This window comes from Zeugodacus cucurbitae, chromosome 2 (genome assembly GCF_028554725.1).
Source record: "Zeugodacus cucurbitae isolate PBARC_wt_2022May chromosome 2, idZeuCucr1.2, whole genome shotgun sequence".
NCBI classification, from domain to species: domain Eukaryota; kingdom Metazoa; phylum Arthropoda; class Insecta; order Diptera; family Tephritidae; genus Zeugodacus; species Zeugodacus cucurbitae.
This window is the reverse complement of record NC_071667.1, coordinates 31,189,318-31,477,675: the sequence shown is the minus strand read 5'-3', so window position 1 is coordinate 31,477,675 and position 288,358 is coordinate 31,189,318. Positions and strand designations below refer to the sequence as shown.

Here is a 288,358-nt window from a genome sequence, read left to right as displayed (position 1 = left end):
GAAGCTGGCAGACAGAGGGAATGCTCGAAAATTTTATGAAAAAATGAAGCGACTTAACGAAGGTTTCAAGACCGGAGCATCCTCATGTAGAGACCAAGGTGGTAATCTGGTAACCGATGCCCAGGGCATACTGGGATTATGGAGGGAACACTTCTCCGACCTGCTGAATGGCAGTGAGAGTACAACACCAGGAGATGGCGAACCCGATCCCCCAATCGATGACGATGGAACAGATGTTCCATTACCCGACCATGAAGAAATTCGAATAGCAATTACCCGCTTGAAGAACAACAAAGCAGCGGGGGCCGATAGATTACCGGCAGAACTATTCAAATACGGCGGCGAAGAACTGATAAGGTGCATGCATCAGCTTCTTTGCAGAATATGGTCGGAAGAAAGCATGCCTGACGATTGAAATCTCAGTGTGCTCTGCCCAATCCATAAAAAGGGAGATCCCACAATCTGCGCCAAATACCGTGGGATCAGCCTCCTAAATATCGCATACAAGGTTCTATCGAGCGTATTGTGTGAAAGACTAAAGCCCACCGTCAACAAACTGATTGGACCTTATCAGTGTGGCTTTAGACCTGGAAAATCGACAACTGACCAGATATTCACCATGCGCCAAATCTTGGAAAAGACCCGAGAAAAGAGGATCGACACACACCACCTTTTTGTCGATTTTAAAGCTGCTTTCGACAGCACGAAAAGGAGCTGCCTTTACGCCGCGATGTCTGAATTTGGTATCCCCGCAAAACTAATACGGCTGTGTAAATTGACGTTGAGCAACACCAAAAGCTCCGTCATGATTGGGAAGGACCTCTCCGAGCCGTTCGATACCAAACGAGGTTTCAGACAAGGTGACTCACTATCGTGCGACTTCTTTAACCTGATGCTGGAAAAAATTATAAGAGCTGCAGAGCTAAACCGAGAAGGTACAATCTTCTACAAGAGTGTACAGCTCCTGGCGTACGCCGATGATATTGATATCATCGGAAGCAACAACCGCGCCGTTTGTTCTGCTTTTTCCCGCATGGATAAGGAGGCGAAGCGAATGGGTCTGGAGGTGAATGAGGACAAGACCAAATATCTCCTGTCATCAAACAAACAGTCGGCGCATTCGCGTCTTGGCTCCCACGTCACTGTTGACAGTCATAACTTCGAGGTCGTAGATAATTTCGTATACCTGGGAACCAGCATCAACAACACGAACAATGTCAGCCTCGAAATCCAGCGCAGAATAACTCTTGCCAACAGGTGCTACTTTGGACTGAGTAGGCAATTGAACAGTAAAGTCCTCTCTCGACGAACCAAAATCAAGCTCTACAAGTCGCTTATCATTCCCGTCCTGCTTTACGGTGCAGAAGCTTGGACGATGTCAACATCAGATGAGACGACACTAGGAGTTTTCGAGAGGAAAATTTTGCGCAAGATTTATGGTCCTCAGAACATTGGCAACGGCGAATACCGCAGACGATGGAACGATGAGCTGTACGAGTTATACGACGACATTGACATAGTTCAGCGAATAAAAAGACAGCGGCTACGCTGGCTAGGTCATGTTGTCCGAATGGACGAAAACACTCCAGCCCTGAAAGTGTTCGATGCAGTACCCGCCGGAGGAAGCCGAGGAAGGGGAAGGCCTCCACTCCGTTGGAGGGACCAGGTGGAGAGCGACCTGGTTACACTTGGGATCTCCAACTGGCGCCGAACTGCGAAGGAGAGAGACAGGTGGCGCACTATCGTCGATTCGGCTATAACCGGCTAAACGGTTGCAACGCCAATCACATACATACATACATAAGCAAAAATTTTCTTTTTGTTTATTTTTTGTACTACATTATATGCAGATTATTTTGAAAAACTTACAATAAACAAGTTAAACACATTCAAATCTTTATTAAAACAAGTAAGGAAGGGCTAAGTTCGCGTGTAACCGAACATTTTATACTCTCGCAATTTATTTATTTAACTTTATTTATATTAATAATACACAATTTGGCCCACATATTCGTCATATATAGTGCATAAAGTCCATTGAAAGTTGGAAACCCTAATATTAGGTTAGAAGCAACGAGGCCGTCGTGTTCGATATATGGGGCATTAAAAACCTATTGTCCGATTTCGGCGATTTTTAGAATGGGGCTGCCACACTACAAACATAGTATTTGTGCAAAGCTCTGCACCGATATCTTCACTAGTGCTTACTTTAAATATTGTAAAATAAACGATTCAGATCGTCTTCAAAGTTCTGTTATATAGGAAGTAGGCGTGGTTGTGAAGCAATTTGGCCTATTTTCACAACATATCATTGGGATGTAAGGAAACTATTACAAACCAAGTTTCATTGAAATCGGTCGAGTAGTTCTTGAGATATGATTTTTGACCCATAAGTGGGCGACGCCACGCCAATTTTCCATTTTGTAAAAAAATATGAGTGTAGCTTCCATCTGTCATTTCTTATGTGAAATTTAGTGTTTCTGACGTTTTTCGTTAGTGAGATAACCCACTTTTAGTAATTTTCAACCTAACCTTTGTATGGGAGGGGGGCGTGGTTATTATCCGATTTCTGTCATTTTTGGACTGTATAAGGAAATGGCTAAAAAAACGACTACAGAAAGTTTGGTTTATATAGCTCCATTTGTTTTGCGAGATATATACAAAAAACCTATTTGGGGGTGGGGCCACGCCCACTTCCCCAAAAAAATTACATCCATATATGCCCCTTCATAGTGCGATCCTTCATACCAAATTTTATTTCCATAGCTTTATTTATGGCTTAGTTATGGCACTTAATGTGTTTTCAGTTTTCGCCATTGGGCGTGGCAATGGTCCGATTTTGCTCATTTTCGAAAACAACCTTCCTATGGTGCCAAGAAATAAGTGTGCCAAGTTTCATCAATATATCTTAATTTTTACTCAAGTTACAGCTTGCACAGACGGACGGACGGACGGACAGACAGACATTCGGATTTGAACTCCACTCTTCACCCTGATCAACAACCGTTATGTGAACAAAACTATAATACTCTCTTTAGCAACTTTTGTTGCGAGAGTATAAAAATTACTTTAATAATAAAAATATGGTCGAGTTCAGTTCTTCCCTAGCCCCAATACTCACTGGTTGACTTTTCCCTCATATATACACCCATTGTATTCGTCGTTACATTTGTTAAGTTTGTATCGCATATATCTGAATAGATGTCTCAATAGAATTCAGCAAAAATATTTCGATCAAGATTATTTCATTCGGTAGGTATTCAAATGTATCTTCTCACAACACTGATTTAATGAAAATATAGATTTATGTTAGTTTCACAAAAATATGATACAAAATATGATTAGTCACTCCACAATTTCATTGAATGACGAATATTTAATTCATTCGCAACATTTTTTAATACAAAGTTTCACGAATAGCTGGAAATATTTCACTGTCCTTGAGCCTGGTTAACCGAGAGGGTATATAACGTTACGTTATATCTGAAGTTGTTGACTTTGAATTTAATGTATTTAAGTAATAAATATAACATTTTAATATGTTAAATTTATTATATACATTTAAATATGTTATATTATATCTTTTTTATTTATTATATTAGAGAAAAGTCAGCTGAACTAAAATAAAAAAATACTAAATTTTCAAATATTCGGTGGAAACGAGAAGATGAATTACTTTTCGAGATTTAGCTCTACATTTATTGTTCTACTAGCTTTTTACCCGCGGCTTCGCCTGCAGTGGAGTCATTAAATAAGTATGAGAGATAAAGGGTAAGGGTATAATAATAGAAATGAGTCAATATGATAACTAAATTTGATTGTTTGGCTGAGATCAACAATTTTTAAAAATTACTACAGATAGAAGTTTCAACACTTTAATATATGCCTATTGAAATGCAACAACAAATGTTAAAATATATTTCACCGTCACACAAATAAATAATTCTGAATTCTAACAATTTAAAAAAATAAAATACAAAGTATTAATTTAAGATATTTTTGTAGACAATGTTATAAGTTTTCCTGTCGCGTGCAAATATGTGTAAATTCCTGGCATTAGATACACGTGAACAGGCTACATAAAGCTGACCATGAGAGAAGCATGGGTTTTCTAAATGCACTCCTGATACCTGTAATGTTTGTCCTTGTGCCTTGTTTATAGTAACAGCAAAGCTAAGCTTGACGGGAAACTGAATCGTTTTAAATTGGAATGGAAAGTCAGTGGGAATAATTGGTATCCGAGGTATTATAACACTATTTCCTTTACCGACACCTGTTAAAATAGTAGCACCAAGTATGTTTTGTCCCAATTTTGTTATCCGAAGCTTTGTTCCATTACATAGCCTAGGAGCATCTAGATTTCGCATAAGCATTACTGGTACATTTAGTTTCAATTGAAGTTTATGTGACGGTACACCCGATAGTTCAAGTGAATTTAAAAACTCCACAGGATGTGAAGTACTTAGTTCCGTATCCATAATTGTATCCATTGACAAATATTCCTTCATTTCTCCCTGAACCTCGTTTAAAATGTCAGTGTTGATCCTATTAACGATTTCATTTCTTGGTGCTAATATTGCTCTTGCACACAACCACTGATCACTACACAAATTTTGTTTTAATTCCTTAAAAACATTAGCAATGAGATCCACATCACTTTTTACTAAATTACAAAATTCTCTTGACAGTGATATGTAGCCTTCAGCGTCAACGTCAAAACAACCATCACCAATTTTCAACAACATTTCTGCGTAAAGTCCTGAATCCACGTCATTATGAAAATGCACCCTCATATTCGTTTACAGGCGGAGTTTTTCAACTGTCGACCATAAGCTTGACGATTTAATGCACGCTTGAATTTCATCTGCTGGTGTCCCCCTCTGAATCACTGGGAGGGTTTGACAGAAATCACCAGCCAATAAAACCACCATGCCTCCCATTATATCTGTACTATCTCGCAAGTCCTGGAGGGTCCGGTTTAAAGCTTCTATAGCCTTTTTGTGAGACATTGTACTTTCATCCCACACTAAAAGCTTGCATTCTCGCAGCATTCTACCTCGTGAACTATTTTTACTAAAATTACAGATTGGCGAATCTTCCTGTGCCAAATTCAATGGTAATTTTAAAACGGAATGTGCGTACGACCGCCGTTTAATAGCGTCGCGGCAATACCTGACGAAGCTACGGCAACTGCTATTTTTTGGTCTTTTCTGACGGACATTAATAATAAGTTTAGTAAAAACGTTTTTCCAGTTTCTCCTGGTGCATCGAGAAAGAAGAGTCCACCACTACCGGAGTCTATTTTACGTAAAACTTGATGGAAAACATGATTTTGCTCTGGAAGTAATTGAGGAACTAATTCTGTCACTTGATGTCGCAGTGCTATGAAATCATAATCTAGCTCTCGTGCAATTTCATTCTCAAAATCATCCATATTGTCTCGTCGAGGAAAAAATAAATTTTTTGACAAACAATTGTTTTATCTTTCGTAAAAAAATTTTTATTAATATAAAGTACCGTATGTTGCTTCTAGTACCTTCAAGAGTATATGTACAAAGTTTCATGATGATCGGTTCAGTAGTTTTTGCGTGAAAGCGTAACAAACAAACTTACATTCGCATTTATAATATTAGTAGGGATTTATATTATTATGCTGTGGCAGAACCAATTCATATTATATTTAACTGTTTTTATATACTTTGAATTGAACTTCATAATTGAATCTGCCTTTTTTTCATTAAAAAATATTTGTTTGTGAATAAAATCGTGTTTTAGTTTATCATGTGTTCCATAATAATTAGAATACATTGTTAAATGAAGGTTTCATTGAAAACGGTTTATTATCCAGAAAATAAAACTTTCGTCCAAGTTAGTTCCTGTACCATTAGTTATTATAACACTAAACATACATATGTTACATTCAGTCATACATAGACATTTGATACCTTCCAAATAATTTATTTGCAACATGAATAGTTTCTTGAGTCAGTAGGCCACAATTTGTTTCTTTTACGATACTTTCATTTAATGACGCTTTTAATGGTATTACAAAATTGTAGTATGGATTTGAAGCGATTTTATAGCTTTCAACTGTTTCATACACCGCCTTAAACAAGGGTTGCTTATTGTTGTGGAAGTAACCCCTATTGCCGTGCATCAGTTTTATTCCTTCGCTGGATGCATTACAAACACTTATATACATGCAATGATCTGGCCGGTAGTTGTACTGACAAGGCAGAAGCAAAAGAGCATCTAAAATATTTATATTAAGTTATGTATGTTTGTTTTAATAAAAATATATTGAGCTTTACCTGGAGTGTAATAAAAAAATACATTTATTATATCTTGATCACCCCATGTGATACGTAGCTTGTACTCATTATATATGGGAACAATATGTGAAACCCAATTGTGAATGCGCATACGGGTAAGGTTCATGAGCATTACACCCGAATTTACTCCCATACGACCATAATAAGGATGTCGTGCAAATCGATTATACCAACCGATGTTTTCATCTTCATGTTCGGAGGTTAAAGCTGCGAATTGTGATGCATTAAATCGATCAAAATATTTCCAAATATCTGATATAGGAGACAAGAAAACCACATCCGTATCGACATACAAAACGGAATCAACTTCAGGAAGTAACAGCTAAAATTAAATTAAAGACATAATTAGAATAATTATATTTAAAATTTAAACATGAAATACGAATCAAATCAGGCATTGATATCAAAAACGATATATTTAAGTATAACAAACAATTGCTGTATAATTGAAAACTTAACAATAACACTGTACAACACTCGGCTGGGTATTGGATCAAACTTAGTTTTTCGGGGGATTGAGTCATAATTAAAAAACTTGTGTACATACTTCGATTTTCGAAGTTGGTCCCCAAAATCGACATATCTCCCGTCGAAGTTCGAAAAAAAGATTTTTTAAACAAATAGTTATTAATTACAGCATATAGTTAATAAAAAATCAAAAATATGGATACAATCCAATTTTTCCTCGTAATTCAATGGCGTATAAAATGTTTCGGTCAAGCTTATATGAAAGATGTTATTAATGGTTAAAGTTGGATATTCAAAAAAAAAAACTTTTACATTTCGAAAAATACTCAACCAATTTTTTTCAATTTGGTACGGTTGTAAATGAGTTTAAGCGACCTTTCTCCTGGTATGTTTAAGTGTTGATTTTTCAACAATACATTACTCCACCTCCTTAAAAAATTTAAAGAATTACATTATGTTGACATAAGATGGATTTTATGTGAAAAATAAACCAATTTATGAGGAAAATCGTTTTCATTCAAATGCTTTCCAGTCTATAGTAAAAATACCTATGAGCATAGATTCATAAATAGTTTTTTAACTAAACCCAAAAATTAAATCGGTTATAAATGATACTAAACCACTTTAGGTTTTCTGAATATCATATACCGCTTACGCGATTATAGCCGAAATTACTTTGAACTAAAGATAAGTAAATGCTAACTTCGCGGCTAGATTCTACATAATATATCCAATAGGACGCATCTTAATCAATCATTAATTTGATGAGTTACTACAATATCATAACATTTTTACCGGCAAAAAAAGCCTCTGCGATGAACACGGTTTAAATAGAGATTGCCACTCCTTCTGATTCTGTTTTGGAAAAGTCAGAGGATTAACATCAAAACTGAAATGCATCAAATTTCGCCAAACATTTAACCGTTCAACAAATTCACTTATCAGTTTATCTTCAGAAAATATCCAGAAGTGAACATTCTCTCCATCATTTTTGTTAAAAAGGAGAACCGATTTTATCATCACAAGCGATTCCTGCAATCGATGGCCACATACAACAAACGCTATGTTGTATGATTGAGCAGATCTGAAAATAAAACTACATTGATACTAATACTCAAATATTATTAGAAATTCTTACTTACGCATACCAATTTATTTTAGAATGTGTTTTATTTATTAACGAGGATTTTATACGTAGAACCCTTCGATGAAAAATTACATAAAAACACGTTATTACTAATAATACCATCATTATACTTATATATCGAATTCGCATTTTAATTTTTTTAATTTTTGTTAAGTTGTTTAAAATTAATATCATAGTATAGAGATACAATGATTGATATTCAAAATATACACAATGTGTAACAGCTGATAAGTTTAATGTGCATATTCACAGTCAACAGTTGTTATCTCGATATTCTTATTGCACACTGAAGAAGTCGTAACTACGCTCAATGTTCCATATATTCATAGAAACTCAGGCTACTAGATGAGCGTTAGTTATATTACTAATACTATAATGAATGTGGATTACGCCGCGTCCAGCGGAGAGACGGACACGATTTTGTGGTGCGTGCTCGCAAAACCGTGCGTGGAATACAAGAAGCGTCCAATTTCAACACGCTATAAAAAATGATTATTCAGTGGGTAATTGTCTTCTTTCCTATGCAGAATACGGATTTTTTTATTAGAAAACAAACGAACTTACGAAATTATAATTTCAATTTTCACATTGAGTGCGATGCGGCGACATCGAAATACACGCACTATCGCTAAATCGTTCTTACAATGGACATTTACATTTGCCAACATATGTTTGAATTTGTGTTCTGCCCGCATTTAGCGCACCGATTGGTCACTTCTCTGCTCTCTATCTTTGGACACTGTTTGCTTGTCAAAACTTTTACATGTGAAAGCAACAACAAAGTTATCCGGTTAAATTCGTACAAAGGTTGTGGATACCATATTAAAAATTCTATCGCCGCTTGCTGAGTGCTGGTAATGGTAAACACGTCTCGAAATATGGTCGTCTGTTGTACCAGATTCCAGCACATGAAATTCATCAAGCAACATGGCTGTCTCCTGATCGAAACACGTACGTCAACAAACACAAGGAAGGTTCGACGTCGAAAAGCTGCAATCGTAACAGACAGCCAAGAAAAACTATACTCGACTTGCGCTCCTGCTCTCTGAGAGCACTCATCAGCATCTCGGTATTTATGAATTGTGGAACGGCATCTTAAACTCACTGCGTACCGTACGGACTTCGCAAATGACAAAAAAACGAGCTGGTACGTTGCAAACGACCACAACACGTGCGAGATGGGATAGATACCGAGAGCTGTAGACTTAAGCGAGATGCATTTGCAGACTAAAAAGAAAGAGGCCGAAATGCGGGAGTATCGAGAGCTTGAGAAGTTGGCCGGAAGAGGTAGTGCTCGAAAATTTTATAAAAAAATTAAGCGACTTAACGAAGGTTTCAAGACCGGAGCATCGTCATGTAGAGACCATGGTGGTAATCTGGTAACCGATGTCCAGGGTATACTGGGATTATGGAGGGATCACTTCTTCGACCTGCTGAATGGCAGTGAAAGTACAACACTAGGAGATGGCGAATCCCAATCGATGTCGATGGAACAAATGTTGCATTACCCGACCATGCAGAAATTCGAATAGCAATTACCTGAAAAACAACAAAGCGGCGGTGGCCGATAGATTACCGGCCGAGATATTCAAATACGCCGGCGACGAACTGATGAGATGCATGCATCAGCATGAAATTTACAGAATATGGTCGGAAAAAATCATGCCTGACTATTGGAATCCCAGTGTGATCTGCCCAATCCATAAAAAGGGAGATCCCACAATCTGTGCCAATTACCGTGGGATAATCCTCCTAAATATCGCCTATAAGGTTCTATCGGGCGTGCTGTGTGAAAGACTAAAGCTCACCGTCAACAAACTAATTGGACCTTATCAGTGTGGCTTTAGACCTGGAAAATCCCCAATTGACCAGATATTCACCATTTTCACTCGTAAAAAGAAGCTCGACTTGTCGATTTTAAAGCTGCTTTCGACAGCACGAAAAGGAGTTGCCTCTATGCCGCGATGTCTGAATTTGGTATCCCCACAAAACTAATACGGCTGTGTAGGTTGACGTTGAGCAATACTAAAAGCTCCGTTATGATTGGTAAGGACCTCTCCGAGCCGTTCGATACCAAACGAGGTTTCAGACAAGGTGACTCACTATCGCGTAACTCCTTTAACTTGATGATGATATAGGAGTGTACAGTCGTGGGCATACGACGATGATATTGATATCATCGCGAGAAACAACCGCGCAGTTAGTTCTGTTGTTTCCCGCCTGAATAAGGAGGCGAAGCGAATGGGTCTGGAGGTGAATGAGGACAAGACGAATTATCTTCTGTCATCAAACAAACAGTCAGCGCATTCGCGTCTTGGCTCCCACTTCCCTGTTGACAGTCACAATTTCGATGTCGTAGATAATTTCGTATACCTGGGAACCAGCATCAACAACACCAATAATGTCAGCCTCGAAATCCAGCGCAGAATCACTCTTGCCAATAGGTGCTACTTTGGACTGAGTCCTCTCTCGACGAACCAAATGCAATCTCTACAAATCGCTTATCTTTCCCGTCCTGATTTATTGTGCAGAAGCGTGGACGATGTCAACATCAGATGAGACGACTCCAGGGGTTTTCGAGAGGAAAATTTTACGCAAGATTTATGGTCCTCAGAACATTGGCAATGGCGAATACCGCAGACGATGGAACGATGAGCTGTACGAGTTATACGACGACATTGACATAGTTCAGCGAATAAAAGGACAGCGGCTACGAAGGCTTGGTCATGTTGCCCGAATGAAAGAAAACACTCCAGCTCTGAAAGCGTTCGATGCAGTACCCGCCGGAGGAAGCCGAGGAAGGGGAAGGCCTCCACTCCGTTGGAGGGACCAGGTGGAGAGCGACCTGGTTACACTTGGGATCTCCAACTGGCGCCGAACTGCGAGGGAAAGACAGGAGTGGTGCGCTATCATGGATTTCAATCAATTTCTCCACCTAAGAAAATGGTGCAACACTATTGCGCATGATTAGGAGGACATCTTAGCGCAGGTTACACCATAAGTGCTGCCTGTTTGAATTACAGGATAGTGCGTTCTATAACGCTTAGCCAATATATGACAGCTATTAATATTTTAAAATTTCCGGTGTGCTTTATACCGTGCATATCGGTTATTTGAAATATCTTAGCAAATAGTGTAGCTTGGTGGCGGAAATGAGTAAAATGGGTGTAGGATATATTTACCTCAACTTACGTTATTGTAACGGAGTTTATGCTGAATATACAAACGTCACAATTTATTAGTTATCATAATAAAATTAAATAAATAAATTGCGAGAGAATTGTTCTGCTCCAATCTTCTTTTCATACTTCGTTTGAATCATTATGTTTTGCTTTGTAAATCTTGAAAATTTTCATCAACATGCAAAAAAATCTTCAAATTGTGTGAACATCTTAAGTATAGAAATCATGAAATACGGCGCTAGTTAAATAATTTGACACGAATCCGAGGCTTGACGAATCTAAGACTGTTATTTAGGTACATCTTATGAAATCGTTCTTCCTTCTAGGTATGTTAATAAACTATAAATGTTTTTGATTCGCCACTTTACTGCCTACTTGTCAAATATTACACAAATCGTCCACGTGAGTGACTAAAATTATATATTTCTGTCAAAGTGCCATATAAAATATGTTCAAGTTTGGATAAAAATATGTTATTCTTTCAAAGCGAAATTGCTTAGAAATTAGGTAAGCAAAGTCACAGTAGGCAGGAGTCACATAGATATTTCTTTATCAATTAATCGAACAAAAATGTAAGTCGAATAGCAAATCATCTCACACAGTTGGCTGTTTGAAAAAATTTCATGGTTCCATCATATAATAAATGGTTAAAAAATTAAATGCCGAAACAGGTTTTATATATTTTTTAGAGGCCATCATTATTGTATAATAACACTGTGATAGTTTTTTTCAAAAAAAAAAAAAGACAAGACCAAATTCGACGGTTTCCCCCTATTTCGGGTCTTACGAATCGAACTGCATCATTACTTTTTTGAGTTACAATCATGGTTTCATACAAAAATTTTTGTTGAAGTTTTTCATCAAAGTGGCTCATTGTGAGAGAAATGCACATTTTTCTTCGGTCTCTAAATTTTTAATGTTGACTTTTTTGGTAAACTTTCTTTGGCAAAGCTTCTCAGAATAAGTCCGTCATTAAGTTCTTAGATGACTGTAAACCCCAAAATCAATGTTTTTTGTGTCCTTATAGCCAATATGTTAAAAAACGGAAATTTAATCCATTTTTTTAATGTTTTTTCCCTCACGTTTCGCCAATATTTTAATTTACCCTTTGATACTTATACATTAAGTGACATCTTGTAATAGTAAGAAACTTAAGCAAAGACAACGTTCTGAGCAAACTAACCATTAGAAAAAAACTTAACAAAATTTGTATTTTTTAAAAAAGCTACACTAACTATGTTTGTGTGCTATTTTATTTTTTTGTATCTTATAAGTGTTATCAATAAGTATCATAAATTTGTACACAATATTTAAATTAAATTTAATAAGAAAAAAATGGATTAAATTTCAGTTTTTTCGACATATTGGCTATAAGGACACAAAAAACATTGATTTTGGGGTTTACAGTCATCTAAGAACTTAAAGACGGACTTATTCTGAGAAGCTTTGCTAAAGAAAGTTTACCAAAAAAATCAACATTAAAAAAGTTAGAGACCGAAGAAAAATGTGCCTTTCTCTTACAATTTGCCACTTTGATGAAAAACTTCAACAAAAATTTTTGTATGAAACCATGATTGTAACTCAAAAAAGTAATGATGCAGTTCGATTCGTAGGACCCGAAATAGGGGGAAACCGTCGAATTTGGTCTTGTCTTTTTTTTGGACTATCACAGTGTAATAATTTATTGTAAAAAAATCACAACAAGCTACTTTTGCGCATTTACATTGTTAATCTGCTTATGTTTGGATCAATACAGATATTCAAAATGTGTTCAATATAAATGTTTATATGTGCATATACATTAATTAGTGTATATGGTTTCCACTTTCTGGTTCTGTAAGTGATAGTAGCTTTCCATTATCATGTACGTCACTGAATTTAGAAAAATAAAATAAATATCAGTATAAAAAGGGAATAACAGTCTTTGCATATAAACATATAAGAGTAAATCATTCAAAGAAAAAAGTAGTGAACTAAAGAAGTACTTACTGTTGTGTGTATGATCCAGGAGCAGAATTAGATCGCCCAGCGCGAACAAATTGTTCAAAACGAGTAATATCACGAGAATGTGATTGATGCAAAATTTCGCTACCGTATGGGTTTCCAAATGAGTGATTTTTGAGCATTGTTTTTATTAAAATCAGTGTGTCTAGTTTTGGAATGCTTTGCACAACTGTATTCATGTCTTCTTCACTAACCTTGACCAAGTCACAGTTCTCACTCTCATTAAGCGAGATGCATTTGCAGACTAAAAAGAAAGAGGCCGAAATGCGGGAGTATCGAGAGCTTGAGAAGCTGGCCGGAAGAGGTAGTGCTCGAAAATTTTATAAAAAAATTAAGCGACTTAACGAAGGTTTCAAGACCGGAGCATCGTCATGTAGAGACCATGGTGGTAATCTGGTAACCGATGTCCAGGGTATACTGGGATTATGGAGGGATCACTTCTTCGACCTGCTGAATGGCAGTGAAAGTACAACACTAGGAGATGGCGAATCCCAATCGATGACGATGGAACAAATGTTGCATTATCCGACCATGCAGAAATTCGAATAGCAATTACCTGAAAAACAACAAAGCGGCGGTGGCCGATAGATTACCGGCCGAGATATTCAAATACGCCGGCGACGAACTGATGAGATGCATGCATCAGCATGAAATTTACAGAATATGGTCGGAAAAAATCATGCCTGACGATTGGAATCCCAGTGTGATCTGCCCAATCCATAAAAAGGGAGATCCCACAATCTGTGCCAATTACCGTGGGATAATCCTCCTAAATATCGCCTATAAGGTTCTATCGGGCGTGCTGTGTGAAAGACTAAAGCTCACCGTCAACAAACTGATTGGACCTTATCAGTGTGGCTTTAGACCTGGAAAATCCCCAATTGACCAGATATTCACCATTTTCACTTGTAAAAAGAAGCTCGACTTGTCGATTTTAAAGCTGCTTTCGACAGAACGAAAAGGAATTGCCTCTATGCCGCGATGTCTGAATTTGGTATCCCTGCAAAACTAATACGGCTGTGTAAGTTGACGTTGAGCAACACTAAAAGCTCCGTTATGATTGGTAAGGACCTCTCCGAGACGTTCGATACAAAACGAGGTTTCAGACAAGGTGACTCACTATCGCGTAACTCCTTTAACTTGATGATGATATAAGAGTGTACAGCCGTGGGCGTACGCCGATGATATTGATATCATCGGGAGAAACAACCGCGCCGTTAGTTCTGCTTTTTCCCGCCTGGATAAGGAGGCGAAGCGAATGGGTCTGGAGGTGAATGAGGACAAGACGAATTATCTCCTGTCATCAAACAAACAGTCAGCGCATTCGCGTCTTGGCTCCCACTTCCCTGTTGACAGTCACAATTTCGATGTCGTAGATAATTTCGTATACCTGGGAACCAGCATCAACAACACCAATAATGTCAGCCTCGAAATCCAGCGCAGAATCACTCTTGCCAATAGGTGCTACTTTGGACTGAGTCCTCTCTCGACGAACCAAATGCAATCTCTACAAATCACTTATCTTTCCCGTCCTGATTTATGGTGCAGAAGCGTGGACGATGTCAACATCAGATGAGACGACACCAGGGGTTTTCGAGAGAAAAATTTTACGCAAGATTTATGGTCCTCAGAACATTGGCAATGGCGAATACCGCAGACGATGGAACGATGAGCTGTACGAGTTATACGACGACATTGACATAGTTCAGCGAATAAAAGGACAGCGGATACGAAGGCTTGGTCATGTTGCCCGAATGAACGAAAACACTACAGCTCTGAAAGCGTTCGATGCAGTACCCGCCGGAGGAAGCCGAGGAAGGGGAAGGCCTCCACTCCGTTGGAGGGACCAGGTGGAGAGCGTCCTGGTTACACTTCCACCTAAGAAAATGGTGCAACACTATTGCGCATGATTAGGAGGACATCTTAGCGCAGGCTTACACCATAAGTGCTGCCTGTTTGAATTACAGGATAGTGCGTTCTATAACGCTTAGCCAATATATGACAGCTATTAATATTTTAAAATTTCCGGTGTGCTTTATACCGTGCATATCGGGTATTTGAAATATCTTAGCAAATAGTGTAGCTTGGTGGCGGAAATGAGTAAAATGGGTGTCGGATATATTTACCTCAACTTACGTTATTGTAACGGAGTTTATGCTGAATATACATACGCCACAATTTATTAGTTATCATAATAAAATTAAATAAATAAATTGCGATAAATTGTTCTGCTCCAATCTTCTTTTCATACTTCGTTTAAATCATTATGTTTTGCTTTGTAAATCTTGAAAATTTTCATCAACATGCAAAAAAATCTTCAAAATGTGTGAACATCTTAAGTATAGAAATCATCAAATACGGCGCTAGTTAAATAATTTGACACGAATCCGAGGCTTGACGAATCTAAGACTGTTATTTAGGTACATCTTATGAAATCGTTCTTCCTTCTAGGTATGTTAATAAACTATAAATGTTTTTGATTCGCCACTTTACTGCCTACTTGTCAAATATTACACAAATCGTCCACGTGAGTGACTAAAATTATATATTTCTGTCAAAGTGCCATATAAAATATGTTCAAGTTTGGATAAAAATATGTTATTCTTTCAAAGCGAAATTGCTTAGAAATTAGGTAAGCAAAGTCACAGTAGGCAGGAGTCACATAGATATTTCTTTATCAATTAATCGAACAGAAATGTAAGTCGAATAGCAAATCATCTCACACAGTTGGCTGTTTGAAAAAATTTCATGGTTCCATCCTATAATAAATGGTTAAAAAATTAAATGCCGAAACAGGTTTTATATATTTTTTAGAGGCCATCATTATTGTATAATAATAATTTATTGTAAAAAAATCACAACAAGCTACCTTTGCGCATTTACATTGTTAATCTGGTTATGTTTGGATCAATACAGATATTCAAAATGTGTTCAATATAAATGTTTATAGGTGCATATATATTAATTAGTGTATATGATTTCCACTTTCTGGTTCTGTAAGTGATGGTAGCTTTCCATTATCATGTACGTCACTGAAATTAGAAAAATAAAATAAATATCAGTATAAAAAGGGAATAACAGTCTTTGCATATAAACATATAAGAGTAAATCATTCAAAGAAAAAAGTAGTGAACTAAAGAAGTACTTACTGTTGTGTGTATGATCCAGGAGCAGAATTAGATCGCCCAGCGCGAACAAATTGTTCAAAACGAGTAATATCACGTGAATGTGATTGATGCAAAATTTCGCTACCGTATGGGTTTCCAAATGAGTGATTTTTGAGCATTGTTTTTATTAAAATCAGTGTGTCTAGTTTTGGAATGCTTTGCACAACTGTATTCATGTCTTCTTCACTAACCTTGACCAAGTCACAGTTCTCACTCTCATTTGCTAACGGATGCAAACCATTTTTGGTTACCCAAGTATGTTCCTGAAACACATACGTATATGTACATGATGATTTGATATATTAATTAATAAAAAATTGTAATACAAACTTTTAGTTGCTGCAAAGAAATTCTGGAATCCGGACTTTTCGTTAACATTCTACGAATGCAGTCCTGAAGTTGTCCACTCATTATTGGCTCGTCTAAAAGTACTAGCGGGTCTAATTTAATTTTTTCATATAAAATTGGAATAGAATTCGCAATAAATGGTACATTTCCGTAAACAAGAGCGTAAAGGGTTATACCCAATGACCAAATGTCAGCCGCTTTTCCGCAAAAAAAATGCTGAAATGAAATAAGAAAATCGATAACAGGGCTAATAGTATAGAATAATTTGTACAATCTAGCCGTGATGTTAATGTTATTGCGTGAAATTATATGAAAAAATTTTCTTAGGAAAACCTTTTCAAATTAATATATAGATTCAGAATTTAACCTTAAAACTACACTAAAAATGATCTGTTTTAGCATATTATTTTCAGGTATAAAACAAGTAAGTAAGTCATATTTTATGCTCTCGCAATTTGCAAGGGTCAAAATTGGGATAATATTTTCCTGGGACAACACTGTGATCGTCTTTATGTAATTTGAGTCCAGAAGCTTTATTACAGTACTTTATATCATTTCGTTTAACCGCATTTTGTGGATGTAGCACAGAAAGACCCAGTTTCTTCAAAATGTGTTCATTTTTACTCAAGCTATTACTCGAATTCAACTTCTCTCGCCATCCTGATTTTGATGGTTGAAACCTCAGTATATACAGTAGAAAACCTTTGGTTTGTTTACATTAATTTTCATCTTTTAACACACCACCGAGGCGTACTTGGGTTGTGTGCTACGTTTTTTTTGCTACAATTGTGGTAATTAGGGTGTTATGCTAGCATTTAATCTTCACAAAAATTTTAAAGTCCGATGAACAGTACTTAAATAATTATTAAATAAAATAAACTTTTTCATTATTATTGTAATTCTTCTTGACTGGCGTAGACACCGCTTACGCGGTTATAGCCGAGTCCAAAACAGCGCGCCACGTATCCCGCCTTCTGGCAGTTTGGCGCCAATTCGTTATTCCAAGCGAAGCCAGGTCCCTCTCCACCTGGTCCTTCCATCGGAGTGGAGGTCTCCCTCTTCCTCTGCTTCCACCAGCGGGTACTGCATCGAATACTTTCAGAGCTGGAGCACTTTCATCCATTCGAACAACATGACCTAGCCAGCGTAGCCGCTGTTTTTTTATTCGCTGTTTTATTATTATTGTAATTATTTTAAATTATTTCGCATATTTATTAAATTTTATGGTAGCATTAAATGTTATTTATTAATAAGTTAGTTATATTTTATGTACAAGTGTATTACGCGATTCAACTAATTTTTAAATATTGTATTAAAATAAATACATCCCTGGGTTGGTGACACTACATTTGGCGCTTTCAAATTTTAAAAGATTTAATATTACTATGAAACAATTTGAATATTTTTCACTAAATAACCTTAAAAGAGTATGTATGTCTAGTTCAAGATAGTCCTTGGCAAACTTTTCAAGCTTTGGCAATGTCTTCCATAGATAGTCAGCAATCTATTAGACCTTGTATGGAAATTGATATAATTGAAAACGATTTCCTTCAGAGAAATTCATTTTCATATTTACATATATGGTTATATGTATAATGAATATTTTAAAATGCACAATTGTTTGTTGTCTATAACACTATTCGAGAAAGGGTAGATCTCTGATCTCGCCTATGTTTTTACAAAATAAAAAGTGTAGGATTGGTCAAACTTAGTAAAAGCTCTTGAGCTTTTTATAAATTTAATTAAAAAACTTGTATTAGTATTAAATGACGATTTTGATTTTTGTTACCTTGGGCCCGATTTTTTGTAATACCTATTCAATAGGATCATGACATATATCGTTTTAAAAATGTTTAATAAGGAGGCGACCACCCATCATTTCAAGCTCATAAAGCTTTTGTGTATTTTCAAGCTTTGCAATTTAAAGCTTTTTAAATATAATTATTTGTAAATAATTTAAGTAAAAACTAGCAAAAATGTTTTTTTTTTTAATTTTGTGTCAGTAAAGTTTAAATAAATGTGGCCAAAAATAATTTACCACAGAGAAGTACTTGTATAATATAGCACACATTGAAGTTAAAATCATCTATAAGTGAAATATAGCATAAATAAATAGTTTCGCTTTATATAAGACAGCAATATATATAATATTTGCTATTTTATGACTGAAGTTTTACTAAAATGAAGTACTCCATATATACAGCACTGTGTTTTTCCAAGATGGCGGCCATCTTACCACCGAGAATTCCCCACGAATAAGGTTTTCTACTGTATGTACTGTGTTTGAAACTTAAGGGTAGGCGTTACATACTTTTAAGGCACTTCCTTGCAGTGCCGCCCAAATATTTAGTTTCAGTACCATTAAAAAAATTACAACCATTTAAACAAATAAGTGGAAAAGCGTATTAAAAAGCGTTTACTATTGCAGTTACTTTTCCGAAGTCTTTATGTAGGCCATGTTTTGATGATAAGCATCCGAATTTTAACTTCAAAACACCAAAAGTTCTTCCCATTATAAGCCTAACTTTGCAGTTGCAAAACTAAATTTGATTACCCGAAAGCCATGTATTTGGATTTCATATTATTTCTCATGGTGAGCTGTTATTTTTATATTTATGTTATCACACATTTTTGTTGTGTACGTCTTTGCAACTTTAATTCCTCGCTATATATGTATACATAGCTTTTCTTTAAAAGTATACTTTGTTTAAGGATATGTATTTGAGTATATACATATGTTGCATACTTTTAAGCGCATCTTTTTGCTGAGTTGCTCACATTTTTGATCGCTTTCTTGCAGTGTCAGTACCACTGGAAAAAGTTACAAACAAACAAACATACATACATACAAGTGAAGCTAATAAAACCGTATTAAAAACTACTTATTTTAAATACTTTTTAAAAATTACGTGTGCTAAAAGATTTTATCATTGCTGTGTAAAATTTTTATTTTCTACAAAATGTAATATACATATATATCTGATTTACTAAATATAATTTACATTAATGATAAATACAAATTGAAAATTGTCTTACCCGACCAAGTCTCAGTGATTCTGGTGCTCTAAAGGCTGGAGTGCCAGCCGTACTCCCACCACTTATCATTGCATCTTCACCGAAAAATTCGTTACAAACCCCTAAATCGGCAATTTTAATGTGACCGCATTCAGTGAGTAAAAGATTTTCAGGTTTCAAATCACCATGGATAATATGCTGATAATGTACTGAAAAATAGATAAATAATAACATTATATTCATTGTATCTAGGCTATTTGATAAGCATAATAATTCTTTTAAAATGAAACTGTAAAATAAATAAGTATTTTGACAATTTGTACTGTTAAAGGGACGAACGATATCTATGTAATCGGAAATGACTTCGCAGTTTCGTACTTGCGCACTTGAAACTTTTTGTATCACAAAAAAACCTATGAAACAAAGTGTTAGGATTTCCTACAAATGTTAATTCATACCGATCCGTTATTACTTTGATTATTTCATTTTTTACCGCTGTAGAATTTAGAAAGTGTATATAACTTTATATCTGACTCGTTTAGTTATTAAAATTAAATTAAATATATTTTATTGTAAATAACTCACAATATTCCAAACCAAGGAGTGTTTCACGAAAAATACTCCAAGCTTTATCCTCAGCTAATGGTGAATCTGTTGGGATGGTCAAAACACATCCCTGCTTTACCAGTTCGAAAACCATATATAACGAGTCTTCCGTTGGATCATCTAACACTTCAAACAATTTCACAACGTTTGGATGATCTAATTTCTTCAGCACTGCAATTTCTCGATAGACTCTCTCTAGTGGTGAGATTGGTTTAATTAAACCACGTTTAGTCAATCCAGCTTGTCGTATTAATCTACGTTTCGACAGAATTTTCATTGCATAATGGGTTGAGTCCTCTTCAGAGTATGCTAGTTTAACTAGTCCATATGAGCCCTAAAAATAAATTATATTGAAATAAAGTAATTCAGAATTTTTAATAGACTTTCTAACATTAAAATTAACTTTAAGGGTTTGGGACCTGTCATGTAAAAACAAGATACATTGAAACGACCTCTGCCTCTGCCCAGCTGAAATATGTCCTGGAAAAGTATAATTAAGGAAAACAAATTTGGCGTTGGTGTCATAGTACGGCGGAGACCCGCAAATCGTCTACGGACTCACACCTGCTAAATTCCATAACATAACTCATTATACCCGTTCTGTTGTAAGCTTCCATGAGCTTTTCGGCGAGATGGATATAATGCGGCGCAAAAATATAGAACGACTGCGCTGACTTAGTCATATTGCCAGAATGGAAGAAAATATTTCAGCTCGAATAATTCAGATAAATATGAATGGATTGAAATGTAGAAATATATTCACCACCAAAGTTTGTTAAAAATAAGTTAAATATATTTACTTACTTGGCCAATTTGATCCATAAGTTTGTATTGATTTAATTGTAAAAAACTACCAGATTGCTCCGTTGATACGCGACGAGATTCTCTTAACGGAGGTCTTCGACGGTTACTTCGAGGACTACAATAAGGGTTCACATACGGCACATTTGGATACATGGAACGCATTTCAAGACACTGAAGTTTCGATGTTACATGGTTTAAAGGCTGTGTTGGACATGCATTCGTAGCAGATGTGGCTTGCTCCGTAACTGGATTAATATTACCTATTTCGTTCATACTGTTCTCTTTTGTTGTATTCTCATCTCATTTGGTTTGGTTTGGTTTGGTTAGATATTTACCTAGCGTATCTAAATTGAAGAAAAAAACATATTTATGTAATTTTTTTCGTATATTATACAATATAATATATGTGGAAAAAACATCATTAACCACAGCGTTTTAACTGTCACCAAAATAACATAATGTACATATAGACAAATAATGTATTTATTTACAATTTTTAACATATTCTTTGCTAGCTTAAAATCGTTGTGATATAACTGACAATATTGGGACAACTTTCTAGTTTTCTGGTAGTCTCTGGTGACATTTTGGACCATTCTTAGAGTATTTTTATTTTTTTTTTAAATTTCGTTATCACAAACATTTTAATTTCTCATATTTTTTGGAGTGGCCACAAACTCTCTATGACAAAGGGGTGGATGAGTTTCAATGCTGAAAAATAGGGTATTTTTACATTTTTTTTAAATAAGTACAATCATATATTTCATTTAAACAATTCAGCATACCAAAGATACATATTTAAATAGTATTTTGCGAAATTTTAATTTAAAAAAAATTCCGAAAACTCAGCCGTTGGTAATAATTTACTCTGACGTCTAAAAAATGAATACAGTATGTCAAGAAACAGTTTACACATTGAAAATAAATACACTTTTTCACTTTCCGCAGCAAAATTTTTTACTTTTTATTTCAGTTCAACAAACATGCTATAGGTATAGGGCAATAGTTGGACCTCTTCAAACTAAACCCTTTGCATGGAATATTAAAAAGACAATAATGGGTACTTCAGATATGAAAAAAAGCAAAATTTAATCACCAACTAATTGACAAATTCATTGTAAATGCCTTTGCGAAGAATAGGTAACGGTGAAGTACGGTTAACTGTATAACACGTGCTTAACAAGTAAAATAATCGAAGTGTGTAAAGTTTTTCTTGACACTAACAAAATTGAATGATTTTAGTTTTTTGTTGTTCTTGGTTGGTTTTTGCATTGCTTTCGCAGCTTTTTTTGCATCACATCTCTTGAAATACTGTAAGTAACCATCCCTGATTCAAAAAATATGTTGAACTGAAGTAAAAAGTAAAAAATTTTGCTGCGGAAAGTGAAAAAGTGTATTTATTTTCAATGTGTAAACTGTTTCTTGACATACTGTACATATTTCCTGCGCACAATCCTGAGCACAAATCTTGTGGGATGATCACATATATTAAATCTAAGAGCCTAGAAAATTACAAGGCTTTAGCCATATTAAATGGCTTAGAGAAAAGGTTTGGATCACTCCTGAATGACGAACAGTGTCAACTTGCCGCGGCATTTCACCCAAAGTTCCGGTTGATATAGCTTTGAAAAAAGTACATGAAAAAAAATTTGAAGATTTTTACGACAATAAACAGTGGAAAATTCGAAGGACATAAATAGTTTGAATGTCGGAGGGAGCAATGCGAGCAACAACGATGATGACGAGAAATACTTTTTAAATTCTGTCTCTCAGTAAATAGAAAAACCAAAGAGCTCCAACTATTTAAAGAGTCAATCGCAAAGTCTCGTTCAAAATCGGCTGGACATGAAATCAAAAGACTCCTTGCACTACTCGATGTTGCACAAGGACATTTTAACATCAAAATTCACACATTTTAATTATAAAAAAATGCAATTTTACACATATTAACGGATTAGGGGTTAGATGGGTTTCGTGGATTCGAAAAATCTTTTTTCTTATTAATTTCTACAACATCCTAAATTTTCGATCCAAATAATAGTTTCGGAGATACAGCATTTGGAAGGTGTGCGCTTCAAATCAGGTAAAACTTTAAACGCGTTTTACTCGGAACCGTAGTTTCAAAGTCGGTTGTCAAATTTTCTCAAAAACTACTCAACCGATATGGATGAAATTTTGCACAGGTGTTCGAAATACAATTTAACGAAGATTTTTTTCTTTTTTCATTACAACTATTATTATCAAATGTCAAAATTCCAATTTTTAGTGTTTTTCTCTTCTTTTTTGGATGATCCTGTCAGGAGTTTTTGCTGACAACGCGGACGCACATTCTTTCCAAGGGTTCACCGGAAATGACGTCACAATAGAGGAGTTTTAATTTTTCTTTCAGAAATTATTCTTGAAATATGTATCTATAAGACAGAAAAAAGTTTGAATTAAATTAATAATTTTTTTACATAGAAAAAAATATTGAAAATAGACCTTTTTTTACCCAACATAACCCTTTAACGATTAGTTAACTTGCGTAAATTCTTCCGAAACTTAAAGCTTTAACGAAGCCATCTTTTTTTTGTAGCGGATGAACGATTAACGACCTGTCAAAAAGTTACATGTGAATGCAACAACAAAGTGATCTAGTGGAATTCGAACAGGAGAGTATGCGGATACCTCATTAAAAATTCTATCGTCGCTTGCTAAGTCCTGCCAAATTTTGTTTTACATATGTAGACTATTCACAATGGTAAAAACGACTCAAAGGACGAAACAAAATGACAATAGCTGCCATCGATTGGTCACTTCTCTGCTCGCTATATTTGGGCGCTGCTCGCCTGTCAAAACTTTTACATGTGAAAGCAACAACAAAGTTATCTAGTTGAATTCGTGCAGGAGAGTATGCGAATACCTCATTAAAAATTCTTTCGCCGCTTGCTGAGTGCTACTAAGTTTTGTTTTACACATTTTTATTTTGAACGGCTCAAAGGACAAATAACTGTCAAAATAATACAAATTGTTATACACAAATTTGAAATTTAAAATGGCAGGCGAAGATAAATCGTATGTATTTTTGTATTGAATTTATTGACTACAAAACTTTAATAAAAATTAAATTTGTTGCAGAAAACGTAAGACATTAACGGTGGTAGAAGAATTCAGTGCGACCAAGTATAGTCAATTCGATTTCAGTGCTGCCAGTTCGTATGAAAATTTGGAAAGTTTGTTCGATTGGCTTGTCTATAGCAGTTAGCCAATCGATGACAGCTAATACAAATATATATTTTCGTTGTTTTTTCTTTGAATTTTAATTTATTAAATAAAACGTATGGCTTAGACGCAGCTCGAAACAAAGGGATAAAAAAATATTTTTGTGCAGATGTAAGAATTTCTCCACCTAAGTAAATGGTACAGCATTATTGCGCATGATTAAGAGGACATTTTAGCGCAGACTTCCACCATAAGTGCTGCCTATCTGTTTGAATTGCAGGATAGTGCGTTCTATTGGCTTCTCTATAGCGCTTAGCCAATCGATGACAGCTATTATAAACAATTTGTAAATTATTGTAACGAAAATGGCACCAGAACAAACTAGAATTGACAATCGAAATCGATAACTTGCCAGATCTATCTAGACATCGATATTCGTAGTTGCCAGAATGTTCGAGTGACGATAACATGCTAGCAATCGACTATATAAGGGCTGCCGGGCTGGCAGCAACACACAGTTCTGATAAGAGAGTTGTCGAGTGAGGACAATTCTAAGGAGAGAGAGTTGTCGAGCAAAATGTAAACAAGTTATAAGTTAGAGTTGTAAAGTAGAGTATTGAGTACTAAAGTGTCAAGTTATAAGGAATTAGAAATAAAGTATAGCCATTAAAGTGTGACTTTTATTTGACAATCCAGTGATCGAACTCAGGGTAGAGTTTTAGAGTAAACGACAGATTTTGGAAATCCGTTACAATTGGTGTCAGAAGTGGGATTGACAAATAAAATTCCATAGGAGATAATGGTTAAGTTCAACGATTTAAAGATACCACAACTCAAAAAGGAGTTGGAACAACGAGGCTTAGCAACAAATGGGTTGAAAGCTGAGTTACAAGCCCGTTTGCGAGAGGCCATGGAAGAAGAAAACATCAACGTGGACGAATTTGTTTTTGAATCGCTGTTAGAGGAATCGACAACAAAAATTGAAGAAAAGGAAGAGACTCAATGTTCGTCAGGAGTAATGGACATGAACATGATTTTGTCTACAATGTCTCAGATAGTTTCCCAGCAGCAAGCACAGTTTGAAGCGCAGGACGCGCGTTGGGCAACGCGAATGGAAGAACAGGAGATACGCTTAACAACAAGATCAGAAATAACAGAGCGAATATCAGCTCAATTTTCTTCCCAGTTAAAAGAGCGGAAGTCGGAAGCGAATGGGATATCTTCACAGTTGGGAAAGCAGAAGGAAGAATCAATGGATGAGACTTCAAATAAAGCGGATGTGTCAATACAGCTGGAACAGCATGAAGAAATTTTATTAACACAGACCGAAGCGAATGATGCGTGTATGTCAAAGCCTTTGGAAGCGCATGGGCAAGTTTTGTCAACACAGTCGGAAGCGAATGGGGTGTCTTTACAGTTGGAAGAGCAGGAGGAGGAGTCAATGGATGTAACCACAAATATAGTAGACTTGTTAAAACAGCTGGAAGAGAATGGGGAAAATATGTCTACACCGTTAGAAGCGAATAAGGCGTATATTTCAAGACCTTTAGAATCGCATGGAGAGATTCTGTTAACACAATTGGAAGTGAATGGGATATCCTCACAGTTGAAAGAGGAGGAGTCGATGGAGGTGACCTTAAAAAGAAAAGAGGTGTCAACACAGCTGGAAGTGCATGGAGAGGGTATACCATCGCAGGTTTCAGCACAGGTGTCGACACAGTTGAAGGAACAGGAGGTGCATAAATCGACGCTGGTGATCCCAGATTAGACAGACGTGTCATGGACAAAAGATTGTGATATGAAGGTACAACAGCCTCAAGATGAAGCTCTAGTTGTGAAACGTCCAAAGAAAGAAGAAATATCTGCAGAACCTCTAGTCGCGAAGGCACAGTGGAACAGTTTTAAGTTGGTGGCTGGTTGCTTATATCGAGTGTGGAAAGGCAAAAGAGGATATTGCTCCCGATCTCTCGTGGTTGTTCGAAACGAAAGATCACCTAAAGTTTGCTACGAGATGCACAAAGGTCCAAGTGAAGGGCACATCAGAATCACGGAAACCTTGCGAAAGTTGAGGAATCAGTTTTGTTGGGTTGGTTGTCGTCAATCAATGAGAGATTGCATTGCAAATGAGATGTCGAGTTCCAAGAGACATGGTCAGATGAAGCAGTACAGTACGGGAACGCCATTGGAGCAATTTGCTATGGTTGTAGCTGGTCCATTATCTACCAGCAGATCGGGAAACAGGAGTGGTTTGATGGCTAGGATGAAGAAATACCCAATTCTAAGCCAAGAGATTGACGAGATGGTGGACGTGGACATCAAAAGTTGGGAGATGTGCCAGAAGCTATGTGTCCGGAAAATATGTGAAGCTGCATCACATCCACGATCCGATATCATGGTGGACAGATTCATCCGAAATTTGGAAGAGCATTTTAGAAAGCTGGTGGACAGGTATCGTCACAGATACAGAGGATGTCCATATATCCATGTTCCTGGAATCAACGGCGTAGACTACTGCGAGGATAATTTTTGGTTACTGATTGATTTAAAGTTTAGGATTAATGCCAATGGAGAAAGAAACGCTAAGGAGGACAACAGTGTCCTAGAAGACGAGATGAAAGGAAGAAATGCTAAGGGTTTAGTTCTGGAAGTATGTCTAATCGGGACGATCAGACTTAAGTGGAGGGCAGTGTAACGAAAATGGCACCAGAACAAACTAGTACTAAAGTACTAGTACTAGTACAGAGTACTAAAGTGTTAAGTTATAAGGAATTAGAAATAAAGATTAGTGTATAGCCATTAAAGTGTGACTTTTATTTGACAATCCAGTGATCGAACTCAGGGTAGAGTTTTAGAATAAACGACAGATTTTGGAAATCCGTTACATTATATAATGCAGCTCTGGTTATCCGCAAAACACCTGTTTTTCATCTTATTTATTGTCGGTATGGATTTTCAGTCAAGGATGTGTTCAGCGATTATATTACTTTGGAATCAACTGACGACGTCAAAAGGATCTGCTTCATCCACATCATTGTCGACGAAAATCTGTAAAATACCACAAAAAGCTGTATCGAAGAAAGGCATGACGGTATTTACAACTTTTTTGACAGAATAACCACTAAAGAGGATGATGAACTAATTTCTCTGGTAGCAAAATTTCTTTATGGCTGCAGAATAGCTTTGTATGTAATAGATGCACAAGCCTTCAGGGAGTTAACTTAAAAATTAAGTCAATTGAACCTAAAATGCTCGGAAGAAAAGCGCGCTATCAACAACACTGCTAGACAAGGAATGCGAAAAACACATAAGGTCTGCGAAATTGATGCCAATTCTGTAATATTAATAGATAGGTAGAAGAATACTGCTAGTAATACTAAAACGGCGGTTACTTTGCTCTATAATAATCTATACTCTATAATAGACATATAGTACATATTGGGGTATGATAAAGAAATCATACATTGGTGTTCTGAAATATATTTACTACAATGGATCGCATTGAACACACCGAACCTTTAAGTTGTTTTATCACAATCATATATTTTTTTGACATCTAAAAAAAAATAAACTGAAATCAAAGAGCAAAGTTTTAAAAATTTAAGAGAAATATGTATATGTTAAAAAACAAATTACTATAATGGAAAATAATATTTTAAACTACTTGCAGTTACATATGTATAACTAAGTCGGGATCTATTTGAGTGTCTTTTATTTATGTAGTTATAACTTTATTTCGTTTCAATATATTTGCATCGCTTGATGGATGATAACGCCTTTGTTGCAATATTCAAACTTGGCCAAACAGCTGCAAATCTGCTAAGTTTACCGGCTTCTTCAGCGCAAATTGAAATACTCTTTTCTTATTGGTCTTACATACATACACATATTCGCAATATACTATCTATAGTAGATATATACAGTTGAACTTCCCTAACTCGAATCACCATAATCCACTAAAACTTCGAGTTAGAGAGACTTCCGAGTTACGGAAGGTAATTTGTATGAAATTTTACTGGTATTGTCAATTCAAGTGTTCGAGTTATGGAATTTCAACTGTACTATAATACAAAGTGAAAATAAACAACACCGAGGTAACATCATACATTTATAAAATATATAATTAAATTATAGTAATATTTATTCGATTAAATGATATTTAAAATTTCCTCATTTAATTATTAAATTGAGAGAAGAAAAAATACTTTCCACGGATATATTATTAGTTTTAAAATTTAAAGCCTTTCTTTCTACTAAAAACATATTTTTAAGTACGTTTTCACAAAAAGCGAACAATATTTTCTCATTTCTTTCCTTCGCTCCTATCAACTTTGTCAAAAATTTCCCTAACCTTTAATAATTGAATCATGTTCTAAAAATATGCCTAATTTTTTTTCGTTCTGTTCATGAATATTAATGATGAACATGAAAAATATCAAAATATTCATGTGATAGATAGATTTTACATAAAACTCCAATAAACAAGGATTGAAAATCCCATGTTAACAGTAAAAATTAATGAAACAAAATTGTAAATCTAAATTTTGATTTAGTTGTTAAGTATTTGACAGTGTAAAACACCTTACAAATGAAAAACAATTGATACTTACCACATTATTAACAATTATTGAAAAAAAAAACATATTCTATTTTTTTTATATAATAATATGTGATGATTTCAATTAAAAGAATAAATGAATACATAAAATGCCATATTTTTAAATTTTTAAATGATATATAGTAGTTATTTTTTATAAAAGTGCGAATAAATTTTAAAATCCAGATATGTAACATATGATATTAAAAGCACGAAGGTGTTATGGTCCAAACTGATGTGCTGCAAAATACAGAAGAGTTTCACGATCATTCCATTCCACTGTAACTTCTTATAGCGAACTGATTGAAGAAAAGCAAAGCGCCTCACAATTAACATTATACTTTTAATTTTTTTTTAAGTACATTTACGGGAGTATTAGTCGTCATTACTTCCACAAACCCTCAGTTTGATTTTTGCTACTAAGCTAAATAAATAAATGTATGTGCATTTTTGGATTCAACACATTTAATTGCTACAACACACAATATTGGCGATAAGCAACCAAGTTTCGTTATATAAATTTACTAATTTATTAATTTAAATGTAAAATATGGTTTATTAGCATCCATATACAAATGAATGTACGAATATTATACCTAACGGTCGTAATACATAGTACTGAAATTTTATTTGTAAGAAGAAGTTCAGTTCAAATCGCTAGAATTGGTTTGAGGAGTGATGAAGTTCACTCGATTTTATTCTAGCTCTGGTTTAGGATAAATAAAGAAACGTTTGAAATTATTGTTAACAATACATATAAAGCTGTTGAGCTGAAAGTAGCCGCCACCAAAAAATATTAGCGTATTATTTGTAAAATATTTCCATATCGCGCTTGACAAAACGTGTGCTGGATTTACTACACATGTCACCGTCATAATTTTTATTTTTCCAAGAAAGAACTTAATGAAAATAATATTCAAGATGAGTCTGATGAAATTTTAGTATATTTGTTTTATTAAACATGTCAACTAAACTACAGAAGAACTAACTATGCTTTAATAACAAAATCATAAATTTTTTAAAAATATTGAGCTATAAAATATATTAATCGCATGCATTTAGCCGACCGATCTAAAAACGGAAAGAAATATTGCGATTTCACATGACATAACGTTTTCGATGGCAATTTCGTGCGAAGCCAATTGCAGCACATGCCTGAGAATAATATTATTAAGTATGCATGAACAAGTGTTATATATGTGTTATATGTTTTTATTGCAATAAAATTAATAACTAAAAATAACTAGGTTATACATTATCTTGCAATCGGTGAAACGGAGTTCTTTAACATTTTCGAATCATTACCTTAAATTATATTTTATACTGTATTATTATATATATTATATATTATATATATTACTGTAACAAAGTTAAAATTACTAAAAAAAGTTAAAGATAATGTTGCATTATTTTCCCCAATTAATTAATTTCAACAAATTGAATTGGTAATGTTGTAATTATTGTAATAAATTGTTACTCGAAATTGTATTGATGTATATAAAAATATTTGAATTGGATTGTAAAATCACCGATTTACGCTTGTCTAATTTCAATTAAAAGAAAATACAATGCTTCATGTACATACATATGTACACACAGAAAGTATATAGTATTTCAATAAAGCATCTACAACGATCTCATAAGATCATCACAAATATTTTCTAATTATAGAAAACTAAATATAAGCATATAAATTATAGATTATACTTAGGGTATATCGTAAACCAGCTGCGTTGATAATTGCATATTTATTTGTTTATATTTTCAACATGAAGACCGCTTTTTATTCAATGTTCATCTTTTTTATTGTAATATTACAAATAATCAGTTGCAAAACATCGAATCATTATACAACGCAGCAAGACGTATATTTATCAGAAAATAAGAATAAAGTTCCTGATGAAAAGATTTCGAATTTATTTTACAAATCTGGACAGCATGCCGAAAATGCCAAAATTATGTTGCAGAATACATTACGCAACTTTTTAGAAAATTTACAAAAAAATTTAACAACTTCAGTAATATTAAAAACGCTTGATGATAAATTAAGCTTGGAGCGATCACAGCAGAAATGGCAGAAATTAAATGATCATATGGATTTCTACAGAACAGCCTCTCATCACATAAAAGAATTTGCAGATGAATCGGAAAATTTCTTGCAAATCAGTAAAAATGAAAGTGCCACTTTTTTAATGAAACTGCGCCGAGTGCCCACCGGTCAGCGAATGTTGCCGCCGTACGTTAAGTTACAGTTAACGAATTATTTTGATGAAATGGAGTTTTTTAATGTTGTATTTTTCGAAATAATTGATGAGGGAATGGAATATATTGACAACGCACTACATATCATTCGAACAACATTTGAAAGCTATGCAGATATACAACAAGACATTTTAAATTATCAAAATTCCTTTTTTGATAACTGGTGTTTTAATAGATATTTTGAATTTTTACAAAAATGGTCAACGCAGATATATAATTGTGCCACCGAAACAAGATTACAAACGGTATACAATGTGTTTGCAATGACAAAAGTTGTTGTCAAACATCTCATGCAACAATTAGAATTTAAAATGCAGCGTTTGTTTAATTGTTTTATTTTTAAGGAATACAATATAAAGTGTAATTTTTTACGATTCCCGGAAAGTGAATATGAAGAATTATTTACTACTTTAAGAGAGTTACAAATGTATTATGATATAGAAATAAATCGCGGACGAGTGGAATCAATTAGAATACAACGTAGTGACGATATGATACAATTAAGTGATAAGAAAATGGTAGACTCATCTCATAGCAATTGCATACCATTTGGTTTTCCAACAAACCAGATGCTAAATAGTCTTAAGATATGTTTCAATATTCACTGAAACGTTGAATCAATTAAAACATATACTCCAGTACGTTTAATTATGTTTGTAACACCTCACCACTGCAGAAAATAATTTACTACGAACAATAAATATTAATAAACCCAGTGACATAAACATAATTAATATGAAATATGATTTTTAATTTTGGGTAAACATTTCATATTTATATTTAACGATTATTGGTTTTGCAACTACAGTTACAAATTTGTTAAAACATACATATGTATGTAGTTTATTCTGCATTTTTGGCTTTTATTTGTTGATTGCATGGTGTGGTGTTTACGGATGTCGTACTCTCAAAAAAAAACCTCGAATTACGTTCATAAGGGATGACGAAGGGCACCTTCTGATGTTGAATTTCTACGGTTAATTTAGGAACCGATATTCTCGGGATTATTTTAAATTGCGCATTTTTAAATGCTCGTAAAATTGTTCATTGTGCCACATGTTCTTAACAATCTATTCAATTTTTAATATTATCTAGTTGAAATCGGGTTTGTGAAATACAGTAGGTAGAAAAAGTAAGTTATTGAAGAGTTATATAAAACAACGAGGAGAATAACATTTTAAAGTTTATATTTTTTCAAACAAAATATTTTTTATCAAGACCTATTGCAAAGTATCAAATAAAGTACATATAGTTAAAACATAAAGAAAATTCATTGATTCTACATAGGAAAACATAAACACAAACAGTAAATTTCATGTAGAAAAAAATAAGTTATTAAATTGTTTAATATCCACAATGTCCATAATTTTTGCGGCAAGTTATGGCTTTGTGGTGGCCACGTCACCACCATGACTTTTGCATTATGAACGTGTCCTTTATTTATCTTTATTTGGCTTTATTTAAGTAGGTCTTGCCTTTTTTAAGCTGTATGCGACTTTTTGAATTAAAATTGCAAATATCCAAAATTCTTTTATCCACTCTCTCCGTAGTAATTTTTGGGCGCTTCTACCAAATACTCGATTTTCTTTGTTGTAGCTAACAATAAACTTCCGTGTTGTAAGTTTTTCGGCAATATATCGCTGCATTATGCTAGTTGATTATGGCTTAACACTCCTCATTTGTTAGTTGCTTAAACTTTACCATTTTTAGTATTTTTTTTATTCACTGTAAACAAATATTATCAATATTCCAAAAAATTAAATACAAAATTAAAACCAATTCAATTTCGAAATTTAGAAAATAGAGAACTCCTGCACCTTAAATGCATTTGTTTTTTAATTTATTTTCAAGTTTTGATACATAAGCCTGATTATAGCATTTGATAACTTACTTTTTCCACGCTTTACCGCTGCAGTTTTATGGAATGCCACGCAAATTTCTCATCAGATAAACGAGCACCAATAAAATCATCAATTCTACCTACTGTAGGTTCACTGAAATTTAAAACCATTATGCTAGGAGCATTTAAATATTTTGTACTTTTGTAAGCGAAATTACTAAATTTCTGTGATTTAAATAAATTAATTATTCCATAGGTAACTGTCGAATGTAACTGTCGGAAATAAAAAATTAACTATACATATTTCCCTTAAAATCTATGTATCCATACTTTGAAATCGTAAAATACATTTGTAAGTATACTAGTTTTGATCAGTTACCTGAATTTACCATTGCTTTATACTATTGTGGCATTCATTTATAGAAAATATCAATAGTTTCATTTTTAAGGTAAAAAAAGACCCGATTTCTTCATGATAAAGGTTTCCTTTTGAATGTCAAACAGTGTATATACATACATACATATTTTATGATCCCCAGTCTAAAATGAACTGTATGTTGAAAAATTTATTTTTAGTCCAGCCGTAAGTTCTGATACCAGTCCAGGCTATCAGACAGATATGAGTGAATTTGATTTTGGTGTTCTGAAAAACGAGAAATTTTTCATGGCAGATTTTAAATATACTTTATATAAGTACGCTTGCTGCTATGCTCAAAACCCGCATATTAGACAGTAATAGCGGCGACTTTAAATGGTAATAGATGCCATTGGTGCCTCAACTAGATACTAAAAGCAATTAATATCTAGAATTAAGTACAATTTTCGCACAAAAATTTTGGTACTGAATGTCGATTTTTGTCCACTGAATTTTTAAGTTTTTCTTTCATAACTTTGTTGATTAATTTTAAATAATATATTTTTTAAGTTAATTGTGAAAAAAAATAAGATTGAAATTAAACTGTATGAACATATTTATCTAAAAAGAGAACGAAAACTGTGGGTATACATAAGTAGACTTTGACGGCGAAGACTTAAATATTTTATGATAATTGTAATTTTAATAAAGCTAACTTCCTATGAACGTACTCATTGGCGAAAGGCAATTACGCAAGATGATCGACACTGCTACTGCTCGCTTCATACTTGCCGGAAGAATTGTGAATATTCGCCCATATTTCTCGGTCGAAACGGCCTCTTTAGGAAACGACGACGATTTATCACAGGTCAAGCCCTGTGATTCCCGCATAAGGGTGACCGCATAGTGGACGCTCAAAGTCGAGCCGGGCGCAAGCTTCAAAACTGTATGAATACATTTTCATAAGAAATCGCACTGACAGCGCAGAGTGGAAGCTGACCATAGCTTATAGCCATAACAACAACAACAACCATAGCCGACACTTTCTTCTGTTAAATAAACGATTAGCCTATTTACCAAATGGACGAAGGAGTACAGACTAAAACTTAATATTCAACGTCGATGACATTTCAATTCCGACAGTAAATAATACCATAATCTTGGGGGTTACATTTAAGATTGCACTCCTTCACTCCACATACGACCGCAATTATGACCAAAGTACAGAACCGCAACAAAATCATCAAGTTGCTAGCCGGTGGCACTTGGAGAAGACAAAGAAACCTTGATAGCCACTTACAAGGCAATCGGCCAGCCGGTCGTTCTCACCACCGAGCAGCAGAAGCGCATATAGACTCGTTAGAATACTGCAATAATAAAAATTAAATGAGGCATCCGCGTACATCCTTGCATGAATTCAAATGAATAACCTTGTTGTTGCTTTTACATGTCAAATTGTTTACAAGAGAGTCGTTCCTAAATAAAGCAAGTCAATAAGTGACCAATCGAATACAGCTATTGAAACCTATCCATGTTTTACTATTATAATATTTTATGCATTATATTTTATTAGTAGCAGAAAAGATTTGTGTTTATCATTATGAGAAAGAACGTAGTTACTTCTTAGACACCATGTTTAATTGACAAGCGTTTTCATTTAAATCTGGTTGAGCCAACACTGGGGTGTCTTAAGATTCGCTCTTTTTTGCATTGGTGGCTTTGGGTAGCTATTTAAAATATAACAAAACCGGTGGGTCCAAATTTCTATCGAGTAGAACACTTTACACCACGATATATGGTTAAAATGGATATGGTTGGATAGAGGAGATCCTCAATATTAAGAATATATATATAATATATAATTATAGCCACAGGAGACTCATAGTTTTCGAGATATTCGCGTCAAATTGGCTGTAATTGTATATATTCTTAATCGGGAAAACTTTAGTATACCGTCCCACGATTTCGGGGTTAAAATGAATATGGGCGGATAGAGGAGGATCTGCAGATTACGAATATATTTAATTATTGCCGCCGCAAACTTATAGTTTCTGAGATATTTGCAATTAAAGATTTAAAATTAACAATTTTCAACACGTTATTTCTCACTGTATACTGAATTTTTCTCATATATTTTGTACTTTAAATATATTTATGTTTCACTAATTTGTTTTTGCATATTTATTTTTAACAAATTATATCAAAATTTGCTGTAAATAAACATTTAATTTTTTGCACAATTCTCTTTATTTGTATAATAAAAAAAGAGTTGCATTCTGACACAAAATGAGTGTTACCATATCACATATTTTGTAAACGAATTATAAGAATCACAATAATGAAAAAGAAAGATTAGGAGATCCTCCTCTATCCGCCCATATTGATTTTTGGCACGATTCCGATTACTTTGGCGGTCGGGGTTTGACAACTCGTATCGGGTGAAAGAGGAGGCTTTCCAGAGCAGGAATATATATAAATATTCTTGATTGGACTTATAGTTTTTAAAATATTCATGTTTAAAAGTCCAATTTTTTCTATAAGTAACACATGGAATTTCACATACTGTAACACTATTTTTTCACATTTTTCACTTCACATATTGAAAATTACACTATTAACATTCAATTTAATTCAAAATATAGATTTATTTAAGATTTTTTAAAATTACTTATTTTAAAAATCACTTAGCACACTAATAGCTGAAAAGTGTTTACAATTATGTGGAAAACGAGCGCTGCCACATGTTAGAAACCATAGCGCTTTAAAAAAATAACCCTGGTCGAGCCAAAACCGGGGTGTCCAAAGTTTTTTTCGCGTAGAACTCCTTTCTGCACTGGCGGCCTTCGGCCGCGCTTTAAAAAAATAACCCTGGTCGAGCCAAAACCGGGGTGTCCAAAGTTTCTTTCGCGTAGAACTCCTTTCTGCACTGGCGGCCTTCGGCCGCGCTTTAAAAAAATAACCCTGGTCGAGCCAAAACCAGGTGTGTTCGAAGTTTTTTCGCGTAGAACTCCTTTCTGGTCAAGCCAATACAAGTGTTCGCAAAATAAAAGGCTGTCCTCGATATGATTTTTAAAAATTTATTTTATTTAATAAAAGAAGAGGAATTTTGGCAAAAAAGAGGAATTTTTGCAAAAAGAGGAATTTATGGATGAATTTATATATGGTATCTACATATTTTGTAAACGAATTATAAGAATCACAATAATGAAAAAGAAAGATTAGGAGATCCTCCTCTATCCGCCCATATTGATTTTTGGCACGATTCCGATTACTTTGGCGGTCGGGGTTTGACAACTCGTATCGGGTGAAAGAGGAGGCTTTCCAGAGCAGGAATATATATAAATATTCTTGATTGGACTTATAGTTTTTAAAATATTCATGTTTAAAAGTCCAATTTTTTCTATAAGTAACACATGGAATTTCACATACTGTAACACTATTTTTTCACATTTTTCACTTCACATATTGAAAATTACACTATTAACATTCAATTTAATTCAAAATATAGATTTATTTAAGATTTTTTAAGCCAAAATTACTTATTTTAAAAATCACTTAGCACACTAATAGCTGAAAAGTGTTTACAATTATGTGGAAAACGAGCGCTGCCACATGTTAGAAACCATAGCGCTTTAAAAAAATAACCCTGGTCGAGCCAAAACCGGGGTGTCCAAAGTTTCTTTCGCGTAGAACTCCTTTCTGGTCAAGCCAATACAAGTGTTCGCAAAATAAAAGGCTGTCCTCGATATGATTTTTAAAAATTTATTTTATTTAATAAAAGAAGAGGAATTTTGGCAAAAAAGAGGAATTTTTGCAAAAAGAGGAATTTATGGATGAATTTATATATGGTATCTACAATGTGGCAACGCTCGTTTTCCGCATAATTGTAAACACATAAATTTGAGAGTGAAAAGTTATTTTTGAAACATATAATTCTCATAACTGAGGCTGGTATTGTTACTGGCGAAGCGAATGAAATTTCAGTCGAATTTCGCCAGCTCGAATTGTGAGTGGCGAACACTTGACGAATTCGCCAAAAATTAAAGGAATTGGAATTTAAAAAAATTAAACACTCGAAATAAAATAAGTATTTCAAATAATTAAAAATTAATTTCATTAGTTTAGTATTATATATTTATTTTTATTTTGATTCGCATTATCGCTATCTTCTATCAGTTTCTTTATATGCTGAATTACTTGTGATGCCTTGGTTGATATCAGTTGACTTTTATGCAAACGAACAATTAGTGTCTTTATTGTGTTTAGAATTGCGTCTGCCTCTTCGATATTTTTCCATAATGCTTTAAATTTTTTTCGCAACAGTTTAGTACTTAAAACACGTAATTGTTCTAAGAATATTTCATTGTTCACAAAGTATTGTAAAAGCTCCCTTTGAAATCCAGGAAGCTCCAGTTCACACACATTAAACCAAATACGCAAGTATAAAATAACCCGTTCCAATCCGTCACTAGATGAAATTTGATCAACGAAGAAATTAGTTCCGTTTGTTTTAATGAAGAGAAAAGTGTCCAAATGTTCCATATTAATTGTTTATGCTTCTCTGTTGTATTAATTTTTTATTTTATTTTTTATCTTTGCACCTTTCACAAGATCCGAAGCAGCTTATAGACGTTTTTGCTGAAGGTATTCATCTGTAATTTCATTTTATAAAGCCGATAATAATATAAGTGTATATGGTCTTCACTGCATTCTCATACCTGTTTATATATTTATGAATATATTATATATTAGCTTCCGTAGCTTTCACAGAATCATTGCACTGTAAGCTCTGCAATATGTCTTCTTTATCTTTATTGAACCAATCTTGGTCATCGAACTCTATATCAGACATTTCTTCAAGTACACAATTTTTGTTTACGTTTAAATAGAAACAACGATTTATGGACTTTTTGATTTGGTTGTATGAATTTCAAAATAAATTTTGTAAACAAAAACAATATTCAAATTAAAGACGTCAAAAATGTCAATTTTGGATGAATTCGTGTGACATTTTTCAATTATTTTGGTATGGCAACAAAAAAGTTAGGCGAATGTGTTCATTCGCCAGTCACAATACGAACGAGTCGAATTTTCGTCAAAGCGTTCGACTCGCCAAGTACGTTCGCTTCGCCGGTGACAATACCATGGATAATATGATACGAAACTCTTCTCTTTTGCTTGTTGAGAGAGCCCATGAACTCATTTTTGATGTTGGCAACAAAGCCAGATCATGGGCTGCTGAACAGCTGACAGTCAAAATGACGAGCTACCACTAAGAATCCCGCAGAAATAAATGATTAAATGGTTCGTTTTTGTACGATAAGTTTTTTGTGATTTTTGAATTACTATTAACTTTTATTTAAATGGAGTTAATATGTGTATATTATTTAAGAAACGGTGGCTATTTGTACAAAAGTAATATACGTTCTTTAACTGTGTTAAATACCATTTACGTAAATACGTATCTGGGTACAAATTTTCTCTTAAACTTTTAGAGAATATATTAAGGTGTTTATTTGTTTATAAAATATAAATAAATATATATGTTACTAAATTAAACTAAGCCAAATTTTTGTTTATGTTGACTTATAATATGTACGATTTTTAATTATTATAATATTTTATTATTTTTATATGTAGATGTTTATTGTTTATCTTAAAATATATATTTATAAGTGTATGTGTTGATGTAATATTGGTTAAGAAGTCTCTATTAAGCGTAAACTGCAAACCAATAAATACCCAAGAAATCGAATAAAAATCTCCTAACTTATGTTTTCCCGCAGTGGCACCATTGTCAAATGTTATAAAAAATGCGGACTTTGACAGCTCTCTCACGAATGAAAGAGTTTCGTATCATGTTATCCATGGACAATACCAGCCTGAGTTGTGAGGAAAAATTTGTGAGGTTTCTTGTGACGTATATTTTGTGAGTCTATTCTGGCTCGAACCTCATAAGAAAAAAGCTTTAAAAAGTCACCAATTGAGGTGAAAAGCATTTTGCTGTCAAACAGTGGTTTCAAAAGAAATAAATTCAAAATAAATACAAATTGATGTAAAATTTGTAAACAAATGAAACAAATGAAATTGCGTATTTACAGTCGAAAGTTAAAAAACAAAAGAATTATAAAACAATTAAGGAAGATATGGTTTTTGACCCATAAGTGGGCGGAACCACGCTCATTTAAAATTTTGTATACCATTTTGAGAGCAGCTCTTCTGTACCATCTTTACAATGAAATTTAAGGTTTCTGGTAGTTTTCCTTACTGAACTTACTGCATTTTTAATAATTTTCAATATAACCATTGTATGGGAGGTGGGCGTGGTTATGACCCGATTTCTTTCATTTTTGGACTCTATAAGGTAGTACCTAAAAGAAACGACTCTAGAAAGTTTCCTTGATATAGCTTAATTAGTTTGCGAGATATGTACAAAAAACATAGTAGTTTGCGGGGCCACGCCCAATTCCCCAAAAAAATTACATCCAAATATGCCTCTTCCTAGAACAATCCTTTTACCAAATTTTCGGTTATCGCCATTTTGTGGGCGTGGCAGTGGTCGATTACGCACATTTTCGAACTTAACCTTCTTATGGTGCCAAGAAATACGTCTTCCAAGTTTCATCAAGATATCTCAATTTTTATTCAAGTTACAGCTTGCACGGACGGACGGAAAGACGTCCGGATTTGAACTTTTTTCGCCACCCTGATCATTTTCATATATATAACCCAGTATCTAACTCGTTTTGTTTTGGACTTGCAACCAACCGTTATGTAGACAAAACTATAATACTCTCGTAGCAACTTTGTTGTGAGAGTATAAAAATAACCTGGGTGTAAATCATCGTCTATAGAGGCTGTGCGTCAGTGTCCTTTGCTTTACAAAAATAATGCATCATTATCGGATCGTAGATGTGGTTGGCAGCAAATCGCTCAACAAATGAAAATGCAAGGTACGTCCATATTGCTCCAGATTCGGTTAAACACAATTATTCGATAACTGAACTTTTATAGAGGCCATTTTTTTTTTAAAGAAGAATTCCTCTATGGTCGTTATAGCACGCAAATATTTACACATTTGTTTACAAATATTGCTAAAAACCAAAACAAACACAAATATTTTTGTATTGTGATGGCTGCTTTCACACGTCACAGATATTTGAGAAAATTGTGAGCATTTGAGCTTTTGAATTTTCTCCAGCATAAGGTAATCATCACAAAATCCAAAAACCTCACAATAGTGAGTGTGGTGATTTTTGTGAGGGCATGAGAATAGGGCTGTTAATGCAAAGCCTACAGTTTTATTTAATATATTTGAGGTGAAAAAAGTGCGTAAAATGTGTTAAAGTGTATTAAATTGTGTGAAATAGCTAGTTGAAAATTTTGATTTTTTTATCTTTAAAGCGGAATATCTCGAAAACTAGGCGTCTGCGGTACCTATTACCATATATATTTTTGAATCCTCTTTCCAACGGTGTAATCAGATCGCGGCGCCATAGTAATCGGAATTGTGCCTGATTTTTACTCCCAAATCGTGGGACGGTATACTAATGCCGACCCAAAAATATTCTTGATCGGAGTTAAAGTTTTTAAAATATTCGTCTTTAAAAGTTCAACTTTTTCTATAAGTAACACATGGTATTTCACACACTTTAAGGCAATTTTCTCACATTTTTCACTTCACATATTGAAAATTACGCTATTCACATTCAAATTCTAATTTTATTTAAGGTTTTTTAAGCAAATATTACTTCTTTTAAAAATCACTTAGCACCATTGTATAGAGAAGTAGAGAAACTCCAAAAACCCACCTCGAGAAACTACTTTTGACATTTAAGCCAACATGGCCGCCTATGTTGAGCTAATTCATATTCCCCAAAAAGGGTTTCACATAATCAAAAATTTGTGTATTATTGTTTATTACCATTCGAATTTTTGGTAGTATTATGTTGTTATTTAGTATTATGAAATTAAATTATATTAATTCTGATAGGGATGAATACCCAACATAACTATTTGTAATGCGGTATGGTACGAAAAGTTGGCAGTAATTTAAATAGTATTTTAATTTAATTATTTTAAAGTATTTATAGACAAAATTGGGAATGGAAAATACAATTTATACATAAGTAAATATGCATGTGTATATTTTTATTGTAAATACAAATCGATTTTATGCGCTTTCATCAATGAATAAACATGGGAGAGATCAAGCAGTTATTAAAATAACACTTCTTATTATAATGATATAAATTTGTTACATTATCAATTTCTTGTATTTGTCTATATTTATACCTAAGACAGACATATGGTTTTCATACTATTACATGTACCAGCATAGTGACACACATGTAGTATATTGTACTAAGTTTACATTCATCAGCTGATACAAATAAATTCAAGCAAATTGTAATTATGAATAACAATCTTAAAATATTATTGTTCAATATAATTATTACATATTACATATTATTACATACATATTACATATTTTTCACATTTTTTTTTCAAATTTTGTTTTTTGATGTGAATTAATTTTGAATTTAATTTATTTTCTACATGTCAAAATGTCAAAAAACATATGATTGTGGCAGAAGAGCTTAAAGCTTTCGGTGTGTTCAATGCAATCCATTGTAGTACATTTGTCTGTCTCAGGTATTAGACAATACATTAGACCTATATACGAAGTTAAGGTTTTTTTTTTCAAATTGTGCAAAAATTATTTTCCTAGTTACTGCATTCAAATATAGAAATATTTGTCCCTTTTAAACAGCTAACGCTAAATCATATAAATCAAAAAAATTTACACTATATTTACAAATGAGTACAATACATTATATATTACCTATATTAAATTAAATTCTGTTCATTGTGCCCTTTTCCATAATTAATACGGATGTACTGCCTTTTTATAACTTGTTCGTTTTATTCTTTTGCTACCCTATTCCAATAAAGCTTTAATTATGAAAAGCAAAAACAACAACTAGAGAAACTGTCAAATAACTTACATGGTTGCTCAATTCTTGCTACCATATTTCTGTGGTGAATAATTATGCCACCACATTCGATAAAATGAAGCCCAAATAAATGCTTTCATTATTCTTAAATTTGGAAGTAAAAAAGACTACTGTAATATTCAGTGTAAAGAGAAACCCTTTTTATATCGATAAAATATTGAATGCTTTCAAGTAATCTGTATTTTTTTTCAACTTTTCATTAAATTTCGCAAAAATTCTACAATGCAACCATTTTCCGGTAAAAAGTCAGCCATCTTGGACTCCCAAAGAAACCTACCCCCGAGGACTACTTGACAGTTCTCCATGAACGTCTCTCAGCTGTGGATTGTTTACGTTTTATAAGCTGATAGTTTCTCTACTTCTCTATACAATGCTTAGCACACTAATAGCTGAAAAGGTTTCTGTGTTTACAATTATGTGGAATCCGAACGTTGCCACATGGTAGAAACCACATATAATGGATTTTTCAATGACTGCGTTTTAGGGGAAACTTTAGTATAGTATCCCCCGATTTCAGGGTTAAAATAGGTATGGTTGGAAAGAGGACGATCTCCAGATTACGAATATATATAATAGTTTATATAATACGCTTATTATACACTAACACTTCACTAAATTGTTTCCACATACTTATTTTATATCAATTGGTTTAATATTTGCTTTAAATAAGCATTTTAATTTTTAAACAATTTTGTTTATATGCACAATAACCAGGTTGACAGATATCAAGTATTGCCATAACCAAACAAATGAAAATAAAAATAATAATCTTTCGCGTATTGCTTTTTTCTGCAATTGCGGCCTTTGGCGCCGCTTTTGGAAAATAACTCTGGTCCGCCCAATATCATGGTTTTTCAAGAAACAGGAATAAATGTATTATAAATCATGTAATTTTTTTATTAACTTTTATTCGTTTGTAAAATATGTAGATTTGGCAACACTTGATATCTGTCAACATGGTTATTGTGCATATAAACACAATTGTTTAAAAATTAAAATGCTTATTTAAAGCAAATATTAAACCAATTGATATAAAATAAGTATGTGGAAACAATTTAGTGAAGTGTTAGTGTATAATAAGGGTATTATATAAATTAAAAGTTAAGTAATAATCGAAATATTGCCACATAAAATTTGTGAAATTTTCAACTTTAAATGCGAATATCTCGAAAACTATAAGTCTCCTGCGGCAACTATTATATATATTCGTAATCTGGAGATCGTCCTCTTTCCAACCATACCCATTTTAACTCTGAAATCGGGGGATACTATACTAAAGCCGACCCGCGTTTTATTTATTTGCATATCATAATTTTTTGTCGTAGAACTTTCTTCTGCATCAAGTATGTATATAAAAAAGCTTTGCAGGGATGTCTGAATTTTTTTCGCGTAGAACTCCTTACATCATTGGGGACCTTCGTCCGCGCTTAAAAAAATGACCCTGGTCGGGCCAAAACCGGGGGTGTCCGAAGATTTTTCGCGTAGAATTCCTTTTTGCACTGGCGGCCTTCGGCCGCACTTTAAAAAAAATTACCCTGGTCGAGCCAAAACCAGGGGTGTCCGAAGATTTTTCGCGTAGAATTCAGGTGTGTTCGAAGTTTTTTCGCGTAGAACACCTTTCTGCACAGACGGCCTTCGGCAGCGCTTTAAAAAAAATAACCCTGGTCGAGCCAACAAGTGTTAACAACATAAGGGACTGTCATCGATATGATTTTTATACTCTCGCAACAAAAGTTGCTAAGAGAGTATTATAGTTTTGTCCACATAACGGTTGTTTGTAAGTCCTAAAACTAAACGAGTTAGATATAAGTTTAGATATAAGGTTATATATACCAAAGTGATCAGTGTGACGAGTAAAGTTCAAATCCGGATGTCTGTCTGTCCGTCCGTCCGTCCATGCAAGCTGTAACTTGAGTAAAAATTGAGACCACTACCACGCCCACAAAATGGCGATAACCAAAAACACAGAATGAGCTATAACTAAGCCATAAATAAAGTTATGAAAATAAAATTTGGAACACAGGTTCGCATTAGGGTGGGGCACATTTGAATGCAATTTTTTTGGAAAAGTGGGCGTGACCCCGTCACCAAATAGGTTTTTTGTATATATCTTGCAAACCAATAAAGCTATATAAACCAAACTTTCTGCAGTCATTTATTTTGGCCGTTTCCTTATAGAGTCCAAAAATGAAAGAAATCGGATAATAACCACGCTCACCTCCCATACAAAGGTTAGGTTGAAAATTTCTAAAAGTGCGTTAATTCACTAACGAGAAACGTCAGAAACACCAAATTTTACATAAGAAATGGCAGAAGAAAGCTGCACTGAGATTTTTTTTACAAAATGGAAAATGGCCGTGGTGTCACCCACTTATGGGTCAAAAACCATATCTCAAGAACTACTCGACAGATTTCAATGAAATTTGGTATATAATACTTTAATGCACCCTGATGACACAACAACAACAACAACACTGGTGGAATATGGGCGAAATCAGATCACAACTACGCCTACTTCCCATATAACTAAATTTTGAATCTTTCTGATTCGTTCACTTTATAATGTATACATAGGAACCGATAAAGATAGCGAAATAAAACTTTACACAAATACTGTAATTGAGCTGTGACATCACTTGTGTAAAAATTGTCAAAAACGAACCATGACTTTTCAAGGCCCCTGATATCAAACATGAAGAACTCAGTTCTCAGTCAGATTTTATTGTACATATAAAGAGCATTGTGCAAAAACTTAAATGTTTATTTACAGCAAGATTTGATATAATTTGTTAAAAATAAACATGTAAAAACAAATTAGTGAAGCGTAAATATATTTAAAGTGCAAAATATATGAGAAAAGTTAAATATACAGTGAGAAATGACGTGTTGAAAATTGTTAAATTTAAATCTTTAATTGCAAATATCTCAGAAACTATAAGTTTGCGGCGGTAATAATTATATATATATTCGTAATCTGGAGATCCTCCTCTATCCGCCCATATTCATTTTAACCCCGAAATCGTGGGACGGTATACTAAAGTTTTCCCGTTTTTTCTCTTTTTCCAGGCTTATAAAATTATATTAGTGAATATGATGTGTTCAAATAAGTTAAAATAATGAGTTAAGTGAGGTCGCTTAGTAAAGAGAATTAGCAGGCTTACATTTTTCAATTTCTGTACTTTACATTCAATTATCTAAAAAAACTATAACTATATGTATGTATATTCTTAATAAAGACAAGCTCCTTTATCCTATATCCTAATATTTATATCTATGATTTATATATTATAATAAGGCGTATTATATGGACATAATTTTTAAAGTTACTTACAAGCATCATGTCAGTTATACATGCAAAATATTTACATACATCATTTATTAGCAAAAATTGGGCTTATAGATGTAATTCAACATGCTTTCACTCCACAACTTTTAAAGAACTTCAGTGGTTAGTCTCATGCACTTTTAATTATTAAAACATATTTTTCAGGATTGAAGAAACTTGTTAAGAAAATATACTTTCAATACCGATGTCAACAATGAATCCAATAGTTTTCGTTGTTGGTTTGTTTTGATTTATTGGGATAGTGCACACCAAATTACTAAACTACATATTATTAACCCTTGGGAACATTATTTGCAGTCTACACGTACAATAATAGTTTGGCTTCTCTCGTTGCAGTTACAATAATAAGAAATTACTTTCAATTCTATCAGGCGAACTAATTGTCAAAATTGATTCAAATTGAAAGCTATGTCGCTATTATAATATTTAATTTTTAAGATATGACGTAATTGGAAAACATCACTTAGAGAGCCAACAGCTACTAGCAGTTAAGAAGCAATTATCTTGATATCATTTTGTCGTTATGTTAAAATAATAATATCCAAAATTGTATGGCTTTTGTTCGCACAACTAGGTGATCAGCTGTTTTAATTTCATTATCAAGTTACATACTTGCCTAAAAAAATTCAGCAAATATAACAGGAAATCTCTAGTGCAGCCAGATTCTTCTCCGCCTGATCTTTCCAACTTAGTGGAGGTGTTCCTCTTACTCAGCTTCCATCAACGGTACTGGAGAGCTTTCTTCCACGATATTCGCCGTTGCCAATATTTAAGGTATCATAAATCTTCCGCAAAACCTTTCTTTCAAAAATTTATATTGCCGTCTCATCAGATGATGACATCGTCCACGGGAATGATGAGGGACTTGTAGAGTTTGATTTTTGTTCGCCGAGAGAGGACTTCACTTTTCAATCATACTCAGTCCAAAGTGTAACCTGTTGGCAAGAGTGATTCTGCGTTGGAGCGTGCATGTCTATCCTCCACGAGGTCTGGTTGAAATTTGGCGTCTATTTTGTAGCTTAACGGCTTAAACGTGATCAAAAAAAAACTTTACTTCACAGTTAGGGTTGTGAGCTGGGTATGGGTCCCAACTAAAACAAGATCTAATAAAACGAACGATAATGCCTGGGATAAAGATCCCCTTTTATTGATGACGGATATGCAATTGCACATTAATGCAATTGGAATAACCGGACTCTCTATAGTTAAGGTGCCTCTACCCAACTGAAGGGTGCGCTGGAAAAGTAGAAGTAAGGAGCACAAATTTGGTGGTGATTGGGTGAAGACCATCAACTCGTCTTCGGGTTCACACCTATGAACGAATGAATCATCACGATCCGCATCAATGCCAAGTTCTATAACATCAACCAAATTTGTGGTGTCATGTCCGACGAATGAACTCTTCGAACAGGCATACAAGCAATGCAGATTTCTTTCTATTAAATTTCCGCAACTCACTCACCAATGGATAGATTTCGACCATAATTTTCGATTTTGCGTGTTCAATGATATCGAAATCAGCGACATCTATTAGCCCAAAATGTTAAGAAATACCGAATTACATATCAGCGAACTGTAAAGCGCCAAATACACGACACGAACATTTCCGCGAACATTCCCGTTATGTCATGTTTCTGCGAACTTTTCTGTCGTGTATGTTGGTGCTTTAGTAGGGATGCAAACATCGTAAAATGAAACATCGATGGTTCGATGTATCGATGTTTCTTCAAAACCTATCGAAATCAAAAACATCGGCCATTAAAACAGCGATACATCGAAACATCGATGCATTTTTGAACTTTTTTAAATTATTTTAAATTTAGTGTGAAAAGCTAAGGGATACAGAAGCAGAAGCATAAATAAATGAAATGTAGTACCCCTTAAGTTGATACATTTTAACTTCACTTAGCATTATATTTCTGTTAAAGTTTTTTCTCAATAAATAACAGAATTTCAAAACAACGATATGGAAAATTTTTTCACTGTCATTTCTTTTCGTTCTTGCGTGATAGTTGCCCTGGGTTTAGGAAACAGTCGTTTAGTCGGCACTGAAGAGGCTACAATGTGTAAATATTAAAAAGTCTATTTATACAACTCCGGAAACACAGTATTCATGTCAACTCACACTAAATTGACTTCTGATTGGTAGGGGTAACAGCCGAGATACACTTTCTCTTCAACCTACCGTCCCTGTAATTGTAGATAAATTTGACAGCTTACATTTCACCTTTTGGTGGACCAAATGTTTATTCTGGTTCCAAACATCAAACGAGTATTCTGTTCCACACTCATCCGAAGATTCCGTTGTATCAACGCGATTAATTTTCTATGAAACAAAAAAAATGTATTTCCTTTAGCCCTAGCATCTTTACGCCAGAATTATGTAAATTGTATAAATAAATCATAAAAGTAACCGCAGGTTCAAGCGCACATTCCCTTAACGAATTCTACGTATTTTACAAAAATCTAATTCCAATTTAATAAAGCGTATCCAAATAGAGGGTTTCGGGTTAATACCCGAAAAGTGTGAAGGTGTGAAGTAAAATTTGTATATAAAACATCGACATAAAACATCGTTAAAAGTGACATCGATGCATCGATGTTTTTAGATTCGAGACATCGATGCTTTTTGACGAAAACATCGATGTTTCAAAAACATCGATACATCGTTTGCATCCCTAACTGTTAGGCACCACAACACAAAGCGTCTTGCTCGAACACGGGCATTAGAGCCAACATTTGTGCTTTAAATGGGTAACATGTGAAATAAGGAGATATTTATTTGTAAGATCCATCAAGACAACGCCCAAACTTAATATATCGAAAAATAAGTTTAACGTATTCCAAATAGATACAAATTCCTATCATATCGCTGTGCACCAGTAATTTTATTAATGTCCCGATCACACGCCATCGGAAAACATCAGAAAAAATTTAAATTTTTTTATTTGTGTTCGTACTTTTGAATCTATTGAACACCTTTTCTGCAACTTGAAAACCAAAAAATAATTATATGCTAACAATTTATACATAAGTTAAATATATAATTTTCAGTTGATTGAAATTTATTATTAAATGCTTTATATAAATTGTTTACGATTCTTTGCACATTAAAATAAATATTTTTTTAATTTTTAATACATAGCCTTTAAGTGCCAAGTTTCCAAGAATTACTAAAATAAACCACATATCAAATGAAACGATTTAAAAATGAAGACAGCTTTTTAATTTTGCAAATAGCGTCACCAAAGAGATTTTATCCATGTAAGTGACAAAAATTAAATAATTGATTTTAATGTACCAAATTGTTTATAAATATATAAAAAACAAACTGCAAATCTCTATGAACATTCTTCTTGGCTCTTCCTTACGCATCTAGCGACTTTTCGTTTAAACTCCGGATATGACTCTCTCCATTCTTTAGCAGCATCAACATTAGCTGGAGATTCATCATTTGGATCAGCCAGCATTGATATCACAGATATCAAAATCGTTTCAACGGTGTGCACTGGTAACCAACGTTCAGATGCTTTTTCGTATCCCCATTTATCATCGCCCGGCTCATGTAAAATAGAAATGCATACATCTCCGTTCTTTTCAATGTTAGGATGCCAAATTTCTGTTACAAACTTCATTCGTGGAGGACGTAGAGGATATTCTTTCGGAAAATACAAATGCGCTTTAAAAAACCCTCCTTCACTGTAAATAAAATAATATACATAAGTATAGTAGTTCCTCTATTGAGGTCGTGTATAGTAAAACCGAAAATAGAATAAAAACATAAATGATAAAAGGAACTAAATTCGTACCAGTTATATACGGACTTATTAACAACAAAGGAAGGGCTAAGTTCGGGTGTAAACGAACTTGTTATTATCTAATATTAACCGATATATACGGTATAAAGTCTACCGGAAATTGAAAATCCGCATATGATGCATATGGGGGATAGAGAAAGCATTGCTATAATTTCCCCCATTTTTGGCACAGAGGCACACTATTACTATATTATAATCTGACTTCAACAAATAAGAAATAAGAAACATTCAAAACAGTATTTGTGCAAAGTTTTATTTCGATGTCTTCATTGTTTATTGATTTATATACATATTTGAACGTGAACGAATCACATGGAATTCAAAATTGTATTATATAAGAAGTAGGTGTGGTTGTAAACCGACTGACCCATTTTCAAACGATACCATTGGGACGCTCAATTAATGTTATTAACCGAATTTCGTTGAAAGTGGTGGAGTAGTTCCAGAGATATGATTTTTGACCCATAAGTGGGCGGAGCCTAAGTGGGCGGGTGCCACAGTTATTTTTATATACAAACATGTAAGGAAAGGCTAAGTTCGGGTGCAACCGAACATTTTATACTCTCGCAATTTATTGATATAATTTTATAAAGATAACACAATTCGACCCATATATTCGGCATAAAGTTTTATAGATATGGGGACTGAGGTAATTCCTAAACCGATATCACTCGTTTTCACCACCAAGATACAATATAACGAAGACTATACGCTCACTTAATTTTATATTATTTATAATTAGGTATACGGGATCTGGGGGAAGTTATGACCCGATTTTAACCATTTTTGGTACAGAGAAAAACTGATATAAGAAAAAAATTCAGAGGGAATGAATTACATTAAAATATCTGAGAGATTTACCTATTTTTTCGGTGGAAAATTACCCATAGCATGCAGCTTCCTTCTACCATTTCATATGTACAATTTTGTGCTTCTGACGTTTCTCGTTAGTGAGTTAACCCACTTTTATCCGATTTCTTTAATTTTTGGACTGTATAAGGAAACGGCTAAAAGAAACGACTTCAGTTTGGTTTATATAGCTTTATTGCTTTGCAAGATATATAAAAAAAACCTATTCCGGAGCGGGGTCGCGCCCACTTAAAAAAAAAATACAGTCGACTCTCGTTAATTCAAACCTGCGATAATTCGAACCTCTCTATAATTCAAAGTTAGCACGAGTTCCCTACTAAATCTCTTTATATTTCGAACTAAATCAATACATTTTCATACACTTGGTAATTCGAACGAAAAAACGATTGCTATTTAACAAAACGACGCGTTAATTCGAACTCATCAGCATCCAACACTCGACAATTCAAAGTTGCAGAGAGAAGAGGCGGAAAGATTGTAAGTACATTTTGAGACAAGTTCAAACTTGTATCAAGATACACGAGCCTTTGTTTTTGTTATGATTTTTAGCAATAGAACCATTAATTGACATCAGCGGGGTGAGTTTTTCTGATTTTGTTCAAGTGGGTGAAAATGTTGCTGTCTCAGGTTCACTAACCGATGGCGAAATTTGATACCTTACAAAGCTTCTGTCTACAAAACGAAAGTGAAATGCACTTTTTCTTTTAAAAAAAGTTATTGAGCAGTGTGCAGCAGAATTGTGCTTTAAAGCTAACCAGTATAACAAAGTTCTTTCGTAAGATTAATTAATTCACATTACGAATACATGTATGTACACGAATGTACCTCTTAATTCTTGTCATTTTTATATTAATAAATAAAAATTAACCAACACTTAGTAATTCGAAGTTTTATTTATTTTCTCTCACAAATTTCGAACCATTTGATATTTCAAACACTCGATAATTCGTAATATTTCAAGAGTCCCTCGAGTTTCGAATTAACGAGAGTCGACTGTACATCCAAATGTGCCCCTCCCTAATGCGATCCTATGTTCCAAATTTTATTTTCATAATTTTAGTTATGGCTTAGTTATGACACTGTATAGGTTTTCGATTTTCGCCATTATGTGGGCGTGGCGGTGGATCGATTTAGCACATTTTCGAAAGCAACCTCCTCAGGGTCCCAAGGAATATGTGTTCCAAGTTTCATTAAGATATCTTAATTTTTACTCAAGTTATCGCTTGCACGGACAGACATCCGGATTTCAACTCCACTCGTCATCCTGATTATTTATATACATATATTTAACCCCATTAACCTCTGTACCATCTTTATCATACAATTAAGGAGTCTTGCGCAGGGTTGCACTAAAAGTGCTGCCTGTTTGTTGGAATATCTGAATTGCATGTAGCATCAAATTTTAAATTAGTGACCGATGTTCAAATGTCAAAACATCTTTAGGGTTACTTTGTATATTTGTACGAAAAGAAAATTGAAGAGACAAAGGGTCTTTTTTCGGACAATTCCTGCAATGAGCAAAGAATTAAGGTGCTAAAGAGCTAGTAAAAAAATGCAATAGAACAAGAATATTAAATAAATGCATTGTGTTACAAATATTCTGCCAATTTACGTGATAGCTTATCCTACGATAATGGATTATTAGAACCAAACTTTTATACTCTGTGCAGTATGATGTGAGAGTATAAAAAAGCTTCATTAACAGTTTTCTAGGATTTATTTACAAAAAAAAATTACAATATAGTAATTTTTATGTTATAAGTGAATTTTACAATATCTATTCTATGTGAGAGGCAATAAACCATACTTCTACAAAATCAGTTTTTCTTAAAAAAAAAATAATGTCACTATAAGGCATAATAATAAAGAATGTAAAAGAACTTACTAAAGCGTATCCGGAGGTCCTATTATGAGAACTTCCCATCGAAATATGTCGTTCTCATCAATCAATCCTGCCGAGAATCCTTCTACGGGATTTTTATTCAACTCTAAAATGAAACAAATTAAAGTAGTTTTATATTAATTTTAAATAGTTTCGCAAAAACATTGTATTGAAGTCACTTATTGAAATAACTTTTTTAATTAGTATAATTTAATTGACAATATGTAAGATATATTAATAAAAATATGTGTATTGTCTTGACATTCTGTAGTTTGGCGCCTAAAATGGGTGAAATCGGCCCCTGATTCCATACATTACATATACTACATATAAATGTATTGATTATACTATTATATGCGTGCGATATGGTACGAGACGAGGAAATTAAAAAAAATCAGTTGAGATCTTCTCCTAAATTGAATATTCACAATATGGTATGTATACCTATTCTTTTATATTGCCGAATATATCGGTTAATATGCGTGATGCGACGCCACCCTTGGGGAGTGGCCAACTAAGGGCCTCTACAGCCCCCAGGAGCGCAACTAGACAGCATGACACCCAGTCTGAACAACTTCGACATATATGCTACTCCCTCACACACGGAGACGCGACAACTTTACCGACATACAACTGACTCCTATAATTTAACTACAAAGGATTTCAGAACAAGATTAAGAGAGATTGCCGATTTTATGAGCTGGGAAGGCGTATCAATAACTGAAATCACTAAGAACACCTGAAGTGCGCAGGTTTCAACGTTATTAGTAAATTTCGCGAACGAGATAGTGGTATATCATCTTATCGATGGCGACATCGCAAGGATGCTACTCTAGAATGTAGTATTACTATCCGATATCGATGTCTAAATATTTCATATATTAATTCCTGCAGTTCATTTTTGCCCTACAGGGTTTGGAACGAATTGTACCACGACTTTAAAACGTAATATGATCTTTGGCATTCTATCTGTCAAATGATCGTACAGTGATGGAGCTGACAGAACATATAGACCTTTTGACAATCTGCACAATAAATGACGAAGCCCCCACCAGAATTATCGGTACCTGTATTACTTCACCATCGCTACAGTGGTTTTATAAACAGCATAACTGGCTGACATATGCTAACATTGGCACTTACACATAATTATCTCCAAGGAGAAACGTACTTTATTTCTGTGGACAAACGCATCTAAATAAACTTTCATAAGGCTAACTTCGACGACTTTAACAAAATTCACTACTAATGCTTTCACCGCTCTACCCAATTCTACGACAGTTTTAGCAAACGAGCGCGGCGATTTACGAAAGGCCGATAGCTGTGATCTCCGCTTAAGGGATCTCAATTTTTAGATTCGGCAACTGATAAACAACCATAAACAGACGAAATTAATAGAATACCTAATTTTCCACTGGTGTGAGTGAATAATGCTAAAGTATAGTGTCGACACATCGAAACGAATTCAATGATTAATACCGGAATTACATGAGCAGGATTCTGAATGCAGAAAAAAATTTGTATTGATTTCACAGTTCAAATTCTGCTCCTCATTGCAGATCTGCATGGCATGTCAAATTTGAATTTCCATGACTTTCGGGTTGTTGTTGTTAGCGGCATGAATCATTTCTCTAAAATTCTAAAGAAAGTTGAGTTTTGGCAGCCCTTGGCGTAAAAAAAAATTAAGCTTCATAGTTTAACCCGACCAAGGTCTGTCAATACGGTGGCATTACTATAAACTATGTAGAATTGTGTTTTCTACCGCTACAACAAGAAAACACTACATGTTTCGAATTCAATATTTCTTATTTTTGTTTGATTTGTTAGTCTCGAATTAATTTTAACTAGAAGTATTACACCTTTTGTGATAAAAATTTGTATTATTATATTTAGCAAAAAAATGGTAACAACATATTTTAATGCCATTTAAAATTGTGTACTACCACATGCCAATTCATATTCTCAACCATAAATATGCATTCTGCAATAGACTACCTAACCTAATTGTGCCCAGACTAACCATACATTTCCGTGTTCATAAATACATATTGTAATATGTATGTTCTGAAAAAAAAACAATACACCTATTATAATTAATATTAAAGGATAAATAGCAACACACTTAAAATTTATTAAAATCTCAAAATGATTTCCATTTATTCATGAGTGTATGTATGTACATTACATACCGTTTTTCGTTCTCTGCAAAATCTTCACATTTGAGAAGAGTAACAAAGGGACATAAATTAAAACTAGCTTATTAAAATATTCTTTAATTTCATAGTGAAATTAGATTATAATTAATATACATTATATTATATGACCAACTTACCTGCTAATTGTTTTTTTAACAGCAAAGAGGATTGCAATTCAGACATTTTAATACCAAGCTATATACCACTTTATAAGGACGATTAATTTTTGTGTAGTAAACCTATCTCTACTCCTTTCCTTGCTTCCTCCCGAAAAACGGTGTATACTTCCAACAATACAACAATTTACCCAAAATAAAGCTTCCGTTCACGACAGCAGCAAAAATTTAGCATCGGTATAATTTAGTAATGTTCAAAACTAAACTATCGATTTCCAAGCCATCAAACCCCGTCAGAGCTGCCAATAGTAGTTTTTGAATATAAGTAAGTAAAAAATATAATGGTGTAATCTATTATTTTAACTACTCTGTGTCTGAATTAAAGAAATGAATGAATGAATGAAAATTTGTGCAATTACTGAATTTTTCATTCTTGTTTTTCTGAATTACGAACTGAAGAAATATTTTGATCCGATTTATACTCTTCTAGAGCGAGTAATTTTGATGTTGGTTATCGATAGCGTCAGTAGAGAGCGGTGCGGATATATAAAACTAAGAATGAAAGGAGAACAGATTACGACACAGGTTTATTGTTAGCTTTTTTGTGTTTTCACTTCCTGTGCCTCGAAGAAAAACTGTTGTTTCTGTTGTTGTTGTTTTAACGATTATTCACCCCTGCTGAAACAAAAAGCACGTCTGTATCTTCCTCTGCTCCGACCATACCGGTGCTTGTAAGTGATTGGATTGTAAGTGGCCAGCAACGTTTCTTTGACCGATTTCACACGGGCAATTTTTGTCGCGGCAATTCTTAGTTTAATAGGAGAGGGGGCGACCAAGGGACGCTAGAGAGAGAGAAATTCTCCTCTCTTCGTCGCCCCCTCTCCTATAAAACTAAGAATTGCCGCGACAAAAATTGCCCGTGTGAAAACGGTCTTTGTGTTTTCTTGCTTATTGCGGCTCTGTACTTGGATCGTTATCGCGGTCGTATGTGGAATGAAGGAGTGCAGACTGTCGAAAGAAACGCACAGAATTTTGGAGTTATTCACGTCGGTATTGGAGTCTCATCGACGTGAATGTTAAATATGTATATACCGAAGTTAGAAAAAGGAGAAACGTTCTGTTATCATATGAAATTGCTATCAGCGCCAACATATTGTAACGAAAATGGCACCAGAACAACCTAGAATAGACAATCGAAATCGATAACTTGCCAGATGTATCTAGACATCGATATTCGTAGTTGCCAAAATGTTCGAGTGCTGATGTATCGTTTATAATCGACTATATAAGGGCTGCCGGACTGGCAGCAAGACACAGTTCTAATAAGAGAGTTGTCGAGTACGGACAATTCTAAGGAGAGAGTTGTCGAGCAAAGTGTAAACAAGTTATAAGTTAGAGTTGTAAAGTAGAGTATTGAGTACTAAAGTGTTAAGTTATAAGGAAATAGAAATAAAGATTAGTGTATAGCCATTAATGTGTGACTTTTATTTGACAATCCAGTGATCGAACTCAGGGTAGAGTTTTAGAGTAAACGACAGATTTTGGAAATCCGTTACAATATATAAATAGAATGCATCCACCTAGTGTATTCGCTTCGTTCGCCAGTGATCTCCAAAGTGTATCAGTTCCTATAGCATATGGAATGTCTATACACCTAAGTCTAGTTGGTAAATAGGCTCACCATGGACTTACATAGCAGGAGAGAGTACCAGGTTCCTCGCAAAGAAGAAGCGAGAATCTTAAGAAGTAAATCGTTCACTTTTGAACACATGTCATCAATTGCAGTGCCCGACGTCATTATCGTGTAATCATCATAAAAAAAGAGGTAACTGAAATTCCTTCTGGTGGTTGAGAGAGTTTAGTAATATGTTAATTAAACAGTAACGGGGAGAGGACACCGCCCTGTGGAATCACCTGTTTAATATTCCTTAACTTAGATGTTTCACCTCGAAATGATACGGATGATTGCCGACCGCTAAGGTAGTTAATGTTTCATCTGTTCAGAACCGGAGAAAGTGTTGTTTGTTCGATGGCTTCTAGCAGCTTTGTAATGTTGGCCGTATCAAAGGCTTTTGGACTTTGCTCGGGTTTGACAGTGATTGGAAGGTTGACCAGAGCTTACTTACACCAGTGGAGTGATTATAAGACTTCGAGTGCTCTATCCATTCCATCCACTTATGGTTGTTTACTAGTTGTCGAATCTCCAAATTGAGATCCTTTCTACAGGGATCTACCTGGCGTAAGGTGTCAGGATAACTCAAACTGTCCCTTAGATCGGGAAATTGGGGCGAATGTTCGCAATTCTTCCGGCTAATATGAAGCGACTTGTTGCAGCAGCGACCGTCTTGCGAAATTGCCGTTCGCCAACGATTACGTCGATAGGAACGGGTAGAGCGGTGTATGTATTCTCAGTGAATTCTGTGAAGCCGACCCAGTTAGCATTGCTAAGGTTAAAGTAGGTGCGGTTGTCCCCAGGAAAGAAGTAAGTTTCTCAATCGAGGTAATTATGGGCAGACTGTCTGATGCGCAATAGTTAGCATAGGTCGCCTATTATGCAGTTTTCAGGCTACTGCTAGCAATGGGGATACCTTCTCATGTGCTCATATTTCTGGTGGGGGCTTCGTCATCCTTTGTGCAGAATGTCTAATCGCTATCTGTTCTGTCAGCTCCATCTCTATACGATCATTTAACCGTCATTTTGATGGATACTTGGATTGTCATATAGAGTACCAATGGGCCTGGCTGGACCCAAAACCAAACCTAACATCATTTTGGAGAAACTTTAATTTTTTTATTTCAAATAACATTTTAAAAACACAAATAAAGTTTTCACGAAAAGCAAGTAAAAGATTGAAAATAGAATTAATTTTCCTTTATGCACTTAAAGCAACAAAAGGCTACGTTGTCTTGATGAAATCCAAACTCAGATGAAAGGACTGCCCTATTCTTGTTTTTCTTCATTTCAGGTGGGATACATGCTTTATTGCATCGAAGGGTTCCAACAAAGGACAGCCCAAAGCTTATTAGCCGCTTACATAAATTTAAAGTGGAAAAAAAGTTGTCAGCTACTATTGTGCGCCCAGAATTTGTGCCAGACCCATTAGTACTCAATATGACTTTTCGGTTGAAAACTATAATTTAAAAACTATTTATCAATTTTTATAAGTATATATATGAACAAAATCATACTAAAATATATCATCTAGGATATCATGAAGTATTGAAACATAAGCGTGTGTACTAGTATATGAAATAGTGATTTAAAGTTCCAAAAAGTTCTGACTGGACCCATCAGTACAAATGAGGGTTAACAGGCTAGAATGCCAAAGATCGAAAGTGCGCGTTAAAGTCACCAAGTACCAAACGGTTTTCGCCACGAAGTAGCGCGCTAATATTCGGGCGGTACCCTGTTGAGCAATAGGGTATGACACTGAAAGTAAGAAGTCAATTGTGTGGGCATTCCAAGATGAGCTCACACACATCGACTGAAACAACTGAATTTTTGAGCACTCAATACATCGATTTGATGCGTCATCCACCATATAGTCTGACTTGGCTGTCAAAACCCTTACGTTTTTCGACACAACTGCTGAAGAAGCGGTTGATGCGTTCAGAACTTAAGTTCGACAATTGGTTCAAATGCATCTTAGTTATTATTAATATTTTGAAAAGCAATAAAGCGATGTTCAATGAATAATATTTATTTTGGTTCCTAAATCCCGAAATGTAAAAGACAGCCTGGCGGAAAAAATGCAGAAATTAGCTAGCAAGCACCAGCAGAAACTATCAGACCTCATGTGACGCTCTCTTAGGTTTGTTTTACTCGGCATGTGACGCTCTCTTAGGTTTGTTTTACTCGGTATGGGCTTCTGTGCAAACCAATCCATGTTCGCAAAAATTTTCGATTTTATACGATCGCTGTGCACACATGTTTGTCATGTATGGCTCTGTATGCATACATTTGATGATTTGGAGAAGAAAAGCGACAAAATGGGGTTATATTTAAGAGAAAAAATGGTTTTGTTCATATAATGTATTGTTTAAATATAGACTAATTTTTAAAATTGCGAATATAACAAATGCATCTCATAATTACAAGAAGTGTTATTACATATCCGTTTCTCTCCGTTGTTCTCTTCCATTTTTATTCATTGAAGAACGAGCGTAAAATGGATTTGTATGTCGTTTATGGCAAAACGATTTCATACAGATCGAACGCCCATGTGTTACAGTGTACGGCCACTTTTAAAAATATATTTCCAGCCGAACTTATCATTAGCTAGAAATATCGGAGAATCGCGACTCTCTTCGTCGCCCCCTCTCCTATAAATCCTAAGAATTGTCACAACAGGAGTTTACACGTCTGAAACAGCACAAACAGAACTTTCTCAAAAAAATCTTTAACGCTTTTAAATGCATTTCTCATGGTTATGTGGATAATACAATGTACCCATTAATATGCATATGTAATTATATAATGTACAAAGAATTATTAAACACATCATTTTTATTTGTATATTCATATGTTTTATGTTAATGTTTTCTTAAATTTGTGATGATAGATTCAAATAAATTTACAAATATTTGTGGCGTTTTAAAAATGTTAATTTATGTAATATATTTTCTTAAAATTAGCTGACGCAATACTATTACGATGTGATGAATTAGATTCTACCCAGCAAGTCATGGGTACTGAAACTCCAACACATTCAAAGAAATTTTAATAACACCACTACATACACACATATCCAACAAAGGGCAAAATGTGCATAAACATTTACCTCAACTCTTCTCTCGTACAGCACTCTGAATGATAAAAAGAAACAACCAAAGTTCTCGTGTTTGATTAAGTTTTGTTTTGAGCTATATCATGGCTGCTTGTGAATTATTATTTTGCGTGTTTTATTTAAATCAGTGATCTGCAGCCTAATTAAAGTTTAAATTATTGAAGCACGCATTTTTAAATATGTAAAACGTAAAATAAAAGTTTTCTAAAGCTAAAATATGGAATTGAAGAGGGTGATACAGTAATACTTCATTGCACTGTCAATTCGAAGCACCCAATAGAAGCTACGGCAACAATGGTCAACATCAATGGCGAAACCATTGAATACGTAAAGAATATAATAATATTGTCTTACCATAAATTCTAATTAATTTTCCATACAGATATTTAGAACCTCATACGGCGCGTTAAAGGTACGCAACCTAATTGGTGTCATTTAAAGTAGCAGGGTAGAATTTTCGAATCGATGGAATATGTGCTGCAAGCAAATCCAGAACTATGGATGCAAACGCTGCTACATCGAACACAAATCATTTACACACCAGATATTAGGTTTAATGTCACTTTTTTACGTGCAATTAAACCTTTTGCTCAACACAAGCACGAGAATTTGAAGGAAGCAAGGCACGAGGAATTTAGGTGATTTTGTAACCGTTTATCACCGCGACGTGTGTCAACTGGGTTTTGCCAATGAGCTAGAGGGCAAAGCAAATGCAGTATTTTTGGACTTACCGGCACTTCAGTTGGCTGTGCCATTAGCAGCTAAAACACAGAAATTTAAGGGTAAATTTAAGTGATTGTTTGTGATCATAAAAATTTAAAAACTTCTTGTATGTTTAATTAGGAGGACTTTTTTGATTCATTTTCACCATGTATTGAGGAATCATAACGTTGTTGTATCGCTTTACAAGGACATGGATTCAACGAAATTAGTTCAGTGGAAACACAACAGCAAGAGTATGGATGTTAAGACTAGAACGTTGCCCGTGCTAGATTTAGAATTCCTGAAACATAAGATAATTATTACCAACTTTTTGTTGTTAAAATTCAAATTTTGCTTTATAATTTATAGAAACCCTCCTCCCAGAAATTGAATCTAGTACTAGTGAAATTAATGAAAGAACAGATCTTACAAAAACTCCTAAAGAAACCAAAAGAGTCCTCACATAATGTGCGCAGCTTACACTTCCAGGCCGCTCGGGGTATTTGACATTTGCCACTCTTCCTCCAGCCTTTGTCAGATACCAAAAATTGTTCAACTATTCAATACGTTTTACATATGTATATAGTGTAGTACGATAATACATGTATAAAGTAAATATAATAATAAACACCTAAATGACATGATTTTTTCAATAAATATGAAATATAATTAATGATTTTGTTATTAAATTCTCATTTGGAATTTTAGTAGAACTAACCGAAAATAGCGGGTATAGTTTCTGGGCTTTTGTGGGTCGCAGTACTGAAAGTGCACGTGGAGTTTTGTTTCGCAGTTTTGGGTCTTTCACCCGTACTAGTACCAAGAACACTACTGAAAGTGCAGATGTAGTTTTGGTTCGCAGTTTCGGGTCTTTCATCAGTGATTGTACCAAGATCATTGCCCGAATTGTGCAAGAGGTATATATAAATTGTTAAATGATGAATGTAATGTGCAAGAAAGGGATGAACGATCACACGTACACAATAGTTTCGGGTACTTTTGTCAATTCGCCCTTAAGAATGGCATAGAAACTTTCATTGAAACTGCTAGTACCGCTCCGTGGCATTTAACCGAAGAATTCGCCGGTACCTGTCTTGCAGGGTATAAACTAAAAATGAGCTCTATTTTGTATGTTAGTATTTTTCATTATTTATTTAACTGAATTTTTTCATGAACAAGTATTTAATGTACATTCAGTATATTTTGTACACCATATAAATCAACTTTTGAAAATTACAATTTGCCGGTAAAATCGCACGATTTCGCCACAACAGGCTTAAAGTTTTCGCTGTCACCACACATACATATATGTGAAATGCAAAATTATTCAAAGTTCTGACGTTATTTTGCCAGCAGAAACGTAAAATAGCTTTTATATAAAATTTGTATTAACAATCGATTATTTAAAAGAAATAAATCAACCTATTTATACATTTTTTGCACAAAAATTTCGCTTTGAACAAAATATGCAAATATTATTGAAGTGAAAATTTTCAGTACTACAACAATTAAATTGTTGTTTGATATGTCGCTGCCATCTTCAAAATGTTCAAACGCTGGCTTCAAAGCGACATTTGTGGCCAAGAAAATTTCGCCGTCGCTAAAGCAGAAACTACATAGCTCGCAAATGCGAATGCGAACGTTTGACAGTTGAGTTGAATACACATGTTCTTATGAGATGAGCTACATAGCTTTCGCATGTTTTCGCAACCAACGCTCCGAATTTCGAACTCGGATTTGAAGACGCACAGAAGTTGAAAATTTTCAACTTTCATGCGCTAACACAGCAACCTTTACATGCTTAAGAATAGTAACCAACATTCTGGTACTTCCCTGCAAGACAGGTACCGGCGAATTCTTCGGTGAAATGCCAGGGAGCGGTACCCGCAGTTACAATGAAAGTTTCTATGCCATTCTTAAGGGTGAATTGACAAAAGTACACGAAACTCTTGTGTACGTGTGATCATTCATCCCTTTCTTGCACATTACATTCATCATTTAGCAATGTATTATACCTCTTGCATAATTTGGGGAATGGTATTGGAACAATGACTGATGAAAGACTCAAAACTGCGAACCAAAACAACATGTGCACTTCCAGTACTGTTCTTGGTACTATCACGGATGAAAGACCCAAAACTGCGAACGAAAACTGCACGTGCACTTTCAGTACTGCGACACACAAAAGCCCAGAAACTATACCCGCTATTTTCGCATAGTTCTACTAAAATCCCAAATGAGAATTTAATAACAAAATCATTAATTATATTTCATATTTATTTAAAATATCATGTCATTTAGGTGTTTATTATTATATTTACTTTATACATGTATTATCGTACCACACTATATACATATGTAAAACGTATTGAATAGTTGAACAATTTTTGCTATCTGACAAAGGCTGGAGGAAAAGTGGCAAATGTCAAATACCCCGAGCGGCCTGGAAGTGTAAGCTGCGCACATTATGTGAGGACTATTTTGGTTTCTTTAGGAGATTTGGACGATCTGTTCTTTCATTAATTTCATTAGTTCATTAGTACTAGATTCGTCCATTTTCTGGGAGGAGGGTTTCTATAAAATATAAAGTAAAATTAGAATTTTTACAACATAAAAGTTGGTAATAATTACCTTATGTTTCAGGAATTCTGAATTTAGCACGGCACCATTCAAGTCTGAACATCCATGCTCTTGCTGTAGTATTTCCATTGAACTAATTTCGGTGAATTTATGTCCTTGTAAAGCGATACAACAACGGTATGATTCCTCAATACAAGGTGAAAATGAATAAAAAAAGTCCTCCTAATTAAACATACAAAAAGTTTTTATATTTCTATGAGCACAAATATTCAATTAAATTTACCCTTTAATTTCTGTGTTTTAGCTGCTAATGGCGCGGCTAAGTGCCGGTAAGCCCAAAAATACTGCAACTCTAGCTCATTGGTAAAACCCAGTTTACACACGTCGCGGGAATTGAACGGAGTAAACGGTTACAAAAGCACCTAAACCATGTCGTTTCAGTTCTTTCCGGGCTTGTGTTGAGCAAAAGGTTTAATTGCACAAAAAAGTGAGATTAAACCTAATATCTAGTGTGTAAATGATTTTTGTTCGATGTAGCAGCGTTTGCATCCATAGTGATTTGCTTGCAGCACATATTCCATCGATTCGAAAGTTCTACGCTGCTACCATAAGTGACACCAATTAGGTTGCGTACCTTTAACGCGGCGTATGAGGTTTGAAATATCTGTATGGAAAATTTTAGAATTTAAGACAAGATAATATTATTATATTCAACAATTATTTACGTATTCAATGGTTTCGCCCTTGATGTTGACCATTGTTGGCGTAGCTTCTATTGGGTGCTTCGAATTGACAATGCAAAGTATTACTGTATCACCCTCTTCCATTTCATATTTTGGCTTTAGCAAACTTTTATTTTACGTTTTACATATTTAAAAATGCGTGCTTCAATAATTTAAACTTTAATTAGGCTACAGATCACTGATTTAAATAAAACACGCAAAATAATACTTCACAAGCAGCCATGATATAGCTCAAAACAAATCTTGTTCAAACGCAAGAACTTTGGTTGTTTCAGAGGTGAGTTGAGGTAAATGTTTATGCACATTTCGCCCTTTGTTGCATATGTGTGTATGTAGTGGTGTTTTAAAAATTTCTTTGAATGTATTAGAGTTTCAGTACCCATGACTTGTTGAGTTACAATCTTGAGTGTTTAAATTATTTAATTCCCTTTTCTTCGCTTCAATGTGAGTATTTTTGTGAAATATAATATTTATTAATTTATTAATAATATTTTTATCAAATATTTAAAATATTTTTTAAAGATTAGGGGTGATGAAGTTTTAATAAACCAAGTAGGTAGTTTAAATTTTCCTTCCGTTTCTTAATTCGAGGTTTTCTATGTACATTGCTAATTAAAATCAATACAAATTTAAAATCGACGTCCATATTATTTAAGTCGTTTTCAAAATCGCAAAGAAAAAGTGTGTATGTGTATCACCTTGTACACAGCTGTCAACGCATTCAAAAGCGCATTTGACCCCTTTCACACAGGCAATTTTTGTCGCGGCAATTCTTAGTTTTATAGGAGAGGGGGCGACGAGGAGAGGAGAATCGCGAAGAGTCTGCTGTGTTCAGGCAACACGCTTTGTGTTCTTATTCGTAACAGTTCGCTGCTACGTAACAGTGTTGCATTTGCACACATTTTAAAATTAATGTTTACAATATATTTGAAAATTTGAATTTAATCATTTAATTTTGTATGTAATTTGCAAATACATATAGAAATATGCATAATATAATTAAAATGTGCTAGAAAATTGAGAATAACGATAAAAATTAGTTAATGAAATATATATTTTTTGCTTGGAAACGATGCGTACAAGAAGTTGAGAAAATTATATGAAAGAGAATGACAGAAAAACACGAACAGAGTTGTCGAACAAGAATTGCTCGTGTGAACGCAAGGGGCGACAGCAAAAGAGAATCACCCGAGAATTAGCAACAGTTGCCTGTGTGAAAGTGGACTTTATGGAGTTGCTCGATATATATGCAGTCAAGCGCATTTTTTTGCTTTCGCATTTGCATTCGCATACGCGAGCTATGTAGTTTGAGCTTAAGTCGTGTCGTGCAGTGGTCATTGAGTTCAGAGCACAATTATGTGTTGAACCACAAATGTCGCTTTGAAGCCAGCGTCTTGAATATTTTGAAGACGGCAGCGACATATCAAACAGCAATTTCATTGTTGCCGTACTAACAACTTTCATTTCAATAAAATTTACATGTTTAGTTTAAAGTGAAATTATTTACGCAAAAAATGTAAAAATTGGCGATTTATTTGTTTTAAATAATCGATTGTTATTATAAATGATATATCAAAGCTATTTTACGTTTCTGCTGGCAAAATAACGTCATACTTGTGAAAACTTTGAATAATTTTACATTTCACATGTTAGTGGCAGCTCTACAGCGGCCATTGTCGTCGGCAAAATTAGAAACATTTCTAATTTGGCGACAACGACAACTACAAGCCTGTTGTCGCGTAGTCGTGCTATTGTCAAAAAATTTGTGCCCTTAAGAACGCGTGTATTTTAATATTTGACAGATGTCGCTCGCCGCTTTTCGTCTTCTATGTGTTCAGCACAACATGCGTTCTTATGGGCATAGATTTTTTGACAACAGCACGATTACGCGAACACAGCCTTGTAGCTGTCGTTGTCGATAAATTGAAATGTTTCTAATATTGCCGACGACAATGGGCAGCTCTAGAGTTGCCACTGTTATGTGAAATGTAAAATTATTAAAAGTTATAACATATAAAACGTTATTTTGCCAGTAGAAATGTAAAATAGCTTTTAATATATCATTTATAATAACAATAGATTATTTAAAACAAATAAATCGGGCATTTTTACATTTTTTGCACAAATAATTTCACTTTAAACAAAATATGTAAATTTTATTAAAGTGAAAGATTTTAGTACGGCAACAATGAAATTGCTGTTTGATATATCGCTGCCGTCTTCAAAATGTTCAAGACGCAGACTTCAAAGCGACATTTTTGATCAGCTGTCGCTACGTCGTGTCTTATCGTGGTCTTTGCGTTCAGCACTTTACTCGTTTTTATTGATTTTGAGTGCTGCCATTACAAACATAAAGGAATCAGAGTTTCCCCAATTCACCAAGCGACCGTGCGTGAAGTCAATAGTTTATATTCGTTACAAAAATTATCGAAATATTGCGCGTAGTGTCATCTCTGTGTTTTGTTAAATTTGTTCTGTAGAAAGTAGTTCTCACGAAATTATTTGGAGAAATTGGCAGAGTTTTATTAATAGTATGATTAAGATTGACTTTTAATTATTTTATATTACCAGCAGAAATTTTAAATAGTTCCACATTTACTCTAGGTATAAGTGCATTGGCACGCATGGGTAAATTGGATATACATCAACGGAACAATATTCGGCTCTGTATACAATTTAAAACGTCTTTCGTATAATCTGTGCAAAATATTGCATAGCCAAATGGATGGTTTAACTCGGTTATCAAACAGTGCTCATAGTAATGGAAACTGTCTTGACCAAACAAATATAGGGGGTAATATGCAGTTGCAATCAAAAGCTCAACGCAATTTCAAGTTACTTTCCGATCCAGTATTGGTAAAAGGCGCAAGTAAGAAATATCGCTACGATGGCATAATACCGGATCAATCATATTCAGCTATTGTACCCAGAGATCCTCGGAATCCTATTGTTCGTATGCGCGCTAAACCTGTGGATCCGTTGGTTCTTATTATACCAAGGTAAATTTACTTTTGTAGTTGCACATTATATTTATTAATACACTTATATTTTTCAGATTTCAAATTGATCAAAATTACGTCGGTCAACCTCCTCCGATCGAAATTACGTTAACAAACTTAAATGATAACATAGACAGTCAATTTTTGTCTGGAATGATAAGTAAATGTGGTCTTTATGATGAACTATTAATATATCACCATCCAACAACTAATAAACACCTTGGAGTAGCTCGCATTGTTTTCGAAAACACTAAGGCTGCCCGCTTATGTATTGAAAAATATAACCAGAAATCGGTCATGGGAAAAGTGAGAATATTGTACATTATTCAATTCAGTAATATAATTACACATTTTATCTTCTTTTAGGTCTTAAGTGTTTTTCATGATCCATTTGGTAAAATTTGCAAAGATACTGTGGACCAATTAACAACAGGAAAAACAAAACAAAATTCCAATATATATGCTTCAATTAATTCATTTACATCTCAGCCATCAAGTGCAACACTACAAAACAGCACTACACATGTTATTTCGGAAACATTGCATGAGTATAAAAGTCAAGAAATTTACAATTCAACAGTTTTACCAAATTATCAAAAGTTTCGTAATGAACGAGAATATTCCCAAAACTATCAACAAACGTATCGGAATCATATTGCTGACGAATACCAAAATCGAGATTGTAGAGAAAAAGAACGTACCAGGGAAAAATATTCATACCAATCGTCGTATGATCGTACAAAGAATAATTACAATAGGTCTGAGAATGATAGAGAACTTTCTAAGGAAAGGAATAGAGAGCGGGGGAATCGTCGGGATCGTGACCGAGAAAGGGAATACCACATGTCGCGAGAGAGGGAGCGGGATCGTGACAGACGGCGAGACATTGCAATGGGACGCGATTATCGAAAAAGAAATGTGGATCGATGTGAAAAAGACAACAGTCGTAACAGGCTTACAACACAAGGAGAGAGAGAATATGACGTACAGAGTAAATATAATAACACATCTAAAAATCCTCAAATTGATACGTTTTATATGCATCCCGGATTTCCTAATCATTCTGGTCAAAACCTAGGAGCTTCAATAAATACTTCGTCGGAACAAAATTATACATATTCTTCGTATGGTTTTAATACCGAATCTTCTCAAAATTCTTGGATTGGGCAGAGGACGTGGACTGCTCCACAACCTCAATCACAGCCAAGGGTAGAGATTCCACCGCCACCTCCCCCCGATAAAACACCTAATTGGGATGATCCGGAGCCTCCCCCACCAGGACAATCGAGCCCTACAATTGCCGGGGAATCACAAAGTGTTATAAAATCAATTCAACCTTCAGAAACTACAGACAACTCAACTTTTGTAGATAAAAATGATGTTACAGATTTAGGAAAAGTTGATTTAGATACAAGAATCGAAATGATGTTTAAAAGAAAATCATTCGGAAATGCTCCACCATTTCTACAAATTGATAGTAGTGATTCTGAAGTTGAAAACGTGAAAGCGAAGCAAGATAATGTTGGATTGTGTTCTGAAGCTAATCTGAAAATAAAAAAGGCGTGTACAATTAGTAAAAAATGCAAGAATGACTCGCAAATATATGAGCAACATGGTGCAAGTGACATTTCTTCAAGTGATGACGAAATTCTTCATAAAAAAGAATCATTAAGTCCTATTCAATCAAACAAAGAAGATGACAAACAAAATCGCATACCCTTGGTGAATATACCGTCACAAGATGGAGTTAATAAAAAAGAAAATCGTGGAAGTATTAAAATAGATCTTTCGGCGAATTTTACTGAATCAAATATAAAGTGCGGTTATAAATATCATAATAATGAAAATGAATATTTTAAACAAAATCATGCATATTCCTTGCAAATTCACGCGGATACAACAATATCTCAGAACTTTCCTAACCCTGCATACATGCACTCATCATATATGCCTGGATTTGGTAGCATGGCTTACGGATCATATAATGATGATTATGGACATTACAACATTCACCAACTGAGTGGTGACAATTATAAAGTATTTGCCGGTTATGGGTACAATCAAAATGATCCATTTAAAAAGCAAATAGACGCTGTAGTCGAAAGGGTAAGCAATGAATTGAAACAAATACTCAAACGTGATTTCAATAAAAAAATGATTGAAAATACTGCTTATAAAAATTTCGAAACATGGTGGGATGATCAACTTCAAAAAAGTCGTTATAAGGAAAGAACTTCTGTTATAAATGACAAAATTTCACAGTTATCTACTGCATCAGTGGCTAAAAGTATTGACAAAGCTCCAGACATAAACCAGTTGATTAACAGTCAGTGCGATATGTCGGATTTAAGTTCATTTACAAGCCTTGGGCTTCGTGCGTCGATACCAAAATTACCTTCATTCCGTCGAATACGAAAAGAATCACTTCCTGAGGCTAAGGACTACGAAAAGCATTTAAGTGATCAAGATGAAATGGTTCATGGTTCTGATTCTGAAAAAGAAGATGTCAATGGAGATGGTAATAACGTCCGTAACAAATCTGATAAAATTGTGACGAGCTCTGAACTTTTACCAAAAGCAAAACGAAAGCCTAGCTCATCTAGTTTTTCATCGTCCGAATTGGAAGATAGTAGTGATGAGGGACATACAAGCGAAGATAGTATATTATCTGAAGACGAATTTAGTTCAGATTCAGAAAATGAATATAATCGTGAGAATGGAAAATGTGATATAAACATAAGGCAACGAATATCGGAAAAATCTAACAAAACAAACATCGAACAATCTATACCTTCGAAAAATTTCATATATTCAGATAGCGATGATGAACACAGCACATACCAAAAAATAAAAGAAAGCAATCTGAAATCACCAAAAACGCAAAGAAATTTTTCTATTACATCTGACTTAGAAGACATTAGTAAAGATAGTACTATAACGGTTAATGAGGATAGTGAGGAGAAGGTTAATACAATTTCAAGTGACAAATCAAAATCTGTAAATGAAAACGGGGCCGCTAACACTGATAATTACAAAGTAGAAAAGGTTAATAACTCCGAAAAGGAAACAAAGAATGTTTCAAATTTTGGATATGACCGAATATATAGTGACTCAGAGGAGGAGCGAGAATATCAAGAACGACGTCGTCGAAACACAGAGTATATGGCACAAATAGAACGCGAGTTTCTCGAAGAACAAGCACTAAAATTGAACGAAGCTCAAGATAAAAGTCAAAGCATTGTAAAAGATAACAATGAACTTCTTGTCGTGAATCCTATTCCCGATTTACCCACTCAAACGGAAACAACAACTGAAATTTTGATGAATTCCGTTAAAACAGAAGAAGATGAAGCTATGGCGACTAAAAAGAGAGATAAAAATAAAGGAAAGAAAGAGAAAATTGTATCAGTTCCCTCTTCTAAATCGAAGAATGGTGTGAAATATAAAAAGAAACAGGAAATAAAAAGAAAAACTCAATCATTTACAGCACCTTTACCTTTGCAACAAAATGTTGTAAGTATAAACGAAATCGATGGAGAAAATATATTAAAAAATCAGCAACCAAGTGATGTTGAGAATCAAAAACTTCATTCAAATGAAGTGTACAAAGAATTTAGTGATGATGTGAAAATGTCACCGTCTTCTGATGGTGGTTCAAGTCAAGCAAGTCAGGCTAGTCAAGTTGCGTTAGAGCATTGTTATTCTTTACCTCCCCATGCCGATACTTCAACATCCTGCAACCAAAGGAAGAGAAATACTTCTAATAGAGAAAATGATAACGAAAATCAGCAAAACTTAGAACATGACCATGGTGGTTATGCTAATATTAATGCTTCACGAAAAAGCACAGAAGAAATTTTTTCCGAAGAGCAATTAGCTCAGCGTCAAAATTCTAAACCTAGACCCGGACGTCCAAGGAAGGACTCTACTAAAGTTCGTAAAAAAAATTGTATAACTCAAAATTCTTACGCTCTTGATGTGGAAAAAAAGGCTCTACCCAGAGATATTCTCCTGCAAAATTTAGTATCTCAGTCGAATTTTATTCCCGTAGAGCTGTTTAAACCTCGTGATGCAACTGACGAATTGATGGTCCTATATGCATTTCTTACGAAAGGAATTGACTTTGAAGATATAGAATATATTCGAAAAAGTTATGAAATGCATTTACAGGAAGATACGTATGGGTAATTAACTAGATTTGTTTAAATTAGTATGAACCATTTATAATAATAATTATTAATTTTTGTAGATTTTGGTTGAATAACACTCATTGGGTTGATCATTGTATAACAGACCGTTCTTTTGTACCACCTCCACAAAAAAAACGGAAAAGAGAAGATGAACTTAAACGACACAAAACCGGTTGTGCTCGTACCGAAGGTTATTACAAATTAGATGTGAGAGAGAAGGCTAAGCATAAATATCATCATGCGAAAGCTAATGTAGAAAATGCCCTAAGCATAGATCGCAATGATGATCAGCTGCAACAATCCCATAATAAGTTGATTTCAAAAATGCAAGGAATTTCACGTGAAGCGCGATCAAATCAAAGACGTTTACTTACTGCATTTGGTTCAATTGGGGAATCTGAATTGTTGAAGTTTAATCAGTTGAAATTTAGGAAAAAACAATTGAAATTTGCCAAATCAGCCATACACGATTGGGGTCTTTTTGCAATGGAACCGATTGCAGCAGATGAAATGGTTATAGAATATGTTGGGCAGATGATACGTCCAATTGTTGCCGACTTGAGAGAATCTAAATATGAGGCAATAGGAATCGGCAGCTCATATTTGTTTAGGATTGATATGGAAACAATTATTGATGCCACAAAATGCGGTAATTTAGCTCGCTTTATTAACCACAGTTGCAACGTAAGTATATTATATAATTATAATATTTTTTGTTGAATTTCAAGTACATATTTATTATTTATAGCCTAACTGTTACGCGAAGGTCATTACAATAGAGTCTGAAAAGAAAATAGTAATTTATTCCAAACAACCAATTGGAATAAACGAAGAAATAACTTATGATTATAAATTTCCTTTAGAAGACGAAAAAATTCCTTGTTTATGCGGAGCCCAGGGTTGCAGAGGGACTCTCAATTAATTATGATTTTAGTGCTAAGATTACCTCATTAAGTATCGATACATCTATATAAGTTTAAATTTGTGTAATATTGTTTAGTCATAATGCACTACATAAATATACTTATTTTTAGTATTTGTTAATTTAATTTACTGTTATTTACAGTAACTTCTTTGTTAAATATCTAGTTCCTTAAAACTGTATAAAATTCGTTCATTGAAATCCTGTCAAATAATGAAAATTTAAAAAAAATTTAACCACCATTGTGTAGTAAATAGTGGATTTAATACAACCAAGGTTTGAAAAATTAACAAATGTTGAAAATTTCAGAAATTTTGCTCATTTCTTATAACCCGCGACAAATTGAAGGCTTTTGTATCGAACTTTGAAGAGCTAAGTTTGTGTATATATGAATAGCAAATACAAATTGTAAATCCATAGACCAAAAAATACATGATAATAGAATATCTGTGAATATGACAGTCTACTAAGTCAATAGTCGTAATTTTTTTAAACAATGCTACATCGAAATACACACATTATCGCAAAATCGTGCTTACATTGGATATATGTGATCTGTCCACATTTAACGCACCGCATAACATTTGTCGATGACATAAGGGTGACATCCTGATGCACCTGGGAGGCAGTTCTGTTTTCAGGAGATGATTTCAGCAACTGCTGGATGAGCAGTTCATCCGGGTTCAGGTGGGTTTCCCCAAGTGCTACCGGTTAGAGATTTGAGGATTTGAAATGTCATCGTCATGCTTTTCACAGGTTCGGCGGCATTAGAAAGGTCCTCCTATAGGATCCGGAGTAGCAACGTCTCAAGCGTCTTCACTACTGAGGAAAGGATAATTATCAGGCGATAAGACTCCCTTTTGTTGACGGATTTCCCTGGTTTCAATAGCGGGACCATTATTCCGATTCTCCACATGTCGAGTATTTTGAGGGGGCTCAGCGATAGATTGAGTATCTTGCTCCAGACTGAGTAATTTACTTCTGTTGAGCCTAGGTGTTTTAAAATTAAATTATTTGGCCTTCCTGATGACAACTTGGACCTCCACTCTGGTGAAAGTAAGTGACGCGCTGTTGTTTGGCAATTTGCGCAGCCGACTGTTGACACGACTTTTAGCCTTGTCTACCGAAGGGTGTATAAATTGCCGGGTAAAATAGCTCGCGCATCACTTCGGGCTGGATGTAGCATAGTCGTCGAATTGAATTTAAATGCGGCTGAAATTCCAATTCATATAGTAATTATAGGCAAAAAAATTAGGACACCCCGGTTATTCGAACTTTTTAACTATTCAATTTTTGCTGCGGTTTGCTCAAAAATTCGAAATATTCTAAGAATTTCACAAATCAGATAATTTATATGTACAATTTTACATAAATATAAAAACACTTATGATTTTCCTTGAGCATAAAGCGAATTACTGTGATTCCATAAAATTTTCCTTCCCTACTATATAGTATCTTTACATATACCCTACTTTACTTCCATTTACGAGCTTCAGCTTAAGCTGTTATTTCTTTTTTATCGACAATTTTGCGAAGAAGGGGAGAAATGTCAAATGAAAATTAAAAAAAAAATGGCCGACAGTGAGAGAAAGATGTGTAATACAACACATTTGACGGTTTATTATCTCATTTGGCTATATGTAAACGATTACATTATTGAACGAGCTTAGAACGAGATTATTTTCATAAATATAAAAATTGACTACTTTTAATAAAACATTGTGTAGTGCATTAAGTGCTGAACACAAAGACGACGACACGACACGACGTAGCGACGGCTGATCACAAATGTCGCTTTGAAGCCAGCGTCTTGAACATTTTGAAGACGGCAGCGACATATCAAAAAGCAATTTCATTGTTGCCGTACTAACATCTATCACTTCAATAAAATTTACATATGTAGTTTAAAGTGAAGTTATTTACGTAAAAAATGTAAAAATGATCGATTTATTTGTTTTAAATAATCGATTGTTATTATAAATTATATATCAAAGCTGTTTTACGTTTCTCCTGGCAAAATAACGACATACTTGTGAGAACTTTGAATAATTTTACATTTCACATGTTAGTGGCAGCTCTACAGCGGCCATTGTCGTCGGCAAAATTAGAAACATTTCTAATTTGGCGACAGCCAAGACTTCAACCCTTTTGTGGTGAAGTCGGGCAGTTGCCAAAAAATCTGTGCCCATAAGAACGCGTGTAATTTAATATTTGACAGATGTCGCTCGTCGCTTGTCGTCTTCTATGTGTTCAGCACATTACAATACTCGCGTTTGAACACGGACTTGCTGAATGCAGGATACTAGTATAGCTATTAGTCAAAGTTAAAATATCGATAAATTTCTCACATTTTTATTATTTACTTCGAATAACGTAAACATGTCTGACCGCTTAACTCAACTCCAGGACACTGTCAATCAAGTAATTTTGCAATATATAATGTGTGAAATGCTATATTTATAAATTTCTGTTACATTACAGCAAGCTGAGCATTTTTGCAACGCTATTGGCATAATTCAACAGACATCGTATCCAAGCAAGTTTTTAAATTTTGATCGTATGGGATCACAAACTCCCATTAGATCAAACACGCAAGAAGATTACGCTCAACTTTTTGCCCAACTCATTTCTCGTTGTGCAAAAGACATAGATACCCTAATTGAGTCATTACCAAATGAAGACAGTTCCACGGAGCTTCAACATCAAAGCCTCAGAAGACTAGAGATTGAAAATCAGGAATCTGCCAAAAGGCTTGAAGAAATTGTTCAAAATGGCGAACTTTTACTTGAAAATATACAAATAGCACTTGAAGATATTGCTCAGGCTCAATTAGAAATGCATGTTACGTCTACACATCGTTTCTAAGTTATAAATTGTTAGTTGGCAAATTTTTCAACGTGAATATCTCCAAAGAAAATATTGTAAATGAGTTCTTGATATTTAATAATTAAATGTTTACAAACAATGCAATTTAATATAAAAAGGTTGGTTTTAGTATAAGATTCCACGATTTCTGGATTATAATAGTTGTGGTCGAATAGAGGAGATTCTCCAGAATAAGAATATATGAATATGGCCAATATCCATTAACGTTTAAAAATTAACAACATTTAAATTGTTATTTCTCGATTTATATTGATTTTTTATTTCTATTATACAATTTTTTAACATTAATACTTTCCACATGTATATTAGTTATTACGATATTTGCTGTAAATAAATATTTAATATTTTAAACAATTCTGTTCATTTGCACAATAACAAAAGATTCAAAAGTTGGCAAATAAAAGTGTTGCCGTATCTAGATATTCCGCAAACAAATCAAAGGGATAAAACTATTTTAAAGTAAGATATAAAGAAAATTTATGAAATTGATTTTATGGCTAATATGTATGTTTTCAATTATTTTAACAAATGGATTTTCATGATTATAAGGCATATTTTTCCTCCATATGTATTTCATGATTATATTTATTATAATTATTCGTTTAATGACCCGCCACTGGGACTCTTATCTTCTGTGTATGTGTTGCGTCTTCAACCAAAAATGGATTGTACGGATTCCCGTGGTTTACGCGACAGAGGTCAAAGCTCGTCACTTCCATCATTCACCATTCCCATCCCATAAGTCAGTGGCCTCCAATCACCATCCAAAACTAAAATAAGTATGTACATATGGAACATAACCAATAATATATTTATAACCTTTTTTTTAATTTCCGTTTACCAAATTTGATTTCAACGATTTTTGTAGTTTACTAGGGTCGCCAACTTTACCCACCGCTATCTGTTTATCGACTTGGTATAGTCTCACTGCTTCGCGATATATATAAATAAATGAGTTGTTTTTGAAACATTATCTAATGTAACAACCAGCAAACAGTTCGAGAAGTTGGTGTTTTTAATGCAAACCATTCGGAAATTGCACGAGGAACCTGGACATTCGGACAATGTAAACAACTGGTGAGAAACAATGGAACGGCTTTGCAGCCGAAATAAATGGTTTCAGAAGTTAAAAGCATTAAAGAAATATATTTGTCTTAATAATAATTGTAAAAATTTCTCAAAATACACATTCCCCAAACAAAACAACCACCAACTAAATTTGTTTATAAACGTCTAAATTAAAAAAAAAACGAAGTCACCTTACTTTATGCCTAAATCATTTGCTTTTACGTTATCTGGTAACATTGGTTCAAGCACAACCGGAATGTAAGAGTAGCTTAGTATATCGTATAATAAGCTAAGTGTTTCTGTTAGACTTCCGTGTACATCATTACCTTAAAGTAAAAAGGAAAAACTGTATGAAGCTATAGTTATGATATATACGGTAGCTTCTTTATTGTGACAACCAAACTGTTCAAAAGTGCTCAATGTGGCGGGTGTATTACTAAAATAATTATTTTACTTTCCATTTGGTGAAAGTGGATTCAAAGTTGATTCGCTTAAGTATACAATGGAAACTCAAAATTGACATAATATTACAAATAACATTGGTAAATAAATAATAAACAATAGTTATTCTATTCATACAGTTCCTACTTAACATTTTAAAATCAACTTAATTTAAATTAATTTATTATATTAATACAATAAAATATCAATTTATGATTAAACAAAAAAGGTAGATTTTTTATCTAAGTCCGTAAAAACAAGTATGTTAACTTGCTGACAGATATATTCTTAACACATTTCATAAACCGATGGAAGAAAACACGTTCATTATTGAAGAAGTTTTGTTAACCCCAATTTAATTTTATACTTATAAGGAGGAATCATAACGAAAGTTAGTATGGGTAATACCCATTAGGTATGCATTAAAAACAAGTTTAAGTCATTTAACTTGGTTCGTACATGCACACATTCATGCATATAGGTATATATGTGTGAGTGTTCATAACGATATACCAAAATTCTGCTCCAATTTATTTTTGTTGCTTGTTTAACAGACTCGTGTGAAAAAATAATTCGTGGTAATAATAACAGAACCACCGCATAATGGTTAAAAGACGATTGGTATTAATATTATACACACACTATTGCTATAAAAAATTGAAATCTATAACAATTAATTTAATTACTTTCGTTGCATTTGCGTGACAATACACATAAATGCCAAATAGGTAGCACCAGTTAATTTCCATTAATCAGTTTTGTTGAAATGTGGTTTAAGATATGAATGAATAAAATTTCCAATGTTATAATTTTGACTACTCTAAACAATAAATATAGTGATGAGCAAAAGATATCACATTGCCATAGTTGCCAAATTATACTTTAAATACTTGTCCAAACAAATATCTATGCAACTATTGCATTTTTTAATAAATTGATTTCATACCCTACTAGCCAACCGTGGTAAAAACTCTGGTAAACAGATTTTGACTTTAAATAGGTGGTGAGCCTATCATATGCACGGTGCAGATTATAACCACTCGTATATATAGCCACTGTGATCACGCATTCATTCATCAGTGTCGTAAAAAAAATAATGCTGAACTTCTATAATTCTTCTAATCGCCAGCTGACGCAGGGTTGCATTTTCTGATTCCTATTGTAACGAAAATGGCACCAGAACAAACTAGAATTGACTATCGAAATCGATAACTTGCCAGATCTATCTAGACATCGATATTAGTAGTTGCCAGAATGTTCGAGCTTACAATCGACTATATAAGGGCAGTCGGACTGGCAGCAAGACACAGTTCTAATAAGAGAGTTGTCGAGTACGGACAATTCTAAGACCGTTTTCACACGGGCAATTTTTGTTGCGGCAATTCTTAGTTTTATAGGAGAGGGGGCGACGAAGAGAGGATAATTTCTCTCTCTCTCGCTTCCCTTGGTCGCCCCCTCTCCTATAAAACTAAGAATTGCCGCGACAAAAATTGCCCGTGTGAAAACGGTCTAAGGAGAGAGTTGTCGAGTAAAGTGTAAACAATCTATAAGTTAGAGTTGTAAAGTAGAGTATTGAGTAATAAAGTGTTAAGTTATAAGGAATTATAAATAAAGATTAGTGTGTAGCCATTAATGTGTGACTTTTATTTGACAATCCAGTGATCGAACTCAGGATAGAGTTTAAGAGTAAACGACAGATTTAGGAAATCCGTTACACTATTTTAAAATTTTAAACAAAACTCTTAATTTAAAATTCATATATTTATTTATTTTTTATATATAGTTTTAATTATTATTGCAATAACATAATAATGTAATAGTATCTGAAAATCGAATTTATTAAGGCTAATATCTATTAATTGGTATTAATATTAATAATGATAATTATAATAAGAATAGTACAGCCTGAACTCATCCAATAATCATTAAAAAAATTAACGCGGCCCTGTTTACAAAAAATAATTTCTTTTTTTAGGCGCAGCAATTGCGCAGGCAATTTTATCCACGCTTATGCATATAATATATGTTAGTATTTTGTACAACTTACCCAACAATTTCTTTTTGCTGTTCCTAATGGTGAAATAATGAACTAAAACTGATGATAAAGTTGTCCTTTGGATGGGTCCATCTTGGAAACCTTGCGAAAGCGGTCCCGTGGCAGGGGCAAAATCTATGATAGAAGGGGGAATTGTTTTACTGGCCACACCACTCACGTAGGATGACGATATCTTTATGGTGTGGAGGCATTTTCACCCTTTTTAAACTCGGCGCTATTCGTCCCTCTCCTAAAAAATAAGTGCTGCCGAAACAATAATATACGCGCTTGAAGGCGGACTTATTCGTAACAGTTTGCTTCGACTTAATTCAGCATTCGTTTTTATTTTGAAATTCTTTACATGGTTGCATTTGCAGATATTTTCAAATGAATTTTTACAATACATTTGGAAATTTTAATAATTTTTATAAGGTACTAACTTGATGCAAATTTTCAAAGGTGCACCAGTCCCCAAAAAGGTTCTGATAAAATCCATTAATGGGTAAAAGGCCATTAAAAATTGGATAAGTGTCTTTATTATAATATATATAGTTATATATATTTTATATATTTTTTTTCCATTGGCTAATCGTTGAAACATCGCATTGACTTCTACTATCATTTTTTTTTAGGTTTTATTCGGATAATTGTACCGCAAAACTAAAAATAATGTCTTCCATTATCATCATTGCCCTCACATATTGGTTATTTTTCTTTACTGCTAATTTGCCCGCTTGTAATGGACACGGTCGATTGATTGAACCACCTAGTAGAGCGTCAGCATGGAGATATGGATTTCAGACGCCACCTAATTACAATGACCACGAATTATATTGCGGTGGATTTACACGTCAATGGAAGCAAAACAACGGCAAATGCGGTGAGTGCGGCGACGCATGGGATTTGCCTAAGCCAAGACCTCATGAGTTCGGTGGAGCTTGGGGAAAAGGTGTAATCGTAAGGAAATATTCACCAGAGTCTGTTATGCTTATTCGTGTTGAACTCACAGCTAGCCACATGGGGTATGTAATTATTTATTTATTCGTTAATCATATCTTAGTTTGATATTGCTTTGAGGCAGAAACGTCTAAATATATAAATCAAAAAAATATGGTATAATGACTTCAAATACATATATTACTCTGGAACCGTTTAACAGTTGCGTTTTAACTAAGGTATACGTCATAAATATTATTTCCATGTCAGGCCGTGAATTTCAAATATTTTTCACATTGCTATTTTGTAAAATATTCTACACTGAGTCTTACATTTCGTTTCGTTGTTTAATATTCATTTACAGAAACAGAATTATATGAAATTAATCGGTTCTTCATTCCTTTGTGTATAAAAATCCTTTCTAGTTTTCATAAATATAATACATAATTTTGATTTTCATAAATACAAAAAGAATTTATAATTAATGAAATTGTGATAAAAAAGTAATAAAATAAACGAACCTATTAGAAAAATACAAGGACTTAAGATTACATAAAAATTAAAAAAACAATAATAAAGCAAAGTCCAAATCAATTATCATTTCTGGGTTCTGACGGATTGATATCTATGTATAATATTTACAATTGGATTATGATAACTAAAATACGATATAAATGTCTTACATCTATTTTATCTATATTTCTCGCGAATACCTCATCAATAGTCGTACCTCCTTTTGTCGTAGAAGCTAATGCAAAGTATTTCAACCAAAAGTCACACAAAATAATTGAGAATTCGCAGAAATGAAACAGAAACGAAAGAAAAATAATGCGCAAGCATACAAACATACATATGCGTACTGTACTTATTATATATATATATACTACGGCAATTCACAATCTGGTGCAAATGGTCTTCCATATTTGCAATTGCAAATGAGCGAGGCATATTGTTGCTTTTACACTAACAAAATATACAGCGAATTTGCAATTGCAAATATGCAAGACCATTTGCACCAGATTGTGAATTGCCCTACTGGACTTATTGACTGCATTATTATATATAATTATTTGTATAAAACCTTGGAATTTATTCATTAAAATCACCTCTCAGAAGTCGTTTTATCCGTTGTAACCTAGCGATCATTGAAGAAACATCATTTCTAATATGCCACAAGACAAAATTAGAAATGAAGTTCATAAACCTCACGCTACTTTCGATTTGCTAAGAAAGTAAATGAAGACTGACTACAGAAATGATCCTGTGAATTATAGTCTTTACTTTTCAACGGCCAACGCAGAGTATTTCAACCAAAAGTCACACAAAATACTTGAGAATTCGCGGAAATGAAACAGAAACGAAAGAAAAATAATGCGCTAGCATCCAATCATACATATGCGTACTTATGTGAATATGTCACCAACCAAAAATTTAAACATTGTTCTACACAAGCAAGAATTGCTCAAATAGGATAGGCATGGCAAGTGCTTTAAGTTCTCTGCTTTACTCTCATTCACTCTCTCTCTCTCTCTCTCTCGCGTTAATTGTTCAACGCTATTCCCTCTCCACTGAAACGTTAAACAATTATCGCAACCTTTTCCGAAGTCATAGAAAAATATGGTTCAAAAAAACTAAAATAATTGGTATTGTGCTATTTGGTAATTTTTTATTAACGTTTTATAATTGAAATTGAAATAATTTGTGTGGCCACCATTTTCAGCATTTCAACAACTATACATTGGAAAAAAATAATTTATTGAAAATTTTCATAATTGTTCACTTTCAAACAATAATAAATTGCTGTTTTGAGTTTTTATTTCCAAAGTTTTTGCTGTCGCCCGTAATTTTTTATCGGCGCGCTCAATTGGCAGTTGCACATTAACTAAAAGTTTTCCAAACTTTTTTTCAAAGCTGTTTATTCTTTTATATTTTCTCAGACCTTGCGATACTTGATTCTCTTGCCTTAATGACGAGAAAACTTTAGTCTCTTTTTAAAGTTATCAAAAACTTAAAAAAATATTTAAACAGATATCATTTTATAAAATGATTTCTTTTTCATCCTATTCGCGATACTTGTTTTATGTTTTTTTTGTCCACCGGAAGGTTTTGAAAGAAAATACATATTTTGGATAAAACGTCCGTAAACGTGTGAGTCAGCAAAACGACTGAAATGTTTTATACTTTTTTTTATTTTCTTTGAACACATTTATTTATCTTTTCTGATTCTTTGTTCAAAATTTGATGGAAGCATGACTCAAAATCCAACGTTGTCAAATTTGATTGGTATAGATTTTCCATAATCATTCCAACACCTAGAATAGAATATCCTTTAGTGATAGTCGGCATTTTACTTCTGAAAACCATCTTCCCTTTTTTGTGACGTTTTAGATTGAAGAGTTAAACGGGCTCCTATGTTGTATACATTTATTTCATAAAAATCTTTGTTTTATTAATATATAAAGTTAGTATCTACCCCTATATAATGGGGTATTTATTTTATTATTTTTTCAGTATTTAACTTAATCTATATTTCACTGTTATAGGTATTTCGAGTTTCGTATTTGCCCACAGCAAGCTGCCAAGCAGGACTGCCTTGATCAGCATTTGTTGAAAATAAACTCAGGATTGCCTAGTCAATCAATGCCAACTGATCTTGAAACTAGATTTTATCCGAGAAATGGAAGTTTAATATATGATATTAAAGTGCAACTTCCTACAGGTAAAAATACAACACATTTCATACAACTTTAATATAAGTTTTATTTTCCGAAAGGTTTGAAGTGTAATCATTGTGTGTTGCAATGGCGTTATATAGCTGGCAATAATTGGGGTATTTGTTCGGATGGAAATGGCGCAGTGGGTTGTGGGCCACAAGAAGAGTTTCGGGCTTGCTCTGACATTGCAATAAGTGATACGGCATACCAACCGGATTCTCCTTCAGAACCAAAGCCAACAGAAATTCCAAAACAAGGACAAACACCTTCAGAACCTATCGAAGACTCAAATTATATCACACTGATAATTACTTTGCTTTTGCTTATAATTTGCTTTACTGTTGTTGTGATTGGGTATTTGTTTAAAGAGAATATCACTACTTATATAAAATTAAATATTTATCCCAGACTTCGGAAAGCACGCCCTTTCTCATTTATTAATACTGCATTTAAAGCTTCAAATACTGCTGAAATAAAGACTACATTGACGCCACCAATACCACCACCAAGATCTAAAAGAAACCCTCAAGTATAGAACAACCATTCGTTCGTTTTAGAGTTTAGAAATACATATAATATTTACATAAATTATATAACTATTATGTTAACATAAAAATCTTAATTTTTTATTCAGAACTATTTTTTAATTATTTCTATAACAGTGAATATATACAAGTTTTTGAATCAATAAATTTTTAAACATATTAAATATATATAATTGTGACTCACCAAAGAAATTTGAAAAAAAAAAATTAACTTAAAACATAAAAAACATTTCCAGTGACATACTATCTGCATAGTTCCTTAATTACTACTACACATTTTGAGCTTTTTTTATATATTAAATTTTTTTATATTATTTTATATATTCTAATCTAAATACAAACTCCTCTTATGTAAACGCAGTTATTGTATTCTATAACAAAATTGATTATTTACTTCCAAGCGACGTACTATACTGAATATTAAATTATTATGTGAATTAACAACAAAGTTCGTTATATAAATTAATACGTTAAATTATATTATAGTAAGTTATTCAATACAGTAGAATATTATTTCTAAATAAAGTTATATCACATATAAATTAAAGACTTAAAATATAATAATGATTGAAAACAATTTGATAGAGTTGGTATTAAGCACATATCAACAAAAATGAGGTAAGTAGAGTACACAATTATTTACATTTTTAACCATCACATTTATTATTTTCAATTATAAAAATTCTCCAATTTAATTTACAATAGTTCAGCACTGATCGATGAGCAATATATTTAGCTAATCTGTTACTAGTTAATATTATACAAAAAGTTTGGACGGTTATACATGGGAAAAATATAGATTTTCCAAAGCTAAGCAGCAAATGGTCAATGTTTGGCCTTGAGACGCAAGCTAAAGGTAACTTTAGACAGCTTATTGAAACTTATATACTATACATAGTGGATCCGCCCTATTGAATTTTTAAAAACCGACACCAGTTTTTTTGTGTGGCTGTGTTACCAATCAAATTTTGAACATAAAAAATCTCTATAATTGCATTACATAATATCAGTTTGAAAACGTTCAAATTTAGTTTCGAAATGCCCGTCATTATACTTGGCGATTTCAATACTGTTCTCAATTTGGAAGAAGCTGTTCCTTTTTCTACAGAATTTCTTATTTTTTTGAACCCGTCTGGACTCCCGCCTCATCAAATTGTGTTGTCCTGTTATTTTATTAAAAAATCTGAATCCTGTATAAACTTTGCAAATGGCACGCATTTGTTGGTAAAATCACTAAAAACTTCCATAAAAAAGTGCACAATACTCATCGGATGCGGTATCGAAGTAGATTTATTGATTTTCCGAATTCTTCTGTTACCATCGGCCTACAAACGCCTAAACGCCAACAACTTCCGGTGAAAATAACTTTTACAATAACCATTAATAAATAACAAAGTCAACGGATCAATATGAATTTAATTTTAAAATGTGTCCGCCATGTACGACCCCAAAAACATGAGGCGCTGACCCAATTTATTTTTTTGCGTGGCTGTGTTATTTATCGAGCAGAGCACGTGTTAATTTTCAAATAAACGTCTGATATCAAAGGTTTTTAGTAAGGTTTAATGAAACATTAAAATATACATGAATATATGTATAACACGTATGTATATATGTAAATAATTTTCTGAAAAGAATTAAAAGTTTCCGTATGCGAGTACGTATATTACTACAATTTGACTTACCTTTTCGGAGTTTCAAGACTTTTGCAGAATCAGCTTGAAAAAAAAATAAATTTTTTCGATTGAATATCGTATAAACCGTATAATCGTGTTTTTTTTGATAAACATTGAAATTAATGATAAGTTTAATATTTTATCGAGATATTTACATACGTATGCTAGTCAAGAACAATACTTGCATATGCACTGAACTCATGCTTTTCTATTATATAATTTTATTTGTATGTCTTATTTAGATATGTATATACATATGTACATATTAATTACTTATTTGTCTACTTAATTCTTTTTGTGAACTCTACCTAAAGTATTTATTGCCTTTACCACCTCGCGTTCCCAATTTATACCCAGAATATACACACATATGTATATTGATAAGTAGCGAAATATATGCAAATATTGCGATGTCCTTTAACAAACTATTAAAGTTGTAAATATGTTCAAAATCGATTAGAATTTATTTAATGCAGTTAAATTCGTATTTATTTTTAGCTAGAAAGAGTTCTGGAGCCAGAATGACCGAGGGGTATGGATGGTATTAGCTTTGGCTTTTGATTAATACTGTTCATAGATAAATAGAAAATTGAGTCTAATTCTAACAATTTCTGTCTTTTGTTTAACATCTGTCTACAAGAATTCCCATTCGTTTACACTACCACCAAAGCAAAAAAGTAATTTTCACTCTGTTCTTGATTTTATTTATATATATAATTATTTATATTTTTGCAATTTAAGTTTTAGTAATTTATAATCTGGAAACTAAAAAGGGAGATTTCATTTTCACACATATTTTTGCAAAATGTTTCGAAATTTTTCAAATACGTACCAAAAAATTTTAACTTTGATCAATGTTTCGTTTATCTATGTATCTTTCTTCTTCTAAATGTCGTTACTTTAGATATTTTCTAAAAAAAATTACTTATAGGCTTATGTGATACATTTCGCGTAGTGACATGCATAGCTACATATCATATATAGTTTATTTAATTTTGCAATGATTTGATATAACCTATTCGATTCAAAAAAGGCATTCCACTGATTTTCCGCTTGGTCTAATACCGTATGTATTAAAAAATATATAAAATATGAAGGAGTTTCAAATACATGTGACTCATAGTCAGAGTTGATGTGGTATTTGATAATAGAATTTAACTTTATTCGTTCTTCATTTTACTATCAGAAGCGAAATTAAGCGTAGACAGAGATAAAGTAAATTTATATTAAAAGGGTAAAGTAGATTTATATTACATCTGTTTTTAGTCAGATTTGTTTTGTGAATATGTAAATTTCCCGATAAACACTAAATTACATTATATGTAATTACTAATTTACTACTTTTTGCTTTCGTCACGTTCTTACTATGATAAAATACAAACTGCATAAATGCACGACTTTATCCAATTTTACCTTTTTAATGAGTATTTAAAACGAATTATTCCAAAAACTAACTAAATCTGATTTGGTTTCCACAACAACCCTGATTAAGTATGTCTAACAACACTCAAATTAACTTATCAATCCGGCTAGCAACTGCTTTGCGAACGTTCGAAGTTGTAGAGGATCTCCTTCGTTAAAATCATTAAATATCAATTCCATTTCCTGTTTTAAACCATCCGATATTGAAGTAGTTATTCGTTGCTTGAATAAGTTTGTAATTGGTGACAAAATTAATCCACTTAATTCTCGTATTATTTGTATTTGGTCCAATTGAACGTTTATATTTCTGTAAAAACGACACGAGAAATTATTACAACACATTTACATAAAACTAGAGATAAATATAAGTCTTTGAACTAGAGCTCTTGGTATTCGACTAATCGACTAACCGAATTAACCGAATAGGGCATTATTCGAATAATAATATTCGGTCTGCACTATTCGGATAGTCGCCAGTCATCGACTATTCGATTAACCGCTCATTTTCGACTATTCGGTTAATCATTCGTTTTCGGCTATTCGAATAGTGCAAGTTCATTAATTTTCTTATTTTTATTGGAAAAAGTTAAACATTAAAACTAACAAAAACTTGCTTTAAAATACAAAAAATAACAATGACCATGAAGTAATGACAAAATAGTTTTTAACCGTTTCAACTGGGAGAATATATTAAATTACTATTTCTCATAAAACGTCTCTTTGATATAAAAAAGTTAAAACGTTAACTTTTGTTGGTTGCAAGCAGCTTCTACGTGGTGTCACAATGTTTCCAGCAATGGAGAACGTCCTCTTTGATTCTGATAAAGTGTCTGGAATGCGGAAACTTTAAAAAATTAAAGGCTGTTTGGATTCCAAACTATTTTCATTTATTCGAATAGTGACAGTATAACTATTCGAATAACCGCAGTAGAATGACTATTCGAATAGTCGGAACATTGCGACTAATCAAATAGTACTAACCGGTTAATATTCGTACGAACGGTTACAAACCGGATATTCGAATAATCGGTTTTAAGGTTATACGAATAATTTTAAGAGCCCTACTTTGAACCCTACTGAATATCTGTTTTATATTTATGAATGTGGCACCTGTGTATTTGAATACGAATTTTATACAATAGTTGCCGCAATTATGTATTACATTTATGTTATTAATGTCAAATAATTTTTCAGATTTATATGTCAACAGTTTCTACCATTTATTTATATTTAAACATCTAAGGTATTCTTTTTTTTACCTGAAGTCGAGAATGCGAAAATCTTGGAGGTCTAAGCTTATATTGGTCACGTCTACTGCTATTTCCGCATGCATAATTGTATCTTCTAAATTACCTATTACCTTTCCATAACCGTCAATGGGCATTACTTGAAGAAGAAAATTGTATTCAAACTGAAAAGCAGACAAAAGTTAGTTTTAAAGTTAAAATGTACTTGGATTATGCAGAAATTTGTACCGAATATGTATTTATATAGCTGAATTAGTGTGTGTGTGTTCTACTCAAATTAAATAAAATGTTGCTTTAATTAAATACGGCTGTCATGAAGTATGTAACTGCGTTTCCTAAATAAAAGCGTTGGGCGGAACGTTTTTTTACCGCTCAGCGCTAACGCCGATGTGCCATCCCTAAATAAAAGCGGAGATTTTACGTCAAATATCAAAATGTTTACTTGGTATGCGTCATATAAATTGTATGGCCATGACAATTTTTTGAGAGTCATTTGCCGATACTGCTTTTGTTTAGGGAAGGAAGTAATACATTTTCTTAAAATTCTATTCTTCAATTTCATATACATATACTGTACAACACTCGGCTGGGTATTGGACCACACTAATTTTTTCCGCACGATTGAGTCATAAGAAAACAAGTGTTTTCTCGATTTTCGAAGTTGGCCTCCAAAATCGAAATATTTGAATTTGAAATTCGAAAAAGCTTTAAATAATCAGTATTAATTACAGGAAATCAGTATTAATTATGGAAATAATATAAATTTTGTTCTTAATTCAATGCTTGAGTATACACTTTCTCAGCCAAGCTTATATGTCAGATGCTATAAGGTGTACAGTATTTTTATACTCTCGCCAACCTGTTGCACAGAGTATAATAGTTTTGTTCACATAACGGTTGTTTGTGTCACCAAGAAATATAAGAGTTAGATATGGGGTTATATATACATAAATGATCAGGATGACGAGTAGATTTGAAATCCGGATGTCTGTCCGTCCGTCCGTTGTCCGTCTGTCCGTCTGTCCGTGCAAGCGATAACTTGAGTAAAAATTAAGATATCTTAATGAAACTTGGAACACATGTTCCTTGGCACCCTGAGGAGGTTGCTTTGCCATAAAAAAAGTTATGAAAACGAAATTTGGAACATAGGATCCCATTAGGCAGGGGCACATTTGGATGTATTTTTTTTGGAAAAGTGGGCGTGACCCCGCCCCCAAATAGGTTTTTTGTATATAACTCGCAAACCAATTAATCTCTATATAATAACAAACTTTCTGCAGTCGTTTCTTTTAGCCATTTCTTTATACAGTCCAAAAATGAAAGAAATCGGATAATAACCACGCCCACCTCCCATACAAAGGTTAGGTTGAAAATTACTAAAAGTGGGTTAACTCCCTAATGAAAAACGTCAGAAACACCAAATTTTCCATAAGAAATGGCAGAAGGAAGCTGCACTGAGATTTTTTTAAAAAATGGAAAATGGGCGTGGCTTCGCCCACTTATGGGTCAAAAACCATATCTCAAGAACTATTCGCCCGATTTCAATGAAATTCGGTATATGACACTTTCTTGACACCCTGATGACACGGGTGGAATATGAAATCGGCGAAATCGGTTCACAACTACGTCTACTTCCAATATAACTCAATTTTGAATTCCATCTGATTCGTTCACTTTACAATGTATTCATAAGGAACCAATGAAGCTAGCGGAATAAAACTTTAGACAAATACTGTATTTGAGCTGTGACATCCCTTGTGGAAAAATTGTCAAAATCGGACCATGACTTTTCAAGGCCCCTGATATCGAACATGAAGAACTCAGTGCCTAAGGTTAATTTTTCACCGAAAATATAGATATTTTAATTTAATTCATTCCCTCTGAATTTTTTTCTTATAACAGTTTCTCTCCGTACCTGAAATGGTAAAAATTGGGTCATAACTTCCCCCAGATCCCATATACCTAATTATAAGTAATATTAAATTAAGTGAGCGTATAGTCTTCGATATATTGTATCTTGGTGGTGAAAACGAGTGAAATCGGTTTAGGAATTACCTCAGTCCCCACATACTATTTATGACGATTTTCGTTATTCAATTGAACTTTATACCAAATATATGGGTCGACTTGTGTTATCTTTATAAAATTACATCAATAAATTGCGAGAGTATAAAATGTTCGGTTACACCCGAACTTAGCCCTTCCTTACTTGTTCGATATAAATTTTTATACTCTCGCAACAAAAGTTGCTAAAGAGAGTATTATAGTTTTGTTCACATAACGGTTGTTTGTAACACCTAAAACTAAAAGAGTTAGATATAGAGTCATATATACCAAAGTGATCAGGGTGACGAGTAGATTTGAAATCCGGATGTCTGTCCGTCCGTCTGTCTGTCCGTCTGTCTGTCTGTGCAAGCTGTAACTTGAGTAAAAATTAAAATATCTTGACGAAACTTGGCACAAATATTCCTTGGCACCATAAGAAGATCAAGTTCGAAAATGGGCAGAATCGGAACATTGCCACGCCCACAAAATGGTGAAAACCAAAAACACATAAAGTGTCATAACTAAGCCATAATGAAGATATAAAAGTAAAATTTGGAATAAAGGATCGCACTAGGAGGGGGCATATTTGGATGTAATTTTTTAGGGGAAGTGGGCGTGGCCCCGCCCACAAATCGGTTATTTGTATTTAACTCGCAAACTAATAAAGCTATATAAGCCAAACTTTCTGCAGTCGGTTCTCTTACTTACCCCACCACACACCATGAAAATAGTTGAAATCGAATAATAACCACGCCCACCTCCCATACAAAGGTTAGGTTGAAAATTACTAAAAGTGGGTTAACTCACTAACGAAAAACGTCAGAAACACTAAATTTCACATAAGAAATGGCAGATGGAGTTGCACTCAGATTTTTTTACAAAATGGAAAATGGGCGTGGCGTCACCCACTTATGGGTCAAAAACCATATCTCAGGAACTACTCGACCGATTTCAATGAAACTTGGTTTGTAATAGTTTCCTTACATCCCAATGGTATGTTGTGAAAATAGGCCAAATCGCTTCACAATCACGCCAACTTCCTATATACCAGAACTTTGAAGACGATCTGAATCGTTTACTTTACTTTATAAAGTAAGCACTAGTGAAGATATCGATGCAGAATTTTGCACAGGGTTTCCAACTTTCAATGGACTTTATACAATATATATGACGAATACGTGGGTCAAATTGTATATTATATAATATAAATAAAGTTAAATAAATAAATTGCGAGAGTATAAAATGTTCGGTTACAGTCGAACTTAGCCCTTCCTTACTTGTTTTGTGTTATTGTTATATAGACTTGAGCCAAAAATTTTATACATCAATACATTAAGAGGAAAATGAAGATCATATCCATAATTTGGATTTTTTAGAAACTATATCCTGTAATAAATACTCATTATTTTAAAAAAGCATTTTTTCGAACTTCGAAAACAAATAGTTGTACAGCGTACGAACAAAATAATACACCGCTCAATATCACAGTGTTAAAATAATTACATATGTACCAGTAATTGTAAAATCGAAATTATTTTTATAAAATTAAATAAAATTAACCACATAATTTAATTGATTTAATTCAAGTAGTTCAAGATGTGCTTTATTTCTTAATTTGTATAAACGCGTACTATTAAGTAAATATTTTAGAATTTACCTGTAATTTATTTATTTTTAAATCGAATCGAATATGAAACCTCTTTTCCTTGTAAGTCATCAAAGCATCACCGTATCGCTCTATTCCTTCCACGTTATATACGATTCCGTTGCTTAAAATCAAGCGTGTTCGGGATACGACCAAAATAAATGTCTGTAAAAATAATAATATTAAGCGTAATCAATTTGGTTATAATTACATTACATAAAAATGCGGACCAACTGTTTATACGGATTTTACATTTCTGAACACAGCCACCCGTATTTTTTTGAGCTTCGCGTGTAATCGAACAGTTTATACTCTCGCAATTTATTTATGCAATTCTTCAATATAATACACAATTTTACCCATATACTCGGCATTCAGGCAAATAGAATAACGAAAATCATTATATACTCGTATAGTATCATGTTCGATATCTGGGCACTTGAAAAGTTATGGTCTGATTTAGAACAATGCTTTTTACAGTATATATAAGATATCTTCACAAAATTATTTGAACGTTTAATATTGGAGATAGTGTATTTTGGTAGTGAAGCCAGTTCCCAAATACCACAGCGCTTTATACTATTCCAATTTCATTATTCTAGACCAATATATCGGTCAAATTGTGAGTTGTCGTAATAAATTTGCATGGAATCGTAATCGTACAGCCCCGAATATAAAATTTTTCCCGCCCATCTAGTTGACTTTTACCCAATATATTATATTATATTTAAAGCATACGTACCAAAGAAATTGTCTCTGTAATATCCGGAAGATTTAAATGTTCAATCTTTATCTTTTGCAAATGATCTAAAATCATTGGGATTACCACATCCACCTCTGCGTTAATGTTGGTCCATCGAGGACTCACATTTACCTCGTCCTCTTCATTCGAATGGGACAATTCGTGAGACAGTTCAGTGGAATTAATATTACTTTGTCTGCATTGGAAAAGAAAAGTATAATATAAATATATTATGCCTTTTTTCGAAGATATGATACGATTCATATCACTTTTATTCTTTGCTCATTATGATCCGCAGAATATAGTAATTTTGTTCATATAACAGTTGTTTGTAATATTTTATTTGAAATATGGAGGCTTTCAATAAATAAACTAAAAATACCCTATAGTGATTTCACTTCAATGAAAGTTTAATATTTACTGTAAATTTTTGGTTACCGAGTTACCTTGCTCCATTTAAAAATAATATTTTGTTCAGATTTCTATGATTTGGTTATTTATGTTACTACAACTTGTGTTTTTCTGCAAGCTATCTTACAATAAAAAAACAACTTTATCTATATCATTGCAATACTAATAAAGACTTATTGTAGAAACTTTTGAATATATCATCCACGATTTGATGGGTCATCAACCGTGTAGTCCTGTCTTGGTATGAATGACGAATGACTTCTTAAATTGAAAAGAAATGAAAATTTAAAGAAATTGCGGAAACCATCGGATATGTTCAGACAGTGACAGAGATTAGCCTGTAAATGTGGTTGTTGGTGATGTATGATAGGAAATTCTTTGTTTATAGTCGTCTCTGTTGTAGCAAAGTTCGCCGGCGAACGTCTAGTTTTTTATTAACTATGTATGTACGTGATACAACAATTACAGTATGTACATACGATATACTGGTATCACAATCTTTGTAGATACTGTTATACTTATTTAATACGGGTGTGGTAATCACTTGCAGCTTTCTGCAGTAAGGATTACATCATTTAACTTGATTTACGTGGCTACAGAGGGTATAAAAACTATTTCTTGTATACAAATAATAATTTTCTTTCATTATGTAACTCTAATAAAATCATATTGTAGCGTTATATTTGGGTTTAGTAGAGTTGTTGAGGTTCTTTGTTTTCAAATTTAACATATATTTGATATTCGCTTATTTGTTGCATACTAGTTTAGTGACTTTTTTAATGACCCTTACCTTATTTTTCGTTCAACTGCAGCCGTCGGGTAGAGAAGAAATAGAATTTCATGCAAAACCACCCACAATAAATAATTATTCACGTACATTTTTATAAAAATCCCTCAGAGTGCGCAACCGAAGCAAAGAAAAAGTTAAAGTGACAAAGTCAGATAATTGGTATTCAATGAACTATGTACATACATGATGAGAGTTATTATTAGCTCGATGAGTTTGTCTTACATTAAGAACGACTTTAAACTTTGATTGCTTATTCATAAATAATTAAATTATTTGTTGTTATACTGGGTTTACACTTTGTAATACCGAAATATAGACATTTTACAAAATGTTTGGTTGAGAAATCTTATAATCTTATAACACTAAATTTGTAGTAAAATTATATTTACGGACCCCTTGTAAAGTTTGGAGTTTTATTCCAATAATTTTGTTCAGGACAGGATAGCCGCTAATACAACGTTATATTTATTGTATGAAATGCTAAAAAATTATATTGCAAAATTAATAAAATATTCGTTATGGGTTGAATCATATTTGGTAATTTATTTACTTATATCTAATTCGAATAACATGAAGATCGATTATTCGAATATCCGGTCTGTAACCGTTCGTATGAATATTAACCGATTAATACTATTCGAATAGTCGTTCCACTACGATAGAAAAATATTTTGAAACTCCATGTCGTTATTGCTGCAAAAATATTATTTCAGTAAATTCTGTCATGCATTGACTTAAATTTAGAAAATCAGTGCTCCTATCACGGCCAATTATATGCAGTTTCTACGGTTGGAAAAAGAGGATTTGGTACCCTCAAGGGATTAACCAAAAAAAACCAATGGCATTACGATTAAATGAAGACATCAAATAATTTTAGTATGAACTTTTTGCCATAAAAAAGTTTTTATTTAAAACTTCATCTTTATTTCACTTGAGTCATAGTATACATTGTACATATACATACGCATCAAATGTTCGAGTTATAATAAATGTTCATATAATTACGTTAAATATTGAAAATCCTTCGGAAAAAAATCAAAACGGTCCAAATTTTTACAGTTTATTAAACAATATTGATATATACGAAGTAGTTATGTGTGTACAGAGCAACGTCTGTCGGATCCCCTTGTTTATATAATTATTTACAAGTCAATATATTAAATATTTTTGTTAATTTATTTGCTGGCAATTGTTAATTGTAATACACCAATTCGGTTCTCATCCAGAGGAAGACAAACGTTAGGTTAAAAACAAGAGCTTTATTAAAATAAATTCAACAAAATATATATTTTTATACTCTCGCAATAATTAGCAACTTTTGAGAGTATTATAGTTTTGTTCACATAACGGTTGTTTGTCACCAATAAATAAAAGAGTTAGATATGGGGTTATATATATATAAATTATCAGGATGACGAGTGGAGTTGAAATCCGGATGTCTGTCCGTCCGTCTGTCCGTGCAAGCGATAACTTGAGTAAAAATTGAGATATCTTAATGAAGCTTGGAACACATGTTCCTTGGGACTGTGAGAGGGTTGGGCAAAATCGCAATATTGTCACGCGCACAAAATGGTGAAAACCAAAAACACATAAAGTGTCATAACTAAGCCATAACTAAAGCTATAATAGTAAAATTTGGAATAAAGGATCGCACAAAGGATCGAAAGGCGCATATTTGGATGTAATGTTTTTTGGAAAAGTGGGCGTGTCCCCACCCCAAATCGGTTATTTGTATATATCTCGCAAACCAAACTTTCTTCAGTCGATTCTCTTACGTACCCCACCACACACCATGAAAATAGTTGAAATCGGATAATAACCACGCCCACCTCCCATACAAAGGTCAAGTTGAAAATTACTAAAAGTGTGTTAACTCACTAACAAAAAACGTCAAAAACAATAAATTTTACAGAAGAAATTCCAAAAGAAAGCTGCACTCAGATTTAAAAATTCCATCTGTTGCCTTCACTTTATAATATATACATAAGGAACCAATGAAGTTAGCGAAATAAAACTTTACATAATTACTGTATATGATCTGTGGCATCACTTGTGAAAAAGTTGTCGAAATCTTTTAAATCTATAACTTTTCAAAGCCCCGGATATCGAATATGTTGAACTCAGCGCTTAAGGCTAAATTTTAACCGAAAATATGGGTAAATCTCTTAGATAATTTAATGTAATTCAGAGGAAATTGTTTTCTTCTAATAGTGTTCTGTTCCTATCTCCTAGCTCCCATATACCTAATTATAGGTTTTTCAAAAATACGGTGGGCTTTATTCTTATATGTATTGGTTATTATGTGAGATATCTTAGGAAAATTAAGTGAGCGTATAGTCTTGGATATAGTGCACCTTGCTGGTGAAAATGAATGAAATCGGTTCAGGAATTACCTCAGCCCTCATATACTATATATGATGATTTTCGTTATTCTATTAAACTTTATGCTGAATTTATGGGTAAATTTGTGTGTTATGTAAATACAATTTCTTCAATAAATTGCGAGAGTATAAAATGTTCGGTTATATCCGAATTTAGCCCTTCCTTACTTGTTTATATACTGTCCATTCGTATCAAATATACATAATTTTATTTTGAACAACAATTCCGTTCAATTAAATCAGTAAGAATATGTTTTTCATGATTTTACCACAACTAATTTGATTGCCAATATATTAAATATTTACTTATTTATTTTATCTGAATTTTTTTTAACCAAAGTTGGCGACATTTTTCAAATTGAACATTTGAATGATAATTTTCAAATTGTTGTGAATTCTTTAAAGTCGTAAGTATTGGTTTATTCCATTTAAAAAATATAGCATTTTCCAAGCTAATCTAAGTAATAGTTTCAGAAAAACACCTACAAATTGCGTAGATTGTATTACAATTTTACCCACATCAAATATGAAATAGGTATTTATATGAAAATACATATGAAACATTTGTATAGTTTGACAACACAAATGCAATCAGAGTAGTTAGAGTAGATAGCCTTGCTAATTATACGATACTATCGTTATTCGCAAATAAACATTCGATAGTTGAAAAAATTGCATCATTCGATACTATCGATAGTTTTGCAGCTCCAATATTCAGGTTTATCTTCAAGATGTTTTATGGGCACCAGAGTAAGCCGATATCACAAACGTCCACATCCACAAACTTCAAGCGATTTTTAATAAAATACTAAAAATGATGTTTAACCTTGCCTTGGTAGAACAGGGGATGCACGTTATTGAACAATGATCGAATCTCTAACCTTATATAGTGGTGATCTAAGAGCGATGCATTACTTTTTTGATTTTTTTCTCACATACAAAATTTTGAACACGTTAAATTTTGTTTTAACAGTATAGTAAGTATACGTAGTTTTATTGTAAAGGGCATTTAACTATGTATTATGAGCATACAATGTAAAACTAATTATATATGCAATAAAATAAAGAATACGAGATTTTATTAAACCACAGGAACGATTGGTTTCACATCACGTATGTATTCTTCAAAGTTTTTATCTTCTTGGAGGGATGGATCCATTTCATTAATTATTTGCGGAAGAATGGGGTTATCCAACATAGACGTATGGTTTCCTTCAATAACTTTCAAAACCACTTTTCCTGTAGTAATTTTTGACAAACAATAGTCATCTTCTATGTCTTGTAAAGATACCTCTGCTGGTCTTACTAAAACTATGGGTGTTGAAAGTATATCAGTAGTTTCTAAATCATAGTTTGCGGCCATTCGTATACGTCGGAACATTGCATGCACCATTTGCTTTGCGTATTCTTCGCTATATAAATCTTGTTTGCTTACGTATTCCATAAACTTAATCATCTTCTCCGTTAGTTCTTTACGTGCACCAAACTCTAAAGCCACTGATTCTTGGATTTCTTCCGGAAATATTTGTTTTACAATACTGGAAAGGAGTAAGTTATATAGATCATTGTCGCTGTAATCTTCACCAAGATGTGCTAGTGTTAATTTTTTTAGGAAATGTGGCGATCCGTCGATGAGCAAGAGTTGTCCTCGATAACCAGCCTTTTCCAGCATTGCAGCTAATTTCAGTGCAATAAATGAGCCATATGAATATCCAATGATATAAAACGGTTCTGTAGATTTTAATTCTGCCTTGACATTCTGCAAATAGTAAAATATACCAATTTATTAACAATATTAATCTGAGACTAATGAATATTTGCATACTTCAAAACATTTTTCAGCTACTTCCTTAACTGTTGTACATTCACTAAACTGGTGGAGTTGTAAAACATTTGTGTTATTCTTTATATATGATCCCATATTATACCAGGCTTGTCCTGCTGTACCCTCTAACCCCGGTATTATAATGTTTGGCGGCATAGACTGTTTTGTGGCATCTGCCGCTGTCTTCAGGGGTACCATAATCTCATTACAACGTGTTTCGTCACCCAAATTTCTTAATAAGATTTCCATTCCTAAAAGATTACTATCTGAAGCAAATATCATTTTAACAACCTCCGTACTTTCTTTCTCGCGAGCATCTGCATATTCTTGTAGTTTTTGGAAAGTAAGGGCACGTAAATCTTGTGGTGTCAATATAAGATCGAAATCTCTTTCTAAAGTTTGCTTAATTTCGACAGCCATGAGGGAATCCATCCCCATTTCCGAAAGTGTTGTTCCCAGTGAAATAGATTTTAAATCACGTATGCTCATAATATTCATGACTGTATCCAGAATGCTTTCATTACCTAAGCGTCCGGTACGTTTTTCAGCAACTACCATACTAGAAACTATTGCCTCTGGAGTAGATAACAATGTGTCCAACTCATATAGGCAAGATGAAATGCGTTGCTGCAGAGTTCCGCCAATTTCCATGTCGATTTTATCTTCAGCCATATCTGCTACTAAACCAACTTCACCGACCGCTCCCCATTGGATTGCTTTTCCTGGATAACCATCTTTAACCCGATTCTCAATTATACGTTCCATTATAGAATTACCCATGCCATAATTAGATTGTCCAGCATTGCCTCGGCCGCATGATACACTCGAAAATACGACGAAATGTTCAAGATGCGGACAATGTAATCGTGATAGTTGATCTAAATGTTTTGTTGCCATTGCTTTAGGTGCAAAGCTTTCTAAAAACTTTTCCTTCGTTTGGTTTGTAAATATTCCGTCTCTCAAAACAACAGCTAAATTGAAAATTCCACCAACGGGTCCTACATTTTCAGCAACTTTAAGAAGTGCCATACAACCCTCAACCGTGCTAATATCCAAAGTACTAACAGTAACTTCACAACCATAGGTTTTCCATAATCTGCAAAACAAATATTGTAAACATTCGATTTTTAAATGACAAAGAAATTAAATTCAAATTGTAACATACGCTATTCTGTAGGCTTGATAGTCTTTCGATATACCACGGCTGGAGCTCATAATCAATTTACGTGCTCCTCGTATTACCATCCAATCTGCTAATTCTAAGCCAAACCCGCCTAAACCACCCGGAATTATATAGCTAACGTCCGGTTTAAAGTAAATTTGATTCAATACTTTGACTGGTAACGTTGCTTTCGAATCGGGACTTTCTCGAACTTGAATTATAGCTTTTCCAATATGCTTTCCTCCTATGAGATGCCTGAATGCATGTTCAATTTCATGTGCATGGAAAATTGTACTTGGAAGCGGTTGAATGATTCCTTTTTCAATGTCGACATCAACCATATGTTTCAAATACTGCAAATAAAATATGTATATATATGTAAATATAAAACGATTACAAAATTGTGATGAATTTAAACTTACGAGAATATCCTCATCGGAGGCAAATTCCAATCTATCGGCCAGTACAGCATGGAAAGTTATCTCTTTAAGAAAACAGCTCATTCCGAGTTTGGTGTCATTCGACATATCGAACTTTCCGATTTCTAAGAAATGTCCACCGTGCCCCAAGCAGCGAACTGATGCCAATAACTTATCTTCAGCCAGAGAGTTTAGTACAAAATCGACGCCCTTGCCATTCGTTTCATGCTGTATCATGGTTTCAAAGGATGTATCTCGAGAATTGCCAATATGACTTTCTGAAAATTTATTGAGACTTTTGAGTGTTTTCGTAATTGGAAGCGTTTAACAATTACCTTTTAATTCGGGAAATGTTTTTAGTAAGAATTGTTTTTTTACATCAGTGCTGCAAGTCGTAAATACTTCAAGATTGTATGCCAAAGCGACTCGTATGGCGGCAAGACCTACTCCACCAGTTCCAGCATGAATAAGAATACTCTTTCCCTTTCGAATATCGGTTGTCATGAAGAAAGCGTAGTATACTGTAATGTAGACAACTGGCACGGTAGCAGCTTCTTGGAGAGTCCATTTATCTGGAACATCCCATATGAATTTGGACGGCCTTTCGTTATACGATGCAACACCAGCTTTTGCTACCATACTCATAACACGTTTACCAGTATGCGTATTTATTCCGGAGAATTCCAAGCCTAATACGCATAGCTGATCAAGACGACTACTACCGTATAATTCAACAGCCAATCGACCAGTTGCTAGCATAACATCTCTGAAGTTAAGTGATGAGTACACAATTCGAACAGAGCAATTATTTATGTCCAAAGGTCCCTCCAACCAACGTAAAGTGGATAAATCACCCCGTTGCATAACGTTTCCGTAAATATGATCACTTCTTGGCTTTGGCGATTCATCGCTAAGTAACTGCAAATGTCTATAAGATCCCCATTGACCCTGGTTTAAAAATACAGTTATAACATAATCATACATAGTTTTTAAATGAAGATAATAAATACCTGACGATATACATTAATAGCAAGTCCTAAAGCGTATTGGCTGTTATAAAAAGTATTTGCCAAATCAAAGGCAGGTGCATTATTATCATCAATATAAAAGCACGAAATGAGATTGCCATCTGGCTCCTTACGTAAGCAGTTCACAAGTCCAATAATACCATTTGAATTTTCGTTGAAGGAATAAAGAATTATTGGTGTTTTATTGGCAAGGCTTGTTTGAATTTGAGTAATCCATTCAAATTCATTATCTTCTTCAGAAACTTTCACAACTAATGGCTCCAATATGGGTTTTTTCCCAACCTTTTGCAATAATATTACTTGCTCATCACCCATCAAACGGATATTTGCTATTACATTGAAGTTTTCAAAATATGTTGAACTATGTGGGTATATGAACTTCTTTTCTCTTGTGACTAAATAACCATTTTCAGCTAAACATTTGTATACTGCTGTTACTACTGTAGCGTTTTCCTGATGACTCAAATCATTGGCAATTATAAAATGACAATTGGTTTGATTGACGAATTTCGCGTTTTCTATATGAACTCCGGCTATATCATCAACTTGTTGATCTGTGAAAAGCAGAAAATCACCTGTTACCAGTGGTAAATCTTCAATTGCTTCTACAAATTTCGATACGACCGGCTCTTTATTAGGCGCGCCAACTTCCACAACTTTTATTTTCAATAAAGGAGTATTTTCCAGGGCTAACTGGACGCACATTCGAATTGCTTCTGAAATATCCAGAGTTGGTGTTGGAAAATGTGATACAAATTGATATGTCTCGAGCACAGGTAATCCGGGCGCTTTCCGTCTCTGTACTGGACTTGCGTGTAGCCCAATTAGTTCAATACCACCAGCAACAATTCGATCATATTTTGGCTCAACGTAAACATCAAAAACTCTGTTTTCTGGATCCATTTTCGTCATGAGGTCAAAATGATGAGGGCCATTAATCCTTAATTTTCGTATTTTAGTTGGTATAAGTAAAGTACGAGAATCCGTTCCCAAAATTTCAATTTGTAGCATAGCATCCATAAATGTTACCCAATTATACTTCCATTCTACTTTTCCATATAAGCCATCTCCACGCGCTAGTTGCACTGCGCGAAAAGCACCATTATAATGATATCCTCGCAGCCTTAGTTCTTTGTAAAAGTCTTTCTTTGATAACATTGGGAATTCTGAATCCTTATGTGGTTCATAAATATTTGGTATAGTCGGATTTTCAACTTCACTTATTCGTCCTGTAACAACCAAGTTTCCGGATTCGGTAATCTATTAAATATATAATCGCGACATTATAATATCGATATCGAAAAGATTTGTAAATGTATGTATTTATAAATATACATGTACATATATCAAAATGTCATTCAAATAACTGGTATTATTAAAATGCATACCTCGAATTGTCCAGTTCCGTAGTGAATCATGACATTCAGTTCGACACTTCCATTCAAAGTCATATTTGTCGCACGTAAGAAGCGTACATCCTCGAACTCAACTGGAACATCCATATAGCTTGGACCATGATACATCAAAGAAAATGTTTCCCAAACATATTGTAGATAGCAAGTAGCCGGTATTAGTATTTTTCCATCAATAACATGCCCACTCATAAATTCCTCATTATCGCTACTTAAGTTTATTTTGTATAAACGCTCTCCACTCGATTTAGTTTTCATGTTCTCATATTTCGTTACAAACCAGTCTTCACTATGATCCCAACGAATTAATGAGCTTATGCCAGGGGTACCCTTTGACACTGGGAATTCAATTTTAGAATATAAATTTTCTACGGAGAACGTAACTCCATTGCTAAACAATCTGAAACATAATATTTTATGATTAATATCTAAGAGCGATAAACATATCAACTTATTTAACTATTTTGTGAAATAGATGTTCAGTAAGGAGGTTAATTAAAAAAACTTGCTATACAAATATTCATAATTGAAATGTATATGAAAATAATTCTATATACAGCTTGATACTATTATGAAAATATTAATTGAAGATAAGGCATTTTGCCAAATTTCCATGCATAATATTGTTCAACTTTTCTGTTAATATGTGTACTTACTTTCCTAACGCCGTGAGGAAAAACAAAGAGTTATTTTTATTGTTCCTTTGTGTAAGTGGAATATGAATGCCATTGGGCATTGATCGTTTCACAATCGCTTGTAGTAAACCGTGGGGTGCGATTTCAATAGTTATAGCATTTTTTGGTAGCATTTCAAATGTTTCTTCAAATAATACGCTATTCAAAAGGTTGTTGGCGTGATACTCTGCAGAGCATAAATTACGTCCAAGCTGTTCCCATTCTTGTTTAGGTACACTTGTGCTCAACCATTTTGTACTTCTAGGTTTTGGATCTGGTATTATTTGTTGCAAATATTTTAGAAAGTCAGGGCCCATGTGAGCTATGTAACGGGAGTGGTAAGCAATATTTGAGCAAGGCACCTCTTTGGCAAAAATGTCTTTAGCCTTTAGCTCCGCCACAAATTTTGCTATATCTTCAGCTGGTCCGGAAATGGTACAAGATTCAGAACTATTCCGACAAGCTACCTCAATGCCATCAGGAAGCATATTGACAATCTTTTTATAGCCCATTCCCACAGCTGCCATTGAACCTTTTATTTTCTCAATTTCCAAACTGACTTTTCCACGATAATATGCAGCGAGAATCATTTGCTCTGCAGTAAAGCATCCATCGGCATAGCCGCAACCCAATTCGCCAACCGAATGACCAATAATATAATCGGGCTCGATGTTCAATGAGCGCAAGAGATCAACCAAACCAATTTGGATTGCGGCTATGCCTACGAAAGAGTGCATTATATTGTCGAATGTATTAGTATCTGTGGATGTGAGTATGTTGATTAAATCAAGTCCCTTGGATTGTAGCGTTTTATGACTCTGCTGAATGGATTGCCAAAAAGTAGGAATCTGGAGTAATGACGCTCCCATTTCAGTCCACTGTGAACCCATTCCACTAAATACCCAAACGATAGGACGTTTTATACCAGTAAAATGGAGCACGTCTCTAACGAGTGTTTTTACTTGATCCGTTCCATTTTTCGCAAATACCCCATATCCACGAAACACCATCCCGGAAACTTCCTCCTTTTGAATATTATGTAGTAAAGCAACAAATTCGGCATCCAATGGCTGTTTTTCTATAGCGTTGAATATATGATTGACGGATTCCTCAGTCCTTCCAGCCCATGTTATTAATCTTGGTATGTCATCGTTTGGTACACCGCAATTTACTTTTTGTTTGTCAAAACCTTTTAAAAGGGCATGGGCGTTGGCACCACCAAAACCAAAAGAATTCACTCCTATATATGGTTTCTTCAGGTCAACGACATCGTTTACCACAACTAGACGTCCTTCTGACAAAGCAGTAATTTCTGGTTTTACTTCAGTGAAGTTAATATTTGGCGCAATTTTCCCATTTTCAAATGCAAAACATGCCTTCACTAGAGAGCAAATACCGGAAGCCGCTTCTGAATGGCCGATATTTGATTTTACAGAACCAACTAATAGTGGTTCCTCACGTTGACTACATAGTACACTATCAATTGCTCGACATTCTTCGGGATCTCCGACCACAGTTCCAGTACTGTGGGCTTCTAAGTAACCCAAATCGTTAGGTTTAATATCTATTTCATTATAAAATTCAGCAATCAGTTGTTCTTGCAGTTTTCCAGAGGGGTAAGTAATGCCTTCCGGTTTATACCCATCACAATTGGTCTTTGAGTAAATAACACTCGCATATATGCGTTTAGCATCTCGTTTACGCTGTAGGAATAGACAATTTATAGCTTCAGATCGAGTATACCCAGAGGCATTTTTATCAAAAGGTCTGCAGTAACCATTAGGAGCAAGTACACCAAGTCTGCAAAAATTAAAAAAAAATCAAAATCAAGTACCTATTCTCACTATATTACTTATATGTATGTATATCGTCCAAACCAAAAAATAGGACTGCTGGAGCATTAATAAAAATATAAGTGCACGTACCTGGCAAACTGAAGTGTTACAAACGGATGCAATATTAAATTCGATCCACCAATAATAGCTGCATCTATTTCACCATTACGCAAAGCGGAGAACGCATTGTCTAAGGCATACATTGAGCTAGAACATGCGGTATCCAATAAAAAGGATGGGCCTTGTAAACCCAAACAATAGGATATTCTATTTGCCATCATCGCACGACTGCATCCTGTTATACCAAAACCACCCGAAGACACCTTTTCATAAAACCACGTTTTCTCCGACTCAGATATACAGGAACCAATGTAAACCCCAGTTTTTGTACCACGTAGACTCTTCGGATTTATGCCTGCGTCTATTACAGCCTCATAGGCAGTCTCGATTAAAATACGCGTTTGAGGATCCATTGTGTGGGCTTGTTTGAAATGTACACCAAAAAATGTTGCGTCGAATTTTTCCAAATCGTAAATTTTTCCAGATCGCTTTGGAATCTCGGGATTGAAATGTCGCCAACGCCGCTCATCATCATCCACCATATCAACCTGAAAAATAATCATATAACAATTTATTATATTCACAAACGCTTAAATAAAAAATTAAAGTTATTTAGATATTTCTTTTAAGCAAAACTTTCAAATCACACTTTGGAACAGATCACTGTTTTTTTTTGTTTTTTCAAGCATTGTGTTTTAATGATTGTAAAGTATAAACTGAAGCACAAAAATTGTTTTTGAAGTCGATACTCCATAGAAAACCAACACATTTGTGTTAGAAAAGTAAACAGTTTTTTTAATCATTTGGTATTTCCAACTTCACATTTAATATATGTATATCACACTTTCGTTTACATGAACCAATATTGTCCTTTTATTTTAATGTTCACCTTATTGTAGAGATTGAACTCATACTCCTCAATATTATGAGAGTTTGGAAATTTCCCAGCCATTCCGGAGATAACAATTTCATCGCCTTCGGATTCAGGAAATGATCTTGAATATTTTTTATTTTTTTTTAAGTTTGATTCCTTATTTAAGGAAATATCCAACTGTTGTGTTTCATTATTAGACGACATGATTCTATTTCAAAATTAAACACTGGAATTTAGTACAGGATTTAAAAATTGTCCTGATTGATCACACTGAACTTAACGTTTACACAAAAGCACCGGGCGTATGCGCACGAATTGCCAAACGAATAGCAATTGCTTAAGACTTCAAATGATCCAGCTACTTTTATAATATGTATTTACGTTCAAAACCCTGCGATATATACATAATTGGGCAGGGCAGACGAGTGCAGGGCATAATTGCTTAGTGCGGTTTCGGTTTGTTCTATTGACACAATGGGTTCAACATAGCAACATTTTAATTAAAATCTATTTATTAGCACATACATTACTATAAGCATGTGCATAAGAGCGAACCTATACATTGTACATTGATATGTATATGAAAATAATGTTCGTTGACCCAAAGTAAATCGAAAGTGTTATTCGATTTTGTTTTGTACTTTTCGCGTTATAAAAAAGGTAAATGTGAACTCTTAAAATGACTATGAATAAAACAAGTACGTTAATGTGAATTTTAAGAAGTAGTACGAGAAACTTTCTTTTAAATTATCCAACGGCGTATTTTATTTCAATTACATACATACATGCACACGAGTATGTGTTGTAGTCAACAGAACGTATTCCTATTAGGGATATGACTAAAATTTTTAGGTGAAAAAATAGAAATAGAGATCTAAAAATGTATACCGTCGCCTACTTCATTGTCCGTATTAATTTTGAGAAATGCTCTCGAGTACATCTTTAGTACATCTCAAACTTAAGTTAAATGACTTTTTCAACAAAAAAAGGAAAAATGAAGGATGATTAATTTTCATAATATATCAACTACCGATATATCTTATATCGCTATTTTGAAATTCTCATAATTGAGAACCACAAAATTATAACAAAATGTATTTATTTCGATAAATTTATTACACTAGTTAAAAACATTGGAAGAAAATATTCGAAACCACACATACCCCTTATTTAAAAATCTATGAATATTTGAAAAGAGAAAGTATAATAATTCCAGGTAAATAAACACTTAATATATTCGGTATTAAGGGAAATTATGTGGACATTAACCTCAAATTGACGTCGCTTAGTTTTTAAATATATGTACATACTTTCAGTCTTAAGTACAGACATGAGTTTTAAGGCAATTATTTTAGATAATGGATTACAGAATTTCAACAATTTTGGGAATTTCGGAATATACAGAAAACTCATCCGAAGCAAGTTTTATCTGCATAAAATTTTGGTTAAGTGATTGCCCAAAGAATGAGCACAAGACCGAACCGCAATTATAACGCCGTCGGCTTTCTTGACTATTAAATAAATAATGTTATACAAACATATATACACATAAGTATATATATTATGTAAACACAAAGCTAAGTAAACATTAATAATAGATTGGATGAATTAACATTAGATTTACGAAACCCGTCAATTTGATGGGTTTGCGATTTAGTGCTTAAAACTTCTTAACATAGAAACAGTATTTTTTAATTATTAGCGCACATTCATTGTGAAATTTACATATATAAAATGTATTGAAGATAATGGCGAATAAAAATTTATAATTTTTTATAAATACATAATTTCCAACAAAATCGGATTTTAACATTCCCGTCAAAATGACGGGTTTCAGTCCGTAAATATAGTGTTAATATATTCCTAATAGGTAAATATCTTTCATTGAGAAGATTGAACAATCTTTAGATGCTAATCGTTTAATTTATTATTTGTCATTATCCTCAAACTATTGTTCTTAATGTATTTTCGGTTCCGATAAGTGAGAAAATCGAAATATTGTTGAACTTCCCTAACTCGAATCACTATAATTCACAAAAAAACTTCGAGTTATAGAAGTTTTCATTAAAACATAAAATTTTTCAAAAAGCTCTAAAATGTATATTTATGCACAGTTTTATTTATTTACTTAGCATAAAGTTTCATGTACATGCATTAAAGCATGTATTCTGCAATTTTGTTTGTTGCTATTATTGGCTCTTGACGTCTATGCCTTTGTTAGATGATTTATGCAATCTAAAAGAGTGGTATCATATATTTTTTCCCCTCCATACAATATAGCGACTTTTTCAAAAATCTGTCTCGATGGTAAAATTTTGTATGCTGCCCTAGTCGAAAATTTAGATTTATGAAAGGATATTTGTATGAAATTTGTCTTCTATTGCCCATTCAAGAGTATTTTAACAAAAACATTACAACTTTTTATTATATTAATATGTCAATTAAAGCGCACATCAGATTTGCAAATTTAAATAATAAACTTTTGCAAAAGTTCTTAAACCAGCTACAGCGAATTAATAATAATATTAAAACTATGATGTAACTGTATATAATTTGCGATTTCTGCGACTGGTTAGCAAATTTTCTGAAATAGTTTGAGTTTTGAATTGTCACTTTGCAATTAAAATACATAAAATGACGGGCATGTTGCTCGGACAACAAAATTTCAAAATCTCTTGCTTTTTACGTTATGGGATAGTTGGAATTGGGCAAATTACTGGTCCAAAAATCAGGACTGAAAGGGAGCATACAGGTGGCGAAAAGACGGATCTTCAAATAGAAGGGTGAATTGCCTTTAAAAAGGTGATAAAAATTGTTTAAGCAATAAGAAAGACCCTAACTACGAGCAAATGGTTAAAGGACTGTCAAAACCATTAGAAACGCCTCGGCTATTTTACAGAAAATTTATGTGATATGAGTGAAGAGCAAGGTGAACGATTTTACGAATATAATAAGGAGATGGAAAGGACACCAGGGAAGATGGATCGTGGCAATGATGGCAGACTATTATTGGACGCTTCAGAGAGACCTTCCTGATGCTTACTACAAGCGAAAATGTACCAAAAGGGTCTCACAAAGAAATCTGTTTACAAATTGATATACATATTTTAAATAAAAAATTAGATTTTTACGCACTTACGTTCTTTGTTAAAATTTGGTAGGCATTTACGAAAAATTACAGAAGCATTGAATTTAACATAAGCATTGAATTTAACAGGAGCATCGGAAGACAAATTGAAAATATCCATATGTTTCCACATATTAAATTATTACGAATTGCAAGAGTATAAATGTTCGACTACACATAAGATAACTTTTGCTCGTCTTGCATGGTTTTACATTTTGAAGCCGGTAACGTAGTTGAAATCGATTTTATTTTGTGGAAAATTGCACTTGACAACCTTTCATTATTGGCTAGTGCAATTTTCAACAAAATAAAATGAAATAATGCAATAAATTCACAATGGGAAGAATTGTTTGAAATCTGACCAATGTGTCGCAATTCTAAACTGTGGTCCGTTTCTAGCGCTGCCACTGAAATTCGCAAAATGAGAAATATTTTCCCTTCCGATAGTAGTAGTCTGGCTTTTCAATTTTTGCTCCTGGCAGAGCACTATGTGTATTCTTCTGAGATCCTACCAGTTTCCAAGTGGAGTGCTCCTGTTGGAATGTAAGTCTTATTTGGTAAACAGTTTCAAAAGTTTCGTCTTTTAAATTTCAAATTTCTATGTTAGGAACATTAGCTGTCTGCAAACTTATTAAAATATTTACATATGCATATATTTATAATTTATGAATTAAAAATGTTTTTTAAAATTAATTTAATGAAGCGATTCAGTGATTAAAAATAATCAGTCTGCATGCAGACATCCAACGAACGGTTATATGCAATTTTTTGAATAAAGTATGAATTACGGTTATGTTGTATAATGTTATAATTGTTTTCATATTTCTTCTTCTGCTTTACTGCATGCTGATGAATCTGGAGTGTTTTCGTCCATTACATCCAGACATCGTCAAGAAAATCGTGACCGCTGTCTTTATTTTCCTATGCAAAGCCTTGCATTCACATAGAAGATGTTTAACCATCTCCTACTCTTCTACTTCTTGGCAGCTTTTGCAATATTCATTGTATGGTGTCCCCAGTCTACTGACATTCCTACCAATCAGACAATGACCAGTTACCACTCCTGATAGAGTTATTAAGTCGTTTCTTTTAAATTTTAATAAGCGGGTATTTTTTCCACTTATACACGACTATCACGTATTTGACGATTAAAGATCTACAACTGGCCAGAGGCATGTACATTCCCCCTTTATTACAATTTATTTGTAAGGTGGTACCTAGACTGGCTAGTTCATTCACTTCACAGTTTCCTGGAATGTCAGTTTGTGCTGGAACCCATTGCAGGTTTATCGTGAAATAGTCATATAGCCCCATTAATAGTTCAAGGGAAATTCTGAAAAAAAAATACATTAGCCCATAAAATCCCAACCATATTTAAAACTATTTTTTAATTAATTTATAAAGCGTTTATTAAAATGATGCAATGATGGAACTGTATTCAAGCGAGTATAATTGGATAATGAGAGTACAATATAAAACTGTTTGGTCCGTATTTGACCGCTGTTCATCGAAATGACTTCTGCTAGCCGTCGAATCTTCCGTGTGGACTGATCATTAATGTTGGTTTTCCATCCGCTGTGTCGCACTATAATTAGTGGGGTTTTAAAGAAATTTTTATACAGAGTTTCGATGTCGCTTTAGTCTAGATGCAGTCTCGGATATTTTGTATTCCTATGATTATTCTTTGTTCATTGGCTGACAAACTAATACCACGAAGCATTTTAGGCTTAAAGTTAAATAAATGTAGTAAAATTTGTTAAAGTGGCCTACTAAAAGTTCTGACTAATCTTGAAAATGCTTGTAGCCGAAAAGCCTCATGATGAGACTCATCAGATGAGCCAATAAATTGGACAGCTAGCAATGCGCAATTATGAGCTTTGTAGATATTAAACTACTTGATGACTTAATTATTTAACATGAAATGTTTGTACTTATTTCTCTTTATAAAAAAATCATTATTTTTTTAATTATGTTAATACAATACTTTGAAATGTCACTGTATAAATAAGAAATAAATCCATCGGCCAAATCATTTATTCCGCAACGAATTCCATTTCGATTCGGAAATGATTTTCGATCGAAAACTTTTATGTAATCATTGATTCCGTCGATCACAAAGTGGAAAGGTGGACCTGCTTTATCGACCATCTGACAAGTTTAAGAAATTAAATTATCTGAGATTTTTATTTCGTTTCTGTAAATATTTGAAAAGGATACAATCGTATGTGTTTTGCGACCGGTAATATTATATACACTCGTCATAGTTTTTCACATTTTTTCCAGCCAGTTTTGTAAAGGGTTTCCAAAAAGCTTTTGATTCGATTCATTCCTTCGAAATTTCTCCCACTTTGATTGATTTCGACGAAAATTTTCGTTTTAACGGTTTCAATGATTTCGAAATTAGCGACATCTATCAGTCGCAGACAGTTTTATATTCAGTCGGTATGTGAGTTCAACGTAATATTTATCGATCGTATCGAAACTATTTCAATGATAAGGCCCTATTATGAAATACAGTGGAACTTCTAACTCGAATCACCATAATCCACAAAAAAACTTCGAGTTATAGAATTTTCATTAAAACATATTAATTAAAAAAAAACTCTAAAATAAGATTTATACACTGTTTTATTTATTTACTTCGCAAAAATTTTTATGGACATACGTTAAAAGATGTTTTTTGTAATTTTGTTTGTTGCATTTTGCTATTGTTTGGCTCTTGACGTCTATATCTTATGCCTTGTTAAATGATTTATGCAATCTACAACTGCAATATTATATTTTTTGTTCTTTTTTAAATTATTTTTAAATTTTGTATTATGCCCTGACCAAAAAGTTCGATTTATAGAAGGAAATTTGTATGAAAGTTGCCACTTCAACAGTTCGTGTTATGGAGAACTTCGAGTTGTAAAAATTCGAGTTAGGGAAGGAAATTTGTATGAAATTTGGCTTCTAAACGCTACTTATGAAAAGTATAACCGATTGTTCTTCCGATTATGAGCTTCCATAAACAATTTGATGATAGCAAAATTTTGAAGATCAAATAATATAAGACAATGTAGATATTTCCACAGTGTTCTTTTATTTAAATATACATAAATACCTAAATTATAATTTTTGATCTCTGTGAGAACAGTTAACTTACTGTATTATGCATGTGTATGTATACAATTCTGCATACATATTCATATGTATGTATTTATTATTAATATATAAATGTATGTGCAATATGCGCATACAAAATAATGCATAAGCTTAAGTATGTAAGCAGGTATGTGATTCTTCTATTTTTTAAATATAAACAATTAAGTCTTTGCTTTTTATCTTTATATATCTTATTGAAACTGCCTAAGGCATACATTTCTACATTTGCCCTCCTTTACTACTTAAGCTGAATACAACAAACATATGCACATATATATATATGTTTATATGGTTGTATGTATGCATGTATGTGCTATAAATATAGAATATAAATAGTAAATATGTAAGTATACACATGTACAATTTCGAACACTATCCTTAAGACTATTCTGTATCAATTGTAATTAGGCACTAAAAGCGATCAACGCTCGCATTTTTTCGATAAGTTATGTTACTTTTATTTAAGATGTAGTTTACTAAAAATGTAAAACATACTCAAATAATTCCTAACTATCGTAAGTATTTGAATCACAGGACTTCCCTATAATATTTTTTCGTCGCTTTCCTTAGTTTTGGTGTATAAGTATATGACAATGTTCTCTGCTTAATTTTACTACATACGCATGTCCAATGTCCATGTGCGTGAAACGGTTATCCGCAAGGCAACATCAGATCAATTTACTACATTATGGGCTGTGATATAGTCGCTGTGTGTAACGATGTCCCAATTGGATTTGTTAACAAAATGTTCCTACTTATTTAAGTTGGATTTGAAATTTATGCAGTTTTTATTTCAAGTAGAATAGTAATAGAATGTCACCGCTGGGTAAAAGATATTTCAAGCCAGCAAGGGCATTTCATAATATTTTGCCGTGTGTAGTGTTTTCCCCAACCTTTAACAAAACTAATGCAGACACTCCGCGTATTTATTGGACCTACTTCTGCGCCAGGAAATTGTGAAGAACAAATCAGCGATTGAGCCCTGTTAAAAAGATTAGTATGTATGATTAAAATTATTCACAAGAATTTCAAATGTTGATGTCAAAATATTTTTTAAGTAGTAGATATTTACCTATTAATATCAAAAGCTTTCAGGCAATCTCCCGGTGTCACTTTATAAACACATGACAAACTTTCATTCAAGGTTGGTGATAAAATGAAAACCGGTGCCATGGAGCGGTTGTAAAGCCAAATTCCGTCCGACTCATGACTTAGTAACAAACCTATATAAATTATAAAGACAGAATGCACACATTATACCACATACAAACATACATATATTACAATAATTGAGCATAAATTAGCCTGAAAAAATTATTGGATGCTATCGAGCTTCATACTTACCAAAACCAATTTTTTGACGCGTACATTCAACATCCTCTCGAGATGGTGTACTCTTATCTGCAGTTAAATCCCTTAAGCATATATCCTGACTGTCGTTGTTATTAATTCTCCCATCTGCATAAATGTTTACAAAAGGTTTGTGTACGGAACAACGATTACCAACGCGTTCGCTGTGCTCCCAGTAAGCCACTTGGCACCAGGAGTTTTGTTCTGTAATAAATATATAATATATATGTATACAATATATAATTAATATTTATATATATATATATAATATATAAAATATATGAATATTAAAAATAATTGCCAAAATATACTGGGAATCGATTTCGATTCGAAAATGATTTTCGTTCGAAAAATGTCTTGCAACCATTGATCTCGTCGATAAACTGCTTTACCACAAAATGAAAAGGTAAAACTGCTTTCGCGACAAATTTGATGAATTTGATAAATTGAATTTTCTGAACTTTTTGTTTTTTTCTGTAATAATTGAAATGGACGCAATCATATCTGTTTTGTAACCGATTATATTATATACTCTCAGCATGCTTTTTCACATTTTCTGCCAGCCAATTTTGTCCTTGATTCCACTTTTGTGAAATTTCTTCCCAAAAAGTATTTAATTCGGCTGGTGTTCTTTGAGACAATTCTTTAAAACCTCAGCGATTGTTTACATAAAAAAAATTTAGATTTTGTGCCGAAACCATTCGAAATTAGCGAAATATAAGAGTGGATAAGTAAATTCAGTTCTTTTGAAAATTTGATTTACGATTTCAAAGATTTCAATGCAATATTTTTCGATCGTATCGCCACCATTTTCAATCGAAACGATTTCAATGATTAGACCCAATATTTAGTATATTATCTTACCTTTAACATCAGATATTTTCATTTTTTTGGTCGAAGAATTTGTGTTGTTTGATATTTTGGCGCAGTCTTCTTCTGTAAAAAAAAATTTCTTATTTAATTTATATTTCTCTTAGGTCATTAGCTTAGTAAATAATAGCGTCAAATGTAATTTATGTGAAATATGTATTAATTTATTTATTTGCGTATGATATTTTGTATTTGTGCATAAAATATAAAAAAAAAAGTTGTTATCAAATTAATATAGTCGATTAACCGATAAATAAAATTACCTTCTAATTTCGATCTCTCCGTTTCCTGGTAAGGCGGAGGAGCCGTATCTGTAAGAAAAATTATTATATTTATATACATATGATGAGTATGGTAAAGAATTAAAAGTTAAACAAATTAAAGGATTCGGTACAGAAAATATTCAAAACAAGTATTTAATTTAGACTTAGATTTAGTAATTTATAATATTTTTTTTTTAATATACCTTTTTTTCGAATATCGGATATATATTTTCGATTATGGAAGAAAACTTCGAGAATCGAAGAACAATTTGACAACAGAAAAAGTAAACCACTTCGAATGAAAGCTTTTATGATCAGGACGTTTTTATAAAGGATATTATATTTATTTTGCCTTGATATCTTTATTAATATTTTTGATCTAATTTGTAACTTACTTAAAAAAATTTTTATTTGAATAATAATTTACCTGTGTCGAGGACCCGATACCAATGTAAAGGATTGCAGCACACATAAATCGAGTGTCGGTCGTTTGAGCATATTGGCAATCGTTTCAGCTCTGTTCCATCTCTCAGATTTGGCCAGAAGAATAACCGGCAACAAATCACATGCGGCTCTTCTTTGTAAATTAACGATCGTTTTAATAAAATACATTGTGAATCGTGCAGAGCCGACATATCTTTTCGACTTCTGACTGAATCCAATAATTCCCCTTGCTGTTGTCGATTCATCATTTTCATAAGCTTTCGGAAAATTTGTTGGGATTGTTTTCGATCTACTGGTTGTTGGCCGACATCTGCTTTGTCGGTTTGATGGGAAACCGTTGAAATAGGAGTGCTTGAGGGACAATCTGTTGACAGACCGCTGACGCCACAGCAATTCCGCAACATATTTACTGTAGCAGCAAATGTTCCCGTTGTAGTTGAGGCAGCTGTTGTTGCATTCGTTATCGACATAGTTGAGTTCAGCTGGTTCAGGTTCGATTGAAGGGAATATTGGGTTAATCTCGGTAAGTAATCCAATGAGCGCTTGAGGTGTTTCTGGTTTTGAGCTTGTGCCTCTTCGTTGGTCACGACGGGTAAATCGTCGCAATCGCTTCCACAAGTGCATCCACTTTCGGAATCGTTCGCTTTCTGTTCGTAGCTTACTTCCGTAAACGAACCAAAATATTCGAGATTGGATGTTAGCGTGCTCGATGTAATCATAGTATGACAAAATGAATTCTGGCATTGCTCCGAGTTCTGGCATTGAAGACCCGTTTGAAGGGGGCGTTGATGTTGATGGAGAGGCGGCTGTTGTGGCTGATTGCTCATCCCATCGAAATCTCTTGACAGGTTTTTTGACGCATAACGCCATAGTTCCTTGTCCTTTCGAAATAGCATGGAGGGACATAAAATGTTTTCGGAACATTTATTGTATTTATTGTAAAAGCATTATTCAATCTGATTGATGTGTTTTACCGGCTGTTTTCACAGTCATACGATATCACTCAAAATTTTTACTCAAAATAACAGAAAAATAAATTTAATCTAACAGACTGCTAACTGAGATGAGTCTTATGATGCTTGTCATAACCGTATGTCATTTACAATCTGTATGTTTGGACTAAATGATTAAAAACACAAACAATGCAAATAACGCTCTCACTCATAAAGCAAAAGCTTTGTATTCAATTAATTTTTCGGTTTAACATAAAACGAAGGCGGTAATGCTCTTAAGTTACTACTTTATGCCGTAACGATTTTTTGTAAATTTTGCATTTATCACCTCAATTTCGGTTTTGATATGTTTGGAGTTTTCTATTTGCGTGTAGAATTTCCTTTGGAAATTACTGAATTCTGAAATAAAAAAGAAGAAGGTTTGTGAATCAATTTCAATTATAAAATCTAAGCAATATTTTTTATACTAATTTATATTATACTCAGTGCTATATGTGAAGACAATAATATCGAATTTCAATATACAACTAAGCTAATTTATATATTAAATATTAATATTATTACATTACTTTATTAGTAACTAATTAATTGCATACAAAGTTTTAAACACCAGATCATAAATTTTCAGTTAAAGTAAATATGTATATATTTGAATTACTAGCGTCCCGGTACGTGCTTCTCGACGTATGTCAAGATAAAATAAAAAAAAATAATAATAAAATAAAATAAAATAATAAAAAAAAAAATATTTTAACATAAAATTCATTTATTCAAACAAAAAGTATTTTATTATAAATGAATAACCATACTAAATAGTCCGAACAAAGCCTAAACATTTGTATATGTATGTATATTAACATATAGGAGGATGCAAAAGTGAATACATGTTGGTATAACGTGTACTTATTACTTCATAAAAAATATTTGGTTGGTTGTTTAGTTGGGAGACAAAGTGAGCCTGAAAGTATCCATTCTTAACAATCTGAAGGCTGGACATTCGCAAAGATAACACAGCCACACAAAAAAAAATTTGTTAGAACCTGGAGGTCTTACTATGTGTATCTAATGTTTTGCGGTCACTGAATCCGAATCCGAGGGGGGTTTCGTTGTCACAGATTACGAATCCGAAATCAAAAGTAAAAGTGGCGGATCCAATATGGCTGACGCTTTTTTGAAAAATTCATTGGAATCGCAAACCCCACAGCAACGAGGTTCAAACGATTCCGATGATATTTTCAAAAAACCGTCCGCCATACTGGATTCGCCATTTTAAATGTTAAAAAATCGACACCGGATTCGTAATCAGCAACACCGAAAACCCCCGAATAACGAGTTTCAAGCGAATCCGTTGAATTTTAAAAAGCGCTGTCCGCCATATCTATTTTCTGGGGTTATCTCAAAACCCTGATCTGATGGGGTTAAATGGACCTCGGATTCGGATTCAGCGACCCCATATCACACATAGTAAGACCCCAGGTCATAACAAATTTTTTTGTTTGTGTGGCTGACGAAGTCCACATAATGGTGTTTTTGATAAAAACTGTATTTTCCCTTAAGTAGAAAACGAAACTTTCTATTGGTTAAAAAGCGTGGGGTACTTTGTTTAGCAACATTTTGCATACTTTTAGGATATGGTTTTTGCTGAGCTGCCCAAACATTATATCGCCTTGTTACACTGCCGCTCAAAAATTTTATGTTTCAGTAGTCGTTTCAGTACCACTGAAAAAGTTACAAACAAACAAGCATACTTACATGCATGCATACATATAAGTGAAGCTAATAAAAGCGTCTTAAAAAGCTGTTCACACAGCCCGATACCGAAAATCCCCTTTTTATACGTGATATTAAGAAAAAATTCAACCTTTGCACCACAGTATGTGAAGCACGCCGGTAGTTCAGCCATGGGTATGACGGTGAATAGAGTTGGGGAAACTGTACTTTATTCTTGTATAGAATCCGCAAGCAAGTTAGGCCTTTGTGGCGCCCTTTCCAAAAGGGTAATAATACAAAACAGATATTTCATATTGTGAAGAAAACTCCATTGGACTGCATAATCAATTACTGGACCTTAACCCGTTGCAATATATTTGGGATGAATTACAGTGCCACATACACATACTAATCAGAAAAAAATTGGGAAAACAAAACAAATCGAACATAAATTTTGGTTTAATTATTATAGGCAAGTAGGCAAATATGGACCACCAATCTCTTTTTGGTACATAGTTCCTCAAAAACATATAATCAAATTTATTTGATTAACATAAAAATATAATTCGTGTTTATTTAATTTTGTTAAACAATAACTCTAAACTCAAAATCTACATATACTACTATTATAAAGAGGAAAAAATTGTATGTATGTTTGTAATGAAAAAACTCAAAAACTACTGTGCCGATTTTAAACATTATTTCACCATTTGGAAGCTACATTCATCCCTAGTAACATAGGCTATATTTATAGCTAGAATATCAACTTTTTGGAAATAGTTCCCAGGTGAGGGTATTAAAAAGACCCGTGATGGAGAATCTCAATCTGAAACTGAAAATCGTCTTGCAAGTCATTCTCTTCGCATCGTAATCGCGTGCCAGAGAGTCAAGTAACAAGCGATCTTAGCTTCTTGCTGAACAAAATTTCAAATCCTCCCAAGTGCGCGCTTGAGGAAGAACAAAATATTAGAAATATACTCGTAAAAGCTCACACTGGGCATCGAACTATGAGGGTTCCCAACGCCTTTATATTCAGAGAGAAAGACAACGGACACCAAAGACTAGAGGTCGTTATCAAGTTTTAGCTCATTGCAAATATAATATAACTAGCAGACCCGCACTCATCATCACTTATATACTATATAAGATGATTTTCGTTATTCTATTGGACTTTATGCCGAATATATGGGTCAAATTTTGTGTTATCCTAATAAAATTACATCAATAAATTGCGAGAGTATAAAATGTTCGTATGCCTTTCCTTACTTGTTACAAAATGTTTTGGGCTATCGACACAGCCTTATACAATTGAACAATAACAAAAATATTTTAACAAAGCAACAATGACAACCTTCAAAATATTATTATTATTTTTTTTTATAATTTTGTTGTCAATTCAAATAAAATCATCTTCTGGTTATCTTCCTCACAATTTTTCGATATATACTTACTTTCTAATCCTTCCCTGGCCTTCCATAAATATTTCAAAACTAAAATTAGCCAGATCGGTTTGGCCCTTCTCGACTTTTTTCGAGACTAACGACACAAATTGTTTGTATGGGTGATTATAAAATTGTCGATTTTAGACTTTTTCAGGCAATTTTTCTAATTATTCTCCGTAAGAACCATCCCGGTACCTCTAAAAACATTATAAACAAAGAATTTGCGAAATCGGTTAAGCGGTTCTCTAGTTATGCGCTTAGCAACACATTTTGCGATTCATTTTTATATTATATGTAGATTTCATGTTCATATTTTCCTCATTTTACTTTTTTTAAATGAACGCACGTAAGAAACGGGAAAGTACATACATACAGACATACATATGTATGTATGGGATAGTGTGTAAAAACTTATAACTTTTGAAATGTTTGTTTAAACCCGTACAGCGGTCTGCTAGTATATTACTAAAAAAAAACATAAAATACCCAGAAAGATGAAAAAATAGTTGTAGGGCTCCCAATCTGCCTTTTACCCTTCCTTAACAATACTTGGGAATAATTAAAATGGTCCATTTCCTTTTCAAGGATATCAAAAAAGGTATTCACATAATATTTTGTGAAACCTCGTGCTCTTATGAATGAAGTTTCCTTTGGAGGGCGGAACGTCAAATTTGGACTCCTCTTTAAAAACATCCAATGGGTACATAATATTATTTTTTCAGCCAGTTGATAGGCTAAGTACTTAACCCTCTCATGCCCGAATTAAAACGGGCGGAGCTAACATTTTTTTTAGGGCAAATATATATTAGTCTTAACTCAAATATGAAATGATAAAAATTTCAAAGTCCTGTGTATCCTGGTTCATTAGTTACAGGATGTTGTTTATAGGCACATATTAAATAATTATAAATAAACAAAACACTTTTCTCATGATTTTTTTTTTTAAATAACTCTCTTATCGTTACTCATTTATATAGTTCACTTTATTTTAACATAAAACAATTATTTTTATGTTTTTGAACACTTTTTGTATAGTATAACCACTTTTGTATAACTTAAAAGATGAAAATTAACCATTACTTTAAAGCAAAAATTATAGTTTCTAGTAACTAGTGAGATAGTCCTTACTATGTAAAACCTATCCCAAGCGATGTGGCATTGAAGTTACGAGATTTGACGTCTCCTTGCGATGTGATTCATCAAGAATAACCCTTTTTAGCATCTCTTTCGAAGAAATATGCGCATTGGACGTTCTAATAAATCAATTGTTCTTCAAACTTATGGCGGACTTTACACCATATATGTATATCGGTTAATATGTGAGATATCTTATCAAAATGAAATAAATATACATATAATCTTGGATATAATGTATCTTGGTGACAAAAATAGTTGAAATCAGTCCAGAAATTATCCAACTCCCATTTACTATACATGTATATGGTGATACTCGTTATTCTAGTGGACTTTATGTCAAATATATGTTTCGAATTGTGTGTTATTTTAATAACAATAAATAAATAAATTGCGAGAAAATAAAATGTTCGGTTACTCCCGAACTTAACCCTTCCTTACTTGTTTGATATTTATTTACACAAGACGGGTTTACCACATTTTTTGGTGGCGACCTACTTATTAAATTTCTACTATGATGTTCCTGAATTATAATGCAACACTAAAATGAAAATTTGTTTACATACCACTTCATAAGGAACCATACAAAATCGTTGTTAGCTCTGTGCGTAAACTTTTTCCGGCTAATGTATGTAAGCATTTTTCCAACAGTTGTAACTTCAAATGATTTCCATAGTAATATTCATCAGTAACCATGAATAATCGAATCATGTAATCAATCATCTAATATAACGGTTGTATTGCAGTCTTTTCATATGAAATTAATGCATCAAACATTAAGCATTTGCATACATACAAGTATATTCAAATGCAAATTTTTTGGAAAAATACTTCTGTGAGTTACCGTATATTTATTTATTTATATTAAAGGCAAATTTTATTCACTAAAAAATTGCAAATATTATTATTTTTTAACATCAACACTTTTGTATGTTGTTCTCAATCCTCTCAGTTCTTTATAAAAACAAGTCTACACATATGTATTTATGTACCCTGTACATGGTAAATGCACACATACATTTATATTTATACAAGCATACGTATGTACATATCGGCGTTGAGACGTGCTGCTGGCGATCGAAAACCAGACCCTCCAACACCTAGTCAGAAATCGCAGTGCGGACAGAAAACCAACAAAAATATTGCTTGCTCTGGCTTGCGTGCAGTCAAACTAGCAAACGTAAAAGCAACAACAAGTAAAACACAAGGCAACCGGCTGGCGGGTAGTCAGCGGCATCTTAAACATCAGGCGCCAGTGGGCGCCACTGACGTAATAAAAGAAATAATAGTAACGTTACCGACATCGTCATGATGGCGCCTTTAATTCAGACACAAATGCGGCGTGGCACAGGCACAGACAGACACATACATATTTATATATATACAAAAGCAGATACTCGTGCACGCATACAAACAATCGCATTCATCAACTACACACGAACGCAAACAAATTTCTATACACAACCATAACGAGTTGAGTAGTGCCAACGTTCCGACGCCAGTGAATAACCAGATAACGACTAACATGTCTGCGCCACATCACCTCTCACCACGTAGTACCCTCACTAAAGAAGCGGCACTAAAAAAATACGTATCTCTTGTTGAGTCGCCCGGTTTATGGCTGGTGCCGGCCATACACATACGATTTCATATACATATGTATACACTAACACATGTATATGTGTTTGTATTCTCCACATACCTGTGTATGCACACACATATCGCGCACCATAGAATAAGTATGGCACTTGTTTCTCAAGATGGAGAGCAAGTCAACTAATTTCAATTCATTTACTAATGCATTCACATTCTTAAACAGCAACAACAAGAAAATATTAAAAAAAAATCGAAAACACCAAGAAATTTGTCATGTATGTATATACATACATACATATGTATATGTATAATCGTATGTAGATAATAGCGCCACAACGTCAAATGTACGTTTTTTGTCACCGAGCCCAATAGGGGGATCATCAGTGTTGCCAACTTTTAATGTTTAAATAATGCTAAAATTCAAATAATAAAAGAGAAAAAAATTAACGAATGTGAAAAATAAAAGTATAAAATATAAAACAACAACACAAAATTGTTTCACTTAAACAATTAGCACACATCAAAAGCCTATTAATGAAGATTGAACAAGTAGAGAGAGAATTTTGTTATTTTACTCACATCTACCTTTTTGAGCAAGATAGCAGAAATCAATCATAGCCAGTAGTGAAATTAACGGATTAATATATTTAATGTTTTCAATTAATGGTTTTCAATCAAATAACTCAAAATCTGTAACAAGTTCTTCCCAAAACACAACGTCATCTTTTAAATATTTCTTATAATGCCTTATCAATATACAGTTGAACTTCCATAACTCAAACTTCTATAACTGGAAGATCTCCATAACTCAAACTCTTAAATTGACAATAGCGTTTCGGAGACAAATTTCGTACAAATTGCCTTCCATCACACAAACTCCCTTAACTCGAAGTTCTTCATAACTCGAACTGTTGAATTGACAATATAAGTCAAAATTCATACAAATTTAGTTCCAAAAATCGAACTTATTGACCAATTTTACTATCGAGGAACATTTTTAAAAGAGTGCTTCTATATCGTATGGAGGCGAACAAAAAATACTGGCTAACTGCAACAAACAATGTTACAGGATCCTGTTTTAACGTACATATGTATGTACTATATGCGAAGTAAATAAATCAATCTGTGTATAAATCTATATTTTACAGGTTTTTGAAAAATGTTATGTTTTATGAAAACTTCTACAACTCGAAGTTTTTTTTGTGGATTATGGTGATTCGAGTTAGGAAAGTTCAAGTTTAGTTGTAATTGTGGTTCTGCATTGCTAGCTAGTAATAGGTCGCCAAGTCTCTGCTGGAAAAGCCTTACTTAACCCAAAAAACTGAATGAATGTGTAAAACAGTTATCCTTTGAGCATTTGCTTGATTTTGTTTGTTTTAATAGGTTTTAATTTTGAAATAAATATTAGATATTCAATAAATAATGCTGAAAACACAAATTGTGAATGTTTGGACTAATTCGAATTTGATTTAAACGATAATATACCGTCATGTACGATACATGTATATATTAATTAATTTGTTGTTTTTATAATAAAAATTAATTAATTTTTTATTGTCGTTTACTTGCTTTAATTTAAAAGATCTTGTTTAGCAATATTAACTAATTTCGAAGATAAAATATGAAGTAGTTGCCAAAAACAGCACTTAGATTTTTATCTGCTCTTTTCTGCAAGTTTTACGTTTCTTACTTTCGCTCTTTATGAAAATAACTTGACAATTTTGGCAGTCTTCATCTCCCTGATAGCCAGCATCTACTTGCTGTTACTAGAGAACAGAAAGTTTGGTTTATATTGCTTTATTGGTTTGCAAGTTAAATACAAATAACCGATTTGTGGGCGGGGCCACGCCCACTTCCCCAAAAAATTACATCCAAATATGCCCCCTCCTAGTGCGATCCTTTATTCCAAATTTCGGTTTTCGCCATTTTGTGGACGTGGCAATGGTCCGATTCCGCCCATTTTCGAACTTAACCTTCTTATGGTGCCAAGGAATATTTGTGCGAAGTTTCGTCAAGATATCTTATTTTTTACTCAAGTTACAGCTTATTTACAGACGGACAGACGGACGGACGGACAGACATCCGGATTTCAAATCTACTCGTCACCCTGATCACTTTGGTATATATGACTCTATATCTAACTCTTTCAGTTTTAGGTGTTACAAACAACCGTTATGTGAACAAAACTATAATACTCTCTTTAGCAACTTTTGTTGCGAGAGTATAAAAAGAGTATTTATTAACAGCAAGTAGATGCTGTTACTAAATATTCTATATATGACGATTTTCGTTATTCTATTAAACTTTATGCCGAATTTATGGGTTAATTTGTATGTTATCTTAATAAAATTCCTTCAATAAAATGCGAGAGTATAAAATGTTCGGTTGCTCCCGAACTTAGCCTTTCCTTACTTGTTATTAATACCTTTAAAAATATTGCGATTCAGGTGGCAACTATGGAGTTAATGGTGTAAAAAAAAACAATGTTCATACATATACATATACGTATGTATGTATGTAACTTTGTTTGTATGGATATAATTTCTCGAAATCGTTTTGGCGCCACGGTGCAAAATATATGTGTGTGTGTTAATATGAATGTACATACATAAATATATATAAGTACCTATGTACTACATACAAACATATATGAATGAATATATGTACGTACATATGTAAATAAGAGCATACATGCCTAGTTCTTGGGATTAAATACTCCTTTATAATTCAATCAGTATAAACATGCCGCAAATCAACAAATCAGGTTTCATCAAATATTAGAAAAATAGACTTTAGTTTTCTTTAATTTTCTAAGGAATAACATCCAATTCATAAAAGTTTCTCACACTTCACCATTAAATATATGCACATACATATGTACATATGCACACAAATATAGCATATTTGTACATATGTACATATGTACGTTTTTGAATGCAGAGATTTCCATACCTTTAAATTTAAGTATTTAAATTAACTGGTTATAGGTATGTACTTACATACATCATATGTGCACAAAAATGTAAATTTGAAAAAAAAACAAGTACATATTAAAATTCGGAATTCTAATTACATATGCACATAGAAATTGCAAAGGAGCATAACTATTTTTTATGAAAGTACACCAAAAGCGATTTAATTAAAAGGAAAAATATTTCATATTAAAATAATATTCCAATTTTAAAACCCTTTAAAGTTCTGTCCTTATTCTATCAAAACAAAACTATGGAAGAACGGTTTAGAAAAGCTATTTCTCAAAAGTACCAAAAAAGAAATTTATATAAAATATTATATAACAATATGCAAATTGCAATATATAATGTCCGACTGCACCTGAACGTAGCACTTTCAAACGCGTTATTCACAAGAATTTCATCGAGATGTATACGAATTACATACATACATATGTATGTATGTATATTAAATAGAAAACATATTCGGTTACCTTTAAAAATAATAAACAACAGGTAAGTAGCGTAATTAACTAAATAGTTTAACTAACTAAGTCAAGAATTAGTAACATATTGAGACATGACATGGAAATGTATGTATATTAATCTTTAGTTAGTATTAAATAATTGTTTATAATTTTTAATATTTTTTTCTCAAACTTAGGAAACGTATGTATTTAAATACAATATTATTTATGCACATATTTTTTGGTTTCCTTTCTTTACTTAAATTACAAAATCTTCGAACTTTTGACGAAATTAAAGATTATTGGGATTTAAATAATTTGTTTTCTTTTTGTTTTTGTCATCGTCCTTATACTGTAGCTATCGCTTCTGAAATAAATTCAACGCATTCCACTGTACATACCTTTGTATGTATGTATATTTCACCTCACAAAAAATGTTATTTTTCATATCCTTCTCTGAATTAAGTTGTTGGAATCAATAAGAAACTTTGTGAATTACAGTTTAAAAAGTAGTAGTACGTATAAAATTGTGTTCATATGTGTAAATATATATGTGTGTACGTATGTCAGTAAATAAACATATTTATAAATTTTGGTATAAACGCTTATCTACTTACATTGTTTCTTATCAACAAAATCCGTTTGATAGCTTTTCATTTGATCAGGTTTCATAAAATGTTGTTTCCAGCAATAACGATATTTCATTATTTATGTTTGTAGAAATATTTTCTTTGATATGTTTTTGTTGCCTTACAATTCGTGTTTTTTTTTGATATGTACGCTGTATTTCTTTTTAAATTGTATGTATATGGAGTCGCTGGAGAACGTTTTTTATTAAAACACACTTTATGTACATATATACCAATACAAGGTATCAAAAATTGCATTTACAATATTTACGTATATACATATGTATGTCTATATGAATGCAAATTTATATTTTGATAGTAACGATTCTGAATTGAACACCAATTTTTATTACATTTGTTTAGATATGCAGTATACACACACATACATATATGTATGTACATATATACATAGATGTATTTGCATCAAAGTTTATTTACTGTATTTTATTTGAAGCTCCCAATGTGCCAAAGGTGTACTCTTAATTACATATTTATCTCCTGGTAAGCAAAACATTCATACGTGCACTTAAATAAATTCTAATTCATACTGTATTCAAAAAAATTAACTCTTTTATTTTTATAAACATACTATGGTAATATTATAATTTATTGTATTGCATTATTTATGCAAAAATTCAAAAATTATATACATATGTATGTAGGTGGGTATTTTTCATATATGTTATATATGTATGTATGTATGCAGGGAAACAAGAAAGGAATACCAGCTAAAAAATTACGAATGATAAGAATAAAGAATTCAAAAATAAATCATTGATTCATAAATGTACTATATGAAGTGCAAGGAACTATTTGCATGCTCAATTATTTCGTAACGTTTAAAAGATAAACAAAGTTTGAACTTGGTGGGAGTGGCTTTCCCTCTAAGATTTTTTTTAAATGTTGGTTCCAATTAATTAGACGCTTCAGAGGGTGGTTAAAGTCCATAGGACCTTTAGAAAAGTCTTGAAATAGAATTAGGAAAGAAGCTAGTCGGTACAATACTAAAGTAGAAAAACAAATTTTTGGTATAATACTCGATAGAGGCCTTACACTAAATTAAACAACTAGATAGAACTAAACAATTAAAGAGGATACTAGTGCAACATAATATTTACTGCACAATTTAAACTCCTATCCTATAATATATTTTGTTTATTTTTGTTTCGGCACATCCGTACATATTTCTTTGACCCTGTGAATTAAGAACTTATTTTCATATACATACGTACATATGTATATATAGAGATTAACTATGTATTACAAAACAAATACTTTCGAATTTAGAAAAAAAAAATAATAATAAATTAAAACAATAATACAAGTAAAATAAATGTATCTCAGTGCATTGCGGGAAGATTATCCAAAAATATCTTATCATCGAAAACTCCATATGGACATAAAAGAAAGTGTTTTGACAAGAGAACATATTTTTCACATATTTCTCTTGTCAAAACATTTTCTTGACATACATACAAAAACGACCAAAGATACAATTAAAGTCAAAACATGTATGAACTAAAAACATTTAAGAACTGTTGATTCATATTAGCTGCGAAACTATGCGAAAATAACTACAACAGAAAATTAATATGCTATAAAATTGCTATAGAACCAGCTCAATTCCAGAACCGATGATTCAGAGACAGCAAACTAATTGCAAATTCTTGTAATCAGCTGATTATATCACATATCAGCTCTAACTATTTCTTTTAATTTCCAACTTCTTTTTTTGCAAGTTTCCACTTTCTAATTTTAACAGAGACGAAATGTGAATTCAAGCCATGAAAATTAAATAGTATAATGGATATCTTACTATGTTTTCCTTGGCATTTCTACACATACATACTGTTTAGTGATATAAATACCTACATAATAACTACATATCACAATTTTGAAGAAATATTGATAAATGTTATTTCGATAAAAGTTAAAAAAAACGCTTTAAACTTTATTTACTGGCATAATTGCTAAACTTCATACAAACATGCCAATGTGCACATTTACATCATACATAATCTGTATTTATGTATATATTTTAAGCATATTCAACTTCATATTAGGTATGTACACACAAACGCATGTATAAGTATATGGTTTGGTAAGTGTGTGTCCGTGCGTAATTACAAATTTGGCCCTCAAAACAAGCTCTGGTAGCGCCACCACCAAAGACAAATCGAACAATTTACAATTTTTTTTATGAATTATTCTTTTTCAAATCATGTGAAGTGTATACACATATGAAATGCTCTCTTACCTATGCTTATATGTGCTCATGTATGTATATGCATTTAAATTATTTAGAAATAAGAGAATACAGGAATGTACTGTAAGTTTGTATGTATTGATAAGCTGATGAGAGTGGCTATTATTCGCCATACATGTTCATACATACGTATGTGTATAGATGCACACATAAGCATATTTTTTAGCTCTATTAATAAGTATAGATATGTACATATGTATGTGCTTATATTAGACTAAGATTGTATATTTTCCACATATTTTTGTAATATTTTCCGCTTTATTGATTGGACTTGTTTTACGTAGATTCAATCAATAAATATTTGTACTAAACATACATATGTTAAGAGACAACACACAAGTTCACTATTCGTGGCACATAGAATTCACACACGACACCATTATCCTTTTAAATTTCATATATGATATGTAGATACATACGAATTTTAAAATTCATAATTATTTTTCGTACATCACATTTTCACAAAATAATATGTTGTCGTATACCCGAAAAAACAAAAAAAAAAAATTGCTAATACCAATTCACTCTATAACGTTTTAACGTCTTATGTCAACCAACAGATAGCAGCAACTAAAACTTTAATTCTTTCGAAAATTCTCTTTACCCTATACTCAGCAATGCATACAAATCATGTGCGCAAACGAATGCATGGTTATGTGTGCGTATCTACGGATGTATGGGTACCTCAATGTACTTGTTAATGCAAAGATGGACGGTGATGGGTGAATGTATTGGTGACATTTCCAATTTGATTTTATGACCAGTGTTGCCGCAGCCAAAAATATTTATTCAAAATATAGTCTAAAAGTTGAAAAATCTGAAAAGTCACATTATTGAAATGCATATGTGTTTGCGAAATTTGTGATTATTATGTAATAATCATGCGGCTGAAAAGTTGGGTCGGCTTTAGTATACCACCCCACGATTTCAGGGTTAAAATGGGTATGGTCGGATGGATAAGACACTCCAGATGCTGGTTCTCGATAGACCAGAATAATTTTTCTTGAACCTCGAAAGAAAGAAAGTGTTGGATCGGTACAATATTTTATAAGAGTGTACAGCTGCTGGCGTACGCCGATAATATTGATATAATTGGCGTCAACAACCGCGTCGTTAGTTCTACCTTTTCCAGGCTTGACAAAGAAGCGTAGCTAATGGGTCTGGTGGTGAACAAGAGGAAACATCTCCTGTCAAAAAAAAAAAAACAGTCCGCACATTCGCGTCTTGGCTCCCACGTCACTGTTGACAGTCATAACTTTGAAGTTGTAGATGATTTGGTTTACCTTAGAACCAACATCAACAACTCCAACAATGTTAGCCTCAGCCTTTGGCCTATCAGTTAAGTCCTGTCAGGACGAACTAAAACCAAACTCTCTAAGTCGCTCATTATTTCCGTCCTGCTTTATGGTGCGGAAGCGTGGACGATGTCAATATCCGATGAGATGACTCTTGGGGTTTTCGAGAGAAAGGTTTTGCGGAAGATTTATGGTCCTCTGAACATTGGCAACGGCGAATACCGCAGACGATGGAACGATGAGCTGCACGATTTATACAACGACATAGACATAGTTCAGCGAATAAAAAGACAGCGATTACGCTGGCTAGGTCATGTTATTAGAATGGACGAAAGTCCTCCAGAGGAATAAGTCCTCACTCCATTGGAAAGACCAGGTGGAACGCGAACTGGTTTCTCTAGATATTTCCAATTGGCGCCAAATAGAAAGAAGAAGTATTGAATGACACGCTCGCGTCGTACCTTTCTCCATACAGTTGTGGCAGTTTGAGTCCGACAGGTTTCTTAGCCTCACCTCATTAATTAGACAGCGTCCACTTATAACTATTACTAGACAAGCATATGCTGGTTGTTAAAAAACGTTATCCGAACACTAAAAGTCCATTGATCCAGCGCTAGAACGCAAGATGCACCGGTGTAAATATTTTTTTTTTTTTAATATGATATTGTTTTAGGATGTCTTATAGAAGAAAGTGCTCTTCATAAGTGTCATGCCACAAATCAATGAAACGATGACAAAAATTACATGAATTCGACTTCAAAACTCAGCACTGATTTCTAGTTCTCAGATCTCAGGTTAATGCTCACTGATAATTAAATTAACGGCAATGTGGAGATAATCATCGACACTAAGTCCTATTTTGAAACAAAAGGCGAATTGGTCTCTAAAATTAGGAAAACGATTATAACATATGGAGGATGGAGTCATATGTAGAAGTTCACGTAAGTGAGGAAAGTTTCTGACTGCCATTCACTTGGGAGTGGCCAGAAACGTTTATTTTACATGTGGCTCAAGCAGCTCACTACTTCCGGTCTTAGACCAAGTATCCTCTGGGTAGCCAACAGACATCCATTTGGAGGCGAGCTAAAGTGAGAAGGCGAAACCCGCTTATGCGGTTGTGCGAAGGGTTTGGGACCCACCACATAAAAAAACCCCCCAAAGAAAAGGAAGAAACAGCCTCGGATGAGAGACCCCAATTTTGATGACGACCACTGCAAAAGTTTAAAGGACTACGAATTAAGGACATGCACCTGGAATGTCCGGACCCTTAATTGTGAAGGTGCCTCTGCCCAGCTGGTTGATGTCCTCGTAAGAGTAAAGGCTGACATCACCGCAATCCAAGAAATGCGATGGACGGGACAAGGACGGAAGAAGGTGGGTTCTTTTGACATCTACAGCGGCCATGGTGTAGGGAGAGAGACTCCGTCGTCGAGTCCTGGCATTCACTCCGGTGGATGAACGTCTAGCCACAATCCGCATCAAAGCGAGGTTTTTCAACATATCGCTGATTTGCGCCCACGCCCCAGCGCCTAGAACGTACCTATGAGCGCTGCCCTCGCCACGATGTCAAAATCGTGCTTGGCGATTTCAACGCTAGGGTGGGTAAAGAAGGTGTCTTTGGCACAACAGTCGGAAAATTCAGCCTCCGTGACGAAACATCACCAAACGGTCTGAGGCTGATCGACTTCGCCGGGGCCCGAAATATGGTCGTCTGTAGTACTAGATTCCAGCATAAGAAAATCCATCAAGCTACTTGGCTGTCCCTGGATCGAATCACTCGCAACCAGATCAATCATGTTGTGATAGATGGACGACATGTCTCCAGTGTTTTTGATGTGCGTACGCTTCGTGGTCCCAACATCGACTCGGACCACTATCTTGTACGCACCCGCCTCTGTGTAGAAAAGCGCACACGTCAACAAACACAAGGAAGGTTCGACATCGAGAAGCTGCAATCACAACCGACAGCCGAACGATTTTCTACTTGACTTGCACTCCTGCTCTCTGAGAGCACTCACCAGCATTTAGGTATAAGGGAACTGTGGGATGGCATATCAAACTCCTTACGTACAGCTGCAACCAAAACCATTGGCTTTCGGAAAAGTAAAAAAAACAGCTGGTATGATGAGGATTGTCGTCTCGCAGTGGAGAGAAAACAGACTGCCTACCTTGCAGTGTTGCGATCGACAGGCAACACGAGCGGGATGGGAAAGGTACCGAGAGCTGAAGAGGGAAGCGAGACGCATTTGCAGACAAAAACAGAAAGAGGCCGAAATGCGTGAGTATGAAGAGCTTGACAAGCTGGCCGACAGGGGTAATGCTCGAAAACTTTACGAAAAGATCCGGCGACTAACTGAAGGTTTCAAGACCGGAGCACACTCCTGTGGGACCCCCAGAGGTGATCTAGTTATTGAAGACCAGAGTATACTGAGTTTGTGGAGGGAACACTTCTCCAGCCTGCTGAATGGCAGTGAAAGTACAACACCAGGAGATGGTGAACCCGATTCCCCTACCGACGACGATGGAGCAGATATTCCATTGCCCGACCGTGAAGAAATTCGAATAGCAATTACACACTTGAAGAACAATAATGGGGCGGGGGCTTGCATCAGCTTCTTTGCAGAATATGGTCGGAAGAAAGCATGCCTGACGATTGGAATCTCAGTGTACTCTGCCCAATACACAAAAAGGGAGACCCCACAATTTGCGCCAATTACCGTGGGATAAGCCTCCTCAACATCGCGTATAAGGTTCTGTCGAGCGTACTGTGTGAAAGACTAAAGCCCACCGTCAACAAACTGATTGGACCTTATCAGTGTGGCTTTAGACCTGGAAAATCAACAACAGACCAGATATTCACCATGCGCCAAATTTTGGAGAAACCCCGTGAAAATAGGATCGACACACACCATCTATTTGTCGACTTTAAAGCTGCTTTCGACAGCACGAAAAGGAGCTGCCTTTGTGCCGAGCTAGAAATCCAACGCAGAATCACTCTTGCCAACAGGTGCTACTATGGACTAAGTAGGCAATTGAAAAGTAAAGTCCTCTCTCGACGAACAAAAACCCAACTCTACAACTCTCTCATCATTCCCGTTCTACTTTACGGTGCAGAAGCGTGGACGATGTCAACATCCGATGAGCACTAGGAGTTTTCGAGAGAAAGGTTTTGCGGAAGATTTATGGTCCCTTAAACATTGGCAACGGCGAATACCGCAGACGATGGAACAATGAGCTGTATGTGGTATTCGACGACATAGACATAGTCCAGCGAATAAAAAGACAGCGGCTACGCTGGCTAGGTCATGTTGTTCGAATAGATGAAAGTGCTCCAGCTCTGAAAGTATTCGATGCAGTACCCGCTGGTGGATGCTGAGGAAGAGGGAGACCTCCACTCCGTTGGAGGGACCAGGTGGAGAGTGACCTGGTTACACTTGGAATCTCCAACTGACGCCGAACTGCCAGAAGGAGGGATATGTGGCGACCTATTTTGGACTCGGCTATAACCGCGTAAGCTACGTAAGTCAAGAAGAAGAAGATTATAACATATAACAATCTATAGCAACTATATTGAATATTAAACTGAAAATTTGTCTTCAAAATATTATTGGTCTAAAAATATGATCTTTCCTGACTGCTATACAATATAAAGTAGAATGGTTAAGAATAGTCGTTATAAAGTACGGACTGAAAAAAATTGAAATTGAATTGTTGGTGATACCGTTTACAACTTTGGGGCAACCGGAACCGAAATCGGCAAAAGCGAAATGATGATAACTGAAGCGTTTAAAATGAAATTATTAAAGCCAAGTGACAATGACAAGCGCCTTATCAATAAATAAGGGAAAATATGTACTCTGTTTGAATAGCGCCAGAAAAGTTTCACATATGGGTATGTTTTAAAGTTGGACTATGGATTTTGCACCATCCATAATGATTATATAACATATTATAGCAGCACATTAGCCTACCCGGTGCTGGAACCTTACAGACCGGTCACTTTCCCTAATAGCGTAAGAACGATAGTAAAGCCGGTTATTGTGTAATAGAGGAGGAATATCTGATGGTAAGATTGTAGAATTAAGTGTCATTCAGGTTATGCAGAGAACAAAAATTCAAGTAAAGTAAGATACAGAGCTTACGGTCAACCTCACACAGTTTTAAACAACTGAATGAAATTGATTTGATTTAACCACTAAATTACTTCTGTGTAGACGAATTCAACCTCTTCTATTAATCTACACAGCAGAGAAGCACTACAATAACCCATCTATTGTCCACAGCTATATCTTTACTAAGTTGCAGCATTTCTTCCAATCAATCATCAGTTTTGGCCTCAAAGAGAAACCGTTGACGATGCTTGGGATAATTGGGGAACATGTTTGTCCCATCTCTTAACTAACTCTGCATATGCATTTGTCATTCTTTATTTATACATACATTTTACCACACTTCTTAAAATATAACTTATTCATAAAGATTTCTTGCAAAATCGACTTTAATTTTAAACATGTTTTTCACCTACCTTCCTTCGTTTCTGTAATATTCACACCTGCTAACATGTATTAGTTTTTATTATATGTTACTATCCATACAATTCTCCTAAAATCACAGCAGTTCGTTCATGCAAGTTCCGGGTTCATTATCCTATTTTGTTTAAGTATTTAGGCATTGATGGCATATTCCTTATCAAAAACACCTGATTTTTTCCTTAAAATGTTCACATTTTATTTTCAAATTTATTATCCGCCACGATGAGTTCGTATTCGAAAATCACGTTTGTTTCCTCGTTCTCATAGGCACTTTGAAGGAGGCATGTAGTATTGTTAGTGATGCTTGGAAGCAAACTAAACGCGAAAACATTACATTTGTCCATTTATATACAAGTTACGTGGCGCATCGGACACACTTTCATACATACATATCTACATATTATAAACAGTCGTTGTGATAATGATGAGCGCGGGAAAATTGCTGTACCAAGAATATACATATATACATATTCGTAAGTGTACTTACATATGTATGCATTTTGAAATGGTGCTTGTGTAATTTGCTGAATTCAATTCCTTTTTAGTCATCATCAGTTTGCCGGTCGCCATTCATCCTGACTCCTGAGTTTCTATGGCAAGTTCGGCACCATAGACTGGCAGCCACGATTTTTTTTTCAATATGACGCCAGGCTGCCAATTTGGCGCGCTGTTAGTGGCATTAGAGTGATTTTAATATGTAAACAAGAATTCGGTTTATTTTGTCAAACGAGTCATAGTACCACCAATAATTGTCATTCTTAATGAATATACATACATATATGAGAAAATGAAAATATTACTATTTTATTTTAATTTAAAGTTATTGGCTCGCTTACTACAAAAAAAGATTTTTATTAATTATTATGTTGTTTATTTAAGTACATATGGTATATACATATATGCAGACTTATTCAATTTGGTAATAGTATCAATTATTCGGTTTTGAGTTGCGAATACAGTATTTTGTTTTAAATACATGGTAGCCATTGGACGTCGAATGATTAGTTATTTTCGTTTATTGTTGAATGTTCTGCATGTTAGCCACTTTGGCATCAACTACGCGGAGTGTTCAAAAAATAACGGGAATTGTTAAAATTTCAATGTTTAAATTTATTATGTTAATATATATGCCCCTGAAGTAGCTTAGCTATTTTCACAAATTTGTAACAATGGCTCAATCTCCATATTCGCCAGACATGACTCCCTGTGACTTTTGCCTGTTTCCAAAAATAAAGAGAACCTTAAGAGGGCCCTCGTTTTATAATACAAGCTTACAAGTAATTGCTGAAAGAGCCAAATGCTATACTAAAAATCGAGTTTGGGAAGTGTTTCAACGATTGGAAGAAGCGCTGGCATAAATACATAGTATCGAATATTTTAAAGGCAATAATATAATGTAGACGAATGAATAATTTTTTGTTTTCAAAACACGAAAATTCCGGTTATTTTTTGAACACACCACGTACATATACGTGCATATATCCATATATATTTAATGGGCAAATGCCGACTGTAAGCCTTAATCGTGAGTAATTTCGTAGGAAACAAACATTGACGCCAATCAGGACGAACTATTGGATGCATGTAAAACCTCAGTACTACCTTCTTGAAGTCTATCACAACTGTATGCTTGCCGTATGGAGGTCAATGTTGTAGAAATTATTGAGGAAAAAATCTTAACAATTAGTATTATATACATATTATTTTCAAATAATAAAATACAAAGATATCACTGAATTATGAACATTCAAAATGTAATTTTATTGACTTTTGGAAGTTCACAAAAATATGACTCCTAACAGCCACTAAAAAGGTAATTGACTTATTGAATTTGTAGTTTAAATTTTTTCGAATATTAATGACTTAAACTAAATGAATGTTGCAATTAATAAATAATATCAGGTGTCCAAGTAGCTACTCAATTATGTAATACCCTAATACGGAGGATATACGCATAATGTCAACAAATTCCAACTAGTAAGGAACTACCAACAATATTATTAGTAATGACAATAACACTAACGTTGGCAGTTGAAATAATTATGGCAACTATTATGCTAGTGCACCGTCGTCGCCACCACCATTACCATCATACAGCTAAAAAAATCTACAACTGGCGACATTTGTTGTCTAGCCCCCATGGTGTCGAAGCGAAAATCTATCTGCAGCGCAGACTCGATTGCGAAAGCTCGCTGCCCTACTGTCTCTGTTTAACTATTTTTGTGCTGAGGCATTAGTCCGACATCAGAAACATCATAACAAACTAAATGGCGACAACTAGCTTCGGCGGGACGGCGACGGCGCACTCCATTTGTTTCTCTAACTTACTACTCGGTTAAAAATGCATGTGTGTGTATAAGCCCCACGCGCTGGCTGCCTGAAGTGGCGGCAACTTTAAAGCTCTAGCGCCATCGACAGTCAACAATTGGCGTAATTTTTTGGTATATGTACATATCTCTTAATATATAAAAATCACGTGTCACATTGTTTGTTTTCGATGGACTCCTAAACTACTGAACCGATTTTAATGAAATTTTTAACACTGTGTGCAGTTTGGTCCAACTTGAAAGATAGGATAGTTTATAACTCTCCTTACAGTCGCATTATTTATTTATTGCAAATTATTTGTTTATTATTAGCAAAGAGCTATCCACCAGTTGGTGGCGCTAAGTACGCTATGTAACAGTAGATGGCGCTATATTTCTTTTTAAATGTTCATGGATTTAGGCTGTCATAACAAAAGCTGCCACTTGCTAAAAACATTAAATGAAAATGCGTTGTTTGAAGTTTATATTATTTGTGGTAAAGTTATACGAATCTATGACTTCCAATATTCTAAATTTAAGAAAAAATCACATACAATCCGTGAAATAAATAAAGTTATGTACATATGTATGGTCAGACAAATAAGCAATGAACAGAGTTCAAAAAGCGTTTTAACTATTTCAAATAAAAATTGGGCGGGGCGAAGTTCGCCGGGTCAGCTAGTGTATGTATATAAATGTAGTAACAAATCGAAATATTAGCCTTCGAAGTTCGAAAAAAGGCATATGAAAATTTATAAGCAACAAAAAGCAAACGAACTTTATTAATCTACCAAAAAAAGAAGAAAACGAACTTTATTAATCTACCACTCCCGTAAAGGTACTTTTTAATAAAGTAAAGTCACATGTTAATTATGAAGCGTTTTGCTTTTCTTCAGTCACTTCGCTCTAATATGCTTTTCCATAATATCTAAAACCTTATTCGTTGATTTCGCCAGTCTAACGTTTAAATAATTTTCACTGGATTTGTGTTAATTACATGTTTTGAAATGTTCTTTCATCTAATTTAAAAAAATAATTTCTTATATAAACGATAATAACTTATGAATATGCTTGGAAGTTCAAGTGGAATCGAATATTCATGAAGCCTTTGCAACATATAAGTTTGGGCCATAACATCTTCATCGTTTTAATATATAACAAGACTTATCTCCATTTTAAATTTATTCTTATTCTTCTTGACTGGCGTAGACACCGCTTACGCGGTTATAGCCGAGTCCACAACAGCGTGCCACGTATCCCTCCTTCTGGCAGTTTGGCGCCAATTGGTTATACCAAGCGAAGCCAGGTCCCTCTCCACCTGGTCCTTCCATCGGAGTGGAGGTCTCCCTCTTCCTCGGCTTCCACCAGCGGGTACTGCATCGAATACTTCCAGAGCTAGAACGCTTTCATCCATTCGAACAACATGACCTAGCCAGCGTATCCGCTGTCTTTTTATTCGCTGGACTATGTCTATGTCGTCGAATAACACATACAGCTCATCGTTCCATCGTTCCATCGTCTGCGGTATTCGCCGTTGCCATTTCTTAAGCGACCATAAATCTTCCGCAAAACCTTTCTCTCGAAAACTCCTAGTGCCGTCTCATCGGATGTTGACATCGTCCACGCTTCTGCACCGTAAAGAAGGACGGGAATGATGAGAGACTTGTATAGTTTGGTTTTAGTTCGTCGAGAGAGGTCTTTACTTTTCAATTGCCTACTTAGTCCATAGTAGCACCTGTTGGCAAGAGTGATTCTGCGTTGGATTTCCAGGCTGATATTGCTATTGCTGTTAATGCTGGTTCCCAGGTAGACGAAATTATCTACAACTTCAAAGTAATGACTGTCAGCAGTGACGTGGGAGCCAAGACGCGAATGCGCTGACTGTTTGTTTGACGACAGGAGATATTGGAGACGACGAGGAGATTGTCCTGGTTCACCACCAGACCCATACGCTTCGCTTCCTTATCCAGTCTGGAAAAAGCAGAACTAACGGCGCGGGCGTTGTTTCCAATGATATCGATATCATCGGCGTACGCCAGTAGCTGTACACTCTTATAGAAGATTGTACCTTCTCTATTTAGCTCTGCAGCTCGTATTATTTTCTCCAGCATCAGGTTAAAGAAATCACACGAGAGTTAGTCACCTTGTCTGAAACCAAGTCTGGTATCGAACGGCTAGGAGAGGTCCTTCCCGATCCTGACGGAGCTTTTGGTGTTGCTCAACGTTAGCTTACACAGCCGTATTAGTTTTGCGGGGATACCAAATTCAGACAACGCGGCATAAAGGCAGCTCCTTTTCGTGCTGTCGAAAGCAGCTTTAAAGTCGACAAATAGATGGTGTGTGTCGATCCTATTTTCACGGGTCTTCTCCAAAATTTGGCGCATGGTGAATATCTGGTCTGTTGTTGATTTTCCAGGTCTAAAGCCACACTGATAATGTCCAATCAGTTTGTTGACGGTAGGCTTTAGTCTTTCACACAGTACGCTCGACAGAACCTTATACGCGATGTGAGGAGGCTTATCCCACGGTAATTGGCGCAAATTGTGGGGTCTCCCTTTTTGTGTATTGGGCAGAGTACACTGAGATTCCAATCGTCACACATGCTTTCTTCCGACCATATTCTGCAAAGAAGCTGATGCATGCTCCTTATCAGCTCTTTGCCACCGCATTTGAATAGCTCGGCCGGTAATCCATCGGCCCCCGCCGCCTTATTGTTCTTCAAGCGGGTAATTGCTATTCGAATTTCTTAAATTTATTCACACTTTTATAAAAAAAATAACTTCAATGTATTGTTTTACATTTTCGTTTAAAATGTGTTGGCTCGTTAATAATCTGTCAAATGTTTACATTTTTAAGTTGACAACCAAAATCGGTTGAAATTCGTAATACCAAATTTTAGGTGATCTGAAGTTGAATTGCACTGAGTCGGGTTGTAAACTGTAAATGGAGCATTAATTTTGTTTCTTAAAACCTAAATATAAATAGTTCACCAAGTACCCTCTGAAAATACGTTGTTTAATCTGAAATTTGCAGAAATGCCAAAAGGCTTGATAACAGTTTTTTTTTAATTGTTAGCCGTTTAGTTCTTTGTGAGAATGATCCTCTCATATCACACTTCTGCTGCTTCTAACAGTAAAAAATACAAACCCATTGTACTAATATTTATAATTCCAAAAATAACACCTAAAAGGTGCTTTCTTATAAGACGATAATAATTTTCCAAATTCTTTAAAATTGCGAATAATAATCAACTTTACCAATAGAATGTACAAAAAACTAGTAATATTCATATCAAAGGAGTTCTACATAACAAAATTTCATTTTGTCAAGAAGAATTACCAACACCAGAATTAGTAATGATAATAACACTAACAGTGACAGGTAAAATCATTTTGGTAACTATTATTTGCAAAACTTCTCGTTGATGCCTTTTGAAATTTCTAAACTTTAACAGAATTGATATTAGACGATCAATCCCACATTTTCATCTTTCATGATTTATTTTCTAAATGCTAACATAATTTCCTCAACACATTTAAAATGAAATTTGAAGTTTTTATTTTTCGGAATAAAGCTTCAGCTTCGTGCAACTGGATCCTTAACTAAGCCGACTTAATTACACTTTGCAGCTAACTCTCGCTATTTCAACCCTTTACCTACCTTTTATTTTGATGTCTGTGTGTGTTACTGGGGCCATTTGATTCTCGGATAGCATAACCCTCAATGCAAAACAAGTTTTAGTTGTAATATTTATCCACTGATAGTAATCAATTAATTGTTAAATGTGTAAGATGTTTATCAAATATTGTACATAATAGGATATTGGCCTTGACAAAAATCGCAAAATATTGGTCATATAAAGAAGGAAAAAAAGATGAAGGAAAATGTTCCCATTCCGCCATTAAAAAGCTAAAATTTACCCTTCTTAAATTTTATTACTAAAAAATATGTATTTTTACATTTGTTTAAAAATTCAAACACGATTAAAACGGGATCAGTGATTAAATGGACCAATAAAAATAAAATTTACGCGTATCTAAATGTCCTTCAATGTGAATATATATATAAGTATATTAAAGCTGAAGAAATAAAAATGATTTCCATATGTATTCATGTAAGTATCCTGTAGTAACATAATTGGTTTTATTGATACAATTTATATTCAATGTGAGAGAAGAAGCACCAAACGAAGCATTTATCTATTTATTATTTTTTTTTGTATATGTATTTGCTTGTATATATGTATGTTATGAATAAATTTTCCAAGATTAAAAAATGTCCCGACTACTACAAATTAGTTTCATTGCATACGTCGAATGCCTTCGTCTTATTTTTTAGTTCATACAAATTTGTTTCTATAATAGATATCATTATTTCTATTCATCTCTTGTTAAATAAAATTTGATCCTAACACTAAGTTTATGTATATTTTAAATATTTACAAAACACCAAAGAAAACCCATAAATATACATGAAATCTATGATAAAAACGACAAATATTTCAAAGTTCTTGTTATTTTCTTTTGTAACTTTAAATCGTCAGCTAAAGATTGACAATCTCTTCAATATATCTACAAATATGTTGTTTTGGTAAAGTCGCTTGTTTCAATAGTGGTGAAAGATCTGTTAAATATTAAAAGCACACATTTTTATTAATTAAGAAAAATTGATAACATTTAATGAACGTACACAAAATACCTTTCTCAAATCAAAAATGGCTCGAAAGACAAACAGTAATGCATATCTGCAGCATAAAATAAAAATTTGACCTATACCAGCTAAAGCCACTTTGCCAAAACTACACAATCTGTTATATTTTCGGCTGTATCAGCCCAACGATAGCCTTATCTGATAAGACGATATTTTGTTGCTGATCTTGGACATTTGCTAAATGATTTTTTTTAACATTAGTATGCATTTAACTGTAGCCATGAACACAGGACATCGCCTTAGAAGTATGCAATGCATGCTTCTGCATAAATCCCTTCTGAATTATTTGCACATAAGGCAAACATTAAACGAATTTTTCAGTTTACAGTTACAGTTATTATGAATCTGAGTTATTTAGTTTAACTTTAGGTTTTGCAATCTCATAAACGATCTTTCATAAGTTTATGTTTCCCACAATTCTTATTCATTTAGTTAATTTGCTGTCTGGCCTCAGTAATAAGTGCCAGTAGAGAATCCAGTTTCAAATCTTCAAAACGCGCAAAATGATTCATCAGTGGTTGAATTGAATCTGACTCGATTTCTGCGCAAACAGTGTGGTTTTGAATCGTTCGATTTAAAGATATTGCAACTTGATCTAGGAAATTACGCCATTTCCCTTTGTTTCCATCAGTAAGAGTACTATCATTACCGGACATATAGATACGCTCGGCTTGCAATACTAAGCAAACCAATGATGATATTCCAAACTGCAAAAAATAAACAAGATAATTTAATTATATTTATATATTCCATTTATAATTTACGATATAATGGGTCTAATGGGATACGATAAAGATTTTCGAACGAAAATTTTCATGCTATCATTGATTCCGTCAATAAACTGCTTTACCATAAAGTGAAAAATGCGACAAACATGATAAAACAAATTGTCTTTGCTTTTTGCTTCGTTTAAAAAAGTTTTAAACTGACCTCCTCATTGAGTGAACTGAAATATACTTAAATAAAGGCCCCACCCGTTTCAGATATGCGTTGTACGTTTTTGTAAGTTTTTTGGTTACAAACATAAAATCAGTTTCAAACTATAAATAAATTCTTTATCAGCCTATAATATATACACATGTTGCCGTTACACATTTTCATTCATCCAGTTTTGTTCTCGATTGAAGAGCCTACACAGTTTAACTTTTGTTAAATTACTTCATAAAAAATATTTAATTCGCCTGAGGCTCATTAGGATAATTCTTGCGCTATTTCGGGGAGGAACTTTATATCGTATTTAAACGCTTCAAATTAAGTTTTGTTTGCATTCGAATCGAACTATTTTTCGATCGAAACGGATTTAATGATTAGGCCCAATATTTATTAAAATCGCATACCCGACAAATTGCTCTTAAAGAGCATATATGTACATGTTAAATTAAAATATATAAAAATGAGAAATGTTGCATACTGTTAATGGTTTTTAAGTAAAATTGAACGTTATGGATAATAAATACAACTTGATATCTGTTTTAGATATTTCACAAAAATCGATAATATTAATTTACTTATTATTTTTCACGTTTTTTCTAATTGCCCAAAGAGGCTAACACCAAAAAAAAACTGTCATAAGGCACATCGAAAGTCTTGTTGGATATATAATGATATATATAATTATATATTTGGTAACTGTTTTTATGTTTATGTAAAGAAAGTTGAAGAGTTTTAACTAATTTATATACGCAATTATTAATAAGTAATAAGGTTAAAATATATATGTAATGTAAGTAGACAATAGCTTTTTATTATGCCATAATTAATTTCTATCTTTTGGAACTATCTTATGGAGACCCTACGATCGTTATTGCTTCTCATAACTATAGTTTAAATGAATAGGACTCTCGATTAAGATTAATATGAAAAAATAATTACATTAATGTGGCGGCCATACCAGTGACTGCGGTACCAGAAACTAAATTAGGCGGTTTTGGTGAATAGCGGTCGTCTTGGATTTTAAATGGTAGCAACGCAGTGCCATATAAAATGAGTACTTCAATTTATGGTCCTATTACTCAGTGGAATGCCCCTCCGACTCAGTGGAGTTGAAGTTAAGGCAATTCAACTGAAGAACGAAAGGCCACCACGAAAATGTTTATTACTGGTTATACTACAGAATTAAAGTAATCAATAGAGCATATTCAATTTCATTATGGGTAAAAAATTTTATCACTGCTATTGCCAATGCATTAACTACCTAAATCCCCATGCTGATTATTAATACAAATTTGCAACTAATATAAGAAAATAAAAATTTAACCAGTAGAAATTTAAGGTGGATAATAGATTATTCGGAATTCAACAGTGAGACCTGAAATTGTTCGCATACCTTTAGTTTTTTTATTTGTGTTTCTGCAATATGGTAGTAATTGTGAAATTAATAGTGATGAATTTAAAACTCAAATCATGGAATTACGCACAAAGCTATACGAACACATATTGTAATAACCAACAATAAATTATAATATTATATTATAAAACATGAAAAATATATTTACCTTGCTACAAAATATACCGTTAAATTTCTTTTCGATAAGGGGTATAGAGGCCGAAATTCTGACAATCGTTTCGAAGTCTGCTTGACGCACTTGCTTTTTAAACTCAGGATAAAGTGCATATAAAACGCCATCAACATCATCCTTATCTTTTTTTACAACATTCTGCAATGATGAAAAAACTCCCATCCAAATAGACCAACGAATTTCATGAGCTTCTACGTATGTCATGATACGCCGTATTAGAGTCTATAAAATACAATATGAGAATGCGGAAATAATAATTAGAAATACATTCACAAATATTAAAATGAAATTTATATGTTCTTATTGATAACAAGTAAAGAATTATATACAAGATTCTTTGTTCACTTAACACAAACAATGAGGTCCTCATGTTCGTTATTGGGACATTGAAAAGTTATATTCCGATTTCGATTTTTAAACGAGCGATACCGCGATATATATGCTGTATTTGTGCAACAAATCAGATGGAATTCAAAATTGTGTTATATGGAAAGTAGGTATGGTGTGGAACAGACTCCACACTATACAATTTGATTGATATAGCTTTGGTAGTTTACGAGATATGTAATAAAAAGCGTATTAGGGGGCGGAGTCATGCCAACCTTCCCCAAAAAATTTCAACCAAAATCACCCTCTACACTCTTCTGTACAAAATTTTAGTTTTTTGACTTTATTTATGGCTTAATTATAGCATTATTTCTCTTATGGTGTCAGGGAAAATGTGTACCAATTTTTTTCAGATATCTCACTTTTGACTCAAGTTATCGCTTGTACGAACGGATGGACCAACAGTCTACTGGATTTCAACTCTAGTCGTCATCCTGATCACTTTTGTATACATGACTCTATATCTAACTCGTTTAGTTTAAGGTGTTACAAACAACCGTTACGTGAACAAAAATAGTATACTCTGTGCAACTGCTGCGAGAATATAAAACAAATAGTAAGGTGAAAGTTCATTTTGATCAAGTAACAATAAATTCAATTAAACTTATTTCAATTTCGCTATTTAAAGTCATTAAAAATGTTTACTTAACCTCGTGATTAAATTTTTATATTACCTTCCCCTTACGAACATTCATAATTGCTGAAACTTCTTCCTGCGAAAGTCCAGCTATCAGCTTCGCTACAAGTGCTTCTTTCTTTTCAATCTCATATGTGAATTTGTTTTTCAACGCAGGATTTACTGTTGATGGATTGGATGCTTCTGCCATGCGCTCTTCATGGGTCTTGTTGGCATTTTCGATTTGCTCTAAAGCCGCTATGCGCTCACTTTCTTTCTTCTTTTTTATTATAATGGTAGCGATTGCAGTAGGATTATTCAAATCCTCTAATTTTAAAACGATGCGGTAAAGCGTTTCGATGTGTAATAGAATATGTCGCGATTTTCGATGAGTTGATGATGTAAAATCACTCATGGTACCTGCTATAGAAGCTGCTGGTGTTATGTTTGACTTCAGTATGGACGAATTGGTACCACTAGAACTTGCAGTAATTGGGTTACCATCACCAGCCCCACTGGCTGCCATTTCATTTCCCATAATGTCGGCGTCGATTATTTTTCGCGGTGCAGTTACACTTCCATACTGTAACTTACCTAACGAATTTTCAAACTTTAGTGGACTAAAAACATATGGTGTTTTTTGATCTTGACTATTTCCCATATTTCCGATATTATTTCCAACTGTTCCGGTACTCTCTGAGTTACGTCGTTCGCGATGTTGACCATTCCGCGTTCCATTTTTATTGCCAAGCTGAACTAAAATGAGCTGAGCGTGACCTTTGGGTTGTGTTAGTGGATGATTTAGTTGGTTGTCTTTATGCGCCTGACTGAGGCCCAGGTTGCCATTAAGAAGAGCTTTTCTTTCACGATATATAGTGTAGTAAAAGTCATCAATATATGGTGTATCCGTGTTTAATTGTGAGAGCTGTATACCTATTAGCCAATGCTTGTCTCGTGTACTCATTAAGTTGGCATATTGATCAAACTCTTCATGTGGCAAGTTTCCATTTGCAGATCCTCCTTCACGCCGATGATGGATTAACTTATTAATTCCACTAATATTTGACCTTTGTTGTAGAAGATTTTGATGAGGGTTCATTGAAATATTTTGTTGTAGTTGTTGTGTTTGACGTGCAGCATTTTGCAAAAGAGGATGATTTTGTTGAATTTCCTGAACTAAACGCATATTGAACATATTATACATAGAATTCGATTGCGGAGAATTCAGCAAGACTGCCGAGTTTGGAGGATGAGGCGCGATGCGTGCCGTTGGTGGGGGTTGTACCAAAGAAGCCGGATGAATACCAGCAACAGCTGCAGCAGCACGCATAGCATTAAAATTGGGATGCATTGCGAAATTATTTAACGCAATTGGGAGATGCGGGCTTGGCAGTGGTCTCGGAAAATTAGGTGGCAGTCCATGTTGATTTAGTATAGGATGAGGGGGTAGCTGATGATTGTTTTGTTGCTGCATATGCGGACTTAACCCTGCTGAATATAAAGAAAATCCTGGTGGAAGTCGATTGCCACCACCACCCGCTTGCTGCTGATGAACTAAATTGCCCAATGGATGCTGTGTCAAATTATTTGCAAAATTAGGGTTTGGTCTCATTGGGGGACCTTGATTAGGAAAACCTGGAGGACCTATAAAAAATATATTTCATGAATTTGTCAAATGTACAGAAAAACATTTTAAATACATTTTAATTGAGATACTTGAGGTTTTTGAAGATTTTGTTGATGTTGCATTATTTGATTTTGTTGTATATGATGTGGTTGAGGTGGAGGAGTGCTTGAAGATGGTGTGTCGTTTATATGCTGTTGAATATGCTGTTTTTGATTTTGATGTTGCTGATTTCGTTGGTCTTTGGGTTGTAAATAGTTATCCTGATTTTTTCGCATACTTTGTTCTATAATAATATTTCTTTCAATATCCTCCAGGGTACAAAATTTAGGAGTTGGTACTATGCCATACGGACCACCAAGCTGTTGAGGCGGCTCCCTTTGTATCCGTTTTATATCTGTACATTGATTTTTATCCAACTGTATATGGTGTGCAAATATATTTGCATTTTGTGCTCGTAAAAAATTGTTATCACTATTATTCACGTCATTCTGTCCAATTACTGAACATCTTTCCCTAGATTGAAATATTGGTGAATGATCACTACCATCTATGACGATGTTCGAGGTTTTAAATAGATTTGTAGCCCAAACACTTGGATCTAAATTTATTCCACTTAATCCAGATAAACTCTCATTATCGTCGAATCTTAAATCGACATCATCCAACTTCATTGTAGATAAATTTAACTCCAAATCTGAGTCTGCGAATTTCTCCACATAACGAACACGTGAGAAATTTGATTTTGATGGCGATGATGTTTGATGGGATGGTAAAGTCTTTCCACTATTTGGTTTCACACCATCCAAAGAATCTTTGTAGCTACTACCAGAAACGGAGGAGTCAGTAAGTCGCACCATGGTTTCATGTGCTTCTTCCCAATCTCCATTAGTAGCAGATCCAAATGTTTCATCGTTAAGGGCATCATACTCCTCTTCAGAAGGTTCCGCGATTTGACCACCAGCCCCATGATCTTCATACTTGAAAATAGAAGAATTCCAAACGGAAATAATATAAATGTAACTTATAAGAGCATAACCCATATAAAAACACTACAACACGACATACTAAATCATCTCATCCTAACACGAAGGCATGGGCTTGACTCTTAATTCAACAATTTTCATTTACAATCTATTGTAAACTTTTATATATTTTATATTTTTCTCACGTTACTACAATTATACAATTTACTTACCGGTACAGATGTGTCGAAACCAAAAAAAGAATCATCCATTTGGAAAATTTGTTTATTTCACACGAAATTGTCATTTGTCATATATGCACCGCCGCCATTGACTACTTGCCACGGTTGCCTACACTTTACTTGAACTAAATACAAATATTGTGATGAAGAATAAACCCAAATATTTAATGTAAGAAAATGCGTGAATATATATTATTTCACATAAAAACATAAAAACTGCTTAAATATCTTCAAAGAGTTTGCCGAATTCGTTATTTTCCTTCAAAATATATATAATTTAATAGGAAAATAGGCTGGCAACACTTATTCGCCAAAATATTACCAATAGACGGAAGCGTTCGGAATTTACATAATGAGAAAACCCCAATTAACTTATAGGCAATAAATGTCCCCAGTAAATCGGTAATTTTTTCTTCAGTGTTGGGTTGCGGTGAAAATTTTTGCAATGCTAAATGAAACTAATTGAAATGCAGAAACTTAAAAATTTAAATTCTAAACATAAACAACGTTCAAGTGACTTTTAAAATTTTTCTTGTTATTTAATATTTAAATAAATAATTACAATAAATATGTAGAAAGAAATTACGTTCCTCTGTCAATATGTGTTCTAAAATAGAACAAAATGAATTTCGCGAATTACATCTTTAAATAAGTACTTCCGCCGACTTGCTAATCGACAGGTACACTTATGTAAATTCCATAAATACTTATGTATTTATTTTTATATCTAAGAAATAGCAATGCTATAATTTGGGAACTCTTAAGTGATACGATACTTTTTGTTGTGGAGAAATACTTAATAACCTTGATAGACGGAAGGGTTAAACTACATTAGCCCACTAGATTTGCTTAAACTTGAACATTTGACCCATTTTGAAAAAGAGGGAAACATAAACAAAGGAATATGTTTCTATTTTGCAAATTAAATTATGTGCAAATATATTAACAATAACAAGTTTTAATATTTTTAGATGGCAGAAAGCAAACAGAGAATAGGTTCAACAATAACCTGCGACGAAAATGTGCTGATAGATCTGTTTAGATGAATAAGCAGGTTTCTCAATCAGCGGTCTAAATGCACAAGTTTATCGTCTATTAATTACCATAAAATATCTATGCGCATTATCATTTCTTATGCCCATTAATTTTGCTTATTTATCTCTGGTTTTATTTTAAATTAAGATCAATTAAAAAATACTTGGATTGCCCATTTTAAAAATAATTTGTTTTTAAAGTAATTTTTACTATTTTGAATGGTGTAAATATGTAAAACAAAACTTGGTAGCACGAACGCAAGTAGAGATAGAATTTTTGATGAGGTATCCGCATAGCCTTGTACGAGTGGCATGTATGGATAAGTTTTGTTGTTGCTTTTACATGTATAATGTTTGACAACGGAGCAGCGCCCAAAGATAACAAACGAGCAGAGAAGTGACCAACCGAATGCAGCTTATAATTTATATGACAATCATAATGATAAACTTTCAGATAGCTATTGCCTACCATAAGGAACTTGCAGTCAAGATGCCACGTAAAATAACTATGTATTGTGGAACTTATCTTTCGATGTTTTGCATTCATTTAATATTGGCAACAGCTGATATTTATTATTTAGATTAGAGTTTATAAAGTTTACAAAATTCACGGGAATGGCAGTTCAATATAAGTACTTTGCATAAAAGTAAATGTTGAGAAGTAGTTTGAGAACTAAAAATCATTAAACGAAACTGAATACATATTTAATTGTAGACAATTTTATTAAATTTGACCCCAGGTTTAACGCTGTAAAATTCATGAGTTATTATTGAAGTTCTTACACATATTTCTTTGAAATGACGCCAAAAGCTGATGAAGATAGATCCACTTTTTTGGGATTTGATTTAAGCACACAAAAAGTAAGTATTTTGGCATTTGACCACTGAAGTATGGATTATACATATACATATTCCTATACCGGTCACTCTATCGAACCTTTTTGTATCATGTGTGCAAATGTATGTACATATGTATGACCTAAAACTTCGTATTGAATCAAAAAATAATAAATAAAAGTAAAATGTGGATCAAAGTGTTTTAAATAACAAAAAATATCGGTTACAGATTTAATATAGAAACAAAGTGCTCTAATTAATTAGCTAAAAACTTAAATTTTAAAGAAAGCATTAAGGATATACATACATATGTTAGATATTCAATCAAGAATGATATCATTCTATCATTCTTAATATTCAATTAGAAATAGTAAGTACGGAATACATTTTTTCTAGAATATGATTGGATTTGCTCCAATTGAAGCATAATTCATAATTTTTTAAATTTTATTACATTGATTCCTTACGTTTGCTCACCCTCGAAGATTGGTCCTGTTGAGTGGCAGTGCTACGGAGGCGTCCTAAAGTATTAATTGGAAGGCTTCACTGGGAAAAGGCCAGTAGTATGCGAAACATAACAAATAGAAATTCACAATATACTATGTATTCAATATCAATCTTCTTTTTAATATGTATATGCTTCACAAATTGAGGTAATTTCATTCAGAGGTCAAATAGTTCAAAAGAAATGATAAGATTATTACGTCAAGAGATTATATAAACCGACAGCCTTTTAAAAGTAAATGATTATGTTATCACATAACGTATACTCCATTATATAACATTTAGCATTAATATGATGCATTTTATTTAATAGATAAGTTTTTTGTGGCTTATTAATGATGGAAAAATAGCATAGTAAGTTTTTGCAGTTTCAAATTATGTAGAGTGTATTAAATCTGCTCTAACCAGCTTCAAATACATCTTTGTACCTATTAAAACAATATTTTGTAAATATTTATAAAAATGTAATGTGGATTAAATACATCTTTCTGGGACAGTTCTGGTAACATCGACCAGACAGTAAAAATGCTGATTGTATATTATTATTATTGATTATATGTATATATATATATGTATTATTTAGGGTCCCCTCTAGTGTTAAAGCTACGGAAATAATTCATTTAGTGCAATATATGTATGTAAATATGAAATTAATTAACGGTTTAAGTGAAAACATTATTATAATTATAAACTATATATTTAAATCATATGAAATTTACAGTATATTTTCAATTGGTAAATTTAATCAAACAAATTAATATTATACTGTACAAACATTATGTGAACAGAAACATCAAATATATATATATATATTCTTATGTATTTTTATATTTCAGCTCAAAGCTGTCCAGTTGTCTTCCAAATTAGAGGTTAATGCATCTGCTGAAGTAAAGTTTGACTCAGATTTGCCTGAATTTCGTACTAGTGGTGGTGCTAATGCCGGTTCCCGGCATCATGAGTAAGTAAGAGTGATACAGTTTAATATTTTTTAAATTATTCTTTTGAAGAGTTTTTGTGCAACCTGTAATGTGGGTCAAAGCAATTGATATTGTGCTGGATCGTTTGGTGATGCAAGGTGCTGATCTCAGTACTGTGAAAGCGATAGGTGGCTCTGCCCAGGTACATACAGATCTAATCTTTTTATCTTATGATATTCGATAATAAACATATCTGATAGAAAAAATCGAATTCATGCAAGGTGATTATATACAGAATCATTCTTGTATAATATTAAAATTCACAACAAATATAGTTCAATATTTAAACACCCCAAACAAATTATTGATTTAAATTTAAAGGAATTTTGTTAAACGTGAATTATAATAAAAAGTAAATGGAAAACGAAAATATAAATAAATTGAAAGTCATACCAAACTCTAAAACTGTACAAACAAACTAATTACTAAAAATATCCATATCATTATTGTCATTATCAATGGTCTCCAGAATAAAGGCTTATGCCTTTCTCTTAGTATACGTATTGAAATCACATTTTTACGATATCCGATATGTGCTATTCTCTCTATTCCATTTGTATTATATTTATAAATTACCAAATTTTCTTCAACAGCAACATGGTTCTTTATATTGGTCGCGTCATGGTGTTCAAACTTTGAAGAACTTGGATCCGGAAAAGTTTCTTCATATTCAAATAGATGATTCCGCTTTTACCGTGAATCGTACACCAATTTGGATGGATGGTTCAACGGAGAAGCAATGCATAGAAATGGAAACTGCAATTGGAGGACGTATGGAGATGGTTAACATCACTGGGTCTAAATGTTATGCTCGGTTTACTGGTCCACAAATTAGAAAAATTTACCAAGAGCGTTCACATGCTTATGAAGAAACTCAACGCATTTCTTTGGTTAGCAGCTTCTTAGCTTCCGTATTTCTGGGTGATATTGCACCTATCGATTTTGGTGATGCATCTGGTATGAATCTTTTTGATATTAAAGCGAAAAATTGGTCCAAACCCTGTTTGAACTCCTGTGCGCCTGACTTGGAGGAGCGGTTAGGTGAAGCAGTACCCACTAGCGCTATAATTGGTAATGTTTGTGATTTCTTCGTGCAACGGTTCGGGTTTCCTGTTGAATGTAAGGTGACAGCTTTTACGGGCGATAATTTATCGGCTTTATCTGGAATGGCAGCTGAGCAAGATAGTTTGGTCATGTCTTTGGGAACAAGCGATACATTAATGATGAATCTAAAAGAACAGCCTCATCTTGAAGAAGGACACGTGCTATGTCACCCAACTGAGCATGATCAATTTATGGGTTTATTATGGTACGTTTTTAAATTAAATCCGCAATTGAATTAAAAAAAATGCTTTTCCAAATATCAAAATATCTTTACTTAATCGGAATGGCATACAATTCAACTAATATTTTTATTAATTTTGCTTATGTTGTTGCTAGTTTTCGAAACGGTTCTCTGGTACGTGATGATTTCAATAAAAGTGAAGCCAACAATGACTGGAAAAAATTTAATGAGTTACTTGATTCCACACCACGTGGAAATTACGGCAATATGGCTTTACATTTCAATTCCATCGAAATAATACCTAACATTCAAGGGGTCTTGCGCTGGACTAGAAGTAGTTCAGCGGAAAATGCTGAGTCAGCGAAAGGTGTACAAAAGTAAGTTATGATTTAAATCTTCAAGTAGTAAAATTTTTCATAAATTATAAACATTTTTCCGCTGCTTTGCTTTGCCATAAAATTTCATAGAATTACTAATGTTGAATTCTTATACAAAACTTTTCTTCTTGCAATGGTTAGAGTATAAAATAATAGCCCTTCCTGATATGTTATTCACCAAAGACAAAGATGTTGTATAAGAAATTGAGATATTTTTTGTTTCAGATTTTTATCTCCTCAAACCGAAATTCGTGCCTTGATTGAGGGTCAGATGTTGCATAAACGAGCTGTAGCTGCAGACATGGGATTCCATTTCGGCAGTAATACAAAAATTATAGCCACTGGCGGTGCATCTGTTAATAAATCGATATTACAAGTGATTTCGGATGTATTCAATGCGCCAGTTTATGTGCAGAATGAGAGTGAAGCGGCTTTATTTGGTGCGGCATACCGGGCAAAATATTCTCTTTATTTAGATTCATTAAAATCAACCGATGAAGGTTGTGTATGTAATGGAAATATCAATACCGAGAATCCAACATTCCCACCGCAAAACTACCATAATTATATTATGCAATTCATTCCAAATCTTTTGCAACTAATTTGTGAGCCCAGCAAAGATTGTGAACAAATTTATGCACCAATGTTAGAGCGCTATCGTAGTATGGCGGCGGTTTTGGGAACATATTCACGTCGCCTGTTGACCACACTACATTAGATGTATGAAAAACGGCTTTCGAACTCGCTTCATTAGATGTATGTTAAACATTCCCATTGGTAGTTATTTGAAATACCAATCAATATCAAAATTTGCATAATTTTAATAAATGCTAACTGTTCCTTAAATTTTATATTTTATATACTCATGTACAAGTACATTTTTTGATATCAAATCTATAGTGAAAATATATTCCAGTTTACTAACAATTGCCATTATTTTTATTTAACATTTCGGAAACTATTCCTCTTGGAAGATATTACTCTTTTTATATTTACTGTAGCAGTGCACATCACTCATTTATGCATACAAAACAGAAACCAAGAACACAAAACAGAAATATATAAATACCTGACAGCATTACCTGCTATTTACTAGTGGAGCGAAAGGGGAGACATTTATTAAATTTTAAACAAATAAAGAGACAAATTTACAAAGAAATGTGAATCGAGATATGTTATGGACATTTTGCGTCATCAAAAATAACTTTAGGCAATCGTCCCTTATGAATTGAAACATATACAGTTGAACTTTCATAACTCGAACTTCTATAATAATATGATGAATAAATTGTTTTATGTGAGTTAGATATTAAATGTCTGGAGCATGAAGCGAAATGTTGTAATGAAACTATACGACTCATAGTACAAATTAGTACGTTACTAAATGCGATTACAATTGAAACACGGTATTTGAAAGTTGTATACTCGTATGATTTATCTTTATATTTTGCGAAAGTATTATTTATTTGCAGATTTCCGCATTTAATTATAAAATTTTAATCAATTTATTTTTTACGTCCACCACGTTCTTTGATTTGTAGATGTATAGTGGCACCACTAAGTAGATTATAGAACGCCATCGTGTTACTATCCTTGAAGAACATTCCCTGAAAGGAAAACACACATAATTAAATAATAAATTAATTAATGTTATTTTTTTTTGTTGCAGAGAGTATAATCATTTTGTTCTCATAACGGTTGTTTGTAACTCCTAAAATTTAACGTGTTAGATATAGAGTTATATACAATATCCAAATGATCTGGATGACAGTTTTTAGTAACTGTATTCCGTAATTAATAATAATATATTTTAAAAACCTTTTTTCGAACTTCGGAGGCAAATATTTTGATTTTGGAAGAAAAATACAATACTAACCTCATATGAGATTTTCTGTTTAGCGGGAGGCATTCCGGTTTCATCTTGAATCTTCGCTTTTAAGTTAGAAACAGTGTCGGTGAGTGATAATGAAAATGCGATAGTTTGACCGTTCAATTTCCATTCCGACTTGTCAATAACATTGGGAATTTGTATTTGAATAGTAATGGGACTCTGCAATAGAATTTATTACAATTAGGTTTTTGATATTTAATATGATTTTTTATATTTAAATACCTTATGCTTCGATATAAACTCTTCTTCTGGTATCAGATTATCTTCTGATCGCATTTTTTTGTTCGGTGGTTCTTCATCGACTGGCATTAATGGAAGTGGCATCATTGTTTGTTCCATTACATTTGGTCCTGATGGCATTTGTGGCGGTCCACCGGATTGCATTGCCATATAACCACCTACAGGGAATGGTGGAGCTGCAAATTTTATATTGGTAAAAAAATAAAATTTTATATTAATTTAAGAATAATTAGTGAATTCGACATATTACAAACCCAGCATTGGAGGCGGTGGTCTCATTGGCATCATCATTACTGGTGCAGAAGGTGGCATATTATGCGAAGATGGTTGAGAGTGCGTTTGCTGTTGTGGCGGTTGCTGTGATTGATGATGATGGTGAGGAACAGCGTGATGTCCAACTTGAGAATGATTTTTTATGCCTGATTGATGTGACAGTGGCGGAGCCGATAAAGTAGTTTTATTGCTAACTGGTTTAGGTCCAATCTTTTCTTTTTCTTCATCTGGAAGAAGTCCTTTCACCTACATGTAAAATAATATATATTTTTATAATCTATAATATAAAAACAAATGTACCTTATGAATTTGATGTATCTGGTCTTCTAAAGTGATATTAGCTCGTGCCGCTCGTGTGGCGGCCTCCACACTTGATGTGTGTCCATCCCAAGTGACGCGATCATCTTTTTTAGTTTCTTCTTCACCCAGTTTCTTTCCAATAACTGTCTCTTCATCGCCAACACCAAAAATATCAGTACGACGTTCCGCTAATTGTTTTAGACTAGCTTCAATAGCAGTACCAGCAGCATATACTGTATCTTGATTGATTTTTTCAACTGTGTGTTTATCGCGTTGTTCTACCCAACGAGGATCCAATAAACCAATACGCATGTGTTCTGCCACCTTCGAAGCCGGTATTTTTTCCCCTGTTATTGGAGAAATTAGATACTCATCTGTAATGGAGGGTTTCTGTTGTTTCTGCTGAATAGCTTTCGGATCGTATTTCTTAACAACAACTTTATCATGTGTAGGTGGTAGAAGTGGTGCTACTGGTGGCTGTTGTTTTAAGTTAGATGGTGTCTCTTCATCACTAGACGCTTCATCCATGTCTTGAACTTGTGTATTATCTTTTTTAACGTTCATTGTTTGCTGACTATAAGTAGTGCCTTTCATTTGTATGCCAGTACGATTTTCCATTTGCGACAATTTTACTCTGACTGTCTCCTCTTGGTTGTCCTCTTCGTCCGACTCAATTTGCATTTCAATATCTCCATCTTCTTCCAGCAACCGCTCTTCCATTAGTACTCGAGCACCAACTTCTTCTGGGGTTGTTGGTGGTGGAAAATTACCCGTTTCGAAAGGTTGATAATCCACAGTTTCAACCACAACGAAATCATGCCAATCGATTTGTGCGTAAGCCACTAAAAGAATGTTTTTTATAATAATATAACAAAAAAATAAAATTGCATATCTAACCTACCTCTTTCTTTTTCAACTTTCTCCTCTTCACGACGTCGTTGAGCTTCTTGATGCTTTTGCCAATTTGCCCTGTATTTTACTTGTTCTAACACTAAGTTCATACTAGCGCGGCCCTCCGAACTTTCTGTACGCAACTTATTTAAAAGGTCTTTAGGTGGAATTAATATTTTTGTGTACTGTTCTAATAACTTTGTAAAATATTGAAACAACGAGTGTTGAGGTCGTAAAAAGTCAAATTGGAAATTACGTTGCTCACGATTCATGAGATTCGTCAGGAATTGACGACCATTTCGAGCTACGAATTGTGCTGTTAACTTAACAATATCTCTGGAAAAATAGTTATAGAATATTAGAGTGTGGATATTTCAATAAGTTGTATACTTACAAATCCAAGGCAGATATAGACGGAGGATCAGCAATAAATTCAAAATCTGGGGGAGGATCTTTTGGTACGAATTGTTGCTCTGCTACTTGTTTTAGAAGTTCCTGCTGCTTTTGCTGTGCAGCACTTGTAACAGATAACTGCTTAACTCCAGCAACAACGCTTGGTCCGCCCGATGCATCTGTTTTAAATAATATATAATAAGGTGTCAAAATTCGGATGTATATTTTGTACTTACCCTTTCCCTCCCTAAATTCGTTTACTTTGTGCCTATAATATGCATTATAGGGATCTCCAGTATTTAAAAAATTAAATTTTGCGTTTCCCAGCTCATTTTGCCTAATACGCGCTTCAAATTCAGGTCCATTTCGTGCTACAAAACTAGCAGTTTTATCCACAATATCTACACAATATTACGTTATCAAGTTAAGGAAAATTACAATATATATATGACAATTGGATTAAATTCACTTTAATTGTTTGATTTTTATTAAAAGGATACTCCTAACTTCAGGGGGTGGATATATTATTCCAATTATCGGCCCAGACATAGGTTTTGATTGATCGTTGCCCTGTAACGAGGGATCAACCCCAATATTTTCTACTTCCAAGGAAGGCATGTTATTTCAGTATGATTTTAATGTGTGTTTTCAAATCAATCCTGGTCAATTGCTTCAAAGAAATATAAACAACTTAATTACATTAAAAAATGATAATATTTTTTGTAATACAATTGCTAAAACGAAAACTCTCACATATGGTTAAAGCACTCTTTAATAAACTAATGCAAATAGAGATGTGCGATAACAATAATCGTTTAGACTTTATCGTCTAAAGCTGCAATCAGTGAACGATGTACCGTCCTTCCGATTGTCGTGGATATTCACGGTACGGTACGATAAAATGTTAATAGCGGTGGTGAGTGTTCATTTACATTAGCTCCCTGCAAGACAGGTACCGGCGAATTCTTCGGTGAAAAGCCAAGGAGCGGTACTAGCACTTTCAATGAAAGTTTCTATGCGATTGTTAAGGGCGAATTGACAAAAGTACCCGAAACTATTGTGTACGTGTGATCGTTCATCCCTTTCTTGCACATTTCATTCATCATTTAACAATTTATATATACATCTTGCACAATTCTGTGAATGATCTTGGTACAATCACGGATGAAAGACCCAAAACTGCGAACCAAAACTACATGTGCACTTTCAGTACTGTTCTTGGTACTATTACGGATGAAAGACCCAAAACTGCGAAACAAAACTCCACATGCACTTTCAGTACTGCGACCCACAAAAGCCCAGAAACTATACCCGCTATTTTCGGTTAGTTCTACAAAAATCCAAAATGAGAATTTAATAACAAAATCATTAATTATATTACATATTTATTGAAAATATCATGCCATTTCGGTGTTTATTATTATATTTACTTTATACATATATTATCGTACTACACTATATACATATGTATAAAGAATTGAATAGTTGAACAATTTTTGCTAAAAGTGTAAGCTGCGCACATTATGTGAGGACTATTTAGATTTCTTTAGGAGTTTTTATAAGATCTGTTCTTTCATTAATTTCACTAGTACTGGATTCATCTGGGAGGAGGGTTTCTATAAAATATAAAGTAAAATTTGAATTTTTATAAAGTTTGTAATAAAAGTTGGTAATAATTACCTTATGTTTCAGGAATTCTAAATCTAGCACGGCACCGTTCAAGTCTTAACATCCATGCTCTTGCTGTAGTATTTCCATGATTTGTGTTCGATGTAGTAGCGTTTGCATCCATAGTTCTTGATTTGCTTGCAGCACATATTCCATCGATTCGAAAGTTCTACGCTGCTACCATAAGTGACACCAATTAGGTTGCGTACCTTTAACGCGCCGTATGAGGTTTGAAATATCTGTATGGAAAATTTTAGAATTTAAGGCAAGATAATATTATTATATTCAACAATTATTTACTAAATTGATGTTGACCATTGTTGGCGTAGCTTCTATTGCGTGCTTCGAATTGACAATGCAATGAAGAATTACTGTATTACCCTCTTCAATTCCATATTTTCGCTTTAGAAAACTTTTATTTTACGTTTTTAAAATTCGTGCTTCAGTAGGTTAAACTTTAATTATGCTGCAGATCACTGATTTAAATAAAATACGCAAAATAATACTTCACAAGCAGCCATGATATAGCTCAAAACAAAACTTGTTTAAACACGTGAACTTTGGTTGTTTCTTTCTATCATTGATATAGCTCAAAACAAAACTTGTTTAAACACGTGAACTTTGGTTGTTTCTTTCTATCATTCAGGGTGCTGTACGAAAGAAGAGTTGAGGTAAATGTTTATGCACATTTCGCCATTTGTTGGATATGTGTGTCTGTAGTGGTGTTATTAAAATTTCTTTGAATGTGTTGTTGTTTGCAGTACCCGCCCCCCAGATTTAAAAGCGAGATCGCCTGAAAGGAAGAATGAAGGAGTCCTCCTATTGACCTCTTTTAGGAGCAGTAAGGGAGATTTTTTAATTTCGTTCTTATATGGTGTTTTTTTTATTTTATTTTAGTGTTGACCTCCTTTTGTCATCTTTTAGGAGCAAAAAAGTAGATTCTATACTTCTATTGTGATTTTTTTTTAATTCATTTTAGTATCGATCTCCTTTTGTCCTCCTTTAGGAGCAATAAAGGAGATTTTTTAATTAATAGCTTAAAAATCGTACTTTTGAGTAAAAAATTACAATTTAACGGGAAATAATAACTGTTAATTTTTGTCTTCAAGCAATTGTTCATTTCAACTGTGTTTTTTAAAGCGTGCAGACGTAAGTGTTTTATATCTATTGAGTATTAAATATTTTAAATTGATAATTAAATGTACACTAAAAGGCATTTAAAACGCCTAGTGAATAAAAAAATTAATTAATTTATATAAAAAAAAAAACAAAATAATAATACACAAAATGAAAATGATGTGGAAAGTGTTAATGAAATTGAAAGTGATACAGGCTCTAAAGATGTTATTGAAGCTGATCTTTATGAGCATTTTTTGATTTTAATGACAGCATATAAATTCATATCCTGTCCAAGAATGTGCGAAAGTAATTTAGCCTGTGTCCAGAAGCTTTTAGAGGCTTATGTTGAAGATTTTGCCAATTTATACGGCAAAGATCGAGTCAGTTATAATGTTCATAACTTGCTCCATATATCGCAGTGTGTAAAGGACTTTGGATGTGCTTCTAGCTTCTCTGGATATAAATTTGAAAGTTTTTTTACAAATTTTGAAAAAGGTCCCAGATTGCTATTGCATGACGCAGGAATTAAATGTTTTTAAAATAATTGGGTTTCAAAAAGTGGGTGAACAGCTGGTTGTTAGAGGTAAATATTTTAACGATGCAACAAGTTCATTTACTTATCCAGTAGACTCAGGGATAGTGCGTTAGGGATATCGAAAGCATCTGTTTTAGCTGATTTAGAGCACAATATACCTCTCGAAATAATTTACTGCAAGCTTTTTGCAATTGCTGAAGGCGATCACTTTCATTTTGTTCCCATTTTGCATCATTGTATTTAATTTTCAAAGATACCACTATCAAAAATTTTGGATGAAGTGATTGCGGAGTCCATGCTCTTAAAAGTGAATTGGGATGGACCCAAAAAAAAGTTGCATTGAAGAATTATGCACTTTTCAATAAATTTTTTTACGGTAATACATAATTTCAATTCATGTCATCTATTTTTTTAACAAGTTTAATTTTTAGAGACCTTAAAATATGATTACTCATACCCTGATTTTGAGGCAAAGATCAAAAAGGCGTTTCTCAAATGTAAGGCTCAGTTCTACAGGAACACTTATAATATAAAAAAAAATAATAGATTTCATGTACATTCATTTAATTAAAAAACTTTAATAAAAAACAAAATTAAAAAAATTTGTTTTTGTTAAAGTAATTGCAGGTTGAAAATAATATAGGATTTATCATAGAGATTTCCTATAGTAGTAATCATAGAGATCTCCTTTAGGATTAATCATAGAGATATCTTATAGTAGTAATCATAGAGATCTCCTATATCAGTAATCATAGAGATCTCCTTTAGGAGTAATCATAGAGATCTCCTATAGCAGTAATCATAGAGATCTCCATTAGGAGGTTAAAAGGAGTACACGCGTTCCAATGACATGCAATGTTAAAAACGAGAATACAATTTTACGTGTATTTACACACGAGTTATCAACATATCGCTTATTTGCGCCCACGCCCCAACGGAAGAGAAGGACGATGTGACCAAAGATGCTTTCTATGAGCGCCTAGAACGTACCTATGAGCGCTGCCCCCGCCACGATGTCAAAGTCGTGCTTGGCGATTTTAACGCCAGGGTGGGTACAGAAGATGTCTTTGGCACAACAGTCGGAAAATTCAGCCTCCATGACGAAACATCGCCAAACGGCCTGAGGCTGATCGACTTCGATGGGGCCCGAAATATCGTCGTCTGTAGTACCAGATTCCAGCATAAGAAAATACACCAAGCTACTTGGCTGTCTCCTGATCGAAACACGCGTAACCAAATCGATCACGTTGTGATAGACGGAAGACATGTCTCCAGTGTACGCTCCGAGGACCAAATATAGACTCGGACCATTATCTCGTTGCAGCGAAGATACGCACCCGCCTCTGTGCAGCAAAGAACGTCGGTCAACAAACACAAGGAAGGTTCGACGTCGAAAAGCTGCAATCGCAACAGACAGCCACGAAATACTCTACTCGCCTTGCACTCCTGCTCTCTGAGAGCACTCATCAGCATCTTGGTATAAGGGAACTGTGGAACGGCATCTCAAAACTCACTGCGTATCGCTGCAGCCGAAACAATTGGATTTCGGCAACGACAAAAAACAAGCTGTTACGATGAGGAATGCCGTCTCGCAGCGGAGAGAAAACAGATTGCCTACCTCGCAACGTTGCAAACAACCACAACACGTGCGGGATGGGATAGATACCGAGAGCTGAAGAGGGAAGCGAGACGCATCTGCAGACAAAAAAAGAAGGAGGCCGAAATGCGTGAGTACGAAGAGCTTGAGAAGCTGGCAGACAGAGGTAATGCTCGAAAATTTTACGAAAAAATGAAGCGACTTAGCGAAGGTTTCAAGACCGGAGCATCCTCATGTAGAGACCAAGATGGTAATCTGGTAATCGTTGTCCAGGGCATACTTGGATTATGGAGGGAACACTTCTCCGACCTGCTGAATGGCAGTGAAAGTACAATACCAGGAGATGGCGAACCCGATTCCCCAATCGATGACGATGGAATAGATATTCCATTACCCGACCATGAAGAAATTCGAATAGCAATTACCCGCCTGAAGAACAACAAAGCAAAGGGGTCGATAGATTACAGGCTGAGCTATTCAAATACGGCGGCGAAGAACTGATAAGGTGCATGCATCAGCTTCTTTGCAAAATATGGTCGGAAGAAAGCATGCCTGATGATTGGAATCTCAGTGTGCTCTGCCCAATCCATAAAAAGGGAGATCCCACAAACTGTGCCAATTACCGTGGGATAAGCCTCCTAAATATCGCCTATAAGGTTCTATCGAGCGTACTGTGTGAAAGACTTAAGCCCACCGTCAACAAACTGATTGGACCTTATCAATGTGGCTTTAGACCTGAAAATCCACCATGGACCAGATATTCACCATGCGCCAAATCTTGGAGAAGACCCGTGAAAATTGGATCGACACACACCACCTTTTTGTCGATTTTAAAGCTGCTTTCGACAGCACGAAAAGGACTTGCCTTTATGCCGCGATGTCTGAACTTGGTATCCCCGCAAAACTAATACGGCTGTGTAAGTTGACGTTGAGCAACACAAAAGCTCCGTCATGATTGGGAAGGACTTCTCCGAGCCGTTCGATACCAAACGAGGTTTCAGAAAAGGTGACTCACTATCGTGCCACTTCTTTAACTTGATGTTGGAAAAAATAATACGAACTGCAGAGCTAAATAGAGAAGGTACAATCTTCTACAAGAGTGTACAGCTCCTGGCGTACGTCGATGATGTTGATATCATCGCAACAACCGCGCCGTTTGTTCTGTTTTTTCCCGCATGGATAAGGAGGCGAATCGAATGGGTCTGGAGGTGAATGAGGATAAGACGAAATATCTCCTGTCATCAAGCAAACAGTCGGCGCATTCGCGTCTTGGCTCCCACGTCACTGTTGACAGTCATAACTTCGAAGTCGTAGATAATTTCGTATACCTGGGAACCAGTATCAACAACACCAACAATGTCAGGCTCGAAATCCAGCGCAGAATCACTCTTGCCAACAGGTGCTACTTTGGACTGAGTAGGCAATTGAACAGTAAAGTCCTCTCTCGACGAACCAAAATCAAACTCTACAAGTCGCTTATCATTCCCGTCCTGCTTTGTGGTGCAGAAGCTTGGACGATGTCAACATCAGATGAGACGACACTAGGAGTTTTCGAGAGGAAAATTTTGCGCAAGATTTATGGTACTCAGAACATTGGCAACGGCGAATACCGCAGACGATGGAACGATGAGCTGTACGAGTTATACGACGACATTGACATAGTTTAGCGAATAAAAAGACAGCGACTACGCTGGCTAGGTCATGATGTCCGAATGGACGAAAACACTCCAGCCCTGAAAGTGTTCGATGCAGTATCCGCCGGAGGAAGTCGAGGAAGAGGAAGGCCTCCACTCCGTTGGAGGGACCAGGTGGAGAGTGACCTGGTTACACTTGGAATCTCCAACTGACGCCGAACTGCGAAGGAAAGAGAAGAGTGGCGCGCTCTCATCGATTCGGCTATAACCGGCTAAACGGTTTAACGCCAATAACAAACATACATTGGTCATTTGTTGGGTCACCGTTCAGTTACTTAAATTTGGTTCATTGGTCTTCATTCTATAGGTCACCTACTTTTCCGTTTAAAAATGAAAAATTGAAATTGTTTTATTTTTATTTATTTATTATAATTGTATAATGTATTAACATTTATAAATTAGTAATGTATAATATTTTAAATTTTTAATAATCATTATAGATTAATTTTTAAATATTAGCATTTCAGTACAAAGTGAACTATCATTTTTACAAACGTTTTTGCAGCTATTTATACATTGATTTTTTATACATTTATATTTATATATTGACAAAATTTACATATTTTACAAATAAATTTAGTATTAATTATTAAATATTTTTTTGTAGTTGTTGTTATACAATTCAAATAAAATTCCATTACTATTACGAATGTTATTAGTATTCGAACATTCATTTGTATAATTTAATAATATTTTACATCTAAATTATGAATTAGCAAATGAATAAATTAATACTAAACGCGAACGATTTCCTTATAACTATCCTGTAAGGATCCAACGAAACTAATGAACCAATATTGTTTGATGTCAATTCCACACAATCCTATCCCATATGTACATCATAAAAAGGTTCAGCTCGTCGGAAAGAGGTTGTGCAACTGCTAATCTAAATGTTCGATGGGATTTGTTGTTGTCTTGTTCATCATGCCTGAAAAATATTTAGAAATAGAAATTGTTATTAACGATTAGAAAATATTAATATATTTGTATTCGTAGTTCAAACCTAAGAAAAGTTGTAACTATTGTAATCCTCCATTTGTGCAAAGTAAATAATACCGATGCGTACTTATACATACGTACATACATCTTAAGTTTCACTAATCAAATACCTGGCAAGGTTATTTACAAAATAATAACAATCCATTATTTTGGACACAATGCAACAGATGCATTCTTGTACATACATATATACATATGTATGTATGTATGTACATCTTAATACGCACTAACACTACATGCACATATACGCATGGTACGCATGGATGGTATATTTACCATGTTATTTTCCATTGTTTTCTGCGTTGTTGTTATATATTGCACCAATGCTAAGTCCAAAAACCTGAAATTATTTAAAATTACTAATTTGTATTATGCATTAAAAATATATGAAACATACCTCCACCAATTCCACCGTCACCTCCTTGCTCTTCCTTTGCTGTGCACGCACGTATAACTAGAATGAAATTATTTTAATTATAAAACCAAATAACAAAAATAACACAAATAAATGCATATATAAATTCGAAAAATATCCAAAAGCACTTAACAAAATAAAATAAAAATTTAAAACGCACTTACATCCATTCACTTAAAATTTTATTTTGAAATGAACAGCGGCCATGGCGGCGATTTTTGAACGGTTCATTGTATCTCTCTCTTGTATGTATGTGATTGGCGTTGCAACCGTTTAGCCGGTTATAGCCGAATCGACGATAGTGCGCCACCTGTCTCTCTCCTTCGCAGTTCGGCGCCAGTTGGAGATCTCAAGTGTAACCAGGTCGCTCTCCACCTGGTCCCTCCAACGGAGTGGAGGCCTTCCCCTTCCTCGGCTTCCTCCGGCGGGTACTGCATCGAACACTTTCAGGGCTGGAGTGTTTTCGTCCATTCGGACAACATGACCTAGCCAGCGTAGCCGCTGTCTTTTTATTCGCTGAACTATGTCAATGTCGTCGTATAACTCGTACAGCTCATCGTTCCATCGTCTGCGGTATTCGCCGTTGCCAATGTTCTGAGGACCATAAATCTTGCGCAAAATTTTCCTCTCGAAAACTCCTAGTGTCGTCTCATCTGATGTTGACATCGTCCAAGCTTCTGCACCGTAAAGCAGGACGGGAATGATAAGCGACTTGTAGAGCTTGATTTTGGTTCGTCGAGAGAGGACTTTACTGTTCAATTGCCTACTCAGTCCAAAGTAGCACCTGTTGGCAAGAGTTATTCTGCGCTGGATTTCGAGGCTGACATTGTTCGTGTTGTTGATGCTGGTTCCCAGGTATACGAAATTATCTACGACCTCGAAGTTATGACTGTCAACAGTGACGTGGGAGCCAAGACGCGAATGCGCCGACTGTTTGTTTGATGACAGGAGATATTTCGTCTTGTCCTCATTCACCTCCAGACCCATTCGCTTCGCCTCCTTATCCATGCGGGAAAAAGCAGAACAAACGGCGCGGTTGTTGCTTCCGATGATATCAATATCATCGGCGTACGCCAGGAGCTGTACACTCTTGTAGAAGATTGTACCTTCTCGGTTTAGCTCTGCAGCTCTTATAATTTTTTCCAGCATCAGGTTAAAGAAGTCGCACGATAGTGAGTCACCTTGTCTGAAACCTCGTTTGGTATCGAACGGCTCGGAGAGGTCCTTCCCAATCATGACGGAGCTTTTGGTGTTGCTCAACGTCAATTTACACAGCCGTATTAGTTTTGCGGGGATACCAAATTCAGACATCGCGGCGTAAAGGCAGCTCCTTTTCGTGCTGTCGAAAGCAGCTTTAAAATCGACAAAAAGGTGGTGTGTGTCGATCCTCTTTTCTCGGGTCTTTTCCAAGATTTGGCGCATGGTGAATATCTGGTCAGTTGTCGATTTTCCAGGTCTAAAGCCACACTGATAAGGTCCAATCAGTTTGTTGACGGTGGGCTTTAGTCTTTCACACAATACGCTCGATAGAACCTTGTATGCGATATTTAGGAGGCTGATCCCACGGTAATTGGCGCAGATTGTGGGATCTCCCTTTTTATGGATTGGGCAGAGCACACTGAGATTCCAATCGTCAGGCATGCTTTCTTCCGACCATATTCTGCAAAGAAGCTGATGCATGCACCTTATCAGTTCTTCGCCGCCGTATTTGAATAGTTCTGCCGGTAATCTATCGGCCCCCGCTGCTTTGTTGTTCTTCAAGCGGGTAATTGCTATTCGAATTTCTTCATGGTCGGGTAATGGAACATCTGTTCCATCGTCATCGATTGGGGGATCGGGTTCGCCATCTCCTGGTGTTGTACTCTCACTGCCATTCAGCAGGTCGGAGAAGTGTTCCCTCCATAATCCCAGCATGCCCTGGACATCGGTTACCAGATTACCACCTTGGTCTCTACATGAGGATGCTCCGGTCTTGAAACCTTCGTTAAGTCGCTTCATTTTTTCATAAAATTTTCGAGCATTCCCTCTGTCTGCCAGCTTCTCAAGCTCTTCGTACTCACGCATTTCGGCCTCTTTCTTTTTTTGTCTGCAAATGCGTCTCGCTTCCCTCTTCAGCTCTCGGTATCTATCCCATCCCGCACGTGTTGTGGTCGTTTGCAATGTTGCGAGGTAGGCAGTCTGTTTTCTCTCCGCTGCGAGACGGCACTCCTCATCGTACCAGCTTGTTTTTTGTCGTTGCCGAAAACCAATTGTTTCGGCTGCAGCGGTACGCAGTGAGTTTGAGATGCCGTTCCACAGTTCCCTTATACCGAGATGCTGATGAGTGCTCTCAGAGAGCAGGAGTGCAAGTCGAGTAGAGTATTTCGTGGCTGTCTGTTGCGATTGCAGCTTTTCGACGTCGAACCTTCCTTGTGTTTGTTGACGGGCATTCTTTGCTGCACAGAGGCGGGTGCGTATCTTCGCTGCGACCAGATAATGGTCCGAGTCTATATTTGGTCCTCGGAGCGTACGCACGTCTAAAACACAGGAGACATGTCTTCCGTCTATCACAACGTGATCGATTTGGTTCCGCGTGTTTCGATCAGGAGACAGCCAAGTAGCTTGATGTATTTTCTTATGCTGGAATCTGGTACTACAGACGACCATATTTCGGGCCCCAGCGAAGTCGATCAGCCTCAGGCCGTTTGGCGATGTTTCGTCATGGAGGCTGAATTTTCCGACTGTTGTGCCAAAGACACCTTCTTTACCCACCCTGGCGTTAAAATCACCAAGCACGACTTTTACATCGTGGCGGGGGCAGCGCTCATAGGTGCGTTCTAGGCGCTCATAGAAAGCATCTTTGGTCACATCGTCCTTCTCTTCCGTTGGGGCGTGGGCGCAAATCAGCGATATGTTGAAGAACCTCGCTTTGATGCGGATTGTGGCTAGACGTTCATCCACCGGGGTGAATGCCAGGACTCTGCGACGGAGTCTCTCTCCCACCACAAATCCAACACCAAATTTGCGCTCCTTTATATGGCCGCTGTAGTAGATGTCACAAGGACCCACCTTCTTCCGTCCTTGTCCCGTCCATCGCACTTCTTGGATGGCGGTGATGTCAGCCTTAAGTCGTATGAGGACATCAACCAGCTGGGCAGAGGCACCTTCCCAATTAAGGGTCCGGACATTCCAGGTGCATGCCCTTATATCATTATCCTTAAAACGTTTGCAGGGGTCGTCATCAAAAGGGGGGTGTCTCATCCGAGGCTTTCGTAGATTTTTCATTGGGGGGTGTTTTTATGTGGTGGGTCCCAAACCCTACGCACAACCGCATAAGCGGGCTTCGCCTTCTCACTTTAGCTCGCCTTCAAACGGATGTCTGTTGGCTACCCAGAGGATACTTGGTCTAAAACCGGAAGTCGTGAGCTGCTTGAACCATGTGGAAAAGAATCGTTTCTGGCCACTCCCAAGTGAGTGACAATCAAAAACTTTCCTCACTTGCGTGAACTTCTACACATGATCCCATCCTCCAACCTCTCTTACACACACAAAAATTAGGGTTAATGAATTTTGCTACTCTAACTACCGAGATTGCCACTTAACTACAAAATGTTAGCAATGTGTAGTGGTGTATGAGTTAGCTCCGTCTTGTAGGGTATTTTCTTTGGTGGAGAAATACTTAAATATGCGCATTAACATTTTCTTTTACCCTTAAATTCGAGTTGCGTTCATGCCTTTCGTTTTCTTTAATAAATTAAAATTTATTTCAAGTTAAAAACAATAAAAAAAATATTGTCAATAAATTGTCCATGGAGTCGTTTTTAACATTGTGAATAGTCTACATGGGGAAAGCAAAATTTGGTAGCACAAACACGGACGAAATTTGCCTAATTAACTTCGAGATATCAGAGTTGTTGTCAGAAGCAAAATTTGGTAGCACAAACGCAAGCGAAATTTGCCTAATTAACTGCGAGATATCAGAGTTGTTGTCAGAAGATCTAATGTCTTTAAAATCATTCAAGACTGTTGGCAAAAATTAAAGCGATGTTATGATTATATCAGCGACTCCGAAAACCCCGTGTAACGAGTTTCAAGCGAATTCGATGAAATTTTCAAAAATGCGTCCGCCATATTGGATCCGCCATTTTGGATTTTGAAAAATGACACCGGATTTGTAATCCGTGACCATTAAAACCAACGAATAGCGAGTTTCAACCGAATCAGATGAAGTTTTACAGAAGTTTTTATGTCGGAACATATTGGTTTTTTGGGTTTATGTCAAAACTCTGATCTGATGGGGTTAAATGCACTTCGGATTCAAATTCAGTGACCCCAAAAACATAAGGCACACATGTCATGTCATAAATTCATGTTTATTATTTTTGGATACCACAATAAATTTACATAATTCTAATGTAACTGCATATACAGTGGAACTTCCATAACTCGAACTTCTATAATTCGAAGATCTACTTAACTCGAACTTTTGTATTGGCAATAGCGTTTAAAAATCAAATTTCATACAAAGATCCTTTCATGACTTAAACTTCTTCGAAACTCGAAGTTCTCCATAACTCAAACTTTTGAATTGGCAATAGAAGTAAAATTTCATATAAATCGAACTTTTCGACCAGGGCATAATAAAAAGTTTAAAATTTCAAGATTTCATAAATCATGTAACATAGTCATGGGATACAGACGTCAACATTACATAATGTTTGAACGTATTTAAATTAAATGTTATGCGAGGTAAATAATTAAAACTGTGTATAAATCTATATTTTACAGCTTTTTGAATAATTTATGTTTTATTAAAAATTTCTATAACTCGAAATCTCTCTAACTCGAAGTTTTTTTGTGGATTATTGAGATTTGAGTTCGAGGGAATTTCCACTGTATTTAGTATATGTATAAGTTTATAGTGCACGTGCCATTTTGAAAATCTTTATTAAAACTAATGTCTATAATACATGACAATACTAAGCTTGTAGTGGTGGGTCACGTAGGGCTGATATCGACCACACCCAAAAACTTTTATATTTGTTCTAAATTATTATTTGAAAGCTGTTTGAAAAGTACAAAAAAGGTTCCCGATTTTTATACTCTCGCAACATATTGCACAGAGTATAATAGTTTTGTTCACCTAACGGTTGTTCGTAAGCCCTAAAACTAAACGAGTTAGATATGGTGTTGTGTATACCAAACTGACTTGGGTGACGAGTAGATTTGAAATTCAGATTTCCGCCCGTCCGTGCAAGAGTAAAAATTAAGATATCTTGATGAAACCTGGTACATGTGTTTCTTGGCACCATAAGAACTTTGCTTTCGTAGATGCGCGAAATCAAACCACGCCTAACCCCATACAAAGGTTACGTTGAAAACTACTAAAAATGTTTTAATTCTGTAAGGGAAAACAACAGGAATCCAAAAATACAGGAATCATGCTCTCAAACTTGTGTACAAAATTTTAAGTGGGCGTGGCACCGGAACAATCGTCGAAATCGGACTATAACTTTTTAAGGCCCCAGATATAAAACATGAGGACTTCCAGTCTTTTTAATATTTTTTTATTGAAAATATCGACTTTTGCTATTCTAGCTGGCTTTATGCCGAATATGTGGAAACAATTGGGTTACATTAAAATTACATTAAAAAATTGCGAGAGTATAAAATGGTTACACCCGAACTTAGCTCTTCCTTACTTGTTTAAGTAGAAATATAGAAACATCGTCTCGAGTCTTGCGAACAGAAAAAGCCCCTTTCAAAATTTAAATATGTATATATACAAAAAAAACATTGTTAAAATAAAATAATATATAATGGTAATATATAGTAAATGTAGATAAGCCTATGTATGCATATATATGTATATGAATGTAAGATTTACCGATGTAAACAAATGGATTCGACTCATCCATGGGTTAGGGGTTAGTTGTGTCCATACATATATGTATTTATTTGTTTATGTGTTTTCGGATTAATGTAGTATCAATACTCAGAAACGAAACCTTATCATCAATGAACAACATATATAACATGTACATACATACATATATCAATTCAGTTTGCATTCGGATGTGAAAATAAAATATTTCGTTGCCGCAGTTACAGTTTGAGTTTATAAAGGAACGTAAATAGTTTTAAAGTAGCACTGCAACAGAGAAAATTACAATTATATTTTTTCTATTTGATATCATACTTTTGTAAATAACATGTTACCTGTACGAAATAGTTGCGGGCACATCCTGGAATTGGGTCTCGCAATTTTGTTCATTTGTTGCTGGATATTAGTGCCAAATATAAGTAAGTTCCTAGTATTTACTTAGTATATACGTGTACTTTGCAAGCCGCTTTCTTCTTTTCGGTAAACCCGAGGTGAAAAAAAAATGAAAAAATGTTTTGTCATAATGAATTCAAGGAATATTGTTGATATGGGTACATCGTAGGTGTCTACATCAAAACCTAATACTAAAACCCCAATATACCTGATGTATGGATTTTGAAAATTGCGATGGACTTTATGCCGTATAATCGGTTAATGTATGAGAAATCTTACCAAAGTGAAGGAAACGTATAATCTTGGCTGAAATGAAGCTTGGTTGCAAACATAGTTGAAATCGGTCCAGAAATTACCCAAGCCCCTTTATTCTTTATATAATGATTTTCGTTATTTTGAGTGGATTTTATGCCGAATATTTATACATATATGTATGTAGGTCAAATTATGATTAATTGATTAAACTAATATTTATAATTTTAATACTTGTACCAACGGTGCTTTCTTATAAGTTGATAACACAGCCACATAAAATAAACATTTTGTTATGATCTGAGAGTCTTACTATGTGTCCCTTATGTTTTTGGGGTATCTGATTCCGAATCCGAGGTCAATTTAAATCCATCAGATCAGAGTTTTGACATAACCCCAAAAAAAAGAATATGTCGGACATCGTTTTTTTAATTCTTGTCTACCTTAGGGTTCGCTGATTACGAATTTGACGTTACTTTTCAAAAATTCAAAATGGCGAACCAATATGGAGGATATTTTAATAAAAATTCTATAACTTGAAGTTTTTTGTGGATTATGGTGATTCGAGTTAGAGAAGTTCCACTAGGCATAATTTTTTATCTCTCATAAAAAAATTGTTGGGGTATTTATGATCTGATTATAACTCTATACGGCATAATCGACTTTTTTCTGGTTATTGGGTCAAACTATTTTTTTCCGGGAGATTGAGTCATAAGTAAACAAATTGTATTCTCCGAATTTCGAAATTAGCCTCCAAAATCTAAATATTTGAATTCGAGGTTCGAAAAAATAACTTTTTAAAACAATTATTATTATACTCTCGCAACAAAGTTGCTACGAAAGTATTATAGTTTTGTCCACATAACGGTTGGTTGAAAGTCCTAAAACTAAACGAGTTAGATATAGGGTTATATATATCAAAATTATCAGGGTGACGAGAAAAGTTCAAATCCGGATGTCTGTCTGTCCGTCCGTCCTTGCAAGCTGTAACTTGAGTAAAAATTTAGATATCTTAATGAAACTTGGAACACGTGTTCCTTGGCACCATAAGATAGTTAAGTTCGAATGGGCGTAATCGGACCACTGCCACGCCCACAAAATGGCGAAAACCGAAAAAACTTAAAGTGCCATAACTAAGCTATAAATAAAGCTATGGAAGTAAAATTTGGTATGAAGGATCGCACTAGGAGGGGGCATATTTGGATGTAATTTTTTTGGGGAAGTGGGTGTGGCCCCTCCCCCTACTAAGTTTTTTGTACATATCTCGCAAACTACTAAAGGTATATCAAGGAAACTTTCTAGAGTCGTTTCTTTTAGGTACTACCTTATACAGTCCAAAAATGGAGGAAATCGGATTGTAACCACGCCCACCTCCCATACAAAGGTTATGTTGAAAACTACTAAAAGTGGGTTAACTCAATAACGAAATTTCACATAAGAAATGGCAGATGGAAGCTGCACTCAGATTTTTTTACAAAATGGAAAATGGGCGTGGCATCGCCCACTTATGGGTCAAAAACCATATCTCAGGAACTACTCGACCGATTTCAATGAAACTTGGTTTGTAACAGTTTCTTTACATCCCAATGATATGTTGTAAAAATAGGCCAAATCACTTCACAACCACGCCTACTTCCTATATACCAGAATTTTAAGACGATCTGAAACGTTTACTTTACAATATATAAAGTAAGTACTAGTAAAGATATCGATGCAGAACTTTGCACAAATACTACGTTTATAGTGTGGCAGCCCCATTCTAAAAATCACCGTAATCGGACCATAGGTTGTTAAGGCCCCATATATCGAATATGAGGACCTCGGTACTTCTAACCTAATATTAGAGTTTCCAACTTTCAATGGACTTTATACAATATATATGACGAATATGTGGGTCAAATTGTGTATTATATAATATTAATAAAGTTAAATAAATAAATTGCGAGAGTATAAAATGTTCGGTTACACCCGAACTTAGCCCTTCCTTACTTGTTAATTATGGAATATAGCTCCTAATAAAACCAAAATATGTATAACTCACGGAAGCTGTCATGTACATTTTAGAATATACTATGAGTTCTTGTAAATAATAATAATAAACAAGTAAGGAAGGGCTAACTTCGGGTGTAACCGAACATTTTATAATCTCGCAATTTATTTATTTAACTCTATTTATATTATATAATACACAATTATATAACACACATATTCGTCATATATATTTTATAAAGTCCATTGAAAGTTGGAAACCATAATTTTAGGTTAGAAGCACCGAAGTCCTCGTGTTCGATATATGGGGCCTTAAAAACCTATGGTCCGATTTCGGTGATTTTTAGAATGGGGCTGCCACACTATTAACGTAGTATTTGTGTAAAGTTGTGCACCGATATCTTCACTATTAATTACTTTATATATTGTAAAGTAAACGATTCAGATTGTCTTCAAAGTTCTGGTATATAGGAAGTAGGCGTGGTTGTGAAGCGATTTGGTCTATTTTCACAACATATCATTGAGATGTAAGGAAACTATTACAAACCGAGTTTCATTGAAATCGATTGAGTAGTTCTTGAGATATGGTTTTTGACCCATAAGTGGGCGACGCCACGCCCATTTTCCATTTTGTAAAAAAATCTGAGTGCAGCTTCCATCTGCCATTTCTTATGTGAAATTTAGTGTTTCTGACGTTTTTCGTTAGTGAGTTAACCCACTTTTAGTAATTTTCAACCTAACTTTTGTATGGAAGGTGGGCGTGGTTATGATCCGATTTCTTTCATTTTTGGACTGTGTTAGGAAGTGGCTAAAAAAACGACTGCAGAAAGGTTGGTTAATGTAGCTCTATTGGTTTGCGAGATATATATAAAAAACTTAGTAGGGGGCGAGGCCACGCCCACTTACCCAAAAAATTACATCCAAATAAGCCCCTTCATAGTGCGATCCTTCATACCAAATTTTAATTTGGCTTAGTTATGGAACTTTATGTGTTTTCGGTTTTCGCCATTTTGTGGGCGTGGCAGTGGTCTGATTTTGCTCATTTTCGAAAGCAACCTTCCTATGGTGCCAAGAAATAAGTGTGCCAAGTTTCATCAAGATATCTTAATTTTTACTCAAGTTACAGCTTGCACAGACGGACGGACGGACGGACGGACAGACAGACATTCGGATTTGAACTCCACTCTTCACCCTGATCACTTATTTGATAAAAAAGCTAAACAATTCAATATATTAATTCACTCAAACCATTTTTATTAATTATCATAAATCACTACGTTTTATTGCGTTTTTCTCCATGGTTTGTTGCGCAAATATTTGGAATACACCACATTTGCCTTTAAAATTTGATACCGAGCGCAAAAAAAAATATTTGAAAAATCACCAATTTTTGACTAGTTACGTTTGTATGAAGCTAATAAAGCAAATGTAATTATGACTTGTTAATTCATAGGAATATATTTTCAATGGAATATTATTATTTGTTGGAATTATAATGAGAAAATTAATATTGTAATATCTTTTGGATAAATTATTTTTTTATTTATTTGTTTAAAACTAAACACCTAATGTGCCTACGTATGGTCTACAAAACAAATATAATTAAAATTATCTTCTTTTATTCTATAACAGATGCTCACAAAATCGGTGAAAGGTCCTTTCAATACTTGAATAGTATTTCCTCTGCGGATTGGAAGCGTGACGTGGACTTTGCAATTGAAAATGTAGATAGACAGAAAAGGTAAAAGCTAAAACTAAAAGGTTATTTTGCATATATTTGTGAGTAAGCTATCCTTTTGTTGTGAAAACGCAATTTTAGCCATTACTCATATAAGTTTTTGATAAATTATAAGCCAGACTTGGAGGCATGAAATCGTATCTCTGTAAGCTCATCAGTGCTTATTGAATATTGTTTGATAGCCGAGCTGCAGATTTCACATTTTATAGAGTTCTAAAATTTGCATTATGCTAATTTGTGTTCCATATAGGCTGGAAGAAAATCTGGTGAATTCAGGGGTAACAATCAAAAACGGTGGCATTTCACATCATTATCTCTTGGATGCTTTACCAAACGAAGAAGCGAAAATGGACAATGACGTTGCTAGAAAGCTTTTGGCAGTTAATCATTATATCCTCAATAGTAAATGTTTACCCCATGGAATAAATTCCGAGGACTGTGAATATTTCTTATCAAATAAGGCACTTCCAAGCGACAGTGAATTATTACAGCAATGTTTAGGAACCATAGAAAGTCGCCGTAATGGTCACAATGCATTTCGAAGATTACTGAACCGCCATTATCAGGACGGGATCTATCAGGTATGTGTTCGACGCATTTTTAAGTACGTAAATGTGGCATTAATTAAAAAACCATTATTTAGATGTTGCCTCTTGTTTCACCTCTATCGGTTAGTAAAGCTTTGAACAACTTAAGTATGCAACATGACAAAAGGGAACTTCAGGACAAGCAAAGAAACCTGGCTGTGATACAATGGACACAATTTATTGAACATGATCTCAGTAAACCTGTGGTTACAACAATGAGTAAAGACTGGGAAATTGTCTTGCATGTCATTTAATTATAAATACTAATTATTTTAGGAGACGGTAGTCATATTGAGTGCTGCGATTGTGACAGCTTTGAGCTTTCACCAAGACATCGACATCCTTCTTGTGCTCCTTTGAAAATAAAAAGCGACGGATCGCCATATGGTAGAGTTAACTGTTTGAACTATGTCCGTAGTGCTGTTGCCGTTGGCACAAAATGCACATTCGGTGCAGTTGAACAAGTAATTTTTTTTTATCTAGTGTGATTGTTAAATAATAAAATGAACTAATATTGACAGTTAAATCAAGCAACGGCCCTTTTGGACTTATCACAACTCTACGGTTTCACTGATGATGCACAACGGCGCATGCGAACGTGGAATAGTGGTCGAATTAAATCCACTGCATATTCAAAGCATTCAGAAATATACAATGATGCACTAGCTGTGATAACTGGCGATTGGAGTAATTATTGTGCTTTCAAAGATCCCTCCAAGCAAACTAGTCAATGTTTCATGGCTGGAGATTCACGCGTAAACAATAGTCCGCTCACGATATCAATTTATACATTATTTATGAGAAATCATAACCAGCTAGCCAAAAAACTGGCTATTAAATATCCTTCATGGCAGGACGAAGCTCTTTACCGAGCGGCAAAAGCAATAAATATAAAAATCTATAGGAATATTGTATTTGATGAGTGGCTGCCCATGGTATTGGGCGAAGATGTTGCTGATGAAATTAAGGAAATCAAGGAATCTGTAGATGACGTTAGAATATCGAATGAATTTGGAATCGCTGCTATGCGGTTTTATATGTCTATGATGCCGAATTTCCTACAGAATTTTACTGAGGAGAAGCGTGTGGAGTACATTACATCAGGTTTGCCTACTCAGGAAAGTAGGTATGTACGGCGATTATTTTACACACATACGTATGTATATGTAAATTTGTATCTACGATATTTTTTACAGCAATGTTATTCGGAACGAAAATGTTGTTTCATTTGTTGATCAAACCTATAAGCCTGATTTGGGATATACTCATGAAAAAATTGATACAATACTAGATTCGATTTTGAATCAACATGCCATGAAATTAGATACTATATATGAGGACAGTGTAAGTGCATACCATATTTTATAATTCAAAGGCATTACAATTAATTACTTCTTTTTTAATATATATAGCTTATTTTAAATAACTTTGGAGTGAATAGACCCACTCATGGGGATCTTCTGGCTTATGATATTCAACGAGGTCGAGATCACGGTTTGAGAAGCTATATTGATTATCTCAAGCTTGCCACTGGTCAAAGTATTGGACGCTGGAAAGATCTGGAGCGATTTATAGCAATTGACGTGCGTAGAAAAACTAATCCAAATCACATATGATCGCTCAGACAACAAAAACATTTATGTATCTGTTTGCACACATTTCTGCTTTTGCATTGTTAATATTTTTATGTTAAAAAGTATTCGTTGTATTCGGGAAAACTGTAACTGAAATTTTTGTTTTTGTTATATTTAGCGGCAACGACGATTTATTACATACATAATATTCACATTTTTTGCAGGACTTAAATATTTTGAAAGCTATCTACAGTAGTGTGGAAAATATCGATCTTTTCGTTGGTGGTATGGCAGAAATAAATACATTTGGAGCTATCATTGGACCAACATTTAAATATATTTTAGGTAAGCATTTTATATTTATATTACAAACACTCTATGATCTCCTATTAACCACATAAGAAGCTGTCATATAATCTAATATTTAATATTTGATGAAACATAAAATAACAACATGCGGGGTTAGGGGTGACCTGTTCTTATACTTTAACAAGAATATCGATATATTCTAAGTAGTCTGCAAAACATAGTACAACAAACATAATAGACTGTGTGGTGAAAATGGATCGCTCTTTACTGAGATACCTTTCTCACTGAACACGACCACTTCTGAAACTAAATAGATAAGTTCGAGAGAAATTAGGACCTTTGTCTCCTTTCGAGAATAAATTAATCTCATTAAAAAAACAGCAATTAATAGTATAGCTGCATTCGATTGGTCAGTCCTCTGCTCGCTTGTCAAAAATTTTACATGTGAAACCAACAACAATTTGAATTCGTAAATAAAATAAGTTTCACAGCCAAACCATTTCCATGTTTTTAATAATAATATCAATTGTACGGAATATTTTTAACAATAGTTTTCAAATACTAATTTCACTATGTGTACACTCCTCGTCAATAGGTTAGACACATCCGTACTTAAATTAGTATTCAGCTTAGAACTTTTATTTTGGATTCAATTAAATAATGGTTGGTATGCAAAAGCCATGGTTATTCAATAATATTTCAGGGATAATATTCAAAAGATTTAAAAAAAAATTAACGAAATTTGTGTTTTTCAAACATTTTCTTAGAACAGTTTAAAATAAGTCCGTATTTTTTTGGCCACCAGAATAGACGCACTTAAAATAATTAATTTTTCAAAGAAAAATATCTTATTTTCAACTTTTATTTTTAGTGAGTGTCAATATTAGACTTATTAGGATAAAAGTAAAAATATTTTCAGTAAAGTGTACGGCTTCCTTTGTTTACAATAAATTAATATATCTGTTTCGTCCTTGAATGATATAGAGAGTCTATGTAATTTAGCGAATTCTCACTTCAAGCAAGTGTTACTGCTACAATTAATGGTTATTTATCTTCGTATTGCTTTCCCTCTTCATAAACTTTCCATGAAGGCAAACTCCAAACGTTTTCAATTACGTTAAGATCGGGAAAATATGGTGACCAAGTCATGATATTAACGTTTTGACTCGAAATAAATTACTTAACTAATCGAGCGATAACAATCGGGGCATTATTGTAATGTCCATGGGATAGATTTGGAGAGATCTTTTAACAAGAGAAAAATTAGCTTTAATGTTCTTTTGAAGCGCTCAACGTTCATTTTCTGATCAATAAAAATAAAATGAATTGTTCTATAAAACGTGATGTCATCCCGCATGATGGCATCTTAACACACTTCTTCTTTGCATAAATCATGAAAATAGTATTGAGGGCCATCGGGGCCCTCTAAATTTAAACGTTCCTCATCAGTAAAACTACTTATCACCGATCCTTACGTCAGATATCAGAATGAACACTCCAAAATAACTACTCTTCCTCAAATTGAAGCCGTTTTTCTTTGCGTACGGCATTCAGAAGTGGATTTTTCATCATATTTAGACGCTAAAGATGTTTTTCATTTCTGATTGCACGCGGAACGGTTGAAAAGTTTGTGTTTACTGTCTGATCGTGTTGTTTTCGCTGTATAACGTTTTTTATATTCATCTGGATATTTTAAAAATCTTTCAACAGTTCTGGAACGGCACTTTATTTGTTTAGCAATATTTCGATTCAATAGTCCTTTTGAGTGACAGAAGTCTATTTTTAGGCGTTTCAATAGGCTTAAAACATTACCTATTTCTATTTTTTTTTTCAAATATTGCTAAAAAACAATTGATTTCTTAATATTACGTCTTTTATTCATGAAAATAATTGCTCCTTTTTGTACAAGACAAAAAAAATTTAAGTGCGTCTAATTCAATGACTAACTAAAAGCGCATGTGGATTCATCGAAGTTCCTAAAGTTTTCGAATGCGCAGTTATGCTTGCACAAGCCAAGCAATTATGGGCAGATTTTTATCGAACACAGTTTGAATTCATATGGAAAAGGTTGTGCTCATCTAAAATATTATTGGTAGTAATTATAACGGATTCTTTAAGGAAAAAATGGGTGCGTCTAACCTATGACCAGCAGTGTATATAATTAACTAGAATATAATAACGTATACCTTATTCACAGCAACGCATGACCGGGTCTACTATGTAGTATAGTTATATAAGTAAGTTATTTTCGTACAAAGAAACATACTTATAGATTTTATTTTAAATAATAACGAAAAATTAATAAAGAATTGTGTAGTCTTGTAATCTGTTACACTGCTATAACAATTTGAAAGTACAAAATAATTATTTCAGGTAAATTGCCACACGAATTCAAAGGTGGTATAGTATTTAATGTGTAATAATGTGTGCGCGATGACAATATGTATTTTTTTCTTATGTAACTATTTCAGTTGTAAGGCATTCAACCAAGCATGAAAAATTCGTTAGCCGAGTAGAGGTTGGCAATATATCTATTCTATGTACATATGTACACATGCGGTGACAATTAAATCAATTAAAAATTACTTATCAAAAGTAATGCATTTACTTAATTATAAATCTTACAAATATTTGCTCTAAAAATATATTAATATAATTTTTTGATTATTTGTATATACATACATATGTATGTATCTTATAAATTATCAAATAAAGAGAGAAACAGATTTGTACCTACATTGACCGGACGTAATGCGAGTTCTAAAATCTGTAGGATTATATGTTTTAAACAGAAAAGCTTACACAGTTGTAAAACTTTATTTATATCTTCAATTGTTAGTAAAGCTATTGAAGAATGTATTCTCAAAATTTTTAGTTACATTTCGACTCGTTATATTGTTAATAGCCATTGAAGAAAGTAGTTCTCCCTCAGACCTCTAACGCGCCAAAAATATAAAAAAAATTGGAATATTATTTGAAAAAAAAGCTGAAAATTAAAAAAAATGAATTTTCACAAAAAAAGTTAATGAAAATCAAAAAAATTTAATTTTTAGTTAGTTAAAAAATTCGGATAAAGATTGGTAATGTGCACTCGCTAAGATCTTCAGTATCATTCAAAGAATTTCTTAAACAAATTGCCGATTTATGGTATCCTTAATTTATGTATAAAATATTCTCACAGTTTCAAAAAGTTATACCACTATCTATTCTATAAAAAACTTATTGGTAACCTTTCAGAAAACGCGAATCTAAAATATTTACAAATAATTCGAAACCATATTACTACACGACTTTTATCTACTTTTCGCAAGTGCATATATTATTATGCAATAATATTGAATGAATTAAGATTTAGCATTTATTTATATTTTTTAATCATCTAACGTTTACAAAATTTTAGCGGAACAATTCAAACGGATATATCATCAGCAACCCATTGATTTGGACACATCAGTTCAAGATTTACTACAATTTAAAAATGCAAACGCTGTGGAATTGCTTTGTGCCAATTCTATGTTGAAAAATGTACCAAGGAATATATTTCACTTAGCTTCGCACAAGTAAGTTTATCGAAATGTCTTTATACGTATGAATAGTACGTTCATACACTGATGGCCATATAATTACAAACGATTTTTTGTTATATTCTTAGTTTGCATTTTTTTAATGAAATTATAATCCATCTACCGTGTTCAACCACATTTAGGTCAAAATCTCAAATTTTGTACCATATGCATAATATTTATATAACAAATTTTGTTAACAAATTACTTTGAGTATTCATTGCTAAAATTTAAATTTATTTTCTTTCAGAAATCCTTTGTTGCCATGTTCTGAACATGTGGGATTATTGCGTCCATAAAATATTATTCAATTTGATAGAATCTCGGACAATTGTAAAAACAATTCAATAAATATGTAAAAAATATACAGTAATGTTATAAACGCTATAACTCTAGATCGACTTTTATTTTAATGTAGACATTTGTGAATAGTCTATATAGGCAGTGCAATGTGTGCATGGCTATTATTATACAGTTGCCGAATCGTGGGTGACTTTTTTAATGCTTTTTCACACTTTCCCATCATTTGTTAATTTAAAGCTAAAGGTATTAACTGCAGAATTGCTTTGAATGATGTAATTGTCTTTATTAATAAACCAAATCAAGAGAAAGGCTACAAGGATAAGCTTACAGCTACTACATAGAACATTGTTACTAGGGCATTGTATTGTTTTTGGATGAAAGCTAATTGAATATATTCCGCTCAGATGTAAAAATGAGAGTATGGTGAAAAACGAATAGGGCATTAGATCCGAAAGCTCTCACTCATTCTGTAAAACATCGTGGTGGAGGCGTAGTGTGGGGGAATTGGTTTTTATTAAGTTTATATCAATATTTTGAAGGAAAACCATAAAAAACGTTCCAACACGACAATTACCCCAAAACAGAGCTCCCCGCATCCCCCATAGTCGCCAGACTTCAATCCATCATCTGTGGGATGAACTCGACCGGAGGATACGAAAGAGACGCTAAACCCGAATTAAAGGCAACATGTTGGCGACAACTAAAAAATTGGTACATTCTATGCCAAACTGCTCTATTTTTCTTAATTTTTATTTAAATCAAACCGAAAATGAGCCAATACTTTTTTTCGCGTGTTATAGGTTTTTTTTTTTTAACTTTACGAATTAATGTGCCTTGATCATTCATTGAATTAATTTACCATCATGATGATGTGCTTTTTTGCACATTGGCCGTTTTAGTTGCAGAATACTTTAGGTAGCCCGCGTGAAGTGCCAATGTCTTTGATGCATTTGGCCATTTTAGTAATAGTAGAATAGAGATAACATGCGTGAAATGCATAACATGGACATTTGCGTAACTTGGACAAAAAGTGCTGAACTGCAGGTGTCTTTACAGTATAATTTTCCTACCGGACTTCATATTTTTCCTTCGTCTATACAACTCTGTTATATATACATATTTGTATCTCGATATATTCATTGTAATTGAAGTAGTATTTGTATTTGTACATATTTGTATATTCCGATATATTCATTTTAATTGAAGTAGTAGAACGGATATAAATATTTGCCATATCAGAGGAATGAGAGGTTAAAAGCTGACATACATATGTATTTTGTATTTTGTTAAGTAAAATGCTGCCTCTTTATATTTCAACATTATACAAATGCTGCATTACCTCTTTGAATGTTTTCCATTTTTTACATGATAAAATAACAAAAAAAATTCTTCCAATTATGCTGGTCAAATCTCATCCACAATTTGAAAATCCGAGTACATGGCAGAATAAATGTTGATTTTTTTTGAGAAAAGAAAACGCTATTAGTTAAGTAAACGCACGATAGCATATTTGTTATAATCCAAACGACATGCACATTATTATCTATTTTATTCATTTTGAAAAACAAATTTGTACCTACATTGACCGGACGTAATGCGAGTTCTAAAAGTTATTTGAATACCGTTCCATTACAACGATTACAAAATGTGTATAGGTTTTAAATCATGAAGGTTAGTTTAGATTTCTTCATATACCGTTATACTATTTTTTATAATATACACATTTTATAAATCTTTGTGAATGTACATATGCATGTGTGTAAAATCGCCGCAACATTTAATTGATATTATAATATTTAAGAAACGCTATTGCAACATGTGTAAATACATCCAAACGAGGTTTTTAAATATGGGAAACAAGTTTGTTATGTAAACATAAAGCACCGAATATTATTTTTCTTCTACAGGTTTATTGATAAGATAAATAAAGGAGACTGTATTGGAATTTGATCGGTTGCTAATATATGTATATGTATGTATGGTTGTTGTGCATACTTGGTCGAGGTAGTGCGAGGCTGCAGTCAGAAAATGGTAAAAGTGAATGGAAATTTTATGAAATTTTATAAATTTATAAATTTTATTAATAGAAAATATAATAACTTTCATAATTTGATATTTAGTACATTCCATATTATTAATATCAAATTCAATTGCATTGAGTAAATATATCGCTCATTTACTTGAATAGGAGAGCGATTTAAAGTTTTCAATTGTCTCTTATTTAACAAATATAGAAAAATACCATCAGTTTATTGACAAATCTAGTGGCCTGTAATATATTAGATATAATGTTGAGCATAAATGAACCAAATAGAGTGTACTAATGCTTTTTCTTGGGCATAAACGTGACCCACTTTAACGACATATTATTTGTTTAAAATATAAATCAATTTCGCTGTCATACGTCAAACGTGTCGCTTTTGCTGAAAAAAAGCAATATGAAAAATTTAATTAATTTTTTTAGCAATATCGTTGTATTACAAAATGTGTCGTTCTTTCTGAAAATAAAACCAAATTCACCTTTTCACAATATGTGTTGGAACACAGAATATCGTAAAAAAAATTATAACTAATTTTGGTACAACTGAGAAGTGTCGTTATTGTGGTTAAAAATAATGCAACATAACAAGTTTAATAACGGCACATTCTTATGTCACGGTTTATTTTCCTACGCATCGGAATGAAATTTTTATACAATATGGACGATGAAATTTCTCACATTTCTGCATACTCAACTAAAAAATCGTGTTTTTTGAGTTATGACTCTCTTCATTTAAATGAGCGATATATTTCTTGCTAGAAGTAGAATTCAAAAATACTCTCTTCCGCCTCTTATTGGAATATCATTACCGCACATTATCAAATATCATAATTTGTTAATTTAAAATGTAATGTAACACAGGTGAGCATCGAAATTTATTAAAATACCCAACGAAAATAACAAACTTGGGTTATGATTATATTGACATTTATACATGCATACTCGTACATATATGAGTGTGTGTATTCATTAAAGTTGTGTATTCGCACACTGGTGACTATGACGATAATGAAAAATGATAGCCGAATCGAACCGACGATGATAACAATTCTTTTAGGTACACTTTTTTCATTGTTTTTGCAGCTTTAGATTTTGAATACTCAATTCCACAAACAGTTGCGCATCTGAACTCCTCGACTTCAAAAAGTTTTAACCAATATTATATATTATTCGAAATTTTAAAAGTTCTTAAAATTTAAAAATTGGACAGACACTCAGAATTAGGTAAATTACAATTTGATGCATATGCAAAGAGAGTGAAGTGCAAAATATTTCATTTAAGAATCGAATTAAGGTTGTGATAAATAAAATTTATGTAAGAGTAAACTATTACACTATTACTTCATTATAAAGGAATTTTCTTCGGCCGAGGAAGATAAGAACACTAAAATTAGTGTTGTGCCAATGCCGCAGTATATGGTGCAAATATTTTGATATATAATTAGACACATGAGCAATAATTGTGGAAAAGCTTTATCTAATCAAAATTGAAAAAGTACCCAAAACATTTCCCATTTATTCAGTGATCTCAGTTTGTGGCTTCTTCGATATGCATGTATGTATGAGTGTATTATAACAAATGTACAAACACCCAGTTAAGTTTATTATGCATAGCGCATACGTAGTGTAATTAATCAAAAGTCAAGAAGTAATTGAATAATTAGTTAAAATACCTTTGTATACGGGAATATGTTGCAAATAGTTGAACGATATTAAAAGGTCTAGGACATTAAAAATGTACTTTCAATTAAAAAACTTAAATTTTTATTATACATATATTTATAGTTTAGAAAAAATAGACACATTTTCAAAAAATCAAAAATTAAATAATATATTGAGATGGTATTGAAATTCCGTTTGAATTTATTTAAATTGTGGGGAAAGTGATTATTAGTAGTTCCCGCTCAGTTGGGTATAAATTCCACAATACAGCTGCTGGAAATTGAATTACGAACGAAATTTTTTTTGACAATGTTTTTAATTTATGGTGAAAGTTACAAAATTACAACCTGGGTGACATCCTTTACCTATATTTCTACTGTATAATTAACGGTATAATATTCGAATAAGCTTGCCTACTTTATAGTTATCGGCTGACAATTATTGTAACCGTAGTTTTTTTTTGTAATTCGTAATTGTTCGTAATTCGATGGCCAGGTACTGTAATTACAAACGTAACCACAAGTCGAAGATCTTGTCTACATTAGAAATATTTCATTTCAACACGCCGAACCTTAATATGGTGAAGTAGGGATCGTTTGATTGTTTTTCATTGGCGATACTGGAAGTTGGTAAATGAGAAATACAAAATTATTAAAAAAAATCATATTCGATGTCATGAACTTCTGACAGCGCTTTCTCCAATCGTCGAAAGTCTTCTCAAAATCGATTTTTGGATTAGCCTTTGACTCTTTCAGCGATTTTTTGTATGCATTTAAAACAAAGGCCCGTTAAGATTCGCTTCACTTTTGACAATAGGATAATGTCACGAAGATCTAAGGCCCTATGGCTGACTTTATATGTATCAATAATATCGGTCAATCTGTGAGATATCTTAATGAAATAAAGAAAACTTCTTTTTCTTACAATGTGCTTTAGATCCAAAACTGGATAAAATCGGTTAAGTAGCTCTATTGGCCCTCATATCTGCTAGATATATGTACAGATGTATTTAATTTCTCCACGCTACTACATAGTATAAAGATATCGTCATATAACGGGTTAATATCATTTATTTGTAAATATGTACATGTTTTATGAAGATATATTTCCTCTTCAAGTTAGTTATTTCAACTGCTGCAGAGTTATCACTTGTAAAACTTACTCTACTTAATTTATTTTATATGATTGTTATATACACATAACGGTTGTTTGTAACACCCAAAACTAAACGAGTTAGATATAGGGTTATATATACCAAAGTGATCAGCGTGAAGAGTGGAGTTCAAATCTAAATGTCTGTCTGTCCGTCCGTCCGTCTGTGCAAGCTGTAACTTGAGTAAAAATTAAGATATCTTGATAAAACTTGGCACACTTATTTCTTAGCATCATAGGAAGGTTGCTTTCGAAAATGAGCAAAACCATACCACTGCCACGCCCACAAAATGGCGAAAACCGAAAACACATAAAGTCTCATAACTAAGCCATAAATAAAGCTCTGAAAATAAAATTTGGTATGAAGGATCGCACTATGAAGGATGTAATTTTTTTTGGGAGGTGGGCGTGGCCCCGCCCCCAAATAGGTTTTTTGTACATATCTCGGAAACCAATAGAGCTAAATAAACCAAACTTTCTGCAGTCGTTTTTTTTAGCCACTTCTTAATACAGTCCAAAAATGAAAGAAATCGGATAATAACCACGCCCACCTCCCATACAAAGGTTAGGTTGAAAATTACTAAAAGTAGGTTAACTCACTAACGAAAAACGTCAGAAACACTAAATTTCACATAAGAAATGGCAGATGGAAGCTGCACTCTGATTTTTTTACAAAATGGAAAATGGGAGTGGCGTCGCCCACTTATGGGTCAAAAACCATATCTCAGGAACTACTCGACTGATTTCAATGAAACTTGGTTTGTAATAGTTTCTTTACCTCCCAATGATATGTTGTGAAAATAGACCAAATCGGTTTACAACCACGCCTACTTCCCTTTACCAGAACTTTGAAGACAATCTAATATTAGGGTTTCCAACTTTCAATGGACTTTATACAATATATATGTCGAATATGTGGGTGAAATTTTGTATTATATAATATTAATAAATTAAATAAATAAATTGCCAGAGTATAAAATGTTCGGTTACACCCGAACTTAGCCCTTCCTTACTTGTTTGTATTTAAAATGGTTAATACCTATGGGAATATGGATTTCATAAATTTCACAAAGTGCGCTCAAAAGTTGTTATAAATAAAAAAAGTTCTGATTCAGCAGATAATCTTAACTTTGTTTTACTGGAAAACACTAATAAATTGCAAATATGTTTGTATACAAATTTTTAAGGCTGCTATGATGGTGCAGAATAATTACGGTGGCAAGTTCAGTAATAATGAACAACAACAAGATCTTTCCAATATTGATGCAGTTAATGGTGACAAACCCACTTATGCGTTGGAACACTTAGCCACTTTTAAAGTAAAACATGAATCCGAGATACACAACCCAAAGGAAAAGTTAAAGATTCTGATGAAGTTGGATGAGTCTGGAGCCATTTGGCCACAGAAAATGTTTATGTCCTTTAGTGGACAATGGCTGGTAATGTTGGACTGTGAAATGAAGGAAATTGAAAATTTCCCAGGTTCGCTCATAAAAGAACCAATGGCATTCATCAGTGAGGATCCATTAGAGATTTACAATAATATACTCGTATTCACAGTACCAGGTGTATCTTTGGGGACAACGGAAATGCACTTTTTTCAGGTAATATTTTATCTTACGTTTGAAATTATGTATTTTAGAAAGTATTATACTCAAGATGTTTATTTATGAATACAGGTGACGAATGTATCGTCTAAACATTTAGTTGAGGACTTAAAACAGCTAAGCACTGGCAAAGCAGTAACGATTGATCGAAACTTGACACCCATTAAAGTACCGAAGCCGGAAAAGCACTCCCATAATACTCGCGATCAATACGGTATTGCCGTAGCTGCCGCTGAAGTGGCGGCAGAAAAAAATGCTCATGACGCTGAGCAAAGCTTACGAGACATCCAGGTCCTGAATCATTGTTTTGAAGACATCGAAAGATTTGTTGCACGCCTACAATATGCTGCGGAGGCACTACGAGAATTAGAACTACGTCATAATGATCACAATCCACATGGAGAAGGACTGCTGGTATTACGGTCACGGCCACCCATAGAAAGCGAGTTTTATGACATTTTCGCCAAAGTTAAACTGGCTATAAACTATGTGGTTAGGCTAAATAATCATTTCTCTAATGGCACGGAACCGATTTCGGATCTATTCATATCGTTGCGTACCATTGTGAATGTTTGTAATGATGTACACGTCGGTGTTAATATACCCGATAATGTTGTTAATCCACTGCTGCGACGTGAAACTGTACAATTTCTATCTGGTTGTTTAAATGCCTCGGACACTGATTTCTGGCGATCATTAGGAAAAAATTGGACCACACCAAAGGAATATTTTAAAGATCATAAAGGAACTTATCACCCAATTTTCTACGACGATTGGTCACCGGATTGGATAGTTGACGAAGAAGTTACTTACATACCGCCGCCAAATCCGAACTCGCCAGTGACTCCACGGATTTTAGCAAGTAATGCTGTTTGGCTATCGCGTTTGCAATCAAGAAACGTGAAAATTGCAGAAGTGGTTTATAATAACAAAGCAAATAACGATAAGGAGTTGAACGTCACAATCGGAGAATACCTTGAGGTAAAAATATATGTTTGCTGTTATTTAAAATGTCTAACCAAGAGTTTAAATGTAATTATTATTAGGTTATCGATGATACACGCAATTGGTGGAAGGTCAGAAACTCAGCGGGTAATGTAGGTTATGTTCCGCACACAGTCCTTAAGGCGCATAACTTTGAAGTGCATTCCAATTACTCTATGAGGGATACGGACTCTATTGTGTCATCTTTGCACGAAACAGGTTTGTATATTTATCCTGTTTATGAAAGATATTATATGGAAATATTACAATGTGAAAAATAGTTTTATGTATAACTATGATTTATTTTTTCCGTAAACACTCTTATAGAAGCAGTCAATGGGAATCAAAATAATGCGAACAACATGTATCGAAACACACTAACTCCTTTTGTTGATGCACCAGAACGCGAATCGATGTCTTCAACAAATGTATCAAAATCTATGCCGCGCTCTTACAGCATGCCAAATGTTCCGATTCCACCGCCTATGCCTCCTCCGACAGATAGTGAGACACCGACCCCAACTGGTACCCTCAAGCGGAATATGGCTGCCGCTGGCAGTTTGGCAGGTAATAAATAAAACAACGAATGTGCATTAAATCATTTTCATCTACCAAATTTGTCAAATTTGTACGGACCAAGTTTCATACATATATCTACTTTTATTAAGGTATCTCATTTACTTTAGTTTTATGTACTAATATTAAATATTTCACATTTAACATCTCAAAAAAATGTCGGAAAAAACTGTACACAAATACTGACATCTCCCATCCAATAATCTCGAAAACGGCCTATAACTTTTCGAGGCCCCACATCATTCCAACGAATATTTCAGGTTTTTTCATACTCAAACCTATTTACGACTATATAGTATTTATGTACCAAGTGTTATGGAATATTAATATTTGCTTTTTACTTTTCACGAAAGCAATGAGAGCTCGCAATGACAATGAAGACGAGTTGTTAATGTTGCAAGGGACAATTAATGAGGAATTGAGAGCAACACTATATCAGCGAGAACGACGCAAAGATCTTGAAATATTAACAACGCCTAATATATACATAAACCAGTATTCGTCACCAAAGGAAGTTGAGGAATGGCTACGTGCTAAAGGTTTCCCAAATGTTATAGTGGCAAAGTTGAGCAAATTAAATGGAGAGGAACTATTTGCACTTTCACCACATGTCATAGAGGGATATTTCGGCCAAAAAGAGAGTAGACGTTTAATTTCTCAAATAGTTCTTCAGAAAAACATCTGTGAAGTGAGTATACAAATCAATTACCCCCTTTTTGATTTCAAATATCCATGTCAATTTCTAATTTACAGTACAAAACGATTCGTTCTTCTGAGTTATCGGCAAAATTAGCGAAAGCTCGTCAAAAAGCGGACCAGCAGGGCAACGATCCAAATGAGGTATTCTAATTAAGTGTATATTATGCATTTTCTACGGTTTAAATGCGTTGAGAATTTTCACACGTATTTATCGTCAGTAATCGTTTCCAACTTCTTTTCCTTAGTTTTAGTAGAAAATGCCAAGCAAATCCCAGGCTAAAATACGATTCTCTTACTGGTAGCATACTGCAAATTTGATGAAACCTTATCTTATAAATGCTTTAAATCTTATAACATGTAACTCTATCATTTTATAACATATACTTACATACATATGTACGAGTATATATGAAGTGACAAGTACTAATTGCACTTTTTATTAAATATAATATTATTTTCATCTACAATTATTTTACACTTAGTATTTCAATTTTGTTCATAATGCACATACTTATATTTGTCGCAAACGTATTAATGTTCTCTCTTGTTAGTGAGCCAATAAATTTAATCGGCCATATGTAATGGACTTGGTAATTTGAAAACGTCAGATTTTTTGAAAACGTCAGGTAGGTGACGGTACGTTATTTTATTTTTTGTTTTATAAAATTGGGTCAAACAAGTTCGGTGACATGCATTTGTCGTCTGAGACCCAGAATGTATTTCCAGTTTCACAAACAACTCTTGTTTATTGATTTTTTTCAGAACATTTTATTTCTAATCTTAATTTTAACCGAATGCAAACACAAACAGTTTTAGTAGAAAATGCCAAGCAAATCCCAAGCTAAAATACGATTCTCTTACTGGTAGCATACTGCAAATTTGATAAAACCTTATCTTATAAATGCTTTAAATCTTATAACATGTAAGTCTATCATTTTATAACATATACTTACATGCATATGTACGAGTATATATGAATTGACAAGTACTAATTGCACTTTTTATTAAATATAATATTATTTTCATCTACAATTGTTTTACACTTAGTATTTCAATTTTGTTCATAATGCACATACTTATATTTGTCGCAAACGTATTAATGTTCTCTCTTGTTAGTGAGCCAATAAATTTAATCGGCCATATGTAATGGACTTGGTAATTTGAAAACGTCAGGTAGGTGACGGTACGTTATTTTATTTTTTGTTTTATAAAATTGGGTCAAACAAGTTCGGTGACATGCATTTGTCGTCTAAGACCCAGAATGTATTTCCAGTTTCACAACCAACTCTTGTTTATTGATTTTATTCAGAACATTTTATTTCTAATCTTAACTTTAACCGAATGCAAACACAAACAGTTTTAGTAGAAAATACCAAGCAAATCCCAGGCTAAAATACGATTCTCTTATAAAACCTTATCTTATAAATGCTTTAAATCTTATAACATGTAACTCTATCATTTTATAACATATACTTACATACATATGTACGAGTATATATGAAGTGACAAGTACTAATTGCACTTTTTATTAAATATAATATTATTTTCATCTACAATTGTTTTACACTTAGTATTTCAATTTTGTTCATAATGCACATACTTATATTTGTCGCAAACGTATTAATGTTCTCTCTTGTTAGTGAGCCAATAAATTTAATCGGCCATATGTAATGGACTTGGTAATTTGAAAACGTCAGGTAGGTGACGGTACGTTATTTTATTTTTTGTTTTATAAAATTGGGTCAAACAAGTTCGGTGACATGCATTTGTCGTCTGAGACCCAGAATGTATTTCCAGTTTCACAAACAACTCGTGTTTATTGATTTTATTCAGAACATTTTATTTCTAATCTTAACTTTAACTGAATACAAACACAAACACGCCAAATTTTGTTGAGCGACCGTAAAATTAAATTTAGTGAGCTAACATCATAGCATAGCAAAGGGAAGCTTAAGTCAAATCCAAATACTATTCGCGCGATGGGTCTCGCGTTTTTCGAGTAACGATCGAAAAGGCAGAAATGTTCGAGTTTCAAAAGACAATATGGGACTGACAGTTGGCGGTCAAATATTTAAGGCCGATTGTCACTATCAGGTTTGCTTTAATTAATGCTGTTCTAAAGTAAAAGAAGCTGACGGAATACAACTCGTATTTTCAAAGCAGCACAAAGAAATTGTAAGGTGAAAAAAAGTATTTACCAAAACTAAATATTCATTCATCTCATTGAACTGTCATCTCTTTGTAAGTACAGCAGAACATAACCATTGTATTGAAAGAGGATGGGATTATCACATGATTTCTAAGATACATATCTTGAAATGACGAGTTTGGTTGTCACAGGTTTTGAGCCATCCTCATTTTTAAAACCACACATGTCCAGAAATTATATCAATATATATTTGGGCGAAATCGGAACATTGCCACGCTCACAAAATGGCGTTAACTGAAAAGCTTTATAGCTGATATAACAAAGCCAAAAGTAAAGCTCTAAAGGTAATATTGTGCCACTACTCCAAAATGGGTAAAATCGGGTCATTACTTCCCCAGCTCCCATATATCTAATTTAAGGATATTCGTATACGTATAGTCTTGGATATATAGTAGCATTGTGGGGAAAATGGTAGAAATCAGTCCAGGAATTGTTTCAGACTCCATTTATTTGTTCTATTACATGTATGTAATGATTTTCGTTATTATAGTGGACTTTATGACGACGTTGATAACTTTGATTTGATTAACAATTTTATATACGAATTTTGTATTTGTATGATATAGTACACATTTTTTGAGGAGTTCCCTAACGTTTTAAAATACCTTTTTAGGCATGCAAAGCAGAACTGCTTGTTGCATATGCTGCAGAGTTTATGAATGAAATTCAATCGACATGCCGCACAAAAATGCCAGCTCATTCAATGACATGGTGCGAGCAGTTAGAGGTATTTGCTACTTACAGCTCCAAGCCGTGCATGCATACATAAAAACCTGGCTAGTCTGTTTAGAGATTGAAAAAAAAACCGTTGTTTTGACTGTAACAAACTGGTAGCATAATAAAACGGATTCTGTAATAATGAATGCGACTAAATGTATAAATTAATTCATAACAAATATCACCATTTGGGAGAAACATGTGACTTAAGATATGTATCCAAAATTATAAAGTTAAGTAAAATATAATTCCAATGGGCGCTAGAGAATTCGTTCATGCAAAACAAGTAAACTTCTCCATAGCATATATACATATGTATGTACATACTTTCATATACGTGGGTACATTTTTGCATAATATTTACCAACTAACACGAATAATTAAATTGAAAAAAATACCAATTATAAAAAAGGCATATTCCTATAAAAAATGAGACAACGGCTAATCAAACCATATCAGCAGAGAGAAAAAGGTTCGTTTCGTATTAATGCAACACCAACACGCATACATCAGCGCACTTTGTTTTGGTTGGGGAGTGAATTGGAGTTGATATATCGCTACAGAGTTTGTACGATACGAGTGGTTTGTCAGATACTTTAGGTAACTTACCGTCTCAGCTGGTTCGTATTCGATTTGCGCGACCATATCGACAGACGCTTTTCTTATAAATAACGGCAATTTCAATTCATGCGGGTTAGTTTGTTTTTGGCAGCAGTGCTTTGATTTCAATTCGGTTTTCAATTCTGCTTCTTTGTGGTATACATTTTTTTATAATACGGTGCAACGGCTTTATGCGGCGGTAAAATTAATATTAGTGGCTTTGTAAAAAACTAGTAACTTAAGGAAGTGCAGGGAGAAAAAGTGTTGAAGTGTATATAGATACTAGTACGTGGATAACGCAAAGTAAGACGGAATAGAAATTTGTGAATTTCCCTAAACTAAAAATTGATTTCGTGAACATAAAGTAAGTTGAAAAATTAATATTCGAAATTTATGAAAATAAAGTTAATTTTTATCTTTAATGTCCGGTTTCACAGTCAGTGCTTAGGTTGTGCTTAAGATAAAACAGAAATATTGCGTTTTACAGTTCATACTTAAGTTTTGCTTAAGTACTGAAAATGGGAGACTTAAGCAGTGCTTAAGTAACAGCTGATTTTTGGTTTGAATATTTACTTATTTGTAAAAAAAAAAAATAAAATAAAAATTATTTGCTAAATTAATTTTCGCAAATTTGTTTTTCATCAACAATAATTTCAATTACTCGAACATATACATATTTTCAGATGGCATTTGTAAACAAATGTTTTTCATTGTGATGCCATATATCACAATATAATTTATATAAAATTAGCATCGATTGTGAAACACAAATGATTACTCAGTCAATAACAATGCTTAGCTAAGATTTTATTTGGGCACAACTTAAGCACGAACTGTGATACCGGGCATAAGTGTAATATTGATATACATTCATCGTCGTCGTGAAAAATACCGTAGTTAATAAAAATTTAATTTCAATGATGGTGAATGCTTCACATTTATTTTGGATAAAAAGGTGTAATAATATTCTCCTAAGAGAGGTCCAACATGAAAAGTCTCCAACGGGAAATATTTTCCATTTGTAGGATACCATAAAAAAGAAATTCGGAAATTCCTACAAAGGAAGGATCACTTACAGTTCTGCTTGCTTATGTATGCATCTTAAGAAATATCTTACTTCTTATCTGATTTATTTTGAATGAGAATGGATGTAACTAAATTCAAGAAATGTGGAATAATTTTTTGTTTGCTAGTGAAACCAGTATAATAACACCGGATTTTCAATTTGTGAAAAAAAAATTGATTCAGATGAAAGTGTTTTTGTTTAAAACGTTGTACAAATAATCGTCCTTAGAAGAAAAAACTTAAAGAACGTCTAACCCTTTTCATTGTGCTGATAAAATAGACTTCCGAGATCGGTTTGAAATAAGCAAAGAAGGTGCTTGATGCTTCTTTACTATCATTTTGCAGATATTAGGCTGTGTTTAGATCAATAGTGAAAAATAAATAATTATTTAAAACATAATAAATGTAGGTCTCATATAACGAATCTTTTGCCAGTAATATTTTTGATAGGAAAATTAGTACTCAGTGAAACCCGTAAGCAAGCGATTCATAACTTACAAATAGAATAATTACCGTTATCTTATATTTTATTATGTTTTGAAGAGATTTTGGATATGGAAAAATGAATTATGTGTATTGACAACACCACTCCACCTACTCCCCCTAATTGAAGTCTTTCAATATACATACATATGTATGTAGTAGTTATATATTAATACATTTAGTGTATACACCGGAAATGTTTCCGATTTACTTACTGACAATGTAATAGATCATATTAATATGGCTGTCTCGTACAATTACTCAAATGAAATGCTGATGGAAGCTGATTCTTAGAGTTGAGATCACTAGAAAACTCCTTAGATCTAAGAATTTTATACTTAAACATATGAAATATGAAAGATAAATTAATATGGGATAAAATGGTTTGAATTGTGTTTTGATAGCTATTATTTAAATTTATCATGCAGTATATATGTATGTAGTAAGTGCCTTTGCCAGAATGAAAAGTGGAGGAATTTTTAGGCTTTTATAAATACTAATCAGGATCAAAATATTAATTAAATCTACTTCATTATCGCGGTCCTCAAATGTAATATTCAAAATCAAGTTATCAAATATGATCGCATTTGTGCGTTAATACTTAAGTTACATTAACTGGTGATAATAGAAGCTTTAAACACGCCTAGTATTACCGGCTGTTTTCTTTAAAATATAAAATAGACATTTAAAATGCCATAATAAACAAATAAAAACATCAATATATATGTTAATATGATGCATTTAATTTAATGGGGTATTTAATTGCGAGGAAGTCTGGTAATCAGCGTAAAAGTGAAAAGCAATATTAGTTTTAACAGCTTATTGTGAAAAACTTAATTAACGAAAATTACTTTATGAAATACACAGACATCTCCATATGTACGGGCCAATGAGAAGATGAACTTCCGCTCCATTTAAAATATGTGTACATGACTACAGTAACTACGTGTTAGTTGCAGTTTATTGGCTTAAAAAGTAGTGATGCAACTATGGTTCGTATTTTTTTGATTGTTAAAGTCAAGGTCTACCAGCGAGTTACAATACGTTCACATATTAATTATTACAATAGTTTTTTTAATATTTGCAGTCATTGTTACAGTTATATATATATATGTGCCAATTGTGTTTAAAGTTATCATAACACGCTAACAAATAGCATAGGGCTATTTGTACAATGACGTTGAAGAAATCTCTTAATAATGAATAATTAGCTTAAGCCATTCACTGTCAAACTTGAACAGCTTCAACTTTTGAAATAAAGAGAACGAACCTTATTTTAAAATATTGTAGCTTTTAACGGTTTTAAAACACTTTATTAAATATAATTAACGTCTCTTCCTACTTTATAATAATAAATCAACGCTGTCCTTATGCCAAACAAATTTTACCACAATGTAAACACATATGTAAGTACATGTGTATACGTCAATATGTAACCAACTCGTAAGAAAAAAACGTAATGAAATACAAAAACCACGAAGCGTTAAGAAAATTTCAAGTTGAAAATCGTAAACTTATACTTCAACTACGATACGATAGCGTGCGCATGCGTGCATTCATATGTACTTATACATACATAAGTATGTATACGGGTAGGTAGGTAAAGGCGAGTTCTGTGGCATACCTTTCCTTGTACAAACTCACGCATTAATTAATTGAAAGTGCAGATCTATATGGATATAGTAATTCCAATGTCTGAATTGTTCGAATACGGATTTTCACACCTTGCATACTTTGGTAAAAATTGGCATTGACCATAACTTTGAACGGAAAATGTGTACATTTTGACCAGCGCTCGTGGCATTCAGTAATCATTTAAACAATTAACTATTCACCATAAATAAAAATAAACTATTCAAACAATTATATTTCCAAAATCCATCTTTTGTAGAAATATGATTGCCTGATAAGTTCGCCGAAAGTTGTTGCAACAGAAAACCCATACAAATGACTATGCTAGCTCGTAAACATATGTGTGTACATAAGTATATAAAATATGTTATAATATGTATCTAAATATTATGAATGCTTGCTTGAGTGCTTGCCGTTATATTTCTTCCGTCCATGAATTTAAACGCCCGACAGCTCACTAATTGAAATCCATCGCTTCGTAGAATGATCTGTTTTATTTGCAGGCTTTCAAACAATTTAAGTTTATGCAAGTAAAGTTCACAAAATGTTTGCAAATACGTAGAATTTTATCCTGGAACGCATTTATATACATATATTAAGGCTGGGTAAATCATAGGCCGATTACACTCATGTCGTCACCAAACTATAATACTATATGTCCAGGAAAGTGTTATGTGCCATATTTGGTTCAACTGAATTCTGTGGTTGTTGAGAAAACATATTCAACTAAAAGTTGTGTAAAACTGATTCATCTTGAGATTTATTGGTTCTGACGTTAATCGCACTTTTAGAACTTTTGAGTAATTTGGAATGTTTTTTGAGTATATAATTGGTTATTAAATAAACTACATTTTGTTGGCGTGGCAATGAGTCGATTTTGCCAATCTACAACACCAACTTCTTCAGAGTTCCAATGTACGTGTTTACAAATTTTTACCAACATATACATAAAATATATCAACCGTTAGTTGAAATATAATATATACATACATATATAAAATATTTAATTAACTACATTTTGTAAATATTTTTGATCTACAGATCAAATATGATAATCTGCTTTTTTTACTAATAGTACTTTTAACAAAGAAGCTAACTATTGGTTCATGTAACATTTAACAGAGAATCAATTGGAATGTCTTGTGATTGAGAGTTGTAATATGAAGGTCATGATAATATTACTTCCTTATTAAAAGCATAATGAGTTATTTCTAATTAGAATAACACTTTAACGGCTGATAATGTAGAGTGTTGGAATTGTCTGTAAACCTTTCATGCAGATATTTTCTGAAATATACAACATTTCCATAATTCTTATGCAAAACATACATATGCATGTATAAAGATAGTTGAATGTATAATAACTGAATGGTAACCGATGTAGTGCAAACATATGTATGTAAATCGTGATATGTCATACGGTGAGCGTGACGTCCACTGCAGTTAAACCGACTGGTCAACCAGTAGCAGCACTCATATGTACTCTAACTAATGCATAAAATATTCTCCGCATGGAAAACGTTGTACGATTTAAGAAATTCGTGTTAGTTGCTTCTAATCGAAACGTTGCAAACTGAATCCTCATGATGTTGCTAATCCACAAATCATTGATCTATAAGTCCTTGAATAGTGTAAGTTATGTTTGCTAACTAACAACAATATATAATTTTTTGATATATGTATGTATGTATATTCTATAAGTAGTCTAGAGCATTGAATTATTGAGTTACAAACCTGAACGTACTACTGATATCAATAAAACTTTTAGACAAACTGCGGTATGTACTATTATTTTTTAATTTAAATGGGATTTTTTGTTCAGTATACTTTGTCAATTTTGTAATTTCGGTAGGATTGGGAGAAAACCCTGGAGAAGAACTCTGTGTGACCGAAATCAAGAAATGACCTTGTCAATTGGCGCGGATCATGCGATTTGACTCCCTTAGACTACTTTTTGTTAATAATAATAAGAATATTACAGCTGGTTTATAATATTCTGTGCGTCATTGAAGAATTTTTTATTACTGGATCACGTCTTCCTTAGAGTCAGTTATGATCATAAGCCTATAAGCTATAAAATTAACTAGCTTATAAAGCCATATTATTTCCATCTCATTAATTTCTGTTTTATTTAATATATAAATATATAAGGTATATTTTCGACTACAATATTTACCAAAATTTTATTTTCAAAAAGTAATAAAAAAAAAATATATTTATAATTCGCTTTCGCATGCTAATCAGACAAATATAACAGTTTTATAATATTGGTAATAATTTGACTGTAGTGACAGCCTAAGATTTCATTATACCGATCAATAGAACGCGTATGTTTTCTCATGGACCATGTTCTACTTAAACCCATGATACTAGGCATGAATTCTTATCGCAAAATGCTGTTTACTCAGATTGAGTCAAGCATATCTTGTGTTAGTTTGTGTAGTCGGTTTTTAAGTAAGTGAGTTTGTTAAAAAAAAAAACATTTGTTTGTGTTTACTATTATATGTATATGCCAAAAAAAACAAAAATATTTTCCTCAATCCGAAGGTTAATTTATATTATTTTGCAGCACGAGATTATATTTATTAAAATATGAGAGTATTGTAAATATTTATGTGTAAATGTAAAAGTATTTGATGGACATTATTATCTGCATTTGTTAGTCCATACAAACATACATGTCTCACATGGTAAATATAAACATATTACTCAGAAGTCCATTATACCATATTTTAAATAATAAAATGTATAACATATTATACTTATAATTGTTATATATTATATTAATTCGCATGTACAATTTACTTGTTGGTGGAATAATAAATGTTGTTTACATCAATTGAGTATATATGTGTATAATTCATATACATCAATACTTTCCAATTATTAACTCGGAATAATTCGGAGCTTAATGAACTGAAAGTACACCAAAAGTTGTCACGTTGGCTTAGAAATCAGTTTTTAATTGCGTAAGAGATAAGTCTCAGTTGTACCATACCGCTGTTCCCTTATATAAGATAGAAACACTCAAGCCAACAAGCCCAATACATTTCAGAAGGCATTGAATAGATTCAGTTTTAAATTGCACTAATAGTTTAAGATATGTTTTAAGTACAAAAAAATTGCGGTTGCGGTTACTGATAAAAAATATATATATGGTTGTACATTGTAATGATTGACATAAATAGTATAATTTTTTTTATTTTTTTATTAAGTGCATATATATCTTATAAAAAGACAGATTACAGTTCAAATAAATATTTAAATGTTTAATTGAACATTTTGCACCGTTTTCAATGATTCTTTATAAATTTCCAAAATAGGATCTATTTCCTCATTTACAAAATCGTCGACTTGTGCACTTGCACGTCCGGTAAATGTTTGAGCATCAAGTATTTCATCAAGTTGTTGAAGGATCGGCTGAAAATAAGGGTCCTTACGAATACGATCAACTAAATCATTGTCCTTTCCATGTTGCTTCACTTGAGCACCAGCTTCTTGCGATAGAACACGTATCTTTTCATGACATATTTGTCGATCCCCACCAACTTTAACCATGGCCATAATAACGTTCTCTGCGGACATAAAGGGTAATTCTTGTGCAATATGTCGCTCGATAACTTTCGGATAAACCACTAGTCCTTGGGAGATATTCAATAAAGTTAGTAACGCTGCATCTGCTGCTAAAAATGCTTCGGATAGTGTCAAGCGCCGATTAGCGGAATCATCAAGCGTTCGTTCTAACCACTGTGTAGCGTGTGTGTTGGCAGCATTTGAAAATAATGTAATTAAATGCCTAGCTAATGCGCAACAGCGTTCTGATCGCATTGGATTTCTTTTGTAAGGCATTGCTGATGAGCCAATCTGCGTACTTTCGAATGGTTCCTCTACTTCTTTGCGCGAAGCTAACAAACGTAAATCGGAACACATTTTGTGAATGCTTGTACCTAAACTGGATATAGCAGCAATCACTTCAACATCAACTTTTCGTGAATAAGTCTGGCCAGTAACTGAATAGGATTTATCGAATCCAGATAATTTGGTTACCAGCAAGTCCAATTGTTTAACCTTTTCACCATCACCATTAAACAGTTGTAAAAAAGATGCTTGGGTTCCCGTTGTACCTTTAACACCACGGCAACACAAATCTTCTCTACAGCGACGTAATGCTCGATCATCCATAAGTAAATCTTGAATCCAAAGACAAGCTCGCTTACCAACTGTGGTGAGTTGAGCCGGTTGCAAATGTGTGAACCCTAATGTCGGTTGAGACTTGTATTTTAAGGCAAATTGTTTTAAAGAGTATATAATAGACGCAATACGTGGCAGAAGAATGTCGATTGCATCACGTATAATTAAAAGATCCGTATTATCTCCTACATAACAGGATGTAGCTCCTAAATGAATTATAGGTGCCGCTCTAGGGCATTGCTTTGCGAAAACATGTACATGTGCCATGACATCGTGTCTTGTTAGCCGTTCTTCAGCCGCTGCTGCTTCAAAATCTATATCATTCACCTGTGCTTGCATTTCTGCTATTTGTTCATCATTTATATCCAGACCTAGCGACTATAAAATAAACCATTAAAAATTCTTCATTTCAGTTTTATATTATTAGTTATTTACCTGTTCTGCCTTTGCTAACCAAACCCATAATTGTCTCCAAGTTGCAAATTTGTGCTGGTCACTAAATAAAAACTGCATTTCTTTACTGGCATATCGCGTACTTAATGGAGATTTGTATCCATCATAAACTCCTATGGTATTCATGGTTAAAAAAAATCTTCCGAATTAATTACAAAAGTCACACTTCTTCCAACACCAGTAATAAAGTGATAAAGGTGGTTCTAAACAGATCAGCTGTTTTCAAAGTAGCCACAATAATGTGGTTGCCACAGTTATTTTCACTATTAATTTATCGATTTATAATTTTATATTTTATTTATAATTTTATGCGAAGATATTACAACAATGGTAATGTATCGATATATACGATATTAACATATATACGATATAACACATATGTTTTATTACTACATATTTGCTGTAGTATTAAAAATTAAACTTCATATAAATTAAATAACTATATAATCGAAGAACTGGATTATTTGCTGAAGTTTTTAATACATAATTCTTGTATTATTTAAATTTATTGCATATGGCACTGAAACTAAATAGCTTGCATACATTCCTTATTGCTAATTGTATTGCTTGAGTTTCTACGCTTGCAAATATTATTTTAAACGAGCTTTATTTCTGTTTAATTTTAAATATTTGTCTAAAATTCCATTACTTGATTATAAATTATATGTACATGTATATACAGTATAATCTCGAAAAGTAAATTCTCCGAAAGTAAATAATCGCGGAAAAGTTAATCACCTTTAAGATTACACATGCACCTCGAAAAAGTAAATCTTTTAATTTACTTTTCAGAGAGTGTGATAAAAAATTCGAAACGAAGCAAGCAGCGTTTTTTACGATGTTGCAAAAACACTTACTCTCTTGTTTATCGCGTCTTTTTAGTAAATAAACTCTCCTACTTGATCCACTGGTTTAAAAATGAAAACGATGCAAATCAGGTGTCAGATTTTTTGAATTGTCGTACAAAAATGGTCAGAAAATATATTGCAAAAGAAAAAAACAGAAGAATATTCAAGATTTTTTCTCTTCATAGTAAATACATATGTATGTATGTAAATGTAAATATGTTTTTCATGTAAATCCATATGTTTTATTGAAGCAAATAAATGAATGAATTTTTTAAGTTTAAAAATGCATTTAATGTTATAAAAACAGATAATTTATGTATATATTTGGAAAAGTAAATTATTCGAAAAAGTAAATTACCCAAAATACCAATCGATTTACTTTTCGGGAGTATACTGTATACAAAATAATAAATAAAATCAGGCGCCTATCTGGCATCATCGATGTATATCAGCTTGGCTTCACAGCACACATGTTCTTGCTGTCAAACTAGGCCTACAAAATCCACGATAGTTGGCCCCATCGATATTTGCCATATATGACCGCCAATCGAATCAGCGATAGAATCGAAACTTTGTTTAACCATAGTAAACGACGAAGTTAGAAGTCACTAAATTACACTTTCTTCTAGTTTTTTATAATTATGAAAAATATTATTACAAAACATATTAATTTCTTATAAAGCAGTCTTAAATTATACCGGCTTTTAGCTCAAATTGTCAAATGGATCGGTAGATCTAATATGTTTTAGATTATTTTTGGTTGCAGAGTGATGTATACTTGTATATTTGACGTCCAACATTCCATAACTCATCATTATTATTTTATTTTCTAAATGTTTTTTGCTCTATTACATGTCTTGATTGTTCATACGGTACTTGTTTATTTACGATAACGACAATGATCCAAAAAATGGCGTTTAAAAATACAGTTGCCATCAAAATTAAGTGAACATGCAACACTGTATAAATACAACAATGTCGGCGACCATCACATCCGGTTTTCGCAAGTATTTGATTTGAGTAAATAAAAAGGAAAAACTTACAAGAGCTCACTTCGAAAACGTACTACTGCAAAGTATCGATACAGTTTGACTACAGTATTTAAACATCATCGGAATGTAATTTCAAATACCATTGTAAGGCGATGCGCTGTATAAATGACATTAGATATAAATAGATCACATTTACTGTAAGTAAATTAGATAAGGCGTTAGGAAAAGCAGAAACATCATTCAAATATATAGGAATCATATACATATGTATAATAAAATTAAATAAATATATTGCCTAAGCGTTCAACAGCGAATTTCCAAACAATGAAAATTTGGCTTAGATTTATAAAATATGTGTTCTTTTCACGGGCAATTTTATTTTGTACGTTCTAAACCAACGAATTTAGTTATGCATTTATGCTTAAGGACGAGGATTAACAAAAAATAGCGTATAACCAATGGCATTACGATATATTCATTTTTATTTGTAAAAAGAAACATCACAACTGTTACGTCTTTATTAAAAAAAAATTGTTTTTACCTAAAATAACTTTGACATTTTATTTGGGTCGTATGCATCGAATGATCGAATTGTGATAAATGCGTATGTGGTGACATTAGTAATAACTTTTTGTTCAAAATTTTAATCTAAACAGTTTATTTGAAAAAAAAAATGAAGTACAACAGTTAAATGCGTGCGTACGTCTGTCTGAGGTCTCCTAGCATATTTATACATATTTGATTTCATTGCAAAAAATATACATACATATGTATAAAAATTAGAAAAATAATTCTTCTTAATTAATTCTTTCTAATTGGCACATGGTCGATCGTATAAGTTAATATTTCAAAAATGTGTGATAGCAGTTCCGAGATTGCGAGAGCATAAAATATTCAGCTAACCGAACTTAGTAATTTAATTACTGGAAAAATAAGAAAATAAATGATGCATTAAAAAAGGAATATGCGGGTATTTAACGATGAAAAGAATTTCAATATACTGAGTTTGGCAAGTTGAGTTTAAGATATCTAAGCCAAAGTTGACTAAAATCAAGAGAAGTTTTAATCAACCAAATCGAAAAGAACACATATGGCTGGAATTAACTTTTTTGTTTGATAATTGCTCCATTTAAACATTGTGATTGAAAAAAATAATTAAAACCATACTACATAAAAGAATCTCTACATATATCGTACTAATAATTTAAGCGACGTGCTTACATAACCATACATATGTACATTACATAATTACCAAGGCTCTACAGTTATATAAAAAAACGAGTAAAAAGTAATAATTCTTTTTTGTCTACCTTTATTTACAATGTAAATTTAGTTTTTTCTGGAATTGATTTATTTGTCATTTGAGTTAACGCAGAGCAATGGTTAATAGCGCTTTGAGTGTTGTGCAACACCACGGACCTAGTTTTGGTTGGTTCGTTGCGATCGCAACATCGATTGCTGGCATCGAGGTTAACATTTTTGTTAATTGTGTCATTTTTTGAGCTACTGCACATAAATATGTATGTGCATATATACATACATATGCACATATCTTGTTGACATCCACTTACTCTGCAGGCATGCATATGAAAGCACTCAAAGGTTTACTTACAACTGCAGATAAAACAATTTTAAGGCAATCAAATTTTAATTGCTGCTCCAGTTTGCAAAAGCGCAATATTAATAAACCAAAAATCTTAGTCAAGATACATACATACATATGTATATATTACACAGAAATGAAAGGAAAAGTTGTTAAGTTAGCTTTTGAACTGCTTTTCTGCCAAAGACATGTGTACACACATCAATACATTTGCATACCTGTGCGTTTATGTACATACATATGTAATTATGCACGTATGTACACCGTACGCAAAAACTTAGCTAATTACAGCTAATTTATTTGCATTAATTTTGTATAACAAGAGTTAAACTTTGCAAATAAATTCAATACTCGTTATTTAACCTAACAGTGAATTGATTGCAATCTTACATAGTATCTTGTTAACTTATAAATTTCATTAATATATTTAGTTTCATTCAATTTTAATAAGATACCTCACAATTTGGCACATATATTTGGTATAAAGTCCACTATAATGTCAAAAAAACTATGAATAGTTTAAGCGAACATGGGTAAAATATAGTATAAATATAGCGTATAAAACCAAGCGTGGGTAAGGGAGTATAGGGCACTTTATTATAAGGGAAAGATATTCACTAAAGTTAATTAAAATATTTCGGAGAATTACCGATATTTTCAGTAAAAACTCAGCCATTGACACTGAGGTCCACATTTTCAGTATTTGGGGATTAGTGATGCTTGGCTATTTTTAGACGAGCGAAGGTCAAAGTTCATATGCACTATTCGTGCACATTATTTTCCGATATCTTCATTGGTTTCATGGAAAGGCTTAGTAGTTCATAAACCATGGATTCAGACCAAAATGGCATGTCCATTTTCCTTTTTAATACTATTTTTAGTAGAGTTCTTCTGTTCATTAACTTATGTTTGGCCGTGAGCGTGGTTATTACCAAATTTCTCCCATTTTCGTACTACATGATGCAGTGCTAATTGGAAATAACTCCAACAAGTGCGATTGATATAGCGACAGCAGTTTGAAAGTAAACAAAAGAAAACCTAATAAGGGGACATTGCTACTTCCCCAAAATGGCAACTCGTCTCTTCATCCAGAGCAGTTTTATATATATACGTACATAATTCAATTACGATTGTGTGTTAAAAATAAGCGATAGGTATTAATAAAAAAAATATTTTATTACCTATCTTACTTGCCCTTTCGAGAGCACATCATAAATGTACAGAGAACATTACGTTCTGTGCAGTAAATTCACATTTAATTACTAATTATTACATTTAATACTAATTCATTACTAATTTGTACATAAGAGATGTGATAGGAAGTGTTAGTTTAATAAAGTTATTTGAAAATTTTAATATTTTTCTGTTTTTCTAATAATTGTAAAACAACGTTCTCCATTAGGCGTCTCAGTACATTCATCGGCGGCTTCATTACTAGCGCATTGTACCGCTTTACTGATAATTCCAATTGCTTCATTTTGTTGTCTCTACGATACACATTTTTTCTGATTCGTACACTTGTTCAATATGGTCATCCACTTCCGCTTTTTATTTTTATGTCAAGGGCACAAAGTGTGTTCACATTTTATTTTTTATTATGTTGTTTCTAATGGTGATGAATTCTGTAAATATGGTTCCTTTGTAGCAGCTAATCATTTCAATCGAGTTATTGCCATTATGCATATTCAAATTTCCATCTGTCCGTACATACATATTTCAATTTCTATAGTACTATATTAAGTGTAAGATGCAAAGTAGATAATTATGTATGAATATTTTCAGTGTTCAAGTTTGCCACTGTGAAAAGGTGAATGTGGCGGCGCACACAGTTTTTATTCTGCAGACAAACTACTTTACATACATACAGATCTTGTGTATTTAGATTTTTATTTGTACATACTTCTATAAATGTTGCATGTCTTGATTTTCGTGCAGGAGGTCATTGCACAAAAACCACCGTCTAAGTACACACATACATATACATTTTCAATTTGCTCACCGAATTGACGACATTATGCTAAATGTTTGTATGTATGTACATATATGTACAGATTCATATTATGAGCGTAGCATAAGGTGGTAGCATATATTTGCATGTCTGTTGTGAGAAAAGGGCTTATATACATATGTAATAAACATATTTGTATTTATTTATAAATATATACTATATATATGTACATATGTATATCCACATACCTACATACATATGTACAAATTGCATGGAACGATTTTACGATTATTCCCACAATTCTTGACTGATTTCTTTTATAAAACTCGTTTGATATTTGTTCCCAAATGTCAATCGCACGAATGCCGTATTCTTATACTTACTCGCTTTAACCGAAGTCGTGACATACATTTATATATAATAGTATGTTTGTCACAAGCTAACGGGTGATTTTTTTGAGGTTAGGATTTTCATGCATTAGTATTTGACAGATCACGTGGGATTTCAGACATGGTGTCAAAGAGAAAGATGCTCAGTATGCTTTGACATTTCATCATGAATAGACTTACTAACGAGCAACGCTTGCAAATCATTGAATTTTATTACCAAAATCAGTGTTCGGTTCGAAATGTGTTTCGCGCTTTACGTCCGATTTATGGTCTACATAATCGACCAAGTGAGCAAACAATTAATGCGATTGTGACCAAGTTTCGCACTCAGTTTACTTTATTGGACATTAAACCAACCACACGAATGCGTACAGTGCGTACAGAAGAGAATATTGCGTCTGTTTCTGAGAGTGTGGCTGAAGACCGTGAAATGTCGATTCGTCGCCGTTCGCAGCAATTGGGTTTGTGTTATTCGACCACATGGAAGATTTTACGCAAAGATCTTGGTGTAAAACCGTATAAAATACAGCTCGTGCAAGAACTGAAGCCGAACGATCTGCCACAACGTCGAATTTTCAGTGAATGGGCCCTAGAAAAGTTGGCAGAAAATCCGCTTTTTTATCGACAAATTTTGTTCAGCGATGAGGCTCATTTCTGGTTGAATGGCTACGTAAATAAGCAAAATTGCCGCATTTGGGGTGAAGAGCAACCAGAAGCCGTTCAAGAACTGCCCATGCATCCCGAAAAATGCACTGTTTGGTGTGGTTTGTACGCTGGTGGAATCATTGGACCGTATTTTTTCAAAGATGCTGTTGGACGCAACGTTACGGTGAATGGCGATCGCTATCGTTCGATGCTAACAAACTTTTTGTTGCCAAAAATGGAAGAACTGAACTTGGTTGACATGTGGTTTCAACGAGATGGCGCTACATGCCACACAGCTCGCGATTCTATGGCCATTTTGAGGGAAAACTTCGGAGAACAATTCATCTCAAGAAATGGACCCGTAAGTTGGCCACCAAGATCATGCGATTTAACGCCTTTAGACTATTTTTTGTGGGGCTACGTCAAGTCTAAAGTCTACAGAAATAAGCCAGCAACTATTCCAGCTTTGGAAGACAACATTTCCGAAGAAATTCGGGCTATTCCGGCCGAAATGCTCGAAAAAGTTGCCCAAAATTGGACTTTCCGAATGGACCACCTAAGACGCAGCCGCGGTCAACATTTAAATGAAATTATCTTCAAAAAGTAAATGTCATGAACCAATCTAACGTTTCAAATAAAGAACCGATTTTGCAAATTTTATGCGTTTTTTTTTTAAAAAAAGTTATCAAGCTCTTAAAAAATCACCCTTTAATACCAATCGGTATTACCAATAAATGCATAGCAATATAGTGTAAGTTTTCTTAATTGTGATAAATAGAAGCGATTCATTAAAAATGACAATATTCTATAAATTTGTGTAAATAAATATATTTATAAGAAGTAAGGAAAGGCTAAGTTCGGGTGCAACCGAACATTTTATACTCTCGCAATTTATTGATGTAATTTTATAAAGATAACACAATTCGATCCATATATTCGGCATAAAGTTCAATAGAATAACGAAAATCATCATAAATAGTATATGGGGACTGAGGTAATTTCTGAACCGATTTCACGCGTTTTCACCACCAAGATGTAATATATCGAAGACGTTCACTTAATTTTATATTACCTATAATTAGGTATATGAGATCTGGGGGAAGATATGACCCGATTCTAACCATTTCTGGTACAGAGACAAACTGCTATAAGAAAAAATTCAGAGGGAATGAATTAGATTAAAATATCTGAGAGATTTACCTATATTTTCGGTGAAAAATTACCACTGAGTTCTCATGCTCGATAGCCTTGAAAAGTCATGGTCCTATTTTGACAAGTGATGTCACAGCTCAAATACAGTATTTGCGAAAAGTTTTATTCCGCTATCTTCATTGGTTTCTAATGTATATATTATAAAGTGAACGAATCAGAAGAATTCAAAATTGAGTTTAATGGGAAGTAGGCGTGGTTGTGAACCGATTTCGCTCATATTCCACCCGTGTCATCAGGGTGTCAAGAAAGTGTTATATACCGAATTTCATTGAAATCGGTCGAGTAGTTCTTGAGACTTATGGTTTTTGACCCATAGGTGGGCGACGCCAAGCCCATTTTCTATTTTGTAAAAAAATCTCACTGTAGCTTCTTTCTGATATTTCTTCTGAAATTTTACAGTGTTTCTGAAGTTTTTTTTTTAGTGATTTAACGCACTTTTAGTCATTTTCAAAATAACCTTTGTATGGGAGGTGGGCGTGGTTATTATCCGATTTCATTAATTTTTGAACTGTATAAGGAAATGGCTAAAAAAACGACTGCAGAAAGTTTGGTTTATATAGCTTTATTGACGCCCAAAAAAAAATTACATCCAAATGTTCCTCTCCCTAACGCGATCCTATGTTTCAACACTGTATAGGTTTTCAGTTTTCGCCATTTTGTGGGCGTGGCAGTGGACCGATTTTTCCCATCTTCGAAAGCAACCTCCTCAGTTTACCAAGGAATATGTGTTCCAAGTTTCATTAAAATATCTTAATTTTTACTCAAGTTATTCGTTGCACGGACAGACGGACGGACGGATGGATTTCAACTCCACTCGTCATCCTGATCATTTATATATATATATAACCCCATATTTAACTCTTTTATTTCTTGGTGACACCAACAACCGTTATGTGAACAAAACTATAATACTCTGTGCAATATGTTGCGAGAGTATAAAAATATAAAAGCTCCCGGAAAAATTTTATAAATAAATATACAGATTTTTATGTACATACATATGGGCATTTCCGCCAGAAGGTCTACCACAGACAAAATATTAAACATTATTAGAATTACAAAGTTTTTGCATATTTTCATAGGAAAATATCTTTTTTTTTTCATATATTTCTTTATTTATTGAATCTGCTCTTTGGAGCCTAACAATAAGTTATAAAATCTTAATTCTAATTAAATCTAGACAAGCTCAACCAATAGATTGAGTTGTTTTGCTGAAACGTTGCTCCTCAGTGTGCTGGCATATCTCTTCTTTTTAGACGTGATTGATTACAAGAACGTAATAAAGCATTAGCCAATGGGTTTGGGTGATCTCGGAGTTTGGATAAATATTTATTTCTGCTGTTCTCTACGTCTTTCTTTACCATGAGAATACCAAGATCTTTATGGATATTTTCATTACGCATATACCATGGTGAGCACGTGATTGTTCTAAGCATGTTTCATTGGAATCTCTGAATTATATCGATATTGGTTGCACAGGTCGTACCCCACAGTTGGATGCCGTACATCCAAATCGGCTTTATGACCGCGTTGTATAACAGAACTTTGTTGTCTAGGCTAAGTTTTGATTTTTTGTTTAGAAGCCAATTTAAATTTGCAGCTCTTATCTTCATGCAGGTTATTTTGTTCGATATGTGTTTTCTCCACGTGAGCCTTCTATCCAAGTGAATACCAAGATATGTTACTTCAGTCGCTTGGGGTAATAAAATATTGTTCATTTTTACTGCCGGACACATTTTTGGTCTTAAAGTAAATGTAACATGCTTGCACTTCTGTTCATTTACATTTATACGCCAGTTTGCTAGCCATTCTTCGACAAAAATCAAATGGTCTCCTAATACTTTTGATGCTATAATTGGGCATTTGTTTCGGCTCACTAAAGCTGTGTCATCCGCAAAAGTTGATGTCAAAATATTACTAGCTGTTGGAAGGTCTGCTGTATATATTATGTATAGAGTTGGCCCTAAAACACTGCCCTGAGGTACACCAGCTCTTATTGGTCGTTCTTCAGATATGAAGTCTCCTACTTTGACAGTAAACTTTCTATTTTTTAAATAAGACTCCAAGGTTAAATAAGACGGGTTTTATAAAAGCCCGTCATGCCACACTTTATCGAACGCCTGAGCCACATCTAGAAATATAGCAGAACAGTACTCTCTATACTCGAACGCCCTTCTGATTTCGTTAGTAATTCTATTTACTTGTTCTACAGTGCCATGTTTTGCACGAAAACCGAATTGGTGCGTTGGTATTACATTATTTTCATGGAGGGAAGGAGACATCTTTGATAGTAACACTTTTTCAAATATTTTAGAAAGACAGGGTAGAAGACTGATTGGTCTGTATGAAGACGGCTGTGTCAAGTCTTTACCTGGTTTCTCTATCATGATGATCTGCGACTTTTTCCATGAACTTGGATAGTACCCGAAACTTAGAATAGCGTTAAAGAGCAAGGAGAGTACTGTTAAAGCAATATTTGGTAACTCAATTAGCGTTTTTGGAGTAATTTTATCGTGTCCTGCCGACTTTTTTGGATTCAGCTCTTTTATGATTTTAATAATTTCAGAAGATGACGTTTGAATAGACCCAAGCGACTCGTTAGCGCTATTGGAGATGATTGGCAGCTTAAAGCTGTTCTTTGGGCACCTACCTTTTCTAGGTGATTTGCAAAACAATTTGCCTTATCCTCGTCACTTCGGGCCCAGTTTCCACCCAAGCCTCTTATAGGCAAGTTGGAGTCGACTGGAGGCTTCATTGACTTTTGGGCTTTCCAAAGAGAATTTCCTTTGTTTGAATTTGGACACAGTTTCTTTATATAATTGTGAAAATATCTAAATTTATTGATATTAAATTAATTTTAAATTAATTCATAACCAATTATGAGATATACCAAAACCAATTCGAATAGGAGGTACTTTTCTCATTTCGATTTTTCTACTGCATTTGTTTTTTCGTCAAAATTGTTAAAGAAACATATCATGTATAATTTTTTGCTAAGGGTACAAAGATCCAAATAAAATGCATAAGAAAGCTTGCGATTGCAAATAACTGTAAGTTTTTGCTCTCTTATTATCCTATATTTTAATGTCCCGTGCGACATCAAAAAACAACACTTATTCCCACTGCATCGCAAATAAAAGCAGCAAGCTCGCCAAATTTTGGGTATAAACAGTAAACTTGTATACAATTAAAATAAAAAAAACAAAAACAGAAGATTTGTAGTTTTGGTAACTACTTAAAATTGGTCCCGTGCGACATCGTAGGTGTGGAATTTAAAAATTTAAAATTATTTTTTGTCTTATAAAATTTACTTAAGTATGTAAATAGATACATTTACATTAATTATTTACATATGAGCAAAACCCGCACTTTAAATTCCACTAAAATAACTATTCGAATAGATTTTGGCGAAAATTATAGGCTTCCAAATCAAAATAAGAGTGCTCATTTTAACAAGGTTGTAAGGGAAAATCGTTTGCTTTTAAAAGTGACAAGTTAACGCATGAAATATTATTTTCTTGATAAATCTCTTAACTAAAATTAAGAAATCCTTTAGTTGCTTTTCTAAAATATTTATTTTTTTAAGGTAACTGCTCTCAGTTTAAAAACAAATTTGTATTATCAAGCCTGGTTGATTTTATAAAATAATTAAAATACTCTTCATTAGAATAGAATTTTTTTGTAAGGAGCCGTCGATGGAGTGGGAGCAGTTATCAAAAGGAAAGTCTGGCAGATAACGAAATCCAAAAAAAATTATACCCGAAGACAGCATTTTCTGAAAAAAAATGTATTTCACATTCATAATACTATTTTCATTTCATACTATAGAATTTTTGTTGTGTTTCTCGTTGGATATTAGTTAAAATAAATAAATAAATACATTTACTACTTTTTTAAGCCATTTTATTGGACTTGTTGTTAAATAATTCCGTATTATAAAACAAAATCAACATAAATATTATGATGGAAAAAAATGTCCCGTGCGACATGTCCCGTGCGAATGTGGTTAATAATTAATTTAAAAAAAAACTATAAATTATTTTTGGATGAAATTCATACCATCTTTATAGGCCATCAATGCGCAACATTTTACAATCAAAAACATTTGAATATTGCCTCACAATTCGCTGAAATCGCCGTTTGAATCGTTGTTCCCAAAAACGACTTCCATTTTTTGTCCCGTGCGAATGCCTTGGTTTTTTGCAATTATCTTGAAAATGAAAACCGTTCCAAAATCAACCTTAACACTAAATGTAGAGCTAATGAAGGGCTATTAAAAAATCCTACTGTCAAAATTAAAAAACATTTTTGTTCATACTTTTTTTTAGTTGAAAGGTGTACGATTGTCCCGTTCGACATGGCGGAAATGCCCATATGCATATATAAGTAGACTAGATTTACTAAAATTGTTATAAATTAAATTTATAATAATTATAATATTTTCTGTTTTGTTATTTCCATTGCAGATGGTTTGTAAAGTCAGCATATACATCTTTATTATATTAGTGTCAAGAAGATGCCTAACTGAAGGATTGAGTAAAATTTCAAGTTCAGGATACCATATTGTTCACAGTGAAAATTCATTCCATCAAGCGTTTGAGTTTCATCAAGGGAACGCACCACGCTATCAAAGTCCACCTCCCCCACCAATACTGCTGTCAAATGGAATACAAGGGTATGAATACATACATAACGAAACATAAAACATTGCCGTGTTGCTGCATTTCAATACCAAATGCTTATTCAAATATGCTCGTTTCAATATTTTGGCAAATGATTATAGAAAAAAATATGTTGTAAATAATCCTTTTAGCACAACGTCTCCCGCGCAAAGCAACCCATTTGCTCAGTTCAATCCGGCTTATGGCGCGCATTTTCCTATCGGTGGCGAAGCAATATGTGCCATGACTCCAGCTAGATGCGAGAATTCGGCGTACCGAAGCATGGATGGATCCTGTAATCATTTGGATAATCCACCGGTGGGAGTTGCCAATTCAAGGTACGTTGTATTTTTTGTTGTGTGGTATTTGCTGCTGCTCGGAAGGGGGACAAATAAATGTTCTCACAGATTTCAAATTAGTCCAATTAGAAAAATTAGAATTTTCAGTAATTTTTTTGCTATTAAATCATGTTATTTTACAAAAGTAATAATTGACATTATTAAACAATGGTTTGACTTGAAGTCACGAAAATTTGAAAAAAAAATTATAATTTCCAAACTTATAGCTGTTTGTGTTGACCCAGTTCCAAAAAAAGGTCATTGCGGTGACAATCATTGGAGATTCATCTATAAGTCCTTGGAGATTCATCTAAAATCAGACAGTTAAGAAAAAAATAGTTAGGTATAAATAGACAATTCTATGCCTGATCTAAGCTTTTTTGTTTTTGTTCTTTTCAAAAATTAACAAAATGGCAGCCTCGGGAAATAATTTTCTACATTTTCGGTTAATTGATCATAAAAAATCTAAATTAAAAAAGCTTCGATCAGGTCCAGTATTATTATGTATTCCAAAAGATGTATAAATTTCATTAAAATCTACCGAACGGGTTTCGAGTTATAGTTGTCACCGGTTCAAAAAACATAGTTTTGAGAAAAACGCATTTAAAGTTTGATTCTAGCGTTTTGGAGTACCCGAGCGCTCTTGTTATTTGTCGAATAACTCAAAAAGTAATTATCGGATAAACTTCAAATATTCAGGGAATATGTAGTTTTAAGACAATACACTTAACGAAAATGAAATGGAAATCCTGACTACCCCTAACCCATTAACAACTATCAAATTCTTACTGAACGTGATACCATTATACCTTTTGCTTCGAAATCGGTCTCAGGCTCGAAACTGGCGGCGAAGTAATCGCCATCAGTCTTACAGTTGGCCAATTATTAGATTTAATCCTTCTCAAGTTGGCTTTAAACAGTATTGTCTTGTTGAGGGTACGCGATCAGCCGATAAATTAGTACTCATTTTGGTTTTGATTTTGTAATAAAAAATAATTGAGTATTGCAATGTTTTAGGTATGGACGACTTCTATCACCAAAATACGGAGATGGGATTTCATTGCCAACGCGTTCAATAACTGGTGAAGAATTGCCAAATGCCAGGCTAATTTCACTTGTTGTCTTCGGTGAAATGGACGTTCCAGATCCGCATTTTACTCTAGTCAATATGCAATGGGGCCAGATAATGACACACGATATGAGTATGCAGGCTGGAGGAACACAAGCCAGTAAGCATTTTTTTGTAATTTTTGTCTGGTTAAATTTTACGCCTTAATATTTTTTCACATTACTCTCTTTGCATATAGAAAAGCATCCAACGCGCTGTTGTACTGACAATGGTCGCCTAATAGCATCGAATGAAGCTCACGCAACATGTTATCCTATAATTGTGCCACCCAATGATCCCGCATACTCACAAGTAGGCACTGAGTGTCTGGATTTTGTGCGTACACTAACAGATCGTGATATTAAATGTCTTTATGAGCAAGGTCCAGCAGAACAATTGACTGCTGTAACATCATACGCGGATCTCTCATTAGTTTACGGCAATTCTATTCAACAAAATAGTGAGATCCGGGCTTTTCAGGGCGGCCGTATGCGCGTTGTTCAAAGGAATGGTGCCGAATATCTCCCTCCATCGCGCAATGCTTCTAGCGACTGTGATGCCGCGCCACCTGGTGAAGTCTGTTATCAAGCGGGTGACATTCGTGTGAATCAAAATCCCGGTTTAACTATTTTACACACTATTTTACTCAGAGAACATAATCGCATTGCCGATGCACTGGCTAAACTTAATCCGCATTACAATGATCGCACACTATTTCAAGAGGCACGCAAAATAAATATTGCTCAATATCAACATATTAGTTACTACGAGTGGTTGCCTATATTTCTAGGAGCCGAAAATATGTTAAAGAATCGACTCATTTACAAAACCTCATCTCGAAATTTCATTAACGATTTCGATAGCTCAATTGATCCATCTGTCTTGAATGAACACGCGACCGCTGCTTTTAGGTATTTTCATTCACAAATAGAAGGTCGTCTTGAGTAAGTAAAAATTTTACTTATTTCTTTGTATATGTATAAGACTCGCTATTTTTAGTTTGGTTTCTGAATTGCGATCAGTATTGGGATCACTGCGATTAAGCGATTGGATGAATCGTCCAGCCATTATTGAAGTCGGCGACAATTTCGACTCGTTAACTCGAGGTCATGCGACACAACCCCAAGAGCTAACCGACATCAATTTTGACAGAGAGGTATGAAAATTAATAGAATAATTTCTCTTAATAAATGTCCATTTATGTCGTTGCGCATTTATTGGTAAAAAACTATTTTTTCGCTCTTAACTTTATAGATAAAGCATTTCTTATTGAGACGCAACATGCCGTTCGGCGGTGATCTGAGGGCTATTGATATTCAGCGAAATCGGGACCATGGATTGGCGTCTTACAATGACTTAAGAGAATTTTGTGGTGTAAAACGCGCAAATAGCTGGGAGGATTATAGCGATCTTATTGAACTCGATGTATGTAATGTCTTTTAAAAATAGGCTAAAATATATACTGTTATTTTGTAGGTTATTGAAAAAATGAAAACCTTATATGCAAGCCACGAGGATGTAGATCTTACTGTGGGTGGATCAGTGGAGGCTCATGTGGCTGGCGCACTTGCTGGCCCCACGTTCCTATGCATTCTTACCGAACAATTCTATCGTACACGCGTTGGTGATCGGTTCTGGTATGAAAATGGCGACCGATTGACTGGATTTACTGAAGGTAATATTATTATTTTTACTTGATATATGTATGTATATATTTTTATAAGTTCATATACATATATTGACGCTCAATGACCAACGGAGTATCGTGTATAAAGTAAATTAATTTTATACATTATATTCAGCACATACAAATTGTATTATGCATTATATTCCATTTTATATCACCAGTTGTCAATCTAAACCAGTCTTTATTATTTAAAAGCCTGTATAATTTGAATAACGCTTAATAAAATGTTTTTTTTTTGTATTATTTTTCGATGCGTACAAAAAATTTAAACACAATACTTTGCATATTTTAAGCATTTTGCCTTTTTTGAACTCAATGCTTCGTACTGGTACAAAGCAATATGCAACTCAATAATAGATATATTTACATATATAATTTTTTGCTGAGCTTTATATTCACTTTATGATTAAAAATAAAATATTAAATAATTTTTTTTAGAACAACTGTCCGAAATTCGCAAAGCCAGCATGGCTCGTTTACTGTGCGATAATGGCAATCAAATCGCATCAATCCAGCCCCAAGCTTTCATAACCATTTCTAAATCGTAAGTAATAACAGTAACCGTCTGCATAAAATATAATTTTATTTTAACAAAATATTACACAAGACTATAATTACATAATTGTTAAAACTTATTCCAGAAACCCCGTTATGCCATGCGCCGATATTCAGCAAGTTGATTTGACAAAGTGGATTGATCAGAAACCATTTGTGTCAACTAGTGATACTTTAAGTGGAATTCCATATCATTATGGTAAATGATGAAAGTAATGCACCAAGCTAAATGCAACCAGATATTTTGAAGAGTATTATTCACATAGAGAAATTTTAACAATTTGTTTAGCATTAAAACGTGTTTATTTAACGATATATGTTTTAAACATGAGCATTTTTAATAGTTTTAATATTACGTAAATAACGTGCTATCTTAAATCTATGGTTTCAACAAAAAATGTTCTCATAGATTGAGACATGTATGCGGAGAATTCAAGACGAACTCCTAAAAGAATTTATTATTAATAATTATATAATTTTTGTAGCAGAAAATGTACGAAATATATACATACAATTCTTTGTCTCTACGTAAACTATATTACCAATATAAAATATATATATATATAAAACAAACGTTGAACAATTAATAAAATATAGTAAAAATAATTACTTCGCGTAAACATAGAAATTATTAACCGGACTTCATGTAAGTACATTTTTACAATATTATGCACAAAAATCAACAAAGTTGACACAAGCACTTTAGTGACTAATAATTAAACAATTTATACTTAAACTGAAACCAACATTATTCAAGATACGAAAACTATCTTCTTCATATGTGCGTCACGAATTTACATTTAAATTTTAATGAAATAAATGTCTTTAACTACAATCAAATATTTTCAGCAGCCAAGTTAGTTAGATTTTCTGTTTCGCTTCTTATGCTCTTATTTTCTTCGGAAATAGACGTATTAAGTTTGGAACCAATGTAATGAAGGTTCTCTTTCCATTTCTTGAAAATCTTTATCTCATCATATATCTCAGTATATTCCTTGGTATCTCTTTTTAATAGACACAGCTTCTCACGCTGGCCATTTAGTACATATAAAGCAAATTGACAAAGGTCTTCCAAAAAACATAGAGGCATTGGGTTAAGTCTAAAAGAGTTTATGATTACGAGAAATTTAAAATATTCACAACAAAAGGAAAAACTCACTTTTCATCGACATTGTAATGCATGATAATTTTTATTATTAGTAGCATTTCAGAATAAAAAGAAAACCAAAGGAAATCTGTGTCGTAATGCTGAGCAGTGTTCATTTTAATTTCGTTCAAAACCTGATACGATTGTTGAGCAAAATCTACATAACCAAAAAATAAAATTAAAATTAATTAGAAGATTAGTAGACCGTGAAATACTTTAGACCCACATTATTTTCTTTTGTAAGAATAATTTTATACATATTAAATATTGTGTTTATTTAATGAGAATATGGATTTTATGGGAACATAGTTTTACCGTAAATGAAAAGACATTTTCCACGTTAACATTTTGCATTAAGTTAGAATAAATCCTCATCTAAAATTACTAACAAGACAATATTGAGAAATATATTTTTGATTTGATATTGGCAAATTTCTTTTTAAACGATATCTATTTAAATGAATTGAATAAAAAATATAAATTTAATTTAAAAATAATAATAATAAAAACTGCACAATATTGAGACAAAACGATTTCGACTAAAAGAAAGCAGTTCATATATATCGCATATATATTTTTAAGTGGTACAGCTAACACTAGCAGTTTGTTTAAAATATATTATACGTACTTTTTAATGCTAGATATCTTGCATATCTCAGTTCAACTTGAATGCGATGTTCATTCGAAGGAACGAAGTGATTCTTAATGCGCAGATAAAGTATAGAATTTATTAAATACAGTTTCCTTTCATCAGCTGCAAACATAGCAAATGAATAATCCAATTTTAATTATTTTTTTCATTACAGGAAATAAACTAATTAAATTAAATATTAACCAGGTGTGTTAAAAAAAACGGTAATTTTCGTTTTTGAAAAAAAAAAAATGTTATCATTCGTCTACATAAATGTTGTCGCCTTTTAGTAGTCCTCATTCCATACTATGCACACGTGCCAAGGGTACTTCCTGTCAATCCAAACACATCCCAAACTCGATTTCTGGGATTCAGCGTTTTTTTCTATGCTGGTAAAACGACGGCGTTTTAAGGTTCTGTTTAATTTTGTATACAGGAACAAGTAAGGAAAGGCTAAGTTCGGGTGTAGCCGAACATTTTATACTCTCGCTATTTATTGATGAAATTTTATTAAGTTAACACAATTCGACCCATGTATTCGGCAAAAGTCCATTCGAATAACGAAAATCATCATATATAGTATATAAGTGCTGAGGTAATTCCTGAACCGATTTTACCCATTTTCACCACCAAGACACACTATATCCAAGACTGTACGCTCATTTTATTTTGCTAAGATATATCACATATTAACCTATACATGCAGAGTAAAGCCCACCGCATTTTCGAAAAGCCATATATCAGTTACATATATGGGAGCTAAGGGACACCCTGCCCAATTTCTATTTATTAAAAATAAATCTGGGTGGAGCTTCCTTCTGCCATTTCTTCTGGAAATTTAGTGTTTCTAATGTTTTTCGTTAGTGAGTTAATGCACTTTTAGTAATTTTAAACATAACCTTTGTATCGGATGTGAGCGTGTGGTTATTACCTGATTTCACCTATTTTTATGGAGTGTTAAGGGAAGTGACTGCAGATAGTTTGGTTTATACAGCTTTATTGGTTTGCGAGATAAATGCAAAAACCCTTTCCAAAAAAATAATTACATCCAAATGTACCTCTTCATAGTCCGATCCCTTGATTCGGTTTCCGCCAAGATTCGTCAAGACATATTAATTTTTACTCAATTTATCCGTTGCACGGATAGACGGACAGACAGACATCCGGATTTTAATATCGTCTCGTCATCGTGATCATTTTAATATACTTAGTCCTATATCTAACTCGTTTAGTTTCATGACTTACAAACAACCGTTATGTGAACAGAACTATCAACCTTTTGGCAATTATACTGGGATAGCGGTACGCAATAGGGGTGGTAAGGCTAAATATTTGGAAATATATATGTATATCGTGATTCAATACAATATAAATCAGCAATTAATCAATGTTTTCGACATACTATTTTTAATACATATATATATAATATACTAAATAATACATACATTCAGGATTCGTAAGGGATTCAATGGTATGTTCCATTACTGCCACTTCCTTTCGATATTTTAATAGCAAGATGTTGAAATTTTTTCCACATTTGGAACATTTTTCTTGACTCGGAGTTAAAATGTGCGCAGGACAGGTTGCACAATAAATACCTTGTCGGATATCCTAAAAACAAAATTGTAAATGTAAAATTAAAAATCTGATTGATTTAAATATTTAACCCTTATTTCTGTTGTAATTGTACGCGAATGTTTTATTATAGATTACAATTTGTTATGGTAGTATGACTAGTTATAAAAATATGAAAGTACTTTTATAATAAAAGGAAAAATGAAAACCTAAATTAAATTAATAAAAAAAATTAAGTTAGAGTTCAACTTAAACACACTTCTAAAAAATACACACGGTACAAAGAGATGGCGACTCAGTTGCCCATTATAGCCGTAGATATCCATTTATAATGCATTTTTTTGGTATACGGTCTAATACAGATACACAGTGGGAACATTAAACTTTTTTTTAGTTCTCTATTTACTGATTAAGTGAACAAAACTAACAAGAGCCTTTACAACAACACTGCTTTAGAATGTCAGATATCGTAATTTTATATATTTTACAAATACAATAATGAAACTTACGATAGACTCGGTTTCCACAGGAATCTGACAAACTTTACACTGACATTGAATATTTATATGCTTCAAAAATGCAGTCCTCTCCATACGAGTATGCCGCATAAAATTTGCTTTGTATGAAACAACTAACTCCTCTCCTTTTTTTATATCTCGTATGGTTGTTCCCATTAGCAAACCATTATCAAGTAAACTAAAGAGGGAATTATGATAAATAATTTAGTTATATGTATATTAAATGAAACGGTTAGACCTACACAATATTCACATTTGGATTACATGAATGTTTGAATTTTCGTAGAGTAGGGCATTGTAGTGATAATATCTGATGCACCTGATTAAAGCGTACTCCCAACTGTAAGAAGTAATCCAAGAAGTGTATGTGAAAATTACTCACAAATGAGCGTACGAATTTGCGGCGTTCCATACGTGACATTTCCGCTATTGACACACTTATTGATTTGAAAGAAGTTGGTATATCAGCCATCTCACCATACATTATATATTGCATGTCACTTGGGCTAAAATATAGTTCCACTAACTTATCTTTGAATGTAGAAAGCGGTCGTTCTATGAAATTACATAACTGTGTGTGTTTAAGTGGCGCAAAATTCGTAATAACCATATTTCCTTGTTCTTCTGAAATTCCCAAAGACCGTGTAGAGAACTCAATAATTTCTGCTTCGGCTATATTGAAACGTTCGCTTATGCTTTCCGTATTCTCCAACCGAACTGGATTTATAATTTTTGTCCATTCTGCAATTTGTTCATAAACTGTTTTATAAGACTCTTTTATCCTCATCAACGGAACCAGAAATTCGAAATCGAAGGTGTTCAAAAGTAAATGGCAGAAGAGCCGCATCAATATGACACCGACTACAACCATTTTTTCCGTATCCCGTATTCGAAGTTTTTTGTAAAACCGCTGTAGCAAGTTGGCTTTTCTGAATATAAACATTGTTAAACGAAATGCTGTTACAATCAATGTGGCATATTGCATATTGTTTATTTGCTTGTAATTTGGTTTAACTCGCAATATATTGATCATAAAACCAAACTCCGAGTTCTCAATATCCACGCTCTCCCAAATCTTTTCCAAAATATCTGCTGCCGACGTTGGCTTCCTGTAAGAAAGGCACAAAAATTAAATATAAAGGAAAATCTATTCTTTCAGTTGTCCGCTTTTATGTTGCTTTAGATAGTATTTTGTTAAACAATTTATGTTAATAAAATAACTATGAAGTTATGTATATTTGAATATTTCATTAAAGTGCACATAATTTTGAAGTGTAATTCAGTATAATCATATTTTACTTATATTCATATAGATATGATTTTTTGGTTGTTCTCTAGCCATACTTCTGGCTATTACTTTAATGGCTGTACATACATATCTCATCACTTACCGAAATGTTTTTTGGGAGAAGACGTGTTCATCGAGGTGCATGGATACCTTTATAAATAAACGGTACAGATCTCGCGCATCCAAAATATATACTATAAGACTTTTATATGCGGCACATTCGTACTGATGTATCCTTTGATCTTTTTCAATGCAAGTAATTGAGCAATATGTTTTATAGCGGCAATGCAGACAAGTATAGGCTGTACTTGTGCTGTACAAACATAGTTCACATTGAACTAATGGCACATTGACACTTGTACTCAAGGGTTTTTCTAATAAAACAGCACTTCCTTTAGGCAAATCAACTTTGGGATAAACACCGTAAAATTTTCTTTCGTTTTGCTCGATATTTCTGAAATTAAAATAATAAAAATAATATTATATTTAAATATTTAAACGTATATCTTGATATGAATATACATACTTGTATATACCAATATATACGACATATATAACGTATCTACATGTCAAAGTATATAGAGGGAGAATTCAACATGTATTTATTGCAATGAGTACTAATTTTTTTTTACCCAAGTAGTGTGTTTAATTCCGGAATGTTTTATATACATACATGTAAGTGCAAGCTGAAGACATTGGCTTAATTTCTTTCCTCTCATTAAATCCTAGATATGGCACATCTTGCCATGGGGTATTAGATTTGGGAGCCATATTGTTGAAATCATCTAGTTCACGTTTAAAATTGCTAATATGGGTGTTAATTTTTTCTAAACGAATTGCAAATTAAATGATTATGTTTTACAGACATAGGTTTATTTACAACCTACCCAATATACCATAATTGGAGTTTTCTTTTGATAATTTGTCTGTTAAAAAATAATAAACATAATAAAATAAATATTATTTAAAAATTTAAAACCACCTTGATATCCGAGTCGGACAATATAGTTTCAATTTAGAATTTATATATTATGTTTTTTTTACTAAAAAAAATTAATGTTAAAACGTATATGCTCGCAATCTCGTTGTATTTCGGTGGTAGGGTAAAAATATGTTATTGTAAGCACCTTTATATTTATTATAAGAACTCATATGCTTTTTTGATTTTTCATAATGTCGCAGTAAATAATAAGCTATAGTAAGACTTCCATGTATTTCACATAACTGCGCATAATCGTTCCTTTCTTTAATTGAATATAGAAACATTTCGTAATCATTTATAGCTCCCTGGAAAACAAACTCTATTGTTTTTGTGCAAATTGCAAAATTATGATTAATTTACCTCTAAGTAATTTTTTTGAAGATACCAGCCCCCTCGCATTTTTAAGGCTTGTTCCAAAGCGTCGGATTCCTTTGGTGCACTTAATATCAAGTTATTAAGTAACATTAAACCCTATTGTTATAAATTTTGATTAGATTTTCACAATAAAGAGACCATAATCACCTCTAAATATTGCTCACTATATACCAGCCGTTGAGCATCTTCAATCTGATTGGGAACAATCTTTCTTTTTCTATTCCCGAAATTTTCTGCTTCTTCATCCAAGGTAGATAAGAACGATTCTGTTTCTCTAAATAAATATTTTAATCATAATTTTCATTATACTATTGCATTGCTTACTCTATATTTCTTTCGTTCATTGTTTTTTCAAATAGGGTATGTTCCGGTGTATCACGATTCCAATACACGGAAGGCGTTGGCAATAGCAGTGGTATACGGTGCATATTTTACAAAATAACCAAAATCTAAATCTTTACCAATAAAAATCACTAAAAATATAATATGAATTTAAAATATCATGCAACGGAGTTTAAAATAACGGGATAAAGTAAATACACGACAGTGTTATCGATATCATTAAATCGAAAGCACAATAGAATGTTTTCACACTCTAAAATTTGAAACGAATGACATATTCCAATAGTTTTTAAAAAATGTTGACAACAATTTGAACGATTTTATACAAATGTAAAAACAACCAAATTTTAAAAGCTTTATTAATAACTAAACATTTAATGAGCTTTATTAATAACTAAACATTTAATGAAACAATTAAAGAGAGCCCATTGGAAATATGTATAAGTAATATTATATACACAAAAGATAATTGCCAATAAAGCCGTTTACGATTCGCCTTGCGTTTGAGAGAAGCCAATCGTAGAAACTATCCAGATCCTCAAATAAACGAGATATACTGGGATGCAAACACAGAACGACAAGTATTCAATAAACGGCATAGAAGTGCAGTAGTAGTTCTGTTACTAACATCTCTCTTCTAAATTAATCTTATCCGTGATAAGATTGGTATCGTAATATCCTCAGTAAACAGATATGAAAATGCCTGAAATGAGGTATGCAAGCAACGTTTTCTAGGCGGTAATTTATAAGATTCACGAAAATGTAGATTGTTGACATTCAAGTTTAAGTGTTAACATTTCCATGTAATATTGATCCTCGGTACTCCTGTTTATCTGCCCATCCATTCTCACATCTTTTTCAGGCCCTTAGTCTAATTATGATTTGTATGGCTCATTGTGATTCTGAACAAGATTTCGTAGCCAATTCTAGTGCATAGCCTCAATCGAAGGTACGCTTGGTTTAGTCTGGATCCGATTTATTTAACACTAATATACTAAATTATTATGTATTATAGTACGTAAATGGGGGATGGGGTCATATGTAGAAGTTCACGCAAGTGAGGAAAGTTTCTGATTGCCATTCACTTGGGAGTGGCCAGGAACGATTATTTTGCATATGACTCAAGCAGCTCACGACTTCCGGCTTTGGACCAAGGGTAGCTAACAGACATCCGTTTGGAGGCGAGCTAAAGTGAGAAGGCGAAGCCCGCTTCTGCGGTTGTGCGTAGGGCTTGGGACCCACCACATAAAAACGAAGTACCAATGAAAAATCGAAAAAGAAAGCCTCGGATGAGACACCCCCCTTTTGATGACGACCCCTGCAAACGTTTTAAGGATCATGATATAAGGGCATGCACCTGGAATGTCCGGACCCTTAATTGGGAAGGTGCCTCTGCCCAGCTGGTTGATTTCCTCATACAACTAAAGGCTGACATCACTGTCGTCCAAGAAGTGCGATGGACGGGACAAGGACGGAAGAAGGTGGGTCCTTGTGACATCTACTACAGCGGCCATATAAAGGAGACGCAAATTTGGTGTTGGATTTGTGGTGGGAGAGAGACTACGTCGCAGAGTCCTGGCATTCATCCCGGTGGATGAACGTCTTGCCACAATCCGCATCAAAGCGAGGTTCTTCAACATATCGCTGAATTGCGCCCACGCCCCATCGGAAGAGAAGGACGATGTGACCAAAGATGCTTTCTATGAGCACCTAGAATGCACCTATGAGCGCTGCCCCCGCCACGATCAAAATCGTGCTTGGCGATTTTAACGCCAGGGTGGGTAAAGAAGGTGTCTTTGGCACAACAGTCGGAAAATTCAGCCTCCATGACGAAACATCGCCAAACGGCCTGAGGCTGATCGACTTCGCTGGGGCCCGAAATATGGTTGTCTGTAGTACCAGATTCCAGCATAAAAAATTCATCAAGCAACGTGGCTGTCCCCTGATCGAAACACGCGCAATCAAATCGATCACGTTGTGATAGACGGAAGACATGTCTCCAGTGTTTTAGACGTGCGTACGCTCCGAGGACCAAACATTGACTAGGACCATTATCTAGTAGCAGCAAAGATACACACTCGCCTCTGTGCAGCAAAGAACGCCCGTCAACAAACACAAGGAAGGTTCGACGTCGAAAAGCTGCAATCACAACCGACAGCCGAACGATTTTCTACTCGACTTGCACTCCTGCTCTCTGAGAGCACTCATCAGCATCTCGATATAAGAGAACTGTGGAACGGCATCTCAAACTCATTGCATACCGCTGCAGCCGAAACAATTGGTCTCCGGCAACGCCAAAAAACCAGTTGGTACGATGAGAATTGTTGTTCCGCAGTGAAAGAAAACAGACTGCCTACCTCGCAACGTTGCGATCGACCACAACACGTTCGGGGTGGGATAGATATCGAGAACTGAAGAGGGAAGCGAGACGCATTTGCAGACGTAAAAAGAAAGAGGCCGAAATGCGTGAGTATGAAAAGCTTGAAAAGCTGGCCGACATGGGTAATGCTCGAAAATTTTATGAAAAGATGAGGCGATTAACAGAAGGTTTCAAGACCGGAGCATTATCATGTAGGGACCGAGAAGGTAATCTGGTAACGGATGTCCAGAGCACACTGGGATTATGGAGGGAACACTTCTCCGACCTGCTCAATGGCAGTGAAAGTACAACACCAGGAGATGGCGAACCCGATTCCCCAATCGATGACGATGGAATAGATGTTCCATTACCCGACCATGAAGAAATTCGAATAGCAATTACCCGCTTGAAGAACAACAAAGCGGCGGGGGCCGATGGATTTCCGGCCGAGCTATTCAAATACGGCGGCGAAGAACTGATAAGGTGCATGCATCAGCTTCTTTGTAGAATATGGTCGGAAGAAAGCATTCCTGACGATTGGAATCTTAGTGTGCTCTGCTCAATCCATAAGAAGGGAGACCGCACAAACTGCGCCAACTACCGTGGTATAAGTCTCCTCAATATCGCATATAAGGTTTTGTCGAGCGTATTGTGTGAAAGACTAAAGCCCACCGTCAACGAACTGATTGGACCTTATCAGTGTGGCTTTAGACCTGGAAAATCTACAATGGACCAGATAATCACCATGCGCCAAATCTTGGAAAAGACCCGAGAGAGAAGAATCGATACTCACCATATTTTTATAGATTTTAAAGCTGCCTTCGATAGCACGAAAAGGAGCTGCCTTTATGCCGCGATGTCTGAATTTGGTATCCCTGCAAAACTAATACGGCTATGTAAGCTGACGTTGAGCAACACCAAAAGCTCCGTCAGGATCGGGAAGGACCTCTCCGAGCCGTTCGATACCAAACGAGGCTTCAGACAGGGTGACTCACTATCGTGCGACTTCTTCAATATATTGCTGGAAAAAATAATACGAGCTGCAGAGCTAAATAGAGAGGGTACAATCTTCTACAAGAGTGTACAGCTCCTGGCGTATGCCGATGATATTGATATCATCGGAAGCAACAACCGCGCCGTTTGTTCTGCGTTTTCCAGACTAGATAAAGAAGTGAAGCGTATGGGTCTGGTGGTGAATGAGGACAAGACGAAATATCTCCTGTCATCAAACAAACAGTCAGCGCACTCGCGTCTTGGCTCCCACGTCACTGTTGACAGTCATAACTTTGAAGTTGTAGATAATTTCGTTTATCTGGGAACCAGCATTAACAACACCAACAATGTCAGCCTTGAAATCCAACGCAGAATCACCCTTGCCAACAGGTGCTACTTTGGACTGAGTAGGCAATTGAAAAGTAAAGTCCTCTCTCGACGAACCAAAATCAAACCCTATAAGTCGCTCATTATTCCCGTCCTGATGTATGGCACTGAAGCGTGGACGATGACAACATCCGATGAGACGACTCTTGGGGTTTTCGAGAGAAAGGTTTTGCGCAAGATTTATGGTCCTCTAAACATTGGCAACGGCGAATACCGCAGACGATGGAACGATGAGCTGTACGATTTATACGACGACATTGACATAGTTCAGCGAATAAAAAGACAGCGGCTACGCTGGCTAGGTCATATTGTACGGATGGAAGAAAACACTCCAGCTCTGAAAGTATTCGATGCAGTACCCGCTGGAGGAAGCCGCGGAAGAGGACGACCTCCACTCCGGTGGAAAGACCAAGTGCAAAGTGACCTGGCTTCACTTGGTGTTTCCAGTTGGCGCCAAAAAGCAAAAAGGAGGAATGAGTGGCGCGCTCTGGTGGATTCGGCTATAATCGCTTAAAGCGGTTCCTACGCCAAATATATATATATATATATATATATATATATATAGTACGTAAATGTGATACCTAATAATGAATCGATTTGTATCATTTCTTAATAATACATTTTGACCAACACCTATAAATATTTCTCTGCCTTTGAACTTAGCTCTTTCTTACTTGTTTTTGCTTACTTTCATCTTTTATTGGAGTTTGTATTTGTCACCGTCTCCTCCTGGATTCTTTGTTTTATGAGCACTAACCAATAGTTTATAGGTTAGAAAGATTTTTTTCTTGTATATCACGCTCCCATCAGCTTCTTATATCAAAAAATCTTTCGGGCCTATACATTAATACATATGGATAAGTTTAAAATTTTTAATTGGTTCTTGAGTTGGCATCCGTACTCACAACAGAAAATATCAAAACTATAAACTTTTTTCCTATCGGAACTCGTATTCGGAGAGTTCAGTAATTGCACTACCAATATAATCTTTACTCAAAGCTAAGCACACTTAATTATAATTTAATAATTTTTTGAAGTGTACTTGTAATTCGTTATTTTAACACTTCCGGAATGGGTGAACGTGCTATACAGAACCGTTCGATGGCTAAACGCTGGTGAGAATTGTACGCGTGCTTAAGATATCTACACGCCCATGGTAGAAGATGTTGTGTGGTAAACATTCGTTCGACATAATTTCTGCAACTGCAATATAAACTGAGATCTAAATGTAGAGTGTGCATACTAAAAGTGCAGTTTATCAAGTAATCACACGCCGAGATGGGTTGTCAACAAATCAATTGCATTCTACTTTCATTTCTCTTATTTCTTATATTCGATAGTATTGTTAGCTTCGATAGTAAATGGTAAAGTATTTCAATTCATTGTTCTTTTTTATAATTTTGTTTTGTAATTTTTACAATTACGGATTTTAGTCCTTTCGCACTCTATCAGCAATATGAAGCGGATCCTGGTGTATACGTGTCCTCATCCGCAGCTGCGGCATTTGCAGAAGTGGGTGTAAGGAATCCCGTACTCAATAGAAATTACGAGCGTAGTCATGTGGCCAGTACCATTGTTCCAAGCTTGAATGATATTCTTCTCAACTCAAAAGTGTCCGATAAATTCCAATGCATTTCACCGCCCACCGATTGTACAAATGACTCAAAAAACCATTTATATAGAACATTCGATGGCTCGTGCAATAACTTTGAAAATCCTGGTTATGGAATGGCAACTTCCAGGTATGTACACAAATCAGAATTACTTTTTATATTGAAATGAAACAAAGGTATATAGATATGTGTTAATGACTGTCGGCTTCATGTTCACTGATCTTGTAACATTTGACATCGTTTAAAGGCGTAATGCAGTCATAATTATTGTAGTTGAATATACTATTAGTTCATCATTCGTATTTTCATTTTTTCAACTTCAATCTATTAATTATATTTTGGATATGATTCTAATATTCATATATAGTTGAACTTCCCTAACTCGAATCACGATGCTCCACGAGTTAGAGACACCTCGAGTTATGGAAGGTAATTTGTATGAGCTTTGACTTGTATTGCCAATTCAAGAGTTCCAGTTATGGACAATTTCAAGTTGTAGAAGTGCGAGTTATGGAAATTCAACAGTATTATAATTAAGATTGAACAACTTACAATGAGGTAGTATTGATAGACGTGAATGTATATCGTATATGAGTGTTCCAAGCCCGGTATTTATGTACCCATTTTGAAATAAAAGATTTGTATAGCATCATACTATTAGATAAGGAAACAATTATTTTTTTTTTTGTGATATTTTCGCCAACTGAAATCATGTTTGTTAGTTTTCTTAAATTTTTCTAAATTTTTACAAATAGAATAGGAGGACTTTGTCACAGCATAATATATAATATTTCCGTGGTATCACATGATCCGTTTTTGTAAATTTGATTCATATGTACATAGATATAGAATTTAACCTGAACGAAATTCATCAATTCTTCAAAATAACAATCCAAATGGACTGCTTTGAATTAAACAAGTTAAAAAGCCAATTTCAAAACTCGTATCCAAAACAAAATCTCGATATAGTCAATGAGAATAGCAAAAAACAATGATGCAGTTGTACTCGAGTTTTGCGAGCTGTAAAAGCGGTTTGCAAAATACATATGTAATTTATAGAGTATAAAAAGATTAGCTCAAAGTTAATGTTACTTATTGATTCAAATATTTAACAAATCATTTAGAGTAGATAAACAAAAACAGATTAAAATAAAAAAATCGTAGATTGTTTGAAGTACATTGCCTACCAATAAAATGTTAATGACCGTTCATTCTGGTAAAAAAATATTAATATGTATGCACATTTTTGATACACCCTCAAACATTAATTATTATAAGAAATTTGATATTATTAATTTTAGTCCGCATAAAAGTGTTTTTCGTAAAATTAAATGTATAAAAATATTATTATTAAGATTCTATGTGGCCATAGGTGATTCATTTGGTATTCATATGAACGAAATTTTTTCTTTAACTTTCCGCAGATATATGCGAATGATGATACCAAAATATAGTGATGGCGTTTACTCTCCAACATCTTCAATAACAGGCGCACCTTTACCAAATGCGCGTCTACTGTCATTGGCTTTGTATGGTGAAACTTCGTTACCAGATGATTTTCGAACAATGGCATTTCTACAATGGGGTCAGTTGGTGGCGCACGATATGACAAGCTTTCTCAAAGCGAATACTACTGGTACTATATTTTAAACTATTCCGAGTACTGTAACAAGTAAAGCTCTAATTAAAAAGCAACGTACCTTTCAGATCTCTTAACTTTGTTTTTAAATATTATGCCAACCGTTATGCATATACATTTTGAAAACAAATTTTATTTGTGTGATTTCTAGGAGACTGTTGCTCACAACCGGAAAATAACTCATGCTACCCAATATTTCTTTATCCCCATGGACCTATTTCTCAGGCTACGTCGAAAAGGTGTTTGAATTTTGCCAGAAGTGCTTCAGATGTAGATACTATGTGCCAAGAAAGCGGTTTTCCGTATTCAGAAAAAATATCAACGACTTCAGCTTATTTGGATTTATCATTTGCTTATGGTAACTCTAAGAGTGAAAACAAAAAATTTCGTGTTTTCAAAAGTGGCCTGATGAAGACCAGTTTGGTGAACAATCGCGATTGGCTGCCATTGTCCATGAATCCAGAAACCGATTGCGGCGAAGATATTTACCAATGCTTTTTCCTGCCAGACATGCGTAACCAATTTATACCCACAATTGCAGTGTTGCATACGATTATTGTGCGTGAGCACAATCGAATCGCAAAAATTCTGGAACGTTATAACCCGCATTACTCAGATGAACGACTCTTCCAGGAAGCGAGGAAAATAAATATTGCCCAGTACCAAAAAATCACATATTATGATTGGTTGCCACTACTTGTCGGGCCAACGTATGCTTACAGTAAGAGTTTACTACACCGCACTGGAAACTATGAGCATGTAGACGATTACGCACCAACGGTTAATGCCGCGCCATATGCAGAATTTGCCGCGGCCGCTTTTCGATATTCACATAATCAAATACCTGGATGGTTTTCGTATGTTTTACAATTAATAATTTTTGTTTTATTAATTATTATTATTATTTAAGTTACGTTACTTTTGTTAAATTGTTTATAATATCGTCCTTATTTATTTAATAGACTGGTCTCATCAAGACGAGATTACAATAGAACCTTACGCTTAAGTAATCATTTTGATCGTCCAGAGAATTTGAATTTACTATGGGATAGTGACAATTTTGATTCCCTTATCAGAGGTATGTCTACACAACTACAAAAATGTCCAGACAGTAATATAGACAAAGAGGTATGTATGTTGCTGCAATATATGTATTTTTAAATTTTTTTATAACATTGACATTCATTTTGGTTTTTTTTTGAAAATCGTTCGAATAGCTTACGCATATAATAATCTTGATATTTATATAATTACTAGCTGACCCGGCGAACTTCGCCCCGCCCAATTTTTATTTGAAATAGTTAAAACGCTTTTTGAACTCTGTTCATTGCTTATTTGTCTGACCATACATATGTACATAACTTTATTTATTTCACGGATTGTATGTGATTTTTTCTTAAATTTAGAATATTGGAAGTCATAGATTCGTATAACTTTACCACAAATAATATAAACTTCAAACAACGCATTTTCATTTAATGTTTTTAGCAAGTGGCAGCTTTTGTTATGACAGCCTAAATCCATGAACATTTAAAAAGAAATATAGCGCCATCTACTGTTACATAGCGTACTTAGCGCCACCAACTGGAGGATAGCTCTTTGCTAATAATAAACAAATAATTTGCAATAAATAACTAATGCGACTATAAGGAGAGTTATAAACTATCCTATCTTTCAAGTTGGACCTAACTGCACACAGTGTTAAAAATTTCATTAAAATCGGTTCAGTAGTTTAGGAGTCCATCGAAAACAAACAATGTGACACGTGATTTTTATATATTAAGATATACACCCACGGGGCTTTTCTTTTCATATCTACAGATCAAGCATTATTTTGATCGCAAGAGCTTTGAGGAATACGGTAGTGACTTAAAGGCAATCGATATACAGCGTGGTCGTGATTATGGATTACCCTCTTATAATGATATGCGAGTTTATTGTGGACTTCCACGAGCATACGATTGGGCCGGATTCTCAAATGAAATAGCAGAAGATGTGAGTAGAATAGAAGAGCATTTGTATGATAAATAGTGACAGTGCTAAATGTAATTAAAACTTGGCACCGCAATTGTTAAATATTGCTTTCGAATTTATATTGGTAAAATCAACTTGCGAAAGCAATTATTAAAACGATTGAATGATTAGAAACGAAAAAGGAAAATTTTCTGATTTTTTTTTACAATTTTTATTTTCAGAAAATTGGTTTGATCCAAAAGATGTATGCCTCCCCAGATGATGTAGATTTAGCTATTGGTGGTTCCTTGGAGTCACACGCACATGAATCAATTCTTGGACCCACATTTCAATGCATAATCGGACGGCAATTTCTGAATGCACGGACGGGAGATCGTTTCTTTTTTGAGCGTTATCACCCCCATAGTGGATTTTCAAAAGGTTTATAGCGCCCTTCAAAGACTAATACAACATTCACAGTAGATAGATGTTCGAAATTGACATTTTCTTGCTTCCTTATTAGTTGTTAATATATATTTAACTTTTTGAACATTATATACATACATATATGTATCTGTGTATATATGTTTCCATTTCATTTGTTAATTTTATCTTTCATAGATCAATTGGCTGAAATCCGTAAAGCAAGTTTATCACAATTATTTTGCAACAATGCCGACTTTCTACAAGATATTCAAATTAATGCCTTTATTTTCCCTAACGCTAGGTAAATATGTTATATATAATATATTATATTTGTTAAATGAATGTACAGCAACATATATTTATTCTCTTATTAATTTTACAGAAATATCTTAAAAAATTGTAGAAGTCTCCCTCAACTGGATTTATCGAAATGGAAAGCTACACAATAAACAATTTATTTCAATTAAGAAACATGTTTTGTATATATTTATATCAATCACATGGGTTTTTTTTTTAAATTGGACTTGTACTAAACATTAAAAATGCTCTGTTTGTCGTATAATGTCCCCGCCATATATTAATCCTTTCACAAATGTAACAAAATGTAACACAGAGGGATTATATGTATTACTTAAATGTTATATCTTTTATATTAGTTCAATAAAAATCAAAATTTGTAATTATTTTATAAAAATTAGTATTTTTTTACTAGCAGACCCGGCCACACGTTTTGTGGCTAAGATATACAATCAATCTTGGCTTCGATGACGATACAAAGTTCATTACAAAGTCGAGGTTGATTTATGACAACTGATGCTACTTTTAAATGTAAAATTAAGTGGTGATAATCCAGGCAATTCCAATGATTATAAAAATCCTTTGGGATAGTTGGCTACGTCATCCTAATTTGTATCTGTGTCAGCTCTCCTGTAACGAAATTCTAAATTATCGCATTGACATCAACGACATCTTTGTTTTTTGCGACCAAAATTGGTCGTTCACTCAGCCAATTATGGATATTATATTGTTGTTTTATGTCCGGAAAGAGACAGAAGAGACAGAAATCAGTTTCAAATGTTATTAATCGATCGAGGTGTCAACTGCGACCTTACGAATTCCACTATCTAGCAACTACTTCTACAATCACAGTTTGATCTTGTTGCAAAAACACTTGTATGTATAAATAAGCTATTTTCAAATTATCAACTTGCATATCTGGAGAATATTCGCTATAGCGCTATTTTTGGCGATTTTACAAACTGGTGTTTCGTTGATTTGCAATTTAGGAGTAATTTCAATGCCGAATGTACAGTTTGTGTGCCTACTAACAAGTTGCCAAGTTGCCCCTATTCTCGTTATGCTTTGATGATGAAAATGAGTGAAATCGGTTCAGGAATTACCACGGTCCTCATATACAATATATGATGATTTTCGTTATTCTATTCTTCTTTATGAATATATGGGTCAGTATTTGTGTGTTATCTTAAAAATTACATCAATAAATTCCGAGAGTATAAAATGTTCGGTTGCACCTAAACTTAGCCTTTCCTTACAAATTGTTTTGTTACAAATTGTTTTGGGCTATCGACACAACCTTATACAATTGAACAATGACAAAAATATTTTAACAAAGCAACAATGACTACCTTCAAAATTTTATTATTTTTTGTTTTCTATTTTTTTTTTATTTTGTTGTCAACTCATATAAAGTTCTGTTATTGAAATCTTCCGCGCAATTTTTCTATATTTACTTACTTTCTAAACCTTTCAAGACTAAAATTAGCCAGATCGGTGTGGCAGTTCTCGACTTTTTACGAGACTAACGTAACCTTTCAAGACTAAAATTAGCCAGATCGGTGTGGCAGTTCTCGACTTTTTGCGAGACTAACGTACAGCAATTCGTTTCTATATCTTTAGAATACAAATTGTTTGTATGGCAGATTAGAAAAATGAGAATTTTAGACTTTTTCAGGCAATTTTTTTAAATTTTTTCTCTCCGTAAGAACCATCCTCAATCCCCCTGGAACACACACAAAAAAAATCAGCCAAATTGGTCAAGCTGTTTTCATGCTATGTCGTGACAACGGAAAACGAGTTTCATTTGTAATGAGTTTCACATGGACAAATTTCATAAATTCATTAAAATTTCACTAATTATAAAGGCAATTTTGTTCATGTGAAAATATAAAAATTGTGCACAAAATCGGTTGTATCAACTTTAACAATTTCATTATTTTTAAATTTTTTTATATATGAGAGAGATGTTCTCCAATTGTTCGGGTACACCCGAACTCATCTAAAATTTACAATAAAAAGTATACAGAAAAGTTTAATGTTAGAATAGCTAAAGTAGGTATTTCATTTCCAACATCAGGGCTTATTAAATTGGTTGAGGTTGGATTTACTTTCCCCATTAGGTTAATGACATTAAAAAAAAATTTGCCACTGAAAAATCATAGAATCATTGAAGAGTCATTGAAAAATCATGTCAAAGAATATTTCTCTTTTCATTCATAATACAACACATTAGAAGCGTAACAAAACAAAGCAAAAGATTAGTAAATATTCGATTGTTATTAAAAAAAAAGAAGATTATCGTAAATATAAACACCGTATCATATTGTCTGCATAAGCGTTAGAATTCATAAAGCATTGCGTGTTCTAAATTTGGCTTGAAAGATTAAAATTAACTACTAAGCTAACACAATTAGGCAAACCAAAAAAAGTAGAACAAGCCCAGATTGGCATTGATACTTATATTATTCTCATTGTTATTATTATCAATTCGGCGTCCGCTATATTCTTGGGTTTAAAATAAACGAAAGTTATGCAAACTAAGTTATAGAATATATATATACATACATATATACACACAATATACATATACGTGTGTACAATTCAATTGATTGTTGTGGAAACAATAGAATTAAGGCATTTTGTTATTTTGCGTTTTTTATTTCTTTTATTTATTACATATTTATATGTAAAAGTATACAATTCATTTTGAGAGCGCAATAAGTCTGTAAGAATATAGGGAACTTGAATCGGTATGACCATTTACTGAACGCTCAGCAGGACCATCGTCGTCGTAGTCTGTTTCATCGATAACGATATTGTTTGCGGCTGCTCCCGTTCGGTATATGTGTGTACTCTCCACGGAGTCATTGCTGTCTTCCTTTATATCTTCTGCATCTTCTGCATCTTCTCCACTTTCATTTAGTTGTATTAAGCCTCGTGTACCGTCCCTTCGTCTGTAAATCCTAATGTCCACATTATTTGTAACATTGTTTCGATTATTGTTATCTATGTCAACATTGTTATAATTGGTAGCGTTCCAGTCTGGCCGACGGTTTGGTGGGTATGGTGGTGGATAAGGATATGGATGATGATGATGATATTCTCGTGGCGGAGGACCTGGTACGGGTATTATAATTGGTGCTGAAGGACCGCGATCATAGTGATGATGGTAAGGGTGGGGACTATAGCCAGGTCGGCCGGGAGGTCCAATTGGGCCAGGTCTACCTGGATACCCATCTCGCCCTTTATGACCTCGTGGACCAGGATCTCCCTTGTCACCCTTTGGGCCTGGGTATCCTTTCTTGCCAGGAAAACCGGGTATTCCCGGTTTGCCATCATGGCCCTTATGACCTGGATAGCCGGGTGGACCTGGCGGTCCAGGTGGGCCCGGTGGTCCTGGAGGACACTGACAATGGCTTGATTGATCCGGATAGTATGACGGTATAGCAATAATTTGGTCCTGCTTGGATGGGAAACTAATATGTCTGCCAGACACTTGTTCTACATCGTAAGTTTTTCCTAGAGTGCCGACAATCCACAAGCTCAATAAATGCACTAAGAACATGCCATTTGTTAAGAAATCTACGTTATAAACAAATTATTATCTTGATCTGCTTACCAAGAATCGGTAATGTGCTAACGTCTGACCTCATAGTGAGACGGTTTATAAACGAAATAGTTCACGCTCAGCATCTGCTCTGTTATATAAAGACTTTTTTCTGATTTTCGCTAACTCATTCTGAAAGTTACTCATTCATTTGTTACAAAGCTCGCATTAATTCTGTTAATACCGCAAAACCATAAGAGAAACACTTTATATTTTTTTATTGTATTGATGTATGGGTGGTTGGCGCTCGAATACAAATCATAAACTCTATATTTAAATGCTTTCTTTGTTTCAACTAGTGAATATTCTTTACGTATTCAGAGCAATACACAGTTAACCGAATACATTCCATATAGTCAAACTACTTTTGTATTTGCTTCTCGACCTGATTATGAATAATGAATTAATGCCTGGTTTATTAATCTATAACTATAGTAATTTGTTGGATTATATAGAATGTAGAACTAGGGAGAATCTAGGTCGTATGTGCAATTCATTTGTGATATGCTAGTTTTCACACCCAAATGGGTATGCATTGGAGGAAAATAAAACGAATTTAAAAATTTTAATACTGTTTTCGGTTTTAAGGGAATCAAGTTGAAGACTGAACTTTATGATTATATTTGGAAAACTATTTTCATTTATATCACACGTTTGTAACTACTTTCTTCTCAGAATCCTGTAAGATATAATAGAGATTATGCCATATTAACCATATAACAATGAATCAGTTTAAGGGGTAACATCTAGTTAGAATTTTCAAAAATCGAGTTATTTTATTTCATATTCATAATGTACATGTATTCAAGTAAATACTTTGAAAATTTCAAGCATTTAAAAGTAGTAAGCCGGTGTGGCATCTTGTTTTTCTCAAAACTGTGTTTTGAACGTCGGTGACCAGGATTTCTAGGATTTTTGAGAAACCGCCATTTTGTAAAAATAATTGTTTTGCATATTCCTTTGATTAATTACAGGAATATACATTCCTTTAACGAAATCAGTTTGATTTGTTTAATTTCAGATGATCCAATTCAGAGATATAGTGGTCAACGCAAGACTCATTTTTTGGGAGGGGTTCCTGAATTTCTGCTGTAGCAGCTTTTTACAAATAAAAAATTATTCAATAATCTTCAAAGTTACCATAATATGTGTAAACATTCTTTAAATAATAAATTTAGAAATTTTCTCAACAAAAATGTTTGATAAGCCTATTTTTTAGAGCTCCTAACTAAATGTAACACCTTAAGTCGTTTCAAGCCGCCATACTAAGTAGGAGTTTTATGCGATTTCATGGTTTTCACCGATCATGTTGAAGAAATTAAGGTGCTATATGTTGAGCATAAGTTTATATTGGTGATCTAGTAACATTAGATTCATTAAATTATTTCGTTTTCAGATTTGTTTTTAGCTATTCACAAGTCTCTCTAATCTAACAATTACTGCATAATTGCCGGATCTAAAACATCGGAAAATTGTACATATTTTCATTATTGGAGCTTCATAAGGCATAACAGTTACCACAGGACAGTTGTAAAGCGACTACTCAGCGTACATTTAACAGGTTGATACTATAGATATACTATTTTTAATGAAAATTCTTCGAATATGTTCAACTCCACTGAAAAATGCTACATTTACATTAATATTTTACACTTTTCATTTAATGTTTTTTATAGAATTTATTTTTTTTTATCAAGGCATTCGACGTTTCTGTAAATACATAAAAATAAACGAAACACAATTCATTGTGGTTATTTCCTCAACTTTAGTTAATTTTCCAAGTTCTTGTGTTACAAAGGCGAAAAATAAAAGACAAAATATCAGAAGCATTTTTAAAAGTAACAACGATTTTATTTAATGGGAAAGTCTAATTAATCTAAGAGTATGCTTGAAATCCATTGGGATTTGGCTATGCGTCGATCGACCAATTGGATCATCATCTTCGTGGTTGCTATCGTCATATTTGGAATCAGCATCGTATAGTTCTTCTTCAGCACCTTTCCCTCCTTCTCTGTCATCTTCCTCCAGCGAATTGTTTGTAGTTTCTCTTACATCATTAAAGGTTTCTTCTTCTTCACTTTCATTTGGTTTCAAATCTTCAGTAAAGTGTCGACCAGTATTCACTGGTCGATAAATATTAATATCAATATCATTTCTAATATCGTTGTCATTTCTATTATCGATATCAATATTATTATAGTTAGTTGCGTTCCAGTATGGCCAACCAGGATATTGTGTATATGGTGGGTAATATGGATAGTAAGGTCGACGATAATTGTCGGAAGGAGGTACGGGTATTATAATTGGCTGTGAAGGCCCACGGTCATGGTGGTGATGATCATAACCTCTATGGCTATAGCCGTGGCGTCCAGGTGGGCCCATTGGCCCTGGTAATCCAGGATACCCATCACGTCCCCCATGACCTCTTGGACCGGGATCACCTTTATCGCCTTTGGGACCGGGATGTCCTTTCTTACCCGGAAAACCAGGTATTCCAGGTTTACCATCATGTCCTTTATGACCCGGATGACCGGGTGGTCCTGCTGGCCCAGGTGGCCCTGGTGGTCCAGGAGGACAATGACAGTGACCGGAATGACCCGAATACGGTATAGGTACAAGTTGTGCTTGCGAGGAAGATGCTCCGATAAATCTGCCAGTCTCCTTATCTAAAGCAACATTCTTCCCCACGGCACTGACGCTCCTTACCCATAATGTGTAAACTGAAATAAGTTAAAATTAAAATCAAATATTGTCGTGAATAAAATAGTAAACATTCGGCTTACAAATATATATAAATGTGCAAAGAACTAACTTCATTTTAGAACTGTTAGCAATAAAGCGTTGATCTTTCTTTTATAAACCTCTTGGCGAATTTCTCTCACACATATACACATTCATTCAGTATACATATACATGCATCAATGGGTATACTTAGCATTCAATTCATTTTACCGTTCTTCTTAATTAGATAGTTTTTAAGGTTTTGAATGGGTGTCAACCGGTGGTTGCTCTTTTACCATATATGTATATACATTTGTATGTATGTACATATTTATGTATTGGATACATCACAATACCAATATCATCATAAAAAATTTGGTATATTTTTTTTAAATATAATTGTTTACATTTTTGCGTCGATCATAATATTTTGATCCAGTATAGCATCTATTACATAATGTGGATAATACTCATATTTTTATTTTTATACTCTCGCAACAAAAGTTGCTAAGAGAGTATTATAGTTTTGTTCACATAACGGTTGTTTGTAAGTCCTAAAACTAAACGAGTTAGATATAAGGTTATATATACCAAAGTGATCAGGGTGACGAGTAAAGTTCAAATCCGGATGTCTGTCTGTCCGTCCGTGCAAGCTGTAACTTGAGTAAAAATTGAAATATCTTAATGAAACTTGGAACACGTGTTTCTTGGCACTATAAGAAGGCATATTTTGATGTAATTTTTTTGGGGAAGTGGGCGTGGCCTCGCCCCCAAATAGGTTTTTTGTACATATCTCGCAAACCAATAAAGCTATATAAACCAAACTGTCTGCAGTCGTTTTTTTAGCCACTTCTTATTACAGTCCAAAAATTAAGGAAATCGGATAATAACCACGCCCATCTCCCATACAAAGGTTGGGTTGAAAATTACTAAAAGTGGGTTAACTCACTAACGAAAAACGTCAGAAAACCTGAATTTCACATAAGAAATGGCAGATGGAAGCTGCAATCAGATTTTTTTACAAAATGGAAAATGGGTCAAAAACTACTCGACCGATTTCATTTAAACTTGGTTTGTGATAGTTTCCTTATATCCCAATGATATGTTGTGAAAATAGGCCAAATCGTTTCACAACCACGCCTAATTCCTATATACCAGAACTTTGAAGACGATCTGAATCGTTTACTTTACAATATATAAAGTAAGCACTAGTGAAGATATCGGTGCAGAACTTTGCACAAATACTACGTTTACATTGTGGCAGCCCCATTCTAAAAATCGGACCATAGATTTTCAATTCCCCATATATCGAACATGAGGACCTTGGTGCTTCTAACCTAATATTATGGTTTCCAACTTTCAATGGACTTTATACAACATATATGACGAATATGTGGGTCAAATTGTGTATTATATAATATTAATAAAATTAAATAAATAAATTGCGAGAGTATAAAATGTTCGGTTACACCCGAACTTAGCCCTTCCTTACTTGTTTATCTATACTATTATTAAAAAGAGGAAATATTGGTATGTATGTTTGTATGGAATAAACTCAAAAACTACTGTGGCGATTTAAAAAATTCTTTCACCATTGGAAAGCTACATTCACATTTATTACTAGAATCTCAACTTTCTGGAAATAGCTCCCAGGTGAGGGTATCAAAAGGGCTCCGTGGTGGAGAATCTCAATCTGAAACTGAAAATCGTATTGCAAGTCATTTTCTTCGCATTGCAATCGCGTAGCAGAGAGTCGAGTAACGAGCGCTCGCAACTGCTTGCTGAACAAAATTTCAAAAGCTCCCAAGAACGTTCTTGAGAGTCAAGTACGGAGCGTGTGCAGCGGCTTGAAGAACAAAATTTTAGAAATATACAAGCTCGCGCTAGGGCGTCAAACTCTGAGCGTTCCCAACGCCTTCATAATCGGAGAGAAAGACAACGGTCATCAAAGGCTAGAGGTCGTAATGAAGTTATAGCTCATTGCAAATAAAATATAATTTCATGTTCGAATTTTCCTCATTTTACTTTTTTAAAATGAACCCACGCAAGAAACGGGCAAGTACATACATATGTATGGGATCGTGTGTATAAGTGTGTAAAAACTTATAACTTTTGAAATGTTTGTTTAAACCCGTGCGAAGCCGGAGCGGTCGGCTAGTAGATTATATTTTTAAGTATGACTTTAATCTGATGCTGGAAAAAATTATAAGAGCTGCAGAGCTAAACCGAGAAGGTACAATCTTCTACAAGAGTGTACAGCTCCTGGCGTACGCCGATGATATTGATATCATCGGAAGCAACAACCGCGCCGTTTGTTCTGCTTTTTCCCGCATGGATAAGGAGGCGAAGCGAATGGGTCTGGAGGTGAATGAGGACAAGACGAAATATCTCCTGTCATCAAACAAACAGTCGGCGCATTCGCGTCTTGGCTCCCACGTCACTGTTGACAGTCATAACTTCGAGGTCGTAGATAATTTCGTATACCTGGGAACCAGCATCAACAACACGAACAATGTCAGCCTCGAAATCCAGCGCAGAATAACTCTTGCCAACAGGTGCTACTTTGGACTGAGTAGGCAATTGAACAGTAAAGTCCTCTCTCGACGAACCAAAATCAAGCTCTACAAGTCACTTATCATTCCCGTCCTGCTTTACGGTGCAGAAGCTTGGACGATGTCAACATCAGATGAGACGACACTAGGAGTTTTCGAGAGGAAAATTTTGCGCAAGATTTATGGTCCTCAGAACATTGGCAACGGCGAATACCGCAGACGATGGAACGATGAGCTGTACGAGTTATACGACGACATTGACATAGTTCAGCGAATAAAAAGACAGCGGCTACGCTGGATAGGTCATTTTGTCCGAATGGACGAAAACACTCCAGCCCTGAAAGTGTTCGATGCAGTACCCGCCGGAGGAAGCCGAGGAAGGGGAAGGCCTCCACTCCGTTGGAGGGACCAGGTGGAGAGCGACCTGGTTACACTTGGGATCTCCAACTGGCGCCGAACTGCAAAGGAGAGAGACAGGTGGCGCACTATCGTCGATTCGGCTATAACCGGCTAAACGGTTGCAACGCCAATCACATACATACATGACTGAATATGTATATGGAAAAAAATTGTTTGAGGCAATACTCAGACTTGTATTGTACATCGAACATTGATAAAACAATATCCCACTTCTTCTACCGGGAAAGCAACTTAAATTAATTTTTTTTTTATTACAATTTGCAATATTGCTAAGCAGAATGAAATCAAATCAATATTGTTAGCTACAGGAAGTTGGGAAACTTTATAGTTCTCCACAGTCATCACACCATTGCGCCATATATGGCTCAATAGGAATATATAATTGGTTAGAGACATCTATCGGCCAATAGGTAATTACATTTTATAGTAAAATTCTATGCATTAAAAAAGAAACCATTCAAAATTAGGGTTGCCAAAGTCAACAGTTTCAATTTAGTTTAAAAATTGTATGCACATTCATACATATTGTAACGGTTTTCCTAAAGTAATCACTGACCCTGAAACTCTACTCTGAGTTCGATCACTGCATTGTGATATATAAGTCACAATTTATTGGCTATACATCGCCATTCAAACATTCTGGCAACAACGAATATCGATGTCTGGATATATCTGGCAAGTTATCGGTTTCGGTTGTCGATTCTAGTTTATTCTGACATTTAAAAAAAGCAATGTGTAAACGCAATCTTGACAAACTGTGTAACCTAGGCAGCCAAAGTCAAGAACTCTGTATCGTTCTTAAATATTTTTCAAACGGCTGTGTACTGTATATATGTACATATGTATGTATGTATGTGGGGATACAAGTATCAGTCAACCCGATTGAAAATATTAACGTATCGATAAGGAAATTTATTTTATGGAATTTGAAAGTTTCCCTTGCCTATTGCTGACAGCACGTTACGAACAGTTTATTGTCAATACAAGTCTACATAAAGTGGTGTCTATAGCTCTAATTGTGCAAAGTAATGCTCTAATAAAGGGTAATTTTGTTAGCTATTTTCATTTTGACATTCTGGTTTTGAGACTGACACGTTTAATGTCCTGTTTCACTTCAGTTTGGTCTATAATTTATCCAGTGATAAGAAGATCTACAATTCATGTCATTAGCGCATCATGTCATCACCTCCTCAACTTTGACAGTTGACCGGATTGAGGCGGTGTTGTTGTTGTTTTCCACGCTACTTGGGACGAGTACTGACTCTTTTCTCACTTCCTCATGGTTACTGTTGTTGTTGTAATATTTTTTTATATTTTTCCCCAATTATTTCGGGCAAATTTTTGGGGTTTTTATCTACTTATTGTAATACTTTAGAAAAATCCCAAAATGAAAGCTCTGAAAGTTTGCGTCCAGAGTTCTTCCAATGCAGTATATTTTATTTTTTGCACCTGAATAATGTTGTATATAGTCCTTAGCTTAATATTAAAAATTTTGGACACCTATTTTTTATTTTTTTCTTTGAAATAATGAAAATATACCAATTGGTTAAATTTCTCATGAACTCATTTACTTGACGATTCTTATTTTCAACTAGATCGGTAGTTCCAATTAGATCTGTGCAATTCGAAACATGAATATATGCCAGAATATTCCGAGAAGAACACGTGTTGGCTTTTTTTTTTTTTGAAAATGTCCCGTTCATTTCTCATGAATTCGTTCTTCGACATGTGCTTGCATTTTGCAAAGAATTGATTGACAATTGGTTTTTTGTTGTTTTTGCTTATTTGAGTCCTATCTTATGTTTTTGTTTTTACTTTTGTTATTTTTTTAAAATATTCTATGACTAGATATATCCTATAATAATACTGTAAAAGAAAAATCATAAAAAACTAAACCTTTGTTAAAGAAATTTAATGTCAAAGTTGATTTTTTGAGTCAATTTTCATTTTGCAAAGAATTTGTTGACAAACTGTATATAGTATATGGACGAGAAATTCTTGGACTGATTTCACTAATTTTCGCCACCATGATACATTACTATATGTAAGATTAAACGTTCACTTAACTTTGCTAACCGACATCACACATATTAACCGACCCAAAAGGGGGCGACCCATTTTCGAGCTTTTATGCTAGTCTTTATGAAACCAACCTTACTGAATGGAAATGGGTCCAGTTTGGTTTATATAGCTTACGAGATGTACATACATATGTATACAAAAAGCATATTAGGAGCGGGATCACGTTCTTTAAATTTCATGAAGATATTTCAGATTTATTTAGTCGATCTTTTCGGCAGAAAGTCAGCCATAAGCATTGAAGTCTTAATATCTGGGACCTTGAAAAGTTATAGTTCCATTTCAATCATTTATTTATTTTTTTTCAATATTTGTTTATTTATTGAATCTGCTCTTTGGAGCCTAACAATAAGTTATTAAATCTTAATTCTAATTAAAACTAGACAAGCTCAACCAAGTGATTGAGTTGTTTTGGTGAAACGTTGCTCATCAGTGTGCTGGCATATCTCTTCTTTTTAGACGTGATTGATTGCAAGAATGTACTAAAGCGTTAGCCAATGGGTTTGGATGATCTCGGAGTTTGGATAAATATTTGTGTCTGCTGTTCTCTACTTCTTTCTTTACCATGAGAATACCAAGATCTTTATGGATATTTTCATTACGCATGTACCATGGTGAGCACGTGATTGTTCTAAGCATTTTTGATTGAAATCTCTGAATTATATCGATATTGGTTGCACAGGTCGTACCCCACAGTTGAATGCCGTACATCCAAATCGGTTTTATAATCGCGTTATATAACAGAACTTTGTTGTCTAGGCTAAGTTTTGATTTTTTGTTTAGAAGCCAATTTAAATTTGCAGCTCTTATCTTCATGCAGGTTATTTTGCTCGATATGTGTTTTCTCCATGTGAGCCTTCTATCTAAGTGAATACCAAGATATGTTACTTCAGTCGCTTGGGGCACTAAAATATTGTTCATTTTAACTGCCGGGCACGTTTTTGGTCTTAGGGAAAATGTAGCATGCTTGCACTTTTGTTCATTTGCATTTATACGCCAGTTGGTTAGCCATTCTTCGACAAAAATCAAATGATCTTCTAATACTCTTGATGCTATAATTGGGCATTTGTTTCGGCTCACTAAAGCTGTGTCATCCGCAAAAGTTGATGGCAAAACATTACTAGCTGTTGGAAGGTCAGCTGTATATATTATGTATAGAGTTGGCCCTAAAACACTGCCCTGAGGTACACCGGCTCTTATTGGTCGTTCTTCAGATATGAAGTCTCCTACTTTGACAGTAAACTTTCTATTTTTTAAATAAGACTCCAAGGTTTTATGCATTTCGAGAGGTAAGCTTTTTTTAATCTTATATAAAAGCCCGTCATGCCACACTTTATCGAACGCCTGAGCCACATCTAGAAATATAGCAGAACAGTACTCTCTATACTCGAACGCCCTTCTGATTTCGTTAGTAATTCTATGTACTTGTTCTACAGTGCCATGTTTTGCACGAAAACCGAATTGGTGCGTTGGTATTACATTATTTTCATGGAGGAAAGGAGACATCTTTGATAGTAACACTTTTTCAAATATTTTAGAAAGACAGGGTAGAAGACTGATTGGTCTGTATGAAGACGGCTGTGTCAAGTCTTTACCTGGTTTCTCTATCATGATGATCTGCGACTTTTTCCATGAAATTGGGTAGTACCCGAAACTGAAAATAGCGTTAAAGAGCAAGGAGAGCACTGTAAAAGCAATATTTGGTAACTCAATTAGCATTTTTGGAGTAATTTTATCGTGTCCTGCCGACTTTTTTGGATTCAGCTCTTTTATGATTTTAATAATTTCAGAAGATGACGTTTGAATAGACCCAAGCGACTCGTGAGCGCTATTGGAGATGATTGGCAGCTTAAAGCTGTTCTTTGGGCAATTAAGTTGAAATACCGTTTCTAGGTGATTTGCAAAACAATTTGCCTTATCCTCGTCGCTTCGTGCCCAGTTTCCACCCAAGCCTCTTATAGGCAAGTTGGAGTCGACTGGAGGCTTCATTGACTTTTGGGCTTTCCAAAGAGAATTTCGTTTGTTTGAGTTTGGACACAGTTTCTTTATATAATTGTGAGTGTGGTATTTTTCCTCACTTTTAAGGGCTGTTTTTAGTTTTCGTACAGCATATTTTAGTTGAAGCTGAGTAGAAGGGGAGCGATTTAACTGCCATTCACGTCTAGCTCGCCTTTTTTCATTTACAAGCTTTTCTATTTCATTATTAGGGATTTTTCTTCGGCTAATTGGTTTATTATTTCTGTTTGGTGTTGCTATGACAGCTGCATTTGATATTACATCATTAAATTCCCTTATGCTTTCATCAATATCTCTTTCTGTATCTATTTTTAAATCAATATTAATGTGGCTACTCACATATTTTTTATATTTTAACCAGTTCGTTTTGTGAGATGTTAGACCCACTTTTGGCTCAACGAATATTGGTTGTTCACACAACTTTATTAGTACAGGTGAATGGTCAGAAGATAAGTCTGTACATGTATCAACTGTCACAAGCGATCTATCTATATTTTTGGTTACAGCGAAATCAATTAAATCTGGTAGTTTGTTGCGATCACTGGGCCAGTATGTGGGCTTGCCAGGAGATATTATATCAATGTTATTGTGGTTCATAATGGTTTGGTACAGCTGGCGTCCTTTCGGATTAATAAGACGTGAACCCCAGTACATGTGTTTTGCATTATAATCTCCACCTGCTAGAAATCTATGACCTAGCGTTCCAAAAAAGTCTTTAAATTCGCTATCTGTAATTTTAAAACAAGGAAGGCAGTATATAGCCGTTAGATTTAAATCAGAATTCCGATTTTTTAAGGATATTGTTGTAGCTTGTAACTGGGCTGTAGCATGAGATTCCCGAGCATAGTGGTTTAACCGATTTCTAACCAACGCTGCCGTTCCACCGTGTGCTTTTCCATCCGGGTGATTTGTAACATACAGTCTAAATCCCGGTATTTTAAAATTGTTTTTGTTTGTCAGATGAGTCTCTGATATTAGCATTACATCTATATTTTTTTCAGACAGAAATTTAATAGTCTCTAATTTATGTTGTTTAACACCGTTAGCATTCCATATACAGATATTTAGTACGCTCATTTTTTACTTAATAAAGTTTGCAGCATTTGGTTTTGTGATTTTATTAAATCTTGTATCATATTTTGCATAGTAGACATAAATTGTGTCATACATTGCGTTAGATTTATAATCATGGTTTCAATACCACCATTTAGTGGATTTTGTGGTAGTTGCATTTGTACAGTGTTGCCTTTTACAACATTGGCATAGCTCCCTTGTACATCAATTTTTTTAAGTATACCGGGTTTAGGAATATGGTCTGTGATATCTATGATTTCATTATGGGGAGTATGTAGCATTTGGTTACGTCGTGCTTGAATTCCCTGTGATAACTTCGATTTCAAATCTTTATAAACAGGACAACCCCTGTAATTGGCAGTGTGACTTCCTCCACAATTGCTGCATTTTTTGTTTAAATCATCTTTCTTAAGGATACATTTTGAAGTGGGATGTAAATCACCACATACCACACAAACACTGCGTAGAGTACAATATGATTTGGTATGCCCATACTCTTGGCAGTTGGTGCATTGTACCGGACCGTTTCTTTTATGTGGTTCTTCTACGGTTACTCTACGGTGCAGCAAATATTTTAAATTATATATTGGATGCACTTCGTTCATTTATGTGAGAAATAGTACCTTTCACCGAGAATTGACGAAAATTAGTATTTAGTTACCTCTACCGGTTGGAGAGAATGTCTTTACGATCCAAAGACTGGACACAATAGCGTAGAATTCATAAAAAATCCCTCACAATACCACTACTTCCGATTCAATTCTTCCTAAATTTTTAAAATTATAGCCACGACAGTCGTCAGCGATAAGCTACCTTAGCGGGCTTGATTAATTAATTCTGCTCATATGTCTCTTGTATTACACTACTTATACGTCAATAATGTAAATTACTGTCATCATACATCGTCATTACTGCATTTGCCAACAAATTTAGTTATTGTCTTCACTATTAGAAAGATTCTAATTATATTGAAAATAATTTAAAAAAAATGTTTTAAGAGAAAATAATCATATTTTTTATGGTTACTACTTCTTCTTCCTGACTGGCGTAGACACCGCTTACGCGGTTATAGCCGAGTCTACAACAGCGCGCCACACATCTCTTCTTTTGGCAGTTTGGCGCCAATTGGTAACACCAAGTGAAGCCAGGTCCTTCTCCACCTGGTCCTTCCATCGGAGTGGAGGTCTCCTCTTCCTCGGCTTCCTCCGGCGGGTACTGCACCGAACACTTTCAGAGCTGGAGCATTTTCGTCCATTCGAACAACATGTCCTATCCAGAGTAGCCGATGTCTTTTTATTCGCTGAAACATGTCAATGTCGTCGTATAAATCGTACAGCTCATCGCTTCGTCGTACATACATCTATACTACTATTTTAAAGAGGAAAGATTTGTATGTACATAAGTAACGGGTGATTTTTTTGAGGTTAGGATTTTCATGCATTAGTATTTGACAGATCACGTGGGATTTCAGACATGGTGTCAAAGAGAAAGATGCTCAGTATGCTTTGACATTTCATCATGAATAGACTTACTAACGAGCAACGCTTGCAAATCATTGAATTTTATTACCAAAATCAGTGTTCGGTTCGAAATGTGTTTATCGACAAATTTTGTTCAGCGATGAGGCTCATTTCTGGTTGAATGGCTACGTAAATAAGCAAAATTGCCGCATTTGGGGTGAAGAGCAACCAGAAGCCGTTCAAGAACTGCCCATGCATCCCGAAAAATGCACTGTTTGGTGTGGTTTGTACGCTGGTGGAATCATTGGACCGTATTTTTTCAAAGATGCTGTTGGACGCAACGTTACGGTGAATGGCGATCGCTATCGTTCGATGCTAACAAACTTTTTGTTGCCAAAAATGGAAGAACTGAACTTGGTTGACATGTGGTTTCAACAAGATGGCGCTACATGCCACACAGCTCGCGATTCTATGGCCATTTTGAGGGAAAACTTCGGAGAACAATTCATCTCAAGAAATGGACCCGTAAGTTGGCCACCAAGATCATGCGATTTAACGCCTTTAGACTATTTTTTGTGGGGCTACGTCAAGTCTAAAGTCTACAGAAATAAGCCAGCAACTATTCCAGCTTTGGAAGACAACATTTCCGAAGAAATTCGGGCTATTCCGGCCGAAATGCTCGAAAAAGTTGCCCAAAATTGGACTTTCCGAATGGACCACCTAAGACGCAGCCGCGGTCAACATTTAAATGAAATTATCTTCAAAAAGTAAATGTCATGAACCAATCTAACGTTTCAAATAAAGAACCGATGAGATTTTGCAAATTTTATGCGTTTTTTTTTTTAAAAAGTTATCAAGCTCTTAAAAAATCACCCTTTATATTTGTAATGAATAAACTCAAAAACTACTGTGTCGATTTCAAAAATTCTTTCACCATTGGAAAGCTATATTCACCCCGAGTAACATAGGCTATATTTATTTATGCTAGAATCTCAACTTTCTGGAAATAGTTCCCAAGTGAGGGTATCAAAAAGACTCCGTGATGGAAAATCTTAATCTGAAACTGAAAATCGCCTTGCAAGTCATTTTCTTCGCATCGCAATCACATGCCATTTCATCTATAATATAAAAATGAATCGCGAAATGTGTTGCTAAGCGCATAACTCGAGAACCACTGAACCGATTTCGCAAATTCATTGTTTAGAATGTTATCAGAGGTACCGGGATGGTTCTTACGGAGAGATTAGAAAAATTGCCTGAAAAAGTCTTAAATCCACAATTTTCTAATCACCCATACAAACAATTTGTGTCGTTAGTCTCGAAAAATGTCGAGAAGGGCCAAACCGATCTGGCTAATTTTAGTTTTGAGATATTTATGGAAGGCCAGGGAAGGATTAGAAAGTAAGTATATATCGAAAAATTGTGAGAAAGATAACAAAGAGATGATTTTATTTGAATTGACAACAAAATTATATAAAAAAAATAATAATAATATTTTGAAAGTTGTCATTGTTACTTTGTTAAAATATTTTTATCATTGTTCAATTGTATAAGGCTGTGTCGATAGCCCAAAACAATTTGTAACAAGTAGGGAAAGGCAACCGAAAATTTTATACTCTCGCAATTTGTTGATGTAATTTTATTACACACAATTTGAAATAAAGTCCAATAGAATAACGAAAATCAGCATATATAGTACATGAGGGTTGAGGTAATTCCTGAACCGATTCCACTAATTTTCAACACCCAGTTATAATGGGAATAGGGGCAACTTGGCACCTGTTAGTAGGCAGACAAACTGCAATTCAGCCTTGAAATTACGCCAAAAAAAAGAGCTATAAAGAAGATTTTCCAGATATTCAAGTGGCTGGAGGTACTGCACAGGACTTTAAAAGATTTACGCGACAACGAAAATATTTTTGGTAAGACCATGATTCTGTTGGCAGGTGATTTCCGCCAGACTATTCCTGGATCAACTGTTGCTGACAAACTAATCACATTCCTAAAATCATCTAATTTGTGGCGACACATAAAGAATCGCCAATTAACAAATAACATACGAGTGTTTTTCCAACAATATCATACTGCGATTGTAGAAATAGTTGAAAATGGTAGCGACGCAGTTGACACCTCGATGGATTAATAACATTTTTAACGGGTTTCTGTCACTTCATGGCCTCGAAAGAGGAGCTTATTCATTGTGTTTTTCCTGACATGAAACCATAATATAATAAACACAAATGGCTGATTGAATGACCTTTATTGGTGGTAAAAAAACAAGGATCTCTTTGATCTTAATGCGACAATTTAGAATTTCGAAAAAGGAGAGTTGACACAGCTACAAACCAGGATGACGTATTCAGTTATCCCACAGGCTATTTTAAATTGCTGTACTACCCCCACTCACTTGCAATTAAAAGTAGTGTGAGTTGTCATCATGCTGCGTAACATAAATCAACATCAAACTTTGCAAAAAAACAAGACTGGCTGTGAAGAAGGTAATCAATATCGTCATCAAAGCCAAGATAAAGCCAACTATGAAATTTGGTCATTTGTTATTTTCTCTAATATACGATTAAAAAAATCAAAGTTTTACAAATTATGATGATTTACGCTTAACACAGATCCTCAATAATGTCTATCAATCATTTTAAAATTTATCGGCTATAACGTTTTCGTCTTTATGCGTAAGAATTTTTTATCTGCATTGAAATATTTACTAATTTAATGTATACCTTAGCCACAAAAACGTGTGGCCGGGTCTGCTAGTTACAAATAAAATGTAATTTCATGTTCGAATTTTCCTCATTTTACTTTTTTAAAATTAACCCACGCTAAAAACGGGAAAGAACATACACATATATGTTTGGAAGAGTTTGTAAAAACTTATAACTTGTGAAATGTTTGTTTAAATCCGTGCGAAGCCGTAGCGGTCTGCTAATATGTAAATAATTTAAGAACTGTTACAGCTCTGTAAATGTTTCGATGCCGTCCAAATTCGCTTTGAGTTTATAGTCGGGCTGCTTTCATATCTGTTAGTTCATATGTTAGCTCGTTTAAGGAATGCAGAAAGAGCACCACTACACCTGCGGTCTGCTTATAAAAGCATTCAAGAATCCTTGCAGGATTGGAGACTCTCTGAGCAAGTTAACAGCCTCTCAATTGTGGAGCTTTTCGCCGTTTTGAGTGCACAGCATCCCAGCTACACAATTCACTTACGTTTGTTGGAACGCTTGCCATACGCTTCAGTCCCTAATCGTAGTTGGTGGTTATCACATTTGTGTTGCCTGTTTCTAAACATTTGAAACGATATTGTGTTTTACGTCACACGCGCGTTTGTTTCGGTATGCTTTTCGCGTTACCACTAAAGTCATAAGCCTAAAAGTGATTTGTAAAATGGTGCGCTGTTGTCATTAGTTCCGACGGTTTCATGTTAAACAATATAACGACAAATTTGACGACTTAAATTAAATCCAAAAACAGGAGTATGTGTATTATTTATATGAGTGTATGTATGTCTATGACTGCTATTGTAGTGAAAACCGAAAATATTTCAGTGCAAATACGAATACAATGAATTAAACATGCTAAGGGCTACAGTGTAACTGTACCTTTAAATGTGTTTTAATCAACCAATTTGAGAGTGTTTTCATGCATTGGGACCTAGTGATCAGAGTATCAATTTGATTTAACAGAAGATTTTTCTTATAACTAATTATGATTAAAGTGTTTAAAAATACAGAAAATAATTTTAACATCTTGGTATTTGGATTATTATCCGATATGTTAACAATAGAGGATTTTGAATGTAATTACACTACCCAAGTGAATATGTACATATGAGTGTAAGCAAATATAATTAATAACATATGAAGAGTGTTTCAAATACAACATATATAGAGATATTAAAAAAATGGTATTTTAATTTTATATAACATTTCATATGAAGATGAATGAATTATTTGTGATTCATCATGTGTCTACATACTTAAAAATGGATACACTTTCCTGAATGAAGCAAATGTGATTTAAGTGATGAAGTCTTGTTTGGTGGCAAAATAGAACGTGTTTGTGATCTCAATCTCATCAAGGCACAAATAATATAACGTTATGACTATAACATAAATTAAATAATCATTTCGGAAAGGACATTTAATATTACATTTAGTGAAGTGCAAACCACAAATACAATGATTGTATTTTAGTTCCAGAAGTTTTGCTCAATGTGTACTTACTTGCTGATTGCTTTTAAACTCTCTGAAATTTTGTGAGGTTTGTGAAATGTACGTCAAATTTGTGAATACTGGATTTTCAAAGCCAACTTTTTTGGTTCTCTAAACTTCTCATCTGAAAGTGCTACAAAATCTAAATGAACTTCCTTGATTAAGAATTAGTTGTAAAACGACGTACTATGTATATAACGGAATTACAAGCCTAATGTAGTTGTGCTATAAGTATATACTGGACCAAACGAAATTGATATTATATTAATTTATGAGAGATTGGCATCTTTAGAATCGACTAAGTGAAAATGTAATCAACTTCAACATTACTAATAATTTCATTGTTAGGCAATGAATAAAAAAATATCTAGCATGAGAGATTGTGTTAAAATATATGTATTAAACTGTATATGTATATGAATATATATGTATATATGTACATATACATATTGGTTTCGATGCTGTCTGCGTATGCCTGGCGCCTTCATTATCGATAAAATGATAAACCAAATACTACTATTTAACTTGTTTTTATTATTTTTATTATTTTTAATTTTCCTTTTTTGTAAATTTTTGTAAATTTAGTTTTGATGTGGATTTGGCACCGAATAAGATACTAAAATGCTTAATGAAAGAAGTTCCTGTCTGCCAATATTTAATTATATTTTAAAATCATCGTTTTATGGTTAATGTTTGGTAAAAAATCAAAGCAACATGAAATTGCATGTGGATCAAAGTGAAGTCAGCTCTTAATTATGAAGTGTATTAAAATCTGACTGAAAGTTAAGAATCCTTACTGTATGTATGTACGTGCACAAAAAGTAAACAAATTGTGACTTTTTCAATAAAAAGGAGGCATAAAGGATATCAAAACGAAATGAGAGCACCTGAAATAATATTTTAGTGGTGTCACTGTTAATTTCTTGTGTGGAGAATCCCTTCTTAACCAAACATAGCAGGCAATCCAGCAAAAGAAAAATGGAATTGCTGTGTAATCCACTTTGGCTATCAATAAACCGCTTAAAATGGATAGTTTTGCACATTATAGTGCTACTACTGTTACAGCCTATTCGTGATGTTGTTGGTGGAGAAAAATTAGGTGAGTTCACGCTTGTAAATAAATTATTACTTTTTCTAAAACACTGAAATTTTATAAACTAAGCAATGACAACAATAACTGATACCTCAAAGAAACTTATTTCCTTAACCTTTTTATCAGTCAAACGAAGTGAATGTTGAAATATTAATCAATAAACTACTGACTCAATAAATCGACCTCAAACCATATATTTAATGAATTTAATTTTATGCATTAAATTGATAAAAAATAGAAGTGTAGCGGCAAAAATGGGAAAATCGTTCAAATAAAATTCTAAAGCAACTGCTTTTGAGAAATTTACCAAAATAGTAAATTGACAACTTGCCAGTTCCATACATATACATTAAGAAATTCAAAAGTAAAACACCTATTTAGGAGTGGTTCTAAGACTTTGAAATAACCAAACTGGGTATGCGAAAGGCTCATGTCATGCTGGTTTGCCAAATTCTTTTTAACTATGACTGTATATGGCCTAGTTATTATCCAGCACATTATCTAATATTCACTATCAGAATCTTTATCTAATTTTTTATTAAAATTTTCGAATAAGAAAAATTAATATTCATATCATTTGTATATACAAGCATATAAGCGTTCTCTTTAATCTTAAGACTGTAGGCTGAGTGTAAAAACCGATTTATCTATCTCTAAATAAATAACAAATATTTTATTTAATTAATAAATAACAACATAATTTTTATAACATAGATTTCATTTCATTATAAATAAGGACTTTAATTTTCACGATGCTTTATAGTAAATGCAGGCTCATTAGTGTATTTGAGTGTGACATTATTCGAAAACTTCAAATCTTCTAATTTTACACTAGTTTCAAAAGAATAGTTCCGAACAAAACCTGCCAATAGTATTTTAATTGCCATTAGCGCATATTTCCAACCTGTGAGAAAAATAATAATAAATATATACATATATACATATATTCTTAAATACAATGTAGTGGAAATGCTTACCTATACAATTTCGAATACCTTTCGAAAAAGGTATGTATGCATGTGAATGTTTTTCTTGTAAATTAACTGGCAAAAAATTGTCAGGATTGAACTTATCTGCATTTGCGCCCCAAATATCAGATCTCCTATGCAAATCGAATATTGAAATTAAAATTTCCATTCCTTTTGGCAACACCAAACCGTTACTCAGTGTTGTATCCTTTACCACCTGGCGACCAATCATGGGTATAGCGGGCATTAGGCGCAAAGTCTCATGGACAACCATATCCAAATATGGTAGATTAGTAATATTTTCATAATCCATGTAGAAATTTTTATCAGGAAACATATTTATGATTTCTTCAAATAACCTTTGCTGTACGGGAGGATGCATGGCCAACATTAAAAGAGTTGATAATATTCCATTGGCAGAGGTCTCAAAAGCCTATGCGATTGTTAATAAAAAGTGTACAAAAACACATATTTATACATCGTTATATATATTTTTTTTTATCAGAATAGGTTAGAATATGTATGTATAATATATAACACTATATATAGTGTTTAAAGTAAGTGCAATAAGGATACGATGAGTTTTTAACGAGTGAAAAGTGTTGGATTACCAATAGTTCTTCTTCAAAAGAATATACTTCTTCAAAAGTTTAATCATGACCTTCAATTATTGTGACGAAAAAAATATATTTCTTTGGGATTCTTTGAAAATATTTATAATGTGAATCCTAATCCTCTGCCGAATATAAGAAAAATGTGTTTCACCCTAGAAAATATAGAACCTTTAACATTATCTGAATGTTTCTGTTGAAACAAATTTAAGATTTTCATAAAACCTTGTGTCTTAATGGGTAAAAAAACCTTAATCAATCAATAAATAATGATAGTGTGCGTTATTGGATCGTAAGTAGTAAAATAAATTTTAAAATTCAGATTATTATTTTACTTACCGCAGATACTATTGTGTTCGCTTCACCAATGAGATCATGATGCGACATTTTTCCTTCGCGATAAAAATGTATAGCTCTGTCAATGAAGATATTCGGTATCTTCTCATTAAATGATTGATTCCCATACCAATAATTATCCTCGTCTGCAGCATTTTCCGAGTTTATATTGACATTATTTCGAGTATTTTCCTTAGTTGGTGTTTGGCAGAGTTTCCCATATAAAAGCTGAATAAATAGTAAACCACATTCACGATAAATGTTTAGGAATATTTTTCATTGTTTTATAATACTATGTAATTACCTCTTCAACATACTTGTATATAAATTCCTTTGATGCTTTCGTAAAATGAGTGTACCAATAATCCAGCTTCACATAAGCTAAAAATATCTCAGTTGCCAGTTTATCCATGCTTCTAAATGTGTTTTATTACATTATTTATGAATTGTTTTACTATATAAATATTTATACTAACATTACATAGGCTTTCACTAATTGCTCTGATACCTGATCGCCTTTTCGCATCACATTGCCCATTGTTGTTTCTGTAGTTAAATTTATTTGTATTAATTATATGTAATATAACTGCATTTAATGTTCTTACCAACTGTTACACCCAATGTAAACCTTTGCAACTCTTCGCTAATAAAGACTTGTTCACCATTTGCCAATGCACTGAATTTTTGAATAGCTCCATCTTTAGCCTTATTAAATATGGGCAAAAATGAGGTCAGTACCTTATGATAAAAGCTTGGATTTATCAAACGGCGATTTTTATGCCATTCGTCCGCTAAAATGTAACTCAACCAATTAAATTATATTCATAAGACATGGGTTATTTAATTTTTATGAGAAAAGAGAAAATGGACGTTCGCTTTCAGATATACATACATACATATTAAGGGCTATTAGACTATAGTGGATTACTTATTTTTGAATGGGTATATACTTTACTTTAAAATCATTTTTGATAGAAGTATTCAGCCTAGCTCTGTTAAATAGTTAGTCGTTATTTGGTAGTTTTTCACGTGTATTTTTTTCCTTTAATTAACAAACGAAGTAAGGAAGTGTAAATCTGACAAGCTGGGCAATTTTTTCGTTACTTAGTAACATCAAATTTTCTATTTGCTCTATAATGCTCGATTTTTTTATTGTAGTGGCAGCTGTAATAGTGATTATTCGTTCTTTTGAACTACAAATGTGAGAAGAACCAATTAATACCTTAACTATTAATTTATTATAATAATCATAATCATTATCTAAAATTTTGTCATGTTTGGGGGAATTCATAGTTATTAATTTATTGTTAGGCTTCAAACGAGCAGATCCAATAAATAAAGAAATTTTGAAGAAAAAAAGCAAATATCCATCCAAAGAAAAGTGTTTACGTTATTGTAAATTTGTATATTACTAAAGCATTGCTTCTTGACTAAATTTTTTTTATAAAACGGTGTTTTAATTCAGTTTTAAAGGCTTGAGGCAGCTTCTTCTTGACTGGCGTAGGCACCGCTTACGCGGTTATAGCCGTTTCCTGCTCATTGGTTATTCGTTGTTATGTTGTGGGTCCCACACCCTACGCACAACCGCATAAGCGGGATTCGCCTTCTCACTTTAGCTCGCCGCCTCCAAACGGATGTATGTTGGCTACCCAGAGGATACTTGGTCTACGACCGGAAGTCGTGAGCTGCTTGAGTCACATGCAAAAGAATCGTCCCTGGCCACTCCCAAGTAAATGGCAGTCAGAAACTTTGCTCACTTACGTGAACTTCTACATATGACTCCATCCTCTTAGGAAGAGGAAGCAGCTAATCCCATAAAATAAAATAATAGGTTTATTCGAGTTATATTATCCTAAACTTTTTGTAAAGTATTTGTGTAGTTAATCTGTCTACTAGTCTACTCAACCATCATTGTACAGCGCAAGTACTACCAAAAAAAACCTAGTTCAACCAATCCCATTTGTACACGCATACTGATTTTATAAACATTTAAAGATGTACATCAAATCTGATATTTACCTGGGCTTGATAAAATACCACCTTTGAATGCGTCATAGAGTGGCCTGTATATTGGTTGGGCTTTGTTGAGCAACTCTTTTGATGATAGCACATCTTTTATAAACGGTGGGTCGGCTGTTAAAATGGTCGGGTATATGCCTATCCAAGTACAAATTGTATAGGCCTTACAGTCTTTGAATATTTTACCAAACTCTTGAATAATATCTGTAAATAAATTAAATAAATAATGAACTAAGTGCGAATGGAACCAAACATTTTATACTCTCGTAATTTATTTATTTAATTTTATGAAGAGAACACACAATTTGACTCACATAATCGGAATAAAGTCCACTAGAAAACAAAAATCTTTATATATAGTACATGGGGACTGGGGTAACTCCTGAACCGATTTCAACTATTTTTGACAACGAGCTGCATTATATCCAAGCTTTTAATTTTTTACTTTTTTTTTAATCTTTTACTTAATTTTGAAACGATATTAACAGTATAAATTCCACAAGCAGTGTGAGAAGTCGCAATTGAGGTATATGAAGGCTAGAGAAAGTATTGGCCTTATTTTGGACATTGTTAAAAGGAACACATCTCCATAGAATTTCTTTAGAACATCTGGGAGATTTACTGATATTTTCAATAAACAAGAGCCGTAAACTTCAAGGTCCTTATGTTCGATATATGGGGCTTAGGAAAGTTAAAGTCTGATTTTGATGATTTATTCGGGCTATGTCACACTAGAAATGCAGTGTTTGTGCAAATTTTTGTTCTGATATCTTTGCTGGTGCTTAGCTTATATATTGTAAAGTGAACGGAGCAGTTGGACTTAAAAATGGTGAAATATGGGAAGTAGGCGTGTTTGTGAATAGATTTGGCTCTTTTTAAAACTATAGAATTGGGTTTCTAAGGAAATGGTTCCAACCGAATTTCGTTGAAATTGGTCGAAATATGGTTTTTGACACATAAGTGGGCGGAGTCATGCCCATTTAAAATTTTGTATATCAATTGGAGTGCAACCATTCTGTACCATCTTTATAATTAAATTTAAGGTTTCTGGTGTTTTTGCTTACTGAATTAAAGCTTTTTAGAAAGTTTCAACTCAAACTTCGTATGGGAGGAGGGCGTGGTTATAATCCCTTTATTTTTAGACAGTATAAGGAAGTAGCTAAGGGAAATTACTCTAGAGAGTTTGGTTGATATAGCTTTAGTAGTTTAGGAGTTATGCAGAAAAAACTTAGTAGGGACGGTGTCTCGCCCACTTAACATTCATGGTACGATTCTCTGTACCTTACTTTACATTCATATCTTTATTTATGGCTTAGTTATGGCTTAGTTATAGCTCGTTATAGATTTTCGGCTATGCCATTTTGTGGTCGTGGTGGTGGTCCGATTTCGCGCATTATACGAAAGCAACCTTCTTATGGTACCAAGAAACTAGTGTACCAAGTTTCATCAAGATATCTCAATTATTACTCAAGTAATACGTTGCGGGGATAGACGGATGGACGGACAGACAGGCATCCGGATTTCAACTCGTCTCGCCATCCTGGTCATTTTGATATAACGGGTGATTTTTTTGAGGTTAGGATTTTCATGCATTAGTATTTGACAGATCACGTGGGATTTCAGACATGGTGTCAAAGAGAAAGATGCTCAGTATGCTTTGACATTTCATCATGAATAGACTTACTAACGAGCAACGCTTGCAAATCATTGAATTTTATTACCAAAATCAGTGTTCTGTTCGAAATGTGTTTCGCGCTTTACGTCCGATTTATGGTCTACATAATCGACCAAGTGAGCAAACAATTAATGCGATTGTGACCAAGTTTCGCACTCAGTTTACTTTATTGGACATTAAACCAACCACACGAATGCGTACAGTGCGTACAGAAGAGAATATTGCGTCTGTTTCTGAGAGTGTGGCTGAAGACCGTGAAATGTCGATTCGTCGCCGTTCGCAGCAATTGGGTTTGTGTTATTCGACCACATGGAAGATTTTACGCAAAGATCTTGGTGTAAAACCGTATAAAATACAGCTCGTGCAAGAACTGAAGCCGAACGATCTGCCACAACGTCGAATTTTCAGTGAATGGGCCCTAGAAAAGTTGGCAGAAAATCCGCTTTTTTATCGACAAATTTTGTTCAGCGATGAGGCTCATTTCTGGTTGAATGGCTACGTAAATAAGCAAAATTGCCGCATTTGGGGTGAAGAGCAACCAGAAGCCGTTCAAGAACTGCCCATGCATCCCGAAAAATGCACTGTTTGGTGTGGTTTGTACGCTGGTGGAATCATTGGACCGTATTTTTTCAAAGATGCTGTTGGACGCAACGTTACGGTGAATGGCGATCGCTATCGTTCGATGCTAACAAACTTTTTGTTGCCAAAAATGGAAGAACTGAACTTGGTTGACATGTGGTTTCAACAAGATGGCGCTACATGCCACACAGCTCGCGATTCTATGGCCATTTTGAGGGAAAACTTCGGAGAACAATTCATCTCAAGAAATGGACCCGTAAGTTGGCCACCAAGATCATGCGATTTAACGCCTTTAGACTATTTTTTGTGGGGCTACGTCAAGTCTAAAGTCTACAGAAATAAGCCAGCAACTATTCCAGCTTTGGAAGACAACATTTCCGAAGAAATTCGGGCTATTCCGGCCGAAATGCTCGAAAAAGTTGCCCAAAATTGGACTTTCCGAATGGACCACCTAAGACGCAGCCGCGGTCAACATTTAAATGAAATTATCTTCAAAAAGTAAATGTCATGAACCAATCTAACGTTTCAAATAAAGAACCGATGAGATTTTGCAAATTTTATGCGTTTTTTTTTTAAAAAAAGTTATCAAGCTCTTAAAAAATCACCCTTTATGTATATGTATAACCCTATATCTGCTTCTTTAGTTTTAGGATTTAAACCAACCATTAGGTGAACAAAACTATAATACTTTGTGCTACATATTGCGAGCGTATAAAAATATGTGGATTTTCTTTCGAACTCTTAATCGATATCAGTCAATTACACAGGATCATCTAAAATTATTGATATTGCTATCAATTATCCGATTATTCTAAAAGACTTTTACTAGGAAAGTGTTCTAAAACGCTTGTACATTCTCTTGTTTACTCTTGATGCTAAAAATCTACCGATTTATTTGCGTTATAAAAAAGCAACTATGTATGAATTGGTATTCAAAAACTTAATTTGGTGAAACGAGAGATCACAATCATCCAATTCACCAAGTTACAAATTATTAAATTCCAATCACCCACCAAAAATGAACCAAAAAGTGGCAAGAACACTGTAATTTTTGTATTGATTGCAATTTGAATATACTTTTTAAGAAATCAATACTCGAAGTAGTTTAAATTTTTTTTCGTAACTACGTATTAGCTAAGGAGCATTCTTAAATGTAGTGAAAAATATTGAAATTTCGTATTTCAATACTCCAGTGGATCAGGCTTAATCACAGAGTAGAACTTTTCATTTATACATTCGATATCACTTTAGAATAATTGGGAAGAAGCCCGGTATTACTTGTTTGAAACACATTGAAAATTAAGAATTTCATTCAATTTGTATGCATCATACTCTTAATAACACAGAAATGTCACTAATTTACTTCACAAATTGTAAATACGTACTATGTTGACTTTTAATGCGATATAATATTCCAAAAAGCGGCCATCCAAATAATCCTGGGAAACGTAATGAGAATCTGTAAAAATCTTTTCTCGTCCACAGCCAGTAAATCCATAATGCTAACGTTAAACTTAGAATTATCAGTTTCAAAAAATCTTGTTTATCCGCGAATTCCATACTCTTTGGTTTAGGACTATTGTTTATACACTAATAGTAGAAACTTAGCTTACTTTATTAAATACTTTATTTTGGAGATAAAATTTTTATTTTTTTTACGTTTACATTTCAGTGTTTTAATTTTTAATGGACCTGTCTTTATATTGAAAATTACATATGTACCCTGTAGGAAATTTGACTGCAGTTTGACTAGAGTTCTAGATAAAAATAAAGTGGGTTGGAATATTTTATGCCTATTTATTTTACTGTACATGTATGAATGTCTGTGTCTCTTCAACAAGCAGAGAAGCCGTTTTAAAAAATAAAAGCTGTGACTGTTTGACTTTTAAATTGGAACTATTGCCATTTTTTCCAGGTAGTATACAGTTTTTGTACACATAAATATTTATTATATTCAAAAAATGCCTAGAGGGTAAGTGCGTTAATAATTACAAGCATGCGTTGGGCTTAAATCGCAGGGCAATGGCTTAATTTGAGACAATTTAGATAAATAATTATTAAATGAATTAGGTAAATAAACCTTTGTTTACATTAATGTATGTCAGCATTTGTGTGCCAGTAAGTAAGTTAATTCACTTACATATAAATATATTTGACTTGTGTTAGCGTGACCCTTTGACCACATTTTACAATTGCTCTTGAATGAAAAAAACATGTGTAATCACAACCAACAATAATAGATTTAACTTTATAATATGACTATATATCATTTTATATAAAAAACGCTGAACTAAATAAATTTCTATATTAATTTTATAACTATATAACTGCTGGTCATAGGTTAGACCCAACGATTTTTTCCTTCAAGATCCTGTTCAATTTTTATATCAGGTATGCTGTAGTTGACCTTGTGAAAGCATAACTATACATTCGAAGACTTTAGAAACTTCGTTTTATTCACGTAGGCTTTCAATTGGTCATTGAATTATACACACTTCACCTGTTTTTAGAGCAGTTATTTTCATTAATAAAAAATTTAATATAAAAAAGTCAATTGGTTTTTAGCAATATTTAAAAAAAAAATAGGAATAGCTAATATTTACGCCTAAATATAAACTTCTAACACTCCCAAGGACTATTGAATCGAAATATTGCCAAACAAAAAAGTGCCGTTCCAAAAACTGTTGATAGATATTTAAAAGATCCAGAGGAATATGAAAAAAGCTTTGAAGGGCGAAAAAAAAGAACGATTAGATCATAAAAATGTTAGAATTGCTTCCAAATCTACTAAATGGATATCTGAGGTCAAGCAAACGCAAGCTTGTTAATCGTCCCGTGTACAATCAGAATTTCAAAATATCTTAAGCGTCTAAAAATTAAAAAAGTCTAATCAATATGACACTCCAATCAATTGACTCTCGACTCAATGATTGGCGTTCAGATTTTTTAACTGATAAAAAACGTTTTAATTTAGAGTGACCCGATGGTCTCCAATACTATTTTCATGATTTACCCAAAGAAGAAGTGTGTTCCGCCATCACATATGGATAATGGTACGGGATGCCATCACGTTTTATTAAAAAAGAACAGATTATATTTTTATTGAGCAGAAAATAAATGCTGAGCGCTTCAAAACAACATTGGAGTCAGTTATTCTGTTAGATATCTCTTCGGACCTATCTCATGGGTTTTTCTACAAGATAATGCTCCGATTAATAACGCTCGATTAGTTAAGATATTTATTTCGAGTCAAAACGTTAATAATATGACTTGGCTTGACTTGGAAAGTTTTTGAAGAAGGAAAGCAATTCGAAGATGCAGAAGAACCATTAATTGCAACGAGATTTCGCTAAATTATATAGATTCCCTCTATCACTCAAGGACGGAACGGATATACGTAGTTATTGCAAACAAAGGAAGCAGTACACTTTCCTGAATATATTGGCACTCACTAAAAATCAAAATTAAAAATAAGCTAAAATAAGCCGAGAAAAGATGACATTATTTTAAAGTGCTCTAAAAAAATTAAAAAAACACGATTTTCCTAATTTTTTTAAATCTTTTGAATATTATCCCTGAAATATCATTCAATAACCATGGCTTTTGCATATTAACATTTATTTAATTGAATCCAAAAAAAGGAAATATAGCGATTGTATTCCTTAAATCAAAATATCTGTATATACATATATTTTTTATGCTGCTAGAAATCTCCATTTAAGAATATTAATTATTTAAATGCAGTCATTTCAAACAGAAATACTAATACTAAAGCCTAAATAGTACACGTTTGGTCATAATTCAAGTATTTTGCCAACTTTGGTTACGGAGCATAAGGGGAACTGAAGGCGTTATTTGGTCACCCTCTAGAAACAGAAAGCTAATCAAGCACCAGTTCACCTTTTTGGGAAAATGAACTTATAAATGTAATAAAACATAAATTATGCGCCACAATTCTTAAAATTGTACCGAATATAAGTCAAGCAATAGCCTTTGCAATGTGTAATAATAATAATTTATATCAGCAAAAAACAACATTAGAAGCTGATGGGTATATATACATATCTCCAAATTACATGCATAGTGTCATAACTCAAAAAACACGATTTTTAAGTTTCCAAAGCAGAAATGTGCGCAGTGCCATTGTCCATATTGTATAAAAATTGCATTTTGTTGGGTAGAAAATAAACAGTTGTTTTAAGAATGTGGAAGACGTTTATGTCGGAGAAAAAGCTGTAGTAAACTTCTTTTCAGTTCCGCTTATGCTCAGTATTTTATTTAATATATCAATTGCCACTAGCTTATACAATAAACCTATGGGTATCTTGCTATATTTGCTAAATAAGGGACATTTGAAAACTTTAAACCGCTCTCATGAAAAATCGACATTTTTAAGTTATGACACTATTGAAGTAAATGAGCGATATGTACATGTAAACACTAACCAGAGTATTAAAAGTGCGGATTAAGTCAAAGTAATTACAGCGCAACAGAAAATATATAAACATGTACGCCTCTGACCCCCAAGAATAATTGTTTTTTTTTTTCGCTAATGTTATTTTTGTTTTGAAAAAATTTAATAGTTAATTACAACGAACTATAGGCGTTGGGTAATTTGCTGTTATAATCGGCCATGGCAGCAATATAGGTACATAGAATAACATAGAAAAAGAAAACTACTGTGCCGATTTAAAAAACTCTTTCACCATTGGATAGCTACATTCACCCCGAGAAACATAGGCCATATTGCTATTATTGCTAGAATCTCAACTTTCTGGAAATAGAAAATCGTCTTGTCAGAGAGTTGAGTAACGAGCGCTGGCAGCTGCTTGCTGAACAAAATTTCAAAACCTCCCGCTTGAAAGTCGAGTATGGAGCGGCTTGAAAAACAAAATACTAGAAATATACAAGATCGCACTAGGGCGTCGAACTTTGAGCGTTCCCAACGCCTTCAGCGGACAACGGACTACAAAGACTAGAGGTTGTAATCAAGTTTTAGCTCATTGCAAATAAAATATAATTTCATTTTCGAATATTTCTCATTTTTCTTTTTTAAAATGAACCCACGCAAGAAACGGGAAAGTACTTACATATGTATGGGAGAGTGTGTAAAAACTTATAAATTTTGAAATGTTTGTTTAAGAGATTAGGGGTAGTCAGAGACACCAAAAATGAGAATTTTCAGTAATTTTCTTTTACTATTAAATCATGTTATTTTATAAAAGTAATAATTGACATTATTATACAATGTTTCGACTTAAGGTATCGAAAATTTGAAAAAGATAATTATAATTTCCAAAGTTATAAGTGCTTGTGTAGACCCAGTTTCAAAAAAAGGTCCTTGCGTTGACAATCATAAGTCCTTGGAGATTCATCTAAAATCAATCGGATAAAAAAAATTTGTTTTATAAATAGATAATCCTGGGCCTGTCCGAAGCTTTTTTTTTTTTTAAATTAACAAAATGGCGGTCTCAGAAATTTTTTTTTAATTTTCGGGAAAAAATCAACAGTTAATTGGTCTTAAAAAATCGAAATTTTTGAAAAAAAAAAATCCTACGGATAAGGCCTGAGTTTATTATATATGAATTTCATTAAACTCTACCGAGCGGTTTTTGAGTTACAGTTGTCACCAGTTCAAAACCATAGTTTTGAGAAAAAAGCATTTAAAGTTTCACACTAGCGTGTTGGAGTATAACTCTAAAAGCAATTATCGGATAAATTTTCAGAGTATATTTTTAAGATATTACACATAACGAAAATGCAAAAAAAAATTGATTTTTTGAAAATCGTGACTACCCCTAACCCTTTAAACCCGTGCGAATCCGGAGCGGTCTGCTAGTTATAAATAAAGAAAAATTAAATAGTGAAGACAGTTTTCGGCACTTCAAAGAGTATTTCATTTTTAACGTTTCTCTTTACGACTACTTCTGATGATGAAAGCTGTGACTAGGCACTTTTTGACCAAAGCCAAAGTTAAGTAAGTGAAAAATGCTGCTTTCATTGGGACTACAGTTCACCAGTATAGAGCTACAGTTCACAAACTATTCTGCTGTAACTTTAAAACTTACCCATAAGCTTATTAAAAGAATTGGCAACAATTACTAACTTTACTTTTGCAAGTTTTAGCTTTTATTAGCTTTTGAAAAGCTTGTGAATGTACAAGTACATGTGTATATACATGAAATATACATAGTTGATGTGAAGCTTGCAGACTTAAAAAGCTCATAATTATTCCCAGTATACAGAAAACAACCATAGTTGTGAAAATGGGAGCTTTTTTGGGACAAAAGCTTGCGAATTTTTCGTTACAGATTAATACATGGACAAACACATATTTAGTAAATATTTTGTTATTGTTGTTATATAATGGTAAATAAATAAAGTTCCCACTATAGTACTAGAAATGCAGCATATAAGGAATCTAGTTTCCTATAACGCATGTAGATAAAAGAACGGTGTTGAAGAGTTCTTATATTCAACATAATTATTTTTTTATACACATAATTTAATATTTAAAAATATGGAAAATAAAGATTTTGAGAAATTCAATGTACATGTCGCTCATTTACATGAACAGTGTCACAACTTAAAAGGTCGATTTTTCAGGACAGTGGTTTAAAGTTTTCAATTGTCTCTTATTTTATGTATATAGAAAAACGCCATTAGTTTATTGAATAAACTAGTGGACATGTAATATATTTAATAAAATGCTGAGCATAAGTGGACTAAAAAGAGTGTACTGAAGCTTTTTCTTGGACATAAACGTGATCCCTTGTGAATTATGTTGTTATTTGTGAAAAATATATATCAATTTCGCTGTCATAAGTTAAATGTGTCGTTTTTGTTGAAAAAGGCAATATGAAAAATTTAATTCCCTTTTCATAAATATCTTTCTAACACAAAATATGTCGCTTTTTTAAGAAAACCAACTTCACCCTATGACAATATGTGTTGTAACACAAAATATGTCCTTCTTTTCTGGAAAAAGAACTTGCCTAATTCTAGTATTGTGGTTAAAAAATAATGCAACATAACAAGTTGAATAATGTCACATTCTTATTTCACGCATACAAAAAAAAAAATAAAAATAACATTTTTTTATTCCAAACGTTTTTCTGTCTTACATATGTATTTAAAGAAAAAATACCGAAATTTAAAAAAAAAAATATTAAAGTTCTTCCATTGTGACATCATTTCCGGTGACCCCTCGGAAAAAAGGAGCGACGGCGTTGTCAGCATAACTTCTGACAGGATCATCCAAAATTAAAAAAAAAAATAAGTGTTTTAGGTAAGACGATAAACTCGTGCTTGAACGAAGGAAAGTAAAAATTGGAATTTTAGCAGAAAAATAAAAAATTCAGTCAAATTTGACTGAAATTTTTTTTTTTTTAATAGTTGCAATTGAAAAAGAAAATCCTTCTTTCAAGAACGAGTAAATTGTATCTCGGACACCTGTGCAAAATTTCATTAAGATCGGTTGAGTAGTTTTCGAGAACATTTGACAACCGACTTTGAAAACACGGTTCCGAGAAAAACGCGTTTAAAGTCTTGAGTAACAATAATACCTGACTTGGAGCGCACACTTTCCAAAGGCTGAATCTTCGAAACTATTATTCGGATCGAAAATTTGATATTATTGAGATGGTGTAGAAATTAATAAGCAACAAATAAAAAAAATTTGAACCCATGAAAACCCCTTAATCCTCTTTACGTGGTCGCAAAATCAATAAGATCACCTATGACATTGAAAATTTAAATATACATTTTTTATACATGTACTACATAATCATAGGACATAGATCATACAAATTGTAAATATTTTACTTTGAACAGACCATTACTTACTTACATAACAAAAATCTTACTATTTTAGGACTATAATGCCTTGACCCAAAGCATCGATAAACCCAAGATAAATTGCCGAGAGTTCAAATCGGAAAATTGGCTGTCGAATTTACTCAATTCTTTGATAAGATATTAACACATGATCATACCTGCATAATGTCCTAAAAAACCACAAACCCAAATGCACGCAAAATATATCCTGAGTCCTGTATATGTTCGACAACCTAATTAATTATAAAGAACAGAAATCATTATATGCAAAGTTTGTCGCTAAAAGTCTAAAAACGATTTGTTGCTCTTTGGTTGGCAGGAACATGCCAAAATCAAAGATTAGAAAAAAAAATAATAATAATTTGGTTAAATTATAGTATTATGACATTTTAAAATATTTTTAGTTCTCAAGAGCACATCCAAAGCTATGCATATCTGCACTTATACAAACTTACACACACATGCATATCGGCAAGGGTCCACACCTACTCAAATAACTGTTGAGGATATCTCCAGGACGTCCTAGATGTCACTGTAATGTGTGCTGCTGTAATGTATGTACTATATACAAGATTATAATTTACATGTGCGGTAGTTTCACCTAACACACTGGACACTTTTTGCTGAGTTCATAAACATACATACACACGAGTGGACATATGTGTTGTGTTTTTTCAACAAATAAGTAAGCGTAATTATGTATACACTAATATATGTGAAGTTATGCAGGAACCATTGTTAGTTTACATATGAATGCTTCGGCACACATACACTCGCAGGTGTATACCAATGGATATGTGCTCCTAGGAGTACATACATATGTATGTGTTTAATATAGGTATAAGAGTCTCCACTTGTTTTTAGTGGTTGAATCAGAGAACATCATAATATCAAAAGAGAATTTGTAAATCATTCTACATGTACTCTATGTGCTTCTCCAATTCGTGGGGGTTATTTTACGCTCTTCTAAAATATTGCGCTCTCCTAAAATTAGCCAGGACTCTAATAATTTTCAAGAGAAAATTTTCCACGTAGGAAATTTCTCTAGAAATCGAAGTATTTTCGGCATGAAATTGAAATCGTTGGCACACGATGCATCAGTCGAAAATCGGGGCATTTAGAAAGCGGTTGTGTGTTGCGCGCGTGTTCTGTAAGAAATGTTAGGTCAGTGATAGAAAAATGTTTTCAAATGCTTATTTTATATTGCACCTCAGCGAGAGCACTACATATGTACGTACTCGGCTGAGAAGCTTAAATGAGCATGTGTGTGCGTGTGTTAGTGTGTTATTTGCCATTGTACCTAATCGTGACCGCACACGCACTCATAAAACGCAGTGTTTAAATTTGTTTCGAACCACTCGTGTATGCTAATGGATGAATGCCTGCACTTTGGAATACCGCAGCACATCCCACCGTCACAATGCATTTCTCAGCCGAACAACACGTCCACTTTCGTCGTATTTATAACTTTTTATTTATGCGCTATGCGTAAATTGTTTGTCGCCAGGAAGCACCCTGACAATCGCCGTGTTTAAGAAGTTGCCGCCAAGGCGTCATCTAATGTGAAGTTATTGCCTACTTAATTATGTACAAAGTACATCCACAATAGTGAATTCCTCTACATAAATGCTAACGATGCCACCAATGGTCGACAGCACTCGATTACTAACTATATTTACATAATACATATTTACTGTGAATTCGGTGTTTTCTAAAAATCACGCCTATTTAATTAACTGCCGATTCGACGCGTGTGTGATTAAATATAAACTTATATTTCAACAGTTAACAAAAAGTTTTAATATATTTACGATTAAGTTTAGAATTTTAGTTTAACAACCCCTACATACATATGTACCTATGAATATATTTGCGCTTGAATCCTCTTCCATGGGAATCTTAAATCTAGCCTATCATTTTCGGACATATATAGTTAAGAATATCATTAGAACATTAATTACTACACAAAAGGCACAAGCTTATCTCCCATGAAAAAAATAATATTCATCTCTGCCTAGCTCTATTCAGGCTATTTGCTTTCGTCCTTTGTCTGCATAGCTCAAAGAGGAAAACACTTTCCCCTTAAGGGTCTCCAGTGTGTGTATAAAAATATACTTCTTATAAATAATTTTATTTATAATAATAATTGGCGATTACAACCAGAGAAGTTGTAGAGTTATCAAAAGTAAAGAGAGTTAATGGTTTCTCATTGCCAAAATTGTGTAATATGTTGTTGTTTGATTTTTCAAATGGCAAGTAGTTTATTTTTGCTTCCCAAGGGCTGATATCCTAATATTATTCGATTTAAGTACAAACTAATCATTGATATGGAGTTAGCGACTATACCAATCGAGTAGTCTCAAAATCGTATACTTTGTAAGGAAAGCATGTTAAAATTGGCTCTAATGCTCTTGAATTTTGTAGGAACTCGATGTAAAATGAAAAGTAATACTCGCATGTCTAAAGCTTGTGATCCTCAAAAGGTATTGAGTCAAAGAATGAATGCACAACATTTTTATCGTGTTTAGGGTGCTATTATAAAAACAACTGTTTGTAAAGAGTTAGCTATCAAATAACGGTATTTCAAAATAAAAGAATAATAATAGCGTTCACTTCATATCACATTTATAATTAGGTAGTCTACATCGATTATATATAGTAATTAATTTTGCTTCCCAAGGGCTGATATCCTAATAACTATTATTCGATTTAAGTACAAACTAATCATTGATATGGAGTTAGCGACTATACCAATCGAGTAGTCTCAAAATCGTATACTTTGTAAGGAAAGCATGTTAAAATTGGCTCTAATGCTCTTGAATTTTGTAGGAACTCGATGTAAAATGAAAAGTAATACTCGCATGTCTAAAGCTTGTGATCCTCAAAAGGTATTGAGTCAAAGAATGAATGCACAACATTTTTATCGTGTTTAGGGTGCTATTATAAAAACAATTGTTTGTAAAGAGTTAGCTATCAAATAACGGTATTTCAAAATAAAAGAATAATAATAGCGTTCACTACATATCACATTTATAATTAGGTAGTCTACATCGATTATATATAGTAATTAATTTTGCTTCCCAAGGGCTGATATCCTAATATTATTCGATTTAAGTACAAACTAATCATTGATATGGAGTTAGCGACTATACCAATCGAGTAGTCTCAAAATCGTATACTTTGTAAGGAAAGCATGTTAAAATTGGCTCTAATGCTCTTGAATTTTGTAGGAACTCGATGTAAAATGAAAAGTAATACTCGCATGTCTAAAGCTTGTGATCCTCAAAAGGTATTGAGTCAAAGAATGAATGCACAACATTTTTATCGTGTTTAGGGTGCTATTATAAAAACAATTGTTTGTAAAGAGTTAGCTATCAAATAACGGTATTTCAAAATAAAAGAATAATAATAGCGTTCACTTCATATCACATTTATAATTAGGTAGTCTACATCGATTATATATAGTAAACGAAGACTTACTATGTAGTAATGATAGAAATGGAGTTTAAGACACTTTTAGGCCGCAACACTTTTACAGTTTGAGAGGAAAATGTAAGGATTCGTGAAGTTATTACCGAAAAATGCTACTACAAAAGTTATCTATCCTTCATTATTGAAAATATGTCATAAATTCTATATGAATACTAGAATAATGTATATATTGAGCGCAATTATATATAATTTTTTGTAGTATTATATAATAAATTTAAACATAAATACATATAGATACAAATCTGTGTTAAATCATTGTGTTCCGCTGTGTATATTTAAGTGTGAATATGTCTTTCGTTCATATAAGACTCAAAAATTATGCAAAGTTCGATGGTAAATTAACACACGCAATTTTCAAGTGATAGTATGGCTCGTACTCACTCGCGAGTATAATGAATTATTCAAAAGCGAGAATTTTGGTGCTTATATCGCTCTGTGTAATCAACGCGACACAGGCAGATATTATATTACGAGTGGATCCTTTAGGTAAGTAGACTTCTGATTTGATGTATATACACATAGAGAGCATTTTTCCAATATCGTTTAAATAGATAAATTACATAAGTATAAACTTAATAATTTATGAAAGTTAGAAAAGTTTCGAATAACTCCGATAAGAAGAAATGAGATATCAAACTATTGAAATGTGGTAGAGGTTTTTTTTTATCAGTACCTCAAAAAATTTTATTTTTTTTTTTAATAAGCGTGTATATGCGTATGGTAGAAAATATGATTACCTTTAATAATCATTTCCTTAAAACGCTTTTTTTCTAATCGAAAAGCCTTGGCAGAACAAACTGTTTAGAGGCACTCGTTAAGATATATAGAAATCATAGATTAAATTTTTCACAAACTCTGAATTAGCAAACAATTTGGGTGCTCATACATTTTTTGTAAAAATTTATCATTTTATTCTTAGTCCAAAAAGGATATATTATAAATACTTACTTAGCGGTTAGGCGAGTCCAAGTGTCAAAAAAAAAAAAATGTCAGCCAGGAATACCGATGCCCCAGCCTCCATATTCACCAAGCATGACTTCGTGGGACTTTTTTTATTGTGAAATATAAAGGGAGCCTTAAAGGATCGTTATTTTATAAGCATTTGCGAGAAATCGCTAAAAGAACCAAAGGCTATACCAAAAATAGAGTTTGAGATCGACGATTGGAAAAAGCGCTGACATAATTGCTTAATATCGAATGGGGACTATTTTAAATGCAATGTAGACGAATGAATAAATACCTTTTTCACATTTTTTTTTCGAAAATTACTGTTTTTTTAACATACCTCGTATTACAGTTTTTTTATCGAAGTTCATTTTTATACTATATTATGCGATAACTTGTGTAAAAAATGAGATATCTTAATGAAACTAGGTACACATATTCCTTGGCACCCCCATGAGATTGGTATTGAAAATGGGCGAAATCGGATCATTGCCACGCCCACAAAATGGTGAAAACCGAAATCATATAAAGTGCCATAACTAACACATAAATAAAGCTATAAAATCAAAATTAGGCACAAAGGATCTCACTAGGAAGGGGCATATTTGGATGTAAGTTCGGCAAAGTGGGGGTGGCTTCACCTCCTATTAAGCTTTTTGTACATATCTCGTAAGCTACTAAAGCTATATCAATCAAACTTTCTAAAGTCGTTTTTTTAGATACTACCTTATGCAGTCCAAAAATGGAGGAAATCGGATAATAACCACGCCTACCTCCCATACAAAGGTTATGTTGGAAACGACTAAAAATGCTTTAATTCAGTAAGGGAAAACACTGAAAATCGTAATTTTCATTATAAAGAAGGTACAGAGGGCTGTACTCAAATTGGTATAAAAAATTTTAAATGGGCGTGGCTCCGCCCACTTAGGGGTCAAACACCATATCTCCGAAACTGCTCATTTTAATGAAACTCGGTGTATAATATTTTTCTGGCATTCCAATGATATGTTGTGAAAATGGGTCAAATCGGTTCACAATCACGCCTACTTCCTTTATAACAGAACTTTAATATATAAAGTAAGCACTAGTGAAGAGATCGAGATGTCATTATCAGAAAAGCTATGAAGGTACAGATGATAGAGGATGAAAAGAAAATTTTTGTATAATGGGCGTGGCGTAATAGGTTTTTTTGCTTATACAGTATACTTTCGAAAAGTAAATTGTCAGAAAGTAAATAATCGCGGAAAAGTTAATCACCTTTAAGATTACACATGCACCTCGAAAAAGTACATTTTTTAATTTACTTTTCAGAGAGTGTGATAAAAATTCGAAACGGAGCAGCGTTTTTTACGATGTTGCAAAAACACTTATATATATATATATATTTGGCGTAGGAACCGCTTTAAGCGATTATAGCCGAATCCACCAGAGCGCGCCACTCATTCCTCCTTTTTGCTTTTTGGCGCCAACTGGAAACACCAAGTGAAGCCACGTCACGTTGCACTTGGTCTTTCCACCGGAGTGGAGGTCGTCCTCTTCCGCGGCTTCCTTCAGCGGGTACTGCATCGAATACTTTCAGAGCTGGAGTGTTTTCTTCCATCCGTACAACATGACCTAGCCAGCGTAGCCGCTGTCTTTTTATTCGCTGAACTATGTCAATGTCGTCGTATAAATCGTACAGCTCATCGTTCCATCGTCTGCGGTATTCGCCGTTGCCAATGTTTAGAGGACCATAAATCTTGCGCAAAACCTTTCTCTCGAAAACCCCAAGAGTCGTCTCATCGGATGTTGTCATCGTCCACGCTTCAGCGCCATACATCAGGACGGGAATAATGAGCGACTTATAGAGTTTGATTTTGGTTCGTCGAGAGAGGACTTTACTTTTCAATTGCCTACTCAGTCCAAAGTAGCACCTGTTGGCAAGAGTGATTCTGCGTTGGATTTCAAGGCTGACATTGTTGGTGTTGTTAATGCTGGTTCCCAGATAAACGAAATTATCTACAACTTCAAAGTTATGACTGTCAACAGTGACGTGGGAGCCAAGACGCGAGTGCGCTGACTGTTTGTTTGATGACAGGAGATATTTCGTCTTGTCCTCATTCACCACCAGACCCATACGCTTCGCTTCTTTATCCAGTCTGGAAAACGCAGAACAAACGGCGCGGTTAGTGCTTCCGATGATATCAATATCATCGGCATACGCCAGGAGCTGTACACTCTTGTAGAAGATTGTACCCTCTCTATTTAGTTCTGCAGCTCGTATTATTTTTTCCAGCAAAAGATTGAAGAAGTCGCACGATAGTGAGTCACCCTGTCTGAAGCCTCGTTTGGTATCGAACGGCTCGGAGAGGTCCTTCCCGATCCTGACGGAGCTTTTGGTGTTGCTCAACGTCAGCTTACATAGCCGTATTAGTTTTGCAGGGATACCAAATTCAGACATCGCGGCATAAAGGCAGCTCCTTTTCGTGCTGTCGAAAGCAGCTTTAAAATCGACAAAAAGGTGGTGTGTGTCGATCCTATTTTCACGGGTCTTCTCCAAGATTTGGCGCATGGTGAATATCTGGTCCATGGTGGATTTTCCAGGTCTAAAGCCACACTGATAAGGTCCAATCAGTTTGTTGACGGTGGGCTTGAGTCTTTCACACAGTACGCCCGATAGAACCTTATAGGCGATATTTAGGAGACTTATCCCACGGTAATTGGCACAGTTTGTGGGATCTCCCTTTTTATGGATTGGGCAGAGCACACTGAGATTCCAATCGTCAGGCATGCTTTCTTCCATATTTTGCAAAGAAGCTGATGCATGCACCTTATCAGTTCTTCGTATTTGAATAGCTCAGTCGGTAATCTATCGGCCCCTGCCGCTTTGCTGTTCTTCAGGCGGGTAATTGCTATTCGAATTTCTTCATGGTCGGGTAATGGAATATCTATTCCATCGTCATCGATAGGGGAATCGGGTTCGCCATCTCCTGGTGTTGTACTTTCACTGCCATTGAGCAGGTCGGAGAAGTGTTCCCTCCATAATCCCAGTGTGCTCTGGACATCCGTTACCAGATTACCTTCTCGGTCCCTACATGATAATGCTCCGGTCTTGAAACCTTCTGTTAATCGCCTCATCTTTTCATAAAATTTTCGAGCATTACCCATGTCGGCCAGCTTTTCAAGCTTTTCATACTCACGCATTTCGGCCTCTTTCTTTTTACGTCTGCAAATGCGTCTCGCTTCCCTCTTCAGTTCTCGATATCTATCCCACCCCGAACGTGTTGTGGTCGATCGCAACGTTGCGAGGTAGGCAGTCTGTTTTCTCTCCACTGCGGAACAACAATTCTCATCGTACCAACTGGTTTTTTGGCGTTGCCGGAGACCAATTGTTTCGGCTGCAGCGGTATGCAATGAGTTTGAGATGCCGTTCCACAGCTCCCTTATATCGAGATGCTGATGAGTGCTCTCAGAGAGCAGGAGTGCAAGTCGAGTAGAAAATCGTTCGGCTGTCGGTTGTGATTGCAGCTTTTCGACGTCGAACCTTCCTTGTGTTTGTTGACGGGCGTTCTTTGCTGCACAGAGGCGAGTGCGTATCTTTGCTGCTACTAGATAATGGTCCGAGTCAATGTTTGGTCCTCGGAGCGTACGCACGTCTAAAACACTGGAGACATGTCTTCCGTCTATCACAACGTGATCGATTTGATTGCGCGTGTTTCGATCAGGGGACAGCCACGTTGCTTGATGAATTTTTTTATGCTGGAATCTGGTACTCCAGACAAACATATTTCGGGCCCCAGCGAAGTCGATCAGCATCAGGCCGTTTGGCGATGTTTCGTCATGGAGGCTGAATTTTCCGACTGTTGTGCCAAAGACACCTTCTTTACCCACCCTGGCGTTAAAATCGCCAAGCACGATTTTGACATCGTGGCGGGGGCAGCGCTCATAGGTGCGTTCTAGGCGCTCATAGAAAGCATCTTTGGTCACATCGTCCTTCTCTTCCGTTGGGGCGTGGGCGCAAATCAGCGATATGTTGAAGAACCTCGCTTTGATGCGGATTGTGGCAAGACGTTCATCCACCGGGGTGAATGTCAGGACTCGGCGACGTAGTCTCTCTCCCACCACAAATCCAACACCGAATTTGCGCTCCTTTATATGGCCGCTGTAGTAGATGTCACAAGGACCCACCTTCTTCCGTCCTTGTCCCGTCCATCGCACTTCTTGGACGGCGGTGATGTCAGCCTTTAGTTGTATGAGGACATCAACCAGCTGGGCAGAGGCACCTTCCCAATTAAGAGGCGGACATTCCAGGTGCATGCCCTCAAATCATGATCCTTAGTACGTTTGCAGGGGTCGTCATCAAAAGGGGGGTTTCTCATCCGAGGCTCGGTGTTTGTTTTCATTGGGGAGATTTTTTTATGTGGTGGGTCCCAAGCCCTACGCACAACCCAACAAGCGGGCTTCGCCTTCTCACTTTAGCTCGCCTCCAAACGGATGTCTGTAAGCAACCCAGGGGATACTTGGTCTAAAACCGGAAGTCGTGAGCTGCTTGAGTCATATGCAAAAGAATCGTTCCTGGCCGCTCCCAAGTGAATGGCAATCACAAACTTTCCTCACTTGCGTGAACTTCTACATATGACCCCATCCCCCACTTACTCTCTTATTTATCGCGTCTTTTTAGTAAATAAACTCTCCTACTTTATCCACTGGTTTAAAAATGAAAAGGATGCAAATCAGGTGTCAGACTTTTTGAATTGTCGCACAAATATGGTCAGAAAATATAATGCAAAAGAAAAAAAACAAAAGAATATTCAAGATTTTTTCTCTTCATAGTAAATACATATGTATGTACATATGTAAATGTAATTATGTTTTTCATGTAAATCCATATGTTTTATTGAAGCAAATAAAGAAATGAATTTTTTAAGTTTAAAAATGCATTTAATATTATAAAAACAGATAATTTATGTATATATTTGGAAAAGTAAATTATTCGAAAAAGTAAATTACCCAAAATACCAATCGATTTACTTTTCGAGAGTATACTGTACATACATCACAAACTACATTTACTTCTCCTTAGTATGTCCTCACACAGTACCAAAATGGAAATCCTAGAACTACTAAAAGTATTCAACAATAAAATAAGCCAGAAGCAATAAATATTATAGTAAGGTTGTTAAAAAAGGCACTTATATTAGTAAACAAAATGGGTAATAGGCATAGCACCGCACTCTTCTGGGTCAAAAACCATACCTCAGGAACGACTCGAATTGAAACGAAATCAGATATAAGAATTTTAAAATTTCCAGTGGGCTTTATACGGTATATAATGATCAGTATATAAGATATCTCAGCAAAATAAGTGAAAGTATAATCTTGGATATCGGTCCACGATTGACATCAGCACTATTTTTTCGCTATTCTTAATTTATTAATCAAATTTCATGAAAACGTTTTTCGATTATGATTATGTCATATGGTAATTAAAATTATGTCTATTGTTATTTATCTTAACACTGCACCAATATGATTAATGTTATAAAGAAGTTCGGGTGTAACCGAACATTTTATACTCTCGCAATTTATTTATTTAATTGTATTATTATAATATAATATAACAAACAATTTGACCCACATATTCGTCATATATATGGTATAAAGTCTATTGAAAGTTGGAAACCCTAATATTAGGTATTTGGGAGCTAGGTGAAGTTATGTCCCGATTTCACACATTGTTGGTACTTAGACGATGGTTCTATGGGTTGCAGAGTTTGGGTGATCTGCGGTGATTTTGTTGTTGTTTGTGATGATCCGGTGTTGGCGCCTCCATCCGTGGTTGTTTTTCCCTTCTTCTTGTCTTGCGTTCTTATTCTTATTTTATTATTACATTTATTTACTTTTTAAATTAATTTTCACTTTTTTGCACAATACTTTTTCTCTATATGTAAAAATATTCTATAATTTTCCGTACGCAAATTACGCATCTTCCTCTCAGTCGGAAAAATGTGAAATGACGCGACAAATTTTTGGAAAAAAATTGTGTGACAAAAGAGACTAGGGAGAGAGCGCGAAATGAAAAAAACAAGAGTACTGTTTTTAGGGGTGGGTTTTGCCAATTCATTTTTCGAGTAATGCCTCGTTGCATTACAAATCATTAGCGAAAAGACTAATTACTAGTAATGCATGAAATCGCTAGTAGATTTAGCGCTCTAGTAATCGCTTGACACCAGCCGAACTACTGGGTAGCTCTAACCACTATTTAGAAATATTTTGATATATGTAAGTATCTCGTGCTAGTTAATATGACATATATATCTTTTATTATACAGACTCAAAAAGCCTAGATGATATAAATCTGTGACAAAGCTCTATAAGTGACGTCGTTTTCTATCGAATTAATCTATTATTAAGATAAAAGATGTATATTGCTATACATTTGCTTGAAATTGTTGATGTTAAGTACCTTTTTATGTATGTATGTGTGTATCAAGGAAACTGTGAAGCTCTCGTACAACTTTGATTTTCTCAGAATAGGTCTATCCAAAGGTGAATGCTATGGAAACCGTAAATAGTGTTCTTAGGTACGATACACATTTTATTATTTTATTAACGCAAGTTGTGGGACGTTCACTAAAAACGCATGGCGACGTGCCACGACATATCGAGTGTAACACTTCTGTGGAAAAATTATACACACTGAAATTAGTTTAAAGAATTTAATTATTCTGTAAACGCACCCAATTGCGCCAGAAGTGTATACGTACACATATTCAATATTTTAAAAATTATAGTTACTTATTATAACACGAAATAAAAATAAAAATTAAGTTTAATTATTTTATTTCCTTTTCAAATTTTATACTGCATATCGCTAATAAACGACTTACGATGGTACTATTCTTCACTCAATGCACTTATCTTGTGATCATCGCGTAGCTCTCTTATCTGCAACCCTCCGGACATATCAAAAAGCTGCGTGCGATAGCGATCAGGTCATCATAGCTTGTCCTCGTGGCACTAGCATCTCAATCGAGTTTGCACAGTACAACAATTTCGAAAATAAAGGTAAGTGTCTTATTGGCTTCAATAATAATAGAGTGTGCAATAAGAAATTGTTAATGTTATTTAGTTAGTGGATCAACTCGAGTAAATTATATAGTTGAATCACAAATACATACATATGTATGTATGTTCGTGACAAGATTATTGTATTTTTTCAGGTTTTTTTTCACCGGGCATTTAGCTGAAACATGACATTCTCATAAACATGTAATTTTATTTGTCTTTTTTTTCAAAGATGGATTCAGCATCGATGACTTATGTCCACTTGACACTTCTGCAAAAAAGGTGCAATCGAAGGCCAAACACCTTCTGCGCGGTTCCACGTTCGGAACACCGGGATCGAAAATTCCAACCATACAAAACCTTTATGGCCAGTCTACGGAAATTCCGAGCACAAGCCTGCCCCCAGATACAGTCATAACAGAAGAAACAGCAGATGCCAGTGCTCGCACGGAAAACGCTTCGAGTGTTAATATAAAAGACGTTGATTCCAGCGAAAATTGCATGTGGCCAAATGCACTGCAGGTAACTATTTGAAAAAATATCATAATACCAGATTAAAACAAGTGAAAAAAGTGAGAGTTGTAAGAATGGTTGCGAAAGAAAGAAAGTATTTACATATATAATGTAGTAGATAATAAAAAATGACGCTGATACTCACCGTAGTTCACATTTCATCTTTCAGTATTCGCTGCTGCAGACAGTCGTTGAGGCATGCCAAAAAAAGAAGCATTGCAAATTTAACGGTGCCCCACATTATTATAGACTAAGCACAGGCGGCGATGCAAATAATTATAATAACACGATTAGTACCGTAAATGTGGATCCATGTCATAAACGGCGCAAAATTGTTGAGGTTGCTTATAAATGTCGTCCATGTAAGTTTTTCAACAAATGTGCCAAAAATAGTTTTTGTTGCATATTGATTGAGTTACATATATATAAAAAATTGAATTATAATAAAATTTTGTTTATTTTTCCGCAAATTATTCAGATGAATTTCGCAGTAAAGTGGCCTGTCACAATGATGTGGCTCAATTGGAATGCAATCCTTATTCACGCATCGCGGTCTACAGTGCGAGCTTCGGACGCACCGAGTACGAGAGCATTCAGTGTCCACAACCGCAAGGAGTGCGTGAAGAAAGTGAGTTAAAAAAAAAACAATTTACGACTTTATATAGTTAAAGAAATATATATAATATGCTATAATCATACATAAAATCATAATTTGACTTTTTGTGGGGTTTCACAAAGTATTAAATAGCGGGGAGTTTTCAGATTGCTAATTTTTCTGAAGTAAAATCACTGCTTATTACTAACAATGTTTGCGACTGTGTTTTCATTATTCCAGCTTGTCAAGCATCATATGCCACCGAAACAGTTATGCAGATATGTCATGGGCGCCGCCGTTGCAATTTAGCTGCAGATGCGAACACATTCGGGTCACCGTGCCAACCGAATTCAAGAATGTATTTGAAAGTTGTTTATACTTGTGGTAGGTATTGGTCACGGTAGTCCAAAGCTCAAAGGTGCTAACATAGATTCGTTATATGGGGTCTAGGGCATAATATCTCAATATAGGCAACAAATCACATATAAGTGCGATATTTTAATACAATAAGCTTTCTTATTCTAAAGTCAAATGAGTATATTGGTTTCAAAACACTCTCACATTTTTGGCTTTACTAAAATAGCAACATGAGAATATTTCGTCCCCTCAATATAACAATAGCGTATGTGCTCATATGCCATTATTTTTTTATTGCATATTTAGAATCTCCATCATTGATTCTATGTCTGGTCAAAATTTCGTCAAATTCTACTTCCACAAAGTGGGTCAAAATGTCATTGGAAAAAATGGTGTATAATTTCATGTTCATGTTTTTTGTTCATGTTTTCTGATTTGACAAAAACTTTAAACTCGATTTTCTCAGAACCCCAAAAAAATTATACGCTATTGTTACTACTACTACTTTGGACTGAGTAGGCAATCTACTTTGGACTGAGTAGGCAATTGAACAGTAAAGTCCTCTCTCGACGAACCAAAATCAAGCTCTACAAGTCGCTTATCATTCCCGTCCTGCTTTACGGTGCAGAAGCTTGGACGATGTCAACATCAGATGAGACGACACTAGGAGTTTTCGAGAGGAAGATTTTGCGCAAGATTTATGGTCCTCAGAACATTGGCAACGGCGAATACCGCAGACGATGGAACGATGAGCTGCACGAGTTATACGACGACATTGACATAGTTCAGCGAATAAAAAGACAGCGGCTACGCTGGCTAGGTCATGTTGTCCGAATGGACGAAAACACTCCAGTCCTGAAAGTGTTCGATGCAGTACCCGCCGGAGGAAGCCGAGGAAGGGGAAGGCCTCCACTCCGTTGGAGGGACCACTTGGGATCTCCAACTGGCGCCGAACTGCGAAGGAGAGAGAGAGGTGGCGCACTATCGTCGATTCGGCTATAACCGGCTAAACGGTTGCAACGCCAATCACATACATTGTTATATTGAGGGGACGATTTCATATTTATTGAAATTGGGGAGCTTCGGAAAAAACTATATTAAATTTATACTGATTTATATATAGACAGCCACTTTCGAAAGCAACTTGCTACCATGTTGACATAAAATTTAAATAATCAAATTTAAATAAAGATGTATTTAGTATTTGCAATGCTAAAAATATAATATATGTATATTCAAATACGTTTGTTTACTCCACACAGTGCCAAAGCAAGTCTTAAAGGACCGATATGAATCGGAAGTTGAAGGAGATGAGACTGAAGAATTCGATGGAGATAACGAAGTATACGATGATGAGTTGAGTTATAAAGAATCGGAAGCAATTCCGAAGGTGTATAGCAATAGCACTGTAACTGCTGCCAGGTCAAATACTACAAATGTTTCAACACCTGCGGTCTCTTCGAACCCTAATAGTGCCAATACATCATTTCATCTTGAAACTCCAGACAGCGCCAATATCAATCCAGTCATGACACACAGTGCCGATTTAAGTTTGGAAGGTAAATTGCTACTATTTATGTCACACACTTTCAATATAGAAGCACCTAAATGTCTACTATGTTTATCACAAACGACTTGTCTTTATTTCTCTTTACATAGATAATCAAGAGCGATTATATTTATACCTTCTAATCGCCGGTTTAATCGGTGTCATTGTGTGCATAATTATTGTCTCTGTTCATGTTTGGATGCAAAAACATCAAGCTCTCAGTTCGGAAACTCAGATGACATCCGTAGACGGTTCAGGTAACCCATGTGCAGATACTACCATACCCAATGGCTTCAATGACACTATATCAGAGATTGACGCCGAGATCGATATGCCAACGACAATTTCTGTACCGAGCGTGTCGAAAAATGAGGTAAGTAAAGTAAACTTTTTGGTTGTGATTAGTAAATAGTTTAATTAATTTATGCTTTTGGTCCCTAAAAAAATTGCTGGAATAATTCCTTTTATTGCTTCAGAATTATATTTCCTATGGACCAAATAGTGGCTTATACAATGGCCTTGGCTCATCCAACAGATCGCAGAATTCATCGACGCTTGTATTGCAGGGGGGCGCAAACATGCTTCCTACCGGCGTCGTCGGTACACCTGCTGCCTCCACAATAATAACGAATTCTAACCTATGTGGAGCAAGACAATCTCCCGATATCATCGGCATTTCTTCAAAGGTCCACTTACCGGTGGCAACAAGCAATGCCATTGGTTATCAAACAGGTGTTGGGGGCATATTGGCACCAACAATTGTCATTGGTAGCAATGGAAGTAGTAGCAGTAATTCACTTAGTTGTGGTAAGTTTTATTAATTAAATCTAATCTTAAACTAGCTCAATGTTGTTGATCTCATTTGGTAATATAAACATCCTTAGTAGATTTATAGCAAGACTTGGGATATGATAATGAAGGAGAACTGAACAGAGCAAAAAAACGGACGTTATATGTTGAATTGGCTGAGTGGAAGTCGTAAAAAAAAGTTTCTGAGTTTCTAGGAAACAGAAAAATAGATACCTGCGCAATACTTTCAAAAGAATTACTCGAAAATCCATCAACATTAGGCTATTGAAATATCCTCAAAATAATAAACACATATAATTATTTTGTTTAGTATACCAAATATATATGTAATTTACTCTACTTTGATCTTACATAATAAGTAGCGCATCTCAAGAAAAATTCTAGTTAACTATTTTACGAAACATTTAATAATTTTTGCTTTATTTACTTATATAATCCTTAGGTCCCATGGCTCCAATTGGACAGTATACAAATGCACCAACGATACGTGCGAGTTACATCATAAACGCTGAGGGAATGTTGAAACGACCTCCGAATCTCCAAACTCCGCCAATGTCAAATTCCACAGCCAATAGCCAGTATTCGGCAACGTCCACACTACGTCGAATGAAGAGCACCACTGTTCCTTCCACATTGCAACAACAGCTGTCCTACGATGGCACAGCACCACGTACATTGTCTACTGGGGTTCCAGTAAACTCTCAATTTTATTATGGATGACAAAATTCGGAGGAATGTGCTGGAATTAAATCTATGTCGGTTGATACCGCTCAACAACAGGTCGAAGCATTCGCCACACTTACTGCCCACCTCTCATACAGTGCATCGAATGAGCAGAAACCCCCACAAAATGTGAGTCACAATGTAAATGACAATCCTAACTCAAACTACGAGGACACAACAGTGGTGAAGAGTCAGCAACACACTGGGTCGCCATTGAATCGCAAATCCCAAGCAGTTTCCAATAATGCGGAATCTGAGAGATCTGACTGCTTTTGAATGTAATTCAACTGACAGAAGACACTAAAGTGTAGATTGTGAATTTAGTAATAATTTGTATATAGTACATTGTATATATTTGTATCCCATACACACATAAATATAGTATAAATCTAAATGAATAATCTTCTAGTATTATGAGGGTTTTAGGTACATAGAAATATGTATATATCATATGTACGTGTATATCGTATGCTCTCTTATATTTGTATAGTCTTAGGTAGCGATACTTGTAAGGTATGGGTTTCTAAATAAATTATTTACTGTTATGTAATTCTAACAAACCGAAATTGAGGTGAGTCCCATTTGTTTTATACAATAAATCGCCCATTCATTATTTCAAAGCCGGAGTTCAGAAGGCAAGTATTTTTCTATGCATTTGCCTAAGAAAGAAGATTGGAATGTAATCTCTTTAAAAAATTTTCATCAGCTATGCCAAGTAATGTGAACTATTTAGTGGTACGAAAGATTATTTTTTTCGGATATAATACATATAGCAATGATTAATTATTTTTCTGAAATATTCCCCTCACTTTGATAGTTAACTAAATTATAATTATAATTATACATACAGTCATATTATTATTTGGTATTAAAAAATTGAAAATAGAAAAGAGAGGGTTTTAACATAAGTTAATAATAAGATATGAAAATTCAATTTAGTTTTACTACTCAAAACATTACATTCATTTGAATTTGAAAACTATTTTAAGGATCGTTAGTACTGAAATACTTATTATTTTAAACACGAAAGGTTATGGTTATGGTTTATTTTTAAACACGAAAGGTTATGGTTGTGATAAAATAACTAGTGAATTGTAATTGCTTACAATAACACTTGCACATCATTGATTTCGAATTAAATTTATTTTCGAAATTAATACATAGACGAATAGAATTTAAACAATTATAAGTTGACTAAATTATTGCAATTACTTTTTCTCGGATTATTTACGTAAAATCTGAAACTGATCTTGATAATTATTTATTGGCTCCTGTTATGAAAGAATTTTGATTTATTAGTGACTTGTTACTGTACGAGATTTTATACGTCAGAAATTTAACGAAGCATAAGATTTCACTGAAACTTCTTGTAAACTTCTTTAGCCAGTGAAAAATCAGAAACTGCGCACAATATTATTCCAAAATTTGTTTATTTGTTCGTTGGGTTACAGTAGCTGTCGTAAGGCATTGACGCAGCTAGAAACGAAGTGGCAAACATTTTTTTTGTTTTAGCAGATTTAAGTTTTTTCCACCAAATAAAATGGTGCAACACTGTGGCGCACGATTCAGAGGTCATTTTAGCTCATGGTTGCACCACAAGTGCTGCCTGTTTGTTTGAATTACTGGATAATGTGTTCTATTAGCTTCCCTATAACGCATAGCCAATCGATGACATCTAGTATTTTGACCATTGTCTCTTAATTTTTTTTCTTTTCGTTTAGTTGCTCGGAATATTTGAAAATCTTACTGACATCTCGGACGGTAGCAGTATCGACGAAACTGTCTAGAAGTACTTACATAAATTAAAACGTTCTAAGTAAAATAAATGAAGAAAAGCATATATAACACGGGTCAACACAAAATTTGACCATAACTTTAAAGCAGTAAATTTCCATTGTTTAGGTCTTAATTAGACGAAAAAAAAATATATGCCATGAAAAAGTTTGCTTTTTTATTTAGGACACCGTTTTAACGATATTTTTTAAAATATGTGGTTTTAATTTTTAATTGAAAATGAAATCTCTTAAAAAAACATTTTAATTAAGTTTTACTATCAAAATAACTTAGAAAAAAGTAAAATATAATTTAAAAGTGCACACTTTTACTTTTTCTTTTATGTTCATTGGTACTATCTCTTAATTAACCCCAAATATAGTATTATTACTATAACTTTTACAAAAGCAAACTTTATACGAAAAGAAGGTAATTTCTTGTCGTTTTTGTTCATAATTAAGGCTTAACCTTCGACGAGTGTTTGTTAAACCAGATTGAATAATTCGAATATTTTTTTTTAACACAAAGTGCCTTTCTCAATACACACATTAAATATAGTTATAATTTCATTTAAAATGTATGTAGAGTGCGTATACATATGAATAATAAAAAAATATAAAATCAAACATTTGTTGTAGACAATTATTATATTTGCATAAGGACCACAGTTATTCATTCGTAATGTATGTAAATATCAGTATTGTATGTATGTTTGTGTTATGCAGTGCATAAAATGGCTGTAAGTAAAAACTAAAGTAAGAAATGTTAAGTGATACTAATATTACCGTTAGCAGAATTAATTGTATCCTAAAAATTTTAAATATTCACAAACATTCTTATTTCCCTATAAAAGCGAAGTATGAAATTGATTACAAAGTGGACGCCCTAACGTACATTTAGTGATTGTTGTAGAACAAAGAAATATAAATAAATAAAAATTTTGATACAAAAACAGTGTACAGTAGTAATACGAAACGACTGTTTTTATCCCAAAAATTTGACTACTTTTTCACTTTTCAAACTCAAGTTAAATCTACAACCTTACCACACGGAAATGCCGAAACCACAGTTCTTCGAACTAAAGCGCTAAGAGCTAGACTGTGGATGTATGCATTTACTTCTGTTTGTTGATTGTACGGCTTTCGAACTTCTCTGTGTGTTGACGAGGAGCACCGTAAGATGTTGGAATCATATTCTCGTAGTTTAATCGAGCGGTAAAAATGAAGAGTTAATCAATTAATGGATAATTGTAAGATATATGTAACATAGATAAATACATATGCTAGCAACTAGGCATATAAATCATAAGTTAGGTTTTAGGCTAAATCATAGTGTTATTAAATGCGTTTGTAAATATGTATGGATATATATAAATAATAAAAATATAGAAAATAAATTTCTTTAATTTTAATATAGCAAAATATTCGTTTCTTTTTTACTGCAGTCCGTGTAAGTGTATATATTTTTGTTATACTTTGTATAATTAACTCAGTTAACCCCAGCGTGACCATATGGTCACGCAAGAAGTAGTAGTTGAATTTAAAAAAAAAAATCAGAGCTCACCCAAATAATTTCCTTTGAACTAGCTTTTTCCATGTAAATACGCATGCGCGAAGCGAACTGCGTTTAAAATTTTTCATAAAGTGTCTTTGTTTCGAAGTGAGCAGGTGTGAAAAAGTTGAAAGAAAAAAATATGGCAAAAAATGCGAAATTTGATAGAAACAAAAGGTAAGTACCGTAATATTTTTTGAAGTGTGTTGTTTTTAAAAGAAGTTAAGTTTCAATTTGAATAATAATAAAGTGAAAATATATGACAACTATATTTTGTAAAAAAATAAAATGTTCTTGTTGACCATTAACGGTATTTTTTCCTGGTGTGACCATATGGTCACGCTGGGCTAGATTAAAAGCTCATTTTATGTAACGTAATTTTCGTTCAAATGAATTGAAAACTTTATAATTCGTGGTGAATTCTTTCCAAACTTTCAGACGTTTAAACACACAAGAGGTTATTTACTATCTAAATGACTTTTGTGATAGCGATGAAGAAGATTCGCCCGCTGCTCTATATATCTTACCTCCGGACAACGAAAATGGTGGAATCAGTGGAGAAGATGATGGTGATGAAGACGACGTAGGTAAGCCAGAGGATATATGTGTTGGTCAATTGAAGGCACCTTGTGAGTTAGTGATGAGCAGTGGTAAAAGGGTTTTAACGATTGATAATGATGATGAGGAGGATGACTTGGAAGTTGCTGATTCTGTGTTGATCGACATATTAGAAAACTCTACTCAGAACTTGCAAACTAATTTGTTAGAGGAACAGGGCGAAATATCAATAGAACCGTCCTCATCACAACCTGAAACGTATGTCAGCGGCTTACGAAAAGTGAAACCTACACCGTCTTCAGTGCCACCGCCACTGTTACGTAAGGAATCACATTTTACGTGGGTAGAAGATAACTCGGACGGATTGATCCCCATTTTCCCTTCACGAAATTTTGAAGACTGTAAGGTGAAGCCTCATGAGCAACTTGAAAAGTTTTTTGACGATGAACTCATAGAGCACATTATAAACGAATCGCGAAGATATGCAATTTTTCTTGGTAAACCAAATCCTCAAATTACCAGTGCGGAGCTTAAAGTTTTCATAGCCATCTTGTTGGTCAGTGGATACAATGGTCGAAGTACGTTCAGGTCATTTTGGAGCGTTGACAATGACATGCGCAATGAGATGGTATACTTAGCTATGCGTAGAAATCGATTCGAGGAAATTTTGAGATTCTTACACTTTGAGGATAGTTGTAAAAAAATAACTGACGGAGATAAGATGTGGAAACTGCGGTCATTAACCGACCACTTAAAATCAAATATGCTGAAACATTTCCATCCAGAACAACAGCTTTCATTTGACGAGAGCATGATATCATATTTTGGGCGTCACGGATGCAAGCAGTTCATCAAAGGAAAACCATTACGGTTCGGTTATAAAGTTTGGTCCTTGTGTACGATATCGGGATATTTAGTTAATTTTGAAATTTATCAAGGAAATAATCCTCGTGCCAATAGTACCTACGAGCAAACATTTGGAAAATGCGCAGCTCCACTGCTGAATATGATAGACGATTTTACACCAGCGGTTCAGAATCTACCATTTTCCTTCTATTTTGACAATCTTTTCACCAGTGTTCCTCTGTTAGTTTACTTGAAAGCTCGAGGATATACCGCAACAGGTACGATCCGGGAAAATCGGCTGCCAAAAAGTTGCCCGATTGAACATAAAAAAATATTGAAAAATAAGGAGCGTGGTCATATTGAGTCTACAAAATTGAAAGAAGCTAATATTTTTCTCACAAAATGGAATGATAACGCAGTTGTTAGCATCGCTTCGACTACGTATGGCGCAAACCCGGTAACAAATGCAGTTCGATACTCACAGAAGCAAAAAAAATTTATTGATGTTCCACGGCCATTAGTTATCAGGGAGTACAATAAATATATGAGCGGCGTAGATCGTATGGATCAGAATGTGGGCTTGTATCGAATAGGTATAAGAGGAAAGAAATGGTGGAATAGTATCTTTACGTGGCTAGTTGACGTTTCGGTACAAAATAGCTGGCTGCTACACAGATCAGTCTACCCAGAAATACCTCAGCTCGAGTTTCGGCGACAAATAGCCATTTACTATTGTAAACACTTTGGTGACCGCCCCAAATCAAAGGGTCCTCGAAAAAGATCTTTGGAAGGAACAGCACAGGAGACATTGAGACATGATGGGCTCAATCATTTCGTTCG

General features: G+C 34.0%; 24 protein-coding genes, 5 long non-coding RNA genes and 1 pseudogene across 71 annotated transcripts; 13 read left to right on the top strand and 17 right to left on the bottom strand.

The window, feature by feature from the left end:
• Positions 1 to 5,815: 5,815 nt before the first annotated feature.
• Positions 5,816 to 8,155, bottom strand: LOC105215764 (glucoside xylosyltransferase 1). 3 transcript variants are annotated; one of them, XM_011189877.3, is made up of 4 exons: positions 7,939 to 8,155; positions 7,596 to 7,884; positions 6,312 to 6,654; positions 5,816 to 6,252 (listed from the first exon to the last, which is right to left on the bottom strand). In XM_011189877.3, the coding sequence occupies exons 1-4, from the start codon at positions 7,944 to 7,946 to the stop codon at positions 5,921 to 5,923; spliced, it is 972 nt and encodes a 323-aa protein (XP_011188179.2). In that variant the 5' UTR covers positions 7,947 to 8,155; the 3' UTR covers positions 5,816 to 5,920. The 3 variants fall into 3 exon arrangements, with proteins under 3 accessions (XP_011188179.2, XP_011188178.2, XP_011188180.2); XM_011189876.3 differs by having other exon boundaries at positions 7,943 to 8,154; XM_011189878.3 differs by having other exon boundaries at positions 7,949 to 8,154.
• Positions 8,156 to 13,025: 4,870 nt separating this feature from the next.
• LOC128922748 (pharyngeal muscle protein 2-like) lies at positions 13,026 to 26,042 on the top strand. 4 transcript variants are annotated; one of them, XM_054234383.1, is made up of 2 exons: positions 13,026 to 15,584; positions 23,649 to 26,042. In XM_054234383.1, exon 2 carries the CDS (start codon positions 25,074 to 25,076, stop codon positions 26,040 to 26,042), a length of 969 nt encoding a protein of 322 aa, XP_054090358.1. In that variant the 5' UTR covers positions 13,026 to 15,584; positions 23,649 to 25,073. The 4 variants fall into 4 exon arrangements, with proteins under 4 accessions (XP_054090358.1, XP_054090373.1, XP_054090366.1 ...); XM_054234398.1 differs by lacking the exon at positions 13,026 to 15,584 and adding an exon at positions 16,862 to 17,072; XM_054234391.1 differs by lacking the exon at positions 13,026 to 15,584 and adding an exon at positions 22,078 to 22,386.
• On the bottom strand, positions 15,931 to 46,023 carry LOC105215763 (calcium/calmodulin-dependent protein kinase kinase 2). Of its 6 annotated transcripts, XM_054234333.1 has the most exons (8): positions 45,674 to 45,949; positions 33,022 to 33,124; positions 21,074 to 21,417; positions 20,249 to 20,603; positions 19,685 to 19,872; positions 16,631 to 16,864; positions 16,283 to 16,563; positions 15,931 to 16,165 (listed from the first exon to the last, which is right to left on the bottom strand). In XM_054234333.1, exons 3-8 carry the CDS (start codon positions 21,344 to 21,346, stop codon positions 16,099 to 16,101), a joined length of 1,398 nt encoding a protein of 465 aa, XP_054090308.1. In that variant the 5' UTR covers positions 21,347 to 21,417; positions 33,022 to 33,124; positions 45,674 to 45,949; the 3' UTR covers positions 15,931 to 16,098. The 6 variants fall into 6 exon arrangements, with proteins under 6 accessions (XP_054090308.1, XP_054090316.1, XP_054090305.1 ...); XM_054234341.1 differs by lacking the exon at positions 33,022 to 33,124 and having other exon boundaries at positions 45,871 to 46,023; XM_054234330.1 differs by lacking the exon at positions 33,022 to 33,124.
• Positions 30,373 to 34,853, top strand: LOC105215762 (uncharacterized). The gene has a single exon (XM_054234358.1). The coding sequence runs from the start codon at positions 30,638 to 30,640 to the stop codon at positions 31,736 to 31,738; it is 1,101 nt and encodes a 366-aa protein (XP_054090333.1). The 5' UTR covers positions 30,373 to 30,637; the 3' UTR covers positions 31,739 to 34,853.
• Positions 46,024 to 48,356: 2,333 nt separating the features above from the next.
• Positions 48,357 to 48,925, top strand: LOC128922757 (uncharacterized). Its single transcript, XR_008471937.1, has 2 exons — positions 48,357 to 48,472; positions 48,834 to 48,925. It is a non-coding gene; the product is annotated as an uncharacterized LOC128922757 (long non-coding RNA).
• Positions 48,892 to 54,843, bottom strand: Ube2g1_0 (ubiquitin-conjugating enzyme E2 G1). The gene is made up of 3 exons (XM_011189872.3): positions 54,591 to 54,843; positions 52,262 to 52,364; positions 48,892 to 49,387 (listed from the first exon to the last, which is right to left on the bottom strand). The coding sequence occupies exons 1-3, from the start codon at positions 54,634 to 54,636 to the stop codon at positions 49,030 to 49,032; spliced, it is 507 nt and encodes a 168-aa protein (XP_011188174.1). The 5' UTR covers positions 54,637 to 54,843; the 3' UTR covers positions 48,892 to 49,029.
• A 1,064-nt stretch (positions 54,844 to 55,907) lies between these two features.
• Positions 55,908 to 82,664, top strand: LOC105215758 (uncharacterized). 4 transcript variants are annotated; one of them, XM_054234376.1, is made up of 4 exons: positions 55,908 to 55,938; positions 78,555 to 78,944; positions 81,402 to 81,577; positions 81,632 to 82,664. In XM_054234376.1, the coding sequence occupies exons 2-4, from the start codon at positions 78,592 to 78,594 to the stop codon at positions 82,105 to 82,107; spliced, it is 1,005 nt and encodes a 334-aa protein (XP_054090351.1). In that variant the 5' UTR covers positions 55,908 to 55,938; positions 78,555 to 78,591; the 3' UTR covers positions 82,108 to 82,664. The 4 variants fall into 4 exon arrangements, with proteins under 4 accessions (XP_054090351.1, XP_054090344.1, XP_011188170.2 ...); XM_054234369.1 differs by having other exon boundaries at positions 55,910 to 55,945; XM_011189868.3 differs by lacking the exon at positions 55,908 to 55,938 and adding an exon at positions 75,766 to 75,988.
• On the top strand, positions 65,785 to 73,273 carry LOC105215759 (histone-lysine N-methyltransferase SETD1). Of its 3 annotated transcripts, XM_029042588.2 has the most exons (7): positions 65,785 to 65,912; positions 65,986 to 66,380; positions 66,437 to 66,686; positions 66,747 to 67,371; positions 67,459 to 70,564; positions 70,630 to 71,254; positions 71,319 to 73,273. In XM_029042588.2, the coding sequence occupies exons 2-7, from the start codon at positions 66,103 to 66,105 to the stop codon at positions 71,490 to 71,492; spliced, it is 5,058 nt and encodes a 1,685-aa protein (XP_028898421.2). In that variant the 5' UTR covers positions 65,785 to 65,912; positions 65,986 to 66,102; the 3' UTR covers positions 71,493 to 73,273. The 3 variants fall into 3 exon arrangements, with proteins under 3 accessions (XP_028898421.2, XP_011188172.2, XP_011188173.2); XM_011189870.3 differs by having other exon boundaries at positions 66,747 to 70,564; XM_011189871.3 differs by having other exon boundaries at positions 65,809 to 65,912; positions 65,969 to 66,380; positions 66,747 to 70,564.
• Positions 73,752 to 74,732, top strand: LOC105215756 (mediator of RNA polymerase II transcription subunit 21). Its single transcript, XM_011189867.3, has 2 exons — positions 73,752 to 73,913; positions 73,974 to 74,732. The coding sequence occupies exons 1-2, from the start codon at positions 73,872 to 73,874 to the stop codon at positions 74,355 to 74,357; spliced, it is 426 nt and encodes a 141-aa protein (XP_011188169.1). The 5' UTR covers positions 73,752 to 73,871; the 3' UTR covers positions 74,358 to 74,732.
• On the bottom strand, positions 74,365 to 77,085 carry LOC105215757 (uncharacterized). Its single transcript, XR_851911.3, has 2 exons — positions 76,574 to 77,085; positions 74,365 to 75,772 (listed from the first exon to the last, which is right to left on the bottom strand). It is a non-coding gene; the product is annotated as an uncharacterized LOC105215757 (long non-coding RNA).
• On the bottom strand, positions 79,968 to 80,136 carry LOC114804399 (small nucleolar RNA U3; annotated as a pseudogene).
• A 2,043-nt stretch (positions 82,665 to 84,707) lies between the features above and the next one.
• LOC105215755 (uncharacterized) lies at positions 84,708 to 92,364 on the bottom strand. 2 transcript variants are annotated; one of them, XM_011189865.3, is made up of 5 exons: positions 92,097 to 92,361; positions 90,896 to 91,091; positions 90,166 to 90,318; positions 86,475 to 86,626; positions 84,708 to 85,522 (listed from the first exon to the last, which is right to left on the bottom strand). In XM_011189865.3, exons 1-5 carry the CDS (start codon positions 92,183 to 92,185, stop codon positions 85,306 to 85,308), a joined length of 807 nt encoding a protein of 268 aa, XP_011188167.1. In that variant the 5' UTR covers positions 92,186 to 92,361; the 3' UTR covers positions 84,708 to 85,305. The 2 variants fall into 2 exon arrangements, with proteins under 2 accessions (XP_011188167.1, XP_028898413.1); XM_029042580.2 differs by lacking the exon at positions 90,166 to 90,318 and having other exon boundaries at positions 92,097 to 92,364.
• A 2,386-nt stretch (positions 92,365 to 94,750) lies between these two features.
• On the top strand, positions 94,751 to 95,568 carry LOC114804396 (uncharacterized). The gene is made up of 2 exons (XR_008471939.1): positions 94,751 to 94,884; positions 95,175 to 95,568. It is a non-coding gene; the product is annotated as an uncharacterized LOC114804396 (long non-coding RNA).
• Positions 95,530 to 104,115, bottom strand: Fasn_2 (fatty acid synthase). The gene is made up of 10 exons (XM_011189864.3): positions 103,782 to 104,115; positions 102,923 to 103,440; positions 100,980 to 102,797; positions 100,300 to 100,723; positions 98,894 to 100,171; positions 98,219 to 98,831; positions 97,887 to 98,161; positions 97,468 to 97,817; positions 96,303 to 97,398; positions 95,530 to 96,236 (listed from the first exon to the last, which is right to left on the bottom strand). The coding sequence occupies exons 1-10, from the start codon at positions 103,968 to 103,970 to the stop codon at positions 95,559 to 95,561; spliced, it is 7,239 nt and encodes a 2,412-aa protein (XP_011188166.2). The 5' UTR covers positions 103,971 to 104,115; the 3' UTR covers positions 95,530 to 95,558.
• Positions 104,116 to 110,811: 6,696 nt separating this feature from the next.
• Positions 110,812 to 126,691, bottom strand: LOC105215753 (mothers against decapentaplegic homolog 6). Of its 10 annotated transcripts, none has more exons than XM_029042578.2 (8): positions 126,563 to 126,691; positions 123,835 to 124,034; positions 112,948 to 114,316; positions 112,521 to 112,568; positions 112,252 to 112,323; positions 111,382 to 111,591; positions 111,110 to 111,260; positions 110,812 to 111,019 (listed from the first exon to the last, which is right to left on the bottom strand). In XM_029042578.2, the coding sequence occupies exons 3-8, from the start codon at positions 113,858 to 113,860 to the stop codon at positions 110,854 to 110,856; spliced, it is 1,560 nt and encodes a 519-aa protein (XP_028898411.1). In that variant the 5' UTR covers positions 113,861 to 114,316; positions 123,835 to 124,034; positions 126,563 to 126,691; the 3' UTR covers positions 110,812 to 110,853. The 10 variants fall into 10 exon arrangements, with proteins under 10 accessions (XP_028898411.1, XP_028898410.1, XP_054090278.1 ...); XM_029042577.2 differs by having other exon boundaries at positions 126,532 to 126,690; XM_054234303.1 differs by having other exon boundaries at positions 123,835 to 124,173; positions 126,532 to 126,682.
• Positions 126,692 to 138,333: 11,642 nt separating this feature from the next.
• On the bottom strand, positions 138,334 to 145,649 carry LOC105215752 (uncharacterized). Its single transcript, XM_011189858.3, has 6 exons — positions 145,631 to 145,649; positions 145,300 to 145,433; positions 144,178 to 145,081; positions 142,536 to 144,121; positions 141,451 to 141,696; positions 138,334 to 139,662 (listed from the first exon to the last, which is right to left on the bottom strand). Exons 2-6 carry the CDS (start codon positions 145,336 to 145,338, stop codon positions 139,384 to 139,386), a joined length of 3,054 nt encoding a protein of 1,017 aa, XP_011188160.2. The 5' UTR covers positions 145,339 to 145,433; positions 145,631 to 145,649; the 3' UTR covers positions 138,334 to 139,383.
• A 1,203-nt stretch (positions 145,650 to 146,852) lies between these two features.
• On the top strand, positions 146,853 to 151,249 carry LOC105215751 (xylulose kinase). 4 transcript variants are annotated; one of them, XM_011189853.3, is made up of 7 exons: positions 146,853 to 147,003; positions 147,083 to 147,203; positions 148,520 to 148,641; positions 148,691 to 148,802; positions 149,254 to 149,969; positions 150,101 to 150,322; positions 150,548 to 151,249. In XM_011189853.3, exons 2-7 carry the CDS (start codon positions 147,141 to 147,143, stop codon positions 151,038 to 151,040), a joined length of 1,728 nt encoding a protein of 575 aa, XP_011188155.2. In that variant the 5' UTR covers positions 146,853 to 147,003; positions 147,083 to 147,140; the 3' UTR covers positions 151,041 to 151,249. The 4 variants fall into 4 exon arrangements, with proteins under 4 accessions (XP_011188155.2, XP_011188158.2, XP_054086297.1 ...); XM_011189856.3 differs by having other exon boundaries at positions 146,855 to 146,989; XM_054230322.1 differs by having other exon boundaries at positions 146,878 to 147,003; positions 147,058 to 147,203.
• Sf3a1_0 (splicing factor 3A subunit 1) lies at positions 150,954 to 155,112 on the bottom strand. 2 transcript variants are annotated; one of them, XM_011189850.3, is made up of 9 exons: positions 154,811 to 155,112; positions 154,547 to 154,711; positions 154,312 to 154,489; positions 153,928 to 154,253; positions 153,027 to 153,868; positions 152,708 to 152,972; positions 152,436 to 152,629; positions 152,199 to 152,372; positions 150,954 to 151,929 (listed from the first exon to the last, which is right to left on the bottom strand). In XM_011189850.3, exons 1-9 carry the CDS (start codon positions 154,926 to 154,928, stop codon positions 151,828 to 151,830), a joined length of 2,364 nt encoding a protein of 787 aa, XP_011188152.2. In that variant the 5' UTR covers positions 154,929 to 155,112; the 3' UTR covers positions 150,954 to 151,827. The 2 variants fall into 2 exon arrangements, with proteins under 2 accessions (XP_011188152.2, XP_028898408.2); XM_029042575.2 differs by having other exon boundaries at positions 154,312 to 154,711.
• A 578-nt stretch (positions 155,113 to 155,690) lies between these two features.
• Positions 155,691 to 156,416, bottom strand: LOC128921831 (uncharacterized). Its single transcript, XR_008471139.1, has 3 exons — positions 156,279 to 156,416; positions 155,991 to 156,217; positions 155,691 to 155,926 (listed from the first exon to the last, which is right to left on the bottom strand). It is a non-coding gene; the product is annotated as an uncharacterized LOC128921831 (long non-coding RNA).
• Positions 156,417 to 161,402: 4,986 nt separating this feature from the next.
• Positions 161,403 to 189,664, bottom strand: LOC105215749 (uncharacterized). Of its 6 annotated transcripts, none has more exons than XR_008470099.1 (5): positions 188,018 to 189,664; positions 168,367 to 168,673; positions 162,320 to 162,376; positions 161,927 to 162,262; positions 161,403 to 161,851 (listed from the first exon to the last, which is right to left on the bottom strand). It is a non-coding gene; the product is annotated as an uncharacterized LOC105215749 (long non-coding RNA). The 6 variants fall into 6 exon arrangements; XR_008470098.1 differs by having other exon boundaries at positions 161,405 to 161,851; positions 162,199 to 162,262; positions 168,363 to 168,673; XR_008470095.1 differs by having other exon boundaries at positions 161,405 to 161,851; positions 162,199 to 162,262.
• On the top strand, positions 168,477 to 179,000 carry Pxt_4 (chorion peroxidase). The gene is made up of 11 exons (XM_011189849.3): positions 168,477 to 168,619; positions 172,467 to 172,575; positions 172,823 to 173,153; positions 173,216 to 173,378; positions 173,436 to 173,623; positions 173,681 to 174,285; positions 174,356 to 174,503; positions 174,572 to 174,742; positions 174,958 to 175,078; positions 178,443 to 178,602; positions 178,856 to 179,000. The coding sequence occupies exons 1-11, from the start codon at positions 168,529 to 168,531 to the stop codon at positions 178,902 to 178,904; spliced, it is 2,136 nt and encodes a 711-aa protein (XP_011188151.2). The 5' UTR covers positions 168,477 to 168,528; the 3' UTR covers positions 178,905 to 179,000.
• On the top strand, positions 182,013 to 188,104 carry LOC105215747 (epidermal growth factor receptor kinase substrate 8). Of its 4 annotated transcripts, none has more exons than XM_029042596.2 (7): positions 182,013 to 182,173; positions 184,951 to 185,367; positions 185,443 to 186,351; positions 186,417 to 186,573; positions 186,682 to 186,921; positions 187,284 to 187,618; positions 187,684 to 188,104. In XM_029042596.2, exons 2-7 carry the CDS (start codon positions 184,957 to 184,959, stop codon positions 187,777 to 187,779), a joined length of 2,148 nt encoding a protein of 715 aa, XP_028898429.2. In that variant the 5' UTR covers positions 182,013 to 182,173; positions 184,951 to 184,956; the 3' UTR covers positions 187,780 to 188,104. The 4 variants fall into 4 exon arrangements, with proteins under 4 accessions (XP_028898429.2, XP_011188149.2, XP_054081977.1 ...); XM_011189847.3 differs by lacking the exon at positions 182,013 to 182,173 and adding an exon at positions 182,237 to 182,504; XM_054226002.1 differs by lacking the exon at positions 182,013 to 182,173 and adding an exon at positions 182,558 to 182,668.
• Positions 189,665 to 191,143: 1,479 nt separating the features above from the next.
• Positions 191,144 to 215,571, top strand: Pxd (peroxidase). The gene is made up of 10 exons (XM_011189844.3): positions 191,144 to 191,519; positions 211,083 to 211,291; positions 211,430 to 211,615; positions 212,633 to 212,844; positions 212,923 to 213,667; positions 213,723 to 213,879; positions 213,978 to 214,148; positions 214,200 to 214,398; positions 214,849 to 214,954; positions 215,052 to 215,571. Exons 2-10 carry the CDS (start codon positions 211,083 to 211,085, stop codon positions 215,170 to 215,172), a joined length of 2,106 nt encoding a protein of 701 aa, XP_011188146.2. The 5' UTR covers positions 191,144 to 191,519; the 3' UTR covers positions 215,173 to 215,571.
• Positions 197,526 to 199,199, bottom strand: LOC105215744 (adenylosuccinate lyase). Its single transcript, XM_011189843.3, has 2 exons — positions 198,962 to 199,199; positions 197,526 to 198,904 (listed from the first exon to the last, which is right to left on the bottom strand). Exons 1-2 carry the CDS (start codon positions 199,103 to 199,105, stop codon positions 197,597 to 197,599), a joined length of 1,452 nt encoding a protein of 483 aa, XP_011188145.1. The 5' UTR covers positions 199,106 to 199,199; the 3' UTR covers positions 197,526 to 197,596.
• LOC105215746 (uncharacterized) lies at positions 211,120 to 222,027 on the bottom strand. Of its 4 annotated transcripts, none has more exons than XM_011189846.3 (13): positions 221,806 to 222,027; positions 221,629 to 221,755; positions 221,467 to 221,577; positions 221,252 to 221,411; positions 221,012 to 221,050; positions 220,798 to 220,951; positions 220,228 to 220,578; positions 219,079 to 219,945; positions 218,828 to 219,014; positions 218,189 to 218,354; positions 216,741 to 216,866; positions 216,125 to 216,269; positions 211,120 to 216,065 (listed from the first exon to the last, which is right to left on the bottom strand). In XM_011189846.3, exons 1-13 carry the CDS (start codon positions 221,907 to 221,909, stop codon positions 215,801 to 215,803), a joined length of 2,802 nt encoding a protein of 933 aa, XP_011188148.2. In that variant the 5' UTR covers positions 221,910 to 222,027; the 3' UTR covers positions 211,120 to 215,800. The 4 variants fall into 4 exon arrangements, with proteins under 4 accessions (XP_011188148.2, XP_028898428.2, XP_054081974.1 ...); XM_029042595.2 differs by having other exon boundaries at positions 221,629 to 221,747; positions 221,806 to 221,954; XM_054225999.1 differs by having other exon boundaries at positions 221,646 to 221,747; positions 221,806 to 221,954.
• Positions 222,028 to 226,753: 4,726 nt separating this feature from the next.
• On the top strand, positions 226,754 to 231,664 carry LOC105215797 (peroxidase). The gene is made up of 9 exons (XM_054226003.1): positions 226,754 to 226,926; positions 226,996 to 227,304; positions 228,600 to 228,811; positions 228,966 to 229,671; positions 229,777 to 229,942; positions 230,636 to 230,809; positions 231,010 to 231,208; positions 231,389 to 231,494; positions 231,576 to 231,664. Exons 1-9 carry the CDS (start codon positions 226,841 to 226,843, stop codon positions 231,640 to 231,642), a joined length of 2,025 nt encoding a protein of 674 aa, XP_054081978.1. The 5' UTR covers positions 226,754 to 226,840; the 3' UTR covers positions 231,643 to 231,664.
• Positions 231,665 to 234,191: 2,527 nt separating this feature from the next.
• On the bottom strand, positions 234,192 to 235,219 carry LOC128919946 (cuticle collagen bli-1-like). The gene is made up of 2 exons (XM_054225810.1): positions 235,110 to 235,219; positions 234,192 to 235,045 (listed from the first exon to the last, which is right to left on the bottom strand). Exons 1-2 carry the CDS (start codon positions 235,141 to 235,143, stop codon positions 234,192 to 234,194), a joined length of 888 nt encoding a protein of 295 aa, XP_054081785.1. The 5' UTR covers positions 235,144 to 235,219.
• Positions 235,220 to 236,917: 1,698 nt separating this feature from the next.
• LOC128919816 (collagen alpha-1(I) chain-like) lies at positions 236,918 to 237,914 on the bottom strand. Its single transcript, XM_054225184.1, has 2 exons — positions 237,881 to 237,914; positions 236,918 to 237,817 (listed from the first exon to the last, which is right to left on the bottom strand). The coding sequence occupies exons 1-2, from the start codon at positions 237,912 to 237,914 to the stop codon at positions 236,952 to 236,954; spliced, it is 900 nt and encodes a 299-aa protein (XP_054081159.1). The 3' UTR covers positions 236,918 to 236,951.
• Positions 237,915 to 252,232: 14,318 nt separating this feature from the next.
• LOC105215743 (uncharacterized) lies at positions 252,233 to 282,791 on the top strand. 3 transcript variants are annotated; one of them, XM_011189842.3, is made up of 11 exons: positions 267,864 to 267,923; positions 270,486 to 270,737; positions 278,115 to 278,243; positions 278,476 to 278,765; positions 278,926 to 279,118; positions 279,235 to 279,384; positions 279,592 to 279,735; positions 280,971 to 281,267; positions 281,368 to 281,630; positions 281,734 to 282,064; positions 282,510 to 282,791. In XM_011189842.3, the coding sequence occupies exons 2-11, from the start codon at positions 270,644 to 270,646 to the stop codon at positions 282,785 to 282,787; spliced, it is 2,169 nt and encodes a 722-aa protein (XP_011188144.2). In that variant the 5' UTR covers positions 267,864 to 267,923; positions 270,486 to 270,643; the 3' UTR covers positions 282,788 to 282,791. The 3 variants fall into 3 exon arrangements, with proteins under 3 accessions (XP_054086732.1, XP_011188144.2, XP_054086740.1); XM_054230765.1 differs by having other exon boundaries at positions 267,866 to 267,923; positions 270,532 to 270,737; XM_054230757.1 differs by lacking the exons at positions 267,864 to 267,923; positions 270,486 to 270,737 and adding an exon at positions 252,233 to 252,741.
• Positions 253,390 to 260,502, bottom strand: LOC105215796 (probable cytochrome P450 313a4). The gene is made up of 8 exons (XM_054230767.1): positions 260,309 to 260,502; positions 256,670 to 256,873; positions 255,256 to 255,441; positions 255,127 to 255,196; positions 254,955 to 255,066; positions 254,654 to 254,878; positions 253,713 to 254,136; positions 253,390 to 253,639 (listed from the first exon to the last, which is right to left on the bottom strand). Exons 1-8 carry the CDS (start codon positions 260,481 to 260,483, stop codon positions 253,476 to 253,478), a joined length of 1,560 nt encoding a protein of 519 aa, XP_054086742.1. The 5' UTR covers positions 260,484 to 260,502; the 3' UTR covers positions 253,390 to 253,475.
• Positions 282,792 to 288,358: the final 5,567 nt, after the last annotated feature.

Coding starts and splice junctions, on each gene's coding strand:
- LOC105215764 (XM_011189876.3), bottom strand. CDS start 8,121: ATGATATTAATTTTAAACAACTTAACAAAAATTAAAAAAATTAAAATG. Junction 6,655..7,595: donor CGCAGAGGCTTTTTTTGCCG/GTAAAAATGTTA, acceptor ATTTAATTTTAG/CTGTTACTTCCTGAAGTTGA. Junction 6,253..6,311: donor ATTTTTTTATTACACTCCAG/GTAAAGCTCAAT, acceptor TAAATATTTTAG/ATGCTCTTTTGCTTCTGCCT.
- LOC105215763 (XM_054234341.1), bottom strand. CDS start 21,346: ATGAACGAAATAGGTAATATTAATCCAGTTACGGAGCAAGCCACATCT. Junction 20,604..21,073: donor TTATGGATCAAATTGGCCAA/GTAAGTAAATAT, acceptor ATTTATTTTTAG/GGCTCATATGGACTAGTTAA. Junction 19,873..20,248: donor ACTCCTTGGTTTGGAATATT/GTGAGTTATTTA, acceptor TCTATTTTTCAG/TACATTATCAGCATATTATC.
- LOC128922748 (XM_054234383.1), top strand. CDS start 25,074: ATGGTTAAGTTCAACGATTTAAAGATACCACAACTCAAAAAGGAGTTG.
- LOC105215762 (XM_054234358.1), top strand. CDS start 30,638: ATGAAGACCGCTTTTTATTCAATGTTCATCTTTTTTATTGTAATATTA.
- Ube2g1_0 (XM_011189872.3), bottom strand. CDS start 54,636: ATGTCTGAATTGCAATCCTCTTTGCTGTTAAAAAAACAATTAGCAG. Junction 52,365..54,590: donor GTTAAAAAAACAATTAGCAG/GTAAGTTGGTCA, acceptor GTTTCATTTTAG/AGTTGAATAAAAATCCCGTA. Junction 49,388..52,261: donor GGACCTCCGGATACGCTTTA/GTAAGTTCTTTT, acceptor TTTTATTTACAG/TGAAGGAGGGTTTTTTAAAG.
- LOC105215759 (XM_011189870.3), top strand. CDS start 66,103: ATGGATGGTTTAACTCGGTTATCAAACAGTGCTCATAGTAATGGAAAC. Junction 66,687..66,746: donor AGAAATCGGTCATGGGAAAA/GTGAGAATATTG, acceptor ATCTTCTTTTAG/GTCTTAAGTGTTTTTCATGA. Junction 70,565..70,629: donor TTACAGGAAGATACGTATGG/GTAATTAACTAG, acceptor TAATTTTTGTAG/ATTTTGGTTGAATAACACTC.
- LOC105215756 (XM_011189867.3), top strand. CDS start 73,872: ATGTCTGACCGCTTAACTCAACTCCAGGACACTGTCAATCAA. Junction 73,914..73,973: donor TCCAGGACACTGTCAATCAA/GTAATTTTGCAA, acceptor GTTACATTACAG/CAAGCTGAGCATTTTTGCAA.
- LOC105215758 (XM_054234376.1), top strand. CDS start 78,592: ATGTCTTCCATTATCATCATTGCCCTCACATATTGGTTATTTTTCTTT. Junction 78,945..81,401: donor CTCACAGCTAGCCACATGGG/GTATGTAATTAT, acceptor TCACTGTTATAG/GTATTTCGAGTTTCGTATTT. Junction 81,578..81,631: donor TAAAGTGCAACTTCCTACAG/GTAAAAATACAA, acceptor ATTTTCCGAAAG/GTTTGAAGTGTAATCATTGT.
- LOC105215755 (XM_011189865.3), bottom strand. CDS start 92,185: ATGTACGTGAATAATTATTTATTGTGGGTGGTTTTGCATGAAATTCTA. Junction 91,092..92,096: donor GCAGTTGAACGAAAAATAAG/GTAAGGGTCATT, acceptor TTTCCAATGCAG/ACAAAGTAATATTAATTCCA. Junction 85,523..86,474: donor TTTCGCATTCTCGACTTCAG/GTAAAAAAAAGA, acceptor TCGTTTTTACAG/AAATATAAACGTTCAATTGG.
- Fasn_2 (XM_011189864.3), bottom strand. CDS start 103,970: ATGTCGTCTAATAATGAAACACAACAGTTGGATATTTCCTTAAATAAG. Junction 100,172..100,299: donor ACGGAACTGGACAATTCGAG/GTATGCATTTTA, acceptor TATATTTAATAG/ATTACCGAATCCGGAAACTT. Junction 96,237..96,302: donor TAGCTGAAAAATGTTTTGAA/GTATGCAAATAT, acceptor TACTATTTGCAG/AATGTCAAGGCAGAATTAAA.
- LOC105215753 (XM_029042578.2), bottom strand. CDS start 113,860: ATGCTATTTCGAAAGGACAAGGAACTATGGCGTTATGCGTCAAAAAAC. Junction 111,592..112,251: donor GAAAATATCTGATGTTAAAG/GTAAGATAATAT, acceptor TATTTATTACAG/AACAAAACTCCTGGTGCCAA. Junction 111,261..111,381: donor GCGTCAAAAAATTGGTTTTG/GTAAGTATGAAG, acceptor TAATTTATATAG/GTTTGTTACTAAGTCATGAG.
- LOC105215752 (XM_011189858.3), bottom strand. CDS start 145,338: ATGGATGATTCTTTTTTTGGTTTCGACACATCTGTACCG. Junction 145,082..145,299: donor GTTTCGACACATCTGTACCG/GTAAGTAAATTG, acceptor TCTATTTTCAAG/TATGAAGATCATGGGGCTGG. Junction 141,697..142,535: donor TGAATGTTCGTAAGGGGAAG/GTAATATAAAAA, acceptor TGTATTTTATAG/ACTCTAATACGGCGTATCAT.
- LOC105215751 (XM_011189853.3), top strand. CDS start 147,141: ATGACGCCAAAAGCTGATGAAGATAGATCCACTTTTTTGGGATTTGAT. Junction 149,970..150,100: donor CAATTTATGGGTTTATTATG/GTACGTTTTTAA, acceptor TGTTGTTGCTAG/TTTTCGAAACGGTTCTCTGG. Junction 150,323..150,547: donor TCAGCGAAAGGTGTACAAAA/GTAAGTTATGAT, acceptor TTTTTGTTTCAG/ATTTTTATCTCCTCAAACCG.
- Sf3a1_0 (XM_029042575.2), bottom strand. CDS start 154,928: ATGCCTTCCTTGGAAGTAGAAAATATTGGGGTTGATCCCTCGTTACAG. Junction 153,869..153,927: donor GAAAGTTGAAAAAGAAAGAG/GTAGGTTAGATA, acceptor ACATTCTTTTAG/TGGCTTACGCACAAATCGAT. Junction 152,630..152,707: donor ACCACCGCCTCCAATGCTGG/GTTTGTAATATG, acceptor TAAAATTTGCAG/CTCCACCATTCCCTGTAGGT.
- Pxt_4 (XM_011189849.3), top strand. CDS start 168,529: ATGTTACCTGTACGAAATAGTTGCGGGCACATCCTGGAATTGGGTCTC. Junction 173,154..173,215: donor ATCAGGACGGGATCTATCAG/GTATGTGTTCGA, acceptor ACCATTATTTAG/ATGTTGCCTCTTGTTTCACC. Junction 178,603..178,855: donor TTTCACTTAGCTTCGCACAA/GTAAGTTTATCG, acceptor ATTTTCTTTCAG/AAATCCTTTGTTGCCATGTT.
- LOC105215747 (XM_011189847.3), top strand. Junction 185,368..185,442: donor CGGAAATGCACTTTTTTCAG/GTAATATTTTAT, acceptor TTATGAATACAG/GTGACGAATGTATCGTCTAA. Junction 186,352..186,416: donor CAATCGGAGAATACCTTGAG/GTAAAAATATAT, acceptor AATTATTATTAG/GTTATCGATGATACACGCAA.
- LOC105215744 (XM_011189843.3), bottom strand. CDS start 199,105: ATGAATACCATAGGAGTTTATGATGGATACAAATCTCCATTAAGTACG. Junction 198,905..198,961: donor GGTTAGCAAAGGCAGAACAG/GTAAATAACTAA, acceptor TTTATTTTATAG/TCGCTAGGTCTGGATATAAA.
- Pxd (XM_011189844.3), top strand. CDS start 211,083: ATGGTTTGTAAAGTCAGCATATACATCTTTATTATATTAGTGTCAAGA. Junction 211,616..212,632: donor GTGGGAGTTGCCAATTCAAG/GTACGTTGTATT, acceptor GCAATGTTTTAG/GTATGGACGACTTCTATCAC. Junction 213,880..213,977: donor ACATCAATTTTGACAGAGAG/GTATGAAAATTA, acceptor TTAACTTTATAG/ATAAAGCATTTCTTATTGAG.
- LOC105215746 (XM_011189846.3), bottom strand. CDS start 221,909: ATGCACCGTATACCACTGCTATTGCCAACGCCTTCCGTGTATTGGAAT. Junction 221,756..221,805: donor ATGAACGAAAGAAATATAGA/GTAAGCAATGCA, acceptor ATATTTATTTAG/AGAAACAGAATCGTTCTTAT. Junction 216,270..216,740: donor AAGATATCTAGCATTAAAAA/GTACGTATAATA, acceptor TTGGTTATGTAG/ATTTTGCTCAACAATCGTAT.
- LOC105215797 (XM_054226003.1), top strand. CDS start 226,841: ATGGGTTGTCAACAAATCAATTGCATTCTACTTTCATTTCTCTTATTT. Junction 228,812..228,965: donor TCTCAAAGCGAATACTACTG/GTACTATATTTT, acceptor TGTGATTTCTAG/GAGACTGTTGCTCACAACCG. Junction 229,672..229,776: donor CAAATACCTGGATGGTTTTC/GTATGTTTTACA, acceptor TTTATTTAATAG/ACTGGTCTCATCAAGACGAG.
- LOC128919946 (XM_054225810.1), bottom strand. CDS start 235,143: ATGAGGTCAGACGTTAGCACATTACCGATTCTTG. Junction 235,046..235,109: donor TAGCACATTACCGATTCTTG/GTAAGCAGATCA, acceptor GCATGTTCTTAG/TGCATTTATTGAGCTTGTGG.
- LOC128919816 (XM_054225184.1), bottom strand. CDS start 237,914: ATGAAGTTAGTTCTTTGCACATTTATATATATTT. Junction 237,818..237,880: donor TTGCACATTTATATATATTT/GTAAGCCGAATG, acceptor AACTTATTTCAG/TTTACACATTATGGGTAAGG.
- LOC105215743 (XM_054230757.1), top strand. CDS start 252,621: ATGGAATTGCTGTGTAATCCACTTTGGCTATCAATAAACCGCTTAAAA. Junction 252,742..278,114: donor TGTTGGTGGAGAAAAATTAG/GTGAGTTCACGC, acceptor ATCATCGCGTAG/CTCTCTTATCTGCAACCCTC. Junction 281,268..281,367: donor TGCCGATTTAAGTTTGGAAG/GTAAATTGCTAC, acceptor CTCTTTACATAG/ATAATCAAGAGCGATTATAT.
- LOC105215796 (XM_054230767.1), bottom strand. CDS start 260,483: ATGGAATTCGCGGATAAACAAGATTTTTTGAAACTGATAATTCTAAGT. Junction 255,442..256,669: donor TGGTATTTTATCAAGCCCAG/GTAAATATCAGA, acceptor GTTACATTTTAG/CGGACGAATGGCATAAAAAT. Junction 255,067..255,126: donor TTAGTGAAAGCCTATGTAAT/GTTAGTATAAAT, acceptor AAACACATTTAG/AAGCATGGATAAACTGGCAA.